A 261,400-nucleotide genomic window follows, 5' to 3' on the forward strand; every position below is an offset into this window, starting at 1 on the left:
CACCGTGATATATTGGTATAAGGCTGAGACAATAAACTGACACAGTGGCAGAATAAATTCAACCACACCTTTGTTTCATTACAAAATTGAAGTCCACAAAACATATTGCATGTAACAAACAGTTACATGGCTTCAGCATGGTCAAGCAAGATAATGTTTTCGATATTTACAGAATACTAAACAACTATTGATTTAGAACCACAGAGAGTTACCGCAAGTTGCAAAGAAAATAGGAGCTGCCTCCACTATTCCAGCACCATTTCAACTTTAATATTTCAACATCATCAAATCACCTAATACAAATCTAATCCAGTGACAACTAAGATACCGAAAACGATTTAGTGCAATCAACATAAGCTAAATATGATACCGCTGTCCGTGGTACTGATTTGTGTGTGTGTGTGTGTGTGTGTGTGTGTGTGTGTGTGTGTGTGTGTGTGTGTGTGTGTGTGTGTGTGTGTGTGTGTGTGTGTGTGTGTGTGTGTGTGTGTGTGTGTGTGTGATTCTGTATTTACAGAATCAGACAGTGAACCTTCATACTGTATATACATAATTAGACAGTGAACCTTCATACTGTATATACAGAATCAGACAGTGAACCTTCATACCGCCCAGTTATGACTTAAACAAGAAAACATCTGACCTGTTCAGGGTTTCCTGTATCGCTCCAGGGAGGTTGAGAAGATGTTACAATCACAGGCGTCGAGATAGAGGCAAGGTCCTGGAGGAGGGAAGTAGGACGAGAAAGAGACAAATACCACACAATCGACCAACTAACCAGCCAACCTCAGCCTAGGACAGACAGACAGGTACAAAAAGAAACACTGCTCATATTTGATCTACAGTGTTTGCGTGTGTGTGTGTGTGTGTGTGTGTGTGTGTGTGTGTGTGGTGTGTGTGTGTGTGTGTGTGTGTGTGTGTGTGTGTGTGTGTGTGTGTGTGTGTGTGTGTGTGTGTGTGTGTGTGTGTGTGTGTTAGAAAGTAGAAAAAAACATGTTGAATCACCCAGAAACGCCAATGCCATCCTCCTTTCTTTCATGACTCTATCATACAGTACACGCTTTTCGTTTTTTGGTGTCTTAGTCTAACCTGGCTAAAATGCTTGCTCGCTATCCTTACCTTTCATTGGAAACAATGCAGCAGGCCAGCTAGTTAACATTAGCCTACTACATCTAGCTACATATTGAACTTCCATCCTCTCAGGCCAGGGGCACAATGTATACATCTATGGTTAGATCAGAATCGTCTTTATAATCATTGGCCAGTGCGGAGAATTAAGTGAAACCACAAGGCCAAGTCCTTAGCCCAATCCATGGCTAGCTTAGGAACGAAAACATTTTAGCTAGTTAGCTAGCCACTGGAGGACAATGACACAACGAGATGCAACAATAAAAAAAATTCTGTAAATAACGTTTGGCTTGGGATTGGTGTGATGCCAAATCCTAACTGGCTTTTTTGGTGTGCCAGGACCACTCACAGTTGAACTCACTCAACACTGATTGGCTATTATTTAATTTAAAAAATGATCAAGGAAAGCCAAATGCTCGATGGCTTCCCTTGCATTCAATGCTTTTTTTGACCAGACAGCATCAGATAGATGGCCTGCACATACTGAGACAGATGGGCGCTGTTTCGCTCGCTCTGATGCTTTCTCCGGTGAGATACATTCAGCCTCTAGGGAATTGAAGGAAAATGATGAAACACAGAGAGACGAAAGATCAATTATTAGATTTTTTCTTGGTACATTGTTTTGGGAAGCATCAATCAATACACACCACTGCAAAAGTCCCAATATTTCACCAGATATCTCAGCTACCTCACCCCCTATCTCTCTTAACCCTCCTGCTGTGTTCTGGTCGAATTGGACCAATTTACAAGTTTTATCTTTGAAAAATGTAGTTCATTTAATCTGATTGCCATATGGTTCCATGACTTTGTCCACACAGGGGATCTGAACACACAAAATATATGTTGATGATTTTCATAAAATGTTAGGTGTTTTATTTAACTTTTGTACACCTGTGGTGTTCCCGGTCATTTGAAATGAATGGGTGAGACTACAATTAGTGTATAAAATTGAGTTCAGGCACGTGCCCATTCATCAGATGGACACACTTCCTCTCCCAGACCCCCACATGCATGTGTGTTTGAACACACACACACACACACACACACACACACACACACACACACACATACCCTCACTCCCCTTCTTGGCTTCCATGTCAACCCCTACGGGAACCTTTCCCCCAATAGAATCTTTCCCCCACGGGAACCACACCTGTTGGCATTCTCACAAACAATCGCAACATTGTTTCAATAATATATAGAACTTTTCTCGCAGCTCTGGTATGTAAATCTTTTTTGAGGCCTTGCTCACAATTCGTTCTGGGGCAGCACAATGACCAAATGATATACAGTGGGGGGAAAAAGCAATTGATCCCCTGCTGATTTTGTACGTTTGCCCACTGACAAAGAAAGGATCAGTCTATGATTTTAATGGTAGGTTTATTTGAACAGTGAGAGACAGCATAACAACAAAAATATCCAGAAAAACGCATGTCAGAAATGTTATAAATTGATTTAAAGGGAGTGCTCCTAACCGCAGCTTGTTACCTGTAAAACAGACACCTATCCACAGAAGCAATCAATCAATCAGATTCCAAACTCTCCACCATGGCCAAGACCAAAGAGCTCTCCAAGGATGTCAGGGACAAGATTGTAGACCTACACAAGGCTGGAATGGGCTACAAAACCATCGCCAAGCAGCTTGGTGAGAAGGTGACAACATTTGGTGTGATTATTCGCAAATGGAAGAAACACAAAAAACTGTCAATATCCCTCGGCCTGGGGCTCCATGCAAGATCTCACCTCGTGGAGTTGCAATGATCATGAGAATGGTGAGGAATCAGCCAAGAACTACACGGGAGGATCTTGTCAATGATCTCAAGGCAGCTGGGACCATAGTCACCAAGAAAACAATTTGTAACACACTACGCCGTGAAGGACTGAAATCCTGCAGCGCCCGCAAGGTCCCCCTGCTCAAGAAAGCACATATACATGCCCGTCTGAAGTTTGCCAATGAACATCTGAATGACTCAGAGGACAACTGGTGAAAGTGTTGTGGTCAGATGAGACCAAAATGGAGCACTTTGACATCAACTCAACTCGCTGTGTTTGGAGAAGGAGGAATGCTGCCTATGACCCCAAGAACACCATCTCCACTGTCAAACATGGAGGTGGAAACATTATGCTTTTGGGGTGTTTTTCTGCTAAGGGGACAGGACAACTTCACCGCACCAAAGGGACGATGGACGGGGCCATGTACCATCAAATCTTGGGTGAGAACCTCCTTCCCTCAGCCAGGGCAATGAAAATGGGTCGTGGATGGGTATTCCAGCATGACAATGACCCAAAACACACGGCCAAGGCAACAAAGGAGTGGCTCAAGAAGAAGCACATTAAGGTCCTGGAGTGGCCTAGCCAGTCTCCAGACCTTAATCCCATAGAAAATCTGTGGAGGGAGCTGAAGGTTCGAGTTGCCAAACGTCAGCCTTGAAACCTTAATGACTTGGAGAAGATCTGCAAAGAGGAGTGGGACAAAATCCCTCCTGCGATGTGTGCAAACCTGGTGGCCAACTACAAGAAATGTCTGACCTCTGTGATTGCCAACAAGGGTTTTGCCACCAAGTACTAAGTCATGTTTTGCAGAGGGGTCAAATACTTATTTCCCTCATTAAAATGCAAATCATTTTATAACATTTTTGACATGCGTTTTTCTGGATTTTTTGTTGTTGTTATTCTGTCTCTCACTGTTCAAATAAACCTACTATTAAAATTATAGACTGATCATTTCTTTGTAAGTGGGCAAACGTACAAAATCAGCAGGGGATCAAATACTTTTTTCCCCCACTGTACTGTATGTGAGGCTCTTGATCATATCTTTGATCATGACACTGGTGAGGAGGAGAGAGGCCAGGAAACTGACAGTGAAGATGCATTAGAGGAGAAAGTAGTCTGTGATAAATAGCACAATATGTTTCATCTGAGTATTTGTTGTAGTCAAAATAATCCATACATTATGCTTTTTTTACTCAAAAACTAGTTGTATGGGTTCAGGTCAATGAGGCCTACAGGCCATAAATAGCAAATAGATGTTCAAAATGTGTAATGTTCACAAGAACTTAAGTTGATTAAAAGATCTAACACAACATTAGGTGATAATACATGTATTATTATGGATTTATAATCAGCTATAATGCGGTGGTCATTTTGGACCGGGAACAGAATGAATTAACATGAAACGAACACAACAGGAGGGTTTATAAGCTCTTTTACATGTAATGTGTTGATGTTTGGTTTAGAGTAATCTCTTGTGGACAGACTACGGAACATAAATCTGAACAATTACGGCAGACTTTAGTTGGGTTAACTGAGATTATGTTTGGAGTAAGATGCCAGTGATGTAATGTGAGTGGAATCCTAATGTTCCTGTAACAGACACATTGTATGCCTCGTCAAACGTGCCAAGGCTACTACTTCTAAAGACACAGGGGAAACAGATTTAACAGCAACAGAAGGAAAGAAGGGTCTAAATACTCACTTTGTAAATATTTGGAGATTATGAACACACAATCAGTAATTTCCACAACATGTATCTGACTATCAAACAGATTCCTTTAGAAACTTTGTTTCTCATGCACTTAGTTTTCACACACTTTGGGAAACTACGTGAATAGGTCGGACGTCATAATGCCAAGTTAAAGGCATTTTTCGAATATGAGAGAGATTCCTGGTATAATGATTAGGAGACTAATTTCCTGGGCATTAAGCCAGACTTAATTTACCAGACAGCTTCAAAGGGAGTCCAATTGTAATGTGTATCATTTTGGGCGGCATTCTATTGCTCATAAAAATTATATTGCTCATAAAAAAAAACATGTTATTATATGTTTTATGTGTTAGACTTGAAATACAATTTCAAAGAAACAATCTGTACATACATTGTCAACTAGTAGGCTGCATTTAGACAGGCAGCCCAATTCTGATCTTTCTTCCACTAATTGGTCTTTTTGGCAATAACAGATCTTTTTACATCAGATCTTTTTCAGAGCTGATCTGATTGTTCAAAATACCAATTTGTGAAAAAATAACAGAATTGACCTGGCTGTCTAAACACAGCGGTAGAGTAGTAGGCCTAAAACAGCTGTTCTGACAGTGCTGAGCTTATGGTTTGTGCATTGCCTTGTTTATGATGCCATCTATTGGCTCTATTTGAGCTTTACAGACATTTCTGGCCAGGCTTTTATTTACTACCAGTTCGCCTAAACACCAATGGCCGCCCACATAAACTCAGATGACTTTAAAAATATGGTGCAATTTATTAAACTTATTGGGCAACTGAAAGTTTTTTTTTTAAATACGATACTATGTGCATACAGTGCCATGCGATAGTATTCACCCCTTTAGCATTTTTACTATTTTGTTTTCTTACAACCTCGAATTAAAATTGATTTTTGGGGGGTTTGTATCATTTGATTTACACAACATGCCTACCACTTTGAAGATGCAAAATATTTTTTATTGTGAAACAAACAAGAAATAAGACCAAAAAAAGACACTTGAGTGTGCTTAAATATTCACCACCCCCAAAGTCAATACTTTGTAGAGCCACCTTTTGCACAATTACAGCTGCAAGTCTCTTGGGGTATGTCTCTATAAGCTTGGCACATCTAGCCACTGGGATTTTTGCCCATTCTTCAAGGCAAAACTGCTCCAGCTCCTTCAAGTAGGATGGTGTACAGCAATCTTTAAGACATACCACAGATTCTCAATTGGATTGAAGTCTGGGCTTTGACTAGGCCATTCCAAGACATTTAAATGTTTTCCCTTAAACCACTCGAGTGTTGCTTTAGCAATATGCTTAGGGCCATTGTCCTGCTGGAAGGTGAACCTCCGTCCCAGTCTCAAATCTCTGGAAGACTGAAACTGGTTTCCCTCAACAATTTCCCTGTATTTAGCGCCATCCATCATTCCTTCAATTCTGACCAGTTTCCCAGTCCCTGCCGATGAAAAACATCCCCACAGCATGATGCTGCCACCACCATGCTTCACTGTGGGATGGTGTTCTCAGCGTGATGGCAGGTGTTGGGTTTGCGCCAGACATGGCGTTTTCCTTGATGGCCAAAAAGCTCTATTTTAGTCTCATCTAACCAGAGTACCTTCTTCCATATGTTTGGGGAGTCTCCCACATGCCTTTTGGCAAACACCAAACGTGTGTATGGCTGTGTACGGCTTAAAGTGATCCTATGGATAGACACTCCAATCTCCGCTGTGGAGCTTTGCAGCTCCTTCAGGGGTCTCTCTGATTTAATGCCCTCCTTGCCTGGTCCGTGAGTTTTGATGGGCGGCCCTCTCTTGGCAGGTTTGTTGGGGTGCCATATTCTTTCAATTTTTTAACAAAAGATTTAATGGTGCTCCATGGGATGTTCAAATTTTTTTTTTTTTTAAATAACCCAACCCAACCCTGAGCTGTACTTCTCCACAACTTTGTCCCTGACCTGTTTGGAGAGCTCCTTGGTCTTCATGGTGCCGTTTGCTTGGTGGTGCCGTTTGCTTGGTGGTGCCGTTTGCTTGGTGGTGTTACAGACTCTGGGGCATTTCAGAACAGGTGTATATATACTGAGATCATGTGACAGATCATGTGACACTTAGATTGCACACAGGTGGACTTTATTTAACTAATTATGTGACTTATGAAGGTAATTGGTTGCACCAGATCTTATTTAGGGGCTTTTCATAGCAAAGGGGGTGAATACATATGCACGCACCACCTTTCAGATGTTATTTTATTTACATTTTTTGAAACAAGTAATTTTTTTCATTTCACTTCACCAATTTTGACTATTTTATGTATGTCCATTACATGAAATCCAAATAAAAATCAATTTAAATTACAGGTTGTAATGAAACAAAATAGGAAAAATGCTGTACTATTTGGAAGTGTTCAAAGTTTAAGTTTTGCCACTATTCATGTGATTAAAGGGATACTTCAGGATTTTGGCAATAAGCCCTTTATCTACTTCCCCAGAGTCATAGGAACTCGTGGATAGCATTTCTATGTCTCCATGAGATCATGTACAAAATTCCGAAGTATCCCTTTAAGCGTAGTTTCATCGCATGTGTTTTTAAAATTATTTCAATTAATTATTTTCTTTAGGAATGTAGTGAAGTAAAAGTCAAAGTTGTCAAAAATATAAATAGTAAAGTACAGATATCCCAGAAAATGACTTAAGTAGTACTTCAAAATATTTTTACTTAAGTACTTTACACCACTGTATTGTAGCAGCAGACAACATTAGTAAAGCAGAGAAACAGATGGGAAGAGGCAAGTTAATTCTTCCAAACCCTCCATGGTGTCAACATGTAGGAAAGGGTAGATTTGTAGATATATCAGAAATATCAGCCAATGACAATCCTTTCTCAGGAAGCAACATGTTCAGGAGGGCTGAAGGAAAGAGATCTATGAACCCTGGGAGGTCAGTCACAGCTATTTTCCACTTTGCTACCATCATCTTTTTGTGCCTGTAGTATGTTTGTTTCTCCTCGTTTCTCCACACACCCAGTGGTTCAATTAGTAATTCAGAAGTGGTGGAGCCCTATCCCTCCTCATCCCGGTTCAACCCTCAACCCTAACCCTAGCTTCATCTTTACACCCTGGCTCAACCCTCAACATCAACCCTAGCCTCAACCACAACCCTAGCCTCAAACCTAACTCTAGCTTCATGTTTACACCCTGGCTCAACCCTCAACATCAACCCTAACCCTAGCCTCAACCACAACCACAACCCTAGCCTCAACCCTAACTCTAGCTTCATGTTTACACCCTGGCTCAACCCACATCAACCCTAACTCTAGCCTCAGCCACAACCCTAAGCCTAGCTTACTGTCCACACCCCGGCCTAACTTTAGCCTAAAACACAACCCTAACTTCATGTGGACATCCCTGCTCAACCCTAACCCTAGCCTCAAACCTTAACCTAATTTTCATAACCCTAACCTAACCTTGGTTTAACCCAAGGTTCAGGAGCTCGGCACTGGGAAGCTCCAGCTTAATTGAATCACTGCTCACACTCCTCCCACACTGTGTCCCCAGGAGTACGAGAGCCAGTCAAGCGCTGAGGCTAAGCTGGTCAAAGAGTTTGACCTGCTAGAGAGGATTCTGCCGGCCCATGAGTACAAGGAGCTGGAGGAGAAACCAGACAGGCTACATTAGTTCTTTCATTCCACACAAGGTAGGTACTATCTCTCCTTTAACTTGGTAATGAGGGCTGATAATCGGCTCTATGGGCTATGTAAAGGTGGTGTAAAATGTTTGCTTCTTTCACTCTCTCCTTCCACGGGCTGATTCCACCACCTGGAGGTTGTCCAGTTTATGAAGAGTCTGAATGAAGAGAGAGCTGGCCACGTGGCAGCTGGAGGTGATGGCTTGTCTAGCTCAGAGACCAAGAAACCAAGAACAGGCTCCTCCTTGTGACTTCAACATTTCCACTGAATGATGCTACACTCAGCATGTGTCCATAATGTTGTGGTAGCCACTGTTCGAACTGTTCCTCACAGGACATGGCAGGATTTCTGGTTCGGGAGCTGTGGAATAATGCAGCAAAAGCTGGGCTATCGTTGAAAACAAAACGTGTACCCTGTTTTACTCCCAAAGTGCTCATTTTATTCTACATAGAATTTGGGCAAGATTTTGAGTCATTTGTTTTTAATGAACGTTTCTGAATGTGCACATATTTCACCTGTATGATTCCCGTGACGTATCAGAAGATGCACGTTTGTATTTATTTTTAGTTTGTTTTACCTCTTAAGCTGTGAGTCTTTAGTAAAACCACTGGTTATGAGTACAATTTTTTTTTTGGAATGAATTCCAATAGACCTACTCGTTCCAATCAATAGAAACTGCAAACACCTCATGACATGTTCTCTAGAAAGGCATTAGCGTAAATGCTTGAGTCAATGGGAAGCTGTTTGTCAATTACAGCACATTTAAAAATGTATTTGGGCTGTTTTAATACAATGTATGTGTGCTTGAGTGTTTTATTAGATTAGTACCACATCATTTAACATACAGTATATATTTCAATGTAATAACATGTTTTAACAGTGACACACGACACTGGACCTTTAGGTTGGTTTGCAACAAATTATTTAATAATGATACTGCAGAAAAGACAGTATATTCACATAGCAGTTTTTTTTGGCAGTGTTGGATGTGGAACTGTGTTAGAGCGGTCAAATCCACATGCGGCTCCTGGCATTATACCTACAGTTAACATGCATGGCGTCGCATTAAGAGAAAACCCATGCAGCCTTGTTTACAAATTCGAACACTGGAATGTGAGATGTTATCTACAGTACATCTCAATTAGGTTGATAGAAATCCTCTATTTTATTTTGTTTGAATGCTTTTCAATTTGAGCAACTTTATTTCTATATAGCCTAGATTTTCTAATTCTGAAATTCCAATGCGAGTGGGACAGGTTTGGCTTTGTGACTCCGCCAAAACATCAGTCTATGCGGGTGTCAGCTATCACCGGTTAACACTTGATCTGATTGAATCTAGGTCTAAAATCAGTAAATGTCTGAGAACATCTATCACCTGAATGTCTGATAAACGTCACAGTTAAGTTAAAAAACAATAAAAACTACTTGAACAATAAACACAAGGAGAAAATGTGTTAATTATGTAAATAGAAAAGAACCCAGCTGTATGGTCCATTATTGAAGATTAGCAGTAATAACCAGAAATAAACACATTAAAAATAAACTTTTAATCCCACAGGGTGTCAAAGCATCTACACCGCTTGACAGCTGTGACCTATAATAAGCATAAATTGTGTATCATATACATACACTGGATGGTCATTCTGCCTCCGATCAAGGCTCATGTGCAAACAGTGCACAGTTGGAATAAAGGAGATATTAGTATGATTCAAAGGTGTGACAGTGTATTCAGTAGAATCCAGCACAAGGCCTTACCTTGGTCCCCATTAACAGTGCAGTACTGCCCTACAAACCCAGCACATGCAATTTCAAGTATAAGTATCAAATACAACTTCCTCCCCCCAATAGTGTTATATGACTGTCCACTCTTGGAAAGTAGGGGCTCTACTCAATGTGTATTGCTGAAGCCGTACAGATTGCACAATAGAAATGTAAAAGATACATTTCCGATTGAGCTAACATATGCAGCGTTTACTGTGAATGCAGGAACATTGCCTTTAAAATGTTTCACGCTGTAACACTGGACTTCCACAATACGAATTGAATAGAGCCCTAGGTCCTAATGATAATACAAAAAAAAAATAATTATACAAAAAGCTAATAGTTGTAATCATAGAAATTAAATATCAAGGACAGGAGTACTTTACAGTATCACAATCTTTCTTTTTGATGTTGTATGGAAACGCATATAGAGCTAAGTAGGAGGTAGATAATGCACATTTGTGTTGGTACTTGATGGGGCTTTGGGTAGATAGGCCTATGTCATGCACTCCACATCAGGTAATGTAATGTGGCCTCTGGGCCATTGAGGGGCAGTAGAGTGCTAATCCTGGTCTGGGGAGGTAGTTGAGTGGTTCAGACTGGTCTAGTAGGTCCTCTCATGATCACTGCTCTCGGACATGTTGTTGCTGGGGGTTTCTTGGGCACTGGCATGGGCGGCTGAAGACAACACCTCCTCAAAACTCCCTCCACCCCCTTGGCTTCCCACCTTGGTCTGCTCCAAATCCAAAAATGCAGAGGCACACACACACACACACAAAAACAAACCAAAATGTTAAAACCTATAAGAATCTGACATTTCTCTGGTGTTCTAACAACCCTGCTGATGACAACATTAGGCTCTATGACAACATTAGAATTAAAAAAAAGAAGAAAAAGATTTAACTAGGCAAGTCAGTTAAGAACAAATTATTATTTACAATGACGGCCTACACTGGCCAAACCTGGAGCAATTGTGCGCCGCCCAATGTGATACCTAAACTAGAGGAAGTGAAGCTTTGAAAGAAAGGAGTCAACAAGAAAGACCTCAATACTGTTGAGGCCCATAATGTTTACTCACTTACGTTGACTTTGCTTAGGCCGGGATTCAATCCGATCGTGCTTTGTCCGCAATGCACATTTTAATGGCAATGTTCCCGCATTCGGAAGGGACACATTCTTAAAAAACGCTGCATATCTCAAATTGGAAAATTACCTTTAAAATGGGGCATTGTCCAAATCCGCAATCGGATTGAATCCTGGCCTAACTTCAACATTACGTAAATAAATCTCTCATAGCTCTCAGTCATTGCTCTGACAGCAACATGTGTAATGTTTCACATTACCTTTATGTTGGAAACAGTGCATTCAACCTTCTCCTCGAAGGACTTGAAACTGGGCGAGTTCCTGATGGGATGATTAGTCAGATCAGTTTCCCACAATACTATAATTTTAGCATACAACATGTATCTGAGTCACCATGAAGCAGAACTGCACAATGGTTGAAGCCAGCAACCATACTGTACCTTTACTGTTGTGTACAGTTTAACTAAAGCTGCCGGCACTTACAGTCCTCTCTATACTAAAGCTGCCTGCACTTACAGTCCTCTCTATACTAAAGCTGCCTGCACTTACAGTCCTCTCTATACTAAAGCTGCCTGCACTTACAGTCCTCTATCAACACAACACTGTGAGAAGACCTGTATGCTCAGTGTAATTGAAAGGTTGCTTTTTCTAGTGTTAGAATTTCTATGATTGCAGTATTTTCACACATTTATCTTTTAATAAACAGGTCAGATAGCTAGAAATGTATTTATCTTGTCCTGATGACTGCTGCAGTAAATAGACCAATATTATGTTTTACCTGTAAATTCTGAAACAATACCAATTCTCCTCATCATAATTCTTACAAACATTCAGCCTTAAGACAACAAGAATGACTGGGTGGTTAAGGATGGGGATCTAGTGGAGTATTTACTCTTATCACTACACACAATTACCTCATAGCGGGCATGCTCATTGAGTGGCGGATAGAGTAGCTGTCCCCAGAGAGCATGGCCCAGGTAAGAGAGAAGTTAAATCATTAACATGGATTTACAGAAAGCAGAAATCACAGAGCACACACACACAAACACCCACCCTCTAGTCTACAGTACGGCAACTTTTCTAGACATTTCTATAATAGAGATCTACCCATCATCCAATTGCCTAAAAGAAACATTCAATTCTTAGATTGAAATATTATAGCGGAATATAATAGCTTATATACTGTCATATGATATATGTTCTTAGACAGTGTTGGGAAAGGAAAGTATTGCTTACTTCACCCATATTTTATTTTAGCCCGAAAAGTAGTGTGTAGTTCCAGTAGTTACTTACACCGCTACATGGTAAAAAAACACTACTATTTGAGTTCAGTTAAACTACCACAAACCTACTGCAAAACATTTATGTAGTTAAATTACTAGTTCAACTACATGTAGTTCCCTACTCAACACTGTTCTTAGACGACTTAGTCATGCAGTATCATCTAAAGTGATGACTTATCCATATTTATATGACTAACAACTTCTAGAGAACTAGTAATGGTAATTGTACAAAAGAGAAAGAAAAATAAACTCAACTGTAACCATATTTGACTACCCTCAAATAAAACATGTTATGGTCAACAACACTAAGTCATGCATGCCTACTGGTCAGTTTGCTACAGATCTGAGGAGCTGGCGTATTCAGTATTATGTGACTGCACTGGAATTGTCTCAATCAAATCAATGGAATCCTGGAAATGATCCCATTCAGTTGGTAGTCATCATCCTAATTACGCTCATATTTAAGTATCTTAGTTGGTCTTTTGACTAGTTTCAGTGGAGTCATTGCAAAGACATACAGAATATCAGACTCCAAATCAGAAGTATAAGACTACTGAGATTACAATGAAACACAATATCTTACCCAAGTGAATTTGATCTTTTGATGCGTAGAAAGAGATGAAAAAACAAACATATTTCAAGACATTTGAATGACAGTATCAAGTGCCCCGCTTATACTGTACATTGTGACTTAATTTCAGAAATACTGCAAAGAGTTTAATTAATCTTCTTTTCAAGAAAAGCCACATAAAGATCCAGTCCACACACACTTCAAACACACAGTTAACCAATCAATCATCCAAGCTATGGCAATGCCATACTGTATGCTGTACTGTAGGCCTACATTATGAAATAGAATGCAAATGTTTGGGTTGCAACTATTTAAAAAAAAATCTGCAGTCTGTAGTGCCGAAGGTTTCATTACAGTAAGGGAGTCGCCAAAGTAAAGCCAGCAGCAAGTATCACCACAGGCAACATACCTTGCACTGTCTGGTACCTCGGAGCTAAATAATACTTTTAGCATATTTCAAACCCAATGCAAGTGGGCCAGGGCACTTTTTCATTTCACTGGGCAACATAGTGAAAATAATGTGTTGTACTGTATATGTAATTCACACGAAAAATCCACACAGGAACTAATTTGCATGCACACACAAACAAACTAGGGGGCATACCTTCTGGGATACATTAACTCAAGGCAAAACATGCTGGAATACATTAAAGAATGTCTATTTGTCTCTCTGGATTAATGTTAAACATTCCAAGTATTTTGTTGTGTTATTATCATGCAATAATGACGAAGATATTAAAAGAACAAAACAAAGCCTGATACCTCTACATCACACACTACATGACATGGACTGGTATAACAGTAAATCACAGTTTTCCTTTGTCATGGTTAGTCTGAGTATTGCATTACCAGTGACAGCTGTCTATGATACGATAGCTCCCCAGTGGCTGAGTGTAGAACCAGAATACTGGCCAGCCATGGAGCTCTATTGTGCCACCATGCCCTGTCAGAGCTCCAGTCCTTCAGGGCCGATCGTGGTCAGGAGCCACCCCGAGGGTCACTGTGGGCTAGCCCACAGCTCTCCCAGCCCTGATCACAGCTCTCCAAGCCCTGATCCAAACCCACCCCGGGCCTGCATCCAATCTGGCCTGCAGAAAGCCGCTTACTCTGGGCTTACGCAACGCAAACATGTCCCCTGTAACAGATTGTCTGGGTCAACCCCAGCAACAGTCAGGATTGGGCACATGACAAGGCAGACTGGGTGCAAAGAAGCAGAGACGAGGGGGGAGCGTGGTCATTCTGACTGGAGGGCACCTGTATTCTGTTTCAATAGCTGTAGGCTTAAAGATGTAGCATAAGGATTTAGTTGATAGGATATTAAATATTTTGATGTGTGGTTGCCATAGTCTCAAGTAACATTGTACCTCATATCCCCAAACTTCCTGCTGATGGCTGTTCCCAGTGCGGTGAACGCTGCTGTCGTTTTCTGACCTGCCATGCTCAACGTCTCCGATGTCTTTTTGTACCTGGCCAAATGAAAAGACGGTGATGATCAAAACAGACAAAGAACAGGATACCTTAGGACAGCCACTCCTGTGCTCTTCCCATCCCTGTCCAGAACACTGTTCACGACACACACACACAGATTAGTTTCATAGTCAGAGTTGGAGCCAGGGTGTAACTGATACTCCAGCTTAGAATCATATCTATACAAATCTGCCCGATGGGAATATCCTTTACCTGTGGACAGCAGATTTGATTCATTTTTATTCACTGTATATAGTGTACATACAGTGCCTTTGGAAAGCATTCAGACTCCTGGACTTTTTCCACATTTTGTTACGATACAGCCTTATTCTAAAATGGATTAAATGCAACATTTAATTACATTTTAGCAAATAAAAAACAGAAATACCTTATTTACATAAGTATTCAGACCCTTTGCTACGAGACTCAAAATTGAGCTCAGGTGCATCCTGTTTCCATTGATCATCCTTGAGATGTTTCTACAACTTGTTTGGAGTCCACCTGTGGTAAATTCAACTGACTGGACATGATTTGGAAAGGCACACACCTGTCTATCAGGTCCCACAGTTGACAGTGCATGTCAGAGCAAAAGCCAAGCCGTGACGTTGAAGGAATTGTCCGTAGAGCTCCGAGACAGGACTGTGTCCAAGCACAGATCTGGGGAAGGGTACCAAAACATTTCTGCAGCATTGAAGGTCCCCAAGAACACAATGGCCTCCATCATTCTTAAATGGAAAAAGTTAGGCACTACCAAGACTCTCCCTAGAGCTGGTTGCCCAGCCAAAACTGAGCAATCAGGGAAGAAGGGCCTTAGTCAAGGGGGTGACCAAGAACCCGATGGTCACTCTGACAGAGCTCTGGAGTTCCTATGTGGAGATGAAAGAACCTTCCAGAAGGACAACCATCTCTGCAGCACTCTACCAATCAGGCCTTTATGGTAGAGTGGCCAGACGGAAGCCACTCCGCAGTAAAAATGCACATAACAGCCCGCTTGGAGTTTGCCAAAAGGCACCTAAAGACTCTCAGACCATAAGAAACAAGATTCTCTGGTCTGATGAAACCAAGATTGAACTCTTTGGCCTGAATTCCAAGCGTCAGGTTGGGAGGAAAACTTGCACCATCCCTACGGTGAAGCATGGTGGTGGCAGCAATATGCTGTGGGGATGGGAGACTAGTCAGGATCGAGGCTAAGATTAACAGAGCAAAGTACAGAGAAATCATTGATGAAAACCTGCTCCAGAACACTCAGTACCTCAGACTGGGGGCGAAGGTTCACCTTCCAACGGGACAACGACCCTAAGCACAAAGCCAAGACAACGCAGGAGTGGCTTCGAGACAAGTCTCTGAATGTCCTTGAGTGGCCCAACAAGAGCCCGGACTTGAACCCCATCAAACATCTCTGGAGAGACCTGAAAATAGCTGTGCAGTGACATTCCCCATCCAACCTGACAGAGCTTGAGATGATCTGCAGAGAAGAATGGGAGAAACTCCCCAAATACAGCTGTGCCAAGCTTGTAGCATCATACCCAAGAAGACTCAATGCTGTTATCGCTGCCAAAGGTGCTTCAACAAAGTACTGACTAAAGGGTCTGAATACTATAGTATAAATGTGATATTTCAGTTTATAAATTAGCAATAAATTCTAAAAACCTGTTTTTGCTTTGTCATTATTGGATATTGATGATGGATAAAAACAATTTAATCAATTTTAGAATAAGGCTGTAACATAACAAAATGTGGAAAAAGTCAAGGGGTCTGAATACTTTCCGAAGGCACTGTACCTGAGCAAGGCACGGGTGAGAAAGACTGTTTCCCTATTGATGCTGCAGAATCGATGGGAAACAGAGGAGAGCATCACTTTGATAATTTGTACAGCTTAAATACCACTGTTAGGGCGCTGGCCTATAAAGGGAAGCCATTGATTTTCCTCTTTGTTTTCTAGGTCTAACAGCCTGCTAGTCTGAAGCCAAACCTGGTCTCCGAGCATTTCGTATTTTTCTGTATGTAAATTCCGAGACACTACATTTGGTATGATATGTTACGTTTCGTATGGTATGTAATAATTTGTGGATGTCCATCACCCAACTTGCATTATATGTTATGAATTTGCAAAATGTACATTATGTTATGAATTTGCAAAATGAACTACGTTACACATTTGCTAAATGTATGACATGTTACAAATTCTAGCTAGGTGGCAACTTTAGCTAACTGGCTAACGTTAGCTAGGCTAGGGGTTAGGGTTAGCGGTTAAGTTTAGGTGTTAGGTTAAAGGGTTAGAGTTAGAGAAAGGATTAGCTCAAGGGATTAGGGGAAGGGTTAATGTTAGGAAAGGGTTAGCCAACATGCTAAGTAGTTGCAAATTATCTCAAAAGTAGTAAGTAGTTGAAAAGTTGCTAATTAGCTAAAATTGTCTGTGATTCAAACTCGCAACCTTTGGGTTGTTAGACAGTCGGGTTATACACCTACCCATTAACCGACCAGGGGTTGAGTTAAATGTGGAAGACACATTTCAGTTGAATGCATTAGGTATCCCCCCTTTCCCTTACTTTCATTTTTGCCATAAGTAACCATATGTCTTATATACCCATACCAAAAGTAACATATCATACTAATTTGAGTGTCCCGGATTTACTATGTTACGTCTAGTCTATGAGACCAGGATGTGCTGCCTGCCTGGCTTCCAACCTCTCAGAGCCCCAGGCCCAAGAGCCTGATTACCGCTCAGTGCATTAGACACAGACTGCATGGAAATCTGAGGTCCGCATCTGGCCGTCAGACACACTCTGCCTGCTAACAGTTCCATCTGAAAATGATCACTACGCCTCCATCAGAATATCATGTTCATGTTGCTGTCCGAATCATCTCTTGTATTTATCTCAACTCGCACATTATTTGTCCTTGCTTCCGGCCTAACGTTTAGTTTGGTACAGCGGGGGTTAATATAAGCCTTGCAGTCTGTCTGTCCGACCTCGGAAACAATGTTTCCCTTTTGAATTTCGATCTCTGTAGTACCATAGAGTGAATGGTGTCCAGACTTATAGTCTATGGTCTGCATCTGACCCATGGATTGTGCAATGTGCTTTTATAACACAGGAGGTTGGTGGCACCTTAATTGGGGAGGACGGGCTCATAGTAATGGCTGGAACGGAATGAATGGAAGGGTATCGAACTCAAACACATGGTTTCCATGTAGACGAGACAACTTTTTCTGAGCCAGTCAAAATCATGCACCAACCCCAATATCATGGACATATCCATGTAAACGCCAATCGAAAAAAGTTCAAAGAAACGAAAATGCAGCTAGTGTACTGCCATTGCAGGTTCAATATTTGATGTGACTGAATTAGCTGAAGTTAGCTAGCTAGCAAGTGACAATAAGTTAGAGGCTACACAGCAACCATTATGTTTATGTAGGACAACGAGCCTTTCGCATAGCAACTACACAAAAATAATTAAACGACTGGAGCAATTAAACGTCTGGAGCAACATGACCAAAATAACTAACACCCAGATCATTGTCCGGACAATATCTTCTGGTGGAAGAATGAAATTGCATGAATGGACTCAAAATAACTGTTTAAATGAAAACATGTAATTCATTGTTATTGTAATATGATGGCAAGCGTTTTATAAAGCAATAATGCATGCGAAGCAGTGATATATCACGAATACTGTCACAGGTAAATGGGTTGACCAACAACACCATTCACCTGTGACTGTATTAATGATACAGCACTGCCTTGTGGCTTATTGTTTAATTAAACCGCGGCATTGTTGAATACTTGTTTCTGATTGGCTTGAAGGGCCTTCTAGAGCGTCCGTTATTTCCCTATAGCGCACGGCATATCAGCACGGTAGAATTCAATGGCTATAGTTAATTCCTACATGTTCTATGTTTTAGCTGATTTTGAAAGCAAAAGATCAAATTGAAAACATTATTGGTATTGCGGAATTCGATTTACATAATAGCAAGCTAGGACTGACTGTTTGGTTAGCTAAACTAGCAAGTCTGTTTGGTTACCAGGGTAACTACCGTAGCTATCTAGTAAACAACGGACGCCAACAACAAACCACACTGACAATAGATACAGCTCAGCCGTTGAGGGAGTTGTTGACCTCCTTCACACTTGTCCCTGTTTTGCGTTGGTGTTGAGACTGGAGATTAAGGAGATATGTTGTGGAATTTCCATAGTGGAGGCCCCCTAATCTCCTCTCCTCTCCCATCCAGCCAATGATCCCTCAGCACCACCGGATCTGCTTGGCCCTGGCGACTTGCGGTTCCCCCTCACCATGGTAACAGTGATTGGAGAGGGGCACTGCTCATTTGCGCACCTAGTTAAAGTGTGACTCTGGTAACTGAATAACCAGGGAGACAAGGCCACTCTGGAAACACACAGACCCGAGATGGAGGAATGAAATCTAGGCCGACTGTATGGCTGTTCACACAAAATGGCTATATATACAGGACTGACCTACACTGAGTGAACACCTGGTCTTTCCATGATATAGACTGACCAGGTGAAAGCTATGATCCCTTATTGATGTCACCTGTTAAATCGACTTCAATCTGTGTAGATGAAGGGGAGGAGACAGGTTAAATAAGGATTTTCAAGCCTTGAGACAGTTGTGACATGGATTGTGTATGTGTGCTATTCAGAGGGTGAATGGACAAGACAAAATATTTAAGTGTCTTTGAACAGGTTATGTTAGTAGGTGCCAGGCACACCGGTTTGAGTGTACTAAGAACTGCAACGCTGTTGGGTTTTCCCCAGAATGGTCCACCACCCAAAGGACATTCAGCCAACTTGACACATCTGTGGGAAGCATTGGAGTCAACATGGCCAGCATCCCTGTAGAACACTTTCAACACCTTGTAGAGTCCATGCCCCGACGAATGGAGGCTGTTCGGAGGGCAAAAGAGGGTGCAACGCAATATTAGGAAGGTGCTCCTAATGTTTTATCCGCTCAGTGTATATGAGCTCCACAAAACAAATCAGCGGTCCACTTAACATATCTTTCAGGGTTTGTCCTGGTCAGAACTGCACACATTGTTTTGATGTTGATCAGTGTCTCAGAGAGAGCCTGAAGCTGCTGTTTAATTTGACTGGCTGCTCCCGTGGGCAGACGTGTCCTGGGCCAGGCAGCCTGGCAGGCAGCACTGTGCTGCTGTAGATGTAACAGCACTAATAGGCTGCTTGCTCCATGTCAATGTCTGCCTCACTGAGCCTGAACAGACCGGATCCACACATACATCACTCTGTGATGCCCATAAAGGCAATCTCTGGTGTAAGGAGCAAAACACCTTAAGGGCCCGAGTGCCATTTTCCTATTTTCTTCTCCAAATGCTAAGCTTATGCACTTACTCTGAGACAGTCTTTAAATGGCAACAATAAATGGCAACTGTAGGAGTCTAATTTAGATCCCCCCTCCCCATCCCTCTGGCTCCATGCACATTGGAATGTATTGTAACAACATATTTGACACATCACACAAGCATAATACACACACTGAAATATGTTGGGTACTTACGCAGTGGAAGTCTGCATGTCATACCAGCTCTTGTTGAAGTTCTGTTTGAACTCACTGAGTGGTGTTATACCCAGTTTGGCTTTGAGCTCTGAGTGGTGTTTCTCTTTGGAGGCCAACACTTGCCTCAGGGTGGAGATTTCTTCCTCTAACTAGAGGGATAAACATAAAGAAAAACAGAGAAAAAAGAGAATTAGAGAAATGGAGTAAGAGAGGGATACTAATTTCCCCTTGGGCTCAAGTATCCATATGTGACCTTATTTGCTTTATAGAGCATTCATTTGGAATGCTCAAAAAGTGTAATATTATTTTGGGATGAAGCCTAATACGCTACAGAACGACACTACATAGATGTTGGTTATAGAGCTGTAATAATAAACTGAGGGAACTGAAGTACAGAACACTGACTCTCCCTTATAACACAGTACAGTGTATTTGGCCTGAGCCCAGTTGGCCCGAGGTCAACACCAGAGGAAACAGTGACCGGCAGTAACAACTGTAACCCAAATCCCAATTATGCTGAATCATAATATGAAAAGAGTTCTGCCGATAGAGCTGCCAGCATTTACATAACTCATAATGCCCTCTACTTCCGGTCCTATTTTCCTGATAATAAATCTCTCCCATTGTCCAACACTGTCTGCCCATGTGAGCAAGATAAGTGTACTAACTTTTTAGCAGTCTTTCGCTTATTTGGATGGACAGAATGAAGGTAGAGCTTTCTTGAATCCAACTCGATCAACATACCAAGCTAAACATTGAAAAACAGATCAGTGAAAAGTGCTGATGAGAGGGACTACCTTTGTGAGTTCACTCAATATTTCCTCCCTCTCTTCATCAGTCATAGTGTTGTTGAGGTCCACATCTGACACCATCTCTTCATCTACTTCTGTTACAGGCTCTGGGTCCAACAGACCTGGGGATAGACAAGGATGGAGGCTTAAAAACTAAACCAACTCTCCAAAAGTTAGGAAACTACAAACTCTCATATGGTGGACATTAACAATCACATACAGTAAGTCATGGCTAGTAACTCAGGCACCCTGCTGTGAAATGGTCCAACTAGAAGAGCTGAGTAGGCTACAGCAAGGCAGATCCACAAATCTGTTGCCATAGTAACATGGCCACAGTTCAGACATAATGAACTAGATCACTGCTCTGCGTCACTGAGACAATGGCAATATACCCAGCATGACCATCATAATACTCTACACTAGAGCTTCTATTTCCAAGCCCATTTATATTTTTATGCATTTAAAGCTAAGATACAGTATCTTCTGGATAGTTCAGAGAAAAGTAATGCTAACCTGTTCCAGAAGGCCACCAGTTATCTATTAAAGCTTATACAACTAGGTGGGTCTAATCCTGGATGCTGATTGGTTAAAACTGCATTCTAGCTGGTGTCTATTCCAAAAGTTATCACCGGCTAAAGCTATGACGTTGACGTGCCCATTTACTCTGTTCCATCTCACTGCGTGAGCCACTGTCTCATCAGCCCAGCAAAGCAATTTATAAACTTGGTCTCCACTATAAAAAGCATCTAGACATTATCTCCCATTTATTTTAGACTAGCATTTGGTTTTCAACAGCGGAGATCATCGGTTTTCAATATTGAAATTCGATCTTCAGCTGTCCCATAGTAATGAACGTGTCGTGAGTCGGGACGAGACAGACAGACAGCTTTTCTCAGCCAGTCGAAATCATGAATCAGCTGGCATAATTTTTATGGATATATACAAAGAAATGTCAATAGAAAACAGGTAAAACGAAATGCAGCTAGTTTGCAGTCTTTCCATTTTCAGTTTGAAGTGATTGTGTTACCTGTGGTGTTGCCTAGCTCCTGCTCTGAACAAAAGTGTCCTGATGAAAGAGTACATTTTCTACGCCAGGTGAAATCACGTATCATTAGCTCATTGTTATGGATGTATCCAAATAAATGGCACTATAAAACTGCTTAAAACGCAAATGCAGCTACTTTTCTGTCATTTTGGCTGCACTGTTTGATGTGACCGTAAGTTAGCCGTGGTTGGCTAGCATTTAGAACGAACGACTGGGTCGCGTCCATAGATGCGGAACAAAAAGACTTAACGATTGGGGCGTGTCTCCGGCAACCGAACCGATAGAACAACCAACCAGCTGACTTGGGTAGCAACCTTAGATTTGTGTCGGGACTATATCTCGTGGAAGGATGAAATAGTATGAATAATGAAAATATATCAACCACTCATGTCATCTATAGATTGGAATGTCCACAGTGCAAGGTGTTCTACATTGGACGGACTAAGAGACGCCTTCAAGATCGCCTAGCGGAACACAAGTACGCCATACGGGTAGGCAATGAAGACTACCCCATGGCAAGGCACTACAAGTCCTTACACCATGGCAACCCTGCCTCCCTACAAGCTATGGGTATTGATCATATACCGGCCTCTATTAGAAAAGGGGACCGTCTTAAACAGTTAAACCAAATGGAAAGTTTTTGGATTTACAAACTACAGACCACTAAATACCCGGGTTTAAATGAAGATATGGATTTCTCACCCTTCCTGTAGGGTTGTGATGGGTACATTTGCTGTCATCTAGTGGATATTTTGCTCAATTGCCCTCAGCTATGTTTAGACTCTTGTTGTTCATGTTTTGCTGTGTTCTAGTGTACTATGGAATATATTGCTTTCTTATTCTTGACACTTCGCCCAGACATATTTAAGGTTAGAACTACCTTTCTAAGTGTTCTGATACTTCTAGTTTGGAGTTACATTTTTATGATAACATAGCTACAGTATTTCACTTTAAAGTGTGTATACTATTGCTTACTAGTAGGTGTGTCCAATCAATTTTAACCACTCCCCCTTCTAATTATGGTTAATTGGGAAAGCTGTTAAACAGAGAACATTGTATTATTTCTTTGTACACCCTGATGAAGGCCATGCAGCCGAAACGCGTCGGTTTTTTAAAAACATTGTTTCTATTGAACATGCCATACTAATAAAGGCATTTTAATCAATTATATGAAGAGTGCCTTGGTCCTCCTTTCTTTTTGAAGTATTATTTGAATATGTTGGTAACCCGTTGTATAAAAGTGATAATGCCCTCGAAGCCGGTGTTGAGGATATATTAGCACAGTTTGCCGGCCCTATACGAATAGCAATATATTCTCCCAACACCAGTTTATCTGGCATTATCACTTAATTAACCGTCTTCGATGTTGTTTCTTATCTAGTTCCACTAAAACAAAAAAGGTCAATAGGTCTGACTAACAGTGTCTAATTAAATAGGAGCACAAATCTATTGTTTATTGCAATTGTTTCTGGAACCTAATAGTGATCTAATTACATGATAATAAGTGTGGGTGTGTGTGCGTGCAGGCATGCATGCATTTGTGCGTTTACAGTTACAATATAAGCAAAACCAGACAAACATCATAACACTTCCTGGTACGTGAAGCACTGAATGTCTGGTCAATATCTGCAGCCCTGCTCAAAACGACTGACGCACAGACTGATGAAGTAATGGCCAAAGCCCTGACATGGTGTTCCCTCTGCAGATTAGATCAGCCATGAATTGTCCCTACTACCAATAGTCTCATAACTGCATAAGAAGTACAGTAAAGAGACTGTGGCTGTACATTCTATACAAGCCTACAGTAACACACCTGACAATGTAAACTGTATAGAAATCCCAACCTACACTAATCCCAAGGTTGAAAAGCTCTGAGCCAGGACATAAAACTACGACATCTAAACTGAAGGGATGTTATTGAGCAACGACAAGTTTCCTAAAACGAAGCTAGCTAGCGGATGTTTTTGTCCAAAGACGGCAACTAACGTCACGTCTTTGAGGCCTGGCTTCTCATTACATCTGCAGATGAATGGTGGCATGGCACAGAGCTTGTGATGCAGTTTGGCCACATAACCCAATAACAGAAAGGAAGGCTGTGCTGGGGAACGGAGTCCAATACTTTCTCATCAGAAGCCTTTGGAGCCGTTACCTTTATTTGGAGCCTTTCATGTAGCCTTCCACGTTATGAACTGCAGCTCTCCATGTGAATCACTCTTCAGCTCTGTCATTTTGCCTTGCTTCAGTGCTTGTAATAGTCAATATATTTCAGAGCACAATATAACCAAACGCAGCATTGTATGGTCATTCGATTTACCTCATTAGTTTTCTACTGACACTTTGCTCATCTCAAATGGGAAAGGATTCAGTTTACTTTGAACAGCGGTTTCTATCTTTTCACTGTGAAAGGGTAGGCCCCGGTAGGGATATGTTGCTTAGCAACTTGCCACGTAGACGTGCAAACCTAATCATTATCTTATTCATTAAATCCTTTTGTTGTCATTAAGACATGTCAACCTGTCAACACTGGGCTCACTCAATTTAAATCTGACTATTTAGAGGTCTTGTGTTTGTGTTGCCAGTGTGAGGTTCTGCGCCCATTAGCATTGTTCCTGAGGCCCTGAATGAGGTCCCTGCTGTGGATACATTAACATTTTCTCATGTTCCTTAAATAATCAATATGGCAATCAATATGAAAGAGCACAAAAACAACAGGAAACCATGCAGCCGGAAGTCGATGGACTCTGAATTTCCTCTTGACTCCCTGGCAGCCTGTCATCTGAATATCACATTGCTGTTGCACCACACAGCTCTAAACCTCACCCCCTCCCTGCCTCAGTCACTCAGAGCACCACAGTCACTGCCAAAATTATTGGCGCCCTTGATAGAGATGAACAAAGACTATAAAATAAATATTTCAAATACTCAGCTATATTGTATGAAGAAAAATGATACTCTTATACAAATACAATTACTCAGAGAAAGAGATTTTGTTTATCAAGTAATCATTTATTTTTCTACAAAAGAATGGTTGTCAAAATTATTGGCACCCTTGTTTTCAATACTTTGTTCACCCTCCCCTTGCCAGGACAACGGCACTGAGATTGGAAAACACATTTGAGGAATAGACCATTAGACCCTTCCTCCATACAGAATCTTTCCAGATGCTTGATATCCTTTGTCTGCACTAATGGACTGCCCTATTCAACTCAACCCACAAGTTTTCAATTGGGTTCAACTCTGGAGACTCAAATGTTATTTGTCACATACTTTGTAAACAACAAGTTAGACTAACAGTGAAACGCTTACTTACTTCCCAATAATGAAGACATTTTTTTTTAAATAAAAATAACATGAGGAATAAATACACAATGAGTAATGATAACATGGCTATATAAACAGGGTACCAGAACTAATTCGATATGCTGGGGTAGAAGGTAATTGAGGTAGATATGTACATATAGGTAGGGATAGGGTTGCAAAGGGTTGGAAACTCTCCGGGTAAATTTCCAGAATTTTTCTGGAACTTTTCCATGGGAAGTTAAGCCCGGGAATTTTCGGAATTTTGCTAAATTCAGCTAAAAAAGTTAGCTTATAACAGTGTACCTTTTTTTTGTGGCATACACAAGGCAATTCTATGTCTTGTGGCACATTTTGGTTAAACTATCCCCTCTGCATGCACAGTGTATTCTTCCATCCCATGTGCAGAGCACTCTTCCATCACATGTACAGCTGATTCTCAAGATCTTGCACACTAATGAGACGATATTGAGCCCACACTACTACAAAGTCTGAGCCAAGGACCACATATTTTCTGGTAAGTTTTGATTACAATACTGAGCGGGGTGAATATATTTTATATGACATACATTATTTTGTGTTAACTAGTAAATAGTAGTCTATTTGGGATGATGCTGGTCATGACTCACATCAACACCCTTTCAAAGCATTTCAGGGCCACAGATGTGAGTGCTACGGGGCGATAGTCATTTAGACAGGTTACCTTGGCATTCTTGGGCACAGGGACTATGGTGGTCTTCTTGAAACATTTAGGTATTACAGACTGGGTCAGGGAGAGGTTGAAAATGTCAGTGAAGATACTTGCCAGCTGGTCAGCACATGCTCTGAGTACACGTCCTGGTAATCCGTCTGTCCCTGCGACCTTGTGAAAGTGTACCTGTTTAAAGGTCTTACCCACATCGGCTACGGAGAGCGAGATCACACAGTCCTCCGTAACAGCTGGTGCTCTCATGCATGGTTCAGTGTTGCTTGCCTCGAAACGAGCATAGAAGGCGTTTGGCTCTTCTGGTATTCTCACATCACTGGGCAGCTTTCCCTTTGCATTCCATGATAGTTTGCAAGCCCTACCACATCCGACAAGCATCACAGCCGGCATAGGAGGAGTAGATCTTAGTCCTGTATTGACGTTTTGATTGTTTGATGGCTCATCAGAGGTCGTAGTGGGATTTCTTATAAGTGTCCAGATTAGTGTCCCACTCCTTGAAAGCGGCAGCTCTAGCTTTTAGATCAGTGTGGATGTTGCCTGTAATCCATGGCTTCTGGTTGGGATATGTATGTACGTACGATCAAATCAAACCAACCACAATCAGTCAGGGTTCTGTAATACTACATAAACTCTAAAAGGTTACAGTATCTGTCCTTGTGTACTCCTGATTTTGGAGTCTATTTCGGATGTTCCGCATCTGAACACGTCATTGTCACATTCCCAGTTCAGGTCAGCAGGTCTGGGTAGTCTGAAGGTAGTCTGTGGCATGACAACTCATCCTCACCTAACTCACACTAATCATATTCAGCAGCACAGAGGCCAGAGCTGTAGAAATACACTCTCTCATTTTCATATGCTAGGTTCTCAAAGTCATTATTGTTTTGCTGTACAACCTTCTCCACACCACAGATTATGTAGTATTGACAGCTAGCCCAGTGTTGTTCACACAGAATCAATCAACCTGATATGAACCTATAGGAAAACTGAAAGGCATATCTCTCACACTGTGGCTGCTCTGGCCATGCTAAAGTCTGTCATCCAAGGTGAAATATCTGTCTATTAGTGATGGTATCACAGTGGGTATCACAATGATTGTCTCTCTCTCCATTTTGACGACATGGAAAATGTACTGACACCCTCTCCTCTCGACCCGTGCACATTGAAAGCGATAGCACTGCCATCTCCTATTATCACCGCTAACTCATTGATGTTCAATGAGTTTACCCATGCAGTAAAATTACCTGCATTACGTATTGACAGAAGAAACAAATCCTGTAACCTTAACGAAGTGTGTCAGACGGAGCACGCAGCCAACATAACCGGAAGTGTTACTGTAAATCCCCAATCCCTTACCAATGAGCTCTTAACCACGGTAAATCAAATGGATCAGTTAGTAAATAAACAAGGTTATCTGGAAATTGGTTCCACTTTTTGCTTCCGTTTTAGACCATCTCGGCCTGTTACATCATTTCTGACCTGGCTATAGTAGTGGGATTTTCCTCAGGGATTATCAAACTAGATTTACCACAGTCCTTCGCCTCAGCCATAGCAGAATTAAGTAGTGGTGATAGCTAGCTCAAGTCAAAGATGCCATTTCAGATAGTCCTCTGACTGCAACTTCATCAAATGGTTTCTCTCAAACTCATTAGGTGAATTAACACTGTCTGGGGTGTTTTTATCCAATTGGTGGAGGGAGGTGAGAGTGAGTGCAGTCCTTCAGTCACTCACGATAGTGAGACTTAAAACATGAATCAGTAATACTGCATTACTCCAGTCAGAAGGGACACATCACATGAACATTCCTGTGAAGGGCAGTCAGATAATCAGAGAAGCAGCATACCTGTCCTGATATGTCCTTGTCCTCTTTCTTCATTTGGAAGCAGAAACGAGGGGGAAAGATTGTTAATTTTATGAAATGAGTCATTATTGATCAGATATACACTAAGTGTACAAAACATTAGGATCACCGCTTTCCATGACATAGGCTGGCCAGGTGAATTCAGGTGAAAGCTATGATCCCGTATTGATGTCACTTGTTAAATCCACTTCAAAGCAGTGTAGATTAAAGAAGGATTTTTAAGCATTGAGACAACGATTGTTTATGTGTGCCATTCAGAGGGTGAATAAGCAAAACAAAAGATTGACGTGCCTTTTCACGGGGTATGATAGTAGGTGCCAGGCGCACCAGTTTGAGTTAGAGATTGACTGATAATCGGCCAGGCCGATATAGCGGTCCGATATTGGCCTTTTCTAGTCTAACGTGCATCCTCGTTTAACCTTTTTTTCCTACCCACGCTCTCCTTGCTAGATATTATTCACATTTAATGCTTGGTAGCAAATGTCATCGCCATTGAGATAGTTCTCATAGTAGCAGGAAACAGCAGCAAGTGATATGAGCGATGAAGAGATGTGAAAGTGTGCGGAGTTACAGCCATCGCTCTATCCAACCGTAGTAGTAGGATCAAGTTCGCCCATTTATTGACCGATAGCGGCACTAGTCAATTGAGTTGTTTAGAGATGCGTCCTGGCAGCTAAATTGTTTAGAGATGCGTCCTGGCAGCTAAAAAAAATTAAATAATCCATATAAAGGTAAATGACAAAAAAATACGTTTCATAAGCATCCGTGATCATAAATCATGACGTTACGTTGGACCCATTTGCATTGAACAGATGTTCTTTTATATTCTCAAACTAACAGCAGTGCCTATATGATGTCCTTCCATACAGGTGTGACATGCTTGAGTGATGATTTTATGCAAATGTTGTTGATCAGTAGGGCAATATAGAAGGCAAACCATAGATGCCACAGATCAGCCAAAATCTACTTTTAAATATACTTAAGTATCAAAAGTAAAAGTATAAATAACTTTAATTTCCTTATATTAAGCAAACCAGATGGCACTATTGTCTTGTTTATTTATTTAAGGATAGCCAGGGGCACACGCCAACACAGACAATTTACAAACTAAGCATGTGTGTTTGGCGAGTCTGCCAGCTCAGAGGAAGAAGGGCCAGGGACTTATCTCTTGATAAGTGTGTGAATTGGAACATTTTCCTGTCCTGCTAAACATTTAAAATGTAATGAGTACTTTTGGGTGTCAGGGAAATTGTGTGGAGTAAATAGTACATTATTTTTGGTAACACTTTACTTAACCTATCATCATAACACATTATGACATGGTCATAACCATGTCATAGTATGTCACAACAGCTGACAACTTCTCATAACCTGTCATAACACTGTCATGACCCATATATGTTCACCTGTTGTAACATATATTGCGTTATTTTATGGCTGGTTATGACAATGTCAAAACCCACATTTATTCAAATATGTTTTTTCCCTGCAAAGAAGTTTGCTTTCATTTGAAAGTTTGTTTCTTCATTTTTGTAATGAATTATTTACAGTCATGTTTTTTTTCTCCATCATATTTTAAATAACCTGTAGAAAATAAACGTTGGTAGCCATGAAGTGCTTTAAATGCTGGTCATGCCATCTTAACCCAGTTAATCAAGAGAATTACCATTCAAATGAAATTACAGTGCATTCGGAAAGTATTCAGACCCCTTTACTATTTCCACATTTTGTTATGTTACAGCCTTATTCTAAAAGTGATTAAATCATTTTTTTCCTTTATCAATTTACACACAATACTCCATAATTACAAAAGCAACAACTTTTGGCAAACTCCAAGCGGGCTGTCATGTGCCTTTTACTGAGGAGTGGTTTCCGTCTGGCCAGTCTACCATAAAGGCCTGATTGGTGGAGTGCTGCAGAGATGGTTGTCCTTCTGGAAGGTTCTCCCATCTCCACAGAGGAACTCTGGAGCTCTGTCAGAGTGACCATCGGGTTCTTGGTCACCTCCCTGACCAAGGCCCTTCTCATCCAACTGCTCAGTTTGGTCGGGCGGCCAGCTCTCGGAAGAGTCTTGGTGGTCCCAAACTTCTTCCATTTAAGAATGATGGAGACCAATGTGTTCTTGGGGACCTTCAATGCTGCAGACATTTTTTGGTACCCTTCCCCAGATCTGTGCCTCAACACAATTCTTGGAGCTTTACAGACAATTCCTTCAACCTCATGGCTTGTTTTTTGCTCTGACATGCACTGTCAAATGTGGGACCTTATATAGGCAGGTGTGTGCCTTTCCAAATCATGTCCATTCAATTGAATTTAGCACAGGTGGACTTCAATCAAATTGTAGAAACATCTCAAGGATGATCAATGAACACAGAATGCACCTAAGCTCAATTTCAAGTCTCATCCGTTTTTGATTTTTTTTAAAATAAATTTGTGCAAAATTATAAAACCTGTTTTCGCATTGTCATTATGGGGTATTGTTTGTAGATTGATGAAAAATCAATGTAATCAATTTTAGAGTAAGGCTGGATCCTAACAAAATGTGGAAAAAGTCAAGGGGTCTGAATATATTCCGAATGCACTGTATTATTACCTTTGTTTTTTCCAATTTAACTACATAACACAAAGTCAAATGTATTGTTTTATTTAAAAAAAAAATGTATGCATTAATGCATACATGGCTGTCTAATGATATTGAATATCGACCTAAAATATTGGCTTCCTTGACCCCGAATTTTTTTTTTGTTCCAGCCCTAAAAAAATCCGTATCGGTCGTTCTCTAGTTTGACTGTGTCAAGAACTGCAACGCTGCTGGGTTTTTCACACACAACAGTTTCCCGTGTGTATCAAGAATGGTCCACCACACAAAGGACTTCCAGCCAAGTTGACACAACTTTTGGAAGCATTGGAGTCAACATGGGCAGCATCCCTGTGGAACACAATCAAACACAAACACACACACCTTGCAGAGTACATGGCCCAACGAGTTGAGGCTGTTCTGAGGGTAAAAGGGGATGCAAGTCAATATTAGGAAGGTCAGGTGTTCCTAATGTTTTGTACAATCAGTGTATAGGCCTAGACTACTTTGTCCAAGGAGGTCACATGTTCTAAACATACAGCCTATGGATATTACATGTTCATAACCAGAGAAAAAAATGGTGTATAACTTGTTATGGATAGGGGGCAGTATTTTCACGGACGGATAAAAAACGTACCCGATTTAATCTGGTTATTACTCCTGCCCAGAAACTAGAATATGCATCCAATTAGTAGCTTTGGATAGAAAACACTCCAAAGTTTCTAAAACTGTTTGAATGGTGTCTGTGAGTATAACAGAACTAAAATGGCAGGCCAAAACCTGAGAAGATTCTGTACAGGAAGTACCCTGTCTGACCATTTCTTTGCCTTCTTTGTCATCTCTATCCAAAACAGAGGATCTCTGCTGTAACGTAACACATACTAAGGCTCCCATAGGCTCTCAGAAGGCGCCAGAACGTTGAATGATGACTCTATAGTTAGTGGCTGAAAAATAGTAGCGCATTTGGTAAGTGGTCGATCTGAGAACAATGAGACGGGTGTGCGCGTGCACGTGAAGAGTACATTTTACTTTTTCAGTCTTTGAACGAAAACAACGACTCCCGGTCGGAATATTATCGCTATTTTACGAGAAAAGTCGCATAAAAATTGATTTTAAACAGCGTTTGACATGCGTCGAAGTACGGTAATGGAATATTTTGAATTTTTTTGTCACGATACGCGTCCGCGCGTCACCCTTCGTTACCCTTCGGATAGTGTCTTGAACGCACGAACAAAACGCCGCTATTTGGATATAACTATGGATTATTTGGAACCAAACCAACATTTGTTGTTGAAGTAGAAGTCCTGGGAGTGCATTCTGACGAAGAACAGCAAAGGTAATCCAATTTTTCTTATAGTAAATCTGAGTTTGGTGAGTACCAAACTTGGTGGGTGTCAAATTAGCTAGCCCGTGATGGCGAGCTATCTACTCAGAATATTGCAAAATGTGCTTTCACCGAAAAGCTATTTTAAAATCGGACACCGCGATTGCATAAAGGAGTTCTGTATCTATAATTCTTAAAATAATTGTTATGTTTTTTGTGAACGTTTATCGTGAGTAATTTAGTAAATTCACCGGAAGTGTTCGGTGGGAATGCTAGTTCTGAACGTCACATGCTAATGTAAAAAGCTGTTTTTTGATATAAATATGTACTTGATTGAACAAAAAATGCATGTATTGTATAACATAATGTCCTAGGAGTGTCATCTGATGAAGATCATCAAAGGTTAGTGCTGCATTTAGCTGTGGTTTTGGTTTTTGTGACATTAAATGCTAGCTTGAAAAATGGGTGTCTGATTATTTCATTACATTTACATTACATTTAAGTCATTTAGCAGACGCTCTTATCCAGAGCGACTTACAAATTGGTGCATTCACCTTATGATATCCAGTGGAACAACCACTTTACAATAGTGCATCTAAATCTTTTAAGGGGGGGGGGGGGTTAGAAGGATTACTTTATCCTATCCTAGGTATTCCTTAAAGAGGTGGGGTTTCTGGCTGGGTACTCTGCTGACATAATCTAATGTTTTGTTTTCGTTGTAAAGCCTTTTTGAAATCGGACAGTGTGGTTAGATAAAGGAGAGTCTTGTCTTTAAAATGGTGTAAAATAGTCATATGTTTGAAAAATTGAAGTTTTCGGATTTTCGAGGAGTTTGTATTTCACGCCACACCCTATAATTGGATATTGAAGTGGTGTTCCGCTAGCGGAACCTCTAGATGTAAGAGGATAACAAACATCTGAACATTTTTGACACATACATAGATTTCATAGGTGTTTCATTGTTTGCCTGATGAAGTTGACCCTGGTTAGGCAATTCACGTACAGATCCTTTTAGGCTGTATATGTAGCGAGAGAACATTTACAAATTTCAATCAGCTCAAACATAACATGCAAGAGAACTTTAGTATTCCAAAAGGGAAATCTTGCTATCTACAGTTTAAGTTGGATGTTTACATTGACTTAGGTTGGCGTCATTAAAACTCGTTTTTCAACCACTCCACAAATTTCTTGTTAACAAACTATAGTTTTGGCAAGTCGGTTAGGACATCTGCATTGTGCATGACAAGTAATTTCCCCAAAAATTGTTTACAGACAGATTATTTCACTGTATCACAATTCCAGTGGGTCAGAAGATACACTAAGTTGACTGTGCCTTTAAACAGCTTGGAAAATTCCAGAAAATGATGTCATGGCTTTAGAAGCTTCTGGTAGGCTAACTGACATCATTTAAGTCGATTGGAGGTGTACCTGTGGATGTATTTCAAGGCCTACCTTCAAACTCAGTGCCTCTTTGCTTGATATCATGGGAAAATAAAAAAAAATAAAAAAATCAGCCAAGACCTCAGAAAAATGACCTCCACAAATCTGGTTCATCCTTGGGAGCAATTTCCAAATGCCTGAAGGTACCGCGTTCATCTGTACAAACAATTGTACGCGAGTATAAACACCATGCGACCACACAGCCGTCATACCGCTCAGGAAGGAGACGCCTTCTGTCTCCTAGAGATTAATGTACTTTGGTGAGAAAAGTGCAAATCAATCCAAGAACAACAGCAAAGGACCTTGTGAAGATTCTGGAGGAAACAGGAACAAAAGTATCTATATCCACAGTAAAACGAGTCCTATATCGAAATAACCTCAAAGGCCACTCAGCAAGGAAGAAGCCACTGGCTCAGGGACCGCCTCACAGGCAAACTGGCGACCCACGGACCCCCATTAACCCCCCAAAAATGTTCACGTCTTGTCATCAAGTCATCAATGCTTTGTACAGCACTGATGAAGGTATAAGGCCGAAACGTATGCTCTTTGTTAACTTTTTTTGCACCTTTTGCACCTTTTTTTGCACCTCACTTTTTGCACCCTTTGTATTTTTTCGAGCATTGATTAAATGAAGTATATTCTTTTTAAATCTCGCCCTCCTTGGGTTATTCCTATTCAATGTTTGAGTGCTAGTCCCTTTAGAACTATCTTTATATTTATTTTATCTTACGCACAGGCCTCCTTTCTTTTTAGCTTGAGTGCAAACCCTCATACTGGCTTACAACATTTTAAAATGAATATGTGGTAAATAGTTTTTCATTATTTTGACCTCCTCACATTATAATTGGAAGAGGAAGTGTAAACTCTAACATAGCCTATTTTCACTAAGAGCAGCTGTTTAAACAAAGGTTAGCCATGGGTTGGCAAAATTAAAGTCCAAGTCAGTCAAGAAAGCTTACCAGCAGCCATTGGCACTTGACAGCCTGGTAATCTATTCACGGGTGCTTTTTCTAAGCTTATGTCAAATACTCCAGTGAGTGTAATTAGCTCCAATTAGTGTACTTTTCTCAATATTAGGAGTTGAGAATTAACATTGACTGGATTAGAAAAATTATATTATCCTCTTTTCTACTGTAGGTATGTAGTTAAAAAAAAAAATATTCTGTTGTTGCTAGTGATTTTAATAAAAACATTGGGGGGGAAACACTTTTCTTTCTTTATATATTTTCGCACACACCCTGCAGTACCTCCACGGACCCCTAGGTGACCGCGGAACTCCGGTTGAAAACCCCTGCATTACAGACTGACTGTAACTTGATAAACAGAGGTTGATAAAAACTAATGCCTAGACCTTGTTTGAACCAGAGAGTTGATTATAATATCCAGTATTCAACTGGTAACCTCATCTAGTGTGAACAAGATATGACAGCCATCTTGCTATTTGCAAGATCGGGCCAACTACAAAGAAACCCTCTCCAAACCAAATACCTATCACAAGGTTTCAATTATTTTGTCAGATGGTTATGTGGGGAGGGAAAATAGTGGACTTGCCCTTGAGCCAGTCATATGGTTTGCAAAATGAATTTTAACCAAAAGAGGGACATTGCAATATTACATCCACATGAACTTGATATTTTGTTACCATGTTGCAACATGATGTTGCACACTGGACAGAAATTGAAAAGTTAACCACGTGCTCCATTAGGCAGCCTACATGCGTCATGTGATAACTGGTCGCGAATGGCTACTCTGTTGATAAAATGTTTGTCTTTTGAGGAAGAATGTATTAAAAGTTATGACGCACCTATCAAGACCATCATTCCATATACAAGGTCAACTGCTTATTACGGTTATATATGCATTAAGGTTAACTAAGTCTATATCAAATATGAATACACTAACAACAGTTGTCGTTCATCTCTGCTAATTGTAAGTATAAAAAAATTGGCTAAATACTACCCAGTTGAATAAATGCAACAACAAAAATCCACTATGTGCAACATGTTATTCTATAATTTTAGAGAGTTGGAATTCTCACTCACCCTGTTGTCTGGTCTCCATTCGAAACAATCTGAAGCAGTTGGCTACTTCATGTAAATATAAATAGTTCTAGCAAACAACGCTTTGGACGTAGATATAGTCGCGTGCTGTCAGATGCCAGTCTTTACACGATTTCCTTCACTCTCAGTTTTTACGGTACCGCCACCATGGGCGGAGCGTCCAACACACACCAATGGTTGTGTACCCAATGACTCATAAAAATAAGGTTAGCGCTATCTGGACTCATTGGGACGGTCTTACCCTAAACCCTAACCTTAACCCCTACCCTTAGCCTTAGCTAACCCTAACCCTTTAACCAGTGTAGAGCAGCTGGTAGCCTAGCGGTAACAGCATTGAGCCAGTAACAGAAAGGTCTCTGGTTCAAATCGCCGAGCCGACTAGAAGAAACGTCTGTCGATGTGCCTTTCAACGCACGTAACCATAATTGCTCCTGTAAATTGCTTTTGATAACAATGTCTGCTAAAATGTAAAAATGTGTTAAACTTCAATGGGGTGGCGTTAGAGTTGGGACGTCCCGGGGATTGCATCCAACTAGACTGCCCTTTATTCACAAAGGAATCTGAAACAAGGTTGTAATGTTTTCATATTCCAAATACTCTTTCCTGTCTAACGAATGATGCGTGTCATGCTTATCAATACATTATCTAATACAATCAGAAAATTGAGAAAATGTTATGAAATAACACAAATGGAATCATGTAGTAACCAAAAAAGAAAAAAGTGTTAACCCCCCCCCCCAAAAAAAATAATTAAATATATATTTAGTTATTTATTTTTAGGTGTGATGTTGTAGGGGTGCTTTGCTGGTGACACTGCCAGTGATTTATTTGGAATTCAAGGCACACTTAACCAGCATGGCTACCACAGCATTCTGCAGCAATACGCCATCCCATCTGGTTTGCGCTTAGTAGGACAATCATTTGTTTTTCAACAGGACAATGATCCAATACACACCTTTGCACACTCTTGGCATTCTCTCAACCAGGTTCTTGAGGTAGTCTCCTGGAATGCATTTCAATTAACAGGTGTGCCTTGTTAAAAGTTAATTTGTGGAATTTATTTCCTTCTTAATGCGTTTGAGCCAATCAGTTTTGTTGTGAAAAGGTAGGGGTGGTATACAGAAGAAAGCCCTATTTGGTAAAAGACCAAGTCCATATTATGGTAAGAACAGCTCAAATAAGCAAAGAGAAATGACAGTCCATCATTACTTAATGACATAAAGGTCAGTCAGTGCGGAAAATTTCAAGAACTTTTAAAGTTTCTCAAGTGCAGTCGTAAAAACCATCAAGCGCTATGATGAAACTGGCTCTCATAAGGACCGCCACAGGAAAGGAATACCCAGAGTTACCTCTGCTGCAGAGCAGAAGTTTATTAGAGTTACCAGCCTGAGAAATTGCAGCCCAAATAAATGCTTCCCAGAGTTCAAGTAACATACACATCTCAATATCAACTGTTCAGAGGAGACTGTGTGAATCAGGCCTTCATGGTCGAATTGCTGCAAAGAAACCACTACTAAGGACACCAATATTAAGAAGAGACTTGCTTGGGCCAAGAAGCACGAGCAACGGACATTAGACCGGTGGACATCTGTCCTTTGGTCTGGTGAGTCCAAATATGAGATTTTTTGTTCCAACCGCTGTGTCTTTGTGTGACACAGAGTAGGTGAACGGATGAGCAGTGAATGTGTGGTTCCCACTGTGAAGCATGTAGGAGGTATGATGGTGTAGGGGTGCTTTGCTGGTGACACTACACTGTCTGTGATTTATTTAGAATTCAAGGCACACTTAACCAGCATGGTTACCACAGCATTCTGCAGCAATACGCCATCCAATCTGGTTTGTGCTTAGTAGGACTATCATTTGTTTTTCAACAGGACATTGACCCAACACACCTCCAGACTGTGTAAGGGCTATTTGACCAAGAGGGAGAGTGATGGAGTGCTGCATCAGATGACCTGGCCTCCACAAACACCCGACCTCAACCCAATTGAGATGGTTAAGGATGAGTTGGACAGCAGAGTGAAGGAAAAGCAGCCAACAAGTGTTCAGCATATGTGGGAACTCCTTCAAGACGGTTGGAAAAGCATTCCAGGTGAAGCTGGTTGAGAGAATGCCAAGAGTGTGCAAAGCTGTCATCAAGGCAAAGGGTGGCTACTTTGAAGAATCTAAAATCTAAAATATATTTTGATTTGTTTAACAAATTTGTTGGTTACCACATGATTCCATATGTGTTATTTCATAGTTTTGATGGCTTCACTATTATTCTACAATGTAGAAAATAGTAAAAAATAAAGAAAAACCCTTGAATGAGTAGGTGTCCAAACTTTTGACTGGTATTTTGTATATATATATATATACATATATAAATGCTATTAGTTTAGTACACTTAAATATTATTGACATTGTTTCCAGTAGAGTGAAAGCGTGACTTTTATGTATCTATTAATTTAGGCTAGTTGGATACAATGTTTCATTACAGAATGGGAAGTCACCTGCTGATTCATAAATTGTGATTCTAGTCTTTGAGAATCTACCCTGATCAATGAACAGTACACCCTCATCTGTCAGAGTAGGGTAACTACATCTCTTGTAGTACATTTGTCACAAGATAAATTGAGTTACTGTAACTCCAGATGATTGGGTTAGAGTATAATAATAAATAATAATATATAGTTTGATTTAACAGATTCAATCAATCCCTTGCTCCATGATATACATTATTTGCTTACAATTATGGCCAGGTAAACAGATACATTTTATTTACTTTTGAAAATTATGCTAAATGTCTTCATTTTATAAGAAGCAAAACACTTGTTATTAGATAGTTAGACTCTCAAGACATCAGTCTTTCAGATGCAATGATTGGATGATAGCTGTGAGTGTTAATAAATCAATTCATGTTTAACCTGAACTCTTTCATCATTCATCCTTTTATTAAGCATCCAGCAACACTTCTTCTTCAATGCAGCAGTTGCTCTTTTGACCGATGATGTTTTGGAAAGACCTTGCAGTTTAAAAGAGAAGTTCACTATTTTACAACTTGATGTTAGATAGTTCCTCACCCTGAAAATAGTCTATTGGCCAGGAGAAACTAATCCATGGTTCAGTTTTCTTTAAATAGCCATTACAACATTAGCTAACTTTAGCCACTACTACCGGTAGCTAACAATCTAAGGAAGTGATGGGGACATGACGTGAGCATGTAAAAAATGTATGTCCAAATCACCTGAAATGTAATACATATTTGGTTTGATTTTAGTTAAAGGTGATTTGGCCATTACATTAAAAAAAACATGCTCACATGCTCATCAATTCCATCGATTTTTTTTTCTATCAGTGGCTAAAGTTAGCTGAAGTTAGAGTTTCTCCTGGCCCATAGACTATTTTCAGAACCATCTAACATCAAGTTGTAAAATAGTGAAATTCTCTTTTAAGATGTAATCTTTCCATGAATATAATTTCAAATGAATTTGAAAGATTACATCTTTTTTTTGTCTTATCAAGACACTATATGAAATACTGTAATTCACCGGGTGTTTTTCCATATCCCACGCTGGCATGCTATACCAGGGACCAGTGTGGTAGTACTGGTAGCTGAGTTCCTCAATCTGCAGCTCTGCCAAGCCGTATCCTGTCATTAGCAGCAGAGGAGCTCTGTCAACAGGATGTCTGTTTCAGCCGGTACAAAGAGAGAGGAGCACGGCCCCACACTAGGAGGAAACAGTCCCCCAGACAGACAGCAACTCCACTTCACAGAGTGAAACAGGAGGAGGCAGGATATTCAACTGATGGGTGGAATTTTCATTATGATGAACAATTATTCAGATCAGACTCAGAGCTACAATATGTCTGGTACAGATTGCTTTCTTATTGTGGTATGAGGCCCTTGCATTGGGCGGAACAGCAACAAGAGTCTATATTACTATGTAATATTGCTGATGAATAACCACTAACTACAGGCAATTCTCATTAATTATGTTGCATATTTCATAGCTTTGTCAGCTCTGCTGAGCCTCTTGATAAGGCCCTGTTAAAGCAAAACTCCACACAAAAACAATGTTTTGGTATTTGTTTCATTAGTCCATTGTTGATATACTACCAAAAATGTTTTGCATGTCAGCAAGCAAGTTTTCAACATAAATAACTTTTAAAATACAGAAATACAGCCAGTATAATACCTTTTGCATCATATGCTGTCTTGAATTTGTTTGATATGGAGCCTGTGTATTTACACAGCTGTTCGCAGCATTCTAAATCACACACAATAAATCAGATGATCCTGGTAGGAAGGAAGGAACCAGCTGGGAGCACACAGCATTCTGGTCAAACAAGCCTATCTGCGTTCAGGGGCTCGCTCCCGAAGCTGGCTCATAGGAGCGTATCTGAGTCCACAGTACTTGGTTGTTTGAAGGCCCTATTATAACTACTTTCCCATCCCTAGGAGGACTCTACTTGACCTGTGGGTCCATAACCAGCTGGACTCACTTTCTCAGTGGCCATCACAGCCGCAAGGTCAGAGCTGATCTCAGAGCTATGTACAGAGGAGTAAGCGCAGGCCCCAGTTAGATCACATGACGTTGGGAAGCAGTGAGCTGTGTTGACTTCCCAAATGCCCCCATATTCCCTATATAGTGCACTACTTTTGACCAGAGCACAATGAGCTCTGGTTAAAAGTTGTGCACTATAAAGGGAATAGAGTGCCATTTGGGACACATCCTGTGTTTGTCCACCCAGGGAGGATAGAGTGGATACTGGACAGGATAGATAACATAACAGCTTGGCCCTGCTGATGTGGTGTAGGCCACCCTCCTGGGCTATTCTCAGAGGGGGCAAGCACTAATGGAAATGAAGGTGATAACGTTTCCGTAAAAACAACTTCTGAACAGGACATCCTCGTGGTTGGAGGGAATGGGGTTCACGACAGGAAGGGGCAGTGTTCTTTGAAAAACTATACATCAAGGCAAGTGCAAGACAGTGTTTTTTGTTGAGCCATCAATTGGTTTTCCTTGGCTGAATAGTACAGGGAGAAGAGAGATGCTTTTGGCATTTCAACCATCACTGTTTAATAACTCCACAATTCCATCTGATAAAAACATACATTAGTTTTCTGCAAAACATGAATTACACGAACTGAGAAGATAGTGGTGCAGCAGCATCGAAGACCCACAAACAAAAGTAGAATACAAATCTGTGCATTTGATTTTCATCAACCAACCAATACATGAAAAACTACTATCTTTGTTGTTGTAGCTTTAGTTTAAACTCCTAGATCATTTATATCTAGATCAGGAGAAATTGACAATTTCAGTTGTGCAAGATACAGACCTTTTTGGAGCAGAGATGAGATTCTCTTTATAGTCAGGAGTAACACTTCTTGGAGATCAAGCATATATCAATAATCTTTGTAAAGGCACCAGGTAATCTTTATGGTAACAACACCTCAATGGCTTTAATAGGGACTTCAGCCAGCCGATAAGCCCCCGGGCAAGTTCAGACATCAGAGGTGAATCACCCACCTGCCCAGACGTCAATTCAATGTGTCAGGTTAAAAGGTAACATGTATACACTAAAAGTGTCATCAAACAATGGCATTTTAATATATTATATCCAGGTGATTACTTGGTGAGAACAATGGTGATATCATACCTGGTTTCTGGTAAGCTATATCTTTAAAATCATTAAAAAACAAAAACAAACCATTTGTGTCAGGCTTTGATCATGTAGCACAGTTGGAGCTAAAGGGGCATGCAGGGAAAGACAGCAGTGGAGAACGTGAACAGAATGCTCCCTGAGAACAATTACAAAAGCCTCACAGATTTCAAATTCTGTTCATGACCTTTTACATTGTGGTAACTGAAGTCCTCACAGTAACTAGAGTGAAGTAGTAACCAAGCTTTCATCCATCTCCATCATCATCCTCACCATATTATGTGTTATTAATAACACATGAATCAATGCAGTGTCCGAATGTCTGATAAATACAGTGGCCACAGTGAGAAGATTGGTTAGCTAGGGGGGAGGTGGACAGGCCCACAGTTGCCAAGTTACAACCTTTAAAGCTGCAGAGAATCCACTATTCACTGGCACAGATCCAGGTCCATTGTGTGCCTTTCAAAAGGGTACTTACATCAAAGGCCACTGGAAAAAAGTCTAAGAAACATTTGATTGTCAGCTGTGATACAAACAATTACAATTTTTTTATTTACTGATGTTGTGCCCAAATTGAATGAGCGACAGTTTAATTAAACATGCTCTATTGTAATCAGTGTTTCAAATTAAAATTGAGAATGGACTATGGTTTATTATTAATGATATCAAGACACCGGGCTTATACATTTGATGGGAACAGAAACCACTGACATGACTAATATGAACTTCATAGACACATTCATAAACATATAGCATGTACTGTATGACACTTCCAACTAGATTTAAATAATGGACGACTATGGGAAAGTGATTGTTTCATGCAATCTAGTTGAGCTTGAAAGTGAGTTCCTTAAATAGGCTCCTCAAAGTAAATAACAAAACCATGACTTCTCTATCATGGATCTTACTGTACGTCTCTCTGTCCGTCCTCCATAGATATCCATGTTTTAATTTAATGGGTTTTAGATATATTCTCACAGCAGACATTTGATATTGACCATTGAAGGAGGCAGAAAATGTGTCAAATGTACATTTTCAAAACAAACAAATATATTGCGCCATCATTACTGGGCATCAAACAGCAGTTATTTTAACAGTGCTGTCCCCATTGTTTTTTTATTCCAACATGGAAAAAACAAATGTATTCTGTTGACGATGCAAATACCAGTGTGTGTATGGGCACAGCACTCTGGGTTTGGCAGGGATGGAAGTGGCTGAACGTGTGTATGTGTATGGAATGGAACCTTGAATCTCACTAAAACACAAGCACCACTTACAGGGCAGTTAGGGATTGGTCATAAAAAATGTACAAATCAATTGCTTGTTGTGTGTAACTATCTACAGGTAACTGCCAAAATAAAGGAAACACCAACATATGGTCTGAATAGGGCGTTGGCCGACACCATTTTTCCACAATAAATTCCATAATTGGGTGGAAAACGCTGTCTCAGGCATCGCTTCAAAATGTCCCATAAGTGTTCAATAAGGTTGAGATCTGGTGACTGACTGACACACACACCCTTTAAGCCCCCTATGCTCCTTTGAGAGCCTCTTTCAAGGTCACAAAGATCTCTTCTTCTAGCCATGGTAGCCAAAATATTGTGCACTGGGCATTTTTTTTTACCCTAAGCATGAAGGGATGTTAATTGCTTAATTAACTCAGGAACCACACCTGTGTTAGTTCTGGGCGCTTAGCTGAAATTTCTGTTTATTTTCGTTTTTTTAGACAACTAATTGACCGAAAATCGATTCAATTATTTGAATTTCATTTTTTATTTTTTTTCTGCAAGCTCAATGCGCAAATCAAGCATGAACTGTGGGACGTTATAGACAGGTGTAGTTTTCCACAGGTCAAAATTCATCATATTTAAGTGCAGAAAACATGGTAATTAACTATAATGACCAGAATTTGTATACACAACAACTGAAATATTGTATTATAGTAATGTGAATAAAGGATGGTTGAATAAAGGTTGTGTTACTGCATTCAACCCACATACCGCACCCACACAAATCTGAATAGAAAACAGTGATTATTGTATAAAAACCGAACAGAACCCAACCAATTTCAAAAAGCTCTAATCGTTCAGAACTAACCTGTGTGGAAGCACCTCGTTTCTATATACAGTGCATTCGGAAGGTATTCAGGCCCCTGACTTTTTCCACATTTAGTTATGTTACGTTATAGATTAAATAGTATTTTCCACCTCATCAATCTACACACAATACCCCATAATGACAGCAAAATAAGGTCTTTAGAACATTTTTGCTATGAAATATCACATTTACATAAGTATTCAGACCCTTTACTCAGTACTTTGTTGAAGCATCTTTGGCAGCGATTGAGTGTTCTTGGGTATGACGCTACAAGCTTGGCACATCTGTATTTGGGGAGTTTCTCCCATTCTTCTCTGCAGATCCTCTCAAGCTCTGTCAGGTTGGATCGGGAGCATCGCTGCACAGCTATTTTCAGGCTGGGCCACTCAAGGACATTCAGAGACTTGTCCCGAAGCCACTCCTGCAATTGTCTTGGCTGTGTGCTTAGGGTTGTTGTCCTGTTGGAAGGTGAACCTTTGCCCCAGTCTGAGGTCCTGAGCGCTCTGGGGCAGGTTTTCATCAAGGATCTCTCTGTACTTTGCTCTGTTCATATTTCTCGCAATCTTGACTAGTCTCCCAGTCCCTGACTCTGAAACACATCCCCACAGCATGATGCTGTCACCATCATGCTTCATCGTAGGGATGGTGCAAGGTTTCCTCCAGACGTGACGCTGGGCATTCAGGCCAAATAGTTCCATCTTGGTTTTATCAGACCAGAGAATGTTATTTGTCATGGTCCGAAAGTCCTTTAGGTGCCTTTTGGCAAACTCCAAGCGGGCTGTCATGTGCCTTTTACTGAAGAGTGGCTTCCGTCTGGCCACTTTTCCATAAAGGCCTGATTGGTGGAGTGCTGCAGAGATGGTTGTCCTTCTAGAAGGTTCTCCCATCTCTACAGAGGAACTCTGGAGCTCTGTCAGATTGACCATCGGGTGATCAATGGAAACTGTCACGTCCTGACCATAGTAAGATGTTATTTTCTATGGCAGAGTAGGTCAGGGCGTGACAGGTTTTTTCCCCCCATGTTTTCTATGTTTAGGTTCTAGTTTTGTATTTCTATGTTGGGGTTTTGTTTGGGATGATCTCCAATTAGAGGCAGCTGGTCCTTGTTGTCTCTAATTGGAGATCATTCTTAAGTAGGGGTTTTTCCACCTGGGTTTTGTGGGTGATTAATTTTGAGTTGTGTATGTTTCACCTCTGCGTCACAGTTTGTTGTTTTTGTCTTTCAGTTTATTTATATATTGCATAGTTTCATAGTATAAATAAAATGTGGAACGACACACATGCTGCACTTTGGTCCTCTTCTCCTTTCGACAACCGTGACAGAAACAGGATGCTCTGAGTCTCAGAGCAAAGGGTCTGAATACTTAAGTAAATAACGTTGTTATTTAATATACATTTGCAAAAATGTTGCTTTGTCATTATGGGGTATTGTGTGTAGATTGATGGGGAAAAATACATGTAATCCATTTTAGAATAAGGCTGTAACGTAACAAAATGTGGGAAAAGGGAAGGCGTCTGGATACTTTCTGAATGCACTGTACTTTGTATCCCTCATTTACTCAAGTTTTTCCTTCATTTTGGTAGTTACCTGTATGTACACACCACAATAAAATCCCTGAAAATGTCATAAATATGCAGGTGCTCAGGGTCCGCAAAAGAACGGTGATAGACTCACCCACACATCTTCAGTAACTCTTTCTAATTCTATCCAATGTGTTTCTGTTTCACTAGCCATGCTATAGGAGCCCAGACACTGTGGAGGTAAGTGGGGCGGAACAGGAGTAGACTGCTCTGTGAGCCTTTAGATCCACAGGCTGGAGGGGGAGCCACAGACAGTGTTGTGGTAGACATGCAGTACAGAGAGAAGCCCACCCCCCAAATCCCTGTGTCCCCTCCCTGGGCTTCGTATCTGGAGCAGGGTCCTGACCACACTGCCATGGTCCTAAGCTCAGTGCCAATGGCCAGTACCCTGGGTGCGCTGCCGTCTCTTCTTACAGATGTAGAAGATAGGAAAGGCCACGAGTCCTGAGGAGAGAGCAGAGAACAGGCAGGTTAATATGGAATGGGAACTAAGCTCAGGGAAATGACTGAAGTGACACCTCTCGCAAGGAAGTGTTCACAGTATTGGTGGTCGATCAAGGAAATACTTGAATAATCTCAATACTGTTCTGTTGTTTGCACTAAGAACACATTACCTTTGAAATACGGACACACAACAGTAAGATCATTTGTGAGCGGGATTAACAAGTGTCTGTCAACAGCTTTATATCAGTGTGTCATCCTCCCATCGCCCAGTGTACCAGTGCTATCTGAAGTGGACAAGCAGACACTTAGCTGCTTCTATCAATTCACACCAAAACACAGGTGGCCCTCTCCAGCAGACCACAGCCACTGAACAAGCGGAGTCACACTACATACCTGAACCAAGGGAAAGTAACACATTTGTTACGCTCGTCGATGGAAGGATCGGACCAAGGTGCAGCGTGGTAGGCTTACATTATAAATGTATTAAATGAACACCGAAAACAAAACAAATACAAATGAAAACGTAACGTTCAGTAGGGCATACAGTACCAAAAACAAGATCCCACAAACTAAGGTGGGAAAAAAGGCTGCCTAAGTATGATCCCCAATCAGAGACAACGATAGACAGCTGCCTCTGATTGGGAACCATACCCGGCCAACAAAGAAATAGAAAAACTAGAATGCCCACCCAAATCACACCCTGACCTAACCAAATAGAGAAATGAAAAGGCTCTCTAAGGTCAGGACGTGACAATATTTCAGATTCTCTAAAGCACCAGCGGTTATGTAATGTTTCATGTTATCTCGGGATTAAAACAGCAGGATTAAAACAGTAGGTAATAGTAGTCGTTTCATGTTATAAAGGATGTAACAATGCTTACCTATGACCATGGATACTGCTCCGACAACCACCACCAGGACTATGACAACAGGGGCCACCACCACTTTACTCACTGGAATGGGAGGAAGACAGAAGAGACAACACAGATATGCATAAGGGGTCAGGACAAGTACATGCATGAAAATGCATGGGGAGGACAGGGCAGTTTGGAATAGCACCTTGGCACATTTAAATTTTTAATAACAGGTTATCAAAGAGGTCCTGCGCCATTACAGTACCCCCAACCTAAATCAAAACAGCCAGTAGCGAGTAATGGGACTACGGTTAAGATAATTCCCATGTTTGTTTTCATTGGCAAGGCTGTTAAAACATGAGAATGGGAGCAGGCAGGGGAGTGTTTTAATGGGAGGTAGAGGGGGTGTTGTAGACCATTTGAGGGATACATTATCCCACTGTCAGTGTATGTCAGATGTTTCCATTGGCACCATGCAGGTTTCTGACTAACTTTAGCTAACCCCACTCAGGGAGCAACAGCTGAGGCCCTGCATGTCACTACACAAGGCCCTGAGGGAACAACAGATACAGAGCTGCAGTCAGAGCACCTATCAGAGAACTACTGAATCTGTCAGGAGAGCTGTTCACTATTCACACACCGCGGGCAGGGTCACAAAGACATGCGTCATCTCAGATCAGGAAGTTCTGCTGATAAGGGGCATGCAAATCATCCACTGTGTTGGCAGCTACAGTTTACCGTTACTGTTCTGATTTCAGAGCTGTGAGAAATTACAATGCACAATATAATTTTTAGCATAGGCACTAGACGTATTGTGAAAATGGGTTGTGAAAGAGTCATGTCTGCAGCATCAAGCTAGTATATGCTGTTTTGATCATCTTCATTATTGTGTGAACTGATTAAGAAGACGAAAGACCACCCACGTGGTAATTTAAGTTTACTCGTCGCCCCTGCATATGTATCTCTCTGAGTCTGACCACAGAGACCAAGGAAGAAAGTCATGGGCAGTGTAACGACTGAATTAAAAGGGAGGCAGAAGGACTGTAAAACTACAGCTGCTAATCAGAGCATCTTTTTAAATCAGGCCTTAAGGGCCCTAGTCTAAATATAGTTGTCATATTGTCAGAGGGTACTGATTGCTTGCTTGTCTAATAATATTAACCATGAAATGTAATGGGAATCCCAAAATGTCCCCTCTATAAAGGGTTTAAGGGCCTCTGGGTCACGGGCTGAGGCTGGGCAGACTCACCACACACGGACCCCCGGACCAGCCGGCGGAGGTGGGGCTTCTCAGGAAGGTAGCGGTACTTGCAGCCGAACACGCTGAGGTTGGATGTGTGATCCCCGAAGAATCGCAAGTGGCGGTACTTCTCCCCACAGCGGTAGCAGAAGTTGGTGCTGCACTGGGTGCAGTTCATGTGATCGCAGCCCTCCGTCCTCTGAATGTGGATCTGGAGAGAGCGACATGACCTCATGGATGCTCTATAAAGCTTTTCTAAGTCGTTGTTCGTTTAAAGTGGGACCCTAATTTCTGAACAAATTAATAACTTTATGTATCAATTACTAGATTATCAGTCAGCTCAGCGCAGGTATTTCCAGAATAGAAAGTATTTTGGTTTGGTTCCAAATCGAGGGAAAAGAATGGAACATTTTGTCCTGATATCTGAGCATCACTCAACCCCTCTCCCTGACTCATGCTGACTGACATTACATTGACAGGAGAGTGCTGCCATGGACAGACTGCCAGCTAGCCGCCAACACCTCAGTGAATGTTCCTTCCAATACCAAAATGAATTAGCAGTACTGTGCTTGTTGCTGTTGCTTTCTAAAAGGCCTCTCACTGTGTATGAAACAAAGAGCTGACGTGGCATACTAAATCTAATTTGGTATTGACTTTCTGCCCAGGACTCAGTCTTATGACTTCATGGAATGCTTCATTTCCAGCCATTGTTACAAGTGGACAAGGGGGGAAAAAGACCTCTGTCACTCTCTTTCTCTCTCTCTCCTCTTGGTGAAAAAACACACAGAGGACACGGTCATGGCTGTAGAACTACTGAAAAACACATCTTTAATCATCTTATGTTGTTGACATACAACGCTGGAGAAAACAGACGGGCCTGTCTCCACCGACCTAGTCAAGAGAACACCCTTTAGGACCATGTGAGAAGGCCTCCTATATCATCGTTTGGCTGCAGAACTGTCAACCACAATCTTCTTCCAGTAGCTATGTTAACTAGCAAGGTTTGCTATTTTTCTCCACTCTCCTGGCTCTGTCACCCACCTTGCAGTGGGGGCACTTCTGGGCATTCCTCTGGCCGTGCTCGATGATGCTGGCCCAGTGATGCAGCAGCTTGTCCCCTTTCCTGTAGTCCCGACACTTCAGGCCCTCGTGCCAGGGGGCGTGGCATTTGAAGCACCACACAAACTGGCACTTTGTGCACTGGATCTGCAGAGGCATAGACATGTGATGGGCTAGATAGATGCATGGCGTGTAAGAGGCATAGACATGTGATTGGCTAGATAGATGCATGGCGTGTAAGAGGCATAGACATGTGATTGGCTAGATAGATGCATGGCGTATAAGAGGCATAGACATGTGATTGGCTAGATAGAGGCATGGCATATAAGAGGCATAGACATGTGGCATATAAGAGGCATAGACATGTGATTGGCTAGATAGAGGCATGGCGTATAAAAGGCATAGACATGTGATTGGCTAGATAGAGGCATGGCGTATAAGAGGCATAGATTTGGTGAGAAGAACTGAAGTGCCTGCATGGACTAAAACCTCCCTCATTAATGATACATGAAAAAGCACTTTGTCCATGATTCAAGAAACCTAAATATTTTCCCAAGAATTACAAACAGCAGAGGCCCTGTACTCACCTTGTACTTGTGCTCAGTCATGCTGTATAATATCTGATCTCAGAACAGTACAGGCCCTCTCTCTCACCTTGTATTTGTGCTCTGCCCTGCTGGGGGTGTGTCCTTTCAGCGAGGTGAACTGGCTGCACTGGGGACAGGGTTTGGTGCTAGAGTCAATCTGGCTCAGCTCCAGGAAGTATTTGTATTTGGCCACTTCCTCACTGCCCAGGTGGGACACCACCAGGCTCTCCTCCAGGTAACCACTGCACTCCGTGATGGGGCACACTATGTCTGCTCTGCCCACCCTGACCTGGGGGACACATAGACATAACACAGGGATCAATTGAGAGATGTGAATGCTTTATGACAAATTAGGATAAACAAATAATAAGACAGTGGTCGTAAGTTGCATACAAACACAATGCCATTGGCCCTAGATCCGGTAATAAAATATTGTCGATACATTTAGCTACTGGATTGCATGTGTGTTATGTAGGTGAAGGGTAATCAGAATACACAAGCAAATACTACAGTGTACAGTACATACAGTACGGAACATACATTTCCTGGGTGGTACTGTACAAGGAAGAGTTATTTACCAGAAGGTGAGCGGTACGATCTGTTGTTACCCTAATCCCCCTATAAGAGATACTGTGGTGTGTGAGAGAATGTGCCTTGGAAGGCTTCCATGAACCACTAGTGACTTTGCTAGTCATTTTAGTCATTTTGCAGACGCCCTTATCTAGAGCAATTTACAGGAGCTATTGGGGTTAAGTGCCTTGCTCAAGGGCACATCAACAGATTTTTCACCTAGCCAGCTCGGGGATTCAAACCTGCGACACTTCAGTTCCTGGCCCAACACTGTTAACCGCTAAGCTACCTGCCACCCCATAGTCATAACACTACTACAACAGTGGAAAACTACAGAGGAAAAAGGGCCCAGTAGGCCTCAGTGGGAGTCTTAGCATTAGCCTCATGAGTACACCCCACCACCACTTCTCCCCCTCCCATGTAGAGCTCCAGGAGACCCTTGCTCCAGGCACAGTGGGTCCCCTCCAGGGTGCTCCTCCCAGGGCATGGTGCAGACAGACGGGTAGGCCCCGGATTAGCACAGTGCTGCTGATCTGAGCTGAGTAATCCCCTCCTGGCGGGGTCTGTAGTACATGTCCATACAGTAGACTAGAGAGTGATGCAGCACAGCTCTGGGGTAATGCCCAGCAGACTCTTTTCACTATGACAGCCTGGCCTCTGGCCCTATGGACCCTGTTCCTGCACTGTAAAACATTATAGTTGTTTTGACAGTATTATATAATAAAACTAACAGTAAAGTACCATATTATATTATTTACAGAAAATTGATGTAAATGACAATGCAGTCTGAATGATTTTAGGCATAAATGTTAAATCATACCGTAAATGGTTGCATGGTACTGTTGTTTCTGGCTCATTAACATATTTTGAGGTGTGCTGTGTTAAGAGGCTACATTTGTGCCACCCTTTAGATAGAACTCTGCACTAATTTAACTGATATGTGGTAGTTGTGCCCTAACAATTAAATGTGTATAGGGAACAGACTGGAGAAGCAGCAAGTCTCAAATCTTTAATGGTTGAGTATTTGCCATGTCCTTTGGTATGTTTTGCACTTTACTCACTTCCAGTTTGGACACCTTTGTTAAAGGCCTCTAGAAGTGCAAGTGATAGTAAATACAACTTTAGGTATTTTAAATCACTTTCACTTCTAGAGGACTTAACAAAGGCTCCCAAAGTGGTATTCATATGTAAACACAATAACTAGCAGCCAACCTGATTGCTCCACTGCCACGCAATTACGGTAAAATACTGTGCAATACAAACCCCATCGCTCTTCAATTAATTTTTATTAATTTATCCTTTAATTAATTAATTTGTTACAATTGCAATAATAAGATTACAGTAATGCAGTGTAATGTTGTTTTACAGTAACTTATGGGAAGCAAAAAAGATTACAATAACACTATTGGATATCATACAATACGGTAACATAATGTACCTTTTTTACAGTAACTTACAGGCAACTAGCTGCCTGTAAGTCACAGTAAAAACAACACAAAATGGCTTACATTGTGGCCCTGTACTGTGAGTGCATACATTCTTGTACTGGTCCCCGTGGGAATCGAACCCACAACCCTGGCGTGGCAAGCGCCATGCCCTACCAACTGAGCCACACAAGACCAATTCACTAGACAAAAGAACCCATATTAACTAAACATGGGATAAGACATGTTCTTCTAATAATATGTCTAGTCCATTGTACTGAAACTAACTGTGTGTGGGCACCAGCATGATATATCTACTGTGTGTGTGTAAATAAAAGGAAGTGAATGTGTGGACAGTTTATGCTGTGACTTGCACTGGGAAGTCTATCTTCTAAGGTCACAAGCTTAGGACTAGCTAGGCTGTTACACTGATGAGACGGTCAGTAAGAGAATTGCCACCTGTGAACATAGTGCCCAGTGATGAGGGTGTGAAGGAGTCCCATAGGGCAACCCTGAGCCCACCTCTACACCCATCAACCAGGCCACAGGACAGTGGCCCTGACAGCCAACACAGCAGGGACACTGGAGCTGTGGCAAGATGTGAAAAATATATACACTAACATCTCCCTTCCCTTCTGCCCTCCAAGAGCAGTGCCCCTGGATTACACCAGGGCACACGATCTGTGGTCAAGTGGTGTGTGTATGTGTACACCTAGTATAACTGTCCTGCTGCTTCAGAGCCAGAACTAAACAGGAGAAACTGGCAGAACGCTTCTGTCCTCAGACTACAACGTGGTCCTGAGGCAGAGCTCTCTACCATGCGCGGGCACACAAATGCACACACACGTTACGTTATATTATCCCATTTCCCCTAACTCTAACCCAAACCCATACCATAACCCAAACCCCTAAGCTTAAAATAACCTTTAAGGACATTTGGGGCTTTTAGGTCCCCACAAGGATTTGTAAGTCGCTCTGGATAAGAGCGTCTGCTAAATGACGTAAATGTAAAAAATGTAAATGATAGAACCAACACACACACACACACACACACACACACACACACACACACACACACACACACACACACACACACACACACACACACACACACACACACACACACGTTGTTATTCTATCCTCATGGGGATCTAAACTGTATTTATATTTAAAATCATATTTTCCCTAACCCGTAACCCCTTAACAAAATTCTAATCCTAACCCCTAAACTTAAAATAACCTTTGGCCTCATGGGGACGTGGGAAATCTCCCCACACCGGAAAATTTGCCTTGTTCTACTATCCTTATGGGGACATTTGGGGGTTTTAGGTGCCCACACGGTTAGAAGAACCAACACACACACACACACACACACACACACACACACACACACATACACACCTGCCCATAGCGTTCAGCCTGAGCTGGTGGAACCAACTTTAGTAGAGGAGCTACACATGATAAGGCTGTTAACACCACGATGGGCAGCAAGAAGCAACACAATGGGGTGGGTGGCAGCGTAGCCTAGTGGTTAGAGTGTTGGATTAGTAACCGAAAGGTTGAAAGATCTAATCCCTGAGCTAACAAGGTACAAAATCTGTCTTTCTGCCATTTGAACAAAGCAGTTAACCTGTTTGGAATAGGGGGCAGTATTTTCACGGCCGGATAAAAAAAACGTACCCGATTTAATCTGGTTACTACTCCTGCCCAGAAACTAGAATATGCATATAATTAGTAGACTTGGATAGTAAACACTCTAAAGTTTCTAAAACTGTTTGAATGGTGACTGTGAGTATAACAGAACTCATATGGCAGGCCAAAACCTGAGAAGATTCTATACAGGAAGTGCCCTGTCTGACAATTTGTTCTACTTCTAGGGCATCTCTATTAAAAATACAGCATCTCTGCTGTAACGTGACATTTTCTAAGGCTTTCATTGGCTCTCAGAAGGCGTAAGAAAGTGGAATGACTTCTCTGCAGTCTCTGGGCGAAAAACAGCAGGGGTTTTGGTGAGTGGTCCTTCTGGGAACAATGACACTGGTGCGTGCGTGCACGAGACGACTCCATTTTTTTCTTTCACTGTTTGAACGAACACAACGTCGCGCGGTTGGAATATTATTGGTATTTTACGAGAAAAATCGCATAAAAATGTATTTTAAACAGCGTTTGACATGCTTCGAAGTACAGTAATGGAATATTTTGAATTTTTTTGTCACGAAACGCACCGGCGCGTCACCCTTCGGATAGTGACTTGAACGCACGAACAAAACGGAGCTATTTGGATATAACTATGGATTATTTCGAACCAAAACAACATTTGTTGTTGAAGTAGAAGTCCTGGGAGTGCATTCTGATGAAGAACAGCAAAGGTAATCCAATTTTTCTAATAGTAAATCTGAGTTTGGTGAGGGCCAAACAATGTGGTTAGATAAAGGAGAGTCTTATCTTTCAAATGGTGTAAAATAGTCATATGTTTGAGAAATTGAAATTATAGCATTTTTAAGGTTTTTCAAATTTCGCGCCAGGCGCTACCATTGGATTTGGTGAGGCGTTCCGCTAGCGGAACGTCTGTCCATAAGAGGTTTTTAAGTGATCTGCCTAGTTAAATAAAGGTACCAAAAAAAATGGATACATGTGGTGGTGCCTTCAACAACTCCTTATGTTATGTCGCACTTGATCTATGCTCATGAAATGTTATGTAATAGTAATCCCTTAGTCATATCATCCTACTATGACGAACACAGACTATCACACTGACTAACACTGGTAGGACAGGTGCCTGATTTACCCCCCAAAAATGTATCAACCCAACACTGATATTCTGTTGTATCTGGGGCTTCCAGACCACTTATTATTATTTGACCCTGCTGGTCATCTATGAACATTTGAACATCTTGACCATGTTTTGTTATAATCCTCACCTGGCACAACCGGAAGAGGACTGGCCACCTTAATAGCCTGGTTCCTCTCTAAGTTTCTTCCTAGGTTCTGGCCTTTCTGGGGAGTTTTTTTCTAGCCACTGTGCTTCTACACATGCATTGCTTACTGTTTGGGGTTTTAGGCTGGGTTTCTGTACAGCATTTTGTGACATCAGCTGATGTAAGAAGGGCTTTATAAATAAATGAGATTTTGATTGAAGTAGACAATACATGGCTCAACTGTGATAGTGCTCATCAGTCTAGTTAGGGACCACACATGTTGTGTTAAATGTGCCAACACAGTGATTGTGTTAAAAGTAAAACAACGTGTCATTCCTAACTAGACACATGGATGTGTAAAAAAAAATGACAACACACAAACATTCAGAAAGCAATGACAAGGACTGCCATGTAGCTATATTATATGAATAGTTAGCCATTTAAATTAGGATTTTTAAAATACAGTGTATTTTTTGCACTCAAGACATGGTGAGGGGATTGAACTGGAGTGATAGTCATATTTCCACCCCTCTGATCTGGCAGCATCACATCAATTAAGACAAGACCACACAGCCTATTCATGAGACTATGATTACAAAAGCCTGCATGTCTTCCAATGACATTAAGACTTTAAAAACAATAAGTTTGAATCATAACAGGCAAACAAGCTATCAGAAGTCCTCAACAACAAAAAAAGAGGGAAAAGAATAGATACTGTAGGACAGGACTGAAGAGCTAGAAGGTATACTTCAAACCCACATCAGTTGAGAGAACACTTACACCAGGGGTATTCAACCAGGGGTCCCTGGCACCTTAGGGGTCCGCTGAAGTACTGCAGGGAAGGGGAGAATGGATTTATGTTTTATTATTTCAATGTTTTATGACTATGACTAAAAACAACCAAATAAATAAATGTTGAATGATATACGTACCTACAGTAAGAGTAGAATATCTTCTTTCTAATGATGTCAACATTATTTTTCAACTCCCAATATTGAGCCAATTACACACACTGTAGCCAGTTACAGTCACTAGAGTATCTGACATAGTCTTTGATTAAGCACCGGCGAATAGGCTACCAGCGAGGCAAGTGCCGCGGGCAGCAGGTAAGCTTTTTTGACTTGGACATACATTTTTGCTAACTAACCTTTGTTTAACCAGCTAAACAGCTGTTCTTAGTGAAAATATGTTTGGAGTTACCTTTCTAGCTATCATTCACCTGGTGATAAGACAGGAAATGTTTTGCTAACATATGTGGGTCCATTGGTTGCCAGTTTGCTTGGGAGGGGGCCCCTGGGCAAGAAAAGGTTGAAGACCCCTGACATAGATCAATAACTGGACAAGTTTTGGTGAGTAACTAGGCCTATTTTCCCACTGTGTTTCAGTGTTCATAAGATCCTTAGAACATAAAGCATGGAAGGCCTGCAACTCTGAGTTGTATAATGTATACAGATCACTGGAAAAGCTTAGAAACCAGAACACCAGAAGTGTTAGAGCATTTGAGCCCAAAAGAGCCAACAGCAAATCCTTCAAAATGGGTTTAATACCTGAAATGCATTAAGCATGACAGACACGTGAACATGGAGGAAACTGGAGCTGTAACAGTCCCTATCCTGACCCCGAGACAGATGAGTCAGCGACTCAATTGGATTTGAAAGCCAAGGAACAGTCTGCAATCTGATGCTACCTGATGACAATAACAAGATCCCTCTAGGTCAGGGGTCTTAAACAGGTCGATCTCGAGCTACCAGTATCTCGCAACTACATACACTACATGACCAACAGTATGTGGACACCTGCTCGTCGAACATCTCATTCCAAAATCATGGGCATTAATATGGAGTTGGTCCCCCTTTGTTGCTATAACAGTCTCCACTCTTCTAGGAAAGCTTTCCACTAGATGTTGGAACATTGCTCCATTCAGCCACAAGAGCATTAGTGAGGTAGGGCACTGATGTTGGGTGATTAGGCTGCCTCGTAGTCTGCGTTACAATTCATCCCAGAGGTGGTTAAGGTCAGGGCTCTGTGCAGGCCAGTCAAGTTCTTCCACACTGATCTCAACAAACCATTTCTGTATTTGTCCATTGGACTGCCAGATTGTGAAGCGTGATTCATCACTCCAGAGAGCGTGTTTCCACTGCTCCAGACTCCAATGGCAGCAAGTTTTACACCACTTCTGCCGACGCTTGGCATTGCGCATGGTGATCTTAGGCTTGTGTGCTGCTGCTCGGCCATGGAAACCCATTTCACGAAGCTCCCGATGAACAGTTATTGTGCTGACGTTGCTTCCAGAGGCAGTTTGGAACTCGGTAGTGAGTGTTGCAACCAAGAACAGACGATTTTTATGCGCTACTCGCTTCAGCAGTCCAGTTCTGTGAGCTTGTGTGGCCTACCACTTCACGGCTGAGCTGTTGTTGCTCCTAGACGTTTCCACTTCACAATAAGAGCACTTACAGTTGACCGGGGCAGCTCTAGCAGGGCAGAAATTTGATGAACTGTCTCGTTGGAAAGGTGGCATCCTATGACAGTGCCACATTGAAAGTCACTGAGCTCTTCAGTAAGGCCATTCTACTGCAAATGTTTGTGTATGGAGATTGTATGGTTGTATGCTCAATTTTATACACCTGTCAGCAACGGGTGTGGCTTAAATAGCCAAATCCACTCATTTGAAGTTGTGTCCACTTACTTTTGAATATATAATGTATGAGTAGCTCACCAAATAATTCCGAAAGTACATAACATTTTTTATGTTTTCCACCGCAAACTGTCAAACAAATCTCACAAGTATCAGACACCACAATCTCCCAACTACTGCCACTATTGGCTTAAAAAGCCAAACCTAACACAATTAATTTCCAGCAATATTGCCCCGGTTTGTATATCAGTCCGTGCGTAGGCAGTAGATGTGATAACCATCTTGTGGGTCGACAGAAATAGATTTCACAAAACCATTCCTCACTCGCTAGATGCACAATTAAAGGGTTAGATGCGCATTTATGTCCAAATTACAGTCCAAAAATCTTGCAGATCTAAAAAACATTTTCTTCTGAAGTGATTTAAGCAGACATGGACTCAGAACATCCAATTTCGTTTTTTCTCTATGAACAATTGTAATTTTGAGAGTATTTAAAAATAATAATAAAACCAGGAAAATAAAAAGAGAAAACATAATTTGGGAAAATACAAAAAAGATTTTATAGAGCTACCCCTTAGAGTTGTTTATTACCATTATTTGACCAGGTATATTGACAGAAAACCTTGTGTACAAGAGAAAGTAGTGCACTAAGGATCCCGGGAAGAGTTGCAGGAGAGTGGAGAAGAAAAGAATGGGCCTATTTGAAAGCTAAAAATAAAATGCTTGCGACATGTTACATTTTTTAAAAGTAGCTCTCATGCTAGAAAAGGTTGGAGACCTCTGGTCTAGGTGGACAACTGAAGTTGTCTTCAGAGATAACACACCACAGCACGCAGCCACAGCACGCAGTCTCCAGAGGAAGAGAAGCGTGATTTCACTAGGTTCTACAGAGACAGAGCTCTGTGATTAAGCTATCAATTAAAGCCACACAAACCTGTCCCCACCCCTCCCTCCGCTGCATCCATCAGCCGCAAGGAAAGACAGCGCTCAACACACCCACCACACTCAGCCAACAAATTCATTCTGCAGGCAGTCAGTGCTTTCCCTGATGTCGCAATTTCTTTTGTGACCCTACATTTGTTTTTATAATTTACAGACTCCCTATCTGTGCAAACCAACCACAGACACCACACACTGGTTATCTGCGTTAGACATCCATAGAAACTGTATTAAGTCATTCCACACCTAATTAAAGGATAGACAGAGACACTGTCTGATACATTCTCTGGGAAAAGCCTTGCATATCCTTTCACTTAACACTCAGTTGCACAGAGTTAGGCCTAGTCATCCTGTTGAATTCCACAGCACAGCACAGTTGCAGATTGTTCCTTGTGAGATGAGTCAGTTGGCTCAGAAAGCAGGAAGCACATGACTTCCCTAAACAAGGATAACAATGGCCGAGGCAGTACTGTTACAACACAATGGGCTATCCCTTCCATCCCTTCTCTCCAAGCAGCCCAGCAAAAATACTGACATTTAGGCCTAACACTAAGATGGGAAAGTGTTCAACCTGTTTTTTTCATCACTATACTAGCCTACATCCCAATTACTTGGCTCTCTTCCAGGCTGCAGCAGGAGACAGACCACCTGACTGGGTGTTCCTCAGGTAGTTGAGCACATGGTGCACAGTGTAATACTAGATCCCAGTGCTCTCCCTGCAGGTGTTCCTCTTAGTGGTAACTGAGCACATGGACCAGGGCTCCCATTGGGTTCATTCAGAAGGACACAGCAAGCCAGCTGTCGACAGACCACAACATCTGCACCCAGATACACTATTAACATGCCACATGAGCTGGAGAGGATCTTAAATTAACACAAAGCAATCCAATGGGTGTAAATGTACATTTGTCTTGTGAAAACCAAAATGTATCAAAACAGGTGGGCCTACAAGTGCCATATATATATATAGGCCCCATCCTGTTTTGTGTCAACGTGTCTATTGAGCACACACACACACCCACCCAGAAGGCTTGATAACATAGACAATTGGGATACCAGGCCTTTACCTGTGAAATGATGTATATTTTCAGGCATTCCTCACAGACTGCCTTCTTGCAACAAAGTAACGGCTTTATGTGCGTGTCGTCCAGACAGATGCTACATGCCAAAACAACTGATTCATTGTAATCCCCATTGTAAAAGTTGCTCAGAGTTCTAGGATCAATCAGGTTCGGTAGAGTATATGGATCGGAAACGGTGTGGTGGCCCATTTCCAAATTGCTCTGCTGCCGCAAATCTGTGGATGGCTTTGTAAGGACGTTTGATGTTGACTGAGTTATCGCCCCATTATATTGGTGTTCTCCGGTATTGTCAGCTGGTTTCCTGTAGTTATCGTTTGCAATACAGTATACTGAACAGTAAACATGTTCCTTTAACTGTACGACATCGTCGTCAGCCCTGCTACTTTCACAAATATCGTATGAATCTGTTACATCAACTTCATTCAAATCGGATGACGTTAATCCCTCTGTGTGATCTGCGATTTGCTCTTTTACATTTGTTTCACTGCCACTTGACTTTTCAAGGTCCACACAATCAATTCGTTCATTTAAAACTATTTCTACCATGGCATCCTCTGGGTCTTTTTGGTCATCTGCTGAATTGTTTTTGAAATTCGTAGGGGATCTCGTCGTCGCGAAATTCCTCCTCAAAATATCCACTGCCGTCGGTTTTCTGAAACTGTATCCTTCAACATTTTCTTTACTACCCGTCCTCTCAACCCTGTGTGTGTGCGTCTCCAATATCCCGTCACCGTCTGGTGTTTGGATCTTTGTTTCCCTGACATCTTGAATAAAATCTGTGCCTGATGTCTCAACTTTATCAAGCATTTCTGATGGATTGCAGACTGTCTCTTCGTCATATCTGCTGACAAAACTCGGCATTTTGCACGTATACACATTCAGAGAAATGTGTTCATCTTCCATTCCCAAGGTACAACTCCCCATGCACGCTCTACCTCTTCTCCAACTCCAGATACGAACAAACAAAACAAAACCCAAGTAGGGTGTATTTCTGCTTCCGGGGCTGCGTGTGGGAGAAAATAAATCCGTAACGTTGTAGCTGTTTGACTTCATGCAACCTGTACGCGCACCAGCTCTTTGGCTGTGAAATAACAGCGCATTTGTCGATCAAAAAAAGCAAGGTAAGAGTCAGATGCATATCCATCTATTACTGTTAAGCAACGTTAATAGTGTGGTCTCTGGGGATCCATAGACGCTTGCCTGCCCAGCAACAGGCTACCACCAACCAAGGTAGAATCAATCTAGCACTGTATGACCTGTACTTTACGTCCATTGCCCACAAAGGGCGCATCAAATCTATGGACGCAACTCATACAAATCATGAGGGCAATCTTTTTATTCTACAAAGTGAGAAACACCTTACGTCAAGCATTTTGGAAAAAATACTCTATACCAATTATAATATCTATATTTGGTGAGATTATAATAAATTCTACTATTACAGTTTCCAATGTAAATATTCTGGCTGCTAGACATGATCAATAAAACAATGAAAATTCAAATCAGAAAGTTATGGCATTTAATTTCACAACTGACTATATTTTTTTCAATGTATTTATTTGCCATGGGGGTTTAACCTTCAGCTAATAATTGTTTAGATATGAATCTACAGTACTCTCAGCAAAACACTGAAATATCATCATAAATGTTGTTGGGGTCCAGTGCAACAACAACAGTCAACAGTAGAGGGTAGTAGAGTCTAACACAACAACACAACATGGGAATTTGCATTTCGGATTTGTGACTGCAAAAGAAGAAACGTAAAAAAGTAAGACAAGCATATGCGCTGACTGTGCAGTTTTCTTCTGAAGGGTTTCAGGCTAAACTACCTTAATAATAGGCCACCAAGGGCTAATGGGCACGTGCTGAATCAACACTGTGCTCGAATTAGTTGATTTTTCCCAAGCTAAGTGGACCCTTGGGGTTCTGTTGATATATGCATGCTTTACCATTCAGAGAGGGAGGAATTCAGCAAAGACAAGCAACTTTCACACACTTTGTGATGAAGCTAATATTGTATTTAAGAAGCCAACTGCATGTGGGTATGTTTGGCTGGTGAGAAAATGACTAATACCATAATGATATTCAAACAGGGTTCATAAAGATAACCTCTTGATATGTAGTATCATGAATATGTACCATTTAAATGGTGATGTGTGTATTAAACTGTTTATAAGCATCTTTTATTTTACTTTCAAAATACAGCAGAGATGCTGACTTAGACGCTGAAAAAATACCAAAAGATAGTTTTTGAGTGGATTTTCCTTTAAACTGTCATTGAGAGTGGCAGCTGATATAGTACAGTGATATGACTGTTGGAAAAGCATTCCAGGTGAAGCTGGTTGAGAGATTGCCAAGAGTATGCAAAGCTGTCATCAAGGTAAAGGGTGGCTACTTTGAAGAATCTCAAATATAAGATATATTTTGATTTGTTTAACACTTTTTTGGTCACTACATGATTCGATATGTGTTATTTCATAGTGTTGATGTCTTCACTATTATTCTACAAGGTAGAAAATTGTAAAAAATAAAGGAAAACCCTAGAATTAGTAGGTGTGTCCAAATTTTTGACTGGTACTGTATACCTCAACTACATATGGTTCCTGTGTCAGGAGGCCCAGACAGAATGTTTGATGGAGGTAAAGAGGAGACAGACACTAATGGCTAGGAATGCCGAAAGATCGCGCTGGTTTGAATCCCGCCAACTATGTGAAAAATCTGTCAATGTGCCCTTGAGCAAGACACTTCATCATAATTGCTCCCATAAATCGTTCTGATAAGAGTGTCTGCTAAATGACTAAAATGTAAATGTCATCAGATACGGAGCTCTAAGATGTCCCTGATGTTCTCAGCACTATTTAGCAAAGGAGCCTATATGCTTTTATTCCTGTTCATCATTGTCTAACACCGACGGGTCTCCCAGGACTCTCTTACAATGATCTGTCACATGATGGCACCTCTTTGGTCAGCTTGGAGCCAGGCTGCAGTTTTACTCTGCTGGAGCTTTTAAAACAGAATACTCTGCATATTCTCTTGAACAGATGGCTGTGAATATTGGTGAGTCCTTGACATTTAATTTCGAGGGAGATTGAGCATTCAGTGAACTTCCAGTCAGCTCTGTATGTTGGGGCCATTGCTCTGTGAACATTACCTCTGTGGTTTCCAAGTACAGACAGTGTCCTCTCCATAATTGGTGTATATTTAGAGACACACACGCAAAGATCAGATTAAAAAAAGCAAGTGTCAAGCATTGATTTCTTCCCCCCTGAGCACAGCTCATCTCCTGTATTATATAAGAAATGATTCTGTTTCCAAATGCCTTATTGGGTAATGATCCAGTTTCCAGTGTGGAAGCAGAGTATGTCCTGTTCTACCAGATGGCAAGCTTTGTTTACTATAGAAAGCTGTATAGGTCTCAGGGTCTCAAGTAACAATGTGCTTCACACCTTGCTTTCTTTCATAAAGTAATATTTAATAGAAAACCTAGGCAAGTAAAAGGTAAACCTGCAGACATATGTATAGGAGATGAAAATCTTTATATCCACAGGTTTCCGCATGTGCTTGATGCGAGGGATGTAATCAATAGCCTCCTGCCAGAGCATTATACTTGGTACAGGGCAAGTACATGGGTCTTTTAAACAATCTACACTAGAGTGGAGCGTTTAGCAAAATAGAGGCAAAATGATATTTGACAGCATCAGGTTAGCTTCACACCCTCGCATGTGGACTTTTACTCTGGAACTTGTATCATTTTTATTTTTATTACCTGGCCTTTATTGTTATTTTATTGTAGCTTATGTACTGTAGCTTAGGCCTATTTGTGATTAGCATGCAACCTCATAGGCCTATTATTTTAGATCGGAGTCTTAGAAAACTTTGAATAATTATTTCTCAAACGAACATGTTGCTTTTGCTATTTTTGCTATTGTCTACCCTTGAATCTGTCACACCTTGATCTGTTTCACCTGTCTTTGTGCCTGTCTCCACCCCTCCAGGTGTCGCCCATCTGCCCCGTTATCCCCTGTGTATTTATACCTGTGTTCACTGTTTGTCTGTTGCCAGTTCGTCTTGTCACGTCAAGCCTACCAGCGGTTTTCCCGTACTCCTGTTTTCGCTCTAGTCCCTGTTTTCTAGTTTTGACCATTCTGCCTGTCCTGACCCTGCCTGTCATTCTGTACCTTTCAGACTCTGCTCTGGATTACTGACCTCTGCCTGACCTTGTCCTTTCGTTTTCCTGTCCCGTTTTTGTAATAAACTTTTGTTACTTCGAACTGTCTGCATCTGGGTCTTATCCTGAGGTCAAGTAGAATCTTACACTGAGGATGATGCATTTGGGGCCCGATGCCTCTTAAATGTGGTGAATCTTTAATGTTTTTCAAATTTTTCATCCTGGGAAAAACCATACCCTTGCCCTGCTTTTGCACTGTAGTACTCTACACATTTTTTCCCCATTCGACATGGGAGAAACAGCACGGTTGCATTTACATGTCTGGATTGTTCTTTCGGTACTTAACCATGTCTCTGGACTATAAGCACCTTTTGAAATATGTTGTTTTAAAGACTGGTTCCTCTGGACTATGGTTCTAGTACTGTCTGTGAATCCAAATGTTGTAAAATACAATCTTGACTTGCCATTATTTTTGCTTCTTCTACAGTCAGGAAATGTGCAATCTAACCCAGGTCGTGACATTTCTACCTCATCTGAATAGAAAAGTCAAAATGGTCTGAAGTTTCTACACATAAATGCAGTGGCAACCCCCCCCCCCCCCCTGTTTTCAGCCCCACCTGTTTAGCTAAAATAATAATAAATATAGATTTTTAAATAATATATATATATATATATATATATATATATATATATATATATATATATATATATATATATACTGTAGGGGTTGGTAATGTTCTGTAGTTGCGCCATGATTGGCTCAATGTTCTGTCACTCATGGGGACACTACGTCACCGCAAAATCTACAGCGAGAGCTAGAAAGGTCAAGCCCCTTGGGTGCTGCCATAGATTTACATTTGAAGTGCCCATACAAGAAGGCTCAAGGTCATTAGCCACAGATAAAATGACATCAGTTCATGTTATATGTACCGTAGCTTTGATTGGACTGATGTCAACATACTTTCAAAATCTTAGCTAGCAAGCTAGACAAGAAGTTATCATCATCATGAATCAAGTCTACAATATACTGGCAAATCCGTTTCAAACCTTGTCATATGAAGAGAGATTATAGACAAAACGTATTGGTGCTCATCGGCCATTGGACATAAACATTACACAACAATTTGGAAATTGCAAATTCAACAATGAGTGGTTTTGTCATAAGTTTCGTCTTCTGAGGAGGAAGAAATATCGGACCAATACGCAGCGTGGTAAGTGTCCATACTTATACTTTTATTTAACCGGGAACACTGAAACAAAACAAGAAACCACACGACAGTCCTGTAAGGTAGCCTAACTATACATGGAGACAACCACCCACAAAACACAAGACAAAAACCCCTACTTAAATATGGCCTCTAATCAGAGGCAACGAGCTACAGCTGCCTCCATTTAGAGTCCAATCCCAAACAATACCACATAGAAATAGAAATACTAGAAAATCAAACATAGAAATACATAACATAGAACTAACCCAAAAAACCCAACAACACAAAACAAACACACCCCTGCCACGTCCTGACCAACTATAATAACAAAATGGCCCCTTTACTGATCAGGACGTGACAGGTTTAGAAGGAATCAGTAGCTAACTGCAAGCGTTGCAAAGCAATCACTACTAGCCTGCTATTCGGTAGAGAAGGTGTGGTCCAAGTCTGGGTTTAAGGTTCTTTTTTCCAAGCTTAAAAGGATAAACATTCACATGCAACACCATGGGCCAAAAAAGGTTGAATACACTGGCCATGCTGTCAATCCAGCATGACTTCTGCCGCTTTCAAAACAACTGTAAACTCAGAACTGTAAAATCTCAGACTTCACTGAGTTCAAGACAACCGGAAACTCTGAAAAAAATGAGCTCCCACTGGAAAAATATGTTTTGAATGGTCATTCAACTTGGAATTCCAAGTCGGGAATTCTGCCCTCTTTCTAGTGCTTCGAGCTGAAGATCACTGACGTCATGATTTGACCCTGTTTTTTTTCCTAGTTCCCTGTTGTCTTGAAATTACCATAAATCCAGAGAATGCCAGACTTTGATGACAAAGTTTGATGACAAAATTTGCCCACAAGAAGGATTGCCACACCACCTTCCTGTTCAAGTGAGCACAGTACAACAAAGTGAGTCGCCCAAAAATGTATTGTTTGCTGCTGCATAAATTATGTAATATGCCAGGGGATATGTATACTGTAGCTAAGAAAATAATACTAAGTGTATGTTGTGTAGTAAGCTGTTAGTAGCACATGTGCGTCACCCTAATATTTTTGTCCCTTTACCCCTCATAACTTAGCCTACTGTTCTGACTTGGTGGTGCACATTTAGACTATAGCCTGTTTTAGAGAAATGTCATCATCGAATATTGTAAGAGCTTTCATAGTCTGCTTATAAGGTTCTGACTTGGTGTACAGGGAGAATACTGTAAGAACGGCCCATTTTCTGAATTCTGTCCCTGTACAGTTCAAAAGTCCTGAAAAAATAGTTATATTGACTACATCCATCTTAGCTCACTCATTAATGTCTTAATCAAAATTATGGATTGCCTCTCATCCACTCATCGTTCCCTTATGTCATAGTTTGTACATCTCAATTGTCAGGTAGAAACCACAGTTGCAAGTCAGCCATATCAGCTATGTTTTTTTAAAAGGCAGTAAATGAGGCTGAATTAACGGTTTCGCTGCCAGACAAGGCTCAGCTGATAGCCAGGTGTGGCTGTGATAAGAATGAACTATAGGGTGCAGAAAAGAAAGCTCTGCTGTTGGGACAACTTTATGTAGGCCCTAGCAGTTTGTTGTCACCATTTGTCACCCTTATAGTACAATTCATGTATTATTGTGTTGTGTTGTTTAGTGGCTTTGCTGGCATGCCTCTAAAAAGAAAATGTTGAGTTTGCCCTATCAAGATTTACATGCTAAAATTACTGTATAAATGTAAGTAGTCTTCTTCTGAAACTTGATTTTGTGAATATTTGGATAAAAACCAGATGCGTTTATGCTTTCTGAAACCTGGCTCAAAAAAAATCTATCACTGACAAAGACATTGGCATTAATAGTTGCAATGTTTTTTTGGACAGATCGCAAATCTACTGTAAGTTTGGTGGTGTTTCTATATACATAAAAGTTCTCGGCGATCATTCAGACTTCTGTTACTAAGCCCAAGCAATTTGAATATCTGTCTTTGAATATACATCTCTGCACATCCTTGAACCTGGTTGTCTCCTGTTTTATATACCCCAATCTTCTATTGCTGGCTCTCTGGATTGTATTTTTTTATTATTATCACGTCAAACCTGAATTTGTGCTTATGGTTGACCTGAACATAGGCTTGTTGACATCCAACTCTGAACAACTCAAGAATCTCTGTAACACTTAAAATCTTACTCAGATTGTCAACAGTGTAACAAGGTTGAATGTAAAGTGTCCTCTGAAATCCTCTTTGATTGATCTTATTTTAACCAACACTACTCATCGTCTTAATGCTTCTGGTGTTTTTGCATCAAGTGATCACTGTGCGGTTGCCTGTATAAAGGATGGTAAAATTCAACATGAAAAGAAACTGGAAGCACTTTGATATTCATGGGTTTTTACATTATGTTTTTAATATAGCCTGGAATAGAGTTGAATTCATCCCTGATGTTGAATTAGCCTTTTCTTACTTCCACAAAGCATTCCAGGATGTATGCAACAAGCATGCCTCTTTCAACCAATACAGAACTAAGGGCAGAGACAACCTTTGGTTCTCAGATAAACTAGCTGAAATCATAAGGAAACGGAATGCTATGTGAGCTAAAACAAGGTCTGATTCGGCTGATGATTGGATGGCTTTTAAACACCTTTGGAATCAGGGTGTGGCTATGACCTAACAGCTGAAGGCAGACCACTGCTGTAGCTCAAATCTACTGCTGACCATCTGAATAATTCTTTCAAAGTAGTGAAAGGTTTAGAGTGAAAAAAAGATGCACAGCTTCCTAAACAACTGCTGGTAGACCCACAGGTGGTAACTGAGAAAACCTCTACTCTGAATGATTTTATCAGCATTTTCTTGAAGCAGGTGGATTATTTGATAGGGTTAAGGTCAAAATGAGCCCCCTGTGAAATTACCTGATACCCCCGTCTACTCCTTCTCCAGGTTCTCCTTCTCACCCTTCTCTGTCTCAGAGTTGTGTAGATCCCTGAAAGCAATTGATGCTAAAACAAAAATACCCTGGCCCTGATGATCTAAACCGCCACATATTACAATTAGCTGCAGACATCATTGCTCCTCCTTCAGCATTCATTTTTAACCTCAACCTAAAATGTAATGAAATCCCTCTTTTGAAAGGAGGTGATCCCACTATACTGAATAACTATCGGCCCATATCAAAATTGTCTGTTTCGGCCAAATTATTGGAGTCCCTAGTCAATAAGCAGTTTAAGGCATACCTCCAGGAAAACAATCTTTTGAGTGGTATACAATCAGGTTTCAGGTCAAGCCACAGCACTGTTGCAGCAACATTGAACGTTTTGGATGATATTCACTGTCCTCTGGATAAGAAGTTGCATTGTGTATCTGTGTTCATAGATTTGTCAAAGGCATTTGACACTGTGGACCATAGTCGATTGGAGAGACTGAAGTGTATTGGGTTTGTGAACTACCTGTCAAATAGAACCCAGCGTGTTAAGGCAGGTGGTTGTAAGTCTGACATCATAGAGCTGCACTCAGGTGTGCCTCAATGATCCATTTAGGCCCTGTGTTGTTTATGATCTAGATCAACAACATTGGGAGATATTGAGACAGCATATGTACATTTTTATGCGGATGACACTAATGACTCTAATCAAGTGGCAGCAGTTTGACTTTGGCTTTTGAAAATGCTCAAACAGATTTTAACATCATTCAACAGAATCCGTACGATTTGAAGCTTGTTCGAATTCCTCTAAAACAAAATACGTTGTATTTTCCAATACTAAACACTCTGAAAACCATGTCATTACTAGCTTGGAAGGAAGTTCTATAGTTCAAGTTTGGGTGGATGAGAAGCTGAGCTTCACTAATCATGTTGAGAACCTGGTAAAGAAGATCATGTTGAAATAAGGCTTGTTTTTCTTTGGAGGCCAGAAAAGAGACAGTCAGGAATGCACACCGTACCGTCTTAGACTACAGTGATGTAATTTATATGCAGACCTCAAGCACTATCCTGAAGGCACTTGATTTCGAGTATCATGCAGCTCTTAGGTTTATTACCAACCAAACGCGTCTGAAACACCCCTGTGATCTCTATAGTGCTATTGGCTGGTCTTCGTTGACTCTACATAGGCTTAAACATTGGTGATATACTATGACCACTTCGGTCAGAGTATACTGTTCTTCTTTGATAAGTTCAGAAAATAAATACCAGTTACAGTTTCACTCCTACTTACTTTTGATTTTAATGTTTAAAAAAATTAATCGATGACGCTTGTATGTTTCTGTAATTGAAATGTGTGTCTACGACAAAACATTTTTTTTTTAATGATGTGTCTATGTCTGTAAGTTGTTACAGTATGTCTGATATTTGTTTCAAACGTTGTTCCCCATGCTGCTGTCTTGGTTGGATAACCAGGTGAGACTGGCAACAGTTTACCTCACATACCGTAGGAAATTGTAATGAATGATACCTTCAGGCGGTAAAGGCTGTTGCTAGGCATAGCTAACTATTATTGTATCAATACATATTGCTGTTCAGATGAGAGACTAGAAAGTATGATGTCAGTGATTACATCAGACGTTGCAGGAAGTGAGAGTCCTCAGAAAACAAATGAGAAAAAGGATTGGCCTTTTCCACAGTTTGACTTTATTATATTTACAGTCATTTTGAAAAGTAACATAAATAGAAAATTGCTAAATCTATTGAGAAGTAGAAGTCAGCGCTGAACCCAAACAAAACAACCAATGGAGTATTCAGGAATGTACTACAATGAGCAATTGAGTACCTGCAACAGTATTATACACAGCTCCCTTTGAATGTATAGGAACTTAGAATACTGTACTGCCAGATACAATCAAATTATTTTCTTTTTAATTCAGATCTTATACAACATATTGTCAAAAACTTTATCTGGGTCGAAAATGTTCTGCTATATTTACAACTTTGAATCCTCTCTGTGAATGAAGGGGTCACGTAAGATTGCAGCAGTAACTATGTTGGTCTTCAACATTTCAGACTGGGTTATCTGGCACAGGGTGACAGTAACTGGTGTCTACGTCCACTATCCTCCAGAGGACGCTGGTGGGAGGAGCTATAGGATGGCAGGCTCATTGCAATGGGTGGAATGGAATTAATGTGTGATGTGTTTTATACCATTCCATTTACTCCATTCCAGCAATTACAATGATCCTGTCCTCCTATAGCTCCCCCCACCAGCCTCTTCTGCTATCCACTCACATTAGAACAATTCACTGATAAAACACAACTGACTCTTCAAGAGGTGTAATCTTGGATTTACTATGCAAGGAAGCATACTAGCGATCATATAGCTTTTACACAGTTGAATACCAATATACTGTCAAAGACACAAATGTTATGAAGAGGATAAGGCTTAGGAATCAGAGTGCGATCAGGGCGTTGTTAGATTGTCCGTTCGTAAATTCAGAGCGGTACGCTCTTGGAGCGTTTAGAGCGCACACTGGACGCTCTGGCCGATGAGTAGGGTTGATCCGAGTGCTCTGACCTCACAACGTCAGTCAATCACCCAAGCTAACTGGCTAATGTTGGCTAACTTGCTAGCTACTTCCAGACAAATAAGATAACACCTCACTCTGACGATTTTACTCCCCCTAGCAGAGCTGGTTATGCGGTTTTCATGTTATCTAGAGCGTTGGTGACTGTAACTGTGCTGCTGGCAACAGTTTAATTACGCATTTTTTTTTGACAAAGTTCACTGACACCAGACATATTCAACTGGTGCTGAGTGTTCGTAAATTCATCAGTTTTTCTGCGCTCTGCCACACTCTGACGAGAGTGCTCTGAACTCGGAGGGTAGATAGCCAGATCGAATTTACGGAATGCACCATTTATGTCTTCAGATGTTCTACATGCTGTTACCATGGTGATGTTTAAACACGATTAGTAAGTGTATAGTAATGTTGCAAGGAAAACTTGCCTGAGTTTAGAAGAGCATTTTATGCATCTCGAGGTTCCATTTGAATATTCTAGAACTTGGAAGGCCTGTTAGTATTACCTCATTAATTTACAAAAGAGCCAACAGATTCACACCACTGAAATAGAAAACATAGAGAGGTCCTATGATATGGAGTTCTGGTCTACAAAGCTGAAGGATTTATGCATGGTGGGGAGATATACAAAAAAAATGCTCACAGGGCTCCCTTCAGTAGAAGAGTTACAGTATGAGGATGCTATGACGATGATGAAAGAACTGAGACGGTCCTGATTGGTTCGGGGTTCCCGCACTGTCCAATAGACAAAAGCACAAAGTTTAAGCCACAGCACAAACTCTACCACACATCTCCTTCTAGTCCTCAGTCCTCACACCAGACTATCAGCAAGATATTGTTCCCAAGGTTTCCCTTGATACTTTGTACAGTTAGGAGTAAAAGAAAGGCCCACTTATACACAACATAATAACTTATTAGTGAACTATAAAAGAGTAAACACTGTCACACATGTTAAAAAATGCCTAGAATTTAAAGAAGTTACATTTAGTTTTCTCTTTATCATTAGACTCAAGACTCCACTCTGTCTTAGAAAAGCACAAAATTCACATAACCTTACAGCGCAAAGACAGCTGCAGAAAGGCCAACTGTTACCTCTACCTAGTCTGGGATAATGTCCAGTGCTTTCAGAGATTAAATATTCAACAGATTTTGACACCTCATGCAAACAAATATGGTGTTATCCCCGAATGAACTTTTGAACTGATGTCCCCGAGACTAGCTCCAAAAATATGTATCTCTAGGTAGCATCCAATATTTAGTCTAACTCATCTTTAACTATTGTTCTTGGCACTTTCAAGACAAATACATCCATCATAAGAAAAAGCAACTGGTTGCTTTTTCCATTTCATCAAAGTTTTGTCCCATGCAATTGCCCAACTCAAGATGGAATTCTAACAGCCAAAGTGTATTGTAAACACATCATGGTTCACATGTACATTTATTTCTAATCAACTCTTTAGAATGGGCAATAGGACTACTTCTGATGACTAAAACCATATCGATCAGTTATAGAACATTGTTTAAGTGAAGAGTATTTCTAATCAAGTTAATCAGAACACATTGAAACTCTGCGGCATCACTTAACTAGTGCTCTCAGAACTTGGCATTCCCTTTGTCCGAAATCTTGATCCATTTGAACACTGTCCAGAGGAATCAAAGCAATTTTTCCCCTTAATATTTCAGTCATTCAGCTGTCAGAAAGAGAGCAAGAACCAGTATGGAGGAGAGATATGCATCCTGTAAGGTCAGCATAGCCACAGGAGGGTGTTCTTGCACCTGTCTGGCCCCTCGTCCAGGCCAAGACTGTGACTCCACTGAGCAGAGGCTGAGCAGAGAGACAAAGGAAATCCAGTGTTTTTATGAGTCTTTGAGGTTAAAGTGTAGAGTCTCACTTCCTCCACACAGTTTGTAAGACACTGTATTATTTTAAGACATTTACGAAATGAAACAAAAAGTTAAAACGGTAGCTCTCTATTTGATTGGTACATAAGGCAGCTGTCCTTTGTTACTTTGCCCTGGAAGAGAAAGAGGAAAATGAATTAGTGTCAATAAAGCACAATACCACAGATATATTCAAATATAAGCTAATATTGTATGTTCATGCTAAAACAAACTCTGCATGAAAACAAAGCAAGAATGATTACAACTGCCACTATTCTCTAAAGACCTTGGTAATTCCCAGTTGTCACATTCAATAACAACTATTGTTAATGGGTATTGTTTTTTACCTTTATTTAACTAGGCAAGTCAGTTAAGAACAAATTTTTATTTTCAATGACAGCCTAGGAACATTGGGTTAACTGCCTTGTTCAGGGGCAGAACAACAGATTTGTACCTTGTCAGCTAGGGGATTTGAACTTGCGACCTTTCGGTTAGTAGCCCACTAGGCTACCCTGCCGCCCCAGCTTTGAAGACTGATTGGCTATTGAAGATGGTGTGTAGCACCTCTACCACACCATTGTCTTGGTGTCCATGATTTATAATCTCTATTGTCTTCCCTACTGGGTGCCATAAAACCACAGAATGGCTCTTAATGGCATTTTTGTTTGTTTCAGTCTCCTGTGTTACAAATATCAAGTCCCTTAAATCCATAATTTGCCATATGTGTTATATGCTGACGTACTGACAGTAATACATCCCCTGAGCAATGCAAGAAATTATTCTTATGTAATTATAGTTGTTGTATAATGTGATGACAGCAAGGTGATATGCCCTGGAATTAGACAACTATATGCCCAACTATTATTGAGTTGGATAGGCAGATTTTTACATGACACAATTGAGAAGTTATGTTGGCAAACTACTGAGACATAAATAACCTTGAGTACAAGTCTAAACTCTACTCCCTTAAATGACAGAGTACTCCCACATGAACTCAGCTGACCTTGTACAATCAGCAGCTAATAACAGACGGTACAATACTGATCTCACAATGGACCAGATACAATACATCCTATTCCATTCACATTAGACACAATGGGAAATGTTCACACACCCCTATGTGCACTTCATTGTCCCGTCCCTGTTGTTTTTCCATACATTGCTGAGAGTGACAGACAGCAGGTTAAGATTTAGGAGACACACTTCATTGTAGTCACCCTAAATAACCTAATACAGGCAGTAGGCTGGGCAAGCGGCTGTTACCCCCCTCCCTCTCCCCACCAGCAGACATGTCAGCACCCTGTTCCAAATCCTGGCATGACTTCACAGAGTTTGTCCCCCCTCCTAGTGTTAGAGTCACAGGGTTAGCTGGGCCAGTCAGCTGAGGCCTGTGCTCCACAGAGAGACATTGGCTGGCAGGCAAGCAGGCAGGCAAGCAGGCAGACAGGCAGGCAGGCAGGCAGGCAGGCAGGCAGGCAGGCAGGCAGGCAGGCAGGCAGGCAGGCAGGCAGGCAGGCAGGCAGGCAGGCAGGCAGGCAGGCAGGCAGGCAGGCAGGGGATACCCAGGCTGTTCTTTTCCTGCCACTGTGGGGCTCATCTGGCACACCAGGCCATGAGCACAGCTTGGACCCCTGCCATGCATATCCAAAACAATCACCTCGTGTGACCCCCATGTGATAAAAAGGTGACATTTAAAGAAACAGTAGTTCCCCTATGAGCAGCTGGTGCTACATTGTATAGCTGGTGGATGTTTTATCCTGTCAGATATTAGTAGTGTAATACCTTTATATCTAACCAGTGCAGTTAATAGTTTGTTGCATTATGAACAGCATCATCCTCACTTTGATCACTGTCATTGTGAAAATGATATTTCTTCCCTCTGTGCATCTACAGTTCAACATACCTATGAGATTAGCGTTTGAGGATAACTCTTTATACAGTAGGCGGATTACTGTCTATTCCCAGTGTATGATATGTTGACTGGCCTGCACTGTACACAGGATTATAAAATAATATCTCTGATCCATTCAGTGTCAACGAGGGAAATCCTTTCAAGTTTGAACATATCTTCCTGTGTTGTCCTCATTTCGTCTCAAGCAAATCCTAACCTTTCAGGAGTCCAGATACAAACATGCCTTCCCTCATTGTTGACCCAAGCTATTTCTTTATCTGTATTGACACTAGCGTTATTTATCGACGAGACTTCTCTCTGCCTTACATTATAATGTCCTCACATAGGCTAGTCCTATTCATCCAATTTATAGACTGAAGTGTGAAAACATTGTGAACTTGGCACCAAGACAAGACAAGTCTTGGTGCCAGGAGAAAACATTTCAGAAGTACTGTACTAGGAGGTGTGAAGAGATGTAGCTACATTGCACTTACATGTACATGGGTTGTAGTTGCAAATGGGATGTCTTCTGAGGCCCTTGATAACCGTAGGAGTCAAACCCTCCTATAAAATCAACTGGAGACAAAGAAAAAGAGGATATCTGGTTACTGTGAGATCAAACAAAGGCTGTGTGTGTGTGTGTGTGTGCTTCTGTATGTGTGTGTGTGTGTATATGTGTGTGTGTGTGTGCTTCTGTGTGTGAGTGTGAGTGCGTGTGTGTGTGCTTCTGTGTCTCTAAATAAGCGTGTGCCTGCTTGTGTCTGTGATAATCCCAGGCAGTGGATAATCAGTGTCTGGACCATCTAAAGGCTGGGTATTGGTGATATCCACAGTGGAGCCATGCTTCAGATCACACAGAATACAAACTGGACAGGATTAGGGCCCAGCCCTCCACAGAGGCCTGCCAGCAGTTTCAAGCCCCAGCAGGTCTGGGTATGTGGGCCTAACACAAAAAGACGGAGGTACTAAAGCCTCTGATAAGATCCGATGTCTTAATGCATCCGGGTCTGTCTCTAAGACAAACGAAACACTGAGATAAGACTGATTAGCTGATGAGTGCCCCCTTCCTTCCCTACTGCCATGAATGGGAGGTGATGGAAGGTTTGGCATTATCATCATTATAATGGTACATTTAGGGGATGTTCACCAAAAGCTCTAAATCCTTGTTGGCCCTCATTATAGGCATTAACCTGTGTACTCTGATCAGGCTTATCAGAGGACCTGCAGCGATAAGACAGAAAGTGTACAATTTAAGATCTGGAGACTGGCCACATCTCAATCAGGCAGTTTCAACAAAATGCTAACTCGAAAGCTTGGGACTATAAGGTTCTATCTGCATTTTTATCAACATGTTGTTATTGACATACCCTTGTTCTGTTCAATTGTCTCTACGCATATAGTACTCTAAATACCCCAATTCATGTTATTAAGTTCAAAAGAGTACAAGATAAAAATTGCTGACATCATTCAAACCAATGATGGTTTGGAACTTTAAAGCCAATTATCTCAGAATCATCTTTTTGCAGATAGCTATCGTACTGTATGAAGGATACAATAAAGGTCAAGGCTTCGCACCACATCCTCTTAAAAAAAGGTTGTTTATTTAGTTTCAGTAAACATAGCTTCAGCACCTAAGCGTATATGTTCTGTATTGTTCTGCAGAGTAAATGCTAATATGTAGCCCACAAGCAAACCATTATGTGTTTAATAAAAAAGCTATTTTCATATTTTCCTTTTGATGGAGGGAATAATGTTTGTGTATAATGCCCTAATGGTTAAATGCCTGCCGGCTACTAATGTTTACCATGCTAATATGAAAAAAGAAGCTCATTTGGTGACGAAACACACTAAAACAGATGTGCTAATGGTTAAAAACACTTAAGGTGGATTATAACAGTTAGTATATCCATACCAAAAGCCCTGAAGGATGCCAGTAAAACACTATTAGCATTCTGCATTAAAAATAAACAGCCACCCCCTGCCCCCAAAGATATAGGCACATAGTGATCGTGCTTTTTTAGTAGGCCTTATAAGATATAGGGGAAGGTATGATGGCAGTATTGTTAAGAATAGCAGTCAGCATGACTTGGTCTATGTCTCCAAATTGTTTTGTCTTAAGCAGTCACAACAAGTTGGTATGACAAAGCAGTGGCACGCTGACCCTGATTGCAAATCCGACAGAGGAAGCTGTATTCTCATTTACTTGTTATAAATGCAAAAAAAAGTACTTCTAGCACCTTGATTCCCTCCCTCTTCTTCATTCTCTCTCTCCTCCTCTCTTGGAGACTAAATCATTTTAAATACTGTCCTTTCTTTTAAATGGACCCTGGGATATTACCCTTGATAGTAACTGTAATTACGGAGTGAGCGTGTTGATTGGTTTTAGCTGTTCATTACCTTCTCTGAGGTGCTTCATGTACTATATTAATTGGAGCTGTAATAGTCAATACAGCTCCCAGATCAGTGTTTCCTCATGTCCCAGGGATCAAACCATCAATACCATTCTCATTCACTGGAGGATATGAACACTGTTGGATAATATTATTCCTTTGTGTTGGGCAAATTAAACAGTGTCTCTCAGCAATCATTTCATGCAGGACATCAAACGTCCTCTGTCACATTGCAAATATAGTATTATCCTTCATGGACTTTTTCCAGGTACTTTAAATTTCAACTCTGGAATACATCAAATACATCAATGAGATTGTCAAGTGCAAATTCCAATTAAAGCTTCATTTCCCCTGAAGGGCACATTTCTAACAGCCATTATTGAGTGGCAAATAGAACCTGCTCTTAATTTGGACCCAAATGACTTTTATCATAACAATGCCTGAAGGAATCCTTTACTTATTCAAGATGGGCTCTTTAATATTTCAAATTGAGGTACTCCACATTTTTTGGTAGGGAGGGATACATTTGGGCTCAAAAGACAGGAAAGCTATGTCTGGAGATGTTATTTTAGAGAGAGAGCGCTGTGGTCTGATAGGCAATCTCAGGTAGCTGAGAGACTCACATTCGGTTGTGGTCATGGTTCAGCACTCTTGCCTGCCTTTTGCCTCTCTCACAGTGGCTCCAGCACAGCCAGGAGAAGCGCTGCATTTTTTTTTACACTCAGATTCCCATGCTAAATGTAGAGGAAATAGTCTACTAAGCGCTGCATCCCTTATTTCACTCAATCTTTTTCTAGCCTGGGGGGAGCAACCACACTGCACACCCTATGAATCTCTTAGTTATGTCTCTCATAATAGCTCCCATATAAAATGTACTGTCTGTACATTGAAGCTGTTATGGGAAACATTACCATGTTATCAGACGCAAAGCCTTCTTCAATTATATTAAAATCATGCCATAGGAAGAATCTGCATTGTTGACATGTAAGTACAATGTTCTGTTGCGACCACACTAACCAGCAGTCAGGTATCATTTCAGTACATTTGGATAAGTATTTTCAACCTACCAACCACCAACAGTATTGTGCTGGGACCTAGGGGAGGCGAGCAATCTTAATAAAGGCTTGCTGTACCAACCATACAGTCAATTTTAATAACTATAATTATAAAAATTGAATTAATGCAGTGAAAAAAAATCCCAAACGACAGAAAAGGCATGTAGAGTCGCCTCATGTGACCTCCTCCCTCTCTATACTTCTCTCTCTATTCCCTCATCTTCCTGCTTTCTCTTTATGTCTGTTGCTTGGTGATGAATGTAGCAAATGGAGAGAATGCAAGAGAGATCGGTAGAACAAAAATGGTATTGATCTAGTGTTGGCAAATGCATTCTTTCCAACACATACTATGTTTACAAAGCAAGACCGGTAACAAGGAGAAGTCGCACATGTATTGCGGCAATCAATATCAATTATAAATGACAATAACACAAAAACAAATTCTTGTCCCAATATAACTTTTGTAAAAAATGAGGCAGTGGCCAAAGAGAATAATTCATGCATCTTGGAACAAGGCAATTTTATTGGGTCTGTGCTGCAATGTTTTCTGAATTTAACAAATGAGGACATTTCCCACACTTTCCTTTAAGGCTAGGATCCACAAGCGGCTGGGCCTGGGATCAATAAAATGAATTGTTTAAATCCAGCAACATCTAAATCCAAATGTTTGCTGGAGCATTAAACTTGGCTAAATTTAAAGATCCGACCAGATGAGGAATGTACATGCCAATGCCCAGTTATTAGAGTAAATAAAGTACTCTGTAAACACAGGAATACAGAAATGTCAACCTTGAGACAGGCATACTGTATCTATACTCTTATAAAAAAGGGTTCAAAAGGGTTCTTCAGCTGTCCCCATAGGAGAACCCATTTGGGTTCCATGTAGAACCATTTTTGGTTCCAGGTAGAACCCTTTTGGGTTCCATGTAGAATCCTCTGTGGAAAGGGTTCTACATGAAACCAAAAAAGGTTCTTCAAAGGGTTCTCCTATGGGGACAGCCAATGAACCCTTTTAGGTTCTAGATAGCACCTTTTTCTCTAAGAGTGTAGCTGGATGTAAACTCTTTAGTTATTATATCATGGAGCGAGTCCAGGAAGATGGCTCATTACTGTTATGTGATTGGTCAAGTAATGCTTATGAATAAAATATGTGTTTCACTAAGGCACGTGAGGTGAGATGGAACTTTTGAAATTGGCTGAGTCATCATTATAACAAGCAAAGGGAAATTATACACCATAAAATGTGTGACTGTAGGAATCAGCCATATTTCTCATAGATCTACCATATTAATTGAAAGGCAATACTCACAGCTGTCTTCCTCTTCTGAGATTAGCTTCACCACATAACAGGCATAGATGAACCCAACAAGCTGAAAAAGAGAAATGGGGAAAAGTAATCAAATACATTTTCTGCAGAGTTGTGACATTTTACAGTGAAAAGGGGACCAATTAGAATAGCACAATCAGTGAAGGAAACATAGATGTTTGTGTCTGGTATAGCCTACAAAAATGTATGTTGTACACAAAGGACATGGTCGACATGTTCCAACTACTGCATTCCATGCCTCAGTAGGCTATTAGGCATAAGCACAATTCCATTTTCTTTTTTCAGGAAGGGAGTTAGTCTACATGCAGCTACTTACATGTTCTACACAAAAGACATGATCAACATGTTCGTACAAACTCGCAGATTGTCATTTGCCCCAATGCAAAACTCAAGTGGGGAGTTACATGCAGCTATCTAGGCAGCATATCAAATTCAAGCAAGACACAGACACACAGTCTAATTAGTGATTTAATATTATTTTTTAATCATACAAACATTGGCTAAGCAGGAGGCAGACAGGCAGTCAAAGTATTAGTGTTATTTTTCAGCAACTCTGGCTAGTGGCTACGATATGGCAGCAACTATAAAGATTAGCCTATATCACACAAAATGCAGATTGTTTTTACACCAATGCAATGAGTAGGGTCTGCGTACTGCTTATGCAACTGCAATATCTGTTACAACAGACAGAGAAGATTGTAGCCTTCATAATGGCCTTGAATGTTTGTTCAAATCGCCTCAGGATTTTTATTCCAGCTCTTCAGAAATATGAGGCAGAGACATTGGCTATATCATCATGGTTCAGAAGAGGGTGGGTAAAGAGAGAAATGTGAATGGAGGTGGAGTCTGAGCAGCAGCTACGTAGAAAAAATGTGTGTGTAAATTAACACATGCGCAGAACGCGATCCGGATTGGTAGCTTTGAGAAATACGTTTCCAGAGGGGCCGGGGACGAAACCTCCGTATTCGCAGCCATGGCCTAAAAAAAATAAAATGGTCGTTAACAAATAATGTCGGCCTGGCAGTTCTTAATGAGACTGTATTTAAAATGTGTCACCTAATATGAAGACTTAGTGGATTAAGTATAACAATAGAAAGCCAGGGGAACATAGGAACATAGGAAATCTAATTGGAGGCTTATCCAGAGAGAAATACAGTAGAATACTAGATATCCCTGCTCTAGGCACTAATAAAACCCAGAACACAACAATATTACTCTCTTCCCCCGCTCCTCCTTAGGCCTGTAATTTCATAGGCCAGTGATTGGAGGTCTCTGATTGGATTGGGCGATAGGGAAGCTGGGGTTTTGACTGTGGTCAGTGTGTGGAGAGGAATGGACATTCTCAATGTCACAGAGGATTCAGTCAGACAGGAGGCCAGGCACGAGACAGTACTGTAGACAGCCATGGGGATAATGGGTGTGCCGTCCTCATATTCAGGCATTGTTTGGAGTCTAAGGGCCACAAACAGACACAGTTGCAAATCTGAGCAACCCCAGATTTAAGATTCTGGGAATACCTCAAGGTCTCGCTCTCATTTACTCTGAATAATGTGCCCGCCCCACACTCTGTCTCTGCAGTAGGCTGGGAGCACAGGCCAACACTCGCACAGACACTAGTCACACACAATGCCAGCCCCGCCACACACACAACACACTGCACACGTTACCCATCAGGAGCACTGAGGAGGTGAGACAAAGGAGCTGTTTTTGTTTGCTGCGTGATTAAAAGACAGAAAAAACACACACACACACACACACACACACACACACACACACACACACACACACACACACACACACACACACACACACACACACACACACAGCTCCTCTGATTAGACAAAGGTATCTCGTTTAGAACCATGTCACAGGGTGTAAACCTAATTTGTCTCCTGTAAATAAACCTGGGTATTCTTATGATAAAGGCTCATTTATACACAAGCTGTATTACTCCGTAGGAAAATTCCACTGTGAAGATGATTATTGACGGTTGGTTAAAATTTGACTCTATAAATCTGAATAATACATGCACAGTTTCTGAGAAAACCATTCATAATTGAGAATAATTCTGGGAGCATGATTGCGCTCAACGCAAGCATTATAAACAGACACACAACACAGCCATTCTCTATTGTTTAGGCGAGAGTCAGTGAGACACACATCTGTACTACATTCATAACCATCACTTTTAAAGGAAGCTTTGTCCAGTTGACTTTGGATATGACTGATTGTGTTACTGTTCAAAGACTGATTGAATCAGGAGCCTTATAAATGAACAGACACAGTCTCCTCTGTTGTGCAGCTGACAGCCATGACACTGTGTGTCCTCCACGTCACTGAGTAAGTGACATGTTTTGCACTGGTGGGATACTGTTTGCATGTTGGCCTTATTATAGTCGGAGGGTGCTGTTGTATGGATAGATCACATGCAAATCACTGCCCAAAGGTCAAGGAGTGTTGAGGCTGAGACAGAGGACACTCCACTTTCAATTGTGCAGCACTTATGAAATTCAACTGACAAGACAATGCGATGTACTGTAGGAGGAGTGTTTTCAGAACCGGCCCATTCATTTAGAATGCACCAATTCAGCCAGGGAACAATTGACTAAACATTCTCTACAGTAAACATCATTGAAAATATATATATTCTTTGTTGTCAAAAATGGGTTTCATATTGATTGTTTGACATCAGAATCATACAGTGGGGTATTGCATTTTGGATACTGTGCCAAGTCTAGTGCTGTGAACATGATGCTGCTTGTGTAAAAATCCTGGAACCTAGCCTAGTAAAACCTCACATTTTATTAATACTCAGATATTTTATTTCACCCTCGAATATTAGAGCTCGGCAGGGAAAATGCAACTTCAAAAGTCCCTCATAGAGTAATTGATGTGGATGTAATTTCCCAGCTAACCTATCTCCTCATAAAAAGTGGTGCGAAATCACATAGTTTAATCCATTTCCTGGTGTTGTGTGGCATCACTCAACCTATTTCTATTTCAGCATAGACTCCCATTTCAAACTGTGTGCGGCTCAGCTTGTGCATAAGGTAATTCACATGTCCTTGACTCTATCCTCCTGCGTTCCCTGGCCCGCTGCGGGTAGCCTTGGTCCTTCCCGTTTATAAACTGGGCCGGAGCTGCTTAACATGCCAACAACTGGTCATTGGCAGTTGACAGCTTTCACCATCAAACAACCTTTTAGTGGAACCTTAGCTTTTACTGGGGTTGCATCGCCAGGAAATGGAAGCAAGCTACAACATGTCATCAAGGCTAAACATCTAAGTACATTGACTCCATCAAATCTTTTAAATAGGACAACTGTTGGCATACAGACTCTTGTAAAACTAGACCTGGCTTAGGGAAGTGCTGATTGTATATGTGAGGCATTTACAGAGTGTACTAAGGGTCTGATGTGTGTTTTATTACTCATCACAATAAAGCCAAGTGGCATTTCAGCAGTTCCTATAAAACAAGGCTTTCTGTTTGCCACAAATCAGAGATGTTGGGGGTAAATGCTGTGGATGGCAGACTGATGCATCACTCTAAATGAGGCCCTGCACACACTGTGTAATACAGCACAGAAAGATTGAGGACAAGCGAAAGCCTCGCTGAAATGTTTCCCTAGTATTTAACCCCATACTGAGAACAAAAGACTGGAGAACATTTGGAAAATGGGCTCTGAGCAAATGTATTCATGATAATTCAATGATGGCAAAGCATCACCCCACACATCCACAACCATCAAAGACATTTCATCTGCACAGTACGCAGTAAGAACCCAGTATTATTACTAGCCAACATTTTCCAAAGCTACTTTGTGTTATTCTAATATATGACTATACTCATTAGTGTATTTACAAGTGAATTTCCCCTGGTGTATGTTTTTATACATTGATACATCAGTGAATCATCGTTTGACAGTTAAAATCCTTAGAAAATATGAGATTGAAGAATTCATTAGCTTTCATGTAATGTAGACAAAGGGCTGACTTTCATCTGTGAGCTGGGACCATTCTTTGGGTCTAATCCAAATAAACCTCTGTGTCTTTAGTAATCTGCCACCAGAAACCAATTCAGTTGTCTTCATTCTAACCCTCCTTAGGGGACCTACATACACCCAGCTCTTCATCTGAATTAGTCTCCCTACGGCGGAGGGAGGGGCTCCACAGCAAAGACCCCCTGAGCTTGTGCTGTGTGAGTTCCACATTGGCATTGGTCTTGTTTGGTTGCTAAATTAACCTTTTACTTCCTTAATCATGGCCAAGGGCCAAGCTCATTGACTTCTCTATTGAGCCTTCAGCTGGTGGGCATCTTTTTGTAAGAGAGGAAGCAGAGAGGTCAAATGATAGATGTATATACTGTAGGTTGTAGTGTAAAACATTTTACATAATGGATGAGGATAGAGTGTGAATCCTAATGGCACCCTATTCCATATAGTGTACTACTTTTGTCCAGCTTCTGATCAAAAGTAGTGCACGATATAGGTAATAGGGTTCCATTTGGGACGCAGATAAACTCCTTTCCTCATTTGTGTCATTAGAAATACATTTTGGAATCAATACAATTGGTTAATTAATCACATGCATTTAACTGAAAATGTGTCAAGTCAAAATTCTAATGAGAATGCATAAAATGTCACCGCTGTCCAATAAATTCTACCAACTTTCTTGCTGAATCATAAATGCTTTCAAACAAGTTTACCTCTTATATCAATGGCCACAGTTTGCCAGAAAGAGGATGACAGGATGAATACAAAATAAACTCGCCTGAAAGAGTTTTGAGAAATTGATACATTAAATATTTCAAGTAAGAACATAACTCACACACACAGTAAAGAGAGATTCCACCAAACCAGACCATTCTGTCGAGGTGCATTTTTATCTGATTGGTATGTACAAGAAACCCTAAACTATTCAGTTTTTTACTCTCAACCAAGCCTGATGGTCACTACTCAAAGCTGTATGTGGGGAAAAATGTATCTTGGCCTGTACCCCAGACAAATTCCAAGCCAAATGTGTGCTTTGGAAAACAGCATATAACACAAATGAAAGTAATATGTCTAAGCAACAGGCAATCAATATTAAGCCGCTAGGTTAAAAATGCATTAATATGAAGGATTATTCAACATTTAGTCTGAATCTCTTGAGCAAACATGGTAATGGGTTATGCATCTTTAGCAGAATCATTGAATGTTGAAATAGTACGTGGTTTAAACACATCTCTCTCTACTGAAAGGTCATATTTATTAAGTCATTCCCTAAAGCAATTATTCATAATGATCTTTAATGATGTTATATGCCTTGTTTGTTAGCCCTACTATTTCTAGAGAATCCAAAGAGATAACAATCAATCAATGCATTGTACCAGGAGAGAGCTCTTTTACTTCAGGATAGCTGTTGCACAGTCTCAGTGGTACCAAACCAAATGATCAGATATAAGGCAGAAGGCTTTGCTTCCTCTGAGATTACTGTGATTCTCCAACTACACACATCAGACCCAATTTTCCACTTTCACAATTGTGAAGGCACTTAACTGTTGGGGAGAATGAGTCGCTTTTTGACATGGCAGTGTAACAGCACAATAAACACATGGTTGGTGCTTTCCTCCCACTCTCTTCAAGCACACAGAGATGTTTGTGAAGTGTTTGACAATGGTTCCCCTCATGCAGTTTCCCATCTCCTTTATACGTCTGAGACAGACATTAAAAGTCCAAACATACCATACCAGGCCAAACATACCATGGCCAAATAGGACTGAATACAGAAATTGCTTCCTTTATCGCATGCCTTTATCGTTTGCTGTGCACTCCAGTTGGCAAAGAGACAATATTGAAACAGGAATAGGCTGGTTACGTGACATGGTTGTTGCATGTATGTTGACTGACAGAAGGTTGCGGTGGAATGACCTTTACTGGGTTTGCACTGGTTGGTAACTCACACAGAAGAGGACTATTTGTTCTCATTTTCACTGGTCATGGTTACAGGGACGGGCAACTGGATGCACCGTCCCCCTTTTGTAGGTGCACTGACCAATTTCAACAACACATTTTAGAACTCAGTCGAGATCTCAACTTACTGTTGAGCGTTAGAATAATAATTGGACATTTGGTTGTGCATCAGCAGTCACTTAATTATCCCATGTCTGCAATTGTTGGGGGATTGGTAAGTTAGTCTAGAGGCCAGCTAGAGTTCTGATTTTTTTGTGGCCCCCACCCCATAAACGTTACCCATTCCTGATCTAGACCATTAAAGGTACATTCCATAATATCCTTCTACATTGATGCTGCTTCCACCCACACCCACACATGACTACAGTAATGAATTGATGGATGTGACCCAAGGTGGGTTAGATAATGTGCTTTACCTCTGGCAAAGCATCTCAAAATACACAACTCTGCTTAATTGGTTCTGGCCTTATTGGCTAACCTTATTGGCTTTGCAGAGATACTTTTCCATCACTTGACAATCATTATGTGGCCATTGTCCAGGCATTGATTGCTTGCTGTAAAAGCCAACTCTCTGAGCTTGGAGCAGAATTGCTCTTTGTTTACTATAATACATTCAGACATCTCTCCATTGATCTTGCCAAAAAACTGTTTGAATACCAACCCGGCATATGGCCCCTCTATAATGTACTGAGCCCTGAGAGCCTTCAGTAGATGCTTGCTCTGTATACTGAGCCTAAAGTCTCCAAATGAATGGCACGCCAGCTAATATCAGCCTGAGAAGATGGTAAAGCTACAGTAATGCTAGTTTTGACCTCAATATGTGCCTGAGTATCTGTGTATTTCTAATTGTAAAGTGTGATGCACCTATGTGAAGCTTGATAGCTTGTCTGACAACAGAAACATCTATCTCACATCTTTCCCCTAAATAGGAGGGTGGAGAAAAATAAGCCATTTGGTGCTTAGCTTGCGTGACTTCTTGCTAATTGTTCCTGTGACCTCCCAAAGCCCTCAAGAAGTAATGGCTATTTTATAACACGTCAAATAACATAGGCAGGGTCAAATGCCTTAACACTAAGCGGAATATCTTAACATAATGCTACAGTAAACATTAGGAACATGTTTATTCCCTAACTGTATCCCCAGAGAACATGTGCTTCCTGTAACTAGAGCTCCACAAAATACAGCCCATACAGTATCAACACACTGTATCTTCATCATACACATACAGTACTTCATACATCAAGGCTGTTTGCTATTCAGCCAAACACATTACAGTATATCCCTATTGTGACAGTGGAGAGCTTACAAATAATACGCCCTTTATCAAAACATACGCGGCTGAGCTAAACATCACCACAGCATGTCCTACATGTCACAATGATAGACAGCCATTTCTTTTTACTCTGACGATGTTGTGTTGTGACTGAGGCTGTACGCTGCTACTAACAGCGTCAGTGTCACTACAATGCTTGCCCAATGACGGCCGAGCCCCAGCAGCACCAGTGCAGTGCTATCTCTCCCCTTTGTACCCTGGTAATAATCAGCTCAGTGGGGTGGAGGCAGACTCATCATGTCCAGCTCTGTGATATGGACGTTGGGGGGGGGGGGGCTCTCGTCATTAAAGCAGCGGAATGAAACACTGTGCCCTCGCAGCTCGCGGGGTCCCATCAAGCACCGTCCCGTATCGTTTCTGACATTTGAAAAATAGGCGCCCGCCTTTTCGCCGCCAATCTCACTCTCTCTCTGGCTTATCAGATGAGAAGCTCTGACACGTCAGAGATCCTGACAATATCAGCTCTCCTGTCACTGAGCCCAGGTCCACGCCATTATTCCACAACAACAAGCCCTTCTCACAGAGAGAGGGCGAGGAAGAGGACAGGGGTGGGCCAGGAGAGAGAGACACAGAGAAACAGGCTTTGAATAAGAACAGAGAGAGAGAGATTGAAAGGGACCTGAGATTGATATTGAAGCCTCTCTGATAACAACGTTGTGAGCCAGACTGACGGGTGTCTGCTGAATGATTTGCTGAGCATGACTCTGTTTCAACACAACAATTAGTCTAAGATTGCAATTCTGTGCGGCCATGGTCTCTGTGTGGGTCTTTAGGGACTGACATGTAATGAGGCAAATTGATTCACTTCCCTCAGGGTGTTGGCCACTGTCAAAGCTGATTCATTTTACTCCAGGGGCTAAAGCATTCACTATTCACAGAACTGACAGCATAAAAAATAGCTTTCTATACATGCACAGGCATGAAACAAGTGCAGTCTTTGGGGAAGAAAAACAGATTGTCAAAAGATGTGGCAATTTGAGCAAAGCACCTATCCTGGCTAAATGAATTGGATTCATCTATCACTGTGGCCTTTGCTTTTTGTTTAATTCGTATACTTCGAGATTCAATCAGAGACTTGGAAGACTTGGAAGGCAAAGTGTTTTTCCTTCACCGGTGCATCAATGGAACAGATTCCTCCACCATGACTGATACCTCCTCCAATCCTCTTAAAATGACTTGACCAAATTGGCCTTAGTGTTTGCTTTATATTACCCAGAGCCCAGCCGCCAGGTCTTCAATAGTGACTTCTCTACAGATACCCATCTTTCCATTCTGTTATCCGCGCCAGACATAGCTTTGAACAATAGCCATTGAAATGAACATCGGAGGCAGTGAGAGAGAGGGAGGTTCAGGTGCAGAATAGAAATGAATGTCTGAAGACAGAAAGACAAGGAGAGAGAGAGAATTTCTCATCCCATCATGACAGAAATGCCAAACCACAGGAAAATAAATTACAATTAAAATGGTGGGATCATATGAAGAATAAAACAAGCAAGGTATTTCCACTACTCTGTGAATAGATCACAGCAGTAAAGCAGCAAGGACATTGTTTAAACACTTGGAGGTCATGCTAATTAATCAACAGGGTAAATAATATTGCAAAGAGCTCGACTATTAACCAGGCAAATACTAAACAAGGGGGCTTTCACAGTGCCTGAGTGATGGGTGAATGTATTGTACGTATGGGTATACCGTGCGTCCCTTTAATCTTGTAGCTAATGGACCCAGGCCTAAGCTCTTCTACAAACAATTACACTCACATTCAAAGACCCACTCTGAATACCTAACAAAATACACTGCAACAGTACTGTCAGAGGGCACTATGTAATTAAACAAGGTGTGATTCATTACAAGTGTCATTAAAAATATTCTCATAAGCACATCACCATAGCTATGTTTAATAGTCTCATTCATTAAAGTGTCTCTCCTAGCCGTGGGCTCAGAATACCTGTTGTCTGTCTGTACAGGTTAGAGGATGTGATGGAGGAGAAGAGGGGCCTGTGGACTCCAACAGCTGTCTCCTACAGTAAGAGCTGTCTCCTCCTCTGTGTGTGTGTGTGTGTGTGTGTGTGTGTGTGTGTGTGTGTGTGTGTGTGGTGTGTGTGTGTGTGTGTGTGTGTGTGTGTGTGTGTGTGTGTGTGTGTGTGTGTGTGTGTGTGTGTGTGTGTGTGTGTGTGTGTGTGTGTGTGTGTGCGCGTGCGTGTGTGTGTCTGTGTGAGTTTGTGTGAGTCTATGAGATGTCACTCTGGATATGGGAGCATGGGCATAATTGTAAAGTTAACATTTGACAGTAAGTGGTACTAGCCAGGAGTTCAGCCTGCTACATATACTGTAGTCCTATGGCACCTGTCATAGGAAGCACCCGTCAATGACAAGTTAGCTCTTCTGTACAGACCCAGTCCCCTTACGGCTCTATGAAGCTCTGCCTTTACTATATATGTGCAACTTTTAGTAGCCGCTATACAGCAGCACTGTCTTGCAATGACTCTTACATTTCCTATCAGGGTTACTCTCACATTAAACCATGTCATTGTCCAAACGCAGTCAATGCACATGTTTTAAATAGAATAGTTAGTCATACCTTTAGAGCCTCATCATTCCACAGCTAACAGCTTTGTTAGAGTGAACGGGGATCCTCTTCTGATTCATGACCTTCCACGACTGGCTGTTCTTAGAGAAATTGGCCGCGGACCTCTGAGGCATCAGCCATGCTACTGTATGCCGGACACAGCTCATTTAGCCGCTCATCCAGCCATGTGAGCTGGCCGCCCCCCTCTCTCCCCCCCCTCCCCCCCAGGCTCTCCCCTAGACCCCAGTAGTGTGGTGGCGTTTGTTGGAGCCCTTCTCTGTGGCTCTGTGCACTGCCTTGCAACTCTGCTTCTCTCTCTCTCTCCCAGTGTGAAGGAAGAACAGAGAAATCTGCCTGGCAACACAGCAACGTCTTCCTGCACTCCTCATCTCCCAGAGGTTGATTGCAGATAATGATTGACAAGCAGCAGTTCTTATAGACAAAACAATTATCATAGTAGCAAAGCTAGTGAAAAAGCAGTTGGTTTTTCAGAGACCTAAAGCATACTATATTTGTTGGCATACAGTATTACTGTACTGCACATTTCCCTGGTAAACTGTGATGGTTTCTGTACAGTAACAGTTTTGTTTTCCACCATGATGCTATCTTCTCCTCAATGCTTACATCACGGTAATAGGTTCATGCAGCAGACGATGGTGCATAGCAAAATGGCCGGACCGGTGCGGTGGCCAAGGTGAGATGGAGGACATCCATAGTGTTAACCATCATCAGTGGTTCAACTCCCACTCAGTGCTATGTGATTACACTCCCAGAGCATGGTGGACCACTGCTGAGCTGAAGAACACAGTCAAGAGTATGTTTACTGATATGAGATTCTCAGTACTTTTTCCTCCGATTCCCTCGGGAACATTAACACATTATCCATAGATAATAACATTCTAGGCTGGTGGGAACAAAGTGTAATTGTAGATGGGATGTGGAGGAAGAGCAGGGAGACACCACAGTTTCACTGAATCTCACAACCCCAGAGCTGAAAATAACATATGGTCCCTCAGCTAACTGCCTTCTAACCCAACAGTCTCATGTTGACAGTGTCACAGTGACCCCACCGCAAACAGCTTGGGCTGGCTTTATTACACTACTCCGGTAAAAGGTCACTGCGCCAATAAACATCTTAATTATCTACCGTAGCTACCGGCCTGTCTGTCTGATGTTGATAGCAAAACAAAGTCCTTCAGAGTTTCAATCAGACAAAGACAAGGAGGACTGTCGGAGAGGAGCGAACAGTGGAGTAGTAACATAAAAAGATCCTCCACTGATTCCAATTCTCTCTGTCTCATCCACTGCAGGCTTCTCATTACGACACAACTCTATTTAATTACTTTGAGATGGAGGCTTCCTCATGGTGTAATGATGCGTACAGCCATACTAATGTCTAGGCTGGTTGTAAATGAACGGATTAGGCCCCTACATCAATTCTCCGCTTTGAGGGAAACCTCATTAGCACAAGGTGCTGCTCTGTTGCTCTGATGTTAAAAAAGACAGTAATAGAAAAACAATGAGACTTAGGGAACAACGTCTTCCGTCAGAGACGAGGTACATGTTAAAAACTGGTGGCTGCGTGCATGACAAGGAAATGACAGCACTCTCTCTGTGATGCTTCCTCTCTAATCCTTGTAATTATCTCTGTATGAGACCTGAGCAGGAAGAAAAGAAGGAGTTCATCATTTTGGTTCACACAAGGAGGCCCTTTCGTTGTGGACCGTTTTCATACATATTACTGAATTAGATTAACCCAGGTTATTTTCATTAATAAATATGAGATAAATTATTACTCGGGTACTTTGTACCCTGTCAAATGACTGTACTTCAATGAAAGAAGAGGGACAACCAAAAGTTGCAGATCAATTTTGTTCTTGTCTGGCAGAAGGGGAAGGAGAGAAGAGAACAGGAGAAGAGAGGGAGGGTGCTTGTCTCTGCAGTTATCAGATCAAAGAGCCACTCATTCAGTTTGGGGGAAAGATAATGAACCAGTCATTTCTAGCCCTGAAATTCTCATGTGAGGAAACAAAGCCATTCATTATCCATCAGAGGTGCTGGGGAAAATTGACATTGTTGCCTCATGCTGCCAGACACAATTAAACAGCCTTCCATCCATGTCAAATGTCTGAGATAGGAGTGCGTTTTGGATGCTTATTGTGAATTTTTCTCAGCCCAATTTTGAAGTCTGTCGCTAAGACTTCAAGTGCCACCACACAAAGCCGCTTCCAGAGTATTGGGGGTAATTTGGCAAATTGATTCTAGATTCGTCCCAATGCTTTCCACTAAGCTAATAAAAAGCTACTTAAAGACAACAACAATAAAAATGCATTATGGCAGCATTGGACAGGTATTATGGGAATACCGGTATGTGTAATGCTGTGCTAATGTTTGTATATGATTTGCATAATTTATAGTAGATACTGGACACTGTGGCCAGGTCTGCAGACATTTGCTCATTGCTATCAGTCATACTGACAAAGCATGACACACCACTTCCCAAATGACTCCACTGCAGAGACTAGTGCTCTGAGAGGACCAAGAACAACTCTCAGCTCTAGCTTTTAGTTTATATAAGAGGGCATAACACACTTTGGCCATTAGTCTTAATATTCAACTTTTTTAAATGGATTTGGTCTCTCTCCAAGCACATTTTAGTATTTGAAATAAGATGGTTAAGCAATGACAAAAGTGATGTCGGTAGCAGTAAAAGATGGCACCGAAATATCAGAAAGAAGTATCAAACCATTGTAGTATTGTTGGGCTCCATGCAGTCCTTTAAATCAGCCCTAGCTCCGCTCATTCGGCTAAAAGTTTCTGCTGACACAGACACCCGTCTTTCCCCTTCGATGTTTCAGGGAGAACTTAACTCAATCATTGTCATATTGATCCTGGCACCTGACATTCTCCTGACACCATGCCAGTGGAACAGCTCCTGTGTTTAGGAGACTAAGCGTTATTGAACTTGCAATAACTCCAACCATTTTCTACATAATATCTGACAGGTTCTAAGCATATTTCTCACTGGTGTTTGGAATTGTGTTATGTGTCCATTCTACTGTACCGCAAGAGAGATGGGATGAACAGGTGGTGGAATATACTGAAGACTCAATGCACAGACCTTGTTCGATGTTACTGTAATGCAATTGTACTACAGTAGACAAAGCATATGACTGGCGAAAGGGATATGATCATCCACCTTCTCCCGATTGTTCTTAATCAAAACAATCTAAACATAAAATGTAATTGTTTTTTAATTAAAAACAGTGGTTAGGAAAATCTATAAATGTTTGTTTCATCCTATCAAGTGTTAGGTTCATGACTAAAAAAGATTCCAATATGAAGAGTAAAATACATTGAGATCTAACTTATAAACCCGAGAAGTAGCCCTGAAATCCAATCCAAAGTAGGTGGCACAGTGTCAGTTGGGAGCTGATAGAGTTTGAGAATAGTTCTAAATCCAGGCAGATAAAGTATCGGTTGGTTAGCTGGGTAGAACACTCAGTCTTTAACACACTGGGGGAGAGAACATTTTCTCCTGGGATCTATCTATGGGGAACCTTGCCATGATCATTTACACAGCAGCAACACCCCACTCTTTTTCATTAACACATTCCCCTAATTACACGCCATACATTAAGTCATTATGAAATATACTGGTGCATTGTGGGAATTTCCCACTCACGCTGCGAGCCTGGGGACTATAATTACGAATGGCGGGAGAGAGAGAAAAAATAAAGATACATTGGGGACGGTTTTCCCCACACACACACACCCACCCACCCACACTCGCGCACCCACACACACACACACACACATGCACCTACCCTCCCACCCACCCACTCCCACCCACACACACACATGCACCTATCCACGCACCCACACCCACACACGCACACACACACACACATGCACCCACACACACCCACGCACCCACACACACACATGCACCTACCTACCCACCCACACCCACCCACCCACACACACACATGCACACACACACACACACACACACACACACACACACACACACACACACACACACACACACACACACACACACACACACACACACACACACACACACACACACACACACACACACACACACGCACGCACTGGAGGAGAACGGAGGGAAAACCAATCATCAATAAGGGAATTGCGTTTCCCTTGCTATCCCCCTGGGATGGCCCACTGCCAAGCCACTAAAAGCTGCCGCCAAGCCTAAGAGTTATTTTTCCCCTTGACTATTTTCTGCGTTATAATATTGCCGCAAGACCATTAGTCATTAAAGTAGTAGGCAGCTATTAATACGAGACAAAATAATGCAGCTCGGGTCTTGCTTGCCTGCTCGCTAAGCACTGCCTTATTAGGGTTGTGTTTCACATCACATTGGCATGTCTCAGCATTGATGACCGTGCACACGACTAACTCCTTCATCCATCATAACACAGGTAGAGAGCCTCACTAAACTGAAACCAAGATGAACATTTCTGAGCAGAATGCCATGGTTCACCATAGCCCAAATATAAAAGCTTTTTCATGTGAAACAAGGTCACTGTACAGGGCATGTAGGACTTCAACAAAAAGAGTCCCACATGCCCAAAGCCTAGCGCTGTCCATCCCATTCTCCTGCTGAGATGAGCGGAGATGAGAGGGAGGGTAGTGGGTAGCAGCCCGACACAAACATCCAGAGGCCTACTATACTTACAGCCAGGAGGATCTGCAGGGAGCTGTGGGCCACCTCCACATACTGGTACTCCAGCAGACAGCCTGCGATGCTGATGTAGCGGTGGTCCTCCGGGGCCCAGGACGGAGGAGGGGTGACCAGGGTCACCCTGCAGCCTGGACCATTCTCCATCCACCAGGACCGGTGCATGGACATGTTGAAGGTCATGATCAGGTCACTGTCCTGCTAGGCAGAAACAATAGAGAGAGCTATTTTATATACAGTATAAATGATAGAAGTATTGAGGATAGCTACAATAGATGTTCTATTGTAGGTGTTTAGCTAAGTCCCGATTGCTTTAACCAGCCAGCGGTGGAGTCAGTGCAATTATGTGCCCAAGCTAATGCAAGATTACACATCTGTCTGCCAGTGATTTAACAGCGTAGGTCAATCACCCAGCGCTCCACAATATTGTAATCAAGATAAAATGTGTTCATTGGCATGGAACAATGGCTAAAAGGGTGAAAAACCTCCCCACTGTGACTTCTCTATGCTACCCCTTTTCTACTCTTTAAAAGGGTGCATAGTCTGGAGGAGATTGGGGATTCTTATTTAATTCAATGTGTATTTTACTTTCAACAATGAGCTCATTTCTGACATTTGTTTTTAAGAATCATCTTTCATTCTGAAGTGGGAAAAGCTTTGTACTACTGCTACTTTGGCAGTATTTCATCATGAGTCAAGTTAAAAGCTTTGCTTAACATTTTGCAACACAATTATTTATTCTGCCTCTTTACCGGCATCTCAGAAGGCTATTAGTTCTGAGCAGAACAAGAGTACACCGTGAGTAAAACTAAGCCAACATACATTTAGCTATTGAATGCCATTTATTTTACAATCAACTGGCGGAAGAAATCCCATTTCTCAAATCCCAGCACTAGCAATCCAACTGCTGGCGTACAAAAAGCACTTATGACACCCCAGGTCATTTGAGTCAACGCCAGCTATCCAAGCAGAGGATAATTCTAGTGGGTATTGAGAGAGAAGTGTGCATGCACACATCCTAAATCCAACTATAACAAATGAAGAGGGAATAAAACAAAATCCATCCATCTCATAAATGGTACTTCTAGCTCCCAAACCTCTACCCGGTTCTTACGCCTACGAACGCATGACTGAATATATTAGATTCGCGCATTATCACCCTCTGCTCAATAGACTCCCTAAAGACCTGCATTTTCACATTTCAACTCACAATTCTGAGCACTGCTTAAATCAGACAAGTGTGCCTTCCAGCCCAACATTTGCCATTGCCTGCTGCGCAGTGTATCGGTTATTTTAGCATAAAACCTTGGTATTTGGTACAGAGACAAGCATTCCCTTTCACTTACAAAGCCAAATAACACCACCCACTTGTCTTTCTTCCAAACAACACTTATCAACCAGCTCCCACTTTTCTTTCATCCAAACAACACTTATCAACCAGCTCCCACTTTTCTTTCTTCCAAACAACACTTATCAACTAGCTCCCACTTTTCTTTCTTCCAAACAACACTTATCAACTAGCTCCCACTTTTCTTTCGTCCAAACAACACTTATCAACCAGCTCCCACTTTTCTTTCTTCCAAACAACACTTATCAACCAGCTCCCACATTTCTTTCGTCCAAACAACACTTACCAACCAGCTCCCACTTGTCTTTCTTCCAAACAACACTTATCAACCAGCTCCCACTTGTCTTTCTTCTAAACAACACTTATCAACCAGCTACCACTTGTCTTTCTTCCAAACAACACTTATCAACCAGCTCCCACTTGTCTTTCTTCCAAACAACACTTATCAACCAGCTCCCACTTGTCTTTCTTCCAAACAACACTTATCAACCAGCTCCCCCTTATCTTTTCTCCTGCTCTCAGAATGAATCATCCAGGGGATTGGGGTCAGTGGCATTATTGCATATCAAGATCTATCATTCCTCTGCCTCTAGAAATGGTGTGCGTGTTTGTCCACAAAGGACGTGGGTGTTGCGATTAACTGCTTTTAATTCATCTTGAAATACACATCAGGCAGAGATGTTTTGTTGGATCCTTGCCAAACAACACACCCACAGCATCATTTTTGTCTGCTTGTGTGTCTCATAGAGGAGTGGATATTGATGGAGCAGGCTCTCCAATACAATCAGAATCACAAGGTCTCATCCAACACAGGTTCAGTGCCAGACTGCTCAAATGTTCCAGATTGTAATTACATTAAAACCTACAAAGTGGACAAAGAAATACATGAAATGCCTGAAATTAAAGCTGGAATCCATAGCAGTAAAACTGTCATGTCTGTTTACAAAATTACAACAAGCAAGACGTTACGTCAAACAACAAACACAGTTTCTTTCCCTCTGATATCCTTCCACCCTTGTACAATTTTATTTTTATCATGATGCTGGATGCTCATTAACTCAAAACATTTTTATTTATTTAAAAAATATATATATTTCACCTTTATTTAACCAGGTAGGCCAGTTGAGAACAAGTTCTCATTTACAACTGTGACCTGGCCAAGCTAAAGCAAAGCAGTGCGACAAAAACAACAACACGGAGTTACACATGGAATAAACAAACGTACAGTCAATAACACAATAGAAAAAGTCTATGTACAGTGTGTGCAAATGTGGTGAGATTAGGGAGGTAAGGCAATAAATAGGCCATAAAGGCGAAATAATTACAATTTAGCATTAAAACTGGAGTGATAGATGTGCAGATGATGATGTGCAATGATGATGTGCAAAACATAAACAATAACAAATGCTGTTGTGCCTATCGTGGATATCAGTTTTATTGAAAAAACTATTCCGGCCTTCAGGGGGGCGCAGCGGTCTAAGGCACTGCATCGCATTACAGACCCTGGTTCGATCTGAGGCTGTGTCGCAGCCGGCCGCGACCGGGAAACCTATGATGCGGCGCAGAATTGGCCCAGCGTCGTCCGGGTTAGGGGAGGGTTTGGCCGGCCGGGATGTCTTTGTCTCATCGCGCTCTAGCGACTCCCTGTGGTGGGCCAGGTGCAACTGTATGGTGGTTCTTCCGACACATTGGTGCGTCTGGCTTCCGGGTTAAGCGAGCAGTGCCAAGAAGCAGTGCGGCTTGCCAGGGTCGTATTTCGGAGGACGCATGGCACTTGACCATCACCTCTCCCGAGTCCGTACCGGAGTTGCAGCGATGGGACAAATACTGTTTTGGACTACCAATTGGATATCATGAAATTGTGGAGAAAAAAGGGGTAGAAAATGTAAATAAATATCAAACTCTTTCAACTGCTCATAACTTTACCCACCGCTATACCACAATGGCCTACTGGTATGTGAAATATTAGGTACTGTTGGCCTAAATCTACTAGCTGGACTAGCATACCCGTGCCTGTCCCCTAGCACAGACCCAGCTCAGTGTGACAGGTGTGTTCTCATGCCTCCTCGTATGAAGACAGACAAGTGGAAAATAAAGAGTGCTAGATGTGGAGAGAAGGAGAGGAGGGCCAGGTTGCTGCTGTCTACCTCGCTGTGTCTCCCTGCCTATGTATCTGCTTTAATGAACATCAGTCGTGTGGACAAACACTATCCATCACCAGTCAAATTGCGGAGAGAAGGAGTGGTGAGCGTACAGCTGCAGTAGTACAGGGATGCCTGCCTTACTAGCAGACAAACACCTTTCCATTACCCTTTGACTGACTGTTGGTGTGGCTCAGCATCATTTTGGAACCAGTACAATGACAGCGTGAGAGGTGGGTGTTATTGAGAGTGGACTAGTTGTTATTAAATAGTAAGGTGAGGTTGATGTCTGGTCTTTTCTTGATGCAATCAACGGTTGACAAGAGTTGTTGTCGTCTTTCAGAATTGTTTAAGACTAGCGAGAAACACTCTGTGTGACACTGATTTAGCCCAATGCAGTAAATTAAGTACTGTACAACAAAAACGAAGTCACCAGAGAACACAAAAATGTGTATTAATTGAAAATCAGTCATATGCAGTATCTAAAATCTCTAGGAACAAAGGCAATTATTAAAGAAGTTGCATGGATACCATTGAAATTTTCTCTGTCCCTGTGGGTTCCATTTGTAGAGCTTTGTACTGTATTGTTGTTTCATCAGCCAGAAAATCCTTAGAAAGCCAGAATCAATTCAATCAATTTAAATGGGCTACAATTGCTTAAATATGACTCTGATTGAGCATCAATAGCACTGACACTACAAAGGCCAAAACAAATTGGATGGATACACTTCTATGAGAGTGGCAGTTATGTTGTTGATATATTTTAGACACCACCAGTACATTCCTGCAGGAGTACTTTCAAGATCTATAAACCTGCTTAGCTAGCCCTGGCCAGGGGGATTTTCTTTCTGAACACAAAATGGGGGCAGTCACACTGCTAAGTACGACAGACAGCTATGAACGAGTTGCCTGGCTACCCAAACCCCTTCCTCCAGCCAAATGCTACTTCACGCCCATGGACGTTAGTTTCTTCTCCCCAATGAGTCTGGATCTGAGTACCTGCCTGACGATTTAGTTTACACAAAGACATTTTAACTGTTCTGATTGGTCCCAGAACCGTTGGATTGGGCCACAGCCAGAACACACGTGGGTTAAGCAACATTGTGAAAATGTGTCATTATCTTTGACATTATGATTTGTTAGAGAGGATCCAACATCTGATTATTTTGTTTTGTCCAAAACCCTCATTTTGACGTCACCACAAAGGACTTCAATGATGGCAGACTCAGACTGAAGTATGTAGCGGACATAGAACAGGGGAAGAATTCAGTTTGAGTCTTCAGGCAAATGAAAGAGAGACAGAAGGACTAGGGAACATTTCTCATTCTTTTCATGGTAGCAGGGGTCAGAATTCCCTGTAGAACGCAGGAAGAGATCAAGAGATCAGCTTTTCTGTCTTTTAAGACATCAATCCAAACTCTAGAGGACTGTTCTGAGACTGTTCTGACGACAGGAAGGATACGCATCCTCTCTCTCCTCACAACATGCTGATTTACAACTGAATGCCTATCAAAGCCTGCATGAAGTACTGTATGTGGTAGGAAAAAAACATTCATACCATTTAAATACCACTAAACAAGATTGTGTCTTTGAATTTAATTTATGGCACTCACAGCAGTTTGCGATGTACTGCTTAGTACCCGCTCTGTAGGAATGTTCCAACCATTGAGTGACTCACTGTAATCAGAAATAGAGATTGTCATTGAGAGAAAGCAATCTGAAGGTATTTGAGAAAGGATCAAGATGGAAAACAATCAGCAAACAAGTTGAAAAAAAATCTGATTTTGGCAGTCCGATGAGAAGTACATGCTGAACCAATGGCTGATAACAATGAATAGGCTGATTGTGTTACAAGGAGAACCAACAGAATACTCTGAAATAGATTGGGAAATAACTGTATTGTTTAGCAATAGAATACCTGTGTTTCCCATTGATTACAATTTTTCATATTCTGAGAAAGTCTACATTTAAAACAAAGAATCTAAGCATGTGCCAAATTGCTTTTATGCTACATTAATTGTACCATGGAAAAATTCATTATTTCACTGTGAACTATAAGAATACTGAGGCTTAGCTGATAATGAGGATGGAATAGGAGAGTGTTCTGTGTCAACAGAGACACTTACAGCAGGGCTACACACACTGTCAAGCACCTCATATCATTCCAAGAAATCCAGTTATCCTTTAATAACCTCCCATAACACACAATGAATGAAACCACACAACTACGCAGCTGCATTACTTGACATATCATTTGTCTACACTAATTATAACAGCATCATCCACATGTGGCTGTCTCAGTCATAACATATGTTGAGCTGGACATTGGTCCTCAACTTCCAAATTGTACTCTTGTTTTGTTTGGGATTTCGGGTGGTGTCGAGCAATTACTGGTACAGAGGCTAGAGAGAGCCTAGAGAGAGGCCAGGGAGAGGCTGGGGGAAGGGGGCAGAGAGAGGGGCAGGGAGAGGCTGGGGAAAGGGGCAGCTGGGCCCCGTCTAAAGACTGGTGTCTCTAATTGCCTGTCGAGGGATGTGTCAGAACAAACACATCAGGGGGTCAGCAATAACCATCTATACCAAACAACTATCTATAGTACTACACAGCCCACGTGTTGTCATGTGTGTCAACCTTTGATATCCGTTGCAACATCGGTGAGAATGTCTGTGTAAGTTGATAAACCTATTCAGCAGAATGTATAGGCCTACTTGTTTTGAATCAGTGAGTAGTGAGGAGTTGGTTCAGAAGAATGTTTGAGGATAATTTGGAATGATGTATAACACATAGTAAACATTAACTTCAACACACTGAGTATTACTCATCAGTACAACATCTCCCCTCATTCACTCAGACTTCACTTTTCAACTCCTGTCCACGTATAGTACAATGCATAATGCATAGACTGTATGTGTCCCCTTTCTAACTGTCATCCACGAAAGCAGAGTGATCCTTGAAAATCTGTCTCCCTCTCCGATGGCTTCTACCTCGGGTTCAAATCCTCAGAGCTTCCCCCCTCATCGGACCGTGAGGTTGTCTGAAACTTCGGCCCCTTCATCATCCACAATGGATTCTACATCTGGCTCGGGTCCATCGGGCCCCACCGCCCTTCGGCCTTCGAGGGGTGTGCTAAACTACTTGAGGCAAAAGAACGTCCGGACCTCCTCAGCCTTTGCACCAGCTGTCGTCATTGGCGGTTCACGGGGTAAAAACCCTGTGCTTTCCTGGAGCCTGAGTACAGGACATTAAAAGGCTGCTTCCGAACGTTCTATGAAAGCAGCCGGGAGCTGACGCTGTTGTCATGTGGGGTGAAATGATATTAGGAGGGCTAGCACGGAACTGCTGAAAATGGATTTTAAAGAACTGATTCTAGCTCTGAACATTTTCTAAAAGCGGCTAATTATTTCAGGCCTGGTACCATCGTTGGGCCGCGGGTGTGAAAGATTCAGCAGGCTACTAGCATTACACACCTGGCTAAAAGATTACTGTAGCTCTGTTAGAATGACTTTAATAGATAACTTTGACACCTTCTGGAAACAGAAGATGCTCTACAAATCATCTTGGCTCCAAGACTTTGTCCATGCATTTAAAGGCTGCATTGAGACAATGACTTATCAATGACCCAAGCCCAGCTCAGATTGTAACTGACAATTAACCTGTAAGTCTATGTCGTCATTTTTTTCTTTGAATTGTTTATGTGTTCACATTATGTTATGTTTATTTATGTGTTTATGTGTTTATGTATAATAATTAAGGATGAAGCGTGAATTCATGCCAGGAATAATAAGTGTGAAGTTTGATTTCCTCCCTTCTGTAATAAGCAGCCAATGAGGTATTTTTCCTTTATTCATGTGTTTAATCTGATATTGTTATAGCTCCGGCTAAACTGTTTATGTATGTAAGCACTTCAGAGTTATATCAAGCTAATAAGTCAATCGTAAGACAAGAAAGTTGTAAGAGCGTGCTTAACTGTATTTTCATTTACTTTATAGTTCTCACGGAAGGTGATAATTCTGACTAAAACTACAGAATAAAACCGCCAATTAAAATCAAGGAACAGTTGTGCTCGTGGTTACTGGAGGGAGCTACAGTGAGAACTCAATGCTCTTCACGAGCAAGAGAGAAAGAAGAATCTCATCCAGCTGTAAAACGTCTACAAGATTCCCAAGTCCTGGTAGACCCTGTCAACTGCCAGATGAGATTTGCCTCTACCTGCAACCTAAGAAGAAAATTACTGAGGATAATAGCGGACGATAATGCCATATCTTCAATCTAAGCTACAAGAAAGTGTGTGCTCTCAGGTCTGGAGGGAAGCAAAAGTCATTCCACTACCTTGGTATAGTAAAGCCCCCGTTACTGGCTCAGATAGCTGACCAATCAGCCTGTTACCGGGGGGGATTTAAAAAGATTGTGGGAGCTGTTTTGTTAGACGTCAGTGCAGCTTTTGACATTATTGATCATAGTCTGCTGCTGGAAAAACTTGTGTTATGCCTTTACACCCCCTGCTATATTGTGGATTATCAGGTTTCAGGTAAGACCCAAGTGCAGACTGTTGAAGTAACAATGTTTATTGCAACAGGCAAACGACAGGTCAAGGCAGGGAGGGGTCGCTAATCCAGAGTAGTGGGGCAAAGGAACAGGTCGGCAGGCAGGCCCAGGTCAGGCAGAGGTCGGTAATCCAGAGTAGAGGCAAAGGCACAGGACGGCAGGCAGGCTCAGAGTCAGGAAAGGCAAGGTAAAAAACCAGGAGGATGAGAAAAAGAGAGACTGGGGAAAAGCAGGAGCTGAGACAAAACGCTGGTTGACTCGAACAAACAAGACGAACTGGCACAGACAGCCAGAAAACACAGGGGATAAGTGGGGAAGATAGGGGACACCTGGAGGGGGGGTGGAGACAAGCACAAGGACAGGTGAAAGACCCCCCCCCCCCCCCCAGGGATGCCACCTGGCGTCCGACCTGGACGCATACCTGGTTGAGCGGGGTGTCGGCGTTGGAATTTAGAGATGAAGCCTGGGTCCAGGATGTCCCTAGCGGAGACCCACCACCTCTCCTCCAGGCCATAACCCTCCCAGTCAACCAGGTACTGGAATCCCCGGCCCCGAGGTCGAACCTTCAGGAGACGTCTCACCATGTACGCCGGTCGATGAGACGGGGGAGAGGGGTGAGCCTGGAAACAGGAGACAAAGGGCTGTGAGACATGGGTTTAGATCTAGACACATGAAAAGTAGGACGTATTCGGAGGGTACAGGGCAACAGAGGATGAACAGCAGAGGGGCTATTGATTTTGGAGCAGGGGGGGAAAGGTCTCGGCTTCCGGGGGTGTAGCCACGGGGCTATAGCGGCATGTCAGCGCATCCGGCTTAACCTCCTTGGGTACCGGTCGGTGTTGTCGAAGCGAAGTGGCAAGGGCCTTACTGAACCCCTCCCGGAGGTCCTGGTACTTCACGAGAATGGCAGAGAGGTTCGGGCCAATTTCCAAGCCCCCAGGAATACGTCCCAGGGCAGGCAGAGCTGATTTCAGGCAATGGGCATGGCAGAATGGGCTCCAGCCCACAATGGCACCAGTAGACCAGGCAATCGAGGGATTGTGTCGCTGGAGCCAAGGGAATCCCAATACCACATGAACCTGTGGAGACTCAATTAGCAGGAATTGGATCGTCACGTTGTGGTCCCGACACTCGTAGGTTGATGGGGGTGGTATGGTGGATGACCCGGCCTATAAAGCGCCCATCCAGCGCTCTAACTTCCATGGGAATGGGGAGGGGTTGAGTGGGGATGCCCAGCTCGGATGCCAGGGAAACATCCATAAGACTCATATCGGCCCCCCGAGTCCATGAGTATCTGGAGAGACTTGGACTGGTCGCCCCACAGCAGGGTGGCATGGAGAGGGGGGCGAGTAGGGGGATAAGCAACATTATCCTTAAGACCCACCAGAGTACTCATTCCTACCAATGAGCTAGATCTCTTGAAGGGACAGGTAGACACATAAAGACCAGCAGTACCGCAATAGAGACAACTCTGGGTGTTAAGTCTGCTGGAGATAGCCTAGCCCTGCCGAGCTGCTCTATCCTCTCAGGGATGATGACACCGGGGACTTCCGGCGTTCAGATCTCTTCTCCCTCCTACATTCCCGTAGCCGACCATCGATCCGGATGGTTAAAGCGATGAGTGAGTCAAGATCCTTCGGTAGTTCCCGGGCTGCAAACTCGTCCTTTACTTCCTCCGATAATCCGTGTCGGAACGTGTCGAACAGTGCTTTCGGGTTCCAGGCACCGTCTGCTGCTAGTGTGCGGAAAGCCACCGCATAGTCTGCCACACTGAGGGAGTTCTGCCGAAGCTGGAGTAACTTCCGGGCAGCCACTCTCCCGGACACCGGCACGGTACTACAGTACATAGAGCCATGGCTACATGGAACTCTTTTTTACATCAGGTAATTGATGCAAGCAGTAGAATCAGATTTAAAAAATAGATAAAAAATAGACCTTATGGAACAGTGGGGACAGTGAAGAGACACGAGTACACATGGATTTTGTATTGTAGATATGTGGTAGTGGCCTGAGGGAACACACTTAATGTATTGTGAAAAATGTTATGAAATGTAATGTTGTGTAATATTTTATAATTGTATATGTTGCTGGACCCCAGGAAGAGTAGCTGCTGCCTTGGCAGGAACTAATGTGGTTCCTTAATACATACAAAAACAAATACAAAGGATATATAGTCCAAAATGAACACAAAGCTTGTGATACAAAAGCCTCTGGTTCTATCCAAAGCAGTCCTGCCCCCAACCCCAGATTAATGAAAGATGGTACGGTATATAAGAGTGCCTGTGGATGTGCACAGTCCGAGGGACAGAGGAATATACAGTTGAAGTCGGAAGTTTACATACACTTAGTTTGGAGTCATTAAAACTTGTTTTTCAATCACTCCACACATTTCTTGTTAACAAACTATAGTTTTGGCAAGTCGGTTAGGACATCTACTTTGTGCATGACACAAGTCATTTGTCCAACAATTGTTTACAGGCAGGTTATTTCACTTATAATTCACTGTATCACAATTCTAGTGGGTCAGAAGTTTACATACACTAAATTGACTGTGCCTTTAAACAGCTTGGAAAATTCCTGAAAATTATGTCATGGCTTTAGAAGCTTCTGATAGGCTAATTAACATAATTTTAGTCAATTGGTGGTGATCCTAACTGACCTAAGACAGGGAACTTTTACTAGGATTAAATGTCAGGAATTGTGAAAAACTGAGTTTAAATGTATTTGGCTTAACACCTGTATGTTAACTTCCCACTTCAACTGTAAGTAACAGCTACAGCCATGGGTGTTGTTCATTTCTGACCCCCGGAGTTCCTGAGGATTATGCTCATTGTGCCGTGGAGTGTAACGGTAGCATTGTGCGTCTGAGCCGTTGCTAAGTGAGACAGAGACGGAGCCAGAGTCATCTCAGAGCTGGGCTGTAGGACTCCAGTATAGGGTGACATCAGCCCAGCCGCGGTTAACAAACCACTGGCTGAAAGGGAAACTGGTACTGAAACTGAATGAACCCACTCTAATGTCTGCCTGGCTCGGACTGGCCAGAGCTTAATATTAGCTTTCTTGTAAACAGCATCCACCTTATAGGGGCTCTATTGTGTTCCATTTCCAGCTGCTGCACAACAGACAATTCCTGCCAGTTGAGGAGTTTTGTCTGTTCACAGGACCATGAAATTAGCTCATTTAGCATAACTGAATTCATTTGGTGCGATTAAAATAATGGTAGACACTGCCATACTGTTCCAAAGAAACCATGGCTAATCATCAGACCTTTATCCCATCCTATTTATCTGCTGGAGTGAAATGCCTCCTTTGTATGGAAGCCGAATGGCAAAACATGGCCCCCATTAACAGATGGTCGATTGTTTACATCGATGAAAATTGCAAACACAATATTTGAATATTTAGCATGCCTTCTTACTACAGCTACAACATCAATGTGAATGAAAACTGAGCGAAGAAAAGTCAGGATAAGCAGCTCCTTCTTCTTCCAGATGAAGCTATCTACTGCAGCTCGGCTGGCTTGGCCGACTACACCACGTGAACATTAAATAACACAGGGGGGAATAGCAGGGCAGAGCAGAGAGAGGAGAGGATGCCTCTGGACCAGCCCAGGCACTAGCTAGCTGTTTATTAGCTCCTCTGGCATCTTATTGATCCGCTCACCGGCCTGGATATTAGAGTAGTAATTCACTTTTTATACAGTACCAGCCAAAAGTTTGGACACACATACTCATTCAAGGGTTTTCTTTACTTTTATTATTTTCTACATTGTAGAATAATAGTGAAGACATCAAAACTATGAAATTACACATATGGAATCATGTTCAAACAATGAAAATATATTTCATATTTTAGATTCTTCAAAGTAACCACCCTTTGCCTTGATGACAGCTTTGCACACTCTTGGCATTCTCTCAACCAGCTTCATGAGGAATGCTTTGCCAATAGTCTTGAAGGAGTTCCCACATATGCTGAGCACTTGTTGGCTGCTTTTCCTTCAATCTGCGGTCCAACTCATCACAAACCATCTCAATTGGGTTGAGGTCGGGTGATTGTGGAGGCCAGGTCATCTGATGCAGCACTCCATCACTCTCCTTCTTGGTCAAATAGCCCTTACACAGCCTGGAGGTATGTTTTTGGTAATTGTCCTGTTGAAAAACAAATGATATTCCCACTAAGTGCAAACCAGATGGGATGGCGTATCGCTGCAGAATGCTGTGGTAGCCATGCTGGTTAAGTGTGCCTTGAATTCTAAATAAATCACAGTGTCACCAGCAAAGCAGCCCCACACCATCACACCTCCTCCTCCATGCTTCACGGTGGGAACTACACATCTGAAGATCATCAGTTCACGTACACGGCGGTTAGAACCAAAAATAAGAAAATTGGACTCATCAGACCAAAGGACAGATTTCCAGCTGTCTAATGTCCATCGCTCGTGTTTCTTGGCCCAAGCAAGTCTCTTCTTCTTATTGGTGTCCTTTAGTAATGGTGTCTTTGCAGCAATTCGACCATGAAGGCCTGATTCACGCAGTCTCCTCTGAACAGTTGATGTTGAGATGTGTCTGTTACTTGAACTCTGTGAAGCATTTATTTGGGCTGCAGTTTTTGAGGCTGGTAACTCTAATGAACGTATCCTCTGCAGCAGAGGAAACTCTGGGTCTTCCTTTCCTGTGGTGGTCCTCATGAGAGCCAGTTTCATTATAGCGCTTGATGGTTTTTGTGACGGCACTTGAATAAACTTTCAAAGTTCTTGACTGACCTTCATGTCTTAAAGTAATGATGGACTGTCGTTTCTCTCTGCTTATTTGAGCTGCTCTTCTCATAATATGGACTTGGTCTTTTACCAAATAGGGCTATCTTCTGTATACCACCCCTGCCTTGTCACAACACAACTGATTTGCTCAAATGCATTAAGGAAAGAAATTCCACAAATTAACTTTTAACCTCTCTGGGCTAGGCGGGACGAAATCGTCCCACCTACGCAACAGCCAGTGTAATCCCGTGGCGCGATTTTCAAATACCTTAGAAATGCTATTACTTCAATTTCTCAAACATATGACTATTTTACACCATTTTAAAGACAAGACTCTCGTTAACCTCTTACATCTAGACGTTCCACTAGCGGAACACCTGCTCCAATATCCAATGATAGGTGTGGCGCGAATTACAAATTCCTCAAAAATACAAAAACTCAAATTTTTCAAACATATGACTATTTCACAGCATTTTAAAGACAAGACTCTCCTTTATGTAACCACACTGTCCGATTTCAAAAAGGCTTTACAGCGAAAGCAAAACATTAGATTATGTCAGCAGAGTACCCAGCCAGAAATAATCAGACACCCATTTTTCAAGCTAGCATATAATGTCACAAAAACCCAGAAGACAGCTAAATGCAGCACTAACCTTTGATGATCTTCATCAGATGACAACCCTAGGACATTATGTTATACAATACATGCATGTTTTGTTCAATCAAGTTCATATTTATATCAAAAAACAGCTTTTTACATTAGCATGTGACGTTCAGAACTAGCATACCCCCCGCAAACTTCCGGGGAATTTACTAACAATTTACTAAATTACTCACGATAAACGTTCACAAAAAGCACAACAATTATTTTAAGAATTATAGATACAGAACTCCTCTATGCACTCGATATGTCCGATTTTAAAATAGCTTTTTGGTGAAAGCACATTTTGCAATATTCTAAGTACATAGCCCAGCCATCACAGGCTAGCTATTTAGACACCCTGCAAGTTTAGCCTTCACCAAAATCAGATTTACTATAACAAAAATGTTATTACCTTTTGTTGTCTTCGTCAGAATGCACTCCCAGGACTGCTACTTCAATAACAAATGTTGGTTTGGTCCCAAAGAATCCATCGTTATAACCCGAATAGCGGCGTTTTGTTCGTGCGTTCCAGAAACTATCCGAAATGGTAAATCAGGGTTGCGCGCATGTCGCCATTCGTGACAAAAAATTTCTAAATATTCCATTACCGTACTTCGAAGCATGTCAACCGCTGTTTAAAATCAATTTTTATGCAATTTATCTCGTAAAAAAGCGATAATATTCTGACCAGGAATCTCCTTTTCGGCAAACAGAGGAAAAATCACAAAGACGGGGGCGGCCAGGGCACGCGCCTAAGCCCACAGTCCCTTGATCGGCCACTTGAGAAAGGCGATAATGTGTTTCAGCCTGGGGCTGGGATGACGACATTCAGGTTTTTCCCGGGCTCTGAGCGCTCATGGAAGACGTAGGAAGTGTCACGTTAGAGCAGAGATCCTTTGTAAAAGATAGAGATGGCAAAGAAGTTCAAGAAATGGTCAGAAAGGCCACTTCCTGTAAAGGAATCTCTCAGGTTTTGACCTGCCATTTCAGTTCTGTTATACTCGCAGACACCATTCAAACAGTTTTAGAAACTTTGGAGTGTTTTCTATCCAAAGCCAATAATTATATGCGTATTCTAGTTACTGGGCAGGAGTGGTAACCAGATTAAATCGGGTACGTTTTTTATCCAGCCGTGAAAATACTGCCCCCTAGCCATAACAGGTTAATCTAACCACACATTTCAAAAAGGCTTTACAACGAAAGCAAAACATTAGATTATGTCAGCAGAGTACCCAGCCAGAAATAATCAGACACCCATTTTTCAAGCTAGCATATAATGTCACAAAAACCCAGAAGACAGCTAAATGCAGCACTAACCTTTGATGATCTTCATCAGATGACACACCTAGGACATTATGTTATACAATACATGCATGTTTTGTTCAATCAAGTTCATATTTATATCAAAAAACAGCTTTTTACATTAGCATGTGACGTTCAGAACTAGCATACCCCCCCGCAAACCTCCGGTGAATTTACTAAATTACTCACGATAAACGTTCACAAAAAACATAACAATTATTTTAAGAATTATAGATACAGAACTCCTTTGTGCAATCGAGGTGTCCGATTTTAAAATAGCTTTTCGGTGAAAGCACATTTTGCAATATTCTCAGTAGATAGCCCAGCCATCACGGCTAGCTATTTAGACACCCACCAAGTTTAGCCCTGACCAAAGTCAGATTTACTATTACAAAAGTTTGATTACCTTTGATGTTCTTCGTCAGAATGCACTCCCAGGACTGCTACTTCAATAACAAATGTTGGTTTGGTCCAAAATAATCCATCGTTATATCCAAATAGCGGCATTTTGTTCGTGCGTTCAAGACACTATCCGAAGTGTAAATAAGGGTCACGAGCATGGCGCAATTCGTGACAAAAAAATTCTAAATATTCCATTACCGTACTTCGAAGCATGTCAACCGCTGTTTAAAATCCATTTTTATGCCATTTTTCTCGTAAAAAAGCGATAATATTCCGACCGGGAATCTGCGTTTAGGTAAACAGAGGAAAGAAAACAAAGCATTCGGTCGACGCGGGCACGCGCCTGAGTCTCACAGTACTGTAACCAGCCACTACCCAAACACGCTACTTTTTTTCAGCCAGAGCCTGCAAAGCCACGATTCAGCTTTTTGCCGCCTTCTGAGAGCCTATGGGAGCCGTAGGAAGTGTCACGTTATAGCAGAGATCCTCAGTCTTCAATAAACAGAGGCAAGAAGAACGACACCTTGTCAGACAGGCCACTTCCTGCATGAAATCTTCTCAGGTTTTTGCCTGCCATATGAGTTCTGTTATACTCACAGACACCATTCAAACAGTTTTAGAAACTTTAGGGTGTTTTCTATCCAAAGCCAATAATTATATGCATATTCTAGTTACTGGGCAGGAGTAGTAACCAGATTAAATCGGGTACGTTTTTTATCCAGCCGTGTCAATACTGCCCCCTAGCCCTAACAGGTTAAAAAGGCACACCTGTTAATAAAAATGCATTCCAGGTGACTACCTCATGAAGCTGGTTGAGAGAATGCCAAGAGTGTGCAAAGCTGTCATCAAGGCAATGGGTGGCTACTTTGAAGAATCTCAAATATAAAATATATTTTCATTTGTTTAACACTTTTTTGGTTACTATATGATTCCATATGTGTTATTTTATAGTTTTGATGTCTTCACTATTATTCTACAATGTAGAACATAGTAAAAGTAAAGAAAAACCTTGGAATGAGTAGGTGTGTCAAAACCTTTGACTGGTACTGTATGTAACGCATCAGGGTGGTGTGTTCCCTCCATTTGTTATCCAGGGTGGGGAAATCATTGCTATTCCCAGGCAGAATCCTCTGGCATCGAGGCTGCTACTTGATTCTTTTGAACAGGTTGAGCTTGATGTCGTGGTTTTCTCTGTGACAGTTTGGGGCTCGCCTGCCTGCTTTTACTTCCATCCGAAAACCTGTTCAATAAGCCTGGACTTTTCAACCACTGTCGCTATGCTTTAGGAAGTGACTGTGAGAAGATATGTCGTACGGATCTATGGTTCACGGTTTAACCCTTTATGTAAAGCACATGTAAGTTTAGTCAAATGATTCTTCATTCTTTACAATCATTTCCAGTTGAACATTTTCAATCATTACTCTCAAAATTCAATACCTAAAGGAATAGTGTATTCAAATGTTGCTGTAACCGCACTGGATGATTCTCTTCTCATCACTCATCTTGAAAAAACGGTGACTAAAAACATGGAAATCAATCAATCCGCCTTCATTAACACAATGGAAAAATCGAATGACTTATTATTGAAATATTGAACAGCATGGGCGACCAAGAAAAATAAAGTGGTACAATTTAAGGCTAAGTGGCAAACAATAATGCAGGCGCTAGGGATGGGGGTGTGAGCATGCGGATGAGATTACATTACGATAACGAGGCTATATACAGGGGGTACCAGTACTGAGTCAATGTGCAGGAGTACAGGTTAGTCAAAGTAATTTGTGCATGTAGGTAGGGGTGAAGTGACTATGCATAGATAATAAACAGCGAGTAGCAGCAGTGGGGGGAGTTAATGTAAATAGTCTGGGTGGCCATTTGATTAATTGTTCAGCAGTCTTATGGCTTGGGGGAAGAAGCTGTTAAAGAGCCTTTTGGACCTAGACTTGGCGCTCCGGTACCGCTTGCTGTGCGATAGCAGAGAGAATAGTCTGACTGGAGTCTTTGAGATGACTGGAGTCTTTGGGTGACTGGAGTCTTTGAGAATGATTTGGGCCTTCCTCTGACACCGCCTAGTATATAGGTCCTGGATGTCATGAAGCTTGGCCCCAGTGATGTACTGGGTCAGATATCGAGCAGTTGCCACACCAGGCAGTGATGCAACTGGTCAGGATGCTGTCAATGGTGCAGGTGTAGAATTTTTGTTTGATGATCTGGGTACCCACGCCAAAAATGTTCAGTCTCCTGAGGGGGAAATGTGTTGTTGTGTCCTCTTCACAACTGTCTTGGTGTGTTTGGACCATGACGATTCGTTGGTGATGTGGACACCATTGAACTTGAAACTCTCGACCCGCTCCACTACAGCCCTGTCGATGTTAATGGGGGCCTGTTCGGCCCTGCTTTCCTGTAGTCCACGATCAGCTCATTTGTCTTGCTCATGTTGAGGGAGAAGTTGTTCTCCTGGCACCACTCTGCCAGGTCTCTGACCTCCTTCATATAGGCTGTCTCATCATTGTCGATGATCAGGCCTACCACTGTTGTGTCGTCAGCAAACTTTATGATGGTGTTGGAGTCGTGCTTGGACACGCAGTCATGGGTGAACAGGGAGTACAGAAGGGGACTAAGCAAACAGCCCTGAGGGGCCCCAGTGTTGAGGATCAGTGTGGCAGATGTGTTGTTGCCTACCCTTACCAGCTGCGGGTGGCCTTTCAGGAAGTCCACGATCCAGTTGCAGAGGGAGGTGTTTACTCCCAGGGTCCTTACCTTAGTGATGAGCTTTGTGGGCACTATGGTGTTGAACGCTGAGCTGTAGCCAATGAACAGCATTCTCACATAGGTGTTCCTTTTGTCCAGGTGTGAAAGGGCAGTGTGGAGTGCGATTGAGATTGTGTTATCTATGGATCTGTTTGGGTGGTATGGGAATTGGAGTGGGTCTAGGGTTTCCGGCATGATGGTGTTGATGTGAGCGATGACCAGCCTTTCAAAGCACTTCATGGTGACCGACGTGAGTGCTATGGGGCGGTAATCATTTAGGCAGGTTACCTTTGCTTTCTTGGGCACAGAGACCATGGTGTTCTGTTTGAAACATGTAGGTATTATAGACTCGGTCAGGTTGAAAATGTCAGTGAAGACACTTGCCAGTTGGTCTGCGCATGCTTTGAGTACACGGCCTAGTAATCCGTCTTGCCCCGCGGCTTTGGGAATGTTTACCTGTTTAAAGGTCTTGTTCACATCGGCTACGGAGAGCATGATCACAGTCGTCCGGAACATCTGGTGCTCTCATGCATGCTTCAGTGTTGCTTGCCTCAAAGTGAGCATAAAAGGCATTTAGCAAGTCTGGTAGGCTTGTGTTACTGGGCAGCTCGCGGCTGAGTTTCCCTTCATAGTCCATAATAGTTTGCAAGCCCTGCCACATCAGACACGCGTCAGAGCGGTGTAGTAAGATTCAATCTTAGTCCTGTATTGACATTTTTTCTGTTTGATGGTTCATCTGAGGGATTAGCAGGATTTCTTATGAGTGTCAGGAATAGTGTCCCGCTCCTTGAAAGCGGCAGCTCTAGCCTTTAGCTTGGTGCTGATATTTAAATAATACAGTGAGGGAAAAAAGTATTTGATCCCCTGCTGATTTGTACGTTTGCTCCTAATCTCAGCTCATTACCTGGGAGCCAGAAATCTTTCTGATTGAGAGGGGGTCAAATACTTATTTCCCTCATTAAAATACATTTTTGACATGCGTTTTTCTGGATATTTTTATTGTTATTCTGTCTCTCACTGTTCAAATAAACCTACCATTAAAATTATAGACGGATCATTTCTTTGTCAGTGGGCAAACGTACAAAATCAGCAAAGGATCAAATACTTTTTTCCCTCACTGTACTATTATAAAAACAAATATGCTGTAACTGAACGCCTCTTGTATTCATATCAAAATTATAAAATCTATTGCCACACTATACAAGAGTCCCTTTATTCAAAAAATCCAATTACACAGGCACAACATCTACACAATAAAGTACTATATTTCAATATGAGGACCAGAAAGGGTGTGGAATGTCTGAATCAGATAATTTCCCTACAATTTGATTTCCTTGCTGAACACGGAGGGAGATTTATGAAAGCAATTTTCTAAATGTAGCACAATGATAAGATAGATATTTCATCACACTGGGGTTGTGTGTTAAACTCTTGTATACATTGGAGTGAGAATTAAAGTAATGGTTCATGCGGCCATGGCTATACAAGACCTGTAATCAATGTACTGGTAACCCATTCAGGAAATAAGTTGAATGCGAACTTCTAACAAGAAATTACTTTGGCAATGAATCATATGCCCTTTCTGAATGACATGTTGGCGAGACAGGGCCACATTATGTGTGACACATAACCTCCCTTTATATCCATAATAAGCAGAGTTAACGCAGGATCCAAACAAAGGAGGAGAGGAGAAAATCATTGGCAGCTGCTAATCAAACAGCAGTGGAGCGAGTCACTTCCACTCACAGGAAAAAAATACACCAAAACTTCTCATCTACATGCCTCTTTACTGAGGTGACTCACACACTACAGTTAGAGAGAGAGGGGGGGAGAGAGAGAAGGGGGGTGGCGGGAGAAAAAGTAAAAGGAAGAGAGAGCGAGAGCAAGAGAGAGAGAAGGGGGGTGATGGGAGAAAAAGAGAAAGGGAGAGAGAAGAAAAGAGTGAGGTTGACAAGAATGAGATCAGAGAAATAAGGAGTGATAGAGTATGAGAGAGATGGATTAAAGGAGAGAAGAGCAAAATGAGTAAGCGAGACAATGAGCAGGGGAAGTGTGCAGAAGGAGGAGGGGATCAGTGTGCAGAAGGAGGAGGGGATCAGTGTGCAGAAGGAGGAGGGGATCAGTGTGCAGAAGGAGGAGGGGATCAGTGTGCAGAAGGAGGAGGGGATCAGTGTACAGAAGGAGGAAGGGATCAGTGTGCAGAAGGAGGAGGGGATCAGTGTGCAGAAGGAGGAGGGGATCAGTGTGCAGAAGGAGGAGGGGATAAGTGTACAGAAGGAGGAGAGGGTGTGGGCTGGTGTAAGAACCTGGCCGTCATTCTTCAGTTAAAAGTCTGTTTCTCATACTCCTCTGCTGCTACTGTAACCCGAGTGACGCATGGCATCTGTGTCCTCCCAGAGGAGGGTGTGGCGAGCGCGGGACAGATTGCTCCATGATATCAAAGACTGCCGTCATCACACACAGTAAGACACAGATGAGCTATGCCATGTGTGGGGCGCGTGTGTGCATGTCTCAGATATGACTAGCCACCACATGGAGGAGTAGCAGACAACACCTTCTGTGCACACAAATTAGATTGTTCAGTTCTATCGAATGATGCACGCACCACTTCTCCCTAACAACCCATATGGCCAAAAGAGAGAGAGGGAGGCCCTGTTATGGTCTCTGAGACATTTCGGCACTACAGCCCCACAATTTGTACTAATAGCTACAAAAATAGATGATAAAAAACAGGGGAACAAATAGAAGTATAATCATTTTTCACAGATAACTTGTCAACTGGAATGATGACACAGCACACAATAATGGGGAAAACACCTCATAAAAATCTTAGCTACTCCACAGACTGTCTTTGAAGTCTAAAGTCACATCTCCTTGGACTGGTGATTCAGGCATTCGGGGGATATGGGGAGCAAATGGACCATTAAAATGAGTGGAGAAACTCCACAGAGACAAATAACGAATTCATTTTAGACAGTAGGCAGCGCAATCAAGCAAACAGCAGAAGAAACCAGCAGAGTGAGAGAGAGAGAGAGAGAGAGAGAGAGGGCTAGAGGGAGAGGGGAAGGGAGAACGGTATTGCTGCTGCAGGTTAAATGGGAAGTCCGGTGGGTATTTCTTTAAGCAATGCTTCCCTGGTGCTGTCATTACTGATGTAGCCGGACTCAGTCTGGGCCTGCTGCCTCCTGTCATATATAATCAGGTGCACAGACCGAGTTCTTTATGGTTAAGCGACCCTAGAACATGAACATCACAACAAGATCTGCTAGCAAAACCGTTCCTATCTCTTCTAGTTTATAGCAGATCTGGGTTAAATACATACTTCTGTAAATGTCAAAACACTTGAGCTGCTTAATTTAATTTGCCAGGTACAACCGGAATCAATGGAATAGTCCCAAAAGTGCAAACAGCAAGCTATACCACTGTATTGGCGATAAAGTAGGTCATACACAAAGTCAAGTAGCGATCGAAAGCCAAATGGTAGTGTTCTCCTTCTTGCCAGAGAGCGCTGATTGTAGAGAGAATTGCAGGTAACAGAGCAGATGACAGAGCATGACAACAGTGTCCAACCAACAACAGGTGCCAAAGCCAATGTTTGTGGTCTAACAGCTGAAAATTGGAAAGAAGAAAAGCCACTGTATGCATACCTGTGACAATCAAATTCACCTCGACAAGAGAGGGAAAAACTATCGGGGCTTATTCTTTAGGCTTGCTTCACAAAGCAAATCATGTTCAGCTTGACATGTACAGTATATCAACACAAAAGGATAAAGTCAATCTTCCATTTCACTTACACAGCATAATTCATAGCGTCCATCTGTACTATCCACATAGCAAGGGAAAAAAAACCTGCTTTCGGATGGCAGTTCATTTAATATAATAGGACACATGGCAATCATCATAAGATGCCTTTTCTCCATCTTATAAGTGACCTTTAGAAGATTGACCTGAAAATGCCAGATTGCCAGTGTCATAACACCATTCGCATAGGATGAACTCTGGAATACCTTTTGTAAAGGTCTCTAGTCATTAGTCTCTGGTTCTCTGCAGGGTCCAGTAACCCTTTCTGTTGGCTGGCTGCAGGACCCCCCTCCTGAGGGCTGCCTGAGGAGGAGGAGGAGGAGGCATGGCTGGGACTGGGAATATGTGCTTCTACATCTGCATTGCTTGCTGTTTGGGGTTTTAGACTTGGATTCTGTATAGCACTTTGTGACATCGGCTGATGTAAAAAGGGCTTTATAAATACATTTGATTGAATTTTATTGATTGACTATGTGTGTGTGGCGGAGTAACCTGTTCAAGGAGACACGCTCCATTTGCCTCACACCTGCAGATGGTTGCTACACTGGTGGCAGAGAAAAGCATTGTGACATGAGCAGCGTGTGGAGAGGAAAAACCAACAGAGATAAACAACCTGCTGATTTTCTGAGACACAGTTCCATTTCACATACATTTACCAGGAACCAGTGCTCTATATGAATAGACATGGACACCTCTGGGAGACAATGGGAGTGCTTTTCTTCTTCTCCCCCATTCCGTTCTGTTTTGAATAAGATGTTGTGCTGTCTCGCCTGCGTTCAACTTGGCCAGTCACAATTGAGAGAATAAGCAGTGTACTGTACTATGTTATCGCCTGGTGTCCTTTGGAAAGACAGTGTCCTTTATCTCCTCTTCAACAAACAGAGACAGTTGGCTCGGCTGGAAGGAGTGTTAGACAGAAGGGTTATCTCTTCTAGAGAGCCAGTGGGGACTTGAGGCACTTGTTTCACTTGTCCCAGTGACAGCAGCTGCCAGGACCAGAGTCAGGGGCCAACAGGGTGAGGGTCAGGGGTCAGTGGCCCCTCGTCCTCTGCTCCTCGTCTGCCTGGCACCAAACATCTGACCACCACTTGCAGGACCTCTAGACCATCCACTCAGACCACGCAGAAAAAAATAACAATCACAAAAGGGGAGGATAGCCTCAGCTTTCATCCAAAAAGAGAGAGGGAGAAAATGTTATCCATCCACATTAGAGAAGGGGGATAACTGGTTTAGTTGTAAAAAAAACTCATAAAATTCAAGGAGAAGCCTTCAGCTCTTAACTTAGTGGATTTCCTCCCTAGACAGGAGACTTAGACGTGGAAACTGGGTCAAGTGGATATCACTTCAAACTCTGGGGGGCATGTGAAAAACGTCAGTTTCTCCTTCCTTTATTGGTCCCGGGAGGATCCGGCAGTGTGCTGAAGGCTTTGCCGCTCCACTGGTTTTGGTGTGCAGGTGAGCATGGAGGAAAGGAGGAAGCCCATTCCATCTCCCTGATTTAGGGCCCTGGGCGGCTAGACGAAGGCAGACCTCCAACTTAACTGGGCCCTGGTTTCACTGGGGTGTGACGGCCCACCTTGGCAGGGGGAAGCAGCCACACTCCACATGGCTGAAACTGGCACCCATATGGATGGCAGCTTGGGGCCTAGGGCCTGGCTGTCCAGAGAGAAGGAGTGTATCAGGGACACACAGACCCACTTCGAACCTCCAGTCTGGCATGGATAGCCACTAGTACAACAATTCACCTGAGTGACTCCAGTTATGCACAGTTCTGTTCGACATGCTGGGTTGGGTGTCAGAATTAGGTGTCAGAATTAGGTATTAGGTGTCAGAATGAGGTATTACACATGATGGCCTTTCTGGATAGGGTGGAGGGGAAGCAAGGAAGAACAGAGAAAGTTAATGATCCTTCATAGCTGGGTGGAGGGATACCATGAGAAACATACACCTAAATGTTCTCACGCGCTCATAATGAGCTTATCGCCATTCAAAGCACAAGTCAACATTATAATGATGCTTCGTTATCCTTTTACTCGAATATGAGCTTATTCATCCTAAAGGTCCTCTGTGTTTCCTTGCAGTTATCTCTCTCTCTCTCTCTCTCTCTCTCTCTCTCTCTCTCTCTCTCTCTCTCTCGCTCTCTCTGCTCCCTCTCCCTTCAGCTCAACCCCATAATGTTGTGGCTGATTGATCTCGTTACGATTCATCTCCTGACTGTACATCATCACCCACCTCTGTGATGTCTGGAGATACAGTAGATTATGCCATTCATCCTTAAGAGTTTCAGTTACTTACATTTTTTGTAGTTTAGCTAAATGAATCATTAGCTCAGCTATCTTATTAATTCAGACCCGCAGCACTTGGGTGTGCATTTTGTTTAAGGAAAGCACCCTCTCCTCTCCAGCCTTTGTAAATATTAATGGATTCTGAAACAGTTAATAGTGTACAAACTGAATCAAAGCAATATTTGAATAAGGCTCTCAAAAAGTACCATGATGATGTGCGGTCTGATTATGTTTAATGTACATTGACAACTATAAAATATAGATATTTCGCAAGGAGGCTCTGGGGATGGTGGGTATGAAAACCCACAAGAGTCAATGATGACACATTATCATGACTGTCAGAATATCAGCCAAGACACAACCAGAACTGGTGATCTCACCTGGCACAATTGAAGAGTGTGACTGTACACACTGTCATCTTCAGTCGTATCTACCTAACATCTAATACATTATACAGCTATGTATTATTGATTCCTGCTTCCCAGCTCCACGGGTGTGTGGGTATCAATGATGCAAACTATCTATGAGTGTATGAGTGTATGATGTTGCAAATTACTTTGAAGTGTATCAAGGATGGAGGCTGTGTCACGCCCTGACCATAGAGAGCCCTTGTTTCTCTATGGTGTAGTAGGTCAGGGCGTGACGAGGGGGTGTTCTAGTTTAACATTTCTATGTTGGTGTTTTGGTATGGTTCCCAATTAGAGGCAGCTGGTAATTGTTGCCTCTAATTGGGGATCATATTTAAGTAGCTATTTTTCCCACCTGTGTTTGTGGGATATTGTTTTGTGTTTGTGCATGTGTACCACGTAGTCACGTTTCGTTGTTCGTTTATTGATATATTTTGTTTTGCGAAGTTTCACTTTGGAATAAAGATGTGGAACTCTACCCACGCTGCGCCTTGGTCCCGTTCTTACGACAACCGTGACAGGCTGCTAACACCAAATATCCTCTCGAAAACCAAACCTATCAAAAATAGCACAAACACAAAGGGACTGGGCTCAAATTGGACCAGAAGCACAGGGATAATGTAACCTTGTTTCTAACTGCTTTGTTATCTCATAATGCTGGCCCAAAAATAGAACAAAAGACTAAAGGCACAACGCACACCAGCAATGCCGGAAATTATGATAGGATAACGAGGGTATTTCAGTCAGTGAAACACACTGTGCCGTTTTAAAGAAATACACAGTACACTCTGCCACTAGCACTTCCAATAATCCATATCTCAGTGTTAATCTCAGTGTAGTCAGGAAGGTGAATGTAGCCAGGGTAGACCACAGGCTCAATGTTAATCTCAGTGTAGCCTGGAAGGTGAATGTAGCCAGGGTAGACCACAGGCTCAATGTTAATCTCAGTGTAGCCTGGAAGGTGAATGTAGCCAGGGCAGACCACAGGCTCAGTGTTGTGCAAGAGTATTTGTCTGGTGTTGGCTCTGCTCACATTTGCAACAATCAGTCAATGGCTAAATCCAAAATAGCACCATATTCCATTTATAGCGCACCATATTATAGCCCTATGGGCCCTGGACAAAAGTAGCGCACAATAAAGGAAATAGGGTGCCTTTTGGGACACATGAGGCTCCACCTATAGACTGAATGAAGACTGAGGCAGGATTCTGAGTCTAATTCTGCTGCGGGAGATGGTAATGGGGAAATTATGTAAATGATCATGATGGAAGATAGGCATCTAATCAGGACAATCACAAGTGTCGATTAGAGGGCATACTTCATTAGCTTGATTAGGTTTAGGCCAAATAAAAGCAATTCAAAAGATTAATGTTGGTTTTACGCAACACTGTCTTAATGGGATTTTAGTTGGCAACATGTAATGGTTGAGAACACACTTATTCCATTGGTTAGTATAATGACATCCTCAAGGTTCCATATATCTATAATCTATTTATATATCTTTTAACGTTGTACCAGTTCTCCATTTGCTTCTTTAATGTTCTCAATCAAGCAGTGCTACTGCCTTCAGCACCCCAAGACACCTCTTTCCATATCTCAAAATACATTCATAATTGGGAAGTTGCATGCTGTTGTTAAATGGGACTTACAAAGAGAAGGAGGAGAAATGCTTAGCGTATTATGCTTTATTAGTGTAAGCGTGAATGTGAAAAAAAAAAAATAATAATAATATCGATGTTGTTTTTTTGTAGCTTTAGCAAGCAAATCAGAAATAGCTGCCGACTGTGTTCCTTTGATTATGCAGACCCTCTTGTCTCGCTTACTCGTATAGCCACTAACTAAACATACTATCATTGCTTTAGCCATTAGGCCTATACAGATGTAGGATCTTATTTTGATCACCCTGTTGAAGGAGAACTTTCCTGCAATGCAGGAAATGTAAAACTTGTAATGCATTTGAGTTTTAAAAAGGCTTCTGAAGTTTGTAATTTCCACTTTGAAATTTCAGACAAAATGTTCCCTTTTGAAAAATGTATCAACTCCTACAAAAACACCCATAAATGATAATCCACATAATAATTCACATTTCCTGTTGCTGCAGGATTATAATTAGCTCAAATTAAGATCCTACATCTGTACCTTCATCTATGACAGACATATCTACTATACATGAACACAAACAGCACACTGTAAGATGCCCCAGGACTGAAAATGTAATAATATTAATGTTGCTTATATAAATTGACATCATTCACATCATTTAAATGCCAATCATGCTACTGAGCATACAATGCCACTACGAACCTGTCATTGAATGGGGACCATTCATCCCTGAAGAAAAGATGAGCAGCATGTAGATGATTGAAGACCAACAGAAACATGTATTCATACTTCCCCACCGGCAGGTCCACAGTATACTGTCAAGTCAACTATGTAGCGTAGGATGCTGTGCTGTGGTTTGTAACTGTTTTTATGTAAATTAATTGAGGAAACTTAATTTGACTAATGCTGGCAATGATTTTCTGATCATAATGCATGATAATTTGTCAAATTAAAAGCTGCCTATTTCAATTGAGGTAAAAGCTTTTCTATTCACCGTTTGGACCCAAGCCCAATTCATGAGCGGTGTTTCCAAAGAGATTATGTATTGATGAATGACTATGAACCTGATTTGATCTCTCACATCTCTGCTACACGATGTGCACACAAAGCAAAAACAGCCCCACCTTAAGAGAAAATAGCAACCTTTCATTCATTTTTCAAAAATACTGTGTGGCACAAACTGTGCTGTAGCGTTTCTCTCTATCTCTCTTTATCACACATGCCATACACATACAGTACAGTACAGTACACATGCAGAAACAACAGCTCTATGAAAGCATATGAAAGCAATACAAATGACGTATGCAGAATATGTTCATTTCAAATGGAGCAGAGCGAATGGAACCAGTGCCAGAGCAGAGGCAGCTCTAGAGATGAATCTGTATGTGTGTGTGTGTGTGTGTGTGTGTGTGTGTGTGTGTGTGTGTGTGTGTGTGTGTGTGTGTGTGTGTGTGTGTGTGTGTGTGTGTGTGTGTGTGTGTGTGTCGGTGTCGGTGTGTGTGTTTGTGTCTGTGTGTGTGTGTGTGTACAGACGCCCCTGGTCCACAGCTCATTAAGTGGGAAATGAAACTCATAGAGAAATGAGTCTGGGGGCATCTGCTCCACTCACTGCTGTTTGCTGCCACATTACTTAAAGTAATGTTGAGATGCAGATTGGTGGAGTGAAAATAGATTTACTCTGAAGGCATGTAGAATGTTCCCCATGAAAAGGGTAAAGATATGCAAAAGGAGGCATAGAGGAGTAATTCTTAGCCAGCTCTTAACAGAAAAATGTGATATTTTTATAGTAACCACTAGCATAATGGAAGCAAACTGAGAGTAGAACTGCAGAATGTTGCCCCTTCAATTGTTACACACAGCCCTCACCCCATCCCACCCTACCCTACACCAAAATTACGACGCTGAGGACAAGACCTTTTGAGAATACTGGTGAAATGGGTCTACAATCACTATAATAACACTGCTGACCTACACATAATTGGGAAATACGTTGTGTGGGGGCTGGGGTAGGGCTCCAGGGCCAGAGAGGCCTCAGTCAAGTATTGTCTACACTCTTAGAAAAAAATATGCTATCTAGAACCTTAAAGGGTTCATCGGTTGTCCCCATAAGCATAGGGGAACCCTTTGAAAAACCCTTTTCAGTTCCAGGAAAACCCTTTTGGAAGTGGTGGAAAAGGTATGCAATTGTCATACTTGAGTAAAAGTAAAGATACCTTAATAGAAAATGACTCAAGTAAAAGTGAAAGTCGCCTAGTACAATCCTACTTGAATAAAAATCTTGGTTTTAAATATACTTAAGTATCAAAAGTAAGTATAATTGCTAAAATATACACTGCTCAAAAAAATAAAGGGAACACTTAAAAAACACAATGTAACTCCATGTCAATCACACTTCTGTTAAATCAAACTGTCCACTTAGGAAGCAAAACTGATTGACAATAAATTTCACATGCTGTTGTGCAAATGGAATAGACAACAGGTGGAAATTATAGGCAATTAGCAAGACACCCCCAATAAAGGAGTGGTTCTGCAGGTGGAGACCACAGACCACTTCTCAGTTCCTATGCTTCCTGGCTGATGTTTTGGTCACTTTTGAATGCTGGCGGTGCTTTCACTCTAGGGGTAGCATGAGACGGAGTCTACAACCCACACAAGTGGCTCAGGTAGTGCAGCTCATCCAGGATGGCACATCAATGCGAGCTGTGGCAAGAAGGTTTCCTGTGTCTGTCAGCGTAGTGTCCAGAGCATGGAGGCGCTACCAGGAGACAGGCCAGTACATCAGGAGATGTGGAGGAGGCCGTAGGAAGGCAACAACCCAGCAGCAGGACCGCTACCTCCGCCTTTGTGCAAGGAGGAGCAGGAGAAGCACTGCCAGGGCCCTGCAAAATGACCTCCAGCAGGCCACAAATGTGCATGTGTCTGCTCAAACGGTCAGAAACAGACTCCATGAGGGTGGTATGAGGGCCCGACGTCCACAGGTGGGGGTTGTGCTTACAGCCCAACACCGTGCAGGACGTTTGGCATTTGCCAGAGAACACCAAGATTTGCAAATTCGCCACTGGCGCCCTGTGCTCTTCACAGATGAAAGCAAGTTCACAATGAGCATGTGACAGACGTGACAGAGTCTGGAGAGAACATTCTGCTGCCTGCAACATCCTCCAGCATGACCGGTTTGGCGGTGGGTCAGTCATGGTGTGGGGTGGCATTTCTTTGGGGGGCCGCACAGCCCTCCATGTGCTCGCCAGAGGTAGCCTGACTGCCATTAGGTACCGAGATGAGATCCTCAGACCCCTTGTGAGACCATATGCTGGTGCGGTTGGCCCTGGGTTCCTCCTAATGCAAGACAATGCTAGACCTCATGTGGCTGGAGTGTGTCAGCAGTTCCTGCAAGAGGAAGGCATTGATGCTATGGACTGGCCCGCCCGTTCCCCAGACCTGAATCCAATTGAGCACATCTGGGACATCATGTCTCGCTCCATCCACCAACGCCACGTTGCACCACAGACTGTCCAGGAGTTGGCGGATGCTTTAGTCCAGGTCTGGGAGGAGATCCCTCAGGAGACCATCCGCCGCCTCATCAGGAGCATGCCCAGGCGTTGTAGGGAGGTCATCCAGGCACGTGGAGGCCATACACACTACTGAGCCTCATTTTGACTTGTTTTAAGGACATTACATCAAAGTTGGATCAGCCTGTAGTGTGGCTTTCCACTTTAATTTCGAGTGTGACTCGAAATCCAGACTTCCATTGATTATTTTTGTGTGATTTTGTTGTCAGCACATTCAACTATGTAAAGAAAAAAGTATTTAATAAGATTATTTCTTTCATTCAGATCTAGGATGTGTTGTTTAAGTGTTCCCTTTATTTTTTTGAGCAGTATACTTAAGCATCAAAAGTGGAAGTAAAAGTATAAATAATTTCAATTTATTTATATTAAGCACTATTTTCTTGTTTTTTTTTTATTTACGGATTGCCAGGGGCACGCTCCAACACTCAGACATAATTTACAAATGAAGCATGTGTTTATTGAGTCTGCCAGATCAGATGCAGTAGGGATGACCAGGGATGTTCTCTTGATAAGTGTGTGAATTAGACCATTTTCCTGTCCTGCTAAGCATTCAAAATAAAACTAGTACTTTTGGGTGTCAGGGAAATGTATGGAGTAAAAAGTACATCATTTTCTTTAGGAATGTAGTGAAGTAAAAGTTGTTAAAAATATAAATAGTAAAGTAAAGTACAGATACCCCTAAAAACTACTTAAGTAGTACTTTGAAGTATTTTTACTTAAGTACTTTACACTACTGCCTTTTGGTTCCAGGTAGAACCCTTTTGGGTTTTACAGTGCTTTCGGAAAGTATTCAGAACCCTGACTTTTTCCACATTTTGTTAGGTTACAGCCTTATTTAAAAATGAATTAAATAGTTATTTTTCCTCATCAATCTACACACAATACCCCATAATGACAAAGCAAAAAAAAGGGACATTTCTGCTAATTAAAAAAAATAAAAAATAATTATCATATTTACGTAAGTATTGAGACCCTTTTCTCAGTATTTTGTTGAAGCACCTTTGCCAGCGATTACAGCATTGAGTATTCTTGGGTATTACGCTACAAGTTTGGCACACCTGTATTTAGGGAGTTTCACCCATTCTTCTCTGCAGATCCTCTCAAGCTCTGTCAGGTTGGATGGGGAGCATTGCTGCACAGCTATTTCCAGGTCTCTCCAGAGATGTTAGATCGGGTTCAATTCCGGGCTCTGGCTGGGCCACTCAAGCAGACTTGTCCCGAAGCCAATCCTGCGTTGTCTTGGCTGTGTGCTTCGGGTCATTGTCCTGTTGGAAGGTAAAACTTTGCCCAAGTCTGAGGTCCTGAGCGCTCTGGAGCAGGTTTTCATCAAGGATCTCGATCCTGCCTCGATCCTGACTAGTCTCCCAGTCAATGCCACTGAAAAACATCCCCACAGCACGATGCTGCCACCACCATGCTTCACCATAGGGAGGCCAGGCTTCCTCCAGATGTGATTCTTGCCATTCAGGCCAAAGAGTTCAATCTTGGTTTCATCAGACCAGATAATATTGTTTTTCATGGTCTGAGAGTATTTTTTGGCAAACTCATAGCGGGCTGTCATGTGCCTTCTGGCTGGCCACTCTACCATAAAGGCCTGATTGGTATAGTGCTGCAGAGATGGTTTTCATTCTGGAAGGTTCTCCAATCTCCACAGAGGAACTCTAGAGCTCTGTCAGAGTGACCATCATGTTCTTGGTCAGCTCCCTGATCAAGGCCCTTCTCTCCCGATTGCTCAGTTTGGCCCGGTCGGCCAGCTCTAGGAAGAGTCTTGGTGGTTCCAAACTTCTTTCATTTAAGAATGATGGAGGCCACTGTGTTCTTGGGGACCTTCGATACTGCAGAAATATTTTGGTACCCTTCCCCAGATCTGTGCCTCGACATAATCCTGTCGCAGAGCTCTACGGACAATTCCTTCGACCTCATGGCTTGGTTTTTGCTCTGACATGCACTGTCAACTCTGGGACCTTAAATAGACAGGTGTGAGCTTTTCCAAATCATGTCCAATCAATTGTATTTAGCACAAGTGGACTCGAATCAAGTTGTAGAAACATCTCAAGGATGATCAATGGGAATAGAATGCACCTGAGCAAATTGTTTTGTCTCATAGCAAAGGGTCTGAATACTTATGTAAATAAGGTATTGTTTCAAATTTTTTATACATTTACAAAAAATATAAAAAGGTGTTTTCACTTCGTCATTATGGGCTATTGTGAGTAGATTGATGAGGGAAAATATTTATTTAATCCATTTTAGAACAAGGCTGTAACGTAACAAAATGTGGAAAAAGTCCACAAGTATTTCCAAATGCACTGTATGTAGAACTCTTTCTACAGATGTTTTTTTTGTTCTAAAATGGGTAATACCTGGAACCAAAAATGTTTATTCCTTGAACCAAAAAGGGTTCTCCTATGGGGACAGCCAAAGAACCCTTTAGGAACCCTTTTTGGAACCCTTTTTTTGTAGCTACTTACCCAATTTCCTCCCATGGAGCAGGTGCAGGGCTGCTGGGGGAAGAGAATTGGCAAACCCCAACAGCCCAAAGGCACAGTCCCCAGGCCCAACACCCACCCCACACCTCCAAATTCATTCATCCATCCACATCCCTCCCTTCCTACAAGGACACAAATGAATGAACAAGATCAAATGTGAGAGAGGGGATTGGATGTCTGTTGGGTAAGTGTATTGTGGAAGGGCAAGCGGGTGCCGGATGGTGGAGTGCTGTTGGGGTGATTCTGGGGCTCACATGGGCTCCCACACTGGAGCCTGGCAAGGGAGTGTGAAAGGGCCATTTTGCACCCCATACAGAGTGACAGGGGTGCATCAAACAGGAGTGCATTTTTGATTTATCCATTTAGTTTGTTGTAAAAAAATATATACATATAATAGTGTAACCATGACCTGTGCTCTGTGAATGAGCTGGGTTCTTTTTGTAAGCTGTATGGAGCTGATATCCATTTATCTCACTCAAACAGTGGTGTGTTACCGGGGTGAATTCTAATGTCGTCCATTGAGCAAATCCAGTCCACACGCCAAGAGCCCTGTAATCTAAGTCAAGACAGTGTTAATTTACCATTTATTTATCAGAGCATGTGAGTTTAATTAATAGCTTCATGAATTTCAGAAGAAGGTAAACATCTGGTTACAAATATCCCAGATCTTTGGATGTGTATGAGCAGCACAGGGGTCTGCCGAACCTGTATCATCATCAGAAAGTTGTGGAGCGTCTCGCTTTGCTGTGTCTATTTAATTTCCCATGTGTCCCCCCTGTATTCCATAATGCTTAAAGGTGTTTTTTTTCTTTAAAGTGACACAAAAGGCAGTTATATAAAGAAAAAGTAATGACAGGATGTGGTCTGACCAAGGCTGCCGACTGGCCACTTTTTGGAGGTGAATAGGAAGTTGATCATGGAGAGTGATCTGAGGCAGCATGCAGCTCCTCCTCACAGCAGGGTCATTTACATTTCATTGGAATACCAAATCCCTGTGAATCCTCCAGCTTAACAGACTGAGGCGTGTTTGAGATGTCATTATACCAGGATGTGTGTGTGTGTGTGTGTGTGTGTGTGCGTGCGTGCGTGGTGTGTGTGTGTGTGTGTGTGTGTGTGTGTGTGTGTGTGTGTGTGTGTGTGTGCATGCGTGTACTCCTTCCAGACAAAAAGAAGAAGCCTGGCATTCAAACCCACCTAAAGAGAAGAGTAGGGTATATTTCCCTGTTCCATCTGCCAGTTTCAATACTGTACCCTTTCATTCAGGGAAAACATGGAAAATCGATTCAGTGAAATGTGAATGGTTGCATCTTGGGCATGTGTGAGTCAAGTGACTAACAGTGACCTACGTATTGCGACGGAGGTCTTTGCTGTAGATCCTCTTGTGTCATGAAGGAATGGGATCACCATCTATCTCCTTCCCAACTGGTTTGACCCCTCTATATACTATATGGAGATGCTATCATGAGAATGGCTCAGGGAGAAACATGTTATAATTACGTATGAGGACAGAGAGCTCTTTAACAGGCATATAGCACACACAGATAATGCCACATTCCATTTAGGAGGATCAAATCGTATTTGTCCACAAGTCTCCTGAAAGCCTGGAGCAGCCTTATGGATTTTCATAAGGTCCATAATCATGTGTTTGTGAATGAGATGGCCTCTGCTGTGGGTGTATGATTATCTGGCTTTTTCTATGTGAGACTTACAACAACATCTTCACGTATGAGACAAAATAAAAGGCAAACGCAACACACCCAACCCTGGGGAGCACCACTGACATATCCAAGTCTGTTGTTATGACACAAAGCTAATCAATCATTTAGGTGATGGTATTGATTGGCATTTCACTGCAGGCACGGGGAGGGAGAAATGAGATAATAAACGATGGATTTAGCTCGCCTATCTCTCATAATGCCCAGCACTAGGGCTATAGGGCCATTACTGTATGTAGAAGACTATAAGAGAGCTCTATAGGAGAGCCCCAAAATGACACAGCCAGCTAGTGCTGTGTGGTGGAGAAAAGTAGAGATGGAGGAAAGGAGGCGAGAGGGAAGCAGCAGGGTTCTATCACACTCCACAGGAGGTTAATTGTTCCTCGTAATGAGGGGAATGGATGAGTGAAGGGAGGAGAGAGGAAGGAAGGAAGGGAGGATATACTGTAGTCAAACAATAGCGAGGTAGAGAGAGAAACTGAACCAACCTATCACACTGACGACAGATTTTGTCTTCATATGTCTTCGTTAGTTTGTGAAGGCATGCAGAAGCAACGTCAGAGCCTTGAAACAAACCACACAACAGCCTGGTATGAATAAAAACACATAGGCCTATTATATAGGCAAAAAAACTGACAGGCTTTTTAGGATTCTCACTGTGTGTCTGCTGTAGTGCGGCGATGCCTACCCAGCTTTATTCCTGAAGCAATGAAGAGAGTGAGGAGGATTGGGACATGGGGATGGATTCTGAGAAAGAAGACGTACAATCACCTGACTCCAAGAAAGGGATTATGGATTTTCATTACTTTTCACAAAAATTTTCAACTGTTCTATTGTTCATTAATTCTTGTTTTTAAAAGATGTGGACAGCTTGCACAAGCAACTTTATGGTCAGCCATCTTGGAATACACCACAATATCAACGAGAACTGCTCAACTATTTTGGCCTAACTGATCTAACTAAGCTAACAAACTAGGGTAATGGCCCCCGGTGAATCAAATAGTCCCCACTGTGCTGCTGTCCCTGTGACTCAGTGTCAATAAGACATTAGCAGCTGATCTTCTCCAAATGACAGATTGATTCTCATCCATAATCAGACCGACACGGCCAGTTACCGAGAATCAAAATAACAACACTAATCATATCTCCAAGGACATAGGGTTTATGGAGAGAGTAAAGTAGTCTCACATCATTGCTACTTGAGCTTGATCATACCAAGCTGTCATTCTAGAACATGAAGTCCCTGTCTATATTTAAGAACCATCGCAGTAACTAAATAGAAGGTACAGCTGATTTATATGAAGCTTAAATCCCATACACTGATAGTGTTAATCTCAGACTGACAGTAAATGTTCTTATCACAGACAGGACCTCTTCCCTCATGAACCTGATCAACCATTAAATGCAATTGAATGTTATTTCTTATTCAGCGCAGTGGCTGCGTTTCTTTTTAAAACGTAATATGTTTTTGATGGATGGCGGGTATTGAAAAGCCTAACAGGGAGCTGTGTTGCCTCAGATCATTTCCACATGATACGCCGTTTGCTCCGGAATTACTGTTTCTCATCATTAGCCGCTTCATTTCCAAGGCTGGTTGTATTCCACTCCCTCCTTGGGAATTACAGTGTGATTACTTTCCATCCTTGTGTTTTAATGCAGAGGATCCACAGCTGAGCCACACTGCCATACCTTGTTCGCACACAATGATCATGTTATGCTAATGAATGACACATCCATTTCATTGTTGGCTGTCTCTCTATGGTAACTATGGAAAAACAGCCAAAAAGACTGACAACAGCAAACATGTGAATGATACAATATCATTCAGAAATACATACAATACCTCAGAGTATGATTATTACAGTAGGATCACCGTAAGGAATGAAAGCTTTGTTATAATAAATGAGAGATGGTCTTCCCTGTGCCCTATGTGTAGCTGGGAACAGACATGTGATCTCTCACTGACCCTGAGTCAGTTCCTACATGCTCATCAGAGTGGTTGAGACCCTTTGGGTTCTGTCCTAGCTGCAATTAGATGTACAGGAGAGAGCAGGTCTGGGTTTAGATCTCCTGGCTCAGCTGGAGGCACCCAGATGACTGATTCTTAACGGCTGTCATCCCCATGACCTCACCTCCTGTCCCCTCCAGAAATATGCTACCCATGCTGTTCTGGGCCAGGAGGCAGCTAGGAGCATGGTCCTCAGACAGGCCTTAGGCAGCCCTGGCTAACACAGTTAGTATTCACACAGAGCATCTCCCAGACAAAAGCCTCTGATAGACCCGTGAAATAAGCAAAATCTCAATTACCCCCCCCCCCCCCCCCGCCCTGACGTCACTCTGATTAAGCTTGACAAGACAGAAGGTGCGTGGAGACCCAAAAAACACTCATCCTGACCTTCATCAACACAAGTTGAATCCTTTAAGTTTAGCTTTCCCTATTGTAAGATAATTATAAACATGCCAGGAGCACGGAATCAGAGAAAGTTCTGAGACACACTGCACCGGGGAGAGCTCAATGTCATTAAGTCTTTAGTATTTCATTTAATCCACAGAGATAAAAACCCAGGCAATGATAAAAAGGGAGCGCTACACAACACAAAACAAATAAATAACTATTGTTACAGAGAATTCTGCTGCACTTCTAAAGTTTGTAAAATGTATCAACACCTACAAAAAAAAGTCCATTAATTATAATGTAATATAATAATTCACATTTCCTGTTGCTACAATATTATTTTCCTGTTGTAGAAAACTGGCTAAAATTAAGATCCTACATCTGTAAGGAGACACTGAGTGAAAGGAAAAATATGTTTTGGTTTATTATGTATCAGACTGTATTTCATGGTTTGAATGACTCAGCTAGCTATACAAAATGTGATGACAAGATATCTTGGAATCTGTGTTGCAGCACAGAATTAAGCAATGGCGCCAGAGGGGATGGCTGCCATTTTACGGGCTCCTAACCAATTGTGATATTTTGTGTGTTTTTTCGCATTGTTTGTAACTTATTTTGTACATAATGTTGATGCTACCATCTCTTATGACCGAAAATACCTTCTGGATATCAGAACAGCTATTAATCGCCTCAAACTGGACAAAGATTTTTTCTTTAATGAGTCTGATGCGAGGGATATAATGTTGCTCCCAGACAAGGCCCAAAACCCGTCATTCGCATGAAGAAAATAAGGAAATACAGGTGGCACAGATCAGTGTGCCTTGTGAGAATTCGTTGGCGAGTGAGTAACCTGCCTCTACCATCCGTTATATTGACAACGTGCAATCACTGGAGAATAAACTGGATGAGCTCCATATGAGACTATCCTACCAATGGGACATTAAAAACTGTAATATCTTATGTTTCAGTTGTGACTGAACGACGACACGAAAGATATACAGTTGTCTGGATTTTCCATGCGTTGGCAGGACAGAACAGCTACGTCTGGTAAGACTGGGGGTGGGGGTGTGTGTATATTTCTCAATAACGGCTGGTGCGCGATGTCTAATAAGTAGTCTCGAGGTATTGCACGCCTGAGGTAGAGTACCTCATGATAAGCTGTAGACCACACTATCTACCAAGAGAATGTTCATCTATATTTTTCGTAGCCATCTATTTGCCACCACAAACTGACGCTGGCACTAAGACCACATTCAACGAGCTGTATAAGATCATAAGCAAACAAGAAAATGCTCATCCAGAAGCGGCACTCCTGGCTAAATGCCTTTTATGCTCGCTTCGAGGCAAGCAGCACTGAGGCATGCTTGAGAGCACCAGCTGTTCCGGACGACTGACTGATCACGCTCTCCGTAGTCGATGTGAGCAAGACCTTTAAAACAGGTCAACAGACGGATTAACAGGAAGTGTACTCAGAGCATGTGCGAACCAACTGTCAAATGTCTTCACTGACAATTTCAACCTCTCCCTGACCATGTTTCAAACAGACCACCATAGTCCCTGTGCCCAAGAAAGCGAGGGTAACCTGCCTAAATGACTCTCGCCCCGTAGCACTCACGTCGGTAGCCATGAAGTGCTTTGAAAGGCTGGTCATGGCTCATATCACCACCATCATCCCAGAAACCCTAGACCCACACCAATTCACATACCGCCCCAACAGATCCACAGATGATGCAATCTCAATTCACTCTGCCCTTTCACACCTGGACAAAAGGAACACCTATGTGAGAATGCTGTTCATTGACTACAGCTCAGCGTTCAACACCATAGTGCCCACAAAGCTCATCACTAAGCTAAGGACCCTGGGACTAAACACCTCAATCTGCAACTGGATCCTGGACTTCCTGACGTGCCGCCCCCAAGTGGTAAGAGTAGGCAACAACACATCTACCACACTGATCCTCAACACGGGGGTCGCTCAGGGGTGTGTCCTTAGCCCCCTCCTGTACTCCCTGTTCACCCATGACTGCGTGGCCAAGCACGACTCCAACGCCATCATTACATTTTCTGACGGTAGGCCTGATCACCGGCAACGATGAGACAGCCTATAGGGAGGAAATCAGCGACCTGGCAGTGTGGTGCCAAGACAACAACCTCTCCCTCAATGTGAGCAAGACAAAGGAGATGATCGTGGACTACAGAAAAAGGAGGGCCAAACACGCCCCCATTCACATCGACAGGGCTGTAGTGGAGCTGGTCGAGAGTTTCAAGTTCCTTGGTGTCCACATCACCAATATTATGTTTTCTATTTTTTTTTGTAAATATTTTCTTAACTCTATTTATTTAAAACTGCATTGTTGGTTAAGGTTCTTGTAAGTAAGTATTTCACGGTAAGGTCTACTACACCTGCTGTATTCGGCGCATGTGACAAATACAATTTGAGGAGGGAAGAGAGCTAAATAACATTCTAATGTATGTGTGTGGTACAACAGTACCAACAGTACCCCCCCACCTCCTCTGTGTCAGAATCTCTCACAAACCCACTTTTCAACTAACGTCGCAATGAAATGCTACTGACAGAGATCAGTGGATGGAACCAGCCAGACACACCAATGTCTATTTCTGAGTGACCTACTTTCGGAGAGTAAGAATCATTCAAAAATAAAATATCAGACAGACATCAAATTAACATGCTGCAAATATTTTGGCTGTCTCTGCTTACAGCCATGATTATTAACTGGTCACCAGGATTCTCACAACCATAACAATGGGTGGGGCAACCGTCATAACTACAACAGTGTGAAAGAATGATATCCTTACACTGGGAATATTCATGCACACTGTCCATAGATGCAAACCGTATCCCTGTGTCTATGCGCAGCGAATGAGGGGGACTTAAAAACAATTTATTCCAGTGTTGTCCCGCACCACCAGGGCCCAGTTTTTTTAAAGTTACCTATCTGATAGGATAAAAAAAATGATGTTTTATTGTCACATACACCAGATATGTGCAGGGAAATGTATTGTTTTTACAGGGTCAGCCATAGTAGTACAGCGCCCCTGGAGAAAATTAGGGTTATGGTGCTTTTGCTCAAGGGCACATCGACCGAGTTTTTACCTTTTCGGCTCAGGTATTCAAACCAGCGACCTTTCAGTTACTCGCCCAACACTAACCACTAGGCTACCTGCCTCCCTAAAATAGAATGAATAGAACAGGAGTCCCCATTCAAGTCAATGGTTCGTCCGTTCTATCAATTTTATTTCTATGCATTTAATCTTATCCGATAGGTGAAATCCAGATAGATAACTTTTGAAAAACTGGGCCCTGAGGATTGAGATGACTGATGGAGGACATAGCAGTTGAGGGGAGAGCCAGAACGCTGTAAAATACATAACAGACAAGTGTAAAATAGGAAGGTGGAAATTAAGACTCATTCTTAAACCCTGTAAAATCACTGTCTCTTTTACCAATCCATTCCCCTCACAAAGAAGAAATGGGGATATAATATCATATTCTCACTTCAATGAGAATATCCTAAATAACTTTTCAAAAGATTCAATTTCATGTGTTAAATTTCTCTCGGGCTGGAAAGGATCTTTAAAAACAGCATAAGTAGCACATTTAAATGGGTCTCTGTAGCTCTGCTCATCACTTCTCTCCAGTAGGCCCCCAGTGTTAAGAACTGAACTGTCTGACAGAAACTGGGCTGCAGCAGATTTATGAGAGAAAGATGAACAGCTGAAGGAGGTTTCATTTATTTTGTTTCTTTTTGGTTTGATAATTTGTTTGTGTAGTCCCGTGCGATCATTCTCTGTAACAGTAGCAACAGGGGTTGTCTACAATGTGGTGTTCACTAAAGGACAGAGAATTCTATTCATGGTAAATGTCATTCATTCAGGGAGAGTGATAGATGCATCCTAGTCAAGGCAGCTTAGAAATCGTAATATGATATTATTCATTATTATGATATAGCTGAACCATAGTAAATGCTATGCATACTGTGCAATACAGATGATCACAGCTTTTATAGTTCAATATATTATTTAATTTGAGAAGCTGAGGTGCAGACTCGTCCTCTTCTCTCTTGGGCTCCAATGGTCAAGCAGGCTCACAAAATAACAACAAAATAGTCCCTATTGCTCTAAAATAGCACACCAAAAAGACCAGTACCAATGCAAAGCTAAACAACTAACTGGTTTTGTTTTGACTAACATAATTTTTTATATTTTATCGTGTCTTGGGTAAGTGAGTGAGAAAGAAAGTGTAATTTTCTTCTGAGCAATTAGCAATAAAGGTTGACCTTTGGAATGATATTATAGGAGAACAGGCAGTGAACCAATTGCTCTTTGTGTAATGATGCTGAGAGAGAGAGAGAGAGGGGAGAGAGAGAGAGAGGCCAAAATGGTGCTTCAGTCCTTTATCTCGCTCTTTTTCTGACACCCCATTACTCGGATCCACATACTGATAAATCAAGTCCTTCTGTTTGAGAGAACGGACATTCACTCTAATCTGTTCTCCTGAGCTACAGTACAATACAATATGTGACAAGCTACCATTACTATGCCATTGCCATACATTTGTGATTTAATGCTAGCTACAGTAGCATGGATACTACAGATACTCTCACTATTACCTCCAGTACAGTTTGGAGGTAATGACCAACATAAGGTGTGACAAATGACCAACCTCACAGTGTTTGATGAGGTTGACTGTTGTAGCGGACCTTGTGTAAGTGTTTGTACCAGTGGCTGTCTTTGCTAATCTGTGACGGAGAGAGAGAGTAGGGTGGGGGAACTCTCCTGTACTTGTTGACCTTCAAACAGAAGGGTCAACATAAATCAAGAGCTGTGATTCTAAATTCTAAATGCTTGTGTTAAATGATATACATCCTGTACTGCATCGCATGGTTTATTATTTTTCCTCTTGGTGAGCTCAAAAGGTCAGTTGCTTTTAATTATATTTGAATGCTTTAAATGTCCCTTCAGTGTTCAGGTCACAGCTATCAGGCAGATATCAATATGAAGGAATTAAAGATGGCTGCACTGGGTGTCTCTGGACTGCAGTTGTGTTTATGATGTCCATAAGGTATCATAAGAACTGATTTTCTCAACAAACTGTCCATAACAGCTATGGCACCAAGAGGCTGAAAAAGCCTGTTGACACTGTCTATAGCTTTAGGCAGTATTAAACTCATACACTACATGGCCAAAAATATGTGGGCACCCCTTCAAATTAGAGGATTTGGCTATTCAGCCACACCCGCTGCTGACAGGTCTATAAAATCGAGCACACCGCCATGCAATCTCCATAGACAAACATTGTCAGTAAAATGGCTTTACTGAAGAGCTCATTGACTTTCAACGTAGCACCGTCATAGGATGCCACTTTTCCAAGTCAGTTCGTCAAATTTCTGCACTGCTAGAGCTGCCCCAGTCAACTGTAAGTGCTGTTATTGTGAAGTGGAACATTTTGAGGAGCAACAATGGCTCAGCCACAAAGTGGTAGGCCACACATGCTCACAGAATGGGACCACCGAGTGCTGAAGCTCGTAGGGTGTAAAAATTGTCTATCCTCAATCACAACACTCACTACCGAGTTCCAAACTGCCTCTGGAAGCAACGTCAGCACAATAACTGTTTGTCGGGAGCTTCATGAAATGGGTTTCCATGGCCGAGCAGCGGCACACAAGCCTAAGATCACCATGGGCAATGCCAAGTGTCGGTTGGAGTGGTGTAAAGCTTGCCGCCATTGGACTCTGGACAAGTGAAAATGCGTTCTCTGGAGTGATGAATCACGCTTCACCATCTGGCAGTCCGACTGATGAATCTGGGTTTATCGGATGCCAGGAGAACACTACCTGCCGGAATGCATAGTGCCAACTGTAAATGGTCTGGGGCTGTTTTTCATGGTTTGGGCTAGGCCCCTTAGTTCCAGTAAAGGGAAATCTTAACGCTACAGCACACAATGACATTCTAGACGATTGTGTGCTTCCAACTTTGTGGCAACAGTTTGGGGAAGGCCCTTTCCTGTTTCAGCCCGACAGTGCCCCTGTGCATAAAAGCGAGGTCCATACGGAAATGGTTTGTCGAGATCGGTGTGGAAGAACTTGACTGGCCTGCACAGAGCCCTGACTTCAACCCGATCAAACACCTTTGAGATGAATTGGAACTCTGACTGCGAGCCAAGCCTAATCGCCTAACATCGGTGCCCGACCTCACTAATGCTCTTGTGGCTGAATGGAAGGAAGTCCACGCAGCAATGTCCCAACATCTTGTGGAAAGACTTCCTAGAAGAGTTTAGACTGTTATAGCAGCAAAGGGGGGACCAACTCCATTTTGGAATGAGATGTTATGTAGTGTATCATCCCGCCAAATTCCAATTGTTTTTTTTCTTCTAATGGCACTATTGGACATGTTACTGCGTATACTTTTCCCCGTTTTCTTTCAGAGACAAAAAGGATGGTTGAAGGATGAACCTGGGGTGAACCGGCTTTCTCCCAGCATGCAACATTTAAGAGCACCATTGTCTCAGAGCCCCACCACTGCTTTTAGCAGTGTCCTTGCCACTGGATACTCGCCCCAGTCACTGAATGTGTGGTCGAATACGAAGTGTCTGATTTAGGCTGGGTTGATATTTAACACTTTATCACTTTATCAGACTAGAACACTGCAAACATTTTGACAATGATAACCAGTCTTTGTGGATTTCTTGGCACATTTAGGTATTCTCCCACATCACCAACAGAACAGCCCTACTTTATATGCTTCCCTACTACCTTCCGTCCACTGAGGTCCCATACCCGTAAGTGGAGTGATGTATTATGGGATGCTACAGTGGTTCTTCAGCCCATAGGCCTGTTTCCTGCTCTGGATTCTCTCCACTGAGACGCCAATCTCCTGGTTCCTGGTTCCTACCCGGCTGTGCTGTCATGTTGTTGGATATGACTAATTTCTCCCCACCTGACATGCTGGTCAAGCCCTGCCAATCACGGCACTTTGGACAAATCACCCCGCCCCTGATGGCACCACGCTGCGCTGATCAGCACATTCATCTCTCTACCCTCTCGCTCCCAGACAACGGCTCCTTCTCTCAGGTGAATGGAGAAATTATTCTGATTCTGATTGCCCCTGCATCCATTATACACTGGCACATAGTTCTTCATTCTATGGGTTGCCTTTTACAGGCAGCTGACAATAGTTCCCAATATGCTATGCTGGACTATGTATCATATGTGCGTTTTTTACAGTCATATGAATCCATGCCAGAATGTGAATGGAATGGGAATAATATCATTTGGCTGTACAGCCGTAGGCATCAAAAGAGGTAGTTTGGCATTTTGGGCCTGTTTGTTTGTTTCCGCTGACTGACATTGCTGATGACACATTCCGTCACAGATGGAGCAGTGGGACAAACACACAGGCCCCCTGCCGAGAGATGATTGATGGGAGAAACTTCTGGCTTGTTGAAAGGGAAATTTAACTCAAGTAAATGGATTATAACAAAACAATGTACTGACAAAAGGACAGTTTGATGTCACATAGCTTTTGCCACACAGGCTCAAGTATTAACTTTTGTCACATGATTGAAATGTGAATGTTGATTTATGGGATGTTAGTGCTGTTTATTTTCCACAAACACTTTAAAATGTATATATAGTACAGTACAGAGCCATATATTTAGATAGATCTAAGTCGCTCTGGATAAGAGCGTCTGCGTCTGCTAAAATGTAAAATGTACATGGCTCTGGTACAGTATATTGACTACTGACCGAGGCGGGTGGAGAATGAAGCATTCATGTAGAGCGGAGACAGTGGTGAAACATCAACAAGCCTCTCCGAGCACCAACTTGGTTGGTGCACTGCATTAGTGTCATTCTAATCTGAACAGCACACTGGAGAGGGAACTTTTATTGTCATCTTTAATGCCCTGAGAGCACTCCGCAGACTTCAGCATTCATCAGGGAGGCATCTTGAGCATGCCTTACGTTTTACTCTGCCTTTAGCCTGTTATTACCCTAATGGCTAGTTCCCAGTCTGTCTTCTCATGCATTGATCTGGTTATGGTCAATACAATTGATACATTTCGCCATCTTTACATTTGCTATGCCTTTTCGTACATACATGATAGATGGGTCCAAATATATTTCAAAATGTTTCACCAAGTTGAATCAATGAGTCTCAGTGAAATCAAGGAGTGGATCAAGTTCATTTGAACTCAATCAAGTGAAGTCCATGTCGTTGGTTTGGCCTTTAGTCACCAAGGAGAATACATATTCAATCTATTAGGCTGTTAAATGACATAACACTGAGCTCGTCAACTCTTAACAGCAGCACATTGAACCATGACAGGGTCACAACTCATGAGGTCCAACATGGCACCCAGGCTATAAATAGCTCAATAAAAGGCAGGCTTCAGGTACTTTTAATGACTTATTCAGCCCAGGCCAGATTGATTCAAATAATAGGAACTCTGATATATAGATGAACCCCTAAAAGGTTATAAAACCCTGAGCTCTGCTCTTGAAATAGACTCTGATTATATATATCAGAGGTCTATGAGACAGAAACATGGCTCTTAAAAACCTAGTGCATGTAACTATAAAATGTAAACAAAGTCAGAGTAGACTAGTGTGTGCTGGTCTGCTCGTTAGGGAATCTAGAGTGATCTGATTGCTCCATGGGATCAATTTGAACAACTGGATATTACTAGTCAGGCAATTTAGGTTTAGTGCACTGCCAAAGGCTATAACATGAGTAATTACCTATCCATGATTAAAGCAAACATACTTCTGGTGATAGGCCTGCATTGCTTCAGCTGTAATACAGAGTTTAATCAGAAGGTGATGTTTTTGCACAATTTTTTTTATTACAACATATTTCCCTTATGTCTAGTGAGATGTTCACAAAGTTAGTAAGGGATATACGTAGGCTACTCTATGGGAGTGTCCGTGATTAACCTGTTAGGGCTAGGGGGCAGTATTGACACGGCCGGATAAAAAACGTACCCGATTTAATCTGGTTACTACTCCTGCCCAGTAACTAGAATATGCATATAAATATTGGCTTTGGATAGAAAACACCCCAAAGTTTCTAAAACTGTTTGAATGGTGTCTGTGAGTATAACAGAACTCAAATGGCAGGCCAAAACCTGAGAAGATTCCATGCAGGAAGTGGCCTGTCTGAGAAGTTGTGTTTCATCTTGGCTCTTTTTATTGAAGACTGAGGATCTTTGCTCTAACGTGACACTTCCTACGGCTCCCATAGGCTCTCAGAGCCCGGGAAAAAGCTGAACGATATCGAGGCAGCCTCTGGCTGAAACACATTATCGCTTTTGGCAAGTGGCCGATCAGAGTACTATGGGCTTAGGCGCATGCCCGAGTCGACCGAATGCTTTATTTTCTTTCGTCTGTTTACCTAAACGCAGATTCCCGGTCGGAATATTATCGCTTTTTTATGAGAAAAATGGCATAAAAATTGATTTTAAACAGCGGTTGACATGCTTCGAAGTACGGTAATATAGACATTTTTTGTCACGAATTGCGCCATGCTCGTCACCCTTATTTACCCTTTCGGATAGTGTCTTGAACGCACGAACAAAACGCCGCTGTTTGGATATAACTATGGATTATTTTGAACCAAACCAACATTTGTTATTGAAGTAGAAGTCCTGGGAGTGCATTCTGACGAAGACAGCAAAGGTAATAACATTTTTCTTATAGTAAATCTGACTTTGATGAGTGCTAAACTTGCTGGGTGTCTAAATAGCTAGCCCTGTGATGCCGGGCTATCTACTGAGAATATTGCAAAATGTGCTTTCACCGAAAAGCTATTTTAAAATCGGACATATCGAGTGCATAGAGGAGTTCTGTATCTATAATTCTTAAAATAATTGTTATGCTTTTTGTGAACGTTTATCGTGAGTAATTTAGTAAATTCACCGGCAGTGTTCGGTGGGAATGCTAGTCACATGCTAGTCACATGCTAATGTAAAAAGCTGGGTTTTGATATAAATATGAACTTGATTGAACAAAACATGCATGTATTGTATAACATAATGTCCTAGGGTTGTCATTTGATGAAGATCATCAAAGGTTAGTGCTGCATTTAGCTGTGGTTTGGGTTTATGTGACATTATATGCTAGCTTGAAAAATGGGTGTCTGATTATTTCTGGCTGGGTACTCTGCTGACATAATCTAATGTTTTGCTATCGTTGTAAAGCCTTTTTGAAATCGGACAGTGTGGTTAGATTAACGAGAGTCTTGTCTTTAAAATGGTGTAAAATAGTCATATGTTTGAAAAATTGAAGTTTTTGCATTTTTGAGGTTTTTGAATAACGCGCCACGGGATTACACTGGCTGTTACGTAGGTGGGACGATTTGGTGCCACCTACCCTAGAGAGGTTAATGTAGAAGTTAATGTAGGAGTTCAGGAGTTCTAGTGTCCGATTCCCCTGTTAAACTCCTCCGGCCAGCCTGTCTGTCCCTAAACTAGACGGCTAAGTCTGCGATGGCCGGTGATGGGAAATAATAGCCTTTTTGAGCTAGCACATGTACTGTAACTCATCTATTCTGAGGGCCTTCATGGTGCTGACAGACCCAGACTTTTCCCTCCTCTCCAGTGAAATTGACTATAAATCACTTTATCACTCCCTGCTCTGACACTTTATCAGAATTCCAGCATTTTACTGTATATGAAGACTATGAAGAGCATGCAGAAAGGAAGAAGGCCTGCCGCATGCATTTAAAATTGCTCCAAGAAAAAGGGCACATATAACCTACCAAAGTAAGGATTTACTCATTGAGGCTCTGCCATGCCACTTACAACCATATCAATACTTCACAGGGATGTAAATATATCAGCATTATGACATAACAAAATAGGAACTTCTTACAAACTGCCCAAAAACAGGTATCTTTAATTCAATTGAACTGAGAAGATATTTGCATCAAAGCTATCATATATTCTCCTCTAGTCCTAAATCCTTCAGACAGAATTTTTACCATTGCTTTGATTTGAACGTTGAACAACTGCTTAGTACTTTCATAATGCAGTCAGCAATTGTTAAGGCCTAGAGCTAGAGGGCTCAAATACAGAGGGCAGGATCAATGTGGAGTTGGAGAACGTTGGCACACAATATTTTCCATTAATCCCATACTAAAATGTCAGAAAGCTCCATTCCGATGGAGTTACTTGTTTATGTAGATGTCAGGTTGTTCCAGCCTGGATGAGATTCCTGGGTGAGGAGAGGTGAGCTGTTTTTCTGGAAGTTAGTGTGTGGAGACGGGCCAGATGTTTCCGTCTTTCCCAGATTGGGAGGGAAGTTTGTGAGCAGCTTTTATTCCATCAGCTCTCTCCTCCTCCTCCTCTCTGCCAGCCTGTGACTATTTGCCTAGAAGCTAGAAGGCTGGCTGCTGCCATGGCTGGGACACGTCTTATTTACTGTGCCTGAGCTCAGCCTGGAGCTACATGGCTCTCTACGCCCGCTCTACCCACTCTCCCCTGCTCTTCATTGTCACTTTCTGTGCCACCAGTCCCCTGCTGATGGCCTCCAAATCCAATCCCCAGCATCTCTCTGGGCATGCCAATGGAAATGGACAACAGGCCAAAGAGTTTGCAGCTTTTAACCCATTCACATATTAAAGCACAAACACAACCCAGAGGGGAGCTCTCGTTAAGAGTGCACAGTTTGCTGCTTGAGACATCCGCAACTCAGAGGGCCACCATTTCTCTTTAATGTCAAAGAAACATGATGACATTTTCTCTCTACAGGCCCAAACCTGATCTACTAAAAATACTATAGCTGTTTATTCTCTCTCAAGTCATTCACTATTTCAATGTCAATCACTCTCCTGATAGACTATTGGCTTTCACCTAGATACGTCCCTCTCGGCAGAGTGATTGAACTCGTTGAGACCTGTAAGAAGGACCTCGCTATTTAATGAAGAACAGACGTAGGGATTCTTCCCATTTATTTATCTTTATTTGTTTCTGTGTGTGATGTAAATCTAATTGCATTGCTGCCTCGGCAGGTCCCGATGGATTCTCTCCTGGTTAAACACATTACACCCACATTAATAAATCATGAGCCACACCTACGTGAGCCAAATAAATCACACTAACTAACATACTATCACTTTACTGTTACTAATTAAAGTGCCTGAGCAGACCCACCGTGCAGAACATGCAGCGGAATCACACTCAGAACAACAGAACCTCAGCTCTACAGCACTGTCGAATACCGGATGCCCATTTTCGGCAGCCTGGCAAAACGAGGAGGAGCGATGAGTTGATGCCTCAGTGCCTCTCTTCTCACTGGGTAGACAAGTGACAAGGCCATTTGAGGGAACTGACTCTGGTAAATTGTGAAGGAAGTCTGGGAGCAAGGGAGAAAAGATGTGCTGGGCTGGGAGCAGCAGCAGCTCAGGCATGAGTGAAGAAGCTCTTGAGGAGCCTCAGCGTCAATAGAGGAGCGGGCTCTTGGTTTGTGATGGCGCTGCAGTAATGACAGACCGCAGGCCCCAAAGGAAGCCCAGCTTCAAAAGATGACACACCAGTCCTGCCAGTCCCCAGTCCACAACAAGCCAATCACACAAGCCTCAGAAATCCTACTGTATACCACCTACAAACCCTCTGTCTTGTCTTGAACTGAGGATCACTGCATTCGTATTTGGTCAACAGATGTTCTCAGTGCCAAGCCAATGAACATCCTCTTCTAAGGATGCTCTTCTTTCAGGCAAGTTAGATGGCATAAAACTCAGATCTCACTGAAAAAAAGGCAATATACTATACAGAGACCGTATATTTGTGGAAATAACAGGATTGAGTTCGCCAAGGTGTATATAGCCTCAAACCCATGTGATTTGCCAGCAGTTAATGACATCAACTGCACTGTAATAAAACTGTAACGCAACAGATGCCATCCCCTGATGCTTTTCAAAAGTGCTAAGATATCTCTGAGGTGAAACTGCCAAATCCTCCAAAGGCAATTGAGGAGGAATGAAGCCATTTTGGCAAAGGCTGGTGGAGAGTGAAGACTGTGAGACTAAGTGAGTGTGCCATCTGTTGCCATAGATTCCAGATAAGATGAAACAGTAATGACTAAGCAACACGGAAACACAATCGACTAATAAATTAACAGACATTCCTCTCCGATAAGCACAACACAAATGGTGCGACAAAATACCCATACATGTTCTCTTTCCTTTCTATGTGGATCCACTGAACTAAAATGACCATACTGGTAAATAAGCTTGATCAATAACCCTAATAATAGTTATCGTTCATGATAGAATATTTTCATGTAATGCAGGCATGTTTGTGACCAAAAGTTTCAGCAATATAACCTTAGTGTGTCTATTTGACTCCTTTCCACAGCTCTAATATTATCGGATCATGAGAAGCGCTCAGAGTCAGTGATCAAAATAAAGGGATTAGTCATTTCAGTTTCATTTGGAAAATGAAAACGTAATAGATAAAAGCACTTGATGAATTGGATAATCAAGTTACACGGCTGGTTTGCCTTTTAATTGGGTACAATATTGGACATTTTGACATTTTAATTATATCTTCTCTCATTTTCTCATACATACATGAGCAGATGAAAAATTATGGAATAAATTGCTAGTTGAAATGAGAGAGATTGAGCATGGGGAGCAAAGAGAGGGAGATGGGTGAGGGAGAGAGACACGGAGAGAAAGAGAGAGAGAGAGACGACACATTTGCATCTATATTGCAGTATTACTGTATTACCTTGAACCAACAGTGAACCAACAGTGCTTATTGACACATCAGCTCCGGTATAGTACTACTCCTTTTGTATTCATGCTTGTAAAAGTACACACTGTGCTCTTTTCGTTCCAAAACATTTTGAAGAAAAATAACAGAGCGGCAGCTAGATAGATTGCTAGCTTAGCTAGCTATCTCTTTCAGAACCAGTTAAGTAATGTGTAACCCGTGATTAAATTGCATGAGAAGGCCATTAAAGACATTTTATCCATGGCCTCTGTTCCCGGGCAGGTAATAATAACAGCTCTCCAGTCCTGTACAGCTCTAAGCAGGTCACATTACCTTGGAGAGGTTCCCCACTTCCAGGTAGAAACAGATGATGAAGACATTCCAGGTCACCCAGAGCACCAGCCACACTGCATACTATGGGAGAGAGAGTGAGAGAGGAGCGAGATAGAGAGGTGAGAGAGAGAAGAGAGAGGGGAGAGAGAGAGGGGGGGGTGGAGAGGAAGCACACACCACTGAACTAACAGTATCACAGTATTAGAACACCACAAGTGGTGTCAAGTTCAGAATAACACCCCAAAAACAAATGCATATTTGGATTCTCGTTAGTATCTGGGCCAAGATCATAGTGTTTCTTTGTAATTAATTATCTTCTGGGTATGTCTTCACACAGATCTGAGACATGCCATAATTAAACATTCAGTGCCTTCTCGGTATTGAAGCAGAGTGTTAATGTGTGCGTGTTTATTGGTTTATTCGGATCCCCATTAGCTTTTGCCGAAGCAGCAGCTATTATCAGCTCGGAGGCTCCTTAGAGATAGGATGGAGGCTTATCAAAGCATTCTGAAATGTGTCAAAATGAAATTGTTAGTGAAGAACACAAAGATGTTGTTATAGTACAGAAGGTCCACTTTTATGTCTGTACTGTCAAAAGGTCTAAATGTGTACTCACAACAAGGTTAAGGGCAAAATGAGATTGACAACCCTGATCTAAAACATGGCGCATCTAAAGACATACATAGATATTTTTTGGAGCAGTAACGATGTGCACTGAGAGTCAGGAAGCAAGTTCAGGGATTGAGTGTTTTAATAAATAAATGAAACCAACACATAACACAAACAACACACAGACATGACCCAGGAACAGAAACAATGACGCCTGGGGAAGGAACCAAAGGGTGTGACATATAAAGGGTAGGTAATCAATGAGTTGATGAAGTCCAGGTGAGTGTCATTATGCGCGTAACGATGGTGACAGGTGTGCGCCATAACGAGCAGCTTGGTGACCTAGAGGCCGGAAAGGGAGTACACGTGACAAGCAGGATATTTTGAAGTATCTGATTGTATTTAAAAGCAGACAGGTGATCCAGAATACAATACTAAGCACAGGAAATGGGAATTCAAATTGCATTACATGTAGGGAGCTCAGACAAATATACTGTATTACAGTGCATTCGTAAAGTATTCAGACCTTTTTACTTTTTCCACATTTTGTTACGTTACAGCTGTCACGGTTGTTGTAAGAGATGGACCAAGGCGCAGCGTTTGTTGAGTTCCACATATTTATTTAAAGTGAAACTTCTTTAACCAAAACAATAAACAAGCAACACAACGTGACTATGTGGTGACACAAGCACCAACACAAACAATATCCCACAAACACAGGTGGGAAAAATGGCTACCTAAATATGATCCCCAATTAGAGGCAAAGATTACCAGCTGCCTCTAATTGGGAACCATACAAAACACCAACATAGAAATATTGAACTAGAACACCCCCTAGTCACGCCCTGACCTACTACACCATAGCGAACCAAGGGGCTCTCTATGGTCAGGGCGTGACAGCACCCCCCCCCCCCCCCCCCAAAGGTGCGGACTCCGGCCGCAAAACCTGAAACCAACTGGGGGGGTTAGGGGGGGGGGGGGGTGACTAGTGTCGGTGGCGGCTCCGGTGCAGGTCGTAGCCCCCGCCCAGACCCAAGATCCAGCCATGGCGCCGGGCTGAGGCGCACAGGAGGCCTGATGCGTGGAGCCGGCACAGGTGGCACCGGACTGGTGACCTGCACTTCAGGGCGAGTGCGGGGAGTTGGCACAGGATGTACGGGACTGGGGAGGCGCACTGGAGGCCTGATGCGTGGAGCCGGCACAGGTGGCACCGGACTGGTGACACGCACTTCAGGGCGAGTGCGGGGAGCTGGCACAGGACGTACCAGACTGGGGAGGTGCACTGGAGGCCTGGTTCATGGAGCCGGGACAGGTGGCACCGGACTGGTGACACGCACTTCAGGGCGAGTGCGGGGAGCTGGCAAAGGACGTACCAGACTGGGGAGGTGCACTGGAGGCCTGATTCATGGAGCCGGGACAGGTGGTACCGGACTGGTGACACGCACTTCAGGGCGAGTGCGGGGAGCTGGCACAGGACGTACCAGACTGGGGAGGCGCACTGGCGGACTGGTGCGTGGAGCCGGCACAGGTGGCACCGGATTGTTGACACGCACTTCAGGGAGGGTGCGGGGAGCTGGCACAGGACGTACCGGACTGGGGAGGCGCACTGGAGGCCAGATGCGTGGAGCCGGCACAGACTTCACCAGACTGCTGACAGGCTCTTCAGGTCGAATGTTGAGCAGAACACACCTGCACAACATCTCTCTCCTCTCTCTCTCTCCCAACTTCTCCATTTCCTCCCTGACGGTCTCTGGCTCTTCAAGGCGAGTGCGAGGAGCTGGCACAGATGGCACCGGACTGATGACCCGCTCTTCAGTACGCCTGCGCTGCAGCATAATCCTCGCCTCCACCTCTCTCCGGTATCCCTCATTGAAGTCCTCCACCGTCTGCCATTTGGGCTCTGGCACTCTCCGCTGCTCAGCCGACAGCTCCATGTGCCCCCCCCCCAAAAAAATCTTGGGGTTTCTGTGGCCGCGGTCTCCGGCGTCGTCGCTGTCCCTCTATGCTCCTTTGCGACTCCTGCCAAGGAAGGGTCTCGTGTCCTCCCATGACTTCCTCCCATGTCCAAAACTCCTTTACTTCGTGAACACGCTGCTTGGTCCTTGTTCGGTGGGATATTCTGTCACAGTTGTTGTAAGAGATGGACCAAGGCGCAGCGTTTGTTGAGTTCCACATATTTATTTAAAGTGAAACTTCTTTAATCAAAACAATAAACAAGCAACACAACGTGACTACGTGGTGACACAAGCACCAACACAAACAATATCCCACAAACACAGGCGAGAAAAATGGCTACCTAAATATGATCCCCAATTAGAGGCAACGATTAGCAGCTGACTCTAATTGGGAACCATACAAAACACCAACATAGAAATATTGAACTAGAACACCCCCCTAGTCACGCCCTGACCTACTACACCATAGAGAACCAAGGGCTCTCTATGGTCAGGGCGTGACAACAGCCTTATTCTAAAATGTATTAAATGAAACAATTTCCTCATCAATCTACACAAAATACCCCATAATGAAAATATAGTTGTTTTTTTATATTTGGCAAATTTATAAAACAATTAAAAACAGAAATATCTTACTTACATACACTACCGTTCAAAAGTTTGGGGTCACTTAGAAATGTCCTTGTTTTTGAAAGATAAGCACATTTTTGTCCATTAAAAGAACATAGAATTGATCAGAAATACAGTGTAGACATTGATATTGTTGTAAATGACTATTTAAGCTGGAAAAAGCTTTTTTTTAATGGAATATCTACATAGGCGTACAGAGGCCATTATCAGCAACCATCACTCCTGTGTTCCAATGGCACGTTGTGTTAGCTAATCCAAGTTGATCATTTTAAAAGGCTAATTGATCATTAGAAAAACCTAATGACCCTTTGCTATGAGACTCGAAATCGAGCTCATGTGAATCCTGTTTCCATTGATGATCATTCAGATGTTTCTACAACTTGGTTGAGTACACCTGTGGTAAATTCAGGTGATTGGACATGACTTGGAAAGGCACACACCTGTCTATTTAAGGCCCCACAGTTGACAGAGCTTGTCAGAGCAAAAACTAAGCCATGAGGTCGAAGGAATTGTCCGTAAAGCTCTGAGATAGGATTGTGTCGAGGCACAGATCTGGGGAAGGGTACCAAAACATTTATGCAACATTGAAGGACCCCAATAACACAGTGGCATCCATCATTCTCAAATGGAAGAAGTTTAGAACCAACAAGGCTCTTCCTAGAGCTGGCCGCCCGGCAAAACTGAGCAAACGGGTGAGAAGTGACCAGATGGTCACTCTAACAGAGCTCCAGAGTTCATCTGTGGAGATGGGAGAACCTTCCAGAAGGACAACCATCTCTGCAGCACTCCACAAATCAGTGGTCAGACGGATGCCACTCCTCAGTAAAAGGCACATGACAGCCCACTTGGAGTTTGTCAAAAGGCACCGAAAGACTCTCAGGCCAACGAGAAACAAGATTCTCTGGTCTCATGAAACCAAGATTGAACTCTTTGACCTGAATGCCAAGCATCACGCCTGGAGGAAACCTTGCACCATCTCTACGGTGAAGCATGGTGGTGGCAGCATCATGCTGTGGGGATGGTTTTCAGTGGCATTGACTGGGAGACTGGTCAGGATCAGGGCAAAGATGAACGGTGCAAAGTACAGAGAGATCCTTGATTAAAACCTGCTACAGAGCGCTCAGGACCTCAGACTGGGGCGAAGGTTCACCTTCCAACAGGACAACAACCGAAGCACACAGCCAAGACAATGCAGGAGTGGCTTTGGGACAAGTCTCTGAATGTCCTTGAGTGGCCCAGCCAGAGCCCGGACATGAACCCGATCTAAAATCTCTGGAGAGACCTGAAAATAGCTGTGCAGCGTCACTCTCCATCCAACTGACAGACCTTGAGAGGATCTGCAGAGTAGAATGGGATAAACTCCCCAAATACACGTGTGCCAAGCTTGAAGCTTCATACCCAAGAATACTCGAGAAGGTTATCGCTGCCAAAGGTGCTTCAACAAAGTAATGAGTAAAGGGTGTCTTTTTTCTTTGTCATTATGGGGTATTGTGTGTAGATTGATGAGGGGAAAAACAATGTAATTCATGTTAGAATAAGGTTGTAATGTAACAAAATGTGGAAAAAGTAAAAGGGTCTGAATACTTTCTGAATGCATTGTATCTGTTCAAAGCACATGATCGAGGCCAAAAATCAATACAGGAGTCATTGGTGACACTAGTGGTATTTATTATCTATTTATACTCCCACTGTATGTTGTATTGCATGACAGATAAATAAGAAAGATCTGATAAAACATCTCTGTAGATATCATGTAGGTTTCTGTGATAGAGTGACAAAGCATCATTATGTACAGTTGAAGTCGGAAGTTTACATACACTTAGGTTGGAGTCATTAAAACTCGTTTTTCAACCACTCCGCAAATTTCTTGTGAACAAATTATAGTTTTGGCAAGTCGGTTAGGACATCTACGTTGTGCATGACACAAGTAATTTTTCCAACAATTGTTTACAGACAGATTATTTCACTTATAGTTTATCGGATCACAATTCCAGTGTGTCAGAAGTTTACATACAATAAGTTGACTGTGCCTTTAAACAGCTTGAAAAATTCCAGAAAAAGATGTCATGGATTCAGAAGTTTCTGATAGGCTAATTGACATCATTTGAGTCAATTGGAGGTGTACCTGTGGATGTATTTCAATGCCTACCTTAAAACTCAGTGCCTCTTTGCTTGACATCATGGGAAAATCAAAAGAAATCAGCCAAGACCTCAGAAAAATTATTGTAGAGCTCCACAAGTCTGGTTCATCCTTGGGAGCAATTTCCAAACACCTGAAGGTACCACGTTCCTCTGTACAAACAATAGTATGCAAGTATAAACACCATGGGACCATGCTGCATCATACCGCTCAGGAAGGAACGGTGTTCTGTTGTCTCTTAGAGATTAATGTACTTTGGTGGGAATAGTGCAAATCAATCCCAGAACAACAGCAAAGGACCTTGTGAAAATGCTGGAGGAAACAGGTACAAAAGTATCTATATCCACAGTAAAACAAGTCCTATATATCTACATAACCTGATAGGCCGCTCAGCAAGGAAGAAGCCGCTGCTCCAAAACCGCCATAAAAAAGCCAGACTACGGTTTGCAAGTGCACATGGGGACAAAGATCATACTTTTTGGAGAAATGTCCTCTGGTCTGAGGAAATGAAAATAGAACTGTTTGGCCATAATGACCATCATTATGTTTGGAGGAAAAAGGGGGAGACATGCTAGCCGAGGAACACCATCCCAACCGTGAAGCATGGGGGTGGCAGCATCATGTTGTGCTTTGCTGCAGGAGGAACTGGTGCACTTCACAAAATAGATGCCATCATTAGGAAGGAAAATTATGTGGATATATTGAAGCAACATCTTAAGACTTCAGTCAGGAAGTTAAAGCATGGTCGCAACTGGGTCTTCCAAATGGACAATGACCCCAAGCATACTTCCAAAGTCATGGAAAATGGCTTAAGGATGACAAAGTCAAGGTATTCGAGTGGTCATCACAAAGCCCTGACCTCATCCTATAGAACATTTGTGGGCAGAACTTAAAAAGTGTGTGCGAGCAAGGAGGCCTACAAATCGGATTCAGTTACATCAGCTATGCCAGTAGGAATGGGCCAAAATTCACCCAACTTATTGTGGGAAGCTTGTGGAAGGCTACCCGAAATGTTTGACCCAAGTTAAACATTTTAAAGGCAATGCTACCAAATACTAATTGAGTGTATGTAAACTTCTGACCCACTGGGAATGTGATGAAAGAAATAAAATCTGAAATAAATCATTTTCTCTACTATTATTCTGACATTTCACATTCTTAAAATAAAGTGGGGATCCTACCTGACTTAAGACAGGGAATTTTTACTAGGATTAAATGTCCGGAATTGTGAAAAACTGAATTGAAATGTATTTGGCTAAGGTGTACGTAAACTTCCGACTTCAACTGTATATGGTGACATGCAGTATTCATGGCTTGGACTTTTCATCACCATACTGTTTTGAACATTCTTTTAGGACTGATGCCCAACAGCATTCTGCTCAATGCATTGTCAGTTGGCACTGATGAAAATGTAATCAAAAGTGTATTACAGTGGCTTGGAAATACAATACATTTATACCTTTTGTCATCATTGTGATGATGTAACCAGATTGACTGGAGATGCAGTAAAATGTTAGCTAGCTAGTTAATATTGAGGGGAGACCAACGGATTTTAGCTAGCTAAAGTTATCATTGCTAGCTATTTTTGATGAACTTTGCTTACTAATAAAAACATTGCCATCTGTCTAAAGTAAATTTAACGACATGATAATAATGGCAAGGTTTTTTTCTACCTACTACACTGAACAAAAATATAAACGCAACATGTAAAGTGTTTGTCCCATGTTTCATGAGCTGAAATAAAAGATCCCAGAAATGTTCCATACACACAAAACGCTTATTTCTCTCAAATGTTGTGCACAAATCTGTTTACATCCCTGTTAGTGAGCATTTATTCTTTGCCAAGATAATCCATTCCCATTACAGTTGTGGCATATCAAGAAGCTGAATAAACAGCATGATGATTACATAGGTGCACCTTGTGCTGAGGATAATAAAAGGCCACTCTAAAATGTGCAGTTTTGTCACACAACACAGATGTCTTAAGTTTTGAGGTAGCGTGTAATTGTCATGCTGACTGCAGGAAATTCCACCAGAGATGTTGCCAGAGAATTGAATGTATATTTTCTTTTCATTTTAGAGAATTTGGCAGTACGTCCAACCAGCCTCACAACCACAGACCATGTGTAACCACGCCAGCCCAGGACCTCCACGTCCGGCTTCTTCACCTGCGGGATCGTTTGAGACCAGCCACCCGGGTAGCTGATGAAACTGTGGGTTTGCACAACCAAATAATTTCTGCACAAATTGTTAGAAACTGTCTCAGGGAAGCTCATATGCGTGCTCGTCGTCCTCTCCAGGGTCTTGACCTGACTGCAGTTTGGCGTCGTAACTGACTTCAGTGGGCAAATGCTCACCTTCGATGGCCACTAGCACACTGAAGAAGTGTGCTCTTCACGGATTAATCCCGGTATGACGTCGTGTGAGCGGTTTGCTGATGTCAACGTTGTGAACAGAACGCCCCATGGTGGTGGTGGGATTATGGTATGGGCAGGCATAAGCTACGGACAACGAACACAAATGCATTTTATAAATGGCAATTTGAATGCACATAGATACCGTGACAAGATCCTGAGGCCCATGATAATGCATGGCCCCATGTTGCAAGGATCTGTACACAATACTGACTGGTTTTCTTATTCACGCCTGTCACGCGCTGACCTGAGAGAGTCGTTTTTCTCTGTTTGGTTAGGTCAGGGTGTGACATGGGTGGGCATTCTATGTATTGTATGTCTATGTTGTTTTTTCTTTATTGGCCGAGTATGGTTTCCAATCAGAGGCAGCTGTCATTCGTTGTCTCTGATTGGGAATCATACTTAGGCAGCCCTTTTTCCCACAGTCAGTTGTGGGATCTTGTCTTTGTGTTGCATGTGTTTGCACGCATAGCTTTTCGTTCGTTGTATTGTTTATTGTTTTTGCTGGTTCACATTTAAAATAAAGTATGATGAACCCAACTCACGCTGCGCCTTGGTCTACCTTTAACGACGGACGTTACAACGCCCCTATCTAGGGTATATGTGACCAACAGATGCATATCTGTATTCCCAGTCGTGAAATCCATAGACTAATGAATTCATTTCAATTCACTGATTTCCTTAAATGAACTGTAACTCAGTAAAATCTTAGACATTATTGCATGTTGCGTTTATATTTTTGCTCAGTGTACTTGTCTACTTTAGCAATGTCATCGATATGTTATGAATGTGTTAGGGTACACTTTTCCCCTTCACCTCTCTAAAATATATGTTTCTGGCTGAATTCACCAGACCATTGAGAGAGGGGGAGAGCCGCCACGGAGTAGGTTTTTACCATCTCTAAATCTGACACGTTGTCAGGACATTAGATCCAGAAGATGGGTGTGTCTAGTGGAACCTCATTTGGCCCCTCTCCAGCTACTGGCAAGCGCAATTTTAAACGAGAATAAAAATGTATCTGCTCTGACAGCATTACCAAAACGGATATAAGCAAGAGTAATGCTGGACAGTAAGCCATTTATCTTCACAGGCATAGGAGGGGGTGAGGAGGGGTGTAAAGGTGATCAGCTTTATCTCTGCAGCATGACAGGGGCTCTCTCTGACGGCTGATTTGATGACCAAGTCCATCATAACATCGATATCTCTCCTGAGCTCTCAGACAAGTCAAAATGCCTGGGTTTTAAATCTGCATATGTGGTTTTAGTGAAAGGCTGTCACTCATAACAAGGGATTTATTTCTGGTAGGAGAATCTTGAATTAAGATTTATTCCTACTCACTTTATCCCCATTCTGTGTAGGACATAGATTTAGCCTTGGCATCATATCAGTTAGAGAACCATACACTGAGTGTACAAAACATTAAGAAGACACCCCTTAAATATTTTGTCTTGCCCATTCACCCTCTGAATGGCATTTTACATTTTAGTCATTTAGCAGACACTCTTACCCAGAGCAACTTACAGTAGTGAATACATACATTTCATTTCATACATTTTTTGTTGTTGTTGTACTGGGCCCCCATGGGAATTCAACCCACAACCCTGGCGTTGCACACACCATGCTGGCGTTGCAAACACCATGCTCTACCAACTGAGCCACAGGGAAGACATTGCACACAAACTCAGCAAGGGAAGACATTGCACACAAACTCAGCAAAAAAAGAAATGTCCTCTCACTGTCAACTGTGTTTATTTTCAATAAACTGTGTGTAAATATTTGTGTACATATCTGTATGAACATTTGTATGAACATAACAAGATTCAACAACTGAGACATAAACTGAACAAGTTCCACAGACATGTGACTAACAGAAATGGAATAATGTGTCCCTGAACAAAGGGGTGGTCAAAATCAAAAGTAACAGTCAGTATCTGGTGTGGCCACCAGCTGCATTAAGTCCTGCAGTGCAGTTCCTCCTCATGGACTGCACCAGATTTTCCAGTTCTTGCTGTGAGATGTTACCCCACTCTTCCACCAAGGCACCTGCAAGTTCCCGGACATTTCTGGGGGGAATGGCCCTAGCCCTGACCGTCCGGTCCAACAGGTCCCAGACATGCTCAATGGGATTGAGAGCCGGGCTCTTTGCTGGCCATGGAAGAACACTGACATTCCTGTCTTGCAGGAAATCACGCACAGAATGAGCAGTATGGCTGGTGGCACTGTCATGCTGGAGGGTCATGTCAGAATGAGCCTGCAGGAAGGGTACCACATGAGGTAGGAGGATGACTTCCCTGTAACGCACAGCATTGAGATTGCCTGAAATGACAACAAGCTCAGTCCGATGATGCTGTGACACACCGCCCCAGACCATGACGGACCCTCCACCTCCAAATTGATCCCGCTCCAAAGTACAGGCCTCGATGTAACATTCATTCCTTCGACAATAAACACAAATCCGACCATCACCCCTGGTGAGACAAAACCGCGACTCGTCAGTGAAGAGCACTTTTTGCCAGTCCTGTCTGGTCCAGCGACGGTGGGTTTGTGCCCATAGGCGACGTTGTTGCCGGTGATGTGTGGTGAGGACCTGCCTTACAACAGGCCTACAAGCCCTCAGTCCACCCTCTCTCAGCCTATTGCGGACAGTCTTAGCACTGATGGAGGGATCATGCGTTCCTGGTGTAACTTGGGCAGTTGTTGTTACCATCCTGTACCTGTCCCGCAGGTGTGATGTTCAGATGTACCGATCCTGTGCAGGTGTTGTTACACGTAGTCTGCCACTACGAGGATGATCAGCTGTCCATCCTGTCTCCCTGTAGCGCTGTCTTAGGCATCTCACAATACGGACATTGCAATTTATTGCCCTGGCCACATCTGCAGTCCTCATGCCTCCTTGCAGCATGCCTAAGGCACGTTCACGCAGATGAACAGAGACACTGGGCATCTTCCTTTTGGTGTTTTTCAGAGTCAGTAGAAAGGTCTCTTTAGTGTTCTAAGTTTTCATAACTGTGACCTTAATTTCCTACCGTCTGTAAGCTGTTAGTGTCTTAATGACCGTTCCACAGGTGCATGTTCATGAATTGTTTATAGCTCATTGAACAAGCATGGGAAACGGTGTTTAAACCCTTTACAATGAAGATCTGTGAATAGCTGTAATAGCTACAGTAAATTGCAGTGCAGTTAGAATAACAAGAATTTAAGCTTTCTGCCCATATAAGACATGTCTATGTCCTGGGAATGTTCTTGTTATTTACAACGTCATGCTAATCACATTGGCACATGTTAGCTCAACCGTCCCGGTATAGAGACACCGATCCCATAGAGCAGTGGTTCCCAAACTTTTTATAGTCCCGTACCCCTTCAAACATTCAACCTCCAGCTGTGTACCCCCTCTATAGCACCAGGATCAGCACACTTTCAAATGTTGTTTTTTGCCATCATTGTAAGCCTGCCACACACACACACACACTATACGATACATTTATTAAACATAAGAATGAGTGTGAGTTTTTGTCACAACCCGGCTCGTGTGAAATGACAAAGAGCTCTTATAGGACCAGGGCACAAATAATAATATAATAATAATCAATAATTTTGCTCTTTATTTAACGATCTTACATATAAAACCTTATTTGTTCATCAAAAATTGTGAATAACTCACCACAGGTTATTGAGAAGGGTATGCTTGAAAGGATGCACATAACTCTGCAATGTTGGATTGTATTGGAGAGAGTCTCAGTCTTAAATCATTTTCCACACACAGTCTGTGGCTGTGTTTAGTTTTCATGCTAGTGAGGGCCGAGTATCCACTCTCACATAGGTACGTGGTTGCCAAGGGCATCAGTGTCTTAACAGCGCGATTTGCCAAGGCAGGATACTCTGAACGCAGCCCAATCCAGAAATCTGGCAGTGGTTTAAGATTAAATTCAATTTACACAGAACCGCTTGTTGCAATTTCGGTGAGGCTCTCTTGTTCAGATATCGGTAAGTGGACTGGAGGCAGGGCATGAAAGGGATAACGAATCCAGTTGTTTGTGCCATCCGTTTCAGGAAATGACCTGCGTAATTGCGCACCCAACGTACTCAGGTGCTTCGCTATATCACATTTGACATTGTCCTTAAGCTTGAGTTCATTTGCCCACAAAAAATCATACAATGATGGAAAGACCTGTGTGTTGTCCTTGTTAATGCAGACAGAGAAGAGCTCCAACGTCTTAATCATAGCCTCAATTTTGTCCCGCACATTGAATATAGTTGTGGAGAGTCTCTGTAATCCTAGATTCAGATGATTCAGGCGAGAAAAAACATCACCCAGATAGGCCAGTCGTGTGAGAAACTCGTCATCATGCAAGCAGTCAGACAAGTGAAAATGATGGTCAGTAAAGAAAACTTTAAGCTCGTCTCTCAATAAAAAAAAACGTGTCAATACTTTGCCCCTTGATAAGCAGCACACTTCTGTATGTTGTAAAATTGTTACATGGTCGCTGCCCATATCACTGCATAGTGCAGAACATACATGAGAGTTTAGGGGCCTTGCTTTAACAAAGTTAACCATTTTCACTGTAGTGTCCAAAATGTCTTTCAAGCTATCAGGCATTCCCTTGGCACCAAGAGCCTCTCGGTGCATGCTGCAGTGTACCCAAGTGGCGTCAGGAGCAACTGCTTGCACGCACGCTACCACTCCACTATGTTTCCCTGTCATGGCTTTTGTGCCATCAGTACAGATACCAACATGAGCAGCAGCTACGTTTGGCTACATACGGACCGTTAGTGGAATTCCCACGAGAGAGTAACGGTTAATGTGATTAGATGTTAATTATTTGACTAAGCTACCTGTATTTCACATTTTGTTGTTTTAAAAAAATGTGAATCACATTTTTATTTGGCATACCCCCGACGGCATTGCGCGTACCCCTGGGGGTACACGCAGTAGAGGTTAAAAATCCTTCCCTAAACTGTCTCCTCCCTTTCATCTTCACTGATTGAAGTGGATTTAACAAGTGACATCAATAAGGCACCATAGCTTTCACCTGCATTCGCCTGGTCAGTCTATGTCACAGAAAGAGCAGGTGTGTTGTACATTTACATTTTACATTCTACCTTTTAGTCATTTAGCAGACGCTCTTATCCAGAGCGACTGGATAAGAGCATACATTTCATACATTTTTTTCTCCGTACTGGTTCCCCACTCAGTGTATATTATTTTTCAGTATAGACACTTTAAATATCAATTCAAGTCATTAAATATTAACATGTGATAGTATCTTTTGCCAGTCTGTTCTCCCAGTTTAAGGAAAGCCTTTGAAAAACAGCATTATACACAACTGAAATCAAATGTGTGATAGGTGAGATATATATTTGCTTCATAACACCACTTTACATAAAAGCACTTTCCACTTTCCAAAGATATTCATGTATAGGAAATGAAAGAAGATATAACTCACCCCAGTTACGTATCTTGGTCTGAACTGTACAGTCCCAAAGAGCCCCAAGATGACTATGATGATGTGCACAAAGTTTGTGAGGATAGGAGCCCATTGGTACCCAAGGAAGTCAAATATTTGTCGTTCCAATATGCTGATCTGTAAGGAAAATCAAGAAAAATAAATTAACTTTAGTATCAGACAAAAACACTGTCATCTTGTGCTTATACACTGACTACATGGCTGGCTTTTTCATGAGGTTTACTACAAGATGCCTGTGTACAGTTGGGGGCCATATTGCTGAACTGCTGGAGGGTACCAGAACCCTGAGAGATGTGTTAGAGTGATGTAACTCCAAGTTTATACTGAAAGGGAGGAAGGACAGGGCATTCTGCTTGACCACCACACCAAGGGGCCGAGACTTCAGCCTCCTCTCTCTCATCTTCCCAATCACACAACTGCCTCTAATTGCCCGGGAAGTGTAGAAATACTCAGGGTCACGTCCCCATTCCCCTCGATCTTGGCCTCTGTGGGAAATTGAAGCTGGCAAGACTAGACCCCTTTGCCCCGACCATTTGGATCTCAGTGTCTGATTGGACATGACACCAGTTGTTGATATGACTACCAGCCATGGCACTTCAAACGGCTGCGGTAAGGAGAGGGATCACAGTGTGTCCCAACGGTGTCGGAGCCAGATATCACTTCCTAGCTCCGACGCTAATGGTTCCCAAATCCCCACTTGCACTGCAACTACAGGAGGCTTTAAACTCAACTTCATATCTGCAACTAACAATCTCCTTACTGTAAAGGCACTGTCCTGACTAATAAAGGTATGTCGGAGCACTCCATTTATTACAGTTGGAGGAGTGAAAAAAATGCCTGGCAGGATAATTGGATTTCCCTCCCTGTAAATTCCATGTGAACGAATAGGAAATGGCCTTGAAATATTTGTGAGATCTCAGTTTAACAAACTGCCGCCTGAATTCGAGAACTCGAAGTATATATGTTTGTGATTGGAATTCTTCACTAGTGTTCCTTCTATTGACTGTTGATGAGCTTTGACGATCACAACAGATGCCACAACTAAATGAACTTCTCCTTTGAGCGTTCCATGCCTTTCCATGTCGCTAAGCAACATTTTATGAATGTAATTTCATCTCGTCAAAACATCAAGTTTCTCTCTATTAAATCCAGTCTGTCCATGGCTCAGTCCAGTCCAGAGCTGACCAGCTGAAGATCCCTCACACTGGGCTTCTGATTAAGAATAAGCTATGCTACCTGTCGATCCACAGATCTCCCTGCTCATTCTGTCCCATGCTGTCTGTCTGTATGTCTCTGGCAGCCTAGCTAGCTGCTATACATCTGATACTGTATGACTCATAGATCATGAATCAGAATGCACAGTTAGGTCCATGTAACAGGGTCCTACTGTCATTCCAGACACAATGACTCACTGCTCACTGACTCAGTTTTTCCCAGATTAATGATAGTATTTTTAAAGAACTTTACTCTGAAATACAGAGGCTGAGCTTGGCATTTTTCAATTTCATTGGCAACTATTCAGAGCTTAGCTTACCTTGTTTCATTGTATGACATATAATGACCCTCTTTTAATGCTTGGTTTATGAGAGCTATTGCTCAGGGGATGAGATTTCTCTCCATTTACAGGATCTTCATTGTAAAAGTGCTGGCACAACTGTTATTCATCCAGCAGGAACTGAGAAATTTGAAATGTTTTGTTTTGGAAATATAACCTAATTGAAAGTGAATTAGCTTCTAGTTAGTGGCTTTCATTATGATCTAGTACATTAGACTGTCTTTTTTCCTAAGGTGATGTAGGCTATTCCGCTACGGGTATGTAAATTGTTTGGTATCTATGCTAAGCTGTTCCTGACACCTATCTTGTCTGTTTATCTGGGCCAGTCTCCATGGTGACCCTCTGTCATTTCATGTATCAGTGGAATGAAAGGAAAACTGGTGTTTTTCCATCTGTTTCTTTCCTTAAAATACTGAATACAGTCAGAGCAAAAGGGAGTCAGTGTCAGGGATCAACGCTAGCTCCTCCACGCCCCCTACCACCCTGCAAAGACCTCTTATAAAAAGCACCTTTCTGTCTAATATGACAACTGTCAGGTCCTCCTCTCAGAGGCATTGTTAACTTGTTTCTGCTGAACTGCAAAAGGCACAAAGAAAATGTATGATGGTAATTAGCAGCACTCAGCATTTCCATGGTATTGGAGAAGGAGAAGCATTCATGAAAAGCTGCATGCACCTCGCCATATTAGCTACTAAAGCGGGGAACCCAGAGAGTCCTGATGGGAGCCCATATGGCAGCACAAACACAGCCTGCCGCCTGGATTAGAAATGGTAAACAACAAGGACACATGCTATATTGCTGCAATTAAACATGCAACGCTTCCACACGGCATTTACATGTATAAGGCTCAAACCAAATAACAGCCATTGGTGAATTGTAACCCCTAGCATTAGTTACCTGATTATATCTCAATGTCAAACCTGCCTGAGAGTACAATTGGGAGTACCTGGTGTTATTGGATGAACTCCCAGACACCCAGAGACTCATCTGCCTCGGTATCACAGGCCCTGTCCAACGTTGAGAGAAGAAAGAGGCTTCAGGGCTTTCCTCACTGCCTGACACAGAGAGACAAACCTTGGGCTATTGTTGGAATCAGAGGGCCTCCCTAGTCATTAATGTGGCCCCTGAGCCTACTTTCATCAACACAAATATAAACAGCTCTCCCAAGCAGCTGTGCACAGAGTAATTATCCATACATTAGTAATTATAAACATACATTTGGGGGGAACCCATTATTGAGTGGGTCAGAAGAGTGGCCCTATTCTCCAGGGAAATAACATTGACTAAATGAAACAGAGAGGGATCCAAATAACATGCCAGATCCTAAGAGAAGGAAAGTTTCAGTAGGCTATAACCCTTTATCTGACAAAAAACATCTGCAAGGGCAATCGGTAGGCCCTACACCAACTTTGAAAAAAAAATATGGAATTAGTAAACCATCAAAAATCCACAAATCTGTCATTATATATTGTCATGGTGTTCTGTTTTCATACACAAGAGTGAATTTAGTTGATCAATCTGTTTGGTCATGCTGTTTTGCATAACACCTTCATTTTACCCTCCTGAAAAGAGTTGGAAAGAACCTCATTACTGAGGTATAACATAAGGAATCCTGGCTGATTACAGGAAAAGAAGTGCACACTTCAGCTCTACAACTGCTGATTGAAATGGAAGTTTATCCTCCGAGCTTCGCCAAAGCTTAGGGGTTTTCTTTTTTCTCCAAGTGTGGAGGAGACATGAGCTGCCTCTAATCACTGAGACAAAAGCCAATCAATCAGTGGTGTCAGCATGAATAGAGAGGCAGGCAGCTTCATGCTGCATTCAGACAATGCTCGGGAGGCTGTACGACACACAGGGGCTCTGACCAGAGCACATTAGCCCCAGAGTGTGGAGAGGTAACAGGAGGTAATGTGCAGCCTGGACTAGTGGGTTCCCTTTCATGCAAAATCACAGATAAGGCCTTCACCATTTTCCATCACTAGTACTACAAATCCACCTGCAAACGCTCAGGTGTTTAGATGGTACTCCAAACATTCAGTTAAGCTAGACTACAGAACCTGGGGGAGAGAAACACACCAAGGTAGAAATTGATTTGTTAAACAAATAGCACATCAACGATTATCGACTGGATGGCACACTGGGTATTTTGTTATGCAGATAATAAGGGATGTTGTTTAGCTTATGAGGAAAGTAGGAATCAGAGGCTCTAATAATAATCTTAGTGTGACATGGAAAATTGTACTGTAGCATACATGTTCATTTCTGTGTATGTCCATTTCTGTCCCTGCAGGCAGTTTGCTACTGTATAAATGATTTCCTTCTGTATATTAAACCAATCCCATGCTTGGTGAGGTTTGATAATTTATTCACTGTGAATGTGAAAAACAAATATATTTAAAATATATTCAGGCTAGATCATTTAAAAAGGTTTGAAACAAATCTCTCACATCTGCAGAGGGTAAGACTGTCTCTCAAAACACTCTTGGATGGAAAGAAAACATTTATGCAAAATGTATGATCCAAAATGAATATGTACTAGATTTCTCAGAGACATCACTTTCACATGATATTCATGAGATGATCCTAACGATATATATAATCTGATAAATAATAAAGCACAACCTTTTTGCCAATATAAACGAGTCAAATAAACTTTTTTGTTTAACCAGATAAAATATTAAACAACAGCAACACACTTTATAAATGCTGACATTTTGAATCATTTTCTCCCCCACTTTGCTGTATAGATGTTTAAAAAGAGAGAGAAAACAACAAATAATATATGCACAAGTTTCATTAAATATTCATCAACATCATGTGCATGTTTGAGATGACGGAAGAATTGTAAAATCGTAAGTCATGAAAAATGTATGGGTGGAGGCTGGGGGGGTCCAAGATATGGGAGGGGGTGTAACCTTTTTTTGCTTTGGGGAGGGTTGTGTGTTTTTTTATTGGGCACAGTTTACATTCGCTGTTTTTCAGATGTTCCTATATTGTTCATTCCGTCCTGCTTGCATGCGCTTCCCTATCAAACCCCTGGTTCGACCAATGCCCTCTGGGACAAGTGTTCTGCCACTGACAGGCCGCGTGCGTACTGCCACGGACAGGTTCGTTGTTTGAATGAATTAATGAATTTCTCTCTGTCTGTCCCGTAGGCTTTGTTTATAATGCATCAATGCTGCAATGTATCAATTTATCACCACCAGCCTAGGCTAGGCTACTACAGTAAATGTAGGTGACCACCTGTGTGCTATGCAAGAGACAGACAAAAAAAATATTGTCCGGAGTTTGACCATATCAATAACTGCTTACAAAGAATTAGGCTACATAGATGTCTCTCTCCCTTTCGTTTCCTTGTCTTTCCTAGTCAATTCATTTGATAGGCTACATTGTTTAGGCATAATCCTAATGTTGCCTACTTTCTGATATCCTACAGCCAGGATTAGAAGGTAGGCCTAGGTTTTTAAAACGTTTTTAGGAAAGGAGAAATGTAATTTGCTCTTGTGTCTGAGATGCGCTGGTAGCTTTGATTGTCCATTCAGACAGTCTCTGAAAGTAGCCTATCTGGACTGAGGAATGATATAACTGACATAAGCATAACCAAAATGAAGGCAAGTGCCATGATGATCAGCATATACATATATACAAAAGTATGTGGACACCGCTTCAAATTAGTGGAATCAGCTATTTTAGCTACACACGTTGCTGACAGGTGTATAAAATCGAGCACACAGCCATGCAATCTCCATAGGTAAACATTGGCAGTAAAATGGCCTTATAGAAGAGCTCAGTGACTTTCAACGTGGCACCGTCATAGGATGCCACCTTTCCAACAAGTCAGTTTGTCAAATTTCTGCCCTGCTAGAGCTGCCCCTGTCAACTGTAAGTGCTGTTATTGTGAAGTGGAAACATCTCGGAGCAACAACGGCCAGCCGCGAAGTGGTAGGCCACACAAGTTCACCGAATGGGACTGCCAAGTACTGAAGCGTAAAAATCGTCTGTTCTTGGTTGCAACACTCACTATCGAGTTCCAAACTGCCTCTGGGAGCAACTTCAGTACAATAACTGTTCGTCTGGAGCTTCATGAAAGGGGTTTCCATGGCCGAGCAGCGAAACACAAGCCTTAGATCACCATGCGCAATACCAAGCGTCGACTGGAGTGGTGTAAAGCTTGCCGCCATTGGACTCTGGAGCAGGGGATACCCATTCTCTGGAGTGATGAATCACATTTCACTATCTGGTAGTCCAACAAACAAATCTGGGTTTGGCGGATGCCAGGAGAACGCCACCTGGCGTGGAGGAGGAAGAATGGTCTGGGGATATTTGTCATGGTTTGAGCTAGGCTCCTTAGTTCCAGTAAAGGGAAATCTTAAAGCTACAGCATATAATGACATTCTAGACAATTCTGTGCTTCCAACTTTGTGGCAACATTTTGTAAAAGGCCCTTTGCTGTTTCAGCATGACAGTGCCCCCGTGCACAAACCGAGGTCAATACAGAAATGGTTTGTCGAGATCGGTGTGGAAGAACTTGACTGGCCTGAATAGAGCCCTGACCTCAACCCAATCGAACACCTTATGAATGAATTGGAACGTCGACTGTGAGCCAGGCCTAATCGCCCAACATCAGTGCCCGACCTAACTAATGCTCTTGTGGCTGAATGGAAGCCCCGCAGCAACGTTCCAACATCTAGTGGAAAGCCTTCCCAGAAGAGTGGAGGCTGTTATAGCAGCAAAGGGGGGACCAACTCCATATTAACGCCCATGATTTTGTAAGGGGATCCAGGTATCCACATACCTATGGCCATGTTGTGTATGTGCTGGAATGACAACAGGTTCCAGTTTTGCATTTCTTCTCTTAGGCTGAGATGCAACTGAAGCAAACACTCCTGTCATGATTGAATAATCTTGTGATATGTTCAGTAGTAATATTGCCATTGCCACTGCCTTCTCAAAAGCAAGAGAATGACTGCAGCAGCAGCGTATGTGACGTTATGCAAATATTTTGGCAAAGTTGGGGGGAAAAACGCATTGGAGTTATTGTGAAAAGGGATATACTCTGGTCGCAATCATTATTGTGAGTTAATTAAATGAAGGGAGAGGGGAGTGCAACAAGGGTCATATACATTTTTCTAACATTGGTGAAGGGGGCAAAACATTTTTTAGGACAGCTCGAGTTGGACCCCCCCCAGTAATTATCGAATGGTCCGTTACCACAGAGGGAGGGAAGAGATAAATGAAGTAGCTTTTGTGGAAGTGGAATCACTAAATATGATACACCCAGAGATGGTAGAGGGATCTAGAGTGCCTTCGGAATGTATTCAGACACCTTCACTTTTTCCATATTTTGTTACATTACATTTTATTTACATTTTTTTTCATACATTTTTTTTTATTTTCATCAATCTACACACAATACCCCATAATGACAAAGCAAAAACAGTTTTTTCGAGTAAAAAAAATATATATACTGAAATATTACATTTACTTAAGTATTCAGACCCTTTACTCAGTACTTTGTTGAAGCACCTTTGGCAGTGATTACAGCATCAAGTCTTGGGTATGACGCTACAAGCTTGGCACACCTGTATTTGGGGAGTTCCTTCTTTTCTTCTCTGCAGATCCTGTCAAGCTCTGTCAGAGTTCCATCTTGGTTTCATCAGACCAGAGAATGTTGTTTCTCATGGTCTGAAAGCCTTTAGGTGCCTTTTGGCAAACTCATAGCAGGCTGTCATGTGCCTTTTACTGAGGAGAGGCTTCCGTCTGGCCACTCTACCATAAAGGCCTGGTTGGTGGAGTGCTGCAGAGATGGATATCCTTCTGGAAGGTTCTCCCATCTCCACAGAGGAACTCTAGAGCTCTGTCAGAGTGACCATCAGGTTCTTGGTCACCTCCATGACAAAAGCCCTTTTCCCCCGATTGCTCAGTTTGGCCAGAAGGCCAGCTCTAGGAAGAATCTTGGTGGTTCCAAACTTCTTCCATTTAAGAATGATGGAGGCCACTGTGTTCTTGGGGACCTTCAATGCTGCAGAAATTATTTGGTACCCTTCCCCAGATCTGTGCCTCGACACAATCCTGTCTCGTAGCTCTATGAACAATTCCTTTGACCTCATGGCTTGATTTTTGCTCTGACATGCACTGTCAACTGTAGGACCTTATATAGACAGGTGTGTGCCTTTCCAAATCATGTCCAATCAACTGAATTTACCACAGGTGGACTCCAATCAAGTTGTAGAAACATCTCAAGGATGATCAATGGAAACAGGATGCACCTCAGTTCAATATCGAGTCTCATAGCAAAGGGTCTGAATACTTATGTAAACAAGGTATTTCTGTTTTTCTAAAAAAACTGTTTTCGGGTATTGTGTGTAGATTGGTGAGGACAATGTTTAATTTAATCAATTTTGAGAATAAGGCTAAGAATAACGTAACAAAATGTGGAAAAAGTCAAGGGGTCTTAATACTTCCCGAAGGCACTGTATTTGGTGAGATGAAAGCATTCTGACAATTATGGTGTATCCAGTAGAGCTCCTTGGGGAACACCTTCCCTCTCTGGTAAATACAATGACAAGCCTTCAACGCCTGAGATATGCACATAATAATGCAGCTACCTTTGTTCTGCCATAGAAGTAGTCACTTTCTGCACTGCTACACCTGAGGACAAGATCTACCAATCTAACACAGTTCCACTAGAGGATCAACAAGACTTCATCTGAGAGGAACAAATCTGAGAATCAATCAATATGCTCATGTTGATTTAATTTCTTATTTTGATGTGGTTTTATGTACTGTACCCTTGCGACTACATTGAAAGTGATGATGGTGGTACAGTATGTGTAAAGTTATAGTTTCATATACCCAACAAAAGGCTTTGAACATCATTTTTACCTCTCTTTACCTGTCAGTCAATTGGATGTCAAGTGGTGAAGAGCAACCATTTAATTAATGTGTCCTTAAAATGACTTTAACATTCAATTAGCCTATGTATAATTACGACTTCATCAAAGCACAGCAGGGTGGGGTTACCAGGTAGTGATGATTAAAGATGCTAATCTACAAACACATATTTAAAGGTATAATATTATTATATTTATACTTATTCCTCCAAACCAATAGTCCTATTTATAACGGGTGAGCAAGACACACAATAGCCTATGTGGTCCATGAACCCAGAGGACATTCTAACAGTATATGAGTCCGTCATTGTACAATAGTGAGGTATGTTCCTATTAAAGATGGTTCTGTGAATGTAGGCTACATGTAGAGTCTTCAATGATAAAAGACTCAGACCTACAGGGGCTTTGAAAGTGACAAATGCAGGCCCTTGGGTGTATGACAGGCCACTTCGAGATGGGGAGGAGGGAATGGACAAACCACAGCGATGTTAAACTAGCCTACATGTTCAACTGAGTACCAAAAGTGTCTCACACACTGCTTGAGCCTGTATGGATAATGATTCATTGAATTTTTATGACTATAAACCAGTGGTTTTGGAAATACACTGGAACCTTCAGTGAATATGTAATTACTGTCACGCCCTGACCTTGGAGATCCTTTATTCTCTATTTTGGTTAGGTCGGGGTGTGACTAGGGTGGGCATTCTAGTTTCTTTATTTCTAGGTTGGCTTGGTATGGTTCCCAATCAGAGGCAGCTGTCTATCGTTGTCTCTGATTGGGGATCATATTTGGCCAGCTTTTTCCCACCTGTTGGTTGTGGGATCTTGTTTGTGTATAGTTGCCTTGAGCACTGCATAGCTTCATGTTCGTTTTGTTCTTTATTGGGGGTTTTTGCCGGTTCACGTAATAAAGATGATGAACCCAAACCATGCTGCATTTTGGTCCGATTCTTACAACAGCGGCCGTGACAATTACAGATATAAAGTGTTCTTGTGATTGAACCAATGAGCAGTTAAACAAAATGGAGTCAAATTATAAATTAATTCTGCAACATTATACAAATAACAGTCATTCAAAATGTATCAGCTCCATCAACATCTTGTCAACTCTGTGTCTGTAATGTCCGTTTCATGAACACTAACTTCTTTCTGCGCTGATTGAAATAAGCATTTATGCGACACATGACAGCTATCTCAAACTGAATGTGCTGTCTGTCAGTAAGGAAACAAACACAGCTAATGTACTACAGGAAATACTGTACCATTGTCACGTCCTGGCCAGTATAAGGTTAATTGGTATTGTAGTTTGGTCAGGACGTGGCAGAGGGTATTCGTTTTATGTGGTTCGGGGTGGTGTGTTTGTTGAAGGGGCATTTAATTTAAGCATTCCGGGGTTTTGGGGCACTGTTTGGTTTTCATGTATTCTATGTTTAGTCTAGTGTGTCTGTTTCTATGTTTTGGTTAATTGGGGTTGGGACTCTCAGTTGAAGGCAGGTGTTGTCTATTTGCCTTTGATTGAGAGTCCCATATATTAGGGTGTGTTTGTCATTTGTGGGGAATTGTTGTGAGCACTGCTTTTTTGGTTTAGCCTGCTGCACTGTCATCTCGTGAGTACTGTTCATGGTTTTGTTTTTGTTTTTCCAGTGGATACTTTACTTGTTTTGTTAATTAAAGAAACATGAGTGTCCACACTTCCGCTGCGCCTTGGTCCGTCTCTCTCATGTATGACATTTGCAACGATGAATTCGACTTATTCTATGACAACCATATTGTTTTCAGAACTGGGATAAGTGTATATGTGGGCTGCTAACTCATTCAAAGGACAATATGACACAGATCCATAGTTATGGCAAATTCTGCCTACAAATGAGAGCTCTCTTTTTTCTCAGTACAATTTCTGTTGCAACCCCTATGGAGATCACATCAACAACTTCTAGGGTGCGGCTCCTCCACCAGTCCATCAGTTATATGACATAACCATGATAAAAAACAATAACCAACATAATGAGTATCATAAACTGCATACAAAATGTGCAAAATGTACAAAACTACTGGATGTTTTTTTTCTCCGCTGAAAATATCTACATGACCTCTGTAACCCATGCCAGTTGCTCTATTGTGCTCTCTGGTCATAAATGTACTATATTTTCCCCTTTATGATTTTGGGTGTTATCGGCCACCATCAGCACCGGCCTATACCCTAAATGCCCTAAGCTCTCTCCTAGCCCCTTACACTAAGTCTGAATTTGTCCTGCTTGGTGACCTAAACTGGGACATGCTTAAACCACCTGATAAAGTCTTAAAGCAAGGGGACTCCCTAAATCTTTGTCAGATTATTACCAATCCCACAAGATATGACTCCAAACACCCAGAAAAGGCTACTCTCCTTGATGTTATTCTTACAAATAATCCTGATAGGTATCAGTCTGGGGTTTTCTGTAATAACCTTAGTGATCACTGTTTTACAGCCTATGTTTGTAATGGCTGCTCTATGAAACGACCTGTCCTGATTTGTCATAGATGCTTGCTAAAAAACTTTAATGAGCCTGAACTCTCGTTCAGGCAAATTAGAAATAAGTGCAATTATTGGAGTAGCGATGATCTTTGAGTCCCTAATCACCTGAGTCCCTAATAGAATCCCTAATCATCTGAGTCCCTAATCACCTGAGTCCCTAATCTTTGAGTCCCTAATAGAAATTATTGGAGTAGCGATGATCTTTGAGTCCCTAATCACCTGGCAGGGCCAGAGAATCACAGCAAGGGTATTTTATTCCCAACCGTGCCTGCCTGAGAGCCTTCCCACTGGGCAAAAGCTGGTTGAATCAACATTGTTTCCACATCATTTCAACCAAAAAATGTAATGTGATCAAATCTAACTTTAATTGTCACATGCTTCGTAAACAACAGGTGTAGATTAACAGTGAAATGCTTACTCACAGGCCCTTCCCAATCAATGCAAAAAATGATAGAAAAATTATAAAACGTGGAATAAATACACAATGAGTAACGATAACTTGGCTATTTAAACGGGTTACCAGCACAGAGTTGATGTGCAGGGGTACGAGGTAATTGAGGTAGATATGTACATATATGTAGGGATAAAGTGACTAAGCAACAGGATAGATAATAAACAGTAGCAAGCAGCGTATGTCATGAGTCAAAAGAGTTAGTGGCAAAAGGGTCAATGCAGATAGTCCGAGTAGCTATTGGTTAACTATATAACAAACTATTTAGCAGTTGTATGGCTTGGGGGTAGAAGCTATTCAGGGTCTTGTTGGTTCCAGACTTGCTGCATTAGTACCGCTTGCAATGTGGTTAGCAGAGAGAACAGTCTATGACTTGGGTGGCTGGAGTCTTTGACAGTTTTTGGGTCTTCTTCTGACACCGTCTGGTATAGTCCTGGATGGCAGGGAGCTCAGCCCCAGTGATGAAATGTGATTTGACTTGATTTTACCTTCTGTAGTGCCTTGAGGTACCAAGCGGTGATGCAGCCAGTCAAGATGCTCTCAATGGTGTGGCTGTACAGATTTTTGAGGCTCTGTGTAAGGGGTGTGTAACTGGTGGCAGGAAAGTCAGAGCAGAACTAGGTAATAGCAGTTAAATTTCAAAACCAACGGCATAAAGAGTAACAAACATGGGTACAAAACCCGTTGTGCACCAGTAAACATGTGCACAAGCACTTACAACAAACAATTGCACACAAAGACATGGGGGTAACATAGGGTTAAATACACAACACTTAATGAGGGAAATGAGAACCAGGTGTGTAGGAAAACAAAACAAGACAAAACAAATGGAAAATGAAAAGTGGATCGACGATGGCTAGAAGACCGGTGACGCAGACCGCCAAACGCCTCCCGAACAAGGAGAGGAACCGACTTCGGTGGAAGTCGTGACACTCTGAGGTTTCCCTTTGTAATCCGTGATAGTTTGCAAGCCCTGCCACATCTGACGAGAGTCAGAGCTGGTGGAGTAGGATTTGATTTTAGTTCTGTATTTATGTTTTAACTGCTTGATGTTTCGTCGGATGTCATAGCGAGATTTCTTATAAAGCGTCAGGATTAGTGTCCCGCTCCTTGAAAAGCTCTAGCCTTTAGATCAGTGTGGATGTTGCCTGTAATCCATGGCTTCTGGTTGGGATATGTACGTACGGTCACTGTGGGGACAACGTCGTCAATACACTTATTGATGAGGTGACTACCTCTTGATGCTGGTTGAGAGAATGCCAAGAGTGTGCAATGTTGTTATCAAGGCAAAGGGTGGCTACTTTGAAGAATCTGAAATATAAAATATATTTTGATTTGTTTAACACTTTTTGGTTACTACATGATTCCATATGTGTTATTTCATTGTTCTGATGTCTTCACTACTATTCTACAATGTAGAAAATAGTAAAAATAAATTAGAATGAGTAGGTGTGTCCAAACTTTTGACTGGTACTGTAAATCAAAACTAGACATTGAACTGACGCCTGTGCTCAGTGGGTTATTAATAATATCAGCCATTGAGGAGCCCCCAAGAACTGATGACTAGCCCTCGTTTGCAACACTAGGCTTCTTGAGAACCAATGGGGGAGCATTAATGACATGAGTGAGGATAGCTTCAGGAAAAAGGGGACAGAGTTTGAATAAAACTTATCAGGATATGGATAAGTGTTAGCCTAATGAGGATAATTAATTTAATTATTTGTTTGCATTTCAAGGAGCCCTGGTGAAGTATCAGTGTTGCCTGAGGGCCACCAGCACTATGAGCTCTGAACCAGCAATAGACCTCTGTGTTGCCAACATGGCTGGAAAATGTGACTTGACACTATGCAGCAAGTGGCTATTATGAACTACCACAGACACAGTCTGTTGTAAGCAACAAGTGGCCGACAAATTCGCCAATTCATCCGCAATTACTATGAAATGCTTCATGATGAATTAAGCTTCGGAATGCAAAATAATCTGACAAACTCCGGAGGGCAAAACTGAATAATGTAGTCTGGTTTTAATAGCATTTAAGTTCTATTCCTCATAACAAGATATCAATGGGGTTTTACGGTAATTGGATGACCTTAAACTGTGATCTCGGTTTTAGATGTATTAATTGCCTGTTTTTTTATTGATTTATCTGGCTAGAGAGCTTGTTGGGGAACATGGTATCCTCAAACTCATTAAAAGCTTTCGGGGGACTTCTGTTCTGATGACTGCATTACTAGGGCTGGAACAATTACTGTATAAGTGTGTAACTGACGGTTATGAATGAAGACCCTCATGAAAATAAAATAAACGTCATCATCATAATTTTTTTAAATGAATTTGTGTAACGAACAGCTGACTGAAAATGGCCTGGCATTTATGCTATTTGCCTCATGACTCTTACATGCTTTGTTGACTATGAACTTGCTTGTTAACCCAACCGTGGGACAGACTATGTTTGTTCCCACACTCTGGACTCTGACTCTCTATTGGTTACACAGACACTTGGCCTCCCATCCTATTCTATCCACCTCTCGCCAGCTTTGTATTCATGTTACCTGATGAAATTGCTCTACAATATGATCTTGTTGCCATCTAATGCACATTCAAATGTTATAAATCAACACTGCAGAGCTCTCCCTGTCCTCTGCCGTGCCCTGATTGTATTGCTGCTGATTATATCTGGAAATGTGCATGTACACCCTGGCCCATATACTGTTGCTAGCCCCAATTCTGATTTGTGCTCTGATATCTGCTTCACTGATTTCTGCTTTCGTAAAAGCCTGGGTTTTCTGCACGTTAACACTAGAAACGTATTACCTCAAATTGATCAATTGAAAATGTGGGTTCACAGCTCCCATCCAGAGGTGTTGGTCGTTACTGAGATGTGATTAAGAAAGTGTGTTTTGAACACTGATGATAACTTTTCTGGTTATAACCTTTTTCGGAAAGACACATTTTCCAAAGGTGGTGGAGTGGCAATCTTTACCAAGGAACACCTTCGATGCTCAGTTATCTCCACCAAGTCTGACCCTAAACAATTTGATTTAATGGTTTTACGCATTAAACTTTCAAATAATTCTTTGTTGAATGTTGCTGGGTGTTATCGGCCACCATCAGCACCGGCCTGTACCCTAAATGCCCTAAGCTCTCTCCTAGCCCCTTACACTAAGTCTGAATTTGTCCTGCTAAGTGACCTAAACTGGGACATGCTTAAACCACCTGATCAAGTCTTAAAGCAAGGGGACTCCCTAATTCTTTCTCAGATTATTACCACAAGATATGACTCCAAACACCCAGAAAAGGCTACTCTCCTTAATGTTATTCTTACAAATAATCTTGATAGGTATCAGTCTGGGGTTTTCTGCAATGACCTTAGTGATCACTGTTTTACAGCCTATGTTCGTAATGGCTGCTCTATGAAACGACCTGTCCTGATTTGTCATACATGCTTGCTAAAAAACTTTAATGAGCCTGAATTCTCGTTCAGGCAAATTAGAAATAAGTGCACTCAGGCTATCCGGAAGGCCAAAGTTAGTTACTTTAAGGAGCAGTTCTCTCTCTGTGGGTCTAACCCCAAGAAGATCTGGAAAACAGTTAAAGACCTGGAGAATAAACCCTCCTCCTCACAGCTGCCCATATCCCTTTATTTAAACAAACAAAAATCACATTTATTTAACCAGGTAGGCTAGTTGAGAACAAGTTCTCATTTACAACTGTGACCTGGCCAAGATAAAGCAAAGCAGTGTGACAGACAACAACACAGAGTTACACATGGAGTAAACAATAAACAAGCCAATAACACAATAAACAAGTCAATGACACAGTAGAAAAAAATAAAGTCTATATACAGTGTGTGCAAAAGGCATGAGGAGGTAGGCAATAAATAGGCCATAGGAGCGAATAATTACAAATTAGCAAATTAACACTGGAGTGATAAATGAGCATATGATGATGTGCAAGTAGAAATACTGGTGTGCAAAAGAGCATAAAATAAAATAAAATAAAAACAGTATGGGGATGAGGTATGTAGATTGGGTGGGCAATTTACAGATGGACTATGTACAGCTGCAGCGATCGGTTAGCAGCTCAGGTAGCTGATGTTTAAAGTTGGCGAGGGAAATAAAAGAGATTCAGCGATTTTTGCAATTCGTTCCAGTCACTGGCAGCAGAGAACTGGAAGGAAAGGTGGCCAAATGGGGTGTTGGCATTGGGGATGATCAGTGAGATATACCTGCTGGAACGTGTGCTACGGGTGGGTGTTGTTATCGTGACCAGTGAACTGAGATAAAGCGGAGCTTTACCTAGCATAGACTTATAGATGACCTGGAGCCAGTGGGTCTGGCGACGAATATGTAGCGAGGGCCAGCCGACTGTGGTCAGCCGGAGCTGTTGGCCGGGGTTGGAGTAGCCAGGAGGAAGGCATGGCCAGCCATTGAGAAATGCTTATTGAAATTTTCGATTATCATAGATTTATCGGTGGTGACCGTGTTACCTAGCCTCAGTGCAGTGGGCAGCTGGGAGGAGGTGCTCTTGTTCTCCATGGACTTTACAGTGTCCCAAAACATTTTGGAGTTAGAGCTACAGGATGCAAATTTCTGCTTGAAAAAGCTAGCTTTCCTGACTGACTGCGTGTATTGGTTCCTGACTTCCCTGAACAGTTGCATATCACGGGGACTTTTTGATGCTATTGCAGTCCGCCACAGGATGTTTTTGTGCTGGTCAAGGGCAGTCAGGTCTGGAGTGAACCAAGGGCTATATCTGTTCGTAGTTCTGCATTTTTTGAACGGGGCATGCTTATCTAAGATGGTGAGGAAATTACTTTTAAAGAATGACCAGGCATCCTCGACTGACGGGATGTCAAGATCCTTCCAGGATACCCGGGCCAGGTTGATTAGAAAGGCCTGCTCGCAGAAGTGTTTTATGGAGCATTTGACAGTGGTGAGGGGTGGTTGTTTGACCGCAGACCCATAGCGGATACAGGCAATGAGGCAGTGATCACTGAGATCCTGATTGAAAACAGCAGAGGTGTATTTGGAGGGCAAGTTGGTCAGGATAATGTCTATGAGGGTGCCCATATTTATGGATTTAGGGTTGTACCTGGTGGGTTCCTTGATGATTTGTGTGAGGTTGAGGGCATCAAGCTGAGATTGTAGGACTGCCGGGGTGTTAAGCATATCCCAGTTTAGGTCAGCTAAAAGAACGAACTCTGAGGCTAGATGGGGGGCGATCAATTCACAAATGGTGTCCAGGGCACAGCTGGGAGTGGAGGGGGGTCGATAGCAGGCGGCAACAGTGAAAGACTTATTTTTGGAGAGATTCATTTTTTAAATTAGAAGTTTGAACTGTTTGGGTATAGACCTGGAAAGTATGACGGAACTTTGCAGGCTATCTCTGCAGTAGATTGCAACTCCTCCCCCTTTGGCAGTTCTATCGGAAAAAGTTGTAGTTGGGTATGGAAATCTCAGAATTTTTTGGTGGCCTTCCTAAGCCAGGATTCAGACACGGCAAGGACATCAGGGTTGGCGGAGTGTGCTAAAGCAATGAGTAAAACAAACTTGGGGAGGAGGCTTCTGATGTTGACATGCATGAAACCAAGGCTTTTTCGATCACAGAAGTCAACAAAAGAGGGTGCCTGGGGACACGCAGGGCCTGGGTTTACCTCCACATCACCCGAGGAACAGAGGAGGAGTAGGATGAGGGTACGGCTAAAGGATATCAATCCATGCCTTTGTTACTTCTAGGTTGGACTACTGCAATGCTCTACTTTCCGGCTACCCGGATAAAGCACTAAATAAACTTCAGTTAGTGCTAAATACGGCTGCTAGAATCCTGACTAGAACCAAAAAATTTCATCATATTACTCCAGTGCTAGCCTCCCTACACTGGCTTCCTGTTAAGGCAAGGGCTGATTTCAAGGTTTTACTGCTAACCTACAAAGCATTACATGGGCTTGCTCCTACCTATCTTTTCGATTTGGTCCTGCCGTACATACCTACACGTATGCTACGGTCACAAGACGCGGGCCTCCTAATTGTTCCTAGAATTTCTAAGCAAACAGCTGGAGGCAGGGCTTTCTCCAATAGAGCTCAATTTTTATGGAATAGTCTGCCTACCCATGTGAGAGACGCAGACTCAGTCTCAACCTTTAAGTCTTTACTGAAGACACATCTCTTCAGTAGGTCCTATGATTAAGTGTAGTCTGGCCCAGGGGTGTGAAGGTGAACGGAAAGGCTGGAGCAACGAACCGCCCTTGCTGTCTCTGCCTGGCCGGTTTCCCCTCTTTCCACTGGGATTCTCTGCCTCTACCCCTATTACGGGGGCTGAGTCACTGGCTTACTGGTGTTCTTCCATGCCGTCCCTGGGAGGGGTGCGTCACTTGAGTGGGTTGAGTCACTGACGTGGTCTTCCTGTCTGGGTTGACGCCCCCCCTTGGGCTGTGCCGTGGCGGAGATCTTTGTGGGCTACACTCGGCCTTGTCCCGGGATGGTATGTTGGTGGTTGGAGATATCCCTCCAGTGGTGTGGAGGCTGTGCTTTGGCAAAGTGGGTGGGGTTATATCCTACCTGTTTGGCCCCGTCCGGGGGTTTCATCGGATGGGGCCATAGTGTCTCCTGACCCCTCCTGTCTCAGCCTCCAGTATTTATGATGCAGTAGTTTATGTGTCGGGGGGCTAGGGTCAGTCTGGAGTATTTCTCTTGTCTTTTCCGGTGTCCTGTGTGAATTTAAATATGCTCTCTCTAATTCTCTCTTTCTCTCTTTCTCTCTTTCTTCTTTCTCTCTCTCGGAGGACCTGAGCCCTAGGACCATGCCTCAGGACTACCTGGCTTGATGACTCCTTGCTGTCCCCAGTTCACCTGGCCGTGCTGCTGCTCCAGTTCCAACTGTTCTGCCTGCAGCTATGGAACCCTGACCTGTTCACCGGACGTGCTACCTGTCCCAGACCTGCTGTCCCAGACCTGCTGGAACCCTGACCTATTCACCGGACGTGCTACCTGTCCCAGACCTGCTGTTTTCAACTCTCTAGAGACAGCAGGAGCGGTAGAGATACTCTCAAAGATCGGCTATGAAAAAGCCAACTGACACTTACTCTTGTGTTACTGACTTGTTGCACCCTCGACAACTACTGTGATTATTATTATTTGACCATGCTGGTCATTTATGAACATTTGAACATCTAGGCCATGTGCTGTTATAATCTCCACCCGGCACAGCCAGAAGAGGACTGGCCACCCCTCATAGCCTGGTTCCTCTCTAGGTTTCTTCCTAGGTTTTGGCCTTTCTAGGGAGTTTTTCCTAGCCACCGTGCTTCTACACCTGCATTGCTTGCTGTTTGGGGTTTTAGGCTGGGTTTCTGTACAGCACTTTGAGATATCAGCTGATGTAAGAAGGGCTATATAAATACATTTGATTTTATCAAAACTGGTCGCCTAGAGCGTTGGGGACAAAGAATAAAAGGAGCAGATTTCTGGGCGTGGTAGAATAGATTCAGGGCATAATGTGCAGACAGGGGTATGGTGGGGTGCGGGTACAGCGGAGGTAAGCCCAGGCACTGAGTGATGATAAGAGAGGTTGTATCTCTGGACATGCTGGTTATAATGGGTGAGGTCACCGCATGTGTGGGAGGTGGGACAAAGGAGGTATCAGTGGTATGATGAGTGGAACTAGGGGCTCCATTGTAAACTAAAACAATGATAACTAACCTAAACAACAGTATACAAGGCATATTGACATTTGAAAGAGACATACAGTGAGGGATAAAGTAATCACAGGTGAAATTTGGGAGAGCTAGCTAGACAACACGGGTGAGTCAACAACAGCTGATCAGCTAAAACAACAACAGGTAAAATGGCGATGACTGGGCAGAGATGGTCGGTTAACTACACACAGAGCCTCAGTTTGTGGCTGGGGCCGACAGATAAAACAAAAAATAAACAGAATGGAGTACCGTGATTAATGGACAGTCCAGCAGGCATCAGCTATGTAGCCAAGTGATCATAGGGTCCAGGGGGCAGCAATAGATGGAACAGGGAAGCCACGGAGTAGTCGCTACTACGCTAGCACACGTGTGACACGGCGTTTAAAGTTAGTAGCCCTGGGCTAGTAGAAGCATCTGCTCCGACGTCTGACGGAGGCCGGTTGAAGATACAGCGGATGGAGTATTCGTCGGCAGACCAGTCGTGGTAGTGTGGTGTGGCGCCATGTCGACAAGGATCCAAGCCAGATGGCGAAAGTGGTATTGTAGTTGTAGTAATTTCGTTTGCTAGCAGGGAGATGCGCCTGGCTCACGGCTAACTGGTGTTAGCTTCGGGGCAGGGGAGTTAGCCACTATAGCCACTCGGTAGCAGTGGTGATCCGGTGCCAAGGTCCAGAGCTTACGGCGAGGATCCGGTGGAGTAGTGGGTTCTAGCCGTGTTTGGGTGGAGTCCGGGTTAACAACTGAGTAGGCCAGGAGGTGGGCCTCAGGGATAGCTTCGGTACTAGGTAACTCGGTGGGTGCTAGCTAGCTGTGAAGATCAGGAGTAATGGTCCTGGGATTATGGCAGGAATCCGGCGTTGTAGTGGAGAGACAGTCCGATACTGGTAGGCTGGTGAGTATTATCCAGGCTAAAAAAAGGGCTGGTATCTGTGCAGAAGGGTTAAGGCCGCTAGCAGTGGCTAACAATGACTAAATAGCTTGTAGCTGGTTAGCTTCTGATGGCTAGGTGGTTCTTGCTATAAGGTCTAAAAATTTAAAATAACAGCGGTTCCGTATCACATTGGGTGAGGCAGGTTACCGGAAGGTATAATTGAATTAAAATGGAAAAGAGATTGAAAATTAAATTTGAAATATATACAAAAAATACAGAAGTACACGAGAGGACGAACAAAACACGTCTGCATTGCTACGCCATCTTGGGAAATGTCTATGATGTGGTGGTTACTGACAAGGAGCACATGGCTGAGCTCTTTAATCACCACTTCATTAAGTCAGGATTCCTATTGGACTTTGCCATGCCTCCTCGCCCGTCCAACATTTCCTCATCTCTCACCCCTTCTAATGCGACTATCCCCGATGCTCCTCCCTCTTTTTCCCCTGCCCCGCTACAAAGTTTCTCCCTGCAGGCAGTCACTGAGTACGAGGTGCTAAAGGAGCTCCTTATTAGACTTGACCCCCAAAAAACATCTGGGTCACATGGTTTAGACCCTTTTTCTGGAAGGTAGCCACGGTGCATCCTTTATTTAAAAGGGGATATCAAGCTGATCCTAACTGTTATAGGCCAATTTCTATTTTGCCCTGTTCATCAAAAATGTTGGAAAAACTTGTCAATAATCAACTGACTGGCTTTCATGACGTATATAGTATTCTCTCGGGTACGCAATCTGGTTTCTGCTAAGGTTATGGATGTGTCACTGCAACCTTAAAGGTCCTAAATTATGTCACCATTGCCCTTGATTCTAAGCAATGTTGTGCTACTATTTTTATTGACTTTGCCAAAGCTTTTGATACGGTAGACCATTCCATTCTTGTTGGCCAGCTAAGGAGTACTGGTGTCTCTGAGGGGTCTTTGGCCTGGTTTGCTAACTACCTCTCTCAAAGAGTACAGTGTATAAAGTCAGAACATCTTCTGTCTCAGCCACTGCATGTCACCAAGGAAGTCCCAAAAGGCTCGATCCTAGGTCCCACGCTCTTCTCAATTTACATAAACAACATAGCTCAAGCAGTAGGAAGCTTGGGAGCATCCATTTATATGCAGACGATACAGTCTTATACTCAGCTGTCCCCTCCCCGGATTTTGTGTTAAACGCTCTACAACAAGGCTTTCTTAGTGTCCAACAAGCTTTCTCTGCCCTTAACCTTGTTCTGAACACCTCCAAAACAAAGGTAATGTGGTTTGGTAAGAAGAATGCCCCTCTCCCCACAGGTGTGATTACTACCTCTGAGGGATTAGAGCTTGAGGTAGTCACCTCATACAAGTACTTGGGAGTATGGCTAGATGGTACACTGTCCTTCTCTCAGCACATATCAAAGCTGCAGGCTAATGTTAAATCTAGACTTGGTTTCCTCTATCGTAATCGCTCCTCTTTCACCCCAGCTGCCAAACTAACCCTGATTCAGATTACCATCCTACCCATGCTAGACTACGGAGACATCATTTATAGATCGGCAGGTAAGGGTGCTCTCGAGCGGCTAGATGTTCTTCACCATTCGGCCATCAGATTTGCCACCAATGCTCCTTATAGGACACATCGCTGCACTCTATACTACTCTGTAAACTGGTCATCACTGTCATATCCTTCGCAAGACCCACTGGTTGATGCTTATTTATAAAACCCTATTAGGCCTCACTCCCCCCTATCTGAGATACCTACTGCAGCCCTCATCCTCCACATACATCCATTCTACCAGTCACATTCTGTTAAAGGTCCCCAAAGCACACACATCCCTGGGTCGCTCCTCTTTTCAGTTCGCTGCAGCTAGCGACTGGAACAAGGTGCAAAAAACACTCAAACTGGGCCGTTTTATCTCAATCTCTTCATTCAAAGACTCAATCATGGCCAGTCTTACTGATAGTTGTGGCTGCTTCACGTGATGTATTTGTTGTCTCTACCTTCTTGCCGTTTGTGCTGTTGTCTGTGCCCAATAATGTTTGTACCATGTTTTGTGCTGCTACAGTACCATGTTGTGCTGCTACCATGTTGTCCGTCATTGTAAATAAGAATTTGTTCTTAACTGACTTGCCTAGTTAAATAAAGGTTAAATAAAACATTTCAATTGGGCATTCATGCATTTGAGTCCGTTTTGGCTGTAACATGGGCTCTTATTAACACTGTGATGAAACTTTGTTTCTCCTCGCTGAAACAAGCAAACAAATCTTAATTTGCTTAGGCAATACCCTCCACAATGCAGCAGCAGCAGCACCCATAGAAATAGAATGAATAGAACAGGCATGGAACCTCTAACACTGGCAAGTTGTCTGGTCAACTCATGGGTACACTCACAATGGCTGCTGGGTATTGTGATGCAATATTTTCCATAGTAATTTAGAATGTCCATTCAAATGATGTTAACTGATGTGGCTCATACAATGGAATGTATTTTTTTTCTGTTGAGTTGAATCAACAATTCACAGCACATATTTTACTTCCTGCTTTGCTCCTATGGGTACACTCGCAATGGCTGCCAGTACACGCATTATGCCATCATTGACTTGAATGGGGATCCCAGTTCTATTCATTATATTTCTATGGCACCACATGCGGTCAGGAGCGGAGGAGGGGAGAAATGTGAAAAAAGGCTGTATGCTGCAAGTATGCTGCAAATTTGCTACATTTTATATGAATCAAAAATCTGTGATGAATATGGCTTAAATTGTGATTGCGAGACACATGGCTATATAATGTACTGTACAACAGAAAGATATGCTGAACTGCATAAAGACTTACACAAAAAAATACATACAAATCAATGGGGGGCAGGGATGAAAGCAGGCCTATAGTAAGCTATGGAGCCTCAAAGGCGACTGTGTAGAAAAGACAAAAAAACAACAAGGCATTCTCTTTAAGCTCTGGAAACCCAGAATGATTTGTTGATTAACGTGCAGTGGACTAGAACAGCTGGAGATATGAAATTCATTGATGAAGTCTCGCATAAATGCACTGAGTCATTCCACACAACCTAGCCTATTTGTTCTGCTCTTAATTTCCACAGGCTCAGAGAAGGGAGGCTACGTGTACCTGATCCAAGCCCTAGGAATAAAGCCACACTGTACACGCCCGGTGCATTCAAATGAATTCCATCAGTCTGAAATAACTCATGCATGCTGCCTGTTGTTCTCATTGCTTTTGTAAATCAAGCAGCATCAACCAAGCCCTCTGAAATGTTATGTAATTCATAAACAACCTGCTGGGTGGCTACTGGCAAGGTGCTGTCACTAACCTTAGGTTCACTGTTCGGTATGAATATCTGTGATTTACAAAACAAATTTTCACTTCATTATACAGTAGATGTTATGTGTGGGAGAGTTTAAACATATTCACTGAACAAAAATATAAATCGAACATGTAAAGTGTTGGTCCCATGTTTCATGAGCTGAAATAAAATATGTTCCATACGCACTCATTTCTTTACATCCCTGTTAGTGAGCATTTCTCCTTTGCCAAGAAAATCCATCCACCTGTCAGAAGTGGCATATCAACAAGCTGATTAAACAGCATGATCTCTACACAGGTGCACCTTGTGCTGCTGACAAAAAAAGGCCACTCTAAAATGTGCAGTTTTTGCCTCAGATGTCTCCAGTTTTGAGGGAGCATGCAATTGGCATGCTGACTACAGGAACGTCCAACAGAGCTGTTGCCAGAGAATTTAACGTTAACTTCTCTACCATAAGCCGCCTCCGACGTCGCTTTAGAGAATTTGGCAGGCCCAGTATAACCACGCCAGCCCAGGACCTCCACATCCTGCTTCTTTACCTGTGGGATCATCTGAGATCAGCCACCCGGACAGCTCATCTGCGTGCTTTTTGTCCACACCAGGGTCTAGACCTGACTGTAGTTCGGTGTCGGGACCAACTTCAGTGGGCAAATGCTCACCTTCGATGGCTACTGGCACGCTGGAGAAGTGTGCTCTTAATGGACGAATCCCGGTTTCAACTGTACCGGGCAGATGGCAGACAGCGTTTGCTGTTTGCCCCATGTCGCAAGGATCTGTACACAATTCCTGGAAGCTGAAAATGTCCCAGTTCTTCCATGGCCTGCATACTCACCATACATGTCACCATTTGAGCATGTTCGGGATGCCCTGGATCGAAGTGTACAACAGCATGTTCCAGTTCCTGCCAATATCCAGCCATTGAAGAGGAGTGGGACAACATTCCACAGGCCACAATCAACAGCCTAATCAACTCTATGCAAAGGAGATGTGTTGCACTGCATGTGACAAATGGTGGTCACACCAGAAACTGACTGGTTTTCTGATCCACACCCTCACTTTTTTTTCATATATATCTGTGACCAACAGATTCATATCTGTATTCCCAGTCATGTGAAATCCATAGATTAAGGCCTAACAAATTATTTCAATTGACTGATTTCCTTATATGAACTGTAACTCAGTAAAATCCTTCAAAGTGTTGCATGTTGCGCTTATATTTTTGCTCAGTTTAGTATAAGTATAGGATGAGAGATGCAACAAACACCACAAAGGATATTCAAATGTTTATATTAACAATTGATCAATGTCACTAAATATTGACTGCGTGCGTTATCGTGATCAAAGTAAACATGATTCAACACACCACTCCAGTCATACAAAGAGATGCAATTCTTCTGAGCCTGAGCACTCTATATGAATTTATTTTGGGTCAGTGAGATGAGTGCACCGGGGACAAAGGCTTGAATATTCATTGGGTTCTGTGCTACATCTTATGTAAATCCTCCTTTCCAACCCAAACATGTTGAACAGAGCCAGTATTACCCAGGTCAACCTGTCACAATCCCCGGTGACAGGCCCCCTCCGGAGAGGAACATGTGTTGATCGGGCCGGCACCGTCCATTCACTCCAATCGCAGAAGGGGGGCGAGTGGGAGGGTAAAAGTCCCTTCCCAATTACTACACAGCCGTCAGGGCTGAGGGAGTCAGGGAGAGCCATGGTGGTGGTGGTGCAGGCAACCATGCAACAACAGGCCCTATTGAGGAAGGTTACGCATCAGTGTTCCAGACGTCCTGGCTGTCTATGGCCATTACCAAGAGACAAACCCAGATCGGCCATAAGGAGAGCAAGACCATTAGAGGCCTAGGCCAAAGACAGTGGGCAACTCTGTGGCTAGCTATAATTTACATTTACATAAGAGCTTGCGTCTCTCGGACACTCATTCCTTAACAGGGAGGTTTAAAAGCTATGAGTCATGACACACACTTCTGGGAAAGGGAGCTGGCAGTTTCTCTACTGATGAGAGGGAAAGTCTATTTCAAATCATTCTAATGGAATTGCATCAGGATGTGCTCACAACTGGATGCAGTGTATTTGTCCATTGCTCAGGAGAGCTGTGCCACTCACATGTCTCTTGAAAATGACAGAGAGCGTTGGCAGTCGCTCCGAGAGCAGTGGAAATTAAAATACTTCCAATTCTAATGTAAAGTCAAGCTTTCTTCTGACCCTTTTCATGTTGTAACACACACAGATGTTTCCAATTACATGGACTGTGGGTGTAAAAGTCTGATTGAACTTTTCTGGAAATGTTTTAACCAGACCCATAGGGTAACTCTTATTTAAATATTTGTCCAGTCCAGAATAAAAAAGAAACAACAATGTTACAAAGATCAGTATGTTTTTGGAGAACGGACCCCTGAGAGAAGCTAAGCCATTACAAGTGACAGCAGCAGCATTTACAGGTAATAACAGCAACACACAAAGGTCAACACCTATCTGAAATCTATTCAGCCAACATCCTTTGTCGTAAAGGAGAGAATATTATGTTAGTTTAGCTTCCATCACAGCCAATCAAAGGGATTTACGGCAATTGTCTGATGTTTCTGTGTGACCTTTTAAAAGCCAGTGATCAAATTCTGCTTCACAATGGATTATTGAGGGACAAGAAAAGATGAGAAAAGTTACGATCATCTTTAATTATAAAAATCCTTGAAATTGTGTGCCTTTTAAAAAAACCTTGGTTGGATGGGCCTGAGTGCTGTGAAATGTAATACTCTGGCCCTGAGCTCCCATAAAACAGAGCCTTTGTACCTTGACTTTAGCAAAGTTAACTGGCCATTCCTAGGTCAGCAGGGACTGTTATTGAAACTTCCTGAGCCTTAATGATATCTGTCCACCAGGAGGAGAATTGATCGACTGCGTCGTCCTGCAGTCCACAGCAGAGAGCAGCTGATTGCCCGATCCATCAATCAATTATCTGCCCACGTCATCGATCAGATACAGCACTAAGACCCGGCAACTACAGATGTAAGATCTTAATTTGAGCCAGTTTCCTACAGCAGGAAAATAATCCTGTACCAACAGGAAATGTGAATTATTATTGTAGGGGTTGATACAAATCAAGTCTGAAATTTCTGTGGAAATTACAAACTTCAGAAGCCTTTTTAAACCTCAAATACACTACACGTTTTAAATGTCCTGCATTGCTATAAAGTTCTCCTGCAACAGAGTGATCAAATTAAGATCCTAAATCTGTATATAGACAATTTTAGCCTCTCAGGGCAGGGCAAAAGAAGAGATGGAAAGTATTGTGATGGTGTTTGAAATTTAGCAGAGATAATGGCTAGAGCAAATCACAGCTAATCATTTCCGAGTGCTTGTTTTGTTGTTGTTGTTTTCCCAATTACTTGGTTTGAAATGATTATATACTGATGTGTTCAAGTGTTTTACTTTATCTCCCTTTATCTCCCTTTATCTCCCAGGCGGTGTCAGAGGAAGGCCCTAAAAATTGTCAAAGACCCCAGCCACCCCTGTCATAGACTGGCATGGCAAGCGGTACAGTTTTTACCCCCAAGGCATAAGAGTCCTGAACAGGTAATCAAATGGCTTCCTGGACAATTTGCATTGTGTGCCCCCCCAACCCCTCTTTTTAGCTGCTGCTACTCTCTGTTTATCATATATGCATAGTCACTTTAACTATACATTCATGTACATAGTACCTCAATTGGCCCGACCAACCAGTGCTCCCGCACATTGGCTAACCGGGCTATCTGCATTGTGTCCCACCCACCACCCGCCAACCCCCTCTTTTACGCTACTGCTACTCTCTGTTCATCATATATGCATAGTCACTTTAACCATATCTACATGTACATACTACCTCAATCAGCCTGACTAACCGGTGTCTGTATGTAGCCTCGGTACTTTTATAGCCTCGCTACTGTATATAGCCTGTCTTTTTACTGTTGTTTTATTTCTTTACCTACCTATTGTTCACCTAATACCTTTTTTGCACTATTGGTTAGAGCCTGTAAGCAAGCATTTCACTGTAAGGTCTACACCGGTTGTATTTGGCGCACGTGACAAATAAACTTTGATTTGATTTGATTATATTTCTCTTACTAGTTTTGACTCCGTTTTGAACTGAGCTCTTGCATCTACCTATACTTTATTGGAGACTATTTGTGGTGATTCTGTGAGCGTGAAATATCACTGCAGTGTCCAATACTCATTAAGTGTCATGAGAACTATGTAATCATTAATATAATAGTCATGCACTGGAGTCATAATAGTACTGTAAGTGCCTACCTAGGAAATTATGCTTCTCTAAAGGCTCCGTGCTGTACAGCACTTAAATCCTTATTCAGATATTTTCAAAGGATGTAAAGTGCACTGGAGAACATATACACTGAACAAAAAATATAAACACCACATGCGACAATTTCAAAGAATTGACTGAGTTACAGTTCATATAAGGATAAATAAATTCATTAGGCCCTAATCTATGGATTTACATGACTGGGAATACAGATATGCATCTTTTGGTAAACAGATACCTTAAAAAAAGGTGAGGGCATGGATCAGACAACCAGTCAGTATCTGGAGTGACCACCATTTTCCTCTTGCATCTCCTTCGCATAGAGTTGGTTAGACTGTTGATTGAGGCCTGTGGAATGTTGTCCCACTCCTCTTCAATGGCTGTGCCAAGTTGCTGGATATTTGCAGGTACTGGAACACGCTGTCGTACACGTCGATCCAGAGCATCCCAAACATGCTCAATGCGTGACATGTCTGGGGCGTATGCAGGCCATTTTCAGCTTCCAGGAATTGTGTACAGATCCTTGCGACATGGGGCTGTGCATTATCATGCTAAAACATGAGGTGAATGGCACGGAAATGGGCCTCAGGATCTCATCACGGTATCTCTGTGCATTCAAATTGACATTGATAAAATCCAATTGTGTTCATTGTCCGTAGCTTATACCTTCCCATACCATAATGACACCGCCACCATGGGGTACTCTGTTCACAACGTTAACATCAGCAAATCTCTCACCCACCCAACACCATACACACCATACACGCTGTCAGCTGCCATACACACCATACACGCAGCTTTCCTGAGATGGTTTCTGACAGTTTGTAAGGAAATTCTTCAATTGTGCAAACCCACAGTTCCATCAGCTGTCCGGGTAGCTGGTCTCAGACGATCCCGCAGCTGAAGAAGCCGGATGTGGAGGTCCTGGGCTGGTATGGGTACATGTGGTCTGCGGCTGTGAGGCCGGTTGGACGTACTGCCAAATTTTCTAAAACGACGTTGGAGGCAGCTTATGGTAGAGAAATTAACATGACATTCTCTGGAACGATGTCATAACAACAGCAGGACACCATTTGTCACGACTCCCGCTGAAGTCTGCTCCTCTCCTTGTTCGGGCAGCGCTCGGCGGTCGACGTCACCGGTCTTCTAACCATCGCCGCTCCACCTTTCATTTTCCATTTGTTTTGTCTTGTTTTCCCGCACACCTGGTTTACATCCCCTCATCACTCCACGTGTATATTATCCTCTGTTCCCCCCATGTCTGTGTGTGTAATTGTTCGTTACGTTTATTGTGTGACGTGGCAGGCTGGTTTTTTCCGGGTATTGTTTTGAACCCGTGGTATTGTATTGTTGTACATTATTTGTGTGACTAGTGCGCTATTCGCTTTTGCCTTTGGCTGGAGTGTTGTGACGCTGTTGCGTCCGACTGATTTGCTTCTGCCAATTAAAGTGTGCCTGTTCACTCATCTCTGCTCTCCTGCACCTGACTCCAGTTGACCAGTTGCGCACCCAGTCTGACACCACTTGTAGTTCCATTTTCCTTGGCTGAGTGGGTATCAGGGCCAATGAAGCACCAGGAACAGGCCATTAGTCCCTTACGTCTTAGCCCTTATCCATCCCCTCTAATCAGCTTAAAAACGTTATGTTTGGCACCAAGGTGCCTTGCCTTTCCCACAAAATATCCTCATTCTTCTATAAAAAAATAACTCCCTGCATTCCCCATCTAATTGCAACCAAACTGTTTAATATTCAGAAGATTTTTTTCCCCACTCTTCCCAAAAAACCCTGTCATTTAAATATAATATAATCTGGCATTTTGTCTGATCTCATCGCTGTTTAGTTCTTTCATATATGGTGCATGTAAAAGTTATCCATAATGGAGTTGACAGTTGCAGCTGTCACGATCTTGAGGAAAGACGGACCAAGGCGCAGCGTGATTAGAGTTCCACATCTTTAATATACAGTGAAACTTCCACAAAACAATAAATAAACAACAAAACATGACCTAACTGGTGCAACAAGCACATACACAAAACAATATCCCACAAAGCAGGTGGGAGAAAGGGCTTCCTAAATATGATCCCCAATTAGAGGCAACGATTACCTCTAATTGGGAACCATACAACTCACCAACATAGAAATAGAATGACTAGAACACCCCCCTAGTCACGCTCTGACCTCAACACCATAGAGAACCAAGGGCTCTCTATGGTCAGGTCGTGACAGCAGCCTGGGCCATTTGGTCCATTTTGCGACTTGCGATTTGGTCGCATCGGTGCAAGCTGCAAACTCTACATAGTCTACATAGTCACCTCACACAAAACATCCTATTTTTAGGAGGCTTAAAAACATGATTTGGTCAAACAGTAAAGTGCCTTTTTATCCTCATGATTCCTGTAATGAAAGTGTCTGCCTGAGTATGACGCTGTGCCGGTTTCGCTGGGGACTGCTGCTGTGATGAGCCACTCTCACTGTGGAGAAAAAAATGTGTCCTTATTGTATAACATTTCAAGATCCAACTGCGGGAAAACACAGCTATCCTGTGTAATACATGTTTTCACAGTTGTAGAGAGGAAGTTCTTAGCCTTCTATAGATATACTTTTTATTTCTCAACTGTCCATTTTCAGCTCTATAGTGAACTGTTTTACAACCAATATATTTTATATGGCTTTGAAATACAGAGCATGCAAAATGTGCACTAGCCATTGCGAGAGCCGAGGCCTCGTTGGGTAGTAGGCTATGACTAAAAAGTTTTTTTTAGGACATTAAAATTCACTGTTAATACATGGCTCCTACTAGTGGATATTATATTTAGCTATTGTGTTTTGAGTTTCCAACTTACTCAGGTGGTGAATTAGCCCCAAATAAATTAGCCTACGATAAAGATGTAGGCAAATATATCTCTATTGATCCCAACAATATAGACAATTCTGGAGTCCTAATATAACTGTAAAATATAACAACAATAGCCTAATTGCCAACCCAAAATTCATGACAATCACTTGATTAGGTTGCACATCCTTAGCAAAGAGCAATTTCTAAAGCAGTAATTTTGATAGGACTGTCTGGGAGTGGTTTGAGTGGGGAGGGTAAAACTGACAATTAGCTGTTATTGGCAGAGAGGTTTGGAACTCTTTTATCGTTCTATTAACTTATTTACCGCATGGTGATGTCACCATGGAAGGCCAAAACTCCCTCTCACCAAAACAGGCTGAACTTTCAGGTAGTCTTTTGAAACAGCTCCTACACTAAAAGGGCATTATCATCATATTCACAATTTCACAGTATTATTCCAACATAGTGTGGAAATATACACTCATTAGCCAGTTTATTAGGTACAGCCATCTAGTACCAGGTCGGACCCCCCCCGTTACCTTCATAACAGCCTGAATTCTCCAGGGCATGGACATGTTGCTCAATTGGTATCAAGGGACCTAACATGTGCCAGGAAAACATTCCCCACACCATTACACCACCTCCACCAGCCTGTACTGCAGACACGAGGCAGGATGGGGCCATGGATTCATGCTGCTTACGCCAAATCCTGACATAACAGGAACCAGGATTCATCGAACCAAAGCAATGTTTCTCCACTACTCAATTGTCCAGTGTTAGTGATTGCGTGCACACTGGAACCACTTCTTCTTGTTTTTAGCTGATATGAGTGTGGTCGTCTGCTGCAATAGCCCATCTGTGACAAGGACCGACAAGTTGTGCGTTTCAAGATGCTGTTCTGCACACCAATGTTGTTCTGCACCGTTATTTGCCAGTTTGTGGCCTGCCTGTTAGCTTGCACAATTATTTCCATTCTCCTTCAACCTCTCATTTCGCCCACAGGACTGCCACTGTCTGGATGTTTTTTGTTTGTCGCACCATTCTCGGTAAACCCTAGACACTGTCATGCATGAAAATCCAAGGAGGCCAGCCATTTCTGAGATACTGGAACCGGCGTGCCTGGCACCGACTCTCATATCACGCTCAAAGTCGCTTAGGTCACTCGTTCTGCCCATTCTAACGTTCAATCAAACAGTAACTGAATGCCTCAATGCCTGTCTGCCTGTTTTATATAGAAAGCCACAGCCACGTGACTCACTGTCTGTAGGAGCGAACCATTTATGTGAACAGGGTGGTGTACCTAATAAACTGGCCATCTAGTGTATATAAAACACAGGGATATTCAGTAGTCTATTACACTTGTTTTAATAAAGCACTGTGAATGACATTATGAGATAATGACATTTATTTTCTATTACATGATGTCGCAAAAATAATGTGGTGCTGGTGCCACCAACTGAAAAAAGTATGTGGCACCAGTGCCACCAATAGAAAATGTTAGTCTGTAGTCCTGCAGGTGTGTGAGGCGTCGTGGGGTTCAGGTGAAGCCAGCTCTGTCGTGTTTTTAATGAAGTCACCGGAGGGGGTACGGCAAGGGGGCGATGGAGGGAGCTCACATTGATCTCCATGACTAATTTGGATGTTTTCTCAAAGCAGGTGGAAAATGAGTATGACGGAGCACGAGCGGAATATGCTCAAGAAATACTCTACTCATGATCAGAGAAGGTGTGTATCATGTGATACACTACAGGATGAAAGGTGCTTCTGCCAAATTCCTTTTTCCATTCAACTCAACAACAAAATACCTGACTGCCATGGAATGGGAAGAAAGAGCATCAAAACGTTTTTGGCTCGCACTCCTTCCTTTATCCTCCTCTACATTGCTCTTCTCTATCCTGCTCGCAGTGGAAGGACATTTGGTAGCCTCTTACAGTATCTGCCTCACTTCAGAATGCTACTTTGACTACAGACATCAGACTTCTGAGGGAATGAGAAACCAAATGAGATTGGAGACAGGGAGATGACTATGTGCCGAAAATAAGTACAAAAAGTCTGTAATAAAATCCTGTTTGTTTTCCCACTGATTAGACAGAGCCTGGGGGGGGGGGGGGTAACAGAATAGGCTCTTCATAGACATACACACACTCTCTATTGCACACACTCTCTAACGGCCTGTTATAAATACAATGGACAAGCTGCACCAAAAAATTGTAAAAGGTCCTAAGCATGGCACGGAGAGATGCATGAGCTAAGTAAACAGTGAACCTCTCCTTTGTTTACCTTGAGTGACATTGATTTTAATGACTTTGTGTGAAGTGACCTTCCTAATTGTGCTGCTGCTTTCCTATTCACAGGCTGTAGCCAGGCAGTAAACCACATGAAGAAGAAAACAGTTTGGGGAGCTCACCTAGCTGTCTGCGGAAGAGTGGTGGAAACCACTTTTGTTGTGTTGCTGCAGCTAAAGAAAATAGTTCTGCGCTGACATCACACATTTATAATCCGGATAGACACCTGAATACCAATACCCGTCAATGTGCCAGACCAATCAGCAGTAAGACTGATACTCGACAGTGCAGAAAACAACTTCAAAACGTATAATGGCTCTACTTTGACAACATTACGATTACCATAGAAGACAAGCAATAAGGAAAGGATTGACTCTCCCATTTTGGGATTTCACCGCCTGACAAAGAAGAGGGATATGTTAAATAGCTCCGCTGCACCTTCACCGCCTCTCTGCTGTAGCCAAGCACAAGATCTGTCAGGGGAAATTACCTCTGAATCAAATCAGCCATTAAAATTCTCCTGTCACTCACTCTATTATAAGGAGTAAAAAATGCAGCTAAGACAAACTGCATCGCTCAATTAGTTTTGGCACGACTCTTTATCAGATACTATAAACATTGTTGGCATTCTAACAAATCTGTGGCTTTGTCAAAGTCAGACGTTGCAGAGGAAATCTATATTAACTAGCACCAGGGAGACTGCATGGGGGAAGCAGTGCTACTAACATGGAACCCAGCTCAATTAATTACTGTCAAACATGCGTGAAACAGACTTGAAATGGATGACCTTGACCAGACCTCACCAGCTGGAGTCTACCCTAACACATATGCAGCCCCAGCATCAGACTCTACCCAACACATATGGGTGTGTCCCAGTTCTGGTCGGTAGGGGAATCACAGTTTCAGTGTACAGTACTAGACCAGTCTGGGTCTAAATGGGCCACACCCAAAGAAAATAAATGCAAGCTGTTATTTATAGTATTGGGTAGGGGGAGGGGGGGGGGGTTGTTGTGAACCTCCGTCTGATCTTGGGGTTCCTCTCTCATTTATCATGCAACAGTAAGAGACGGGGGCTGGAGGTCACTCCTCTCAGCAGGAATGCTAACGCTGCTCATTATAAACACAAGTGACAAACACAAACCAGGGAAATACGTACAGAGACATGGAGGCAATGAAAAATACCTTATACTCCTAAATAGCTCTTAATTTATTAGGTGATCATTACGAAGTGTGAGGCCGGTGAATCCTGATGTGGTTGCAGCGGTGTGGGGGGGAATGAAAAGAGACCACCAGGCTACGGTGTGATAGTGTGATTGAGCAAATGTCTCATTTGTTGTAATTGGCTGTTTCTTTGTTCAATCACAGCGGTCTGGTTTTAGGCTGAAATGATGAAGCATCAAGAGATTATTATTAAAGCACATGTGATTCATGGAGCAGATGCCCTTTTTTCCCTGGTAGGCACAGCACAAAGGAATGCTAATGCTGGGATAATACAAGACAAACTTCTTCTCCTGCTGCTCTAACTGGGTTTCTTTCCTTTCCTTTGTCAGTTAATAGGTTTCCGTTTTTCACCCCTACCCACTGGCGGAACGTCTCCCAATAAATAAACTAAATGCACACAAATGATTTCCCGATCATGAAAACAGACAACTAAATGGTTGATATATGGATTGGAAACTCTTTTATGAGGACAATTGCGGGGCAGAAATGGAATTTCTTCATGATAAATAGCAAGTATTATCTTCACTCTGCCCCAGGAAGCCATTGGAGCTACTTAAACAGAGTGGTGTTAATACTGGAAAAATGCTTGCAGATGGACACCCAGAAGGCTAAAAACATTAGCCCAGTCCACTCCATCAATAAAGCTCTCACATCCTGGGAAGGAAATTGTCCGCTCTTGGCTTATCTCCCCCTTTTAGAAACCATGGCATCACAGCAGAATGAAATGGCTGATACCCGGGTGCTGTGTATTCCAGGAGCATGGGCTGAGGGGCAACCTGAAACTATCCGCCATTTACATCTGGAGCATTAATAAAAACTGACGGTGGGGGGAAAGCGGGCACTGGATGGTTTTGAACTTTTTGACTTCACATGTTTGATTTGTATCTGTGGTGAGTGAGGTGGCAGAGATAGCTCTCCCTCTGAAAAGGCTCTGGCAGCCTAGTAATGCTGCTTGAGAGACAGAAAGAAAGCAGAATAGAGTAGAAGAGAGGGAGAGAATGAGAGAGAGAGAGACTAACTGCCTGCTTTAAGAGATGCAGCAATCACAAGTCATTTTAATCATTAACAAAATTTAAACATCAAAGAAACTGATCCTCCTGCTCTATTACCACAAAAAAACGAATGTTTGAAGAGGAATGAATAACACATCATTTAAAGAGTGACTGCCTTTAAAAAGCAATGAATCCCTTTGGAAACGGCCTGTGTGGCATCTATATAAGTCACACACAGTAATTCTAGAGTCAAAATTGACAACAAAGTGTAAATAGGATAATTTTGGTCATAAAGTCAGTCTCGTCCAAAATGGAGTTTGGATTATCCATGCGTCACAACGAGTAAATGAAGGTTGGGTTTTGATTTGATGATGTCCATTTGCCCACTAACATGGGGGGAACAACTGTGGTGGTTGCTCTCTAACTATTAGCATAGACAGTGAGACAGACCTGTCCAGCAGCTCCGGCTTGATATACATAAGAAAACACGTTACACATTTTTTTACTTGAGAAATACTGCACCACCTTAGTTAGATGTTAGTTAGATGTAAAATTGTGCAACTAAAACATACTCTGCAAAAACGTCAAAATTCATTACAGATTTCTTGAGTTTTCTTAGATTCATTCTGGAGATTTTGAGGAAGTGACATATGCTTCCGTGTCTACAGTGTCTCATTGGGGACAAACATCATTAACCAAACGAGGAATTGGTCAGGAAACACACCCCCAAGACTAAAATCTACTTTTTCTAATGAGCAACAGAAAAAACAGTGCCAATCGGCGTGTCCAGTGGCTCTTTAAATCACCTTAAAACTACCACACCTGCTCTTCAGTATTGTGTTTTAATGCCTCCATTTCCATTATGCACTGGATTGCTCATGTGTTGATACTTGCATTTCCAAATGGTTGAACCCACATATGTTTTAGCCTGAGTAGAACATCAGCTCCTCAGATTTGTTCTCTGTAATTACAACTAATAGGGGCTTTTACAGCCTAAAAGCCAGCACTCTGACTTGCTTCTTGAATGATGGTGTTGACACTTGTCTCCACAACAGTGTCACGGATAGACAGACTAGCCACCTCAGAGCAGAGGACTGAGAGAAGAACACAGCCTAATGAAGTGTTGCAGAGGTAATTTGTATTCCAAGGTCATCCAGTTAGTCTTGCGACACTCGTGTGATGTTGTTTGTTTCTCCGCTCTAAGGTCATTTGTGGGCACAAAAGACTTGGTTATAACAACCGTGTGCTTCCCTCCTGTGTGTGTTTCACCTGTTCTCACTGTGAGAGAATTGTCTTCAGACAATCCAATATCTGAGCAGTGGAAGGGGGAGAGTTGTTATGTTCATGATTGTGTTTAATGTAAACAAGCCATCATTATTATGACACAATGGAGGAGAGGTCACTGAGTGGTCCCATGATGCAAACTGCCTATCATTGTAAAACCACAAAAAGGCTAGAGAGAAAAAAGGCCATCCTCCTGTTGTTTTTCCTTCTAACTCAATAAGAGCTGACCTAAGGGTACTGAGTCCATGCATTTCAATCTTCTCCACTAACCCTGACAGATCTGCCAGCTATTCTCTGAATCACTTCTGAAATTGATGTGGAAATTGGGTGTTCATTCCATGTGTTGCCTAATCAGTGTTATTTCCCGGTGATTGTCAGAGTGACAATGCCATGATGAAACCAAGGGCAGCTAATAAAAGTCATGTGTTCTGTTCCTTTCGGGAGTGATTAAAAAAAAATAAAAAATTATATTGCTTTCCATTTTAGTTGATTTGTGACCTCAGTGCCAGTCTATTTCCTCAGCCCGATGCCTAATAATATTTTTTTAAGGAGATAGGTAGGGAGTAAAAAGGGAAAACAAGTGACTGTCTATTTAGTTATCAAGCTAGTCATTTACCATAACCCTTTCAGAGAACTTAAAATCCGTTTTCTTGTTTTCAATGCATGGGCAGTCATAACTCACAGATAAGTTCCAGAAACAATAAAGAAAACTTCCAGAAACTTGGTTCAGAAAAGGAATGGATTTTCCCAGCATGTTTATATGCATAAATCCAGGCACAGCTGACAGTAGCGCTTATGTGACCCTCTAAGCTCAAATTACATCTGGCACAGTCCCTCTATATGCTTTTCCACTAATGAAATTTATGAGCCACTTTTATCTATCTCCGAGAGAGAGCTTGACCACATCAAGTCTCACACTACTTAAGATATTACTCCGGCATAAAAAGAGAAACTTCAGCATTGTCTTCAGAGCTAGACAGAATCACTCAGACCCCTCTCCCGATCCGCCACTTCCCCATCTTCTCCCCATGTAAACAAATAAATAAATAATAAGGAATGAAATTAACCCATTTTATTATTTTAATGGAAGACTGAGCTGTGCTAACATTGGAGTTCCTTGGGGGGTGGTTTATTTTTTTTTTGTGCGGGGGATGTATGGAATTGTAATACAGCGATGAAACTTGGTGGTGTTGTCAGATCATTCCACACTCCTCTCCTGTTTGGGGCACTTACCATCTGTATGTAGTGTTGTGTATTGTGTGGGGGAGTTGAGATTTGAGAGTTGAGAGGCCATTGCCCTAGACATTTATAATTTCTGTGACATGGCTGATATTTTTCACAGGGATTGGGGACCTTTACCAACATGTCTCCCCCCTCTATAACAGATAAAAGCAGACATATCAAGCTGGAGCTGAGATGCACCATAGTGCCTGCAGATACAACTTAAGGAAAGAAGGACCCCCCCCCCCTAAAAAAATAAACAGAAGAATACACACACACACACTTACTGAGACCTGCTGAGAAATAAATTGCAAGAAGAGATAACAGATCAATCAGGGCTGAGGGCCTCACAGCGAGGGACAGTTTGTCTTATTTCCAGCCACTCTCCAGCAGTCAAGTGCCGTCAACACCCGAGCTGTGCTGGGCTTATCCTGCCTCTCAGTCGCCACCCCCCTCCCCTCTATCTCCCTCACGAACCCTCTCCCTCACTCTTTCTCTATCTTTCCCCCACCGGTGCATTCTCCCCTTCTCTCATGCTTGACCTCCATGTCCCTCCATCCCCCTTTCTGTCTCAATCTCCTCCCTTACAGACGGCTCTCTCTCTCTCTCTCTCTCTCTCTCTCTCTCTCTCTCCCAATATCCCCTGCCACACGTCACCTCTCACACTTTCATTTCCAGAGCTCCAGTGCATCTTGTTTACCTGACAGCCTCAACTGGCGGCAGTGGCTGAGGGAGCAGTGAGCTATCTGGGCACCATCGGGCTTGAACTGTGGTAGGATGGAGGATGGTGGTGGGTGGATGGATGGGGGGTTGACAGTCAGCTGATGACTCAGGCCTACACAGTTCACGAAGGTTCACTGTTCAGCATGTTTTCTTTCTGTAGGCTGTGTACCACACAGATTGACATCAGAGATGGATATGTTTTGAAATCCATAACACGGAGTGTGTTGGACGCATCGCCAAGTTAGAATATGATATGATGTATGTTCTAATGTACTGTCAGGATCAACAGGGAGGTCTTCATCGAGAGCTTAACAGATGCGGAGACTCATACAGATTCTGTTGGTCTCTATCTCTGTACTACTTATGTCATACAAGAGCACTAAGAAAAAAAACATCTTTCTCCAATCAATTAACTAAAGGGATCTTATAACCTCCATATAGAAATGGCAAGCCTCAAGCAACACTTGTAAATCATTTAAATAAACCACAGTAATATACAGTAAATACACTTCCCATTAACTAGAAAAATAGGCACAGACAGAAGGCATATTGCAATAGTCACATTAACCAGGAGCAGCATTTTCTACTCATATAGGTACTCTCTAGCTTGTGAAATGACAAATACTACCCCCCAATTGAATATGTTTAAAATGCAACCTGCATTCTGCCACTGTGGGTCTTTGTGGTCTTTTAATAATGCATTCTACTTACACAGTAACTTCCTCACATCCACTTTTATTTCTGACAGTCTGACAGACGTCTGCATCTATAAAATAAATGCTTCTCATCATGGCCTGTGCTGCTCAATAATGAATACCTCCAAATTGTAAAACCTAATTACCAGTCATGGATGACTGGGGGGAATCAGCTGAATTCCTCTGAACCTAGATTTTAGGCTGGTTAGCCAGGAGGACGTGCATCGATTAATGAACAGCCTAATAATAACTCATAAGGTGAAAGGAGTTTGTTCAAGAGGAGATAAGGCTGAAGATTAACATCGCCTGCTTCATATCAAATCAAATGTTATTTGTCACATGTTTCGTAAAACAACAGGTGTAGACTAACAGTGAAATGCTTACTTACGGGTCCTTTTTCAACAATGCAGAGTTAAAGATAAAGATACAAATTTTTAATAAAAATAGAAATAGTGACGAGGAATAAATGCCCAGTGAATGACAATAACAAGTAGAAATAACATGGTTTTATACAGGGAGTACCAGTACTGAGTCGATGTGCAGCGGTACGAGGTAATAACATGGTTATATACAGGGTGTACCAGTACTGAGTCGATGTGCAGGGGTACGAGGTAATAACATGGTTATACACAGTGAGTACCAGTACTGAGTCGATGTGCATGGGTACGAGGTAATAACATGGTTATATACAGGGAGTACCAGTACTGAGTCGATGTGCAGGGGTACGAGTTAATAACATGGTTATATACTGGGAGTACCAGTACTGAGTCGATGTGCAGGAGTCCGAGTTAATAACATGGTTATATACAGGGAGTACCAGTACTGAGTCAATGTGCAGGGGTACGAGGTAATCGAGGTAGCTATGTACATATAGTTGTGGTAAAGTGACAAGGCAACATGATAGATAATAGGCAGAACAGCTAGGGCTGTGGCGGTCATGAAATTTTGTCAGTTGGTGATTGTCAAGCAAATAACTGCCGGTCTCACGGTAATTGACAGTTCATTAACAAAAACACATTTAGCATCTCCTGGCTTCCACGCCACTGATGCAGACCTTTGGAACATGTACATTTTTAAAAGTCTAATAAATCCATTTAATATCGCCTACACCATCACAATAAATCCATTATTTATTTTAAACAGGTCTAAAGAAACATGATATGAAGAAAATGTAGTCTATTTCGGAAGAACAGAAAAGCATACTCTGAGTTGTCCTTATGTTAGGTCCTAATCTGGCTATGCCACGTGGCTGTGGGCTACACTAGTTAATTTAGCAGACAAGATTTGCTTAGAAATCCGTGGCATTATTTTATATTATTTCATAGCATGAAGAATACAATTGAACATAACTGAATAAAATAGAAAGGATATTTTCTCCAAACGATTTGAGGGAGTGCACACACGCAGCTATTCTGTGTTGAGCGATTAACAAAGAAACAGGTCCTCCTAGATGCTTAATATGGAGTTATTTATGCAACTTTAGTTGTGATACAAATGTTGGGCTATATGTTCGGATTTTTAATACATTCTAAGGCTGCATGATGCGACTCGAATGATTATTTGAAAAAAGTTGCATGAAAGGCATGAGCTCTGCTTTGTTTTTTTGCGCAGGCTGCACACACTTCATCAGTCTCTTATTCACAATTTGATAAGCATTTGATAATGCCTCGAATTTCCCGGCGGAATTTCCTTTGTGTATCCCGGCTGCGTGCTCTGAAGAACCTGTCACTCACATAGCTCTCTCAGATATCTTAATTCTTACTAGACAATGCCGTCACGTGATCTCGTCACAGTCATCTTAGGTCCTTCTCACAGGCTAGAAGTGAAGACAGACATATCGGGGACGCAACTGCGCACGTCCTTATCGAATTCTGAGGCGCATTTACTTTTCATGAGTAGGCCTAACGAACAGTAAAATCACTAGCCTATGTCAATGTACTATCCCCCATAGTACAAAAGTTGACCTATTCTATTGGTCAAATTGTCCTTCTGTGCGAGAAACAGGGAGTACAGTTGTGGGATGCGATAGAGCCCAAATTAATACAACCAGCAGCATCACATTTTTTTCAAGCAATGAAGCTGATGCAACAGATCAGAACGTTTAGCTTAAAATGTTGATACACTATTTGGCTATTTCTTCACAATATAAGCACAGCAGTGCACACATGGCAGTAGCTCGAATGTTCCAAAATGCAATAAATGAGCGGGAAAACACTGTTCTCAAAAGTGAACGCAAATGCGATTATGCATGTAATGCTTTATTATAAAGTTGTATTTTTTGTGTGAAAATGATCTTCCCCAAACTTGAAACTCACGCGCCACCTATGTATGCCAGTTAGGCTCTACACTGTTTGTAATGCGGATTAATGTGCTTAAGAAGTCATTAAGAAAACACTGGTATAAATACACAGGGGATAATGGGGAAGATGGGCGACACCAGGGGGGTTGGAGACAATTTATTTATTTTTATTTAATTATTTCACCTTTATTTAACCAGGTAGGCCAGTTGAGAACAAGTTCTCATTTACAATTGCGACCTGACCAAGATAAAGCAAGCAGTTTGACACATACAACAACACAGAGTTACATATGGAGTAAAACAAACATACAGTCAATAATATAGTAGAACAATAAGTCTATATACAAAGTGAGCAAATGAGGTGAGATAAGGGAGGTAAAGGCAAAAAAAAGGCCATGGTGGCGAAGTAAATACAATATAGCAAGTAAAACACTGGAATGGTAGATTTGCAGTGGAAGAAAGTGCAAAGTAGAAATATTGGGGTGCAAAGGAGCAAAATAAATAAATAAATAAATAAATACAGTAGGGAAGAGGTTGTTTGGGCTAAATTATAGATTGGCTATGTACAGGTGCAGTAATCTGTGAATTGCTCCGACAGCTGGTGCTTAAAGCTAGTGAGGGAGATAAGTGTTTCCAGTTTTAGAGATGTTTGTAGTTCGTTCCAGTCATTGGCAGCAGAGAACTGGAAGGAGAGGCGGCCGAAGGAGGAATTGGCTTTGGGGGTGACCAGAGAGATATACCTGCTGGAGCGCGTGCTACAGGTGGGTGCTGCTATGGTGACCAGTGAGCTGAGATAAGGGGAACTTCACCTAGCAGGGTCTTGTAGATGACCTGGAGCCTGTGGGATTGGCGATGAGTATGAAGCGAGGGCCAGCCAACTAGAGCGTACAGGTCGCAGTGGTGGGTAGTATATGGGGCTTTGGTGACAAAACGGATGGCACTGTGATAGACTGCATCCAATTTATTGAGTAGGGTATTGGAGGCTATTTTGTAAATGACATCGCCAAAGTCGAGGATCAGTAGGATGGTCAGTTTTACGAGGGTATGTTTGGCAGCATGAGTGAAAGATGCTTTGTTGCGAAATAGAAAGCCAATTCTAGATTTAACTTTGGATTGGAGATGTTTGATGTGAGTCTAGAAGGAGAGTTTACAGTCTAACCAGACACCTAGGGATTTGTAGTTGTCCACATATTCTAAGTCAGAAGCCTCCAGAGTAGTGATTCTGGACGTGCTGGTAGGTGCAGGCAGCGATCGGTTGAAGAGCATGCATTTAGTTTTACTTGTATTTAAGAGCAGTTGGAGGCCACGGAAGGAGAGTTGTATGGCATTGAAGCTCGTCTGGAGAGTAGTTAACACAGTGTCCAAAGAAGGGCCAGAAGTATACAGAATGGTGTCATCTGCATAGAGGTGGATCAGAGACTCACCAGCAGCAAGAGCGACATCATTGATGTATACAGAGAAAAGAGTCGGCCCAAGAATTGAACCCTGTGGCACCTGAACCCTGTGGCACCCCCATAGAGACTGCCAGATAACAGGCCCTCCGATTTGACACACTGAACTCTATCAGAGAAGTAGTTGGTGAACCAGGCGAGGCAATCATTTGAGAAACCAAGGCTGTTGAGTCTGCCGATGAGGATGTGGTGATTGACAGAGTCAAAAGCCTTGGCCAGGTCAATGAATACGGCTGCACAGTATTGTTTCTTATCGATGGCGGTTATGATATCGTTTAGGACCTTGAGCGTGGCTGAGGTGCACCCATGACCAGCTCTGAAACCAGATTGCATAGCGGAGAAGGTGCGGTGGGATTCGAAATGGTCGGTAATCTGTTTGTTGACTTGGCTTTCGAAGACTTTAGAGAGGCAGGTTAGGATTGATATAGGTCTGTAGCAGTTTGGGTCAAGAGTGTCCCCCCCTTTGAAGAGGGGGATGACCGCAGCTGCTTTCCAATCTTTGGGAATCTCAGACGACACGAAAGAGAGGTTGAACAGGCTAGTAATAGGGGTTGCAACAATTTCGGCAGATAATTTTAGAAAGAAAGGGTCCAGATTGTCTAGCCCGGGTGATTTGTAGGGGTCCAGATTTTGCAGCTCTTTCAGAACATCAGCTGACTGGATTTGGGAGAAGGAGAAATGGGGAAGGCTTGGGCGAGTTGCTGTGGGGGGTGCAGTGCTGTTGACCGGGGTAGGGGTAGCCAGGTGGAAAGCATGGCCAGCCGTAGAAAAATGCTTATTGAAATTCTCAATTATAGTGGATTTATTGGTGGTGACAGAGTTTCCTATCCTCAGTGCAGTGGGCAGCTGGGAGGAGGTTCTCTTATTCTCCAAGGACTTTACAGTGTCCCAGAACTTTTTTGAGTTTGTGTTGCAGGAAGCAAATTTCTGCTTGAAAAAGCTAGCCTTGGCTTTTCTAACTGCCTGTGTATATTGGTTTCTAACTTCCCTGAAAAGTTGCATATCACGGGGGCTGTTCGATGCTAATGCAGAACGCCATAGGATGTTTTTGTGTTGGTTAAGGGCAGTCAGGTCTGGAGAGAACCATGGGCTATATCTGTTCCTGGTTCTAAATTTCTTGAATGGGGCAGGCTTATTTAAGATGGTGAGGAAGGCCTTTTTTTTAAATAACCAGGCATCCTCTACTGAAGGGATGAGGTCAATATCCTTCCAGGATACCCGGGCCAGGTCAATGAGAAAGGCCTGCTCGCTGAACTGTTTCAGGGAGCGTTTGACAGTGATGAGTGAAGGTCGTTTGACCGCTGACCCATTATGGATGTAGGCAATGAGGCAGTGATCGCTGAGATCTTGGTTGAAAACAGCAAAGGTGTATTTAGAGGGCAGGTTGGTTAGGATGATATCTATGAGGGTGTCCGTGTTTACGGCTTTGGGATGGTACCTGGTAGGTTCATTGATCATTTGTGTGAGATTGAGGGCATCAAGCTTAGATTGTAGGATGGCTGGGGTGTTAAGCATGTCCCAGTTTAGGTCACCTAGCAGCACGAGCTCTGAAGATAGATGGGGGGCAATCAGTTCAAATATGGTATCCAGAGCACAGCTGGGGGCAGAGGGTGGTCTATAGCAGGCGGCAACGGTGAGAGACTTGTTTTTAGAGAGGTGGATTTTTAAAATAAGAAGTTCAAATTGTTTGGGTACAGACCTGGATAGGAGGACAGAACTCTGCAGGCTATCTCTGCAGTAGATTGCAACACCGCCCCCTTTGGCCGTTCTATCTTGTCTGAAAATGTTGTAGTTAGGGATGGAGATTTCAGAGTTTTTGGTGGTCTTCCTAAGCCAGGATTCAGACACGGCTAGGACATCCGGGTTGGCAGAGTGTGCTAAAGCAGTGAATAAAACAAACTTAGGGAGGAGGCTTCTAATGTTAACATGCATGAAACCAAGGCTATTACGGTTACAGAAGTCATCAAAAGAGAGCGCCTGGGGAATAGGAGTGGAGCTAGGCACTGCAGGGCCTGGATTCACCTCTACATCGCCAGAGGAACAGAGGAGGAGTAGGATAAGGGTACGGCTAAAAGCTATGAGAATTGGTCGTCTAGGACGTCCGGAACAGAGAGTAAAAGGAGCAGGTTTCTGGCGGCGATAAAATAGCTGCAAGGTATAATGTACAGACAAAGGTATGGTAGGATGTGAATACAGTGGAGGTAAACCTAGGCGTTGAGTGATGATGAGAGAGATATTGTCTCTAGAAACATCATTGAAACCAGGTGATGTCATCTGTGGATGGTGGAGAGATATTGAGAGAGATATTGAGAGAGATATTGTCTCTAGAAACATCATTGACACCAGGCGATGTCATGTGTGGGTGGTGGAACTGAGAGGTTGGATAAGGTATAATGAGCAGGGCTAGAGGCTCTACAGTGAAATAAGCCAATAAACACTAACCAGAACAGCAATGGACAAGGCATATTGACATTAAGGAGAGGCATGCTTAGCCAAGTGATCAAAGGGGTCCAGTGAGTAGTGAGGTCGGTTGCGGTCACGGCGATTCAGACAGCTAGCCGGGCTATGGGTAGCAAGTTGGCAGAAGATGGTCTGTTATTAGCCACCTCGTGTGTTTCCGTCGGTAGATTAGTGGGGTTCTGTGTGGTAGAGGGCACCAATCCAATTGGCAAAATAGTTAAAGTTATAGTGGCCCAAGAAAATTGGCCGATAGACCTATTCAGATAGCAGCCGATAAGACAGCTAACGATTAGCTGGCCGCAGATGGGCATTCAGGTTACGTCGCGACAGAGGGGCCAGTTGGATAACTCCCTCGGGCAGATAACGTCAGTAGTCCAGTCGTGAAGGCCCGAAGGGGCTCCGCATCGGCAGTAAGACGGGTCCGGATAGGTGATTGTAGCCCAGGAGTGGCTGATGGAACTCTTCAGCTGGCTAGCTCCAGAATAATTGATGTTAGCTCCGGGACCGACGTTAGCCAATAATCACTCGGATAGCAGCTAGGTAGCTGCAAGATCCAGGTGTAAATGTCCAGAGCTTGCGGTAGAAATTAGGGGATATGGAGAGAAAATAGGTCCGATATGCTCTGGTCTGAGTCGCGTTGTACAAAACTGGCGATAGCTTTTCAAGCTAAGGGATAGCTGATGACCGCCAACCGTGGTTAGCTGAATTCTAACGTTAGCTAGTGAACTGGATAACTTCTGGCTAACTTCTGGCTAACTTCTAGCTTCTGTTGTGGATTTCAGATTTGAGGTAAATAATACTTCTTTTTTATTTTTTATTGGTGAGGCGGGTTGCAGGAGAGTGTTTTGAAGTTGAGTTTTTAGAAGAAAAAAAATATATAAAAAGATATGCGAAGAAAAGATGTAAATATATACAGTGGGGAGAACAAGTATTTGATACACTGCCGATTTTGCAGGTTTTCCCACTTACAAAGCATGTAGAGGTCTGTAATTTTTCATCATAGGTAGACTTCAACTGTGAGAGACAGAATCTAATTTAAAAAAAATCCAGAAAATCACATTGTATGATTTTTAAGTAATTAATTTGCATTTTATTGCATGACATAAGTATTTGATACATCAGAAAAGCAGAACTTAATATTTGGTACAGAAACAATTACAGAGATCATACGTTTCCTGTAGTTCTTGACCAGGTTTGCACACACTGCAGCAGGGATTTTGGCCCACTCCTCCATACAGACCTTCTCCAGATCCTTCAGGTTTCGGGGCTGTCGCTGGGCAATACGGACTTTCAGCTCCCTCCAAAGATTAACTATTGGGTTCAGGTCTGGAGACTGGCTAGGCCACTCCAGGATTCCTCCAATCACAGCCTGGCTCTTTGAGGTCCTGAGATGGACTATGGATTAATGTAAAATTACAGCACTGTGCACGTTCTTTTGAGAGGTCAAGGGTCAAGATAATAACACAGGTGGATACTAGGGAGTCATGTCTACCCACACTATCAACAAAGGCAACCTACAGTATATGCCATTCTGATTAATTGGTCAATCCATTTGGTCTATGTGGGGAATCCTGTACTGGAGCAGTAAATTACCTTGAAACAGATCAAGGGCTCTGCTTGAGGTATGTTATCATTATAGCCGCATATCATTTACAGTGCATTAAAGCTACATACAAGAGAGAAAAGTCAAATTTCACAATGAAAAGGTATTGCAGGTTTACTCACCCAGAATAAAAATGACAATCCTGAGACAGTCATTTATCATTCTGACAAGATCTTTTTTTCCAGCTCTTGTGTCATCTGCAATATGCATTCTACACAATGGCCATTGTTTCATGAAATTTGTCTGCTCCACTGCCACTGAATACAACGCTAATAAATTAGTGTCTCATTGGAATTACATCATCTGCATATTCAGACTGAAATAAAGCCAACTTGCTATTTAAAGACTGAAATCAAGTCAGTCAAAAGCTTCAAGTTCCTCAGTGTCCACATCACTAAGGAATTAAAATGGTCCACACACACCCACACACTCAAAGACTAAAATCATAGTTCACACACAGACTAAAATCAAGTCAAATTACAACCATTTCATTTCTCACCAGATTTGTTCCACCACTTTCCTATTCAGCCCTTTCGGTAGATAATAGTGCATATCTGTCCAAGTCTAACGTCACACATCTCAGCTCAACCTCCTCTGTATTACAATGATCAGTGTCCTATATGAGTCAGATTGTAATGAGAGTCGTCTAATGGGGACCAAAACGAGGCGTGTAAAGTGCTCATGTTTACTTTATTTTAAACTTAAACACACAAAACAACAAAACGACTGAAAACAGTCCCGTCAGGTGCAACATACACAAAACAGGAAATAACCACCCACAAAACACAGGAAAAAACACCCCTACTAAATAGGACCTTCAATTAGAGGCAACAAGGAACAGCTGCCTCCAATTGAAGGTCAACCCAAGAAACTTAAACACAGAAATAGACATACTAGAACAAACATAGAAATATACTAACATAGAATATAAACCAAAAACCCCGAAACACATAAAACAAACACCCCCTGCCACGCCCTGACCAAACTACAATTACAAATAACCCCCTTTACTGTTCAGGACATGACACAGATCTTAGGTCATTTACACAGTATCGTTACTCCTCCCTGTTGACTTGTAAACATGGTTTAACCTGAACAGAAAACCAGAGCAAAAACCCAATGTAGCTGAGCATTTTAATATATATTAACAATGTACAGTACCATCTGACTATAGGTACATATGGCTATTGGCATCTATACACCTTATTTATTAAATACAGCAGGGTTCCACAACTGTTGCCCTGCTGGCCGAATTTGGCAGTTAACTCTAATGAACTTATCATCTGCAACAGAGGAAACTCTGGGTCTTCCTTTCCTTCGTTTCCTTGATGGTGTTTGCGACTGCACTTGAAGAAACTTTCAAAGTTCTTCAAATGTTCTGTATTGACTGACCTTCATGTCTTAAAGTAATGATGGACTGTTTCTCTTTGCTTATTTGAGCTGTTCTTGCCATAATGTGGACTTACTGTAGTCTTTTACCAAATAGGGCTATTTTCTATATACCACCCCTACCTTGTCACAACACAACTGATTGGCTCAAATGCATTAAGAAGGAAAGAAATTCCACAGATGAACTTTTAAAACAAGGCACACCTTTGAAATTGAAATGCATTCCAGGTGACTACCTCATGAAGCTGGTTGAGAGAATGCCAAGAGTGTGCAAAACTGTCTTCAATGCAAAGGGTGGCTACTTTGAAGAATCTCAAATATATAATATATTTTGATTTGTTTAACACTTTTTGGCTATTACAAGATTCAATATGTGTTATTTCATAGTTTGATGTCTTCACTATTATTCTACAATGTAGAAAATAGTAAAAATAAAGAAAAACCCTTGAATGAGTAGGTTTGTCTAAACTCTTGACTAGTATTGTATATATTGTTGGACATAAAAGACTAAAAACACCAGCCAATCAGCTCCTAGTGATTTTAAGTTTGGAAATATTGAATTCCCATGCATAATAGAGAGACACATATCGTATATAAATGTTTCAAAGGTTTCAAATTATTTTGTTTTAGTCAAATATTATATCTGTTTGGGTGCATTCGGAAAGTATTCAAAGTATTTTTTGTTACGTTACAGCCTTATTGTCACGACTTCCGCCGAAGTTGGTCCCTCTCCTTGTTCGGGCGGCGTTCGGCGGTCGACGTCACCGGTTTTCTAGTCGCCACCGATCCACGTTTCATTTTCTTTGTTTTGTCTTCATTGTACACACCTGGTTTCCATTCCATAATTATTGTTCCTTATTTAACCCTCTGGTTTCCCCCTTGGTTTTGTGCGTGATTGTTCGTGTCAAGTTGTCTTGTTTATGTGAACTGGATTATTTGTCTCCTTCATGGAATATTGCTTTTGAGTAAAGTTACGGTTATTACTCATCTCTGTGTCCTGCGCCTGACCCCGCATTACCTGCATCACTTAGACTTCGACACTTTTTCTAAAATTGATTAAATTGTTTTTCTTCCCTCATCAATCTACACACAATACCCCATAATGACAAAGCATGTTTTTTTGTTGTTGAAATTTTAGCAAATGAATTAAAAATAATAAAGTTACATTTCACATTTAAATAAGTATTCAGACCCTTTACTCAGTACTTTGTTGAAGCACCTATGGCAGTGATCACAGCCTCGAGTCATCTTGGGTATGACGCTACAAGCTTCACACACCTGTATTTGGGGAGTTTCCCCCATTCTACTCTGCATATCCTCTCAAGCTCTGTCAGGTTGGATGGGGGGTGTCGCTTCACAGCTATTTTCAGGTCTCTCCAGAGATGTTCGATCGGGTTCAAGTCCAGGCTCTGGTTGGGCCACTCAAGGATATTCAGAGACTTGTCCCAAAGCCACTCCTGCGATGACTTGGCTGTGTGCATAGGGTCGCTTTCCTGTTGAAGGTGAACCTTCGCCCCAGTCTGAGATCCTGAGCGCTCTGGAGCAGGTTTTCATTAAGGATCTCTCTGTACTTTGCTCTGTTCCTCTTTCCCTCGATCCTGACTAGTCTCACAGCCCCTGCCGCTAAAACACATCTACACAGCATGACGCTGCCACCACCATGCTTCACCAGAGAGATGGTGCCAGGTTTCTTCCAGACGTGACGCTTGGCATTCAGGACAAAGAGTTCAATCTTGGTTTCATGACACCAGAGAATCTTGTTTCTCATGGTCTGAGAGTCCTTTAGGTTCCTTTTGGCAAACTCCAAGTGGGCAGTCATGTTTATTTAATTATTTTATTTATTTCACCTTTATTTAACCAGGTAGGCAAGTTGAGAACAAGTTGTCATTTACAATTGCGATCTGGCCAAGATAAAGCAAACAGTTTGACACATACAACAACACAGAGTTACACATGGAGTAAAACAAACATACAGTCAATAATATAATAGAAAAATAAGTCTATACACAAAGTGAGCAAACGAGGTGAGATAAGGGAGGTAAAGGCAAAAAAAGGCCATGGTGGCGAAGTAAATACAATATAGCAAGTAAAACACTGGAATGGTAGATTTGCAGTGGAAGAAAGTGCAAAGTAGAAATAGAAATAATGGGTTGCAAAGGAGCAAAATAAATAAATAAATAAATAAATACAGTAGGGGAAGAGGTAGTTGTTTGGGCTAAATTATAGATGGGCTATGTACAGGTGCAGTAATCTGTGAGCTGCTCCGACAGCTGGTGCTTAAAGCTAGTGAGGGAGATAAGTGTTTCCAGTTTTAGAGATGTTTGTAGTTCGTTCCAGTCATTGGCAGCAGAGAACTGGAAGGAGAGGCGGCCGAAGGAGGAATTGGCTTTGGGGGTGACCAGAGAGATATACCTGCTGGAGCGCGTGCTACAGGTGGGTGCTGCTATGGTGACCAGCGAGCTGAGATAAGGGGGAACTTCACCTAGCAGGGTCTTGTAGATGACCTGGAGCCAGTGGGATTGGCGATGAGTATGAAGCGAGGTCCAGCCAACGAGAGCGTACAGGTCGCAGTGGTGGGTAGTGTATGGGGCTTTGGTGACAAAACGGATGGCACTGTGATAGACTGCAACCAATTTATTGAGTAGGGTATTGGAGGCTATTTTGTAAATGACATCGCCAAAGTCGAGGATCAGTAGGATGGTCAGTTTTACGAGGGTATGTTTGGCAGCATGAGTGAAAGATGCTTTGTTGCGAAATAGGAAGCCAATTCTAGATTTAACTTTGGATTGGAGATGTTTGATGTGAGTCTGGAAGGAGAGTTTACAGTCTAACCAGACACCTAGGTATTTGTAGTTGTCCACATATTCTAAGTCAGAACCGTCCAGAGTAGTGATGCTGGACGGGCGGGCAGGTGTAGGCAGCGATCGGTTGAAGAGCATGCATTTAGTTTTACTTGTATTTAAGAGCAGTTGGAGGCCACGGAAGGAGAGTTGTATGGCATTGAAGCTCGTCTGGAGGGTAGTTAACACAGTGTCCAAAGAAGGGCCAGAAGTATACAGAATGGTGTCGTCTGCGTAGAGGTGGATCAGAGACTCACCAGCAGCAAGAGCGACATCATTGATGTATACAGAGAAAAGAGTCGGCCCAAGAATTGAACCCTGTGGCACCCCCATAGAGACTGCCAGAGGCCCGGACATGTGCCTTTTACTGAGGAGTGGCTTGATTGGTGGAGTGCTGCAGACATGGTTGTACTTCTGGAAGGTTCTCACATCTCCACAGAGGAACTCTGGAGCTCTGTCAGAGTGACCATCGGGTATCTTGGCCACCTCCCTGACCAAGGCCCTTCTCCCCTAATTGCTCAGTTTGGCCGGGCAGCCAGCTATAGGAAAAGTCTTGGTGGTTCTAAACCTCTTCCATTTAAAAATGATGGAGGCCACTGTGTTCTTGGGGACCTTCAATTCTGCAGAAATGTTTTGGTACCCTTCCCCAGATCTGTGCCTCGACACGATCCTGTCTCTGAGCTTTACGGCTTTATTTATAATACATTTGCAAACATTTCTAAAAACCTGTTTTCGCTTTGTCATTATGGGTATTGTGTGTAGATTGTTGAAGGAAAAAAATGATTTAATCAATTTTAGAATAAGGCTGTAACGTAACAAAATGTGGAAAAGGTCAAGGGGTCTGAATACTTTCCGAATGCACTGTATGTTCCACCCCCCGACCATCCACTCAAGAAAAAAATCGTCCCGCGGTTTAATCTAGTTATTGATCCCTGAAATACAGCATAGGGAAGTGGGGTAAGTTGAGCCTAAGGGTTAGCTGAGCCACCCCCTTTCTAGGAAACCATACACAAAATGTATCATGTGACCTAATATTTAGGAAGAGGCCATCATTTAATGGAGTCTGTGAAGGAAAAAAACACGTAAAAAGTGGTAAGCAAATCAATTTATTGTGTTATAGGTTTCATGATGATTGTATCTAAACCAAAGTAGATTGTTTTGTACATCACTTGGGGTCTCTATAAGCTACAATATGAGATCATAAACCTAGAATGAAAGTGCATCCTTGTATCTGTGTTGGCTAATACAGTCAAAATGTTTGCCTTGGGGTAAGTTGAGCCAATGGCCATTGGGTAAATTGAGCTGGTGGCCACCACACCCACACAGATTATGATTACATTTAGTCAGTTTTATGCATACTATGCATAGTATTTTTGCATATGCATTTTTATTGTTACAGAGCAGACATCATCATGCCCCGTACATAGAAACAAGCAGGGGTCTAGCCCCCCTTGAGGTCCCTGAGAGAGCAGCCAAGGAAGTGAGAGAAGGGAAGAAGTCCATTTGAGCAGCAACAAGGGATGAAGAAATTGACTGACTGACACTGAAGAGGTACACTACCATTCAAAAGTTTGGGGTCACTTAGACATGTCCTTGTTTTTGTCCATTAAAATGACATCAAATTGATCAGAAATACAGTGTAGACATAGTTAATGTTGTAAATGACTATTGTAGCTGGAAACGGCTGATTTATTTTATAGAATATCTACATATGCTTACAGAGGCCCATTATATGCAACCATCCCTCCTGTGTTCCAATGGCACATTTTGTTAACTAATCCAAGTTTATCATTTTAAAAGGCTAATTGATCATTAGAAAACCCTTTTGCAATTATGTTAGCACAGCAGAAAACTGTTGTCCTGATTAAAGAAGCAATAAAACTAGCCTTCTTTAGACTAGTTGAGTATCTGGAGCATCAGCATTTGTGGGTTCGATTACAGGCTCAAAATGGCCAGAAACAAAGATTTTTCTTCTGAAACTCGTCAGTCTATTCTTGTTCTGAGAAATGAAGGCTATTCCATGAGATAAATTGCCAAGAAACTGAAGATCTCGTACAATGCGGTGTACTTCTCCCTTCACAGAACAGCGCAAACTGGCTCTAACCAGAATAGAAATAGGAGCGAGAAGTCCCGGTGCACAACTGAGCAAGAGGACAAGTACATTAGACTGTCTAGTTTGAGAAACAGACACCTCACAAGTCCTCAACTGGCAGCTTCATTAAATAGTACCCGCAAAACATCAGTCTCAACGTCAGTGAGACAGTGAACATCCCGTTTTTTGGGATGCTGGCCTTCTATGCATGTCACCCTCCCTAGGAGAGGGGGTGAACTTGATAATTTATTGTTAAAACGAGAGGCTGCCTGGATCTTTCATTTAAAGACCCTTGCACCCTTCGGTCTCAATATAGACTTTGATCTTAAGCCATTCTTGTGATTATTGTGACTTTGCCATTGTAATTGTTTGTAAGCTTGTATAGTCTAAAATGATCGTATGTTATCCATTTGTTTTTTTGTATGCTGTTCTTTGTATGCCATTTTTATATTTGAGAATTAACCAATGATATTAGGCCACATTTGGCCATGATTACAGACACCTGTGTGTCTTTTGACACTATATAAACGAGTCATCTCGCAGTGTTTGTGATCATACCCTGATGAAGACAGCTTGGCTGTCGAAACGTTGGATATTACATTTTTGCATCTGAGCTCCTAGAGTGTGCGGCTCTCCCTTATTTTCAGGCCTTCTATGCACACACGCATTAAACAGCCATGCTGTTTAATAGTAAAGGTGAGTGGTGTCGGCTAGCATTATTGTTCCCTGTGCTAGCTCCATGCTACTGTAGCTGCTGCCAGTCTACAGGAATAGAGGAAAAGCAATCTCAACATGCTAATAGCCTTAGTATTAACATTAATTATTAAACCCACCAAACATTTTTTTTACCCCTTTTTCTCCCCAATTTTGTGGTATCCAATTGATAGTTACAGTCTTGTCCCATCACTGCAACTCCCATCACTGCAACTCCATCACTGCAAAGGTTGAGAGCTGTGCACCCCCTGAAACACGACCCAGCCAAGCCGCACTGCTTCTTGACACAATGCCCGCTTAACCCGGAAGCCAGCCGCACCAATGTGTAGGAGGTAACACTGTATACCTGGTCGACTATATCAGCGTGCATGAGCCCAGCCTGCCACAGGAGTCGCTAGAGCGCGATGGGACAAGGACATCCCGGCCGGGCAAACCCTCCCCTAAACCGGACGAAGCTGGACCAATGGGTCTCCCGGTCGTGACCGGCTGTGACAAAGCCTGGACCCGAACCAGCCCACCGAACATTTCTCCCATACCTCACAGTCAGAGTCATAAAGGGCATTGTTACCCACTGAGAAGTCACAAGGAGTGGATCGATAAGCACAAAGTGCATCAGGTTTTTAAAGACTCTGTCTTACGAGGCACCCAGGATGGATGTGGATTTGGATGGAGTTAGATGGGGCAGGAGTTCCACATGAATGGGAAGGTGTAATGGGGCCAGCGCTCCATTCTTAAGCTTCATCCGTCCTGTGGGAGCTGAGGGAGGGAGATCAGAGCTGTGGTCAGGTCATGCTGCTGAAAGGCACAACTCCTCTCCTGTGCTCACAGGCTACTGTGGGATTGGAATCCCAGAGCAGGTAATAACTGGGCTTGGGATGAGCCCTGTAATAGCACTTTTTGTAATTGTTGTGTGTGAAGACCTTGACCCTGTATTCTCAGCTTTCTGAGTCTTTTTTCTCTCCAGTTATTTACTGGTGTCTCTCTCAGATGAGGATGGTTCAATTTCCTGCACAGTGGATGGATATATTTCAAAGATATATTTCTGAAAAACATCCATTAAAAAGTTAGTCTTTAACCTACTACATTTAGAAAAAAACAGCATAGGCACCCATTTTTTATGATCTGACAGAACCCCATCTTATTTACTGCCACCAAACACAAATGAGAGGTGAATGATATTTTATATGGTGTATGGTGGTTATGCAGGACTCATCACATCCTGCTGGAGGAGGATGTTGAAGATGTCATCTATTCTTCAAGGGGTAGCAATGTCTACTGTGACACCTATCCTAAGTGTAGGGGCTGTAACACCCCTCCACAATGCCACGCCATGTCTCCAACTCTCCATGCTTCAGACGTAGCAAGTGTAATTCATTTTGTCCCATGCCATCCTCCCACCCTGGTGCCCTTGTCTTCACTGAAGGACTTACACATCCATTCAACAGATATAGCTGTTGTACTCCAGGGCAATTATGGACATACAGCATGTTCTGCTGCGTCCCCACCAGATGCAGAAGGCCTTTGGGACCTGTCTTTGGGACCTGTTTTTGGGACATGTCTTTGGGACCTGCAATATACGTTTCCAGATTGTGACTATGAAAATGATCAATGCCACGTGAGGTCATTGATCTTATCTAGGTTTGTCTCTGATTACGGATCGTGTCACAGTAGTATGACATTATGTTGCTGAGACTTAACATAAAATCCCCCCTAGTTTCTTGGGTGTGCTTCATCATAAATATGCAGGTGAAGTGTGTTTTACACAGTGCCTTCAGAAAGTATTCACACCCCTTTACTTTTTCCACATTTTGTTGTGTAATAGCCTGAATTTAAAATATATTAAATTGAGATTTTGTGTCACTGATCTACACACAATACCCCATAATGTCAATGTGGAATTTAGTTTGTATAACATTTTTTTAATTAATAAAATATGTAAAGCTAAACTGTTTGAACAAGTATTCAACCCCTTTGTTATGGCGAGCCTAAATAAGTTCAGGAGTAAAAATGTGCTTGGAAAACCGCATAATATGTTGAATGGACCCATTCGGTGTTCAATAATAGTGGTTAATATGATTTTTGAATGACTACCCCATCTCTGTACCCCAGACATACAATTATCTGTAAAGTCCCTCAATCGAGTAGTGAGTTTCATGCACAAATTCAACGAAAAAGACCAGGGAGGTTTTTCAATGCTTCGCAAAGAACAATATCGATTTGTAGATGTTAAAAAATAAAATAAACAAATAAAAGCATGGTGAAGTTATTATCTACACTTTGGATGGTGTATCAATACACCCAGTCACTACAAAGATACAGGCATCCTTCCTAACTCAGTTGCCGGAGAGGAAGGAAACCACTCAGGGATTTCACCATGAGACCAATGGTGACTTTAAAGCAGTTAATGGCTGTGAAATGAGAAACTTAGGATGGATCAACAACATTAATACTAACCTAAATGACAGAGTGAAAAGAATGAAGCCTGTACAGAATAAAACTATTCCAAAACATGCATCCTATTTGTATCTAAGCACTTAAGTAATACTGTAAAAAATATGGCAAAGAAATTACCTTTTTGACTTGAATAAAAAGCATTATGTTTGGGGCAAATCCAACACAACACATCACTGAGTATCACTCTTCATATGTTCAAGCATGGTGGTAGTTGCATCATGTTATGGGTATGCTTGTCATCGTCAAGGACTAGATCATTTTGTTTGTGATAAAAGAAACAGAATAGAGCTATAAGCACAGGCAAAATCCTAGTGGGAAGCCTGGTCCAGTCAGCTTTCAAAAAGACACTAGGAGATTCATTCACCTTTCAGCAGGACAATAACCTAAAACACAAGGCCAAATCTGGAGTTGCTTACCAACTAGACCTGAGTGTTCTAGTTACAGTTTTGACTTAAATTGGCATGAAAATCTATGGCAAGACTTGAGCATGCCTGTCTGGCATTGATCAACAATTAGCATGACAGAGCTTGAAGAATTTAAAAAAGAATAATGGGCAAATATGTTTTACATTCAGCATCACTTCATTAAGTGAAATATAGTATTCAGAGACTTGTCCCGAAGCCACTCCTGCATTGTCTTGGCTGTGTGCTTAGGGTCGTTGTCCTGTTGGAAGGTGAATCTTCACCCAGTCTGAGGTCCTGAGGGCACTGGAGCAGGTTTTCATCTGTACTTTGCTCCGTTCATCTTTCCCTCGATCCTGACTAGTCTCACAGTCACTGACGCCAAAAAACATCCCCAAAGCATGATGCTGCCACCACCATGCTTCACCGTAGGGATGGTGCCAGGTTTGCTCCAGAAGTGACGCTTGGCATTCAGGCCAGAGAGTTCAATCTTGGTTTCATCAGATCAGAGAATCTTGTTTCTCATGGTCTGAGTCTTAAGGTGACTTTTGGCAAACTCCAAGTGGACTGTCATGTGCCTTTTACTGAGAAGTGGCGTCTGTCTGGCCACTCTACCATAAAGGCCTGATTGGTGGAGTGCTGCAGAGATGGTTGTCCTTCTGGAAGGTTCTCCCATCTCCACATAGGAACTCTAGATCTCTGTCAGTGACCATCGGGTTCTTGGTTACCTCCCTGACCAAGGTCCTTCTCCCTCGATTGCTGAATTTGGCCGGCCGGCCAGCTCTAGGAAGAGTCTTGGTGGTTCCAAACGTCTTCCTTTTAAGAATGATGGAGGCCACTGTGTTCTTGGGGAACTTCAATGCTGCAGACATTTTTTTGTATGCTTCCCCAGATCTATGCCTCGACACGATCCTGTCTCGGAGCTCCACGGACAATTCCTTCGACCTCATGGCTTGGTTTTTGCTCTGAAATGCACTGTCAATTGTGGGACCTTATATAGACAGGTATGTGCCTTTCCAAATCATGCGCGATCAATTAGATTTACCACAGGTGGACTCCAATCAAGTTGTAGAAACATCTCAGGGATGATCAATGGAAACAGGATGCACCTGAGCTCAATTTCGAGTCTCATAGCAAAGGGTCTGATTACTTACGTAAATAAGGTATTTCAGTTTTTTATAGTTAATACATTTGCAAAAATGTCTAAACACCTGATTTTGCTTAGTCATTATGGGGTATTGTGTGTAGATTGATAAGGATTATTTTTGTATTAAATCCATTTTAGAACAAGGCTGTAACGTAACAAAATGTGGAAAAAGTCAAGGAGTCTGAATACTTTCTGTAGGCACTGTATAGACACATCCTATGTGTTTTAATCAAATCAACTATATTCACTGAGCTTGTCTGATGCTTTAAGCACCCGGTTTGATTAAATAAGACACACAAATGACTAGAGGGAATCCGACCAGCAATTTATTTGATTGTGCCTTGCCGGGCTCAGACTTGCTGCGTTGTGTTAAAAAACATGACGGCGAGTGACTGTGATTAGCACCCATTGTCTCTCTTTCGTCCCTGCTGCAGCAACCAAAACATAACATCAAAGTGTTTATCGCGCTGTCCGTGTTGCTTAGGCTGCAACATAATTACAGCCATTTGAAAAGTTCTGTTACTGAAATCCCTCATTTGTTTAGGAAAAACATTCCCATTCCCTCAACCCTTGCTCTCTTTACGTGACACATGTAAGCATCGCATACACGTGACCTATAGGGCTTGACCTACAGTATAGCATATCATAATCACATCAGTAAATTGGTTATAACAATCTCTGAACATCATAACAGCAAAATGGATGCACAAGACGTGACAAATAAACTCAAAATGGGGGAATGTTTACTGGTTGCTCATGAGGTAAAGAGGAAGTCAGATGTGTGGAATAAATATGACTAGTTGTGGAAAATAATGGAGCTAAAGAATAAGAAGGTAAGGAGCAAATGCTTTGTGCATATTATGTATGCCAAACAGATGCTGTTTGGCATACATTTTTCGGACCGTTTGGAACAATGTAAACAACACTAAATAAATTACAAGTGTACCAGAGAGTCTGTTGTAATGTTTTTTTTGTTAAGCCTTTTTTACAGCAAAGACTAAAAACAGTCGCATTCATTTGTGAATGCAATTTCCGAAATGGAACTGTTTATTTATTGTTTAAGCTAATTAATCAAGGCTAGCTTTATTTTATTTTTAAACTAAAATGCTTGATTGCATTTCAAATCATGAATGACTCGAATGCTGTGTGATGACATGAACGAATTAATGATCGATTGATACAGTAGCCTATAAAAGTATTGAAATATAGGCCTCAGTAAGTGTAACGCCCTGGCCATAGAGAGGGGTTTTTTGTTCTTTATTTTGGTTAGGCCAGGGTGTTACATTGGGTGGGCGTTCTATGTTCCTTTTTCTATGTTTTTGTATTTCTTTGTTTTGGGCCGTGTGTGGCTCCCAATCAAGCACAGCTGAAGCTCGTTGTTGCTGATTGGGAGTCACACATAAGGAGCATGTTTTTCCTTTGGGTTTTGTGGGTAATTGTTTCTGTTAGTGTTTGCACCTGACAGGACTGTTGGCTGTCGGTTTTCTCTTTTCTTGTTTTTGTATAGTGTTCACGTTGTTCAATTAAATATTAAATGATGAACACTAACTCCGCTGCGTTTTGGTCCACTCTCTCTTCAGACAGCCCTTACAGTAAGTTATGCTATTGAGACTAAACAGGATGCCCTCTTAGGCCTACAGCTCAATGGTGGTTATACAATGCTACTATACTAAGCCTACTAATGATAATGACATTACTTATTATAATAATAATAATAATAATAGTAATAATAACAATAAGAAGGAGATCAAGAAAAAGGAGAATAATTATTATTATTTCTGACAATTTGAAAAGTGTAAACTACACAAAACTAATTATAAAGAATACCAGTGAGGCTGTTCAAATGGAAAAAAGTGTAAAGCCTTTATTACAGAAAAGCAAAGATTAAAAATGCAATTTGTGAAATTGTTTACCTGACAAGTCGTTGCGTGAGGCTTGGTGCTCACAGAATCAGTAGGCTATTAAACAAACATTCAAACAGGCAACAGAAGCAGGATCTGTCTTATTTTTGTAGATACACAGTATATGGATGATTTATAAAGCCAGGCACATTTAACAGTTAGGCTATTGATTATAGAACTAATTTAGTTGTGGTTTCCTCTCTCCTCATTTTTCTTAGACAATAAGTCAAGGGCTGTTTTCTCGTCTCCTCATTCTGCTGCTGCCTCCACCGCATTGTTTTCAACACCAATATGCTGGTTAACTTTGCTATTGTGTACATAGCAACATGGTCTAGGAAAAGGCGCCAATTAAACAGCGCACTAATGTGTTTCAGAACCACAGACAGCGACCACTACCCAACGCAGGAGAAAGCGCATTTGTTATATTATTTTTATTAGTGTTACACCATTGTTCTTATGTAACATAACCATATACAATTTCAGTAGCACATATCTTAGTCACATGTCAGATGTGATGGATTGTACCATCTCCACGGCCTCCACAATGGATCAGTCCACTCAAACAGGAGCCAATCACATCATGATATACAGTGCCTTCGGAAAGTATTTAGACCCCCTGACTTTTTCCACATTTTCTTATGTTATAGCCTTATTCTAAAGTGGATAAAAAAAATAATATTCAGCCATCTACACACAGTACCACATAATGACAAAGCTAAATTTGTATTAAATATAAAAAACTGAAATAGCTTATTTACATAAGTATTCAGACCCTTTGCTATGCGACTCGAAATTGAGCTCAGGTGCATCCTGTTTCCATTGATCATCCTTGAGATGTTTCTACACTTGATTGGAGTCCACCTGTGGTAAATTCAATTGATTTGACATTATTTGGAAAGGCACACCTGTCTATATAAGGTCCCAAAGTTGACAGAGCAAAAACAAGCCATGAGGTTGAAGGAATTGTCCGTAGAGCTCCGAGACAGGATTGTGTCGAGGCACAGATCTGGGGAAGGGTACCAAAACATTTCTGCAGCATTGAAGGTCCCCAAGAACACAGTGGCCTCCATCATTCTTAAATGGAAGAAGTTTAGAACCACCAAGACTCTCCCGGCTAAACTGAGCAATTGGTGGAGAAGGACCTGACAGGCCGCTTGGAGTTTGCCAAAAGCCACCCAAATACTCTCACACCATGCACGGCGGTGGCAGCATCATGCTGTGGGGATGTTTTTCAGTGGCAGAGACTGTGAGACTAGTCAGGATCGAGGGAAAGATAAACGGAGCAAAGTAAAGAGAGACCCTTGATGAAAACCTGCTCCAGAGCGCTCAGGACCTCAGACTGGGGTGAAGGTTCACCTTCCATCATGACAATGACCCTAAGAACACAGCAAAGACAACGCAGGAGTGGCTTCGGGACAAGTCTCTGAATGTCCTTGAGCGGCCCAGCTAGGGCCTGGACTTGAATCTGATCGAACATCTCTGGAGAGACCTGAAAATAGCTGTGCAGAAACGATCCCCATCCAACCTGACAGAGCTTGAGAGGATCTGTAGAGAAGAATGGGGGAAACTCCCCAAATATAAGTGTGCCAAGCTTGTAGTGTCATACCCAAGAAGACTCAATACAAAGTACTGAGTAAAGGGTCAGAATACTTATGTAAATGTATATTTCTGTTTTTTTTAAATAAATTAGCAAAACATTTTAAAACCTGTTTTTGCTTTGTCATTATGGATTATTGTGTGTAGATTGATGAGGGGAGAAAAACAATGTAATCTTTTTTAGAGTAAGGCTGTAACGTAACAAAATGTGGAAAAATTCAAACGGTCTGAATACTTTCCGAAAGGCACTGTATATACAGTATATATTTTTATGGCTGCTGCTCGACTTAAGAAATCTCGATCGACCAACAGCCTTTCAACCAAACAATTGACCAGTCGACTAAATGGGGTCAGCCCTAGTAGAATTGCAGGAAATTATCTTTAAAACAGCCAACAGGAGGGCCTCGAAAATGTTCGGTCGACGACCACACCATGGGACATGCCCATGGCCACTTTAAAGAATGCTTGATTCTCAATGTCCTGCTGTGGGTCTTTTCCTCTGGGGAGAAGGGGATAGAGAAAGAAAGAGATGGAGAGATAAATAGAAAGAGAGAGTGAGGGATAGAGAGAGAGAGTGTGTGTGTGTGTGTGTGTGTGTGTGTGTGTGTGTGTGTGTGTGTGTGTGTGTGTGTGTGTGTGTGTGTGTGTGTGTGTGTGTGTGTGATCAAGGCTATCCATAATTCCTGACCAGTTCCCCAGCCAGCTCCTATTCACCCAAGGTCACCACAGTGATCCAGACAGCCATGGAATGCGGGCGGCTGGAGAGCATCACTCACTTCTAATGCAATCAGAGCCACCAGCCCACCACAAATACAGTACCGTAATTTCCGGACTATTAAGCGCACCTGAATATAAGCCGTACCCACAGAATCTTTTTAATTTTTTTATTTTGAACATAAATAAGCCGCACATGTCTATAAGCCGCAGGTGCCTACCGGTACATTGAAACAAATGAACTTTACACAGGCTTTAACGAAACACGGCTTGTAACAAAAATAAATAGGCTTTAACGAAACACGGCTTGTAACAAAAATAAACAGGCTTTAACGAAACACGGCTTGTAACAAAAACAAAAAAAAATTGCAGTAAGCTTTAGTTGTCTTTTTGCACTGAGTCAATTCCTCACGCTGCTGTTTCCAACGTCTTATCATCGACTCATTAAGACCAAGCTCCCGTGCAGCAGCTCTATTTCCTTTTCCAACAGCCAGATCAATCGCCTTCAACTTGAAAGCTACATCATATGCATTTCTCCGTGTCTTTGCCATGATGAGGGTGACAAAATGACTACCGTAATCAGAATGATGGGAAGTTTGAGAGCACTCGATTTAATCTAAACAGTAAACAAAAAAGTTGTTTGACCTTAACCCGTTCGGCAATTTCATTGGTTTAATGAACGCTTCATGCTGCCAAAAAACTGAGCACGTCACAGAATGTGTTTTTTGGAGAAAAAAAAAATTTAAGCGGGAAAAATCCATATATTAGCCGCGTCATTGTTTAAGCCGCGGGGTTCAAAGCGTGGGAAAAAAGTTGCGGCTTATAGTCCGGAATTTACGGTACACCAAATAGTAGCCCAAAGGCATCCAGGAAATTATATTTATGAATCATCGACACCAATCACTTCACAAATGGGCTTGCCTTTCTGACAGCCACAAAACAATTGCCATCACAAAAGACTGCAGTCAATCTGGAAAACAGGGAACTGTTACTTTGTCAGGTGCATTTGTGTTGCTGATATACAGCCACAGTGAGGTGAGGCTCCCAGCCACACATGGTGGAAAAGCCCATAGGGGGCAACAGCAGGAGGGGGGTCTGAGTAAGAGCATGACAAGAACACTAAACACATTACCACTTTGCCCACAGGACATCGCACTAGCTGATGTGGCAGAAAACACAGCCTCTGGTCCAAGGGGCTGCATTGAGTTGGTGTGGAAAGTGTTATTTCTACTGGTTCAAATACATATAAGTCTGATGGGATTATAAAACAACAAAAAAGGAGGTTGGAACAAAAACAAAATACTGCCAATGATACAGTACAGTGTGTCTTTATACATCTGTTTTGTATTCAAAACTCTCTAGTAGTCTGCTATTAATTGTTTTGGCACTGTTCCTCGCATTTCTGCCCCTCTGAAACAATAACAATCAATTTGTAACTTTTACCTCTGTCGGAACCCAAAGACAGTTGCTCAGTTAAAATTCATTTAATTTGCTTGCAAAAAAGTCAATCTAATGCCACTAATATATTCAGAGGAACATTTCCTTCCTGTGCTCTAAAATATAATCACATTTTCTCCCTTGCGATAAGGAGGCCTCCTGGCAATGGCCCGAAGCGCATTTAGCATATGGATCGTTCCACCTCAAAAAGCAAAACAAATAGGATTTCGACACCCACCATCTCAGATTATTCTGAAATAGTTAAGATTAGCATTCCTGCAATATTATTTTCTTGAAAAATAATTTGATCTCTGAGAAATTAAGCTAATTGATTGCACCCAAATTGTTCATTTTAATTTATAGGATTCATATAATATTCGGCGCACAGAGATGGTCGCCTCGCTTCAAGTCCTTAGGAAACTATGCAGTAATTAGTTTTTTTATGTATTATTTCTTACATTGTTAGCCCAGAAAATCTTAAGTGTTATTACACACAGCCGGGAAGAACTGTTGGATATAAGAGCAACGTCAATTTACCAACATTACAACCAGGAATACGACTTTCCCGAAGCGGATCCTTTGTTCAGAACTCTACCCTGGACATTGGATCTAATCCCAGAGGCCGACCCAAAACAATGTTGTCGTCGCAGGAGATGCAGACGGAGCGGCCTCCTGGTCAGACTTAGAAGGCGAGCACACCATCCACCGCTTCCGAGCATATCACTCGCCAATGTCAAATCTTTAGACAACAAGGTGGACGAAATTAGCGCACGAGTTGCCTTCCAGAGAGACATCAGAGATCGTAACATTATCTGTTTCACGGAAACATGGCTCACTCAAGATATGTTGTCAGAGTCGGTACAGCCACCGGGTTTCTTCATGCATCGCGCTGACAGAAGCAAACATCTCTCTGGTAAGAAGAAGGGCGGGGGTGTATGCCTCATGACTAACGACTCATGGTGTAACATACAGGAACTCAAGTCCTTTTGTTCACCTGACCTAGAATTTCTTACAATTAAATGCCACCCGCATTATCTCCCAAGGGAATTCTCTTCGATTATAGTCACAGCCGTGTATATTTCCCCCCCCCCCCCCCAAGCAGATACCTCATCGGCCCTGAAAGAACTTCACTGGACTCTATGTAAACTGGAAACCATATATCCTGAGGCTGCTTTATTATAGCTGGGGATTTTAACAAAGCTAATTTGAGAACAAGGCTACCTAAATTCTACCAGCACAGTGATTGTAGTACCCACTCGAGCAAAACACTGGACCACTGCTACTCTAACTTCCGCGATGCATACAAGGCCCTCGCCCGCCCTTCCTTCGGCAAATCTGATCATGACTCCATCTTGTTGCTCCCCTCCTATAGGCAGAATCTAAAACAGGAAGCATCCGTGCTTAGGTCTACACAACACTGGTCTGACCAACCGTATTTCATGCTTAAAGATTGCTTCGATCACATGGACTGGGAAATGTTCCGGGTAGCCATCGAAGAATACGCTGACTCAGTGAGAGAGTTTATTAGGAAGTGCATTGGAGATGTTGTATCCACTGTGACTATTAAAACCTTCCCGAACCAGAACTCGTGGATTGATGGCAGCATTCGAGCAAAACTGAAAGCGTGAACCTCCGCATTTAAACATGGCAAGGCAACTGGAAACATGACTGAATGCAAACAGTGTAGTTATTGCCTCCGCAAGGCAATCAAACAAGCAAAGCATCAGTATAGAGACAAGTTAGAGTCGCAATTCAACGGCTCAAACCCGAGACGTGTGTGGCAGGGTCTACAGGCAATCACGGATTACAAAAAGAAAACCAGCCCCATCGCGGAAATCAACGTCTTGCTCCCAGAAAAATTAAACAACTTCTTTACGAGTTTTGAGGACAATACAGTGCCACCGACACGGCACAATACCAAAGACTGTGGGCTCTCCTTCTCCGTGGCCAACGTGAGTAAAACATTTAAACGTGTTAACCCTCGCAAGGTTGCCGGCCCAGACGGCATCCCTAGCCGCGTCCTCAGAGCATGCACAGACCAGCTGGCTGGTGTGTTTACGGATTCAATCTATCCCTATCCCAGTCTGCTGTCGCCACATGCTTCAAGATGGCCACCATTGTTCCTGTTCCCAAGAAAGCTAAGGTAACTGAGCTAAATGACTATCGCCCCGTTGCACTCACTTCCGTCATCATGAAGTGCTTTGAGAGATTAGTCAAGGATCATATAACCTCCACCATACCTGATACCCTAGACCAACTCAAATTTGCTTACCGCCCCAATAGGTCCACAGTGATGCAATCGCCATCACACTGCACACTGCCCTATTCCATCTGGACAAGAGAAATACCTATGTAAGAATGCTGTTCATTGACAACAGCTCAGCATTCAACACGATAGTACCCTCCAAACTCATCATTAAGCTTGAGACCCTGGATCTCGACCCCGCCCTGTGCAACTGGGTCCTGGAATTTCTGACGGGCTGCCCCCAGGTGGTGAAGGTAGGAATTAACATCTCCACCCCACTGATCCTCAACACTGAGGCCCCTCAGGGGTGCGTTCTCAACCCTCTCCTGTACTCCCTGTTCACCCATGACTGTGTGGCCATGCACGCCTCCAACTCAATCATCAAGTTTGCAGATGACACTACAGTGGTAGGCTTGATTACCACACTGACGAGACGGCCTACAGGGAGGAGGTGAGGGCCCTCGGAGTGTGGTGTCAGGAAAATAACCTCACACTCAACGTCAACAAAACAAAGAAGATGATCGTGGACTTCAGGAAATAGCAGAGGGAGCACCCCTCTATCCACATCGACAGGACAGTAGTGGAGAAGGTGTAAAGTTTTAAGTTCCTCAGCGTACACATCACGGACAAACTGAAATGGTCCACCCACACAGACAGCGTGGTGAAGAAGGGACAACAGCGCCTCTTCAACCTCAGGAGGCTGAAGAAATTTGGCTTGTCACCTAAAACCCTCACAAACTTTTACAGATGCACAATCCAGAGCATCCTGTCGAGCTGTATCACCGCCTGGTACGGCAACTGCACCGCCCTCAACCGCAAGGCCATCCAGAGGGTAGTGCGGCCTGCACAACACATCACCGGGGGCAAACTACCTGCCCTCCAGGACACCTACAGCACCCGATGTCACAGGAAGGCCAAAAAGATCATCAAGGACAACAACCACCCGAGCCACTGCCTGTTCACCCCGCTATCATCCAGAAGGCGAGGTCAGTACAGGTGCATAAAAGCTGGGGCCGAGAGACTGAAAAACAGCTTCTATCTCAAGACCATCAGACTGTTAAACAGCCATCACTAACATAGAGAGGCTGCTGCCAACATACAGACTCAAATCACTGGCCACTTTAATAAATGGATTTAATAAAGGTATCACTAGTCACTTTAAATAATGCCACTTTAATAATGTTTACATATCCTACATTACTCATGTCATATCTATTGTATCTTGCCTATGCCGCACGGCCATCGCACATCCATATATTTATATGTACATATTCTTATTCCATCCCCTTACATTTGTGTGAATAAGGTAGTCGTTGTGAATGTGTTAGATTACTTGTTAGATATCACTGCACTGTCAGAACTAGAAGCACAAGCATTTCGCTACACTCGCATTAACATCTGCTAACCATGTGTATGTGATCAATAAAATATGATTGGATTTGAAATATAGTACCTAAGATCCAAATTGGACCAACATTTTTTCTAACAATGATTTAGACATGAGGAATCCCCCAAAAATGGTCTAAAGCCACCCACGGATGCCCCACATCCCACGCCAATCCCACCCCAACAGTGAGTTTATAGTATCCGTTCTCTATGTCTGACAATAGAAAATTGTGTGATTGGTCTGTGTGAGGGGGAGAGGGGGGTGGAACAATGTAAGGAATGTCCCAATTTCCTGAAGATACCTGAAGAGACCCCAATGACGGTGAAGAATCTCTAGGTTAAAAACCACTGTACAAGATTGCTAAGAGTAGGCAATGCTGCGACTTTGAGTATTGTTTCTTCATCCTTCATCCTAATGTATTCCCAGTGAATGTGTTAATGTTTTTTTCCTCCTGTTCAGAGAAATTAGTCATTGAAGTTAGGTTTCTGTCCCATCCTACATCCTGATATTACCAGGTTCTGACCACTAGATATTAGGAACTATATTTATTTATTATTCTTTAAATCCTACTGTGTAAATGAAATGTCCAATTTGGGTGCAATCAATTAGCTTGATTTTTCAGAGATCAAAATATACACTGAGTGTACAAAACATTAGGAATACCTTCCTAAAATTGATTTGCACCCCCTTACTCCCTCAGAACAGCCTCAATTCGTCAGGGCATGGACTCTACAAGGTGTCGAAAGCATTCCACAGGGATGCTGGCCCATGTTGACTCCAATACTTCCCAGAGTTGTGTCAAGTTAGTTGGATGTCCTTTGGGTGGTGGACCATTCTTGATACACACAGGAAACTGTTGAGCATGAAAAATCCAGCAGCGTTGCAGTTCTTGACACACTCAAACCGGTGCCCCTGGCACCTACTACCATACCCCATTCAAAGGCACTTAAATATTTTGTCTTGCCCATTCACCCTCTGAATGGCACACACACACACACACACACACACAATTTTACATTTTTACATTTAAGTCAAGACCAATTGTCTCAAGGCTTAAAAATCCTTCTTTAACCTGTCTCCTCCCCTTTATCTACTCGGATTGAAGTGGATTTAACAAGTGACATCAATAAGGGATCATAGCTTTCACCTGGATTCACCTGGTCAGTCTGCTATGTCATGGAAAGGGCAGGTGTTCCTAATGTTTTGTACACTCAGTGTACTTCAACAAAATAATGTTGCAAGAATGCTAATCTTATCTGTTTCTAACTACAGAAACAATTTCAGAACAATGGTGGGTGTCATTGCTTGCTGAAATGATATGGAACGACCAATTCGATCAGAGTGAGTGAGCGCTGAGTAACCAGTCCTCCAATCCCATAACCCCTCCATAAAAATCACCTCATGACGATAGCTAGGCCTGGCTCTGCAGGGCTTTGGTGGGCTTCTAGGCAGAAATATAGCCAAATCCCTGGCACTGAAATCTGCTTTGATGGAACCCTGTTGATTCCTTTGAAAGACTCGGCAGAATCAAAGGATTTGGTCAGGATTCCAGGGCTTTATATAGGCCCTTACAGCAGCCCTGCACTGAAACCATATCATAATTCCTCCACATACTGTAACGCTGGGAGAAAGCACCTAATAGTATTTGCAATTGAAAGGGACACTTTGCAGGTAAGCTCATGATTTTATAAAAAAAAAACATCTGACCATCTAGTAATCTCAAAGCAGAGCGGCATTTACTAGGTTTTCATATCACAGCCTACAAATCAATATGGGAGACATTGGGTCCAGACCTGGCCAGCACTAGGACCTCTGGGCTACAGTGAAGCCATCTCAGGGTGTTACCCAGGTGACTGGCAGACAAGCTGGCTGACCTCCGCTGACCCTGACTAACTGGCCCCAACCCAGACCCTGGCCCTGCATCTGAGCCCCTGCTCATTGACAGATCACACGTTGGAATTGCTTTCACAGCTCTGGCAACCTGGAGCCATGCGCGTGGCATTATACCCTGATCTGTCCTTCAACCGCCACCATCAGCACAGCATTATGAGCAGCCATGATCGGGTTACCAGCGCCGCACAGACAATCAGCGTAAGTGCCTTGCAGAGGCGTGAGAGAGCCCAGTCGGCCCACTCATTACTGCCGCTTCCATCATTCATAAAAAATATTGTATGGGGATTGGACACCTGACATAACAGGCTTCACGAATATTGTCTCTCACCATTTCTATCAATCAAACTATAGTTTGCTACTGTCATTGTAGGTTTTTATGTGGGGCATTTCTGAGAGTGACGCGTCTGACTGTGTATGACTGTGTTTACTTGTTCACTCACGTTGTTAAAGTCTGGTATTCCAACCGATTAGGTTGAGTCAGATTCCAGATTCCATTACAGAGCATGAAGAGAGTACATCCAGATAGTTGCTGGCTGAAACAGTACACTCTGTGTGGTGTGTAGTTTATCCCCAGTGTTAAAGCAATACAACAGCAGGAAAAAGAATAGGATCGGGATTACAGAGGGACTAGGACCAGAGTAATGTAATATGGTTAAATCAATTCATACAGTATATAATCTGCTTGTTGCTCAGTAAAACACATCACAGCTAAAACTATGTAGAGGAAGGAAGCCTATGTGCTGGAACACACATAACTGGTAGACTTCAGTATAGTACAAACCTCTGGCTAATGATCAAGCAGTAGAATTATTATTTTTTTCTTCACATATCTATGTAATGTGTGTAGCCTAATGTTGTAATGTTTTTGCACCATGGAATTTATGGACCACAATGGAAATAAGTCTCTGCCTTTTTTGTGTTATCCCTGTCATGTTTTAAAAATATATGTACTGTGTGTATGTTTTTTTTACTGGCAAAACCAATCAATGAATCAACCAATCAGTCAACCAATCAATCAACCAATCTATCAATCAGTCAACCAGCCAATCAACCAATCAATCAAACTATCAATCAACCCAAACCCCCCACCTTGACAGAATGTCCAAATCAGACGTTATGAGGGCCACGTGACAAAAGAGGCCTCCTTATTTCCTGAGGCACAGTACAGACACAGAGGCAGTCTTGGGGCCTTTGGCTTCCTCCAGCAGGAGATTGGATGTCATACATCAGTCTTCAACAACCACAGAGCTACACAGAGCAAGACCAATCTAGCTTGGTACTGTCACAGACAGACAGGCATTATCTATAAGCTTAGTGAGAAGAGCAGGATAACAAGTCTACCTCCCCAGGCTGTCTGGGGCTGTTGTTTGTGAAGGTCATCACCCTGTCTCATTATAATATCTGGGTAGTAAGTGAAAACTCACACAAGCCAAGTTCGTGCATGCAACGCCTTGAGTTATCCTTGTGATTTCACTCCTACAAAGACCGCTGAGTAATATTCCCTCTCACACGCAGTCTTTTCATTCTAAGCTACACACACACGCAACACACACATGCATACACATACACACCACAGAAGTGGCTACAAGAACAGTTACATGGTTTGATTCTCCCTCATCTCCCCCGCCATGTCTTGTTTCATATAAGCATCTTTGTTTTGGTCTCAATGGGATTACATACTCAGTGTTTTACCGCTGCAGTCAGAGAGAACATCTCCAGGGATTTAACACAGCAGACAGGTTATGCAGAGGCACTATGGGTACCGGTATTCATATTTAATGGGGAACAGGCTGTTTATTATTAGATTGTAAAGTTTGGGAACACTGCTTTTAGGAGAAGATTCATAGGTAACAACTGGAGCTTGAAACAGTCAATTAAAATATTGATCTAACAACTATACATTTTTTTCCCAAAATAACAGCTTTCTGTCAGAATAAAAATGACTCACATCATAAAAGTATCATTTTAAACTGGGTGGTTCGAGCCCTGAACGCTGAATGGCTGACAGCCCTGGTATATCAGACCGTATACCACGGGTATGACAAAACATTGATTTTACTGCTCTAACTACGTTGATAACCAGTTTATAATGGCAATAAGGCACCTCGGGGGTTTGTGGTATATGGCCAATATACCACGGCCAAGGGCTGTAGCCAGACACTCCGATTAGCGGCGTGCATAAGAACAGCCCTTAGTCGTGGTATATTGGCCATATACCACACCCCCCGTGTCTTATTGCTTAAATATAACACATTCTTTGACATGTTATCATGGCACAGGCCCCTCATCTCTTGAACAGTCAGTTGTCATTGTTCCTAAGCATCCCTGAACCAATCACAGCTACACTGTTTACGTATCAATCCATCCCTCTAATAAACAGGTAGGCAGGTCCTCACAGAGACATGGCGTCTGCCCTACATCCCCGCACTCAAGGCTCATCGCTGAGGTCAAACCCCATGTAATGAGAGCTGTCCTCAGAGCCGTGGACGTGCCCATCTACAGCGCCATGTTTACTTATCTCTGGCCTTAATCAGTCATCCACTAGCTTAGTCATCCCATCCTCATCCAGCGGCTAGCTCTGTTTATCCCCCAAGGTCCTCCAAAATTACCCTGCAGAATGCCTCTGATGTGCCTTTAGACCTGTGGCCACTCAGGCCTGCCCTCGTCTCTCTACAACCGCCTCTCACATGCCTCGCTGCCTCATAGCCACTCTACCGAGCCACATGCTTTCATTGCATTTTCACAGCATTCTGACAACAGTCAAATGGCCGGAAAGAGATTGAGCAGGATAGAATAACAACTTTGGTTGGCAGACTGCATTTAGATATCAAAAGTTAACGCCTAACTCACAGTGCTGTTGTCAGACAAAGCTGGAATTTTTAGTAGCTTGTCCAGCTGTCAGAAGTTGGGAGTCCAATTTAAATACCTCTGCAGTTAGACACATTGTGCTGCCTGCATTTCTTGCCTGTTACTTGCTGTTGCTAAGATACACTGTCATTTTTTTAATACTTCAGCTCAATGGAGAATTACCCTAACAAACAGACAGCAGCACTGGGGTTCATCTCATTGTCCTTGTACTACTGTATGTGCTGAAGGCATCTCTCCTGTCAGCAAGATAGACAGGGATGAGAGGATAGGTTAAGGTAAAATTGGGGGTTAAAAGCAATGGGCATAAACTTTCTAGAGTGACGAGGTCCTCCCCACACACATATTCACAGCACTCATAGTTATGGGTCTTGCTAAGATTTGAGGGATTTATAACATTTTGAAGAGTCATTAAATCTTTCTGCCTTCTTAGATATCAATGGCAGTTCAGGAAGATGATTGAATTTGCTCTTCTCCACATCAAGGACTTTCTTTACATGACAGGTAGCTTTCTGTGACATTACCTTCATCTTTCTGACTGCATAGACCACCGACTGACAATGCCTCAGTCACTACAGAGGTTGGCAGACAATGCTGAGAAACAAGCCACCGCTCCTCTAACGTTATGTAATCTCTATAATTTGTGCAGAAGGGGTGGATGAGTCAATCAAATTAGAACAGGTAGCTGAGACCGTAGCATAGGGGTTTACAGTGTGTTAGTTCCATCAGCAAAACCAGTGTAAAGGCTGAAGGGATGTGTCTGGATCTGATAGGACTCCGTGGCGGAAAATAATGCATTCATTGTAATAACCCATGTTAGAATCTAATCAAGGGATGTTATTACATTATAATATGGTTAGTGGTGGTACTACAAATAGCCTCAGGATATAGTTCAGTAGACTCATAAGCCAATAAAACCTAATGAAACATGGCACCACTCTGCAGTTACTCCCATATATTTCTATATAAATAAATGATCCTTTGATCTGCTAACAAGCATACTGTACTGGTTCACTTGGAACAAGAGGCTTTTCACCTTAAGGGGTAAACAATAAAAAACAAACCAGGCAAAACCGAACTCTCCATTTGGATAAACGCAAGGGGTTTTGCAAGCCAGGCAGTAAATATTGAGAGAGAATTTACCCACCAACTTACTCCCCCATCTGTCAATGCTGAAAACCTAAAGTCATGTTCCGAGCCAGCTGATGGCAACTTTGTAGCTGTTGACAGATTTTTGATAGGCTAATGATGACGCACAACCTGCTTTTTTTCACTATCGGAATCAATAAAGTGTTGCTGTCAGGGCCTAATTTAAAGCCTTGTTGTGTTGGAAGCCAAATGCATAAATCCAGCTTAGTATGTTACAACTGGGAGAAAAACAGCCAGTAAAAAATGAAACCAACCGCCTACTATTTAGACAGATGCTATCCCTAAAGACATGAAATACATTAAACAGAATTGCAGAGAAGTAAACTTCCTAACACTGAAGCTTGCTAGGCTAAACTCCATGACAAGAATGAATGTATGAAATGGAATACAGGGGAAACATAGCGGAGACAAAATGCAATTATGCATTTGCAGCCAGTGCAGTGCTATATTCATTAATACCTATAATATCATATAAGTGTGCTGTTGGCAGGTTTGGGACTGCAGAGCAGAAGACAAATATGGGCCCTGAGGTGAGGAATTTGGACAATTTATGCCAGTCATTCTACAGACATGGCTTTGCCATCACGATCAGGGATGGATCCTTCATTTTCCCCATCTCTGGAGTGAATTCGCATTCTGATTCCTAAATTCAATTAAATTCTCCACCAAGACTGTTAGGGCCCAATTTGTAGATGCATCTCCTCTATGCTCTTTTATGATCCCTCCAGATGTTTTCTTTGGATCACGTTGTCAAGATGAACGTTTAACGGATATACCTGAAAGTAGGCATACCAATCCTAACAAAAATGTCAAATTGTGCATCGGCAGAAACTTCTTATGCTAAGTGGATACATTTATTCAGACTCGATTCCAGATTAATTATAAAGGCATGTCCATTTACTATTCGCCCGACCAATTAGTTTACAATATCAGTCTAAACACATATTCCCAATTGTTTACCTGCCCTGCTTCAATGATCTACAGCAAGTGGACCATAAATAACTAACTACAGCTCATTCAGGAATGCAATACCAACTTGGTCAATAACGCTGTAATTGCTGTGTACCTCGAGGCTTTTTGCTTGGACTTAATTAGTCTATTGGAGATTCTGCCCCTCCCATAATTTGACTTAGACTTGAGTGTCAGTTTGCTTGAACATAATACCTTAATGGAAATGCAGCAAATACCTAAATACTCTAGTAATGATGCACTGATACGGCATACAATAATACGTACAGTGAATGAATGTAATTGGAGGGCATGTAAATGAGCAGGCCTCCTGAGCACCATCCCCTCCTCAGAGAGCCACAGCTCCTTCAAGAGCAGAAGTTCAGACCTCCCACACCTAGCAACCACACGGAGACCAGCTGCCAGTAGCCAACATCAGTCAGGAAATTACATCTTCAAACATAGCCCAGCTTTCATGTCCCCTATTTCAGATGTAAGAATAGTACAGGGTAAGTGCTCTGGACAGTTAACAGCTTTCCTTAGGAATTTATTGACTGCTTTATAGGGTTTAATTCATGCCACACACACGGCCTACCCAGCTGTCTTTGTTTAGCCTGCAGGCATGTCTAGGGGTGACGCACACAGTTAACATTCCCTGATATAAAAAGCTGGAATCAAAGAACTTAGGGCCAATTATCTTTTAAAGGTCCAATGCTGCAACCATCTGGTCAACAGCTTCCTATCTACTGTTCCTCCCAGCAGCCACCTCACCCGGCTGCTGTTTCAACATCATACAACAATGAGACTATCCCATAACAACACAGGGGGATGAGTTGTAGTTTGTTGGTGGTCGTAACCAGCTGTAACAGAGGAACTTGACTTCCAATGGTTAATGCCTTTCCTTTCCAGCAGATGCTGATGAGCCATGGCAGTGTTTAACTTTCACTATCAGATAACAAAGATACAATAAGAGCTGGGGAACCGAGCTAATTTACACTACTGAGGAACCATATTCATATAGATATGCTATCCCTGCTTCCACATAAACACCAACAGGGGGTAGAAGGAGAAGCTAGCATATTTAACAGTTTAACATATATTTACTTGTATGAAAATGTAAATGTGTGAAGCTTTTTCAGTGGAACATACCAGCAATGTGACATTAACCGCGATAAATGTATGTAGTATGAAGCATACTTGATAGGTTAAGCTATCACAAAAATAGCCTAGAGATAGAGGAAATACACTGTAAACTATACAGCAATTCAACATGCACATGATGAGGTAATTAATGAAAACTGAATAATAACTGAGAGGTTCAAAAGCAGGATAAAAACAGGTCAATAAACCCTACATTGTGTAACATTTCATTTCATAATTGGTCATTTAATCAGATACACTTGAACAGCACAATCTCCTCTTAATCCTTGTTGAGTATTGTGTGAATTAGCCCCATATTAAGATCCATTCTGAAGCACGGATTGAAGCACAAACAAAAGGAAAAATGCAACTGTCGTTATTAAACCATTTCAAAAGCTTTTCCTCATGCTTATTTAGCATGGATCATATGGTTGGACAACAAATTGTCCCTTTGAAGTCGTTTTGAGAGCATTAGTTCTTGGTTGTTTAAGTGTTGTGTTTACAAATATACTGAGTGATAGGCGATGCTTGAAAGACCTAGCATGATAAATTGTTAAGTTCAAATGGTCTAATCAAGGCACATGCATATATTGCAATAATAATGAGCCTATTTTTTTGGTGCATAATTGCTATGCTATAATATGACTACACATCAAATGGTTTGGAAATAGTTTACAAGTTCTGACATCAGCCAAGGCCAAGCAGTCAGCTCGAGTTAAAGGGAAAAGCACAGATGATTAGATAAGCCTAACAGGGCTTTCCTACCTACTCGAGGAGTCTGTTACCAAAAATACAGCTGCTGCTTCAGAGCATTAACAAAACACTTACTGCTGCTGCTGCTGCTAAACGCGGCCTAGTGGAAAAGGATGCATTCCTACTGCAGCTTTGAGACACCACAGATGTGTTTGGAGCGAGCAACCCTGGCATGCAGTAGGTAGGCTACACAGGACCAGAGAAGTGTTTGGCTAAATGCAGCCTGTCAGGAGGATTGGGAAAGGTCATCTCCAGCTCTGTGTGCATGAGAGCTCATTGATCATAGGGATATCTGTGGGTGAGGCTGGCCAAGGTATCACTGCTTCAGAACAACTCCAGAGTGGGCTTTCAGACACAGCTGTCCTGTGATCTCTGCTGAAATCTCCCACATCAAACACCACTCACAGTACAGAACAGGTACACGGTGTCTGTGGAGCACCAACATTTTTCATCAGAACATACGAAAAAGTCTGAGTAAACTAACAGTAACACATACGGAGACATTTTCACTACAACCAAATATACTTGCAAATATTTCCTTTTCAAGTGCTAAGAGAGGACTAAAACCCTCTTAGAAAGGAGGTGGCTTATCATGTTCTGTAAATGTGTAGCAATCTGCTAACCATGTGAGGAGAGCAGACCCATAGCTAGGTCTCTAGCCAGGAGTACTGTGAGCTGTAATTAAAACTCCAGGGGGTGGCCTCGCCCACCATGACTAGGCTGAGTCTCTCTAACAGGGGCATGTTATAAGACATGTATAGCCATCTGCACATGCTTAAGCGGCAAGCTGAACAAAACTTGGACTGTCATGTGACCTATCACGCTAGGGTGATTTATCATAGATACCAGCTGGTGGATAGTGTTGAGATTGTCACCACCACCTATTATCAGTTAAGTGACAGTGAGTCACTGTAGGCTAAAGGTCACATTTTTTATGACAAAAGAGACATCCTCATGAGTGATGAAACAAGAGGCATGTACTAGGCTACTTGCCTCTCCAAAAGACCCGAACACCTGCAATAATAGTCCATCACCTCACCTGCCATCAGCCACTGAATGTGATAAATGTTACCCAGAATACACTATGTTGACTAGCATCACTTCCAGTACATTTGAGTCATTGATGATTGCATTATCAGTTGCAATCCATCTAATTCCACAATAATCCTACACGACTCTTAGTCAACTCCACGATGGGGTTGAGCCGCGACTAGTGTGGGCAGACTGGAGCTCCGACGTTTTTTTTTCAATAAAAAACGACTGATCTCAGCACCCAAAGAATAGCCCGCAATTACAAAGAACACTGTAGTTTGTAATTGCGGGCTATTATTTGGGTGCTGAAAACAGTAATTATTTTTTAACATAAACTACATTTTATGTGACGTCGGAGCTCACACCGCCCACACTAGTCGCTTGTGAACTAAATCGTGGAGTTAGGTTTATTTTGACATTTCTCACTATCCGACTGTATAGCGGAACCATTCACCAACACAACCCATCCCCGCCATATCACCATGCTTCCCTGGCATCTGTCCCAGGTGGTACAGCTGGTAAGAAGCCTCTCATGCGTGCAGTCAGTGAGCACCGGGAGGAGCAGATGCGTGAGAGCGCCCCTTTTGCTCCAAATGATCATATTCCCACGGGAATGATCCGCTCTCTGAATTGTGGATTCGGTCGTACTACTGGGCAAGGGTGTTACAGGCCATCTTAACCATACAGTTATTGATTTGGGGCGGAAGAGTTGACTTAGGAGTGCATGTCCGCAGTTGGCTGCTATACAGGGAAGTAGCTATATATCACCCTCATCGCATCTCCCCATAAGGAAAGCCATTACGCATGTAATAATTCATATCATAAACTCACCAATTGCATGCCACAGATAAAGGCCAGGGTGCATCGGCCACTGCAACAACCCATTGTGTACTGTCCACTTTGGATCTCCGCTCCACGTGGGTCGCTGTAACTCCCAAATCCCCGAATCTCTCCGTTGGTCGCCCGGGCAGTTACAATGACGCGACCACACTGTACAGCGGCGCGCGTTTCAGGCAAAAATAGATGAAGACAATTATGATTGGCAAAACAATTTGATAATATATATTATGTCTCAACAAATAGTGGAGAACTTTGAATTAGTCATACGGGTCCAGCTGTTCAAAATTCTGAAAGTCGGTCAGCTCTTAATTAGCATAATTAGGCCTACTATCTGGTTATTATACGTCTGAGCAGTCCAGGGATAAACTATAAACTAGAATTAAAGCCTCTGAAAATGTTCTACAAAAAAAATCCAATCAAACATGGTCCAGAATAAAGTGCCAGTGGGCACTAGGCAGAATAGTATCCTATCCTGAACACAGTGGCCACTTGAAGAAATGAACTGTGTCAGGCTATTTCTGAAAGGGTCCTTTGCTGAGAAACAAAGCACACCAGTGTTCTTTAAGCCGATGGGGTTCTTCTCATTGCTCCTCCCTCCACCGTCGGGTTGTTCAGGTCCCAGTCTGCAACTGAACTAAACAGCGCGCGCCCTTTACTTTTCACACAGAAAGGCTATGGACAATGTAGAATTCAAAGCAGTCCGCCGTTATTTTCCCTGCTTAAAGCTCTCTCATAGGAGGCATGATTCGAATATGAGAATTTCAGTTATGTCCAAAATCGGTGGTGCTGAACACAGTCCTAGTATCCTCCTCAGCAGCACTGTGCATCTTCAGTAGCCCGGATTTCATAACCGCTGATTGTCCCTTGTTGGACATGTAACATTGTTCACTTACACATAGAGAATCCCGGTCATATACTGTAGATATTGTCGGTAGGACAGACAGTGCAGTAAAAAGACGGACCATAGAGAAACGCGGTTCACCTTGCGCGGACGCCAGCCCCACCATCTGACGCTCCAGATTGAATGAACCACACGCAGTGTTATACACCGCAGGGAAGCGGCTACGTTCCTTTGAGCCGGAGATGAGATATAGAGTGCAGCTGAGGACCTGACCATCACTGAATACACTGGATTAGCCCTCCGTTCCGATTCGCACTGGGCGTCAGTGGCAGGGAGTTGATTTGATATCGAACTAATGATACTTTTGATTCATCACCTGTAAATCAGGATGACAGAGAGTCATCCAGAACAACACCTCAATTAAATGAAAGTAAAAAAAGGTTAGCCTATTGATGTAGCCAAATAATAATAGGGCAATACTAACAGGCCTTTAATTTAATTAATCTTAGCTGACAGTTTCATCCAAAGACATGCACATGCTGTTCCAAGTCCAACCATAGCCGCCGGAAGTAGGGGTGCTAAGGTTTTTGCAGCACCCCCTGATAAACTGAAATTTGTGAATTATGTCTTTATTACTCCATAATTGGCACATCATCGTCCGGGTTAGGGTTTGGCCAGGGTAGGCGGTCCTTGTAAATAAGAATTTGTTTTTAACTGACTTGCCTAGTTAAATAAAATAAAACATGTATTAGTGGAGAAAAACACTCCTCACCCCCCATCCAAATGTATAATAAACACCCCACCCCCCATCTTCCTGCGGCCATGAGTCCAAACATCATGTTCAACCCATGAGCCAAACACATATGACTCCAAAGTGGCCTCTGAAAATAACATGCACTAATGGGTACATTGTAGAACAATTGCCTGTTCTTCCATCATGTTGTATACTCCCCCTCATGTCTTTTGATTGGCAAGGACAGTTATCATTCTCTATCGCTTTCTCTCTCTCCCTCTCTGGTACACACACAAACAGAGCGAGAGAGAGCACACACATACTCACAGACATACGCACACACGCACACTCACTCACGCACGCACGCACACACGCACACACACGCACACACACACGCACACAAGCAGCAGTAGTGGTGTTTATTACATGGCTTAATTATTGTAGTAATCTTGAGTGACAGTATCATGTATTTACTGTCTGATATCCTGGGGGTAATGACTAGTGGCAGCCATGCATCCTCCTTGGAATGATTTTTTTAGAGAGAAATGGAAGACTCTTGGCATAGCTCATCCATTGTAATCTCAGAATCGTTTCCTTAAATGAACTATGAAACTGATACATACAGAGATATAGAGAAAGGTGGACATGTTTTTATCTGTCATGGCCAGATGCCTGTTGGTGCAACACTTGGGATCTGTCACTGAATTGCTGTGATATTTTAACTTTTAAGCTGGATGGTTGTCATAAACAATTTGAGGCAAACATATTGGAAGGTGGTGTAGGGTATACAAAGCAGCCAATAACAATGGAGATAGCTGAGCTAGGCTTGGCTTATCTATATATTTTTATTGGTCAGCCCATAGTGTTTTGAAAAATGTTTTTGTGTACTCTATTTGTGGATATTCAATAACCCAGAAACCGGCTCATAATGTCTGACTTAACACCTAAGTGATGAGTAATTCACTATATTTCCTTGTTGAAGATAGCTAGCTGTTACATCCAAATGTATAATAAACATGCACCATCTCATTATCCTCAATGCCCTTTCTATGTAACGGATCATCATATCTTATTTGGCAAGTCTAATGAAGTAGTCCTGTGCCTGTACTCAGAGCTGTTAATGGCTACATTAACTGTCAATAAAGCATGTGAATGTCCACCTCTGTAAAGCCTCACTAAGCTCAGACAGCATTGATTGAACTTTTTGACTTTTACTTCATTTAGTGGTGCGATAAAGCTATCTCCTTTTAAACGTTGAGTTTTCACCTTCAGTGAACTTGAGATTCAAAGAGAGTGGCACAGCCCCAGCTGTCACTCAGAATGATGTCAGGGTCTATGTGTGGCTACTAGACAATCAGCTGCAGTGTTGCTGGAATTCAGGCTCCACCTGGTCGAATGACTGATTGGATTATTTCAGTGTCTTAGAGAGAATACATGCACCTCAGTGGAGGTTGGTGGGAGGAGATATAGGAATCCAATCAATGGAACGGAGTCAAACGTGGTTTCCAATCATTTGATGTATTGTTCACTCTTCCTATAGCTCCTCCCACAAACCTCATGTGATGCATGAAAAGGTACACAGCCCATTATGGGCTTATGGTATGTGTATTGTATGTTTTGTCCTCTATTTCGTGCTTTGCAAAGAGTGATACACATCTTAAACGCCCTGAAGGTATCATACAATTCAAAAAGAAACAGTAAATTAAACCAATCTACATTTTCAATTTCCCACTGAATCCATTGCATTAAAATCTATCTATTGCCATGGGCAAAAATGCTGTTTATTACACTGTTTTTATTTATGACTGTGGTTATTTGAGGTCTGTGGAACAATCTCCTCCTGTGTTTTTTAATGGCCGAAGCTGTGGCTCCACCATGTCTCGTTGTCACGTCCTGACCAGTAAAGGGGTATATTTGTTATTGTAGTTTGGTCAGGACGTGGCAGAGGGTATTTGTTTTCATGGTTTTGTGTATGTGTTTAGATAGAGGGATGTTTGTGTAGAGTGTTTCTGGGGTTTATTGGTGTAAGTGTCAATGTAGAGGGGGTAGTTGATTTAGGTGGTTCGGGGTGTGTGTATATTGTAGAGGGGTATTTGATTTATGTGTTCCGGAGTGTTGGGTATGTTCTTGTGTTTGTATTTCTAAGGGGCTGTTCTAGTTTTGTATTTCTGTGGTGGCCTGGTATGATTCTCAATCAGGAACAGCTGTACATCATTGTTGCTGATTGAGAGTCATACTTAGGTCGCCTGTTTTCACCTGTTAGTTGGTGGGATATTGTGCTGTGTATAGCTTTGTGCCTTACCGTCCTGTTATTCGTCGTTGTGTTTTGTATACGTCTTTGTTTTGGGGTTTTCCTTCTTTGTCCATAATAAAGAAGATGAGTGTACATATTCCCGCTGCGTCTTGGTCTTTAACCTACAACAACCGTGACACTCGTCCCTTGTCCTGCCTCCTAGATTCCTTTCCACAGACCTGAAGATTCAAATCACATGCTGCGTTCCTTTCTTTTCTACTTTACGTAACAACTTCTGTGGTCACCCTCCCTTCACATTTCTCACTGTCAATTGTGAATTATAATTCTTAAAGATTTACAGGGGAAACGTCCATGAAGCATCTGTATTCCAACCATTTGATCTCAATCAATTGCATGGGGAAATGCATTTATATACTGCTCAAAAAAATAAAGGGAACACTAAAATAACACATCCTAGATCTGAATGAATGAAATAATCTTATTAAATACTTTTTTCTTTACATAGTTGAATGTGCTGACAACAAAATCACACAAAAATAATCAATGGAAATCCAATTTATCAACCCATGGAGGTCTGGATTTGGAGTCACACTCAAAATTAAGGTGGAAAACCACACTACAGGCTGATACAACTTTGATGTAATGTCCTTAAAACAAGTCAAAATGAGGTTCAGTAGTGTGTGTGGCCTCCATGTGCCTGTATGACCTCCCTACAACACCTGGGCATGCTCCTGATGAGGTGGCAGATGTTCTCCTGAGGGATCTCCTCCCAGACCTGGACTAAAGCATCCGCCAACTCCTGGACAGTCTGTGGTGCAACGTGGCGTTGGTGGATGGAGCGAGACATGATGTCCCAGATGTGCTCAATTGGATTCAGGTCTGGGGAACGGGCGGGCCAGCCCATAGCATCAATGCCTTCCTCTTGCAGGAACTGCTGACACACTCCAGCCACATGAGGTCTAGCATTGTCTTGCATTAGGAGGAACCCAGGTCCAACCGCACCAGCATATGGTCTCACAAGGGGTCTGAGGATCTCATCTTGGTACCTAATGGCAGTCAGGCTACCTCTGGCGAGCACATGGAGGGCTGTGTGGCCCCCCAAAGAAATGCCACCCCACACCATGACTGACCCACCACCAAACCGGTCATGCTGGAGGATGTTGCAGGCAGCAGAACGTTCTCCACGGCGTCTCCAGACTCTGTCACGTCTGTCACATGTGCTCAGTGTGAACCTGCTTTCATCTCCTGATGTATTGGCCTGTCTCCTGGTAGCGCCTCCATGCTCTGGACACTTCGCTGACAGACACAGCAAACCTTCTTGCCACAGCTCGCATTGATGTGCCATCCTGGATGAGCTGCACTACCTGAGCCACTTGTGTGGGTTGTAGACTCCGTCTCATGCTACCACTAGAGTGAAAGCACCGCCAGCATTCAAAAGTGACCAAAACATCAGCCAGGAAGCATAGGAGCTGAGAAGTGGTCTGTGGTCACCACCTGCAGAACCACTCCTTTATTGGGGGTGTCTTGCTAATTGCCTATAATTTCCACCTGTTGTCTATTCCATTTGCACAACAGCATGTGAAATTTATTGTCAATCAGTGTTGCTTCCTAAGTGGACAGTTTGATTTCACAGAAGTGTGATTGACTTGGAGTTACATTGTGTTGTTTAAGTGTTCCCTTTATTTTTGTGAGCAGTGTATATTTTTGAGTTATACAGTGTTATTTCAAAGTAGCCTACAGTGTTGTTAAGAATTACGTAGAATGAGCGAATTTTAGAGCAGATGGTGCTAACAAACTGTAGTATAGCCCACCTGTGTTTGTTTCAATCAAAGCACATATTTGCCTAGCGGCAAGAGCTCTCGCCAGGAGAAAAAAATGAAACCAATCATCCAGAAATTAGGTGGTGTTTTTTGCCTTACAGTAACGTTAAAATACGCTATTATATTTGGTTCAGTTATGTGATTCAGCTTTGATCTAACTTTATTAAATGAGCACCATTCGCCAGAGTAGCCAGTTCTCTACGAGTATAACAGCAGAGACCGTGCGTAAAGTAGAGAATCTCGCACATGCACTTCGGGAACTTTTTTAGCTGTCGGAAAAAAAGTCCAGAAAAGTCAGATCTGCAGCCAGTCCATTTTTAAATAGCAGTTTGTATTAGATATTGCTTAATTATTTGCATTCTGCATTTGTATTCTAGTGCAAACCGTTTAAGAATTAGAAATTAACAAGGATTGGCCATCTGCAAGTACAGAGAGATACAGTATTTATCCTCAAAAATGATTTCAACTTTGGGCTCTTTCAGATTGCCACAGCCAAAAATGTTTGTGAAAGAGTAAACTTGAAGGAAAACTTTCATTCACGTGATTATGGGAAGTAGCCTATTGTTTTTCATAAGGGCCCATATTCTAGGGAAGACTTACCAGCAAACATTATGCTATGGTAAAACAAACATGGATCACTAACCCAAATTATACCAAAATCTTGGCTGTCCCCAGTCCACCTGGTCGTGCTGCTGCTCTACTTTCAACTGTTCTGCCTGTGGCTAGGGAAACCTGACCTGTTCACCGGACGTGCTACCTTGTCCTGGACCTACTGTTTTCGACTCTCTCTCTCTAACGCACCTGCTGTCTCGACCTCTGAATGCTCGGCTATGAAAAGCCAACTGACATTTACTCCTGAGGTACTGAGCTGATGCACCCTCTACAACCGCTGTGATTATTATTTGATCCCTGCTGGTCATCTATTAACGTTTGAACATCTTGAAGAACAATCTGGCCTTAAATGGCCATGTACCCTTTAATCTTCACCTGGCACAGCCAGTAGAGGACCTGCCACCCCTCAGAGCCTGGTTCCTCTCTAGGTTTCTTCCTAGGTTCCTGCCTTTCTAGGGAGTTTTTTCTACATCTAAATTGCTCGTGTTTGGGGTTTTAGGCTGGGTTTCTGTATAGCACTTTGTGACATCTGCTGATGTAAAAAGGGTTTAATAAATACATTTGATTGATTGATTGATTGATTGAGTGATTGATTGATTGATTGATTGATTGATTGATTGATTGATTGATTGATTGATTGATTGATTGATTGATTGAGAGAACAGTTGGAACCAAATTTATGAGCCCAGAATAGGGTGGTGGGCTACCCACATTTTATTTTCTTTCCATCGATTAATTCCATTTTTATACACACATCAAGCCAAAAACTAAATGATTTAGAGAGTTAATAACAACCGTGGGGCTTGGGCAATTTAGGAAACTCCTGTGTAGGCTATATGGGTGACCTATTTTGGCTTCATGCATGGAGTTGGTATTAGTCAAGCAGTGGGATAATAATGCTATACTGTGCCTACCTGTGAGTCTATTAGGAGCAACTCTGTGGGCTGATTATAGAAGCTCACATAATGAACCAATTAAATTCACTAACAATGCCTTCGGTAGAGCGGGGCAATAATTCATGTTTTAATAAGAAGCACCTGAGACAGGCCGCATCAGGTGGCCCAGTGCCCCCTTGTGGTTTGGGCATATACACTGTATACCTTACATTAGGTACACCTTCCTAATATTGAGTTTGCCCTCAGAACAGCCTCAGTTCATCAGGGCATGGACTCAACAACATGTTGAACGCATTCCATAGGGATGATGGCCAAACATCTCATTCCAAAAACATGGGCATTAATATGGAGTTGGTTCCCGTTTGCTGCAATAACAGCCTCCACTCTTCTGGTAAGGCTTTCCACTGGATGTTGGAACATTGCTCCTGGGACTTGCTTCCATTCAGCCACAAGAGCATTAGTGAGGTCGGGCACTGATGTTGGGGGATTAGGCCTGGCTCGCAGTCGGCATTCAAATTCATCCCGAAGGTGTTCTATGGAGTTCAGGTCAGGGCTCTGTGGAGGCCAGTGAAGTTCTTCCACACTAATCTTGACAAACTATTTCTGTATGGACCTCGCTTTGTGCACAGGGGCATTATCATGCTGAAACAGGAAAGGGCCTTCCCCAAACTGTTGCCGCAAAGTTGGAAGCTCAGAATCGTCTAGAATGTAATTGTATGCTGTAGCATTAAGATTTCCCTTCACTGTAACTAAGGGGCCTAGCCCGAACCATAAAAAACAGCCCCAGACCATTATTCCTCCTCCACCAAACTGTACAGTTGGCACTACGCATTCGGGCAGGTAGCGTTCTCCTGGCATCCGACAAGCCCAGATTTGCCCGTTGGACTGCCAGATGGTGAAGTGTGATTCATCACTCCAGGGAATGCATTTCCACTGCTCCAGTGTCCAATGTCGGCAAGCTTTACACAACTCCAGCCGATGCTTGGCATTGCGCATGGTGATTTGAGGCTTGTGTGCGACTGCTTGGCCATGGAAACCAAACCAGACCTGCTGTGAAGGACCTCGGCATTACTCTGGACCCTGATCTCTCTTTTGACGAACATATCAAGACTGTTTCAAGGACAGCTTTTTTCCATCTACGTAACATTGCAAAAATTAGAAATTTTCTGTCCAAAAATGATGCAGAAAAATGTATCCATGCTTTTGTCACTTCTAGGTTAGACTACTGCAATGCTCTACTTTCCGGCTACCCGGATAAAGCACTAAATAAACTTCAGTTAGTGCTAAATACGGCTGCTAGAATCCTGACTAGAACTAAAAAATGTATCATATTACTCCAGTGCAAGCCTCCCTACACTGGCTTCCTGTTAAGGCAAGGGCTGATTTCAAGGTTTTACTGCTAACCTACAAAGCATTACATGGGCTTGCTCCTACCTATCTTTCCGATTTGGTCCTGCCGTACATACCTACACATACGCTACGGTCACAAGACGCAGGGCTCCTAATTGTCCCTAGAATTTCAAAGCAAACAGCTGGAGGCAGGGCTTTCTCCTATAGAGCTCAATTTTTATGGAATGGTCTGCCTACCCATGTGAGAGACGCAGACTCGGTCTCAACCTTTAAGTCTTTATTGAAGACTCATCTCTTCAGTAGGTCCTATGATTGAGTGTAGTCTGGCCCAGGAGTGTGAAGGTGAACGGAAAGGCACTGGAGCAACGAACCGCCCTTGCTGTCTCTGCCTGGCCGGTTCCCCGCTCTCCACTGGGATTCTCTGCCTCTAACCCTATTACAGGGGTAAAACCCATTTCATGAAGGTCCCGATGAACAGTTCTTGTGCTGACATTGCTTCCAGAGGCAGTTTGGAACTCGGTATTGAGTGTTGCAACCAAGGATAGACGATTTTTATGCATAATGTGTTTCAGCACTCTGTGGCCTACCACTTTGCGGCTGAGCCATTGTTGCTCCTAGATGTTTCCACTTCACAACAGCACTTACAGTTGACCAGGCAGCTCTAGCAGGGCAGAAATTTGTGAAACTGAGTTGTTGGAAAGGTGGCTGTGTCCTCAATTTTATACACCTGTCAGCAACGGGTGAGGCTGAAATAGCCAAATTCACTCATTTGAAGGGGTGTCCACATACTTTTGGCCATGTAGCGTATCTTTCTTCCCACTTTCTCTTTGAACTGTTGCTGTTATGAGGATACCTTGTAGCCTACTGCAACCACATCACCATTGGTATGCAGAAGTTGTGAAACGGTAAAGTCAAAGACAGTTGGCCTACAACATGAAGATAGACAAAAACTGCTTCTCCAATAGAAATCCCGAACACATTTTTAAGGGATGTCATGTGCAGGCCGGCAAATCAAAAGCACTACAATATAAACAATACGATATACAATATACTACAATATAAAGTCATTTTTACGAAAAAATGTCAACGTTTCAGTTTGTCATTTTTACAAGGTTGGAGTAATAAATACTTAAGACATTGGCTCCAATAATTGTTCACTTATCTCATTGGGCGTGTTCGAACCAATCACTTTTGTCAAGACCTTGACCATCGTTGGTCACCGCCTTTCAAAGTGTGTTGCATTATGGGGATAAAAATTGTCCGACATGTCGACTCCATGAACTTTACAAAGATGATGTGATCAAAGGTCATGCAGTTTAGTATTCATGCCCCTTGACTTTTTGTTGTGCTACAGCCGGAATTCAAAATTGTTTAATTAGATTTCTTTTCTCTCACCCATCTACACTCAATACACCATAATGACAAAGTGAAAAAATGTTTTTAGAAATGTTTGCAAATGTATTGAAAATGAAATACAGAAATATCTAATTTACATAAGTATTCACACCCCTGAATCAATACATGTTAGAATCACCTTCGGCAGCGATTACAGCTGTGAGTTCTTCTGGGTAAGTCTCTAAGATCTTTGTACACCTGGATTGCACAGTATTGCACATTATTCTTCAAAAAAATCTTCAAGCTCTGTTAACTTGGTTTTTGATCATTGCTCGACAGCCATTTTCAAGTCTTGCCATACATTTTCAAGCCGATTTAATGTCAAAACTGTAACTAGGTCACTCAGGAACATTCAATGTCGTCTTGGTAAGCAACTCCAATGTATATTTGGCCTTGTGTTTTAGGTTAATGTCCTGCTGAAAGGTGAATATGTCTCCCAGTATCTGTTGGAAAGCAGACTGAACCAGGTTTTCTTCTAGGAAAAAACGGTGGGAAAAGTACTCAATTGTTATACTTGAGTAAAAGTAAAGATACCTTATTAATAGAAAAGACTCAAGTAAATGTGAAAATACTACTTGAGTAAAAGTCTAAAAGTATTTGGTTTAAAATATACTTAAGTATCAAAAGTAAATGGAATTGCTCAAATGTACTTAAGTATCAAAAGTAAAAGTAAAAGTATAAACCATTTCAAATTCCTTGTATTAATAACCTGTTAGGGCTAGGGGGCAGTATTGACACGGCTGGATAAAAAACATACCCGATTTAATCTGGTTACCACTCCTACCCAGTAACTAGAATATGCATATACTTATTACATATGGATAGAAAACACCCTAAAGTTTCTAAAACTGTTTGAATGGTGTCTGTGAGTATAACAGAACTCAAATGGCAGGTCAAAACCTGAGAGATTCCTTTACAGGAAGTGGCCTGTCTGACCATTTCTTGAACTTCTTTTCCATCTCTATCTTTTACTAAGGATCTCTGCTCTAACGTGACACTTCCCACGTCGTCCATAGGCGCTCAGAGCCCGGGAAAAAACAGAATGTCGTCATTCCAGCCCCAGGCTGAAACACATTATCGCCTTTCTCAAGTGGCCGATCAAGGGACTCTGGGCTTATGCGCGTGACCTGACCGCCCCCGCCTTTGTGATTTTTTCCTCTGTTTGCCGAAAAGGAGATTCCCTGTCGGAATATTTTCGCTTTTCTACGAGAAAAATGGCGTAAAAATTGATTTTAAACAGCGGTTGACATGCTTCGAAGTACGGTAATGGAATATTTAGAATTTTATTGTCACGAATTGCGCCATGCGCGCGACACTTCTTTACCATTTCGGATAGTGTCTGGAACGCACGAACAAAACGCCGCTATTCGGATATAACGATGGATTATTTTGGACCAAACCAACATTTGTTATTGAAGTAGCAGTCCTGGGTGTGCATTCTGACGAAGACAACAAAAGGTAATCAAACTTTTATAATAGTAAATATGATTATGGTGAGTGCTAAACTTGCCGGGTGTCTAAATAGCTAGCCCGTGATGCCTGGGCTATGTACTTAGAATATTGCAAAATGTGCTTTCACCAAAAAGCTATTTTAAAATCGGACATATCGAGTGCATAGAGGAGGTCTGTATCTATAATTCTTAAAATAATTGTTATGCTTTTTGTGAACGTTTATCGTGAGTAATTTAGTAAAATGTTAGCGAATTCCCCGGAAGTTTGCGGGGGGTATGCTAGTTCTGAACGTCACATGCTAATGTAAAAAGCTGGTTTTTGATATAAATATGAACTTGATTGAACAAAACATGCATGTATTGTATAACATAATGTCCTAGGGTTGTCATCTGATGAAGATCATCAAAGGTGAGTGCTGCATTTAGCTGTCTTCTGGGTTTTGGTGACATTATATGCTGGCTTGAAAAATGGGTGTCTGATTATTTCTGGCTTGGTACTCTGCTGACATAATCTAATGTTTTGCTTTCGTTGTAAAGCCTTTTTGAAATCGGACAGTGTGGTTAGATTAACGAGAGTGTCCCACCTAGCCCATAGAGGTTTTAAGCAAACTAGATGGCACCATAAAAAAGGGGGCACACTCCAACACTCAGACATAATTTACAAATGAAGCATTTGTGTTTAGTGAGTCCGCCAGATCAGAGGCAGTAGATATGACAAGGGATGTTCTCTTGATAAGTGTGCGAATTGGACCATTTTCCTGTCAATATGTAACGAGTACTTTTGGGTGTCATGGAAAATGTATGGAGTAAAAAGTACATTATTTTCTGAAGTAAAAGTAAAAGTTGGCAAAAATTATAAATAGTTAAGTAAAGTACAGATACTCCAAAAAACTTCTTAAGTAGTACTTTAAAGTATTTTTACTTAAGTACATTACACCACTGGGATTTTGCCTCTGCTTAGCTGTATTCTGTTTCTTTCTATGCTAAAAAACTCCCTAGTCCTTGCCAATGACAAGCATAATGCAGCCACCACCATGCTTGAAAATATGAAGAGTGGTACTCAGTGATCAGTTGTGATGGATTTGCCCTAAACATAACGCTTTGTATTCAGGACATAAAGTTAATTTCTTTGCCACATTTGGAATACCTCCCTGGTCTTCATGGTTGAATCTGTGTTTGAAATTCACTGCTCGACTGAGGGACCAGACAATTGTATGTGTGGGGTACAGAGATGAGGCAGTCATTAAAAAATCATGTTAAACACTATTGTTTCACACGGAGTGAGTCTATGCAACTTATTATGTGACTTGTTAAATATATTATTACTTATTTAGGCTTGCCGTAACAAAGGGGTCTAATACTTGTTCTCTCAAGACATTTCAGATTTCCGTTTTTAATTCATTTGTACAAATTTTGAAAACCATAACTCCACCTTGACGTTATGGGGTATTGTGGGTTGGCCAAAATCTCATATTTTTCTATGACTTTTTACAACCTTTTTCATATCCAATTGGTAGTTACAGTCTTGTCCCATCGCTGCAACTCCCGTAGAGGCGAAGGTCGAGAGCCAAGCATCCTCCGAAACACGACCCTGACAAGCCGCACTGCTTCTTGACACAGTGCTCGCTTAGCCCGGAATCCAGCCGCACCAAATGTGTCAGCGTGCATGCGCCCGGCCCGCCTCAGGAGTCACTAAATCGCGATGGGACAAGGACGTCCCGGCCGGCCAGAACCTCCCCTAACCCGAACGACGCTGGGCCAATTGTGCGCTGCCTCATGGGTCTCCCAGTCGCAGCCGGCTGCCACACAGCCAGGGATCATACCCGGATCTGTAGTGACACCTCTAGCACTGCGTTGCAGTGCCTTAGACTGCTGCGCCAATCGGTAGGCTCACAAAATCTCAACTTAATCAATTTTATATTCAGGCTGTGACACAACAAAATGTGGAAAAACGTCTTGACAAAAGTGCTCCACTCGAACGCACCGATGTAACACTCATCGTTGAAGGGGGACCAAAACGCAGCGGGTAAAGTGCTCATCCTCTTATTTATTAAAGAAAACACTTAATCAATAAAAAACAAAAGACGAAAACAGTCCAGTAAGGTGCTGTAACGGCTGTCGTGAGAGAGAGTAGACCAAGGTGCAGCGGAGTTAGTGTTCATCATTGAATATATAATAGACGAAAGAACACTATACAAAAATAAGAAAACCGACAGCCAAACAGTCCTGTCAGGTGCAAAACACTAACAGAAACAATTACCCACAAAACCCCAACGGAAAAACAGGCACTTATGTGTGACTCCCAATCAGCAACAACACTCTACAGCTGTGCCTGATTGGAAGCCACACGGCCAAAGTCAACAATACAAACCAACATAGAAAAAGAGCATAGAACGCCCACCCAATGTAACACCCTGGCCTAACCAAAATAAAGAACAAAAAAATCCTCTCTATGGCCAGGGTGTTACAGGTGCATAGACTATACTAGAAACAACCACCCACAAAACCCAGTGAAAACAAACACAACTAAATATGGCCTACAATTAGAGTCAACAACAACCAGCTCCCTCTAATTGGAGGTCATTGACAAAACTCACATAGAACTAGAAAAGCTAGATAAACATAGAAATAAGAAAACTATAACATAAACCCACAATACCCAACCACACAAAACAAACACCCCCTGCCACGCCCTGACCAACTACAATGACAAATAACCCCTTTTACTGGCCAGGATGTGACAGCCCAGTCTGAGGTAATCAGTCTCATAGTCCATATCACAGTAATGATAGGCGATATGCCTACAAAAAGATTGGCAAAAATATTTAGGAAAATGTGGAAAAAGACTGACAAAGCAAACAAATAAAAAACACTAAAAGGATCCAAAATTAGAAGGATTAGGCTTAAATAGGCATTCCTACTAAAATTGGCCAGTAGTTTTCAAACCTCTCCTTGGGGACCCCTAGACGTTGTAGCCCTGAACTTGCTCACCTGATTTACCTAGGTCGCGTTCCTCTGCTCAGACGTAGTATGCATCAGCCAATGGTTGTGTGCTAAGTCATCGACTGTGACGTCGGGCACCAGATTGCTATATGATGTGGTTAGCTGATACGTAAAATACCTATCCAGGCACTGTAAGATCTGGTATGCATCAGCAACGCACCCATGCTGCATTCATGACCGAGTGGGAGGTGGGAATTTACCTTTTGGGAAGTTGTAAATACCAGTTTGATGAATTCCCGTGCTTTGAACTCATTGAGAAACGCTGATTGGCTAAAGATCAACAAGCTGCGTAATCCATAAACTTAAAGTACAGCTCTCATGTTTGCAACAAATTAATAGATAGCTTTTTATAAATAATGTTTTGTTGTTGCATTTAACTGCCGAAAATGCTTTCATCAAGATAATTTCTTTAGTAGGTGAGGTCAGAGGTCACCATGGGGGAGAAGTGGGAACTCATGATGATAGATGAGTTTCCGACTAGTAATTACCAGTTGGAGGGCTGTTCAAGTGGATTTTTCCTAGTCGTATGTGATACGTATATAAATTCCCACTTCCCACTTGGTTAAGTATGCAGCAATAGTCAAGGGCATGATTATTAGTTGATAAGTTGAATCAGGTGTGCCACATTAGTGGGTAGATCAACAGTGATGGGTGTAACATTAGTGGGTGGATCAACAGCGATGGGTGTAACATTAGTGGGTGGATCAACAGCGATGGGTGTAACATTAGTGGGTGGATCAACAGCGATGGGTGTAACATTAGTGGGTGGATCAACAGCGATGGGTGTAACATTAGTGGGTGGATCAACAGCGATGGGTGTAACATTAGTGGGTGGATCAACAGCGATGGGTGTAACATTAGTGGGTGGATCAACAGCGATGGGTGTAACATTAGTGGGTAGATCAACAGCGATGGGTGTAACATTAGTGGGTGGATCAACAGTGATGGGTGTAACATTAGTGGGTGGATCAACAGCGATGGGTGTAACATTAGTGGGTAGATCAACAGCGATGGGTGTAACATTAGTGGGTGGATCAACAGCGATGGGTGTAACATTAGTGGGTGAATCAACAGCGATGGGTGTAACATTAGTGGGTAGATCAACAGCGATGGGTGTAACATTAGTGGGTAGATCAACAGCGATGGGTGTAACATTAGTGGGTAGATCAACAGCGATGGGTGTAACATTAGTGGGTGAATCAACAGTGATGGGTGTAACATTAGTGGGTGGATCAACAGCGATGGGTGTAACATCAGCGCTCCATTATTGGATAGCTTAATGTTTACAAAGCAGGTTAAGAGAACTGACGTAGCAGGTTAGGAGAATTAACATAGTAAGTTAGGATAATGAACGTGGCAGGTTAGGAGAATGAGATTAAGGTTAGGAAAAGGGTTAGGGTTAGGCTTAGCTACAGTTGTCAACAATCGACTTGTCGCGCAGCCCAATCAGCCACAGAAGTGGCAACAAATCTGCCCAATTAGCTGATTCGCTTTCCATACTTCCAATTCTGTTGATCCTCCCACTTCTGTTGACACGCCCAACTTCAGACACACTCCGTGTATGCAGTTACCCACGACCCTATGAGCAATTACAACACTGGCTTACGGTGACGATGCTTCTTCTTTTTCTCCTTCTTTTTCTTCTTCTTCTTCTTCTTCTTCGGTATCATAGCGTTCGCACATTTTGTTTGTGCATTCCGCCACCTACTGTGCTGTAGTGTGTGGTCAATCACGTTACATTTTGTGAAACAAAAAGTAATAATTGCACCACCCACTAACCCTACACCTATATACCACTATTTCATAAAAATAAAAAACACCACCCCATTCCACTACTTTGACCCTAACCGATGCTACACTAGGCCGACGGCCTGGGAGGATGGAACTCTTTCATTCAACACCTTGTAACTCTTCTGCAGTATAACCATGTTATACTGTACATACCACAACATATATTCTGTGATTTACGTTTCATTTCTGCGGTACAGTTAATAACCATGGCAATGAATACTAAGAAGTCAACCTTACTGAAGCACTACTTCGTATCACTCTGTATTGGCCTAGGCCAGTGGTCACCATCCAATGGTAGACCTCTAGGTGTAATGCGAGGGGTTTTTGGGGTTTTTGTTCTTTATTTTGGTTAGGCCAGGGTCTTACATTGGGTGGGCGTTCTATGTTCTGTTTCTATGTTTTTGTATTTCTTTGTTTTGGGCCGTGTGTGGCTCCCAATCAGGCACAGCTGAAGTTCGTTGTTGTTGATTGGGAGTCACACATAGTGCATGTTTTTCCGTTGGGGTTTTGTGGGTAATTGTTTCTGTCGTGTTTCACCTGACAGGACTGTTTGGCTGTCAGTTTCTTATTTTGTAGTTGTATAGTGTTCCATTTAATAATTAAATATGATGAACACTAACTCCGCTGCGTTTTGGTCCACTCTCTCTCACGACAGCCGTTACAATAGGTGCACTTGATTTGCTCTCTTGGCCTGCTGGGTAGGAGGAATTCTAATTCAGATACATGAAATGGTTAAAAACGTGAATACTTTTCCTTCCCGGCCCTAGGGCTGCTGAATCAAGTGCACCTACCGCCAACAGAGTGAAAAGAAAACAACATCTAGAACGCAAGGCTTTATCTTTGTTTTTTTTACAGAAATGTTTGGTGATCGACTAGGAATGCCTTGAAGATAGACCAGTCGCGATCGACCGGTTGGTGACCACTAGCCTTACCTTGACCCATCATCCTCTACTCTGACCCTGGCAACCTCAACCTTTCTCTCTCGCACTGGACACTTCTGATCCCTAGCAACATGGGCACCCCAACAATTGGCACACAGTTTTTTACACCGATACTACACATTCCTTTGTCCCATGCCCTCCTGCATACATCTCACATCTTGTAATCTCCCTCCTATTGTACACACTGCTGCGACATGACCTTGGCATCTGAAACAACTTAGTGGGTTTGGCACAGAAGTTCTCAGTGGATAACTGACAGATCCTAACATGACTTTATCAGGTAAAGACTTTGCTTCAAAACTCAAAAGGACAGACAATGTCTTCTCAGTTTCACCACACTCGCATTTCAGCTTACATTTCAGTTGCTCCACCTCAACACATAATGCCCACCCCAGTAAAAGGCGCCCTGCTCCGGAGAGCAAAGCAAGTCACAGGTCTTGTCCCTAGTCACATGACGCAAAGCACCTGCTCCCTCTGGATGGAAGAAACACTTCGAGCTATCTTCACCGATTTAACAGTACCCAACTTCTTTTCTACCCAGCCTGAGACTACGTATGGATCAGCTAAAAAGCAGGGATCCACTTTTTCCAGAAATGTTTCTCCCACTGGGCCCAAATCATCCTTTGCTTGACCATCGGGGCGAGACTCGGACTTGGAGGTCTTCACCAGATCTAACACCACATTTATGAGCCATCAGAGACAGCAGAATATGGTTTGAAGTACTTGGCGCCCCTTTTCCTCAACACACATCTTCCCACTGCACTCGGTTCTTCTCCTTCTTCCTCGCTGCCCATAACCATGTCTATCCATTCATCATGCACTTGCCACACCTTCATCCGCTGAATTGCTTGCAGAACACGCACTGATAACGTTTCTCCAAAAGCCAACTTCTGTTTGTTAGCCCAATTTACAAGTCTGGCTATCTCTGGCCTCTCCATGCTTCTATTCTCCCCTGTATCAGCTGAGTGTTAGAGGCGCCCTAACGGTGATCACTTCCTCAACACAGGTATTTATATGACCTCGCCCATGTCCACACTTTCTGGAGCCTACCAACTGGCCCACAATCTATGGGACAAATCAAATTATTTAAAATATGTCAACTGGGGCATGTACCATAATATAATCACTAATCTAAATCATTAATTAAATAGGATAACATCCTTTTACCATATATACAGTACATTTGAGTAGGACTACACATAATGACAACATTAACTATTACCATCACGTGGGCCTAATTTCAAACAAATCTGAACAGGGGAGCGTGCAGATAGGCCTAATTCTAAACAAAACAGAAGAGTGGAGCACGCAGATAGGCCTAATTCTAAACAAAACAGAAGAGTGGAGCGCGCAGATAGGCCTAATTCTAAACAAAACAGAAGAGTGGAGCACGCAGATAGGCCTAATTCTAAACAAAACAGAAGAGTGGAGCGCGCAGATAGGCCTAATTCTAAACAAAACAGAAGAGTGGAGCGCGCAGATAGGCCTAATTCAAAACAAAACAGAAGAGTGGAGCGTGCAGATAGGCCTAATTCTAAACAAAACAGAAGAGTGGAGCGCGCAGATAGGCCTAATTCTAAACAAAACAGAAGAGTGGAGCGCGCAGATAGGCCTAATTCTAAACAAAACAGAAGAGTGGAGCGTGCAGATAGGCCTAATTCTAAACAAAACAGAAGAGTGGAGCGTGCAGATAGGCCTAATTCTAAACAAAACAGAAGAGTGGAGCGTGCAGATAGGCCTAATTCTAAACAAAACAGAAGAGTGGAGCGTGCAGATAGGCCTAATTCTAAACAAAACAGAAGAGTGGAGCGTGCAGATAGGCCTAATTCTAAACAAAACAGAAGAGTGGAGCTGACCTGCCGGTTGAAGCACAGCAAGAACAAAATAAACAGGAATATGATTTTTTTTTGGAATGAAGTATAAAGCAAACCTTTACCTCGTAAGTGTTACCAAGTGCTTATGAGCTCCTTAACACTGCATCCAAGTAGAAAAAGCAGACATAAAATAATGAAAGAAACAAATGTTTGCTTGACATAATAAACTGCCAGTATTAGCAAACTAAAACTGTGCTGTAAATTAATGGTAAAGGTTTAGAAAACACTATTGTAAACACATGCATTGCAGGAGGATGATTGAATAGAGGCTGAACGCTGGAACTATGGAATGGAACTATTCAGAAATGGTGAAATGTGCATTGGGGTGGAGAAGCTCGACTTCAACATCACAGAGATGTGTTTTCAGATAGGCTAGGATTTGAGCATGCAACCTATAGCACCAGAGGCAGATGCATACACCTATCTGCTATCTCCGTCCACAACGCCCTAGCAAAACCAAAAACCTACTTGAAGGTAACAGCACTCGCTCACTGTTGCGCCTAGTGGCTGGTTTCCATGTCACCGCTCAACGTCCTCAAACATGGATGGACGTTGAATACTGACTCGTATCACGGGTGACTTGGCTGCAAAAAAAGTTGAAGCATATACTGCACTCCACTAGAGGTTCTGGGGAGCAGGGGGGGGGGGGGGGCAGTGCCCCTGTGACAACAATTTTGGGCCCCCTTGTGGCCCCCTAAATGTGGAGTATGAAATAATTTTTACATACATTTATTTTGCTATCGTTCTTTTTTTACATCCGTTATTAGACAGTGGCAACGGGGAACACTAATTTAACCCACACATTTTCTAGAGGGACGGCTTTAGGCGGAACACAACAGTATCGCACCACATGCATCTGCGAGTTTGCCTGCAATGCAGTAAAGAAAACGATATGACAACAATAACGTCTAATGTAACTGGCCCCTCTAACAGTACAACTGGCCCCAGCTTGCCCCCCCCCCCCCCCCCCCCCCCCCCAGTTGAAATGGTCTAGAACCGCCACTGCTGCACTCATGAATAGAATTGGAGTGCCATTTAGAGTAAATGGAGTCCTACCTGGATCAAGTCATTGACATAAATAGCCAATTAGGCCTACATAGAATAGCTGCATTTAAAAATGGCAAGCATGTGTTTGTGTATGTGCGCGCGTGCATGTCTGCATGTGTAAATGTGTGTTACTGTTTACTTTACCACTCTCGACAGTCACAGACTGTCACCCACACGCAGTGAGAATCTGGATGGTAGCAGTCTAGCGGGTGTTCGGCTATAGGAAAGCTGGGTTTGGTTCGATTTCAGAAGCCATAAACCCTTGGGACATGCAGGCTGATGGCCAATGGAAGCAGCCCACAGACAGAAAGTGGCGGCTGAGGAAACCAGCCCAACAACATGGCCAACCTGTGTGCTGTTTCAGCAGCAACATTGAGGGCAGTGTGAGATGAGATCAGTGTCATGAGGTCCGAGCTGGTGATGATGAGAGGAGATCGAGAAACAGAACCACAGAGTAAAAACCAAGCTGACAGGCCAGGTATAGGACAAGGCTTTGGGGTGAAAACAAACCTTTTATGTGCATCTTGTGTCTCATCCATATTCAACAGCCTCATCCATTTCAGACAGAACATCAGTGACATGTTGGTAAGGCGTTGGAGTTTTCACTTCTGCACATCTCAAGAAGCTCAACCTTGTTTGCATTACATTTACACTGTAAGGTATTTCATGGAACTGGATGTTTTGAGCAGCAGTAGCATCTCTCCCCTGAGTGAGGCCTTCCTTCCCCATTGAAAGCTGCCAAAGAAATGGAAGGCGGGTGGAAACCGGCAGCATTTACATCCTGGCATGCTTTGTATGGCTCCTTTGAACTGCTGGCTTTGATAATAAATAAAAGGGGGCATGCGCCAGAACACAATGTAATCTAATCAGTAATGTAGAAGTCCTTCATTGATAGTGTACCTTCTCAACACAGGGACACATAAGGTACTATTATGTGGAGCTGGTTGGAGTCTTACTGTAAAGTAATGTTGTTGGAATCAGGTGTCCTCTGAGATGCCCACTGCCTGTAATTTAGCCACGCCCTGGGTCACCTGTCTTAGGAGGAGAAGGAGAGGGTGTACTAAATCAAATCAAATCAAACTTTATTTGTCACATGCACCGAATACAAGTGTAGACGTTATTGTGAAATGTTTACTTACAAACCCTTTACCAACAGTGCAGTTCAAGAAGAGTTAAGAAAATATTTACCAAATAAACTAAAGTAAAAAATAATTAAAAAGTAACACAATAAAATAACAATAACTAGGCTATATACAGGGGTTACTGGTACCGAGTCAATGTGCAGGAGTACAGGTTAGTCAAGGTAATTTGTACATGTAGGTAGGGGTGAAGTGACTATGCATAGATAATAAACAGCGAGTAGCAGCAGTGGGGGGAGTTAATGTAAATAGTCTGGGTGGCCATTTGATTAATTGTTCAGCAGTCTTATGGCTTGGGGGAAGAAGCTGTTAAAGAGCCTTTTGGACCTAGACTTGGCACTCCAGTACCGCTTGCCAGGCGATGATGCAACCGGTCAGGATGCTCTCGATGGTGCAGCTGTAGAACGTTTTGAGGATCTGGGACCCATGCCAATTTTTTGCAGTCTCCTGAGGGGAGAAAGGTGTTGTCATGCCCTCTTCACGACTGTCTTGGTGTGTTTGGACCATGATAATTCATTGGTGATGTGGACACCAAGGAACTTGAAACTCTCGACCCGCTCTACTACAGCCCTAGCAGTCAGCTAGCGGTAATTACGCATTATTACATCTAGCTACAGATTTTATGGCTTGGATTCAAATGGGGTCTTATTTCCAAATGTACTGTATTATGAGTTTCTGCTATATCCCTTCTCAGGGACTGTTTTATTGTAGCCTTAAATGTGATGGAGTGGCTGTGATGTAGCAGGCAGCAGCACCAGAGGGGGCTATCGTTGAAATCCCAGTTGAGTCACTATTGATATTCCCTTGGCTCGGAGGACAGGCTTTTATGGATTACTCCTGTGAACGAGACCTGCATAACAAGGTAACAACATTAGTTAGACAAGCAGAGTGAGATACAATTATTCCGGGTAAGTGTCACCTGTAGAACAAGAATGCATCAAGCCAGAGAATAGATAATCACACATCTATTTGAATGTGATTGTAGCTTAGTCTATCTATGGCTTTCTACTTGAAACCTTCAGAAACAGTATTCTGTCTGTCAGGCATACATCAAGTGAATGATTCTCAGCATGACTTGATAAAGCCCCCTGCAGCGTACATAATCTCTTTATCATTGTGTTTAGCTCAAGCCTGAGGAATCGTCTTCACAAAAGCCTTTAGGGTGGAAGAGATAGGGAAAATGGTCCTAAAGCATAAAATGCATCAACCCATATTCTATAACCCTCTCATTCTGATTGTTGAAAGTGCTTACATTCTGACAAACTCCATCAAATCAACTTGCTCTTCAAACCAAGGCCTACTCCCCCTTGGTCTCCTTTGCAGAGCATTGTGTGATGCACATCCATTTGTGATGTATAATTAGATTCTAGCTCTGTCACGATACCAGAATTTTGACTTTGATACCGATACCAGGTTTAGTATCACGATACTTGATACAATCACAATACTCAATTCATCAACGACACCAAAATGATACCGCTGCAAAAAAATAAGTCATATTAGCCAGTCACAGAATTGCACTTGATCCAGACAGATAAACTCAGCTACTACACTGTTCAAACGTTGGGCATCTTTTGAGTTCAATATCATTACTTTCAATTTTTTTACATCTACATTTTTTACATTTACATCTATACATTTATATTTTTCAGAGAACCAGGTATGCATTAATGAATCAATTATACAATAATATAATCAATTCATCAAATATATCAACATAATGATAATCATTGATGGGAATGGTACATTTCTATTGATAAACTGGGTAAATGAAGATGTAGCCTAAGCCTATTCACAACACAGGTGAATGCATATTCAATAAAAATATGAGCATGCATTAAGTTATTGAGATTGTTTTGGTTGATTTCATGGGGCTACAGATGACAAACAAGCTGTTTCCCTTCCATTTGGGATTTATTTTATTCTACTGAACAGTTGCATAGAAGTAGCTTAGGAAACTAAGAAACACAAAAATTGCAGATTCGTTGAACGCTGCACGTGTATGACTACAAACAGTTAGTAAGTCGGAAATTTCAGTTTCCTAGTTCAGACTAGCACTTGAACCGGTTAATATGTGCGTGAATTGGACTATTTTCCTGTCCTGCCAAGCATTCAAAATGTACTTTTGGGTGTCAGGGAAAATGTATGGAATAAAAAGTACATTATTTTCTTTAGGAATGTAGTGATGAAAAAGTAAAAGTTGTCAAAAATATAAATAGTAAAGTAAAGTACAGATACCCAAAAAAACGACATAAGTAGTACTTTAAAGTATTTTTACTTAAGTACTTTACACTGTTGCCCGCTACTGAACATGTAGCACAGACAGAAGGGGTAACACAGACATGTCACAGGGGCTATACAACTGAAACATCCATTTAGAACATTTTCTGACCACCAAATATGGTAATAAGAGGAAGTCCAGTCATGGGTAGAGGGAGAGGATGGAACTACGTGAAACTGGGCGTACATTCTGCACATTTTCTCATAGATGAAACGTCTGATCTCAATCAGTCTTTTTCTGTTCCCACTAAGTTTTATAGACTTGACGCTTTGCCAAAGTTGCAAAAAATTGTGTTGTTTAGAAGGAATGCAAGGTCGAATTGAGTTTGTGCACACTCGCACTTCAAATAGTCGGTGTTCCCTAACGTAAATATGCAAATACATGCTACAACGCACCAATAGGATCTTGCTAGCTCGTGCTTGGCTTTGTCCACCTCCTTGCTTGTGTTGTTGTGCTTCATTTGCTCCCACTGTAAATGACACAGATGAAGTTATGAAGTTAGCTAGCTAAAACATATATTGATCGAGGATAACACTGTAGCTAGCCACCTCCACCTAATAATTATAATAAAAACAAACTTCCTTACCATCACAATAAACTTAAACGGGAGGCAACAGACATGTAATATAATTGGTTTAACAAGCAATGTGTATTGTTTAACATTAGAATTAAAATAGTACTAATTTATGGGTTACAAGTTGCTAGCTATCCCATAAAGCCATCACCAAAAACCACAAAGTTTCATCTTCTTCTGTGGTTTGGTAATTTCCTGTTCTTCGACGGACACTGGCTGGACTGAATATGACACAAAGTTTGGAAAATGTCAAAGTATGCAGAGTCCTTCTCGCAACGGAGTCTTCAACCACAAGGGGGCGTTGCGATTCCACTCTGTTATGGATGTTCTCATTGAAATGCATGACATCCGGTGCCACGTGACTGAGTGCTTATGAGTAATGTGAACGAGGCTTATGCTGAGTTCAAATGCTAGTCGGAACTAAGAAAGTCAGAAATTTCGGTCTTGATGTTTCGTTGAACGTGTATAACTACAACCAGTTAGCATGTCGGAAATGCCAGTTTCCTAATTCCGACTTGCACGTGAACATGGCATTAAGGGGGACATCAGCTGCGCTGATACAGACTTGATCCGTGAGACGTATTTCATGTTCTAGTATTGAGAAAGTACTGAAGTTTCAGTATACCGTGCAACACTATTAGATCCATATAGCCTTAGTGTTGTCTGAGAGCTCAGTTAGCTAGTTTGTGTTTTCAGATGTTTCCCCGTAGCGCTGAACTCGGTCATTACTTGATGCAGCATGAATCCAGATGGCCACTTAAAGCTGGCAGGACAAACTTATGATTTGGTTTGACACAGCAAAACTGTGGCCCACCACATGTGGAGTATTGTTACTGTGTCTGCTAGGCTAACCCACAACAAAATCATGACGTTATTGTGGAGTCAATTGTACATCAACAGTTACTTTTGATCGTCAAGTCTTGACCCCTTTCTCTATAATGGTCATTTACCATGAGCAGTTAATGCACTTGAGGCCTGCTGACAGTAAGTCTTAATGACTACATCAGCAGCAGAACTGCAGACGCTGTATTCCTTGATCAGTTAGGGGTGTCCAACATTATGCTTCGTCCACACAAACTCAGAGAAACCAATGAGTGTGGAAGTAAACAGTGCTTAGAGTTCAAACAGCCGTGGAAGAGAGTGTGTCTCTCTATCTGTCATTGCATGTTTTCTTTCCATTGAGGACTCATGAATATCTTATTGCTGGGGCTTCATACAATGCCAGGTTAGTAATAACACATTTATCAACAGAAGAACTTTTACATACTTATGTGAAGATGGCAAGCTCTTTGCTTTGCCCTTTAATGATAGCATCTCAGAGTAAATTCTGTGTGTCTTGAAAGAAAACATAAAGTGTCTTTATTGCACCATCCAGATCTGAACAAATTTCAATGCCTTTCGCTACTTGTATTTGTTTGATCTTAAATGTCCAGGTAGCATATTTTCTCTATGTCACTCATCAGTCATTGATGGGTTTGCTAATATAATTCCCAGTTCTTAGCTCAAATCAAATCAAATGAAATGTTATTTGTCACATGCGCCGAATACAACAGGTGTAGATCTTACAGTGAAATGCTTACTTACAAGCCCTTCACCAACAATGCAGTTTAAAAAAAGAAAGAATAAGAAATAAAAGTAACAAATAATTAAATAATTCAAGAGGAGGAGTAAATAACAATAGCGAGGCTATATACATGGGGTACCGGTACAGAGTCAGCGTGCGGGGCCACCGGTTAGTCGAGGTAATTCAGGTAATTTGTAGAGTTATTAAAGTGACTATGCATAGATAATAACAGAGAGTAGCAGCAGTGTAATGGGGGGGGGGGGGGGGGGGGGCAATGCAAATAGTCTGGGTTGGCATTTGATTAGATGTTCAGGAGTCTTATGGGTTGGGGGTAGAAGCAGTTTAGAAGCCTCTTGGACCTAGACTTGGCACTCCGGTACTGCTTTCCATATGGTAGCAGAGAGAACAGTCTATGACTAGGGTGGCTGGAGTCTTTGACAATTTTTAGGGCCTTCCTCTGACACCACCTGGTATAGAGGTCCTGAATGGCAGGTAGCTTGGCCCCAGTGATGTACTGGGCCGTACACACTACACCTCTGTAGTGCTTTGCGGTCGGAAGCCGAGTAGTACCAGGCAGTGCTGAAACCGGTCAGGATGCTCTCGATGGTGCAGCTGTAGAACCTTTTGAGCTTCTGAGGACCCATACCAAATCCTAAGGGGGAATAGGTTTTGTTGTGCCCTCTTCACGATTGTCTTGGTGTGCTTGGACCATTTTAGTTTGTTGGTGATGTGGACACCAAGGAACTTGAAGCTCTCAACCTGCTCCACTACAACCCCGTCGATGAGAATGGGGGCGTGCTCGGTCCTCCTTCTCCTGTAGTCCACAATCATCTCCTTTGTCTTGATCACATTGAGGGAGAGGTTGTTGTCCTGGCACTACATGGCTAGGTCTCTCACCTCCTCCCTATAGGCTGTCTCATCGTTGTCGGTGATCAGGCCTACCACTGTTGCATCATAGGCAAACTTAATGATGGTGTTGGAGTCGTGCCTGGCCCTACAGTCATGACGGAACAGGGAGTACAGGAGGGGACTGAGCACACACCCCTGAGGGGCCCCCATGTTGAGGATCAGCGTGGCAGATGTGTTGTTACCGACCACCTGGGGGTGGCCCGTCAGGAAGTCCAGGATCCAATTGCAGAGGGAGGTGTTTAGTCCCAGGGTCCTTAGCTTAGTGATGGTCTTTGAGGGCACTATGGTGTTGAACACTGAGCTGTAGTCAATTAATAGCATTCTCACATAGGTATTCCTTTTGTCTAGGTGGGAAATGGCAGTGTGGAGTGCAATAGAGATTGCATCACCTGTGGATCTGTTTCTGGGATAATGGTGTTGATGTGAGCCATGACCAGCCTTTCAAAGCACTTCATGGATACAGACGAGAGTAGTAATTTTGGCAGGTTACCTTAGAGTTCTTGGGCACAGGGACTATGGTGGTCTGCTTGAAACATGTTGGTATTTCAGACTCAGGGAGAGGTTGAAAATGTCAGTGAAGACACTTGCCACTTGGCCAGTGCATGCTCAGAGTACACATCCTTGTAATCCATCTGGCCCTGCAGCCTTGTGAATGTTGACCTGTTTAAAGGTCTTACTCACATCGGCTGCAGAGAGCGTGATCACAAAATTGTCCAGAACAGCTGATGCTCTCATGCATGTTTCAGTGTTACTTGTCTCGAAGCGAGCATAGAAGTACTTTAGCTCATCTGGTAGGCTCATCTCACTGTGCAGCTGTAATAGTAGTCTGTAATAGTTTGCAAGCCCTGCCACATCCGACGAGCGTCGGAGCCGGTGTAGTTCGATTCGATCTTATTCCTGTATTGACGCTTTGCCTGTTTGATGGTTCGTCGGAGGGCATAGCGGGATTTCTTATAAGCTTCCGGGTTAGAGTCCCGCTCCTTGAAAGCTATATTTTATTAGCCTGATATGTCACTCAAAATCATTCATAGAGGGGTCTGCTTGTAAAGTAATTTCAGCATCAGTTAATAGCCAATTGGATTATTAGCCTCACTTCTTGCTTTTTAGGTGTTATTGCTGAAGGAAAAGCACAACTCTATATTTCTTACAAACTCGTGTTATTATTACTATTATTTGATTTCTTCCTGTCGCACTAGCACTTAAACGATTTAAGCTATTAACACAAAGCTAATATCCAAATGTAAAGACTGCCCCAACTTAGATTGTTTGAGAAAATATTTTTGATGGCATTTATACGTTTTTTACAACAACAATAAGTAAATGAGCACCCAAAAAAATTTCAATGGCAAATGAAGTGACAGAATTTTACTTTGCATGGGGAAGATTTAGAAATGTGGGCATGCATATCCTCCTACCCCATTTAAGCTATTAACACCAAACCAACATTGAGCAATGTCGAACCCAACTTAGATATCCTGCATTCAATTTTATTATATATTTTTAACTATATGCATTTAAAATGTGCACAAATTAACGTGGGTTTGAATGAGAACCATAGGAATAGAGCGGCATCTATTCAAAAGGGCCCTGTTCCTTGGCCAATTAAGCTACAAGACTAACTTTAAAACATTCAGGTTATCACAATCTCAAATTCTTTCAAATCTGTATCAATTATAAATTGATTCGTTTGCATAAATTAGCACAACAAAACTCACCACCGGTAACTCTTGAACC

General features: G+C 42.4%; 3 protein-coding genes across 12 annotated transcripts; all 3 read right to left on the minus strand.

Moving 5' to 3' along the window:
* Window positions 1-9,191: 9,191 nt before the first annotated feature.
* On the minus strand, window positions 9,192-35,470 carry LOC106571367 (tumor protein D53). 9 transcript variants are annotated; one of them, XM_082961745.1, is made up of 8 exons: window positions 35,065-35,424; window positions 27,663-27,689; window positions 20,781-20,896; window positions 19,984-20,132; window positions 19,181-19,355; window positions 14,349-14,450; window positions 11,391-11,451; window positions 9,192-10,783 (listed from the first exon to the last, which is right to left on the minus strand). In XM_082961745.1, exons 1-7 carry the CDS (start codon window positions 35,081-35,083, stop codon window positions 11,413-11,415), a joined length of 627 nt encoding a protein of 208 aa, XP_082817871.1. In that variant the 5' UTR covers window positions 35,084-35,424; the 3' UTR covers window positions 9,192-10,783; window positions 11,391-11,412. The 9 variants fall into 9 exon arrangements, with proteins under 9 accessions (XP_082817871.1, XP_082817872.1, XP_045551637.1 ...); XM_082961746.1 differs by having other exon boundaries at window positions 9,192-10,780; window positions 35,065-35,423; XM_045695681.2 differs by lacking the exon at window positions 19,181-19,355 and adding an exon at window positions 12,045-12,083 and having other exon boundaries at window positions 9,192-10,780; window positions 35,065-35,382.
* Window positions 35,471-40,115: 4,645 nt separating this feature from the next.
* Window positions 40,116-59,450, minus strand: LOC106571519 (E3 ubiquitin-protein ligase RNF217). 2 transcript variants are annotated; one of them, XM_045695683.2, is made up of 6 exons: window positions 58,147-59,449; window positions 48,661-48,882; window positions 47,989-48,153; window positions 46,957-47,158; window positions 45,735-45,806; window positions 40,116-44,853 (listed from the first exon to the last, which is right to left on the minus strand). In XM_045695683.2, the coding sequence occupies exons 1-6, from the start codon at window positions 59,212-59,214 to the stop codon at window positions 44,777-44,779; spliced, it is 1,806 nt and encodes a 601-aa protein (XP_045551639.2). In that variant the 5' UTR covers window positions 59,215-59,449; the 3' UTR covers window positions 40,116-44,776. The 2 variants fall into 2 exon arrangements, 1 of the variants encoding a protein (XP_045551639.2); XR_014380618.1 differs by lacking the exon at window positions 46,957-47,158 and having other exon boundaries at window positions 58,147-59,450.
* Window positions 59,451-68,110: 8,660 nt separating this feature from the next.
* Window positions 68,111-234,299, minus strand: LOC106571368 (sodium/potassium-transporting ATPase subunit beta-1-interacting protein 2). Its single transcript, XM_014144382.3, has 7 exons — window positions 233,183-234,299; window positions 155,527-155,664; window positions 142,335-142,415; window positions 92,122-92,322; window positions 77,541-77,601; window positions 73,281-73,362; window positions 68,111-71,029 (listed from the first exon to the last, which is right to left on the minus strand). Exons 1-7 carry the CDS (start codon window positions 233,234-233,236, stop codon window positions 71,020-71,022), a joined length of 627 nt encoding a protein of 208 aa, XP_013999857.2. The 5' UTR covers window positions 233,237-234,299; the 3' UTR covers window positions 68,111-71,019.
* Between the last annotated feature and the right edge of the window lie 27,101 nt (window positions 234,300-261,400).

This window comes from Salmo salar, chromosome 15 (genome assembly GCF_965601325.2).
Source record: "Salmo salar chromosome 15, fSalSal1, whole genome shotgun sequence".
NCBI lineage: Eukaryota > Metazoa > Chordata > Actinopteri > Salmoniformes > Salmonidae > Salmo > Salmo salar.

Excerpts from the sequence above, each read along its gene's own strand:
- LOC106571368 (XM_014144382.3), bottom strand. The coding sequence starts at position 233,236 with ATGGGTTGTTGCAGTGGCCGATGCACCCTGGCCTTTATCTGTGGCATG. Across the intron at positions 155,665-233,182 it reads TTATCTGTGGCATGCAATTG|ATCAGCATATTGGAACGACA; the intron begins GTGAGTTTATGA and ends TTTTCCTTACAG. Across the intron at positions 77,602-92,121 it reads CCCTGCAGATCCTCCTGGCT|CTTGTTGGGTTCATCTATGC; the intron begins GTAAGTATAGTA and ends TCTCTTTTTCAG.
- LOC106571519 (XM_045695683.2), bottom strand. The coding sequence starts at position 59,214 with ATGAAGTCAAACAGCTACAACGTTACGGATTTATTTTCTCCCACACGC. Across the intron at positions 45,807-46,956 it reads GGTCCGGGGGTCCGTGTGTG|TGAGTAAAGTGGTGGTGGCC; the intron begins GTGAGTCTGCCC and ends CTCCCATTCCAG. Across the intron at positions 44,854-45,734 it reads AGCAGTATCCATGGTCATAG|GACTCGTGGCCTTTCCTATC; the intron begins GTAAGCATTGTT and ends CTCTCTCCTCAG.
- LOC106571367 (XM_045695681.2), bottom strand. Across the intron at positions 20,897-27,662 it reads ACAAGGACATATCAGGACAG|GTCTGTTGGACCCAGAGCCT; the intron begins GTATGCTGCTTC and ends GTCTATCCCCAG. Across the intron at positions 14,451-19,983 it reads GACATGCAGACTTCCACTGC|GTACAAAAAGACATCGGAGA; the intron begins GTAAGTACCCAA and ends TCATTTGGCCAG.